The 288,358-nt window shown below is 45.3% G+C and overlaps 1 protein-coding gene across 4 annotated transcripts; it reads left to right on the top strand.

Annotated features, from left to right (window-relative positions):
* Window positions 1–113,148: 113,148 nt before the first annotated feature.
* LOC109771472 (uncharacterized) lies at window positions 113,149–118,400 on the top strand. 4 transcript variants are annotated; one of them, XM_020330171.4, is made up of 7 exons: window positions 113,210–113,583; window positions 113,662–113,777; window positions 114,802–114,848; window positions 115,379–115,439; window positions 116,160–116,403; window positions 116,614–117,879; window positions 117,960–118,400. In XM_020330171.4, the coding sequence occupies exons 5-7, from the start codon at window positions 116,197–116,199 to the stop codon at window positions 118,164–118,166; spliced, it is 1,680 nt and encodes a 559-aa protein (XP_020185760.1). In that variant the 5' UTR covers window positions 113,210–113,583; window positions 113,662–113,777; window positions 114,802–114,848; window positions 115,379–115,439; window positions 116,160–116,196; the 3' UTR covers window positions 118,167–118,400. The 4 variants fall into 4 exon arrangements, with proteins under 4 accessions (XP_073364621.1, XP_020185759.1, XP_020185760.1 ...); XM_073508520.1 differs by having other exon boundaries at window positions 113,149–113,583; window positions 114,802–115,439; XM_073508519.1 differs by lacking the exon at window positions 115,379–115,439.
* The last annotated feature ends 169,958 nt before the right edge of the window (window positions 118,401–288,358 follow it).

Here is a 288,358-nt window from a genome sequence, read left to right as displayed (position 1 = left end):
CCTACATGGTCACTTACGAGAGTGAGATCTGATAGATATGATAAGATAATATTTTTAGTATTTTTATGATAAAGATGCAAAGTAAAATAAAAGGAAACAGAAATAGCTAAGTGTTGGAAGATTAATATGATGGAAGATAGACCCGGGGGCCATAGGTTTCACTAGTGGCTTCTCTCAAGAGCATAAGTATTTACGGTGGGTGAACAAATTACTATTGAGCAATTGACAGAATTGAGCATAGTTATGAGAATATCTAGGTATGATCATGTATATAGGCATCACGTCCGAGACAAGTAGACCGACTCCTGCCTGCATCTACTACTATTACACCACACATCGACCGCTATCCAGCATGCATCTAGAGTATTAAGTTCATAAGAACAGAGTAACGCTTTAAGCAAGATGACATGATGTAGAGGGATAAATTCATGCAATATGATAAAAAAACCATCTTGTTATCCTCGATGGCAACAATACAATACGTGCCTTGCTGCCCCTACTGTCACTGGGAAAGGACACCGCAAGATTGAACCCAAAGCTAAGCACTTCTCCCATTGCAAGAAAGATCAATCTAGTAGGCCAAACCAAACTGATAATTCGAAGAGACTTGCAAAGATAACCAATCATACAAAAAAGAATTCAGAAGATTCAAATATTGTTCATAGATAAACTTGATCATAAACCCACAATTCATCGGTCTCAACAAACACACTGCAAAAGAAGATTACATCGAATAGATCTCCACAAGAGAGGGGGAGAACATTGTATTGAGATCCAAAAAGAGGAAGCCATCTAGCTAATAACTATGGCCCCGAAGGTCTGAGGTAAACTACTCACACTTCATCGGAGAGGCTATGGTGTTGATGTAGAAGCCCTCCGTGATCGATGCCCCCTCCGGCGGAGCTCCGGAACAGGGCCCCCGATGGGATCTTGTGGGTACAGAAGTTTGCGGTGGTGGAATTAGGTCTTTGGCTCCGTATCTAATCGTTTGGGGGTACGTAGGTATATATAGGAGGAAGGAGTACGTCGGTGGAGCAACATGGGCCCCGCGAGGGTGGAGGGCGCGCCTGGGGGGTAGGCGCACCCCCCTACCTCGTGGCTTCCTATTTGATTTCTTGACGTAGGGTCCAAGTCCTCTGGATCACGTTCGTTCCGAAAATCACGTTCCCGAAGGTTTCATTCCGTTTGGACTCCGTTTGATATTCTTTTTCTGCGGAACTCTGAAATAGGCAAAAAACAACAATTCTGGGCTGGGCCTCCGGTTAATAGGTTAGTCCCAAAAATAATATAAAAGTGAATAATAAAGCCCAATAATGTCCAAAACAGAAGATAATATAGCATGGAGCAATCAAAAATTATAGATACCTTGGAGACATATCAAGCATCCCCAAGCTTAATTCCTGCTCGTCCTCGAGTAGTTAAATGATAAAAACAGAATTTTTGATGTGGAATGCTCTTGGCATAATTTCAATGTAATTCTTCTTAATTGTGGTATGAATATTCAGATCCGAAAGATTCAAGATAAAAGTTCAATATTGACATAAAAATAATAATACTTCAAGCATACTAACTAAGAAATTATGTCCTCTCAAAATAACATGGCCAAAGAAAGTTCATCCCTACAAAATCATATAGTTTAGTCATGCTCCATTTTCGTCACACAAGAATGCTCTCATCATGCACAACCCCGATGACAAGCCAAGCAATTGTTTCATACTTTAGTAATCTCAAACTTTTTCAACCTTCACGCAATACATGAGTGTGAGCCATGGATATAGCACTATGGGTGGAATAGAATATGATGATGGGGGTTATGTGGAGAAGACAAAAAAGGAGAAAGTCTCACATCAATGAGGCTAATCAATGAGCTATGGAGATGCCCATCGATTGATGTTAATGCAAGGAGTGGGGATTGCCATGCAACGGATGTACTAGAGCTATAAATATATGAAAGCTCAACAAAAGAAACTAGGTGGGTGTGCATCCAACTTGCTTGCTCACGAATACCGAGGGCACTTGAGGAGGCCCATTGTTGGAATATACAAGCCAAGTTATATAATGAAAAATTCCCACTAGTATATGAAAGTGACAAAACAAGAGATCTCTACCATGAAGACCATGGTGCTACTTTGAAGCACAAGTGTGGTAAAAGGATAGTAACATTGTCCCTTCTCTCTTTTTCTCTCTTTTTTTGGGCCTTCTCTTTTTTATGGCCTTTTTTTATATTCCTCACTTGGGACAATGCTCTAGAAAATGATGATCATCACACTTCTATTTATTTACAACTCAATGATTACAACTCGATACTAGAACAAAATATGACTCTATATGAATGCCTTCGGCGGTGTACCGGGATATGCAATGAACCTAGAGTGACATGTATGATAGAATTATGAACGGTGGCTTTGCCACGAATACTACGTCAACTACATGATCATGCAAAGCAATATGACAATGATGAATGTGTCATGATAAATGGAACGGTGGAAAGTTGCATGGCAATATATCTCGGAATGGCTATGGAAATGCCATAATAGGTAGGTATGGTGGCTGTTTTGAGGAAGATATAAGGAGGTTTATGTGTGAAAGAGCGTATCATATCACGGGGTTTGGATGCACCGGCGAAGTTTGCACCAACTCTCAATGTGAGAAAGGGCAATGCACGGTACCGAAGAGGCTAGCAATGATGGAAAGGTGAGAGTGCGTATAATCCATGGACTCAACATTAGTCATAAAGAACTCACATACTTATTGCAAAAATCTACAAGTCATCAAAAACCAAGCACTACGCGCATGCTCCTAGGAGGATAGATTGATAGGAAAAGACCATCGCTCGTCCCCAACCGCCACTCATAAGGAGGACAATCAAAGAACACCTCATGTTTCAAATTTGTTACATAACGTTCACCATACGTGCATGCTACGGGACTTGCAAACTTCAACACAAGTATTTCTCAAATTCACAACTACTCAACTAGCACAACTTTAATATCACTACCTCCATATCTCAAAACAATCATCAAGCATCAAACTTCTCTTAGTATTCAACACACTCATAAGAAAGTTTTTGCTATTCTTGAATACCTAGCATATTAAGATTATTTAAGCAAATTACCATGCTATTTAAGACTCTCAAAATAATCTAAGTGAAGCATGAGAGATCAATAGTTTCTATAAAACAAATCCACCACCGTTCTCTAAAAGATATAAGTGAAGTACTAGAGCAAAACTATATAACTCAAAAGATATAAGTGAAGCACATAGAGTATTCTAATAATTTCCGAATCATGTGTGTCTCTCTCAAAAGGTCTGTACAGCAAAGATGATTGTGGTAAACTAAAAAGCAAAGACTCAAATCATACAAGATGCTCCAAGCAAAACACATATCATGTGGTGAATAAAAATATAGCTCCAAGTAAAGTTACCGATGGAAGTAGACAAAAGAGGGGATGCCTTCCGGGGCATCCCCAAGCTTTGGATTTTAGGTGTCCTTAGATTATCTTGGGGGTGCCATGGGCATCCCCAAGCTTAGGCTCTTGCCACTCCTTGTTCCATAATCCATCAAATCTTTCACCCAAAACTTGAAAACTTCACAACACAAAACTTAACAGAAAATCTCGTGAGCTCCGTTAGCGAAAGAAAACAAAAGACCACTTCAAGGAACTGTAATTAACTCATTCCTTATTTATGTTGGTGTTAAACCTACTGTATTCCAACTTCTCTATGGTTTATAAACTATTTTACTAGCCATAGATTCATCAAAATAAGCAAACAACACACGAAAAACAGAATCTGTCAAAAACAGAACAGTCTGTAGTAATCTGTAACTAACGCAAACTTCTGGAACTCCAAAAATTCAGCAAAAATAGAAATATATAGAACATTTGTTTATTGATCAGCAGCAATTGGAATCAATATTTTATCACGTTCTGGTGATTTTTAACAATTATTTTCGTGAACAGAAAGTTTCTGGAAATTTCTGCAAGATCAAATAACTATCATCCAAGAAGATCCTATAGGTTTAACTTGGCACAAACACTAATTAAAACATAAAAACACATCTAACCAGAGGCTAGAACAAATATTTATTCCTAAACAGAAGCAAAAAGCAAAAAAACTAAAAATAAAATTGCGTTGCCTCCCAACAAGCGCTATCGTTTAACGCCCCTAGCTAGGCATAGAAGCAAGGATAGATTTAGGTATTGCCATCTTTGGTAGGCAATCCATAAGTGGCTCTCATAATAGATTCATATGGTAATTTTATTTTCTTCCTAGGGAAGTGTTCCATGCCTTTATTTAATGGAAATTGGAATCTAATATTCCCTTCCTTCATATCAATAATTGCACCATCGTTCTAAGGAAAGGTCTACCAAGAATAATAGGACATGAAGGATTGCAATCTATGTCAAGAACGATAAAATCTACGGGCACATAGTTCCTATTTGCAACTATAAGAACATCATTAATTCTTCCCATAGGTTTCTTAATAGTGGAATCCTCAAGGTGCAAGTTTAAAGAGCAATCTTCAAAATCACGGAAACCTAGCAAATCGCACAAAGTCTTTGGAATCGTGGAAACACTAGCACCCAAATCACACAAAGCATAGCATTCATGATCTTTAATCTTAATTTTAATAGTAGGTTCCCACTCATCATAAATTTTTCTAGGGATAGAAACTTCCAACTCAAGTTTTTCTTCATAAGATTGCATCAAAGCATCAACGCTGTGTTTGGTAAAGGCTTTATTTTGACTATAAGCATGAGGAAAATTTAACACGGATTGCAACAAGGAAATACAACCTATCAAACAAAAATTATCATAATTAATTCCTTGAAATCCAAAATAGTGGGTTCATTAATATCTAATGTTTTGATCTCTTTAATCCCACTTTTATCAATTTTAGCATCAAGATCTAAAAACTCAGAATTTCTGGAACGCCTTCTAGGTAAAGGTGGATCATATTCAGTCCCATCATTATCAAGATTCATATTGCAAAACAAAGATTTAATAGGGGACACATCAATAACCTTTAGATCTTCATCTTTATTTTCAAATTTTTCCGGCTTAGCGGCCATCTTATTAACTAAGGTGGCCTGCTTATCCGAAATTTCAGCTATTAACTTCTCAAGACGAGCAATTTGGGATCTCAAACCATCAAATTCTTGAGACATATCATCGAGCTCTTTATTCATATAACTCATAAAGCTTTTTTGTTCCTTAAGCTCGTTTCTAAAGAAATTATTGTGCTCAAATTGTAAGACCATAAAACTCCTAACGTTACTTTTGATTTCTTCTAACCTTTTAAGGTGAAGCTCACCAAATCTGGGAAGAGGCATCATGACAAATAAGCAATCCAACACACGAGCAAACGAAAAGCAAGCGAACAAAAGACGAACGGAAAAGAGAGGGCGAATAAAATGGCAAGGGTGAAGTGGGGGAGAGGAAAATGAGAGGCAAATGGCAAATAATGTAATGCGGGAGATAAGGGTTTGTGATGGGTACTTGGTATGTTGACTTTTGCGTAGACCTCCCCGGCAACGGCGCCAGAAATCCTTCTTGCTACCTCTTGAGCACTGCGTTGGTTTTCCCTTGAAGAGGAAAGGGTGATGTAGCAAAGTAGCATAAGTATTTCCCTCAGTTTTTGAGAACCAAGGTATCAATCCAGTAGGAGGCTACGCGCGAGTCCCTCGCACCTACACAAACAAATAAATCCTCGCAACCAACACAATAAGGGGTTGTCAATCCCTACACGGTCACTTACGAGAGTGAGATCTGACAGATATGATAAGATAATATTTTTGGTATTTTTATGATAAAGATGCAAAGTAAAATAAAGGCAACAGAAATAGCGAAGTGTTGGAAGATTACTATGATGGAAGATAGACCCGGGGGCCATAGGTTTCACTAGTGGCTTCTCTCAAGAGCATAAGTATTTATGGTGGGTGAACAAATTAATGTTGAGCAATTGACAGAATTGAGCATAGTTATGAGAATATCTAGGTATGATCATGTATATAGGCATCACGTCCGAGACAAGTAGACCGACTCCTGCCTGCATCTACTACTATTACTCCACACATCGACTGCTATCCAGCATGCATCTAGAGTATTAAGTTCATAAGAACAGAGTAACGCTTCAAGCAAGATGACATGATGTAGAGGGATAAATTCATGCAATATGATAAAAAAAACCATCTTGTTATCCTCGATGGCAACAATACAATACGTGCCTTGCTGCCCCTACTGTCACTGGGAAAGGACACCGCAAGATTGAACCCAAAGCTAAACACTTCTCCCATTGCAAGAAAGATCAATCTAGTAGGCCAAACCAAACTGATAATTCAAAGAGACTTGCAAAGATAACCAATCATACATAAAAGAATTCAGAATATTCAAATATTGTTCACAGATAAAAAAATTTGAACCACTGAAACAGTAGGAGAGGCTCCTACTGCTAATTAAATAAAATAATCAGCAACTGTACATGAGTGTTATGTTACAAATCCATCGCACTTTGTGGGTGGAGGGGGGTGGGGGGTGGAGCTACACTTAGATATTTATTACAAGGTTTGCAAAAAGGAAAGTAAGAAGGGTTTATTCTTATCTCCCACCCTATAAGTAAGGAGAGCTAGATCTTCTTTCAATCTAGAGAGCCAGGAGCTTCTGGATGGGGTTATGCCTCGAAAGTGTTTATTGTTCCTTTCTTTCCAAATGCTCCAAGCAGATTGGAGGAGAATTTCCACAAATAAGGGTCTGTTCCAAGAAGTTTTAGCATATTCCACCCAGTCCAATCTGCTGCCTTGAGTGGTCCCTTGCATTCCAATTTTGGCCCAACAATGCAAGCTAAAGGGACATTCAAAGAATAGGTGCTCCACAGTTTCATCATTGCATGTAGAGCAAAGCAGGCAGCCGAAAGTGTTACCAATGTTATAATGTCTGCGTTTTAACATGTTTTTGGTGTTCAGCCTGTCCGAAAGTAGGAGCCACCCAAAAACTTTGAGTTTCATCGTGGTTTTGACTTCCATAGCCACGAAAATGCAGGGTGAGCTTGGATGTCTCTGAAGTAGAACTCATAAAATTTGTTGGCCGTGTAGAAGTTGGAACCCCAGATGTAGATCCATTCATCATGTATTAGTTGATCTTCGAGCTGAACATCTGAGGTCAAGTGCTGTAAGTCTCTGGTTTCGGCGTGTGCCTGTTCAGACAGAGGCAGGTGAAATGTTTCTTGCAAACTTGTAGCGACCAGACCTCAAACAGTCTGTGCTTCTGTGCACCAGTGTCATCCCTGGATCAGTAATGCTGACACGTACAGTACTTGGAGGATTTATAACAGAGTAGCAATCACACACTTATTACATCGAGTATCTCAAGAGAGAAATAAGTATGACAAATATGGCTTAAGGCCATCTAAAACGATAACAGCGGAAGACTTGGAAGATAAGTGAGTCCATCAACTCCAACGGCATCACTGAGTATAAGACCACGACCTAAGGCACCTTACTCGTCGTCTGAAAAGTCTGCAACATGAAACGTTGCAGCCCGAAAACGGGTCAACACATGGAATATGCTGGCAATGTAACACATAGAGAGTATTGAACAAAATAATGCTATACTACATGCATATATGGCTGGTAGAAGGCTCTATGGTTACAGTTTTGCGAAAAGCCAATTTTTCCCTACTGCAAAGGAATAAATTTTATTTAACTATCATGGTGGTTGTTAAACATTGAGAATGGTTGACAGCATTCTCAATCCCAATTAAGTATCATCATTAACCCAACAAAATTAATTAAAGTAACATGACGAGATTCACATGATAATCCAGATACTAGATACTCACGATGTCCATAACCGGGGACACGGCTAAGCATGATTAGTTTATACACTCTGCAGAGGTTTGTGCGCTTTTCCCCACAAGACTCGATCTCCTCCGTTGGGATTCTCGCACTTCAGGGTGTTTGAGAAACGGATGACCGAGACACAGTCTTTCAGAAGTGTTAACTCTCTACTCCGGGTAGACAGTACCACCTACAACCCCTACATCTGCTAGTCTACCTCTTCAAGAGCCATGTAATAAAGTTATTTCTTGGGTCCCCTTGACAAGGCCTGTAAACATTCATTAGGGTCCAGGACTGAGCTGACTGGGTGGATTGAAAGCGAGTAATGAGCCCAAAATCTTCAGAGGCCACGGTAGTAGATGTGAAAATAGCACTGTTCCAAATTGTGGCAATTCCCCCCGAAGCCCCTCTTGAGGGGATAAAACCATACTTATCAAATCGTCGTGGGCAACAGGACTTAATAAAAGCATTATCAAAAGAAGATTTTTTCGTTTCCTGCAAGCAGATAACCGCACAACCACTAGAGGTGATAGCATTAGAAAGCGCTAGCTGTTTGGCTTCAGAGTTTAGCCCGCATACATTCCAACATAGAACGTTCCAGCTAACCAAAAGAGGCATAAAAAGTATAAAGAGATAAATTAGGCAGCCTCAGAAGATGGCCCTGCATCCTTGCTAGCCAGGAGTTCCTCCTCCGCGAGTTCAGCAGCAGGGATTCTGCACATGACATGGCCAACATGCTGAATGACTGGAATTGGGGTTGGAGGAGGCAGTGCGGCATCATCAGCGACTTCAGTTATAGTAACAGCAGCTGCAGCTGATGGAATGACCCTTGGCTTCACCTTGGAGACTCTGATCTTAGTATCTGAATTCGGTGGCACTTTAAAGCCATCATACTTGTTTTTGCGGGCACTCCTATGAAGATTGACCGAAGATTCAGGCACTGGAGCTTTACCATGATGACTGATCAGAGAGGGCTCGTGTGCAGGCAGGCCAGCAGAGGCATCAGGCACAGTGGGGCCTGGAAGCTGCAACATGGAATTGGAAGGAGGAATGGCATGTTCCGAGAGCAGCAGAGGAGAAGCAATGGTCAGTGGAGAGCCACTTTGAATCCCGTCAGACTCAGCCTCATTGATCGGTTCAGGCAGATCGAAGACCGTAGCCGTGGTCATCTGTTCAATAATGGTAGTAGCAGAGTTATGCAGCGTGACAGTTTGTGTAGCTTCAGTAATAGAGAACGTCCCCTCTTCCTTAGTAACGGCAACATGAAACTCCACTCTTTCGTCTCTAAGACCAAAACCTGTGCTCCATGGGCCATAAGCAGCAATAATGGGCATGATTGCAGACCTGAGGAAGGAGTTGAGCCTGACAAAGGGGAAGCATGTATGAATCAGCATAGAATTGACAATATCACCCTGTGTAGTCATAGCAAATTGAAGACCAGCAGCAGACAGGGAGACGTGAATTTCCAGGGCAGCATTAGGAGCCGGACTAGGGACAATACTGTTGTCAGACATGGCAGAGCTTTCCCCAACTGTCATAGCATGGAAGATGTTGCTGGGAACCAAGATATAACTGTCCGAAACTGTTTCACTGGAATCTGAACTGTCATATGCAGAGAAAGAGTCGTTCCAAGCAGTACCTGGACTATCCTGAAGATTGTTGGCCGGCAAAATCCCATCCTGAACCTGAAGGCCTTCCGCTGTCAACCATGCTTGAAAGTTATACAGAGCAGGCGGTGGAGACGGTGGCCATGCACCCCAACCAGCAGGGAAGTGAACATCATGTCCTTGCGCATCATTGTGGTGCAGAGCAGCATCCGCTTGGTTTGGCGCAGCATTCTGAGCAAGCCAATTGTGCAGCTGTGCTTGGTACATCTGCTCCGTAGTGAGGCCTTGTCCGAACAGGGGGTGGGGGACCATCAGCAGGAGGTGGATCCATGTCCGCTGGCGGCACATCCGGGATATGTGCGTTCCAATCACTGCTGCGCAAGATTGTGACACAGACCGTCCAGCAATGGCGCTCTCCACCCAGCTGATGCATAACAAAGCTTTTGGGGACCCGGCGCAAACTAAGAACACGAGCTTTGATCAGAACAAACTTCCTGTCTCCTCTAGGATTATTCCAAGTTATAAGCTCACCAAACTTGTCCACAGACTTATGAATGTAATGAGACGTCTGATAATCATGCGGAAAACCAATATAAAGCAACCACACTTGAGGCCCAAAGGTAGTTTGGCGCATATTGATAGCAGCATCATGAGGAACAAAAGAAACAATGGTGCCTTGGTTATCCTCATCCTCATCTAGCTCAAAGGTCGTGCCCACTACAGCATCTCTCACAACCGAATCCACGAAACCAAAGATGCCAATCCCTAGTGGATAATCGTCAACTTCAGTGGGGAAAAAGTTGGACTCATGGAGCAAACCTTCGATGGTGTGGCGAAGCAGAGCTTTCTAATGGAAAGGGACGAAGCGGTTCACCTCTGCAATGGCCAAGAAGTCATGGCGGATCGGCGGCACCGGACTAACCACCATCTCGTCTCTGACCAGTCGATCTTCAGGCCCCAGCTCGATTGTCATGCCCTGCGGCAGGTACGGTATGACATTGACGGGGTAGTTCGCCATGGGAGAGCTCGGTGGAGGGGCGGGGGAAGGGATGGAGGGAATGACAGGTGACAGAGAGGAATGCGTATCGGCAGGGGTATTTTGCCTCCTTGGAACCCAAACGCGACGGCCCTGCCTCTGCTTGACCCAACAAGATGTTGCAACATGGCCAGGGTCACCACACGATCTGCATCGGACGACATCGGTGTCTTTCCTGCCCGATATGGGACCAGGGTGGGTGGGGGAAAGTGAGTCATTAAAATCACGCTGGTTGATTGGATGCCGCTGAACGATATTGACTGGGATAGACCGAGATAAGTTGCCAGAAATATTTTGAAAAGAATCTGTCAAAATTGATTTGTCCATTCTTTCAGGTGGCAAGAAATCCTTACTCTAGCCAGGCGGCTTAGGAACATGGATCGGACCGAGGTTCGTGGGCCGGTGATCTAGCATCTGTTTAGGGGCCATTTAAGGCGGGAGACCTGGGCTCCCCAACAATCTCCAGAGAAGTGGCCCAGCCAGCCGCACGAGGAGCACCATCTGAGGCCCGGGCAATTATAATAAGAATGGTTGGTAGAGTTGCACGTTTGGCAAGATATAATGATCGAAGGGCCAGCCTCAAGGTGGGTTCGTTCAACATTTTGAGTATCTCCAAGGATTCCCTGATTTATATCTGTGCATTTACAAGGCGCCTCAAAGCAAGTATCGCATGGTTTCCCGGACAATTATTAGAGAGATGTCCCACAATGTCACAAGTTGCACAAATATGTAATCTCTTATAGATGTAGTCTAGTGTTGGAATGGAAGAGAGGGACCAAATGGTCGCAATATGTGAAATAGAGTACCCAAACCGAAGTTGATCCAAAATTAGGTAGATCATGAAGGTTGGATTGAATCCCAATATGATTGCTTAAAAGACTGACCTTCAAATCTCAAATTAGTTGGGGTTGATCGGTCACTCACCAAGTCACAAGATATTGTGCCCAAACAAACTTTATCTGGTAATAAATGCCGATTCTCCTGAATACCCGCCGGCTCATTAAACTGATGAAGCCGACCAAGATCCCCAAAGGAAAGACCGGCCGCAGATTGGGAGCCATAATTACCATTAAGACCATTAACTGTCTGTATCAAGTTACCAAAGTGAAGATTGGTGGCCGGAATGGACGTGGTGGTCGTCGGCGGGAAGGATTCCGGCAGATCTTGACGAGGCAAAGATGGCCCGATGCCATGCGGGCCATGAAGAGAATCCGAATTCAATTGGCCATGAGGGTGTAAAAAATCCAGAGTAGACCTGATAGCAATAGGTGAACGTATAGCAATCTCATGTGCATTTTCATCACAGTGCCAAAAGTTGTCAATGTGAGCAGCGCCATGATCCGTGGTTCGAAATAACTGAAAATGGCATATGAAATCCGGCCAGATGCGATCTTTGAGGTGATATATGAAATGACCAGCTTTGTTGGAAGCCATAGAGAAACGAAAGCGCCAATCACTTAGGGTTTGAACATTGAAGCCCGAAGGTAAACGACCAATGCAACATTGGAGCGCCAAACCAACTGATTCTTCCGATAGAACGAAGGAAGCCGACGAGAAGTAGACGACCAAGAAAAACTCCTTCATCCCATGGACGGGGGAGAAATGAACTGTAGAGCCAAAACATCGACGCACCTGATCCGCAACCGCTAGGCCGGGGTTGAAGTCCCAATGTAGAAGACCCTCCATTGAAGTTGTCGGCGAAGATCTCCATTAAGGTGATGGGAGGGCAGGTGGACGGGAGAGGAGAGCCATCCGCGACTTGCCGGCCCAACTTTTGAAACATTGACCCGTTCATAGATAAACTTGATCATAAACCCACAATTCATCGGTCTCAACAAACACACCGCAAAAGAAGATTACATCAAATAGATCTCCACAAGAGAGGGGGAGAACATTGTATTGAGATCCAAAAAGAGAGAAGAAGCCATCTAGCTAATAACTATGGAACCGAAGGTCTGAGGTAAACTACTCACACTTCGTCGGAGAGGCTATGGTGTTGATGTAGAAGCCCTCCGTGATCGATGCCCCCTCCGGCGGAGCTCTGGAACAGGCCCCAAGATGGGATCTCGTGGGTACAGAAGGTTGCAGTGGTGGAATTAGGTTTTTGGCTCCGTATCTGATCGTTTGGGGGTACGTAGGTATATATAGGAGGAAGGAGTACGTCGGTGGAGCAACATGGGGCCCACGAGGGTGGAGGGTGCGCCTGGGGGGGTAGGCGCACCCCCCTACCTCGTGGCTTCCTGTTTGATTTCTTGACGTAGGGTCCAAGTCCTCTGGATCATGTTTGTTCTGAAAATCACGTTCCCGAAGGTTTCATTCCGTTTGGACTCCGTTTGATATTCTTTTTCTGCAAAACTCTGAAATAGGCAAAAAACAGCAATACTGGGTTGGGCCTTCGGTTAATAGGTTAGTCCCAAAAATAATATAAAAGTGAATAATAAAGCCCAACAATGTCCAAAACAGAAGATAATATAGCATGGAGCAATCAAAAATTATAGATACGTTGGAGACGTATCATTACCTTGCTGTTTTTATATTTTCAGATTACAAAAACCTATATCTACCATCCATATTGCACTTGTATCACCATCTCTTCGCCGAACTAGTGCACCTATACAATTTACTATTGTATTGGGTGTGTTGGGGACACAAGAGACTCTTTGTTATTTGGTTGTAGGGTTGCTTGAGAGAGACCATCTTCATCCTAAGCCTCCCACGGATTGATAAACCTTAGGTCATCCACTTGAGGGAAATTTGCTACTGTCCTACAAACCTCTGCACTTGGAGGCCCAACAACGTCTACAAGGAGAAGGTTGCGTGGCCGTGAAGGGATTGATAACCCCTTTATCGCGTTGGCTGCAAGGTTCTTATTTGTTTGTGTAGGTACAAGGGACTTGAGCGTGGCCTCCTACTGGATTGATACCTTGGTTCTCAAAAACTGAGGGAAATACTTACGCTACTTTGCTGAATCACCCTTTCCTCTTCAAGGGAAAAACCAACGCAGTGCTCAAGAGGTAGCAAGAAGGATTTCTGGCGCCGTTGCCGGGGAGTCTACGCACAAGTCAAGACATACCAAGTACCCATCACAAACTCTTATCCCTCGCATTACATTATTTGCCATTTGCCTCTTGTTTTCCTCTCCCCCACTTCACCCTTGCCGTTTTATTCGCCCTCTTTCCGTTCGCTTCTTTTTCGCTTGCCTCTTGTTGCTTGTTGCCCTTATGGCTCTGCCTAGATTTGGTGATCTTCACCTTAAAAGGATGGAAGAGATTGAAAGCAACGTCAGAAGCTTTATGAATTTACAATTTGAGCATAATAATTTCTTTAGAAACGAGCTCAAGGAACAAAAAGGCTTTATGGAGTACATGAATAAATAACTTGATGACATGTCTAAGGAATTTTATGGTTTGAAATCTCAGATTGCTCATCTTGAAAAATCAATAGCTGAAATTTCAGACAAGCAGGCCACCTTAGTTAATAAGATGGCCGCCAAACAAGAAAGTTTTTATGAGAATAAAGATGAAGATCTAAAAGTTATTGATGTCTCTCCTATTAAATCATTGTTTTGCAATATGAATCTTGATAATGATGGGACTAGAGATGTGTCAACTTTAGTTAGAAGGCGTCCCAAAAATTTGGAGTTTTTAGATCTTGATGCAAAAATTGGTAAAAGTGGGATTGAAGAGGTTAAAACTTTAGATAGCAATGAGCCCACTATTTTGGATTTCAAGGAATTTAATTATGATAATTGCTCTTTGATAGATTGTATTTCCTTGTTGCAATCCGTGCTAAATTCTCCTCATGCTTATAGTCAAAATAAAGCCTTTACTAAACATATCGTTGATGCTTTGATGCAATCTTATGAAGAAAAGCTTGAGTTGGAAGTTTCTATCCCTAGAAAACTTTATGATGAGTGGGAACCTACAATTAAAATTAAAATTAAAGATCATGAATGCTATGCTTTGTGTGATTTGGGTGCTAGTGTTTCCACGATCCCAAAAACTTTGTGTGATTTGCTAGGTTTCCGTGAATTAGATGATTGTTCTTTAAACTTGCATCTTGCGGATTCCACTATCAAGAAACCTATGGGAAGAATTAATGATGTTCTTATTGTTGCAAATAGGAATTATGTACCCGTAGATTTTATTGTTCTTGATATACATTGCAATCCTTCATGTCCTATTATTCTTGGTAGACATTTCCTTAGAACGATCGGTGCAATTATTGATATGAAGGAAGAGAATATTAGATTCCAATTTCCGTTAAGGAAAGGCATGGAACACTTCCCTAGAAAGAAAATTAAATTACCTTATGAATCTATTATGAGAGCCACTTATGGATTGCCTACCAAAGATGGCAATACCTAGATCTATCCTTGCTTTTATGCCTAGCTAGGGGCGTTAAACGATAGCGCTTGTTGGGAGGCAACCCAATTTTATTTTATTTTCTTGCTTTTTGGTTCTGTTTAGTAATAAATATTTGATCTAGCCTATGGTTAGATGTGTTTTTATGTTTTAATTAGTGTTTGTGCCAAGTTAAACCTATAGGATCTTCTTGGATGATAGTTATTTGATCTTGCTGAAAATTCCAGAACATTTCTGTTCACGAAAACAATTGTTAAAAATCACCAGAACATGATAAAATACTGATTCGAATTGCAGTAAATCAATAAACAAATTATCTAGGTCGTCCTATTTTGGTAGAATTTTTGGAGTTCCAGAAGTTTGCGTTAGTTACAGATTACTACAGACTGTTCTGTTTTTGACAGATTCTGTTTTTCGTGTGTTGTTTGCTTATTTTGATGAATATATGGATAGTAAAAGAATTTATAAAACATAGAGAAGTTTTAATGCATTAGGTTTAACACCAATATAAATAAAGAATGATTTGATTACAGTACATCGAAGTGGTGTTTTGTTTTCTTTCGCTAACGGAGCTCACGAGATTTTCTGTTGAGTTTTGTGTTGTGAAGTTTTCAAGTTTGGGTAAAGATTTGATGGATTAAGGAACAAGGATTGGGAAGAGCCTAAGCTTGGGGATGCCCAAGGCACCCCAAGGTAAAATTCAGGGACAACCAAAATCCTAAGCTTGGGGATGCCCCGGAAGGCATCCCCTCTTACGTCTTCGTCTATGGGTAACTTTACTTGGGGCTATATTTTTATTCACCACATGATATGTGTTTTGCTTGGAGTGTCTTGTATGATTTGAGTCTTTGCTTTTTAGTTTAACACAATCATCCTTGCTGTACACACCTTTTGAGAGAGACACACATGATTCGGAATTTTTTAGAATACTCTATGTGCTTCACTTATATCTTTTGAGCTATATAGTTTTTGCTCTAGTGCTTCACTTATATCTTTTAGAGCACGGTGGTGGTTTTATTTTATAGAAATTATTGATCTCTCATGCTTCACTTATATTATTTTGAGAGTCTTAAACAGCATGGTAATTTACTTTAATTGTGAAATTAATCCGAATATGATAGGCTTCCAAGATGAGCATAATAAAAACTCCCATATTGAGATCATTGAATATCATGAGAAGTTTGATACTTGAAAAGTGTTTTGAGATATAAAGGTGGTAATATCAGAGTGTGCTAGTTGAGTAATTGTGAAATTGAGAAATACTTGTGTTAAGGTTGGCAAGTCCCGTAGCATGCACGTATGGTAGAAGTTGTGTGAAAATTTTGGCATATAAGGTGTTCTTTTATTGCTTTCCTTATGAGTGGCGGTCGGGGACGAGCGATGGTCTTTTCCTACCAATCTATCCCTCTAGGGGCATGCGTAGTTGTACTTTGCTTCGAGGGCTAATAAACTTTTGCAATAAGTATATGAGTTCTTTATGACTAATGTGAGTCCATGGATTATACGCACTCTCAACCTTCCACAATTTTCTAGCCTCTACGGTACCGTGCATTGCCCTTTCTCGCCTTGAGAGTTGGTGCAAACTTCGCCGGTGCATCCAAACCCCGTGATATGATACGCTCTATCACACATAAACCTCCTTATATCTTCCTCAAAACAGCCACCATACCTACCTATCATGGCATTTCCATAGCCATTCCGAGATATATTGCCATGCAAATTTCCACCGTTCCGTTTATTATGACACGCTCCATCATTGTCATATTGCTTGCATGATCATGTAGTTGACATCATATTTGTGGCAAAGCCACCATTCATAATTTTTCATACATGTCACTCTTGATTCATTGCATATCCCGGTACACCGCTGGAGGCATTCACATAGAGTCATATTTTTGTTCTAAGTGTTGAGTTGTAATTCTTGAGTTGTAAGTAATAAAAGTGTGATCATCATCATTATTAGAGCATTGTCCCATGTGAGGAAAGGATGATGGAGACTATGATTCCCCCACAAGTCGGGATGAGATTCCGGACTAAAAAAAGAGGCCAAAGAAAAAAAAAGAAGGACCAACAAAAAAAAGAGAAAAAAAATGAAAATGAGAGAAAAGGAGAGAAGGGACAATGTTACTACCCTTTTTCCACACTTGTGCTTCAAAGTAGCACCGTGATCTTCATGATAGAGAGTCTCCTATGTTATCACTTTCATATACTAGTGGGAATTTTTCATTATAGAACTTGGCTTGTATATTCCAATGATGGGCTTCCTCAAAATGCCTTAGGTCTTCGTGAGCAAGCAAGTTGGATGCACACCCACTTAGTTTCTTTTGTTGAGCTTTCATATATTTATAGCTCTAGTGCATCCGTTGCATGGCAATCCCTACTCCTCTCATTGACATCAATTGATGGGCATCTCCATAGCCTACTGATTAGCCGCGTCAATGTGAGACTTTCTACCTTTTTGTCTTCTCACATAACCCCCATCATTATACTTTATTCCACACATAGTGCTATATCCATGGCTTGCGCTCATGTATTGCGTAAGAGTTGAAAAGGCTGAAGCGCGTTAAAAAGTATGAACCAATTGCTCGGCTTTTCATCGGGGTTATGCATGATGAGAACGTTTGTGTGATGAAATTTAAGCATGGCCTAACTATATGATTTTGTAGGGATAAGCTTTATTTGGCTATGTTATTTTGATAAGACATAATTGCTTGGTTAGCATGTTTGAAGTATTATTGTTTTTATGTCAATGCTAAACTTTTATCTTGAATCTTTCGGATCTAAATATTCATGCCACAATAAAAAGAATTACATTGAAAATTATGCTAAGAAGCATTCCACATCAAAAATTCTGTTTTTATCATTTTCCTACTCGAGGACGAGCAGGAATTAAGCTTGGGGATGGTTGGTACGTCTCCAACGTATCTATAATTTTTAATTGTTCCATGCTATTATATATTCTGTTTTGGATGTTTAATGGGCTTTATTATACACTTTTATATTATTTTTGGGACTAACCTATTAACCGGAGGCCCAGCCCAGATTGCTGTTTTTTTGACTATTTCAGTGTTTCGCAGAAAAAGAATATCAAACGGAGTCCAAACGGAATAAAACCTTCGGGAACGTGATTTTTGGAACAAATGTGATCCAGAGGACTTGGAGTGGATGTCAAGCAATCGACGAGAAAGCCACGAGGCAGGGGGCGCGCCTACCCCTCTGGGCGCGCCCTCCACCCTCGTGGGCCCCTCGTGGCTCCATCGACCTACTTCTTCCTCCTATATATACCTACGTACCCCCAAACCATCAGCAGAGGAGCCAAAACCCTATCTCCACCGCCGCAACCTTCTGTACCCGTGAGATCCCATCTTGGGGCCTTTTTCGGTGCTCCGCCGGAGGGGGCATTGATCACGGAGGGCTTCTACGTCAACACCATAGCCTCTCCGATGATGTGTGAGTAGTTTACCTCAGACCTTTGGGTCCATAGTTATTAGCTAGATGGCTTCTTCTCTCTCTTTGGATCTCAATACAAAGTACTCCTCGATTCTCTTGGAGATCTATTCGATGTAATCTTCTTTTGCGGCGTGTTTGTCGAGATCCGATGAATTGTGGGTTTATGATCAAGATTATCTATGAACAATATTTGAATCTTCTCTGAATTCTTTTATGTATGATTGGTTATCTTTGCAAGTCTCTTCGAATTATCAGTTTGGTTTGGCCTACTAGATTGATCTTTCTTGCAATGGGAGAAGAGCTTAGCTTTGGGTTCAATCTTGCAGTGCTCGATCCCAGTGACAGTAGGGGAAACGACATGTATTGTATTGTTGCCATCGAGGATAAAAAGATGGGGTTTATATCATATTGCATGAGTTTATCCCTCTACATCATGTCATCTTTCTTAAAGCGTTACTCCGTTCTTATGAACTTAATACTCTAGATGCATGCTGGATAGCGGTCGATGTGTGGAGTAATAGTAGTAGATGCAGGCAGAAGTAGGTCTACTTGTCACGGACGTGATGCCTATATACATGATCATACCTAGATATTCTCATAAATATGCTCAATTCTATCAATTGCTCGACAGTAATTTGTTCACCCACCGTAATACTTATGCTATCTTGAGAGAAGCCACTTGTGAAACCTATGGCCCCCGGGTCTATTTTCCATCATATTAATTGCTACCTCTTGAGCACTGCGTTGGTTTTCCCTTGAAGAGGAAAGGGTGATGCAGCAAAGTAGCATAAGTATTTGCTTCAGTTTTTGAGAACCAAGGTATCAATCCAGTAGGAGGCTACGCGCGAGTCCCTCGCACCTACACAAAACAAATAAATCCTCGCAACCAACGCGATAAGGGGTTGTCAATCCCTTCACGGTCACTTACAAGAGTGAGATCTGATAGATATGATAGGATAATATTTTTAGTATTTTTGTGATAAAGATGCAAAGTAAAATAAAAGCAAAGTAAAAAATCAAAGGAAATAACTAAGTGTTGGAAGATTAATATGATGAAGATAGACCCGGGGGCCATAGGTTTCACTAGTGGCTTCTCTCAAGAGCATAAGTATTTTACGGTGGGTGAACGAATTACTATTGAGCAATTGACAGAATTGAGCATAGTTATGAGAATATCTAGGTATGATCATGTATATAGGCATCACGTCCGAGACAAGTAGACCGACTCCTGCCTGCATCTACTACTATTACTCCACTCATCGACCGCTATCCAGCATGCATCTAGAGTATTAAGTTCATGGAAACAGAGTAACGCCTTAAGCAAGATGACATGATGTAGAGGGATAAATTCATGCAATATGATAAAAAAAACCCATCTTGTTATCCTCGATGGCAAAAATACAATACGTGCCTTGCTGCCCCTACTGTCACTGGGAAAGGACACCGCAAGATTGAACCCAAAGCTAAGCACTTCTCCCATTGCAAGAAAGATCAATCTAGTAGGCCAAACCAAACTGATAATTCGAAGAGACTTGCAAAGATAACCAATCATACATAAAAGAATTTAGAGAAGATTCAAATATTGTTCATAGATAAACTTGATCATAAACCCACAATTCACCGGTCTCAACGAACACACCACAAAAAGAAGATTACATCGAATAGATCTCCACGAGAGAGGGGGAGAACATTGTATTGAGATCCAAAAAGAGAGATGAAGCCATCTAGCTACTAACTATGGACCCGAAGGTCTGAGGTAAACTACTCACACTTCATCGGAGAGGCTATGGTGTTGATGTAGAAGCCCTCTGTGATGGATGCCCCCTCCGGCGGAGCTCCGGAACAGGCCCCAAGATGGGATCTCGTGGGTACAGAAGGTTGCGGCGGTGGAATTAGGTTTTTGGCTCCGTATCTGATCGTTTGGGGGTACGTAGGTATATATAGGAGGAAGAAGTACGTCGGTGGAGCAACAGGGGGCCCACGAGGGTGGAGGGCGCGCCCTGGGGGGGTTGGCACGCCCCCCTACCTCATGGCCTCCTGGAAGCTTCTCTTACGTAGGGTCCAAGTCTCCCGGATCATGTTCGTTCCAAAAATCACGCTCCCGAAGGTTTCATTCCGTTTGGACTCCGTTTGATATTCTTTTTCTGCGAAACTCTGAAATAGGCAAAAAAACAGCAATTCTGGACTGGGCCTCCGGTTAATAGGTTAGTCCCAAAAATAATATAAAAGTGGATAATAAAGCCCAATATTGTCCAAAACAGAAGATAATATAGCATGGAGCAATCAAAAATGATAGATACGTTGGAGACGTATCATTAATCTCCCGTCAACAAGCTATTTCTTTCCTCGTTTATTTTGCTTTCTTTAATTTATTATTTATCATAAAAATACCAAAAATATTATCTTATCATCTCTATAAGATCTCACTTTTGCAAGTGGTCGTGAAGGGATTGATAACCCCATTATTGCATTTGTTGCAAGGTTCTTATTTGTTTGTGTAGGTACAAGGGACTTGAGCGTGGCCTCCTACTGGATTGGTACCTTGGTTCTCAAAAACTGAGGGAAATACTTACGCTACTTTGCTGCATCACCCTTTCCTCTTCAAGGGAAAAACCAACGCAGTGCTCAAGAGGTAGCAGCAGCTTCTAGGCCAACCAGGCAAGCACCTGCGTGGTGGCATGCAGATCTTCGTGAAGACCCTGTCACAGCACTAGCGCGGCAGCGAGCCAGCCAGTGTGGCGCTGCATGCCTCGTCAGCTTGGACCCGCGTCAAAGTGAGGCGAGGCGGCGATAGACGAGACGAGCTTCCTTGCCGTCCCCGATAAAGCAAGAGGACACATCGCCAGCGCATTAAATGCGTTTTATCCCACGATGTCAGAGATAGACTTGTACACTGTAGGTACTTTCCACCTCCTGTGTGCCGTTGTGGCAGCCCCTTTGACATATAAAAGGAGGCCCGAGGCGTACTGAGAAAGAATTCGGACTTTTTGGGCTAGGCGTGCACCGCAGCTAATTCAAGATCTCAAGAACACCAAATATACACCAAAGCAGGACTAGGGTATTACGCATCGTTTGCGGCTCGAACCTGGATAAAATTCCCCCGCGTTGATCTTCTAAACCCGCTCTTTCCACAGCCCCGCGCCCTGTCAACCGTAGTAGGGATTCCCTGTGATCCCATAGGTGTCGTTTCCCCGACAACTTGTACCTTGAAATTTAGTGAGAGATCATCTTATAATGCTACCGCCGTACTAAGAAAAATAAGATGCATAAAAGATAAACATCACATGCAATCAAAATAAGTGATATGATATGGCCATCATCATCTTGTGCCTTTGATCTCCATCTCCAAAGCACCGTCATGATCACCATCGTCATCGGCTTGACACCTTGATCTCCATTGAAGCATCGTTGTCGTCTCGCCAACTGTTGCTTCTACGGCTATCGCTACCCCTTAGTGATAAAGTAAAGCAATTACATGGCGATTGCATTTCATACAATAAAGCGACAACCATATGGCTCCTGCAGTTGCCGATAACTGTTACAAAACATGATCATCTCATACAAAAATTTATATATCATCACGTATTGACCATATCACATCACAGCAAGCCTGCAAAAACAAGTTAGACATCCTCTACTTTGTTGTTGCAAGTTTTACGTGGCTGCTACGGGCTTCTAGCAAGAATCGTTCTTACCTACGCATCAAAACCACAACGATTTTTCGTCAAGTGTGTTGTTTTAACCTTCAACAAGGACCGGGCGTAGTCAAACTCGATTCAACTAAAGCTGGAGAAACAGACACCCACTAGCCACCTGTGTGCGAAGCACGGCGGTAGAACCAGTCTCATGAACGCGGTCATGTAATGTCGGTCTGGGCCGCTTCATCCAACAATATCGCCGAATCAAAGTATGACATGCTGGTAAGCAGTATGACTATTATCGCCCACAACTCTTTGTGTTCTACTCATGCATATAACATCTACGCATAGACCTGGCTCGGATGCCACTGTTGGGGAACGTAGTATTTCAAAAAAAAATCCTACGATCACGCAAGATCTATCTAGGAGAAGCATAGCAACGAGCGGGGAGAGTGTGTCCACGTACGCTCGTAGACCGAAAGCAGAAGCGTTTAGTAACGTGGTTGATGTAGTCGGACGTCTTTGCGATCCAACCGATCCAAGTACCGAACGCACGGCACCTCCGCGATCTGCACACGTTCAGCTCGGTGACGTCCCTTGAACTCTTGATCCAGTTGAGGCCGAGGGAGAGTTTCGTCAGCACGACGACATGGTGACAGAGATGATGAAGTTACCGGCGCAGGGCTACGCCTAAGCACTACGACGATATGACCGAGGTGTGTTTCTGTGGAGGGGGGCACCGCACACGGCTAAAAGATCAACTTGTGTGTTCTAGGGTGCCCCCCTCACCACGTATATAAAGGAGGGAGGGAGGAGGCCGGCCGGCCCTAGGGGGCGCTGAAGGAAATATGCCCTAGAGGCAATAATAAAGTTGTTATTTATATTTCCTTATATCATGATAAATGTTTATTATTCATGCTAGAATTGTATTAACCGGAAACTTAGTACATGTGTGAATACATAGACAAACATAGTGTCACTAGTATGCCTCTATTTGACTAGCTCGTTAATCAAAGATGGTTAAGTTTCCTAGCAATGGACAAGAGTTGTCATTTGATGAATGGGATCACATCATTAGAGAATGATGTGATTAACTTGACCCATCCGTTAACTTAGCACGATGATTGTTTAGTTTGTTGCTATTGCTTTCTTCATAACTAATACATGTTCCTATGAATATGAGATTATGCAACTCCCGAATACTGGAGGAACACTTAGTGTGCTACCAAACGTCACAACGTAACTGGGTGATTATAAAGATGCTCTACAGGTGTCTCCGATGGTGTTTGTTGAGTTGGCATAGATCGAGATTAGGATTTGTCACTCCTATTGTCGGAGAGGTATCTCTGGGCCCACTCGGTAATGCTCATCATTATAAGCCTTGCAAGCAATATGACTAATGAGTTAGTTACGGGATGATGCATTACGGAACAAGTAAAGAGACTTGCCGGTAACGAGATTGAACTAGGTATTGAGATACCGACGATCGAATCTCGGGCAAGTAACATACCGATGACAAAGGGAACAACGTATGTTGTTATGCGGTTTGACCGATGATACGTCTCCAACGTATCTATAATTTTTTATTGTTCCATGCTATTATATTATCTGTTTTGGATGTTTAATGGGCTTTAATATGCTCTTTTATATTAATTTTTGGACTAACGTATTAACCGGAGGCCCAGTGCGAGTTGATGTTTTTTTTGCCTATTTCAGTGTTCCGCAGAAAAGGAATATCAAACGGAACGAAACCTTCGCGAGCATCTTTCTTGGAACAAACGCAATCCAGGAGACTTGGAGTGGAAGTCAGAGACGCAACAAGGCCGCCACGAGGTAGGAGGGCGCGTCCAGGGGGGTAGGCGCGCCCCCCACCCTCGTGGGCCCCTCGTAGCTCCACCGACGTACTTCTTTCGCCTATATATACCCTTGTACCCTAATAATATTCAGGAGAGCCACGAAACCACTTTTCCACCGCCGCAACCTTCTGTACCCATGAGATCCCATCTGGGGCCTTTTCCGGCGATCTGCCAGAGTGGGATTCGATCACGGAGGGCTTCTACATCAACACCATAGCCTCTCCGATGATGTGTGAGTAGTTTACCATAGACCTTCGGGTCCATAGTTATTAGCTAGATGGCTTCTTCTCTCTCTTTGGTTCTCAATACAAAGTTCTCCTCGATGTTCTTGGAGATCTATTCGATGTAACACTTTTTGCGGTGTGTTTGCCGAGATCCGATGAATTGTGGGTTTATGATCAATATTATCTATGAACAATATTTGAATCTTCTCTGAATTCTTTTATGTATGTTTGGTTATCTTTGCAAGTCTCTTCGAATTATCAGTTTGGTTTGGCCTATGATGCATCTCCAACGTATGTATAATTTATGAAGTATTCATTATATTATATTATCCATCTTAGATGTTTAATGGGCTTTACTAAGCAAGTCTATCTCTGACATCGTGGGATAAAACGCATTTAATGCGCTGCCGACGTGTCCTCTTGCTTTATCGGGGACGGCAAGGAAGCTCGTCTCGTCTATCGCCGCCTCGCCTCACTTTGACGCGGGTCCAAGCTGACGAGGCATGCAGCGCCACACTGGCTGGCTCGCTGCCGCGCTAGTGCTGTGACAGGGTCTTCACGAAGATCTGCATGCCACCACGCAGGTGCTTGCCTGGTTGGCCTAGAAGCTGCTGCTACCTCTTGAGCACTGCGTTGGTTTTTCCCTTGAAGAGGAAAGGGTGATGCAGCAAAGTAGCGTAAGTATTTCCCTCAGTTTTTGAGAACCAAGGTACCAATCCAGTAGGAGGCCACGCTCAAGTCCCTTGTACCTACACAAACAAATAAGAACCTTGCAACCAATGCAATAATGGGGTTGTCAATCCCTTCACGACCACTTGCAAAAGTGAGATCTTATAGAGATGATAAGATAATATTTTTGGTATTTTTATGATAAATAATAAATTAAAGAAAGCAAAATAAACGAGGAAAGAAATAGCTTGTTGACGGGAGATTAATGATACGTCTCCAACGTATCTATCATTTTTGATTGCTCCATGCTATATTATCTTCTGTTTTGGACAATATTGGGCTTTATTATCCACTTTTATATTATTTTTGGGACTAACCTATTAACCGGAGGCCCAGTCCAGAATTGCTGTTTTTTTGCCTATTTCAGAGTTTCGCAGAAAAAGAATATCAAACGGAGTCCAAACGGAATGAAACCTTCGGGAGCGTGATTTTTGGAACGAACATGATCCGGGAGACTTGGACCCTACGTAAGAGAAGCTTCCAGGAGGCCATGAGGTAGGGGGCGTGCCAACCCCCCCAGGGCGCGCCCTCCACCCTCGTGGGCCCCCTGTTGCTCCACCGACGTACTTCTTCCTCCTATATATACCTACGTACCCCCAAACGATCAGATACGGAGCCAAAAACCTAATTCCACCGCCGCAACCTTCTGTACCCACGAGATCCCATCTTGGGGCCTGTTCCGGAGCTCCGCCGGAGGGGGCATCCATCACAGAGGGCTTCTACATCAACACCATAGCCTCTCCGATGAAGTGTGAGTAGTTTACCTCAGACCTTCGGGTCCATAGTTAGTAGCTAGATGGCTTCATCTCTCTTTTTGGATCTCAATACAATGTTCTCCCCCTCTCTCGTGGAGATCTATTCGATGTAATCTTCTTTTTGTGGTGTGTTCGTTGAGACCGGTGAATTGTGGGTTTATGATCAAGTTTATCTATGAACAATATTTGAATCTTCTCTAAATTCTTTTATGTATGATTGGTTATCTTTGCAAGTCTCTTCGAATTATCAGTTTGGTTTGGCCTACTAGATTGATCTTTCTTGCAATGGGAGAAGTGCTTAGCTTTGGGTTCAATCTTGCGGTGTCCTTTCCCAGTGACAGTAGGGGCAGCAAGGCATGTATTGTATTGTTGCCATCGAGGATAAAAAGATGGGGTTTATATCATATTGCTTGAGTTTATCCCTCTACATCATGTCATCTTGCCTAATGCGTTACTCCATTCTTATGAACTTAATACTCTAGATGCATGCTGGATAGCGGTCGATGTGTCGAGTAATAGTAGTAGATGCAGAATCGTTTCGATCTACTTGACGCAGACGCGATGCCTATATTCATGATTATGCCTAGATAGTCTCAGAACTATGCGCTTTTGTATCAATGCTCGGCAGTAATTTGTTCACCCACCGTAATATATGCTATCTTGAGAGAAGCCACTAGTGAAACCTATGGCCCCCGGGTCTATTTTACATCATATTAGTTTCCCGTCAACTTGCCAATTTCTGTCGCCGTTTATTTTGCAATCTTTACTTTCCAATCTATACAACAAAAATACAAAAAATGTTTATCTTATTATCTTTATCAGATCTCACTTTTGCAAGTGGCCGTGAAGGGATTGACAACCCCTTTATCACGTTGGTTGCAAGGTTCTTGATTGTTTGTGCAGGTACTAGGTGACTTGTGTGTAGTCTCCTACTGGATTGATACCTTGGTTCTCAAAAACTGAGGGAAGTACTTACGCTACTTTGCGACATCACCCTTTCCTCTTCAAGGGAAAACCAACGCATGCTCAAGAGGTAGCAAGAAGGATTTTTGGCGCCGTTGCCTGGGAGATCTATGCTCAAGTCAAGACATACCAAGTACCTATCACAAACTCTTATCCCTCGCATTACATTGTTTGCCATTGCCTCTTGTTTTCCTCTCCCCCACTTCACCTTTGCCGTTTTATTCGCCCTTTTTCGTTCGTCTCTTTTCGCTTGCTTCTTGTGTGCTTGTGTGTTGGATTGATTGTTTGTCACGATGGCTCGAGATAATACTAAATTATGTGAGTTTTACAATACCAACAACAATGATTTTATTAGCACTCCGATTGCTCCTGTTACCAATGCTGAATCTTGTGAAATTAATGCTGCTTTGTTGAATCTTGTCATGAAAGATCAATTTTTTGGCCTTCCTAGTGAAGATGCCGCCACCCATCTAAACAACTTTGTTGATTTGTGCGATATGCAAAAGAAGAAAGATGTGCATAATTATATTGTTAAATTGAAGCTATTTCCGTTTTTGCTTAGAGATCGTGCTAAAACTTGGTTCTCTTCTTTGCCTAAAAATAGTATTGATTCATGGAATAAGTGCAAAGATGCTTTTATCTCTAAGTATCTACAACAACTCTTATGGAAATTTTAATAAGATGCTCGCTGATTTTGAGAGTAGTGTTAAAGAATTTATGAATTCGCAAGAGAATTTCAACGCTTTGCTTGAAGAAAAATTGCCTAAGATTCACGAGTTGGCTAGGAACGTGGATAGGATTTCTCTTGATGTTGATTCTTTGAAACTTAGATCTATTCACCTAAGCATGAAATCAACGAGTCTCTCAAATCCATGAGAATTTCCATTGATGAGTGCAAAGAAAGAACCGCTAGGATGCGTGCTAAAAAAGATTGCTTTGTGAAAGCGTGTTCTTCTAGTTTTCATGATAATAATGATGAATATCTAAAAGTGATTGATGTGTCTCTTATTAAATCTTTGTTTTTACAATATGAATCTTTATAAACATGGGACTGGAGATGAGTCAACTTTAGTTAAAAGGCGTCCCAATGATTCGGAGTTTTTAGATCTTGATGCTAAAATTAATAAAAGTGGGATTGAAGAGGTCAAAACTTTATATAGCAATGAACCCACTATTTTGGATTTCAAGGAATTTAATTATGTGTAACATCCAAAATTTTCAATTTGGAATGTTATACATTAGATCATCATTGCATATCATATTTTATTGCATTTTGGCAAATCCTCGAAAATCCTAAGCAACTCAAGGACCCTCGGAGAGAGTTGGGGATTTTTCGCGGTTTTCATATTTGATTTTTATCAAATGATGAAACGAGGATTTTTGGTTTTAATTATTTTTCTCTCCGAAAAATATTTTGTATTAAAATAAATGAGAGGAAAAAATATGACTTCTCCAAAATAATTGAAATATTGGAGGAAAAATATTAAAATCAAATATTTGATTTTATTCGGATTTTATTTGCATTAGAAAAATTGCATGTTTTCAAAACTGCATTTTTGGGCCAAGAAAATGTTCATCTCGTTCTAATTATTTTAATTAGACTGTCAAAATTTGTTTTGACATTTTTGGATTTTTATTTATTTTTCTATGATTTTTTTAGGTTCGGCGAAATTATTTAAAAAAAACTCGCGAAGCGCGCCAACTGGGCCGAAACCCAGCCGACGGCCCCGCCTAGCCCCGCGCCTCGTCTCCCTCGTGGAGACCGAGACGGAGACCGCCGCCGCCCCGAGTCCCGCTCGCCGCCGCCCCTTGCCCCTTCCCCAGGGCAGCACCCCCCCTCCTTAAATACTCCCCCCGCCGCCCTCTCCTCACCCCGCCCCGACCCGAAGCCGCCCCGCCGCCGAGAGGACCTGCCGGAGCAGGAGCCGACACCGCCTCCTCAGGAAGCACCGTACGCCGCCGCCCTTGTCGCCGCTCGCCGCCCCCCGACGACGCCCGAGCCCCGCCGCCCTCTCCCGAACCCGCCGGAATACCTCGCAGAGGTATAACCGCAGCCGCCGCCGCCGTGCCCGTTTTTTTAAACTGTTCGTTTTTTTTTTCGAAACCCTAGATTTTTTTAATAGATCGGTTTATTTTTCTTTAGTTAGTTAGTGAACGTTCACCGATCCGTTCGTTTTAACGGACATGTTCGCCGGTTAGTCGCAGTTAACGAACGTCCGTTCATTTAACTGTTCGTCAGTTTTCTTTTTCGTCGGATTTTCTGCGATTATTCCAGATCGTGATTTCTGATCAGATTTTCGTTCTGGTTTATCTTTTAGCTCGTTTATCGGAATCAGGCGATTCAAGCGCCTAGAGTTTCGTCTCGAAATTCACTTTCCGTTTAACCTATTCAAACAAATTTTTGCTACTGTAAAATTTGACTTAGATCCAGATTAGTAAATGAAGCTTGTTCCTTCGCCGTTTGACTTTTGTTGCTTCATTAGATTCGATTCTTTTTGCAAACTGGAGTTCTTAAGTTGAACTTTCTGGTTAGATCTTTATTTGAGTTTTACCTATGCATTAGATGAGTGCTTATTGTTTGCTTGTCTGTTTGCGATAGAGTACCCGGAGTGCGCCGCTTGCTACTTCGAATCTCTAGGTTTCACGGATCATCAGCAAGGCAAGTAACACTTTGATCATACCTCTTTTACTACCCAATTTTATTGCATTAGACCAATCCTCAAACATTGCATGGTTAGGATCTAATTAAGCTGTGGGAATTGGGAAGTAGTTGAGGTAGTACCTATTACCTGTTTATTATCAAACCTTCGGGAGTTACTTCTACGTTTGCTTATATTGCTATGCTATGCTAGTAGACGTGGATTCGGTTTGAGTGTTACCATGACAGATGTGAGATTGTTAATTAATGGTTAACCTTAAGGTGGCAACTAAAACTCACATCTGGGTGGATTGAGGTACCTGGGTATTCCAGGATTGCCTGTTTTCTTTTGGACCGCTACCCAGGTTCAAAGGGATCATGAGATTATTCATGCTAGAAACTTCCGTGTGCAGCCGCAAGCTATTATGGGCTCTAGCATAGTTGAGTAGGTTGTGTGAGCTCTTGAAGAGGTAGACTAGCAGATGTAGGGGATGTAGATGGTACTGTCTACCCGGAGTAGAGAGTTAACGCTTCTGAAAGACTGTGTCTCGGTCATCCGTTTCTCAAACACCATGAAGTGCGAGAATCCCAACGGAGGAGATCGAGTCTTGTGGGGAAAAGTGCACAAACCTCTACAGAGTGTGTAAACTAATCATGGTTAGCCGTGTCCCCGGTTATGGACATCTTGAGTATCTAGTTCTTGGATTATCATGTGAATCTCATCATGTTACTTTAATTAATTTTGTTGGGTTTGATGATGATACTTATTTGGGATTGAGAATGCTGTCAACCATTCTCAATGTTTAACAACCACCATGATAGTTAAATAAAATTTATTCCATTGTAGTAGGGAAAAATTGGCTTTTCGCAAAACTGTAACCATAGAGCCTTTTACCAGCCATATATGCATGTAGTATAGCATTATTATGTTCATTACTCTCTATGTGTTACATTGCCAGCATATTCCATGTGCTGACCCATTTTTGGGCTGCAACGTTTCATGTTGCAGACTTTTCAGACGACGAGTAAGGTGCCTTAGGTCGTGGTCTTATACTCAGTGATGCCGTTGGAGTTTATGGACTCACTTATCTTCCAAGTCTTCCGCTGTTATCGTATTAGATGGCCTTAAGCCATATTTGTCATACTTATTTCTCTCTTGAGATACTCGTTGTAATAAGTGTGTGATTGCTACTCTGTTATAAATCCTCCATTTGTACTGTGCGTGTCAGCATTACTGATCCAGGGATGACACTGGTGCACGGTAGATCAGACTATTTGAGGTCTGATCGCTACAAAGGTGGTGTCAGAGCACACGCTGACTGTAGGACACGACCACTAAGCTTAAACCCTAGAACACTACTCTCTTCTCATTTCTGACTCCTCTCCACTTTCTACTCTTTTAGGAATGGCGGATGCAAGGAACAAGTTCATGCAACCGGATGAAGATACACCTTTTGGACGACACTTGAAGGAAGTCACTAAGTACCTGAACATCAGAATACCAAGCTTCACCGGGACTTACAAAGCCACACTACCAGAAGAGGAGCGCTGGAAGATTCAAGTTCAAGTTCCAGGAAGGACGTTTACGCCAGTCACTGAGCCTATAGAGTTTTCCTTTGATGCACCAACCTGGAGTTTAGGGAAGAGCATGGCAGCCCACATCTCTATGGGACGCATTGGAGAAGTCTACCATAGGGAGCTTAAGGATACTATTTATCATATTTGTGGACGCCGAGATGAGCAATGGGAGATGATCAGCACCAAGAAGGATGGATCAATTGCAGCTTTCATCCAGGAGCAAAACCAACACATTCGTCGCCAGGAGAACCAGATGTGCGCAGACATGTTAGATCTGAAGAAGGCATTGACCAAGATCACGGAGTTGGAGGAAGAACTCAATTCTATGCGCGATGGATATGAGGAGGAGATCGCCACGTTGTTGGAGAAGAATGACGACCTGATAAAGAAGATCGGAGTATTCATGGGAGACCCAGCACCAAGAGGAGAAGATGACGATTCTACTTGCCCGGATAACTACATCATCATCGACGGCACCGACTCGGGCCCCAGTGAAGATGACTTTGTTGATGAAGCTGTAGCAGATATCATGGAGTCTTCGACCGATCAAAATTTCTAGTAGACCACCATAATCAGTAGTAGTATTTCCCCCATGTATATAGTATAGTCTGAGCATTCTGTAACGATAGTTAGATCGATTGTATGCCTTGTTTGATTGAGTGATATTGTTTGTGTTTGTCTCATGTGCATATGGGTAGTGTTTTCCCTCTAGACCTCATTCTATTCTAAATTCTCATCTTTTCTAAACCTATCAGATGCCCTCGAGACGCGACACCAGATTTGTTTTCCCACCAGAGATCACTCAGTTGATTCAGCAGTAGAATGCCCTGATGCAAGTGTTAGTACATAACCAAGGCAACAACAACAACAACAACCCACCACCACCACCTGTTGATCACTTAGCCCGTTTCTTGAGGCTAAATCCGCCGGTGTTTTCCAGCAGCACCGAGCCGATTGTTGCAGATGATTGGCTCCGCAAAGTTGGAAGGGAGTTGACCACTGCAGGATGCACAGATGCGGAGAGAGTGCGATTTGCCGCACATCAGCTTGATGGACCCGCAGCATCATGGTGGGAGAATTACACAGCCACACACCCTATTGACACTGTCACATGGGACCAGTTTCAGCAAGCTTTCCGTACTGCCCATGTTTCAGCAGGAGCTATGGCCATGAAGAAGCGTGAGTTTCGCAACCTACGCCAAGGAGGACGCACCGTAGGCCCGTATGTGGAGGACTTTAGTAACTTAGCACGTTATGCTCCAGATGACGTTGCTACAGATGCAGCCAAGCAGGAGAAGTTTCTGGAAGGACTAAATGATGAGCTGAGCATGCAGTTGATGGTAGCAACCTTCAACAACTACCAAGAGTTGGTAGATAGAGCTCTCATGATTGAAGGGAAGCAACAACAGATTGAAAACCGTAAGAGGAAGTATGGACAAGGGAAGTACAATTCTGGAGCTCAGCAGAAGCCACGTTTTACCCCGAAATCGTGAGGACAGTTTCAGCATACCCATGGAGGAGGTAGTTCGCACAACCATAATGGCTCCAAGAATGGTAATGGGAATGGAGGAAGCAACGGCCAGAACCGTACCAACCCTTCAACCCCAGCTAAGAGAGACCTAAGCCAAGTCACTTGCTTTAAGTGCCAGAAGACTGGACATTATGCCAATGAATGTCCTAAAGCCCAGAATGGAAATGGCAATGGAAGCTCTGGGAAGAAGCTGAACCCTTTCAGCAAAGGACATGTGAACCACGTTAGCGTGGAGGAGGTTGAAGCTCAGCTAGATGCAGTAATAGGTAAGTTTTTGGTTAAGTCATTTACTGCAATCGTTCTTTTTGATACTGGTGCACCGCGTTCATACATATCAAGGGGATTTTTGGATAAGTTTAAGTTGCCCACCAAAGTTCTCAGAACACCTATGTTAGTAACCTCGCCAGGAGCAAAGTATATGGCAAGCCAAGGATGTTTTCAGATGCCATTGGCCATAGGTAGGCATGTTTTCCATCGGACCTAATAGTACTGGAATCGCAAGGATTGGATGTGATATTAGGCATGGATTGGTTATCGAAGTATGGAGGGAACATTGAGTGCGCCAGTAAGTCGATTTTGCTTACCACCCCAGAAGGAAGAAGGGTTAAGTATGTATCCCAGCATGTGCCGAAGAGGACTCAAGTAAATTCCTTATCAGGAGTTGTACAGGAAGAAGTACCAGTGGTGAAGGATTACTCGGATGTATTTCCAGAAGAGTTGCCAGGCATGCCACCAGATAGAGACATAGATTTTTTGATTGAACTTTTGCCAGGCACAGGGCCGATATCTAAGAGACCGTACAGGATGCCCGCAAAGGATTTGGAGGAAATTAAGAAGCAGATTAAGGAGTTACTGGATAAAGGCTATATTCACCAAAGTTCGTCACCTTGGGGATCACCCGTACTTCTAGTGGAGAAGAAAGATGGATCGTTGAGGATGGTTGTTGATTATCGAGGATTGAATGAAGTGACCATCAAAAATAAGTACCCACTGCCGATGATCAATGATTTGTTTGACCGATTACAAGGAGCTAAGGTATTTTCCAAGATCGATCTACGATCAGGATACCATCAGTTAAAGATTCGAGAGCAGGATATACCTAAGACGGCTTTTACCACCAGGTATGGGCTATATGAGTATACCATTATGTCATTTGGTCTGACTAACGCACCTGCCTATTTCATGAACCTGATGAACAAAGTGTTTATGGAGTTTTTGGATAAGTTTGTCGTAGTGTTCATTGATGACATTTTAGTCTACTCCAAGAATGAAGAGGAGCATAAGGAACACTTGCGTTTGGTACTTGAGAAGCTCAGAGAACATCAGTTATACGCCAAGTTCAGCAAATGTGAGTTTTGGTTGAAGGAAGTTGGATTCCTCGGACATGTTATATCCGGAGAAGGAATAGCAGTAGACCCCACCAAAGTCGACACTGTGACAAACTGGGAATCACCCGGATCAGTTGGAGAGATCCGGAGTTTTCTTGGACTTGCAGGATACTACCGGAGGTTCATTGAGAATTTCTCAAGGATTGCTAAGCCCATGACAGAACTGTTAAAGAAGGACACCAAATTCAATTGGACTGAGGAATGTGAAGCTAGTTTCCAAGAGTTGAAGAAACGTTTGGTTACATCACCAGTGCTGATTCTGCCAGATTAACGCAAGGATTATGAAGTATATTGCGACGCTTCACGTCGAGGACTTGGAGCAGTGCTAATGCAGGAGGGAAGAGTTGTTTCATATGCTTCACGACAACTTAAACCCCATGAGAAGAATTATGCCACCCATGATTTGGAGTTAGCAGCCGTAGTACATGCGTTGAAGACATGGAGACATTTTCTCATCAGAAATCACTGTGAGGTGTACACGGATCACAAGAGTTTGAAGTACATTTTCACGCAGAAGGAGTTGAATCTCAGGCAAAGGAGATGGTTGGAGCTCATTAAGGATTATGATATGAGATTGCATTATCACCCCGGGAAGGCTAACGTAGTAGCAGATGCGTTGAGCCGCAAGAGCCATGTTAACACCCTCATGACCGGAGAGTTACCGAAATTATTAGCCGAGGATCTTCACGAGCTATGTTTGGAGATAGTTCCAAGAGGCTATTTAGCAACGTTGGAGATTCAGTCTACCTTGATGGAAAATATCAGAGCAGCTCAGAAGACAGACAAGGAGATTGACGAGATAAAGGAAAGGATGAGCAAAGGAAAAGCCAAGGGATTTCGTGAGGATGAGCACGATACCTTATGGTTTGAGAACCGCGTTTATGTGCCCAATGATCCGGAGATCAGGAAGTTGATCTTGCAAGAGGCCCATGATTCGCCGTATTCGATTCACCCAGGAAATACCAAGATGTATTTGGATTTGAAGGATACTTTTTGGTGGACCGGAATGAACAAGGATATTGCGGAGTATGTAGCACTTTGTGATGTATGTCAGTGAGTGAAGGCAGAGCATCAGAAGCCAGCAGGATTGCTACAGCCATTGCCGATACCCGAATGGAAATGGGATAAAGTAGGCATGGATTTTTTCACGGGATTGCCCAGGACTCGTTCCGGCTATGACTCAATATGGGTTGTAGTCGATCGTTTGACGAAAGTAGCTCATTTCATCCCAGTGAAGACCACTTACACCAGTGCTAAGTTGGCAAAGATATACATGACCAGGATCGTATGTCTGCATGGAGTTCCGAGGACCATTGTATCAGATAGAGGAACCCAGTTTACTTCAAAGTTTTGGAATCAGTTACATGAAACTTTGGGTACCAGGCTAGAGTTCAGTACAGCCTTTCACCCACAGACAGACGGACAGACTGAGAGAGTCAATCAGATTTTGGAAGATATGCTGAGAGCTTGTGCGCTAGATTATGGATCTAGTTGCGACGACAATTTGCCGTATGCAGAGTTTTCTTACAACAACAGTTATCAAACCAGTTTGAAGATGGCCCCTTTCGAAGCTTTGTACGGAAGGAGATGCAGAACACCCTTGTTGTGGAACGAAGTTGGAGACCGCCAGTTGTTTGGACCAGACTTGATTAAGGAATCAGAACAGAAGGTGAAATTGATTCGCGATAGGCTCAAGGTAGCCCAGTCCAGGCAGAAGAGTTATGCGGATTCTAAAGACAAGGAGACAGTTTACTAATTCGGAGACAGAGTTTACCTACGAGTATCACCACTTCGAGGAGTGAAGCGCTTTGGAGTTAAAGGAAAGTTAGCGCCACGTTTTGTAGGACCATACAAAATTTTGGAGCGTATGGGAGAAGTTGCCTACAAGCTGGAATTGCCTGAAGGATTGTCAGGAGTTCATGATGTATTTCACGTTTCCCAGTTGAAGAAGTGCCACGCAGGAATGGCTGAGATACCACTGAGAGATACGGTGACATTGGAAGCGATTCAGCTGGATAGTGACTTGACCTATGAGGAGAAACCAGTTAAGATTCTTGAGTATGCTAGCCGAGTCACCCGCAACAAGGTTATCAAGTTTTGCAAAGTTCAGTGGAGTCACCATACCGAGGACGAAGCCACCTGGGAGCGAGAGGAAGATCTACGGAAGAACCACTCTCACCTATTTTCTAGCCAACCCGAATCTCGAGGGCGAGATTCATCTTAAGGGGGTAGGTTTGTAACATCCCAAATTTTCAATTTGGAATGTTATACATTAGATCATCATTGCATAGCATATTTTATTGCATTTTGGCTAATCCTCGAAAATCCTAAGCAACTCAAGGACCCTCGGAGGGAGTTGGGGATTTTTCGCGGTTTTCATATTTGATTTTTATCAAATGATGAAACGAGGATTTTTGGTTTTAATTATTTTTCTCTCCAAAAAATATTTCGTATTAAAATAAATGAAAGGAGAAAATATGACTTCTCCAAAATAATTGAAATATTGGAGGAAAAATATTAAAATCAAATATTTGATTTTATTCGGATTTTATTTGCAATTTTAATTGCATTAGAAAAATTGCACGTTTTCAAAACTGCATTTTTGGGCCAAGAAAATGTTCATCTCGTTCTAATTATCTTAATTAGACTGTGAAAAATTGTTTTGGCATTTTTGGATTTGTATTTATTTTTCTATGATTTTTTTAGATTTGATGAAATTATTTAAAAAAAACACGCGAAGCGCGCCAACTGGGCCGAAACCCAGCCGACGGCCCAGCCCAGCCCCGCGCCTCGTCTCCCTCCTGGAGACCGAGACGGAGACCGCCGCCGCCCCGAGTCCCGCTTGCCGCCGCCCCTTGCCCCTTCCCCAAGGCAGCACCCCCCCTCCTTAATTACTCCCCCCGCCGCCCCTCTCCTCACCCCGCCCCGACCCGAAGCCGCCCCGCCGCCGAGAGGACCCGCCGGAGCAGGAGCCGACGCCGCCGCCTCGGGAAGCCCCGTACGCCGCCGCCCTCGTCGCCCCTCGCCGCCCCCGACGACGCCCGAGCCCCGCCGCCCTCTCCCGAACCCGCCGGAATACCTCGCCGAGGTATAACCGCAGCCGCCGCCGCCGTGCCGGTTTAAAAAAAATCGTTCGATTTTTTTTTCGAAACCCTAGATTTTTGAAATAGATCGGTTTATTTTTTTGGTTTAGTTAGTTAGTGAACGTTCACCGATCCGTTCATTTTAACGAACGTGTTCGCCGGTTAGTCGCAGTTAACGAACGTCCGTTCATTTAACTGTTCGTCAGTTTTTTTTTCGTCGGATTTTCCGCGATTATTCCAGATCGTGATTTATGATCAGATTTTCGTTCTGGTTTATCTTTTAGCTCGTGTATCGGAATCAGGCGATTCAAGCGCCTAGAGTTTCGTCTCAAAATTCTCTTTCCGTTTAACCTATTAAAACAAATTTTTGCTACTGTAAAATTTGACTTAGATCCAGATTAGTAAACGAAACTTGTTTCCTTCACCGTTTGACTTTTGTTGCTTCGTTTGATTCGATTCTTTTTGCGAATCGGAGTTCTTAAGTTGAACTTTCTGGTTAGATCTTTATTTCAGTTTTACCTATGCATTAGATGAGTGCTTATTGTTTGCTTGTTTGTTTGCGATAGAGTACCCGGAGTGCGCCGCTTGCTACTTCGAATCTCTACGTTTCATGGATCATCAGCAAGGCAAGTAACACTTTGATCATACCTCTTTTACTACCCAGTTTTATTGCATTAGACCAATCCTCAAACATTGCATGGTTAGGATCTAATTAAGCTGTGGGAATTGGGAAGTAGTTGAGGTAGTACCTATTACCTGTTTATTATCAAACCTTCGGGAGTTACTTCTACGTTTGCTTATATTGCTATGCTATGCTAGTAGACATGGATTGGGTTTGAGTGTTACCATGACAGATGTGAGATTGTTAATTAATGGTTAACCTTAAGGTGGCAACTAAAACTCACATCTGGGTGGATTGAGGTACCTAGGTATTCCAGGATTGCCTGTTTTCTTTTGGACCGCCACCCAGGTTCAAAGGGATCATGAGATTATTCATGCTAGAAACTTCCGTGTGCAGCCGCAAGCTATTATGGGCTCTAGCATAGTTGAGTAGGTTGTGTGAGCTCTTGAAGAGGTAGACTAGCAGATGTAGGGGATGTAGGTGGTACTGTCTACCCGGAGTAGAGAGTTAACGCTTCTGAAAGACTGTGTCTCGGTCATCCGTTTCTCAAACACCATGAAGTGCGAGAATCCCAACGGAGGAGATCGAGTCTTGTGGGGAAAAGTGCACAAACCTCTGCAGAGTGTCTAAACTAATCATGGTTAGCCGTGTCCCCGGTTATGGACATCTTGAGTATCTAGTTCTTGGATTATCATGTGAATCTCATCATGTTACTTTAATTAATTTTGTTGGGTTTGATGATGATACTTAATTGGGATTGAGAATGTTTTCAACCATTCTCAATGTTTAACAACCACCATGATAGTTAAATAAAATTTATTCCATTGTAGTAGGGAAAAATTGGCTTTTCACAAAACTGTAACCATAGAGCCTTCTACCAGCCATATATGCATGTAGTATAGCATTATTATGTTCATTACTCTCTATGTGTTACATTGCCAGCATATTCCATGTGCTGACCCGTTTTCGGGCTGCAACGTTTCATGTTGCAGACTTTTCAGACGACGAGTAAGGTGCCTTAGGTCGTGGTCTTATACTCAGTGATGCCGTTGGAGTTGATGGACTCACTTATCTTCCAAGTCTTCCGCTGTTATCATATTAGATAGCCTTAAGCCATATTTGTCATACTTATTTCTCTCTTGAGATACTCGTTGTAATAAGTGTGTGATTGCTACTCTGTTATAAATCCTCCATTTGTACTGTGCGTGTTAGCATTACTGATCCAGGGATGACACTGGTGCACGATAGATCAGACTATTTGAGGTCTGATCGCTACATTATGATAATTGCTCTTTGATAGATTGTATTTCCTTGTTGCAATCCATGTTAAATTCTCCTCATGCTTATGATCAAAATAAGGCCTTTACTAAACATATCGTTGATGCTTTAATGCAATCTTATGAAGAAAAGCTTGAATTAGAAGTTTCTATCCCTAGAAAACTTTATGATGAGTGGGAACCTACTATTAAAATTAAGATTAAAGATCATGAATGTTATGCTTTATGTGATTTGGGTGCTAGTGTTTCCATGATTCCAAAAACTTTGTGTGATGTGTTGGGTTTCCGTGAATTTGATGATTGTTCTTTAAATTTGCATCTTGCGGATTCCACCATTATGAAACCTATGGGGAGGATTAATGATGTTCTTATTGTTGCAAATAGGAATTATGTACCCGTAGATTTCATTGTTCTTGATATAGATTGCAATCCTACATGTCCTATTATTCTTGGTAGACCTTTCCTTAGAACGATTGGTGCAATAATTGATATGAAAGAAGGAAATATTAGATTCAAATTTTCGTTAAGGAAAGGAATGGAACACTTTCCTAGAAATAAAATTAAATTACCTTATGAATCTATTATGAGAGCCACTTATGGATTGCACACCAAAGATGACAATACCTAGATCTATTCTTGCTTTATGCCTAGCTAGGGGCTTTAAACGATAGCGCTTGTTGGGAGGCAACCCAATTTTATTTTATTTTCTTGTGTTTTGTTACTGTTTAGTAATAAATAATTCATCTAGCCTCTGTTTATATGTGGTTTTATGTTTTAATTAGTGTTTGTGCCAAGTAGAACCTTTGGGAAGACTTGGGTGAAGTCTTTGCGATCTTGCTGTAAAAAACAGAAACTTTAGCGCTCACGAGATTAGCTTCCATGTTTTACTGGAGAGTGCGTTTAGGTTGATTCTTTTTGCATATGATTAATAGATAAATTCCTAACGTCCACCAATTTATTTCAGAATTTTTGGAGTTCCAGAAGTATTCGTTTGATACATATTACTACAGACTGTTCTGTTTTTGGCAGATTCTGTTTTTCGTGTGTTGTTTGCTTATTTTGATGAATCTATGGCTAGTATCGGGGGGTATGAACCATAGAGAAGTTGGAATACAGTAGGTTTAACACCAATATAAATAAAGAATGAGTTCATTACAGTACCTTAAAGTGGTGGTTTGTTTTCTTACACTAACGGAGCTCATGAGATTTTCTGTTTAAGTTTTGTGTTGTGAAGTTTTCAAGTTTTCGGGTAAAGATTTGATGGATTTTGGAATAAGGAGTGGCAAGAGCCTAAGCTTGGGGATTCCCAAGGCACCCCAAGGTAAAATTCAAGGACAACCAAAAGCCTAAGCTTGGGGATGCCCCGGAAGGCATCCCCTCTTTCGTCTTCGTCTATCGGTAACTTTACTTGAGGCTATATTTTTATTCACCACATGATATGTGTTTTGCTTGGAGCGTCTTGTATGATTTGAGTATTTGCTTTTTAGTTATCCACAATCATCCTTTCTTTACACACCTTTTGGGAGAGATACACATGAATCGGAATTTTTTAGAATACTCTATGTGCTTCACTTATATCTTTTGAGCTAGATAATTTTGCTCTAGTGCTTCACTTATATCTTTTTAGAGCACGGTGGTGGTTTTATTTTATAGAAATTATTGATCTCTCATGCTTCACTTATATTATTTTGAGAGTCTTTTAGAACAGCATGGAAATTTGCTTTGGCTATAAAATTAGTCCTAATATGATAGGCATCCAAGATGTATAATAAAAACTTCCATATAGAGTGCATTGAATACTATGAGAAGTTTGATACTTGATTGTTTTGAGATATGAAGATGGTGATATTAGAGTCGTGCTAGTTGAGTAATTGTGAATTTGAGAAATACTTGTGTTGAGGTTTACAAGTCCCGTGGCATGCACGTATGGTAACCGTTGTGTAACAAATTTGAAGCATGAGGTGTTTCTTTGATTGTCCTCCTTATGAGTGGCGGTCGGGGACGAGCGATGGCCTTTTTATACCAATCTATCCCCTAGGAGCATGCGCGTAGTGCTTGGTTTTGATGACTTGTAGATTTTTGCAATAAGTATGTGAGTTCTTTATGACTAATGTTGAGTCCATGGATTATACGCACTCTCACCCTTCCATCATTGCTAACCTCTTCGGTACCATGCATTGCCCTTTCTCACCTCGAGAGTTGGTGCAAACTTCACCGGTGCATCCAAACCCCATTCCGTTTATTATGGCATTTCGATAGCCTCCTTATATCTTCCTCAAAACAGCCACCATACCTACATATTATGGCATTTCCATAGCCATTCCGAGATATATTGCCATGCAACTTTCCACCGTTCCGTTTATTATGACATGCTTCATCATTGTCATATTTCCTTGCATGATCATGTAGTTGACATCGTATTTGTGTGGCAAGGCCACCATGCATAATTTTTCATACATGTCACTCTTGATTCATTGCCCATCCCGGTACATCGCCGGAGGCATTCATATAGAGTCATATTTTGTTCTAGTATCGAGTTGTAATCATTGAGTTGTAAATAAATAGAAGTGTGATGATCATCATTATTAGAGCATTGTCCTGTGTGAGGAAAAAAAGAGAAAGGCCAAATAAGAAAAAAGAGAAGGCCCAAAAAATGAGAGAAAAAGAGAGAAGGGGCAATGTTACTATCCATTTTCCACACTTGTGCTTCAAAGTAGCACCATGATCTTCATGATAGAGAGTCTCTTATTTTGTCACTTTCATATACTAGTGGGAATTTTGCATTATAGAAGTTGGCTTGTATATTCCAACAATGGGCTTCCTCAAATGCCCTAGGTCTTCGTGAGCAAGCAAGTTGGATGCACACCCACTTAGTTTCTTTTGTTGAGCTTTCATACATTTATAGCTCTAGTGCATCCGTTGCATGGCAATCCCTACTCCTTGGATTGACATCAATTGATGGGCATCTCCATAGCCCGTTGATTAGTCGCGTCAATGTGAGACTTTCTCCCTTTTTGTCTTCTCCACACAACCTCCATCATCATATTCTATTCGACCCATAGTGCTATGTCCATGGCTCGAGCTCATGTATTGCGTGAAAATTGAAATTTTTTGAGAATACTAAAGTATGAAACAATTGCTTGGCTTGTCATCGGGGTTCTGCATGATAAGAGCATTTTGTGTGACGAAGATGGAGCATGGCCAAACTATATGATTTTGTAGGGATGAGCTTTCTTTGGCTATGTTATTTTGAAAAGACATAATTGCTTGGTTAGTATGCTTGATGTATTATTATTTTTATGTCAATATTAAACTTTTGTCTTGAATCTTTTGGATCTGAACATTCATGACACGGACGTGATGCCTATATTCATGATTATGCCTAGATATTCTCATAACTATGCGCTTTTCTATCAATTGCTCGACAGTAATTTGTTCACCCACCGTAATATATGCTATCTTGAGAGAAGCCACTAGTGAAACCTATGGCCCCCGGGTCTATTTTACATCATGTTAGTTTCCCGTCAACTTGCCAATTTCTGTCGCCGTTTATTTTGCAATATTTACTTTCCAATCTATACAACAAAAATACCAAAAATATTTATCTTATTATCTTTATCAGATTTCACTTTTGCAAGTGGCCGTGAAGGGATTGACAACCCCTTTATCGCGTTGGTTGCAAGGTTCTTGATTGTTTGTGCAGGTACTAGGTGACTTGCGTGTAGTCTCCTACTGGATTGATACCTTGGTTCTCAAAAACTGATGGAAATACTTACGCTACATTGCTGCATCACCCTTTCCTCTTCAAGGGAAACCAACACATGCTCAAGAGGTAGCAACCGATAAAGATCTTCGTAGAATATGTAGGAACCAATATGAGCATCCAGGTTCCGCTATTGGTTATTGACCGGAAATGAGTCTCGGTCATGTCTACATAGTTCTCGAACCCGTAGGGTCCGCACGCTTAACGTTCGGTGACGATCGGTAGTATGAGTTTATGTGTTTTGATGTACCGAAGGTTGTTCTGAGTCCCGGATGTGATCACGGACATGACGTGGAGTCTCAAAATGATATATTGGACGACTATATTCGGACACAGGAAATGTTCCGGAGAAGTTTCGGATAAAACCGGAGTGCTGGAGGGTTACCGGAACCCCCCGGGGGAACTAATGGTCCACATGGGCCTTAGTGGAGAGAGAGAGGGGCGGCTAGGGCAGGCCGCGCGCCCCCTCCCCCTTGGGTCCGAATTGGGCTAGGGTAGGGGGCGGTGCCCCCCATTCCTTCTCCCTCTCTCCCTCGCCCCCTCTCCTTCCTTCCCCCTCTCTTCCTTGTTGGAAATCTACTAGGAATAGGATTCCTAGTAGGAATCCTACTTGGGGCGCGCCCCAGGAGGGCCGGTCGGCATCCCCTTGCTCCTTTATATACGGGGACAGGGGGCACCCTAGAACACACAAGTTGATTGTTTAGCCGTGTGCGGTGCCCCTCCACAGATTTCCACCTCGGTCATATCGTTGTAGTGCTTAGGTGAAGCCCTGGGACGGTAACTTCATCACCATCGTCATCACGCCGTCGTACTGACGAAACTCTCCCTCAACCTCAGCTGGATCTAGAGTTCGTGGGACGTCACTGAGCTGAACGTGTGCAGATCGTGGAGGTGTCGTACCTTCGGTGCTAGGATCGGTCGGATCATGAAGACGTACGACTACATCAACCGCGTTGTCATAACGCTTCCGCTTTCGATCTACGAGGGTACGTGGACAACTCCCCCCTCTCATTGCTATGCATCACCTAGATAGATCTTGCGTGATCGTAGGATTTTTTTTGAAATTACTGCGTTCCCCAACAGTGGCATCCGAGCCAGGTCTATGCGTAGATGTTATATGCACGAGTAGAACACAAAGAGTTGTGGGCGATAATAGTCATACTGCTTACCAGCATGTCATACTTTAATTAGGCGGTATTGTTGGATGAAGCGGCTCAGACCGACATTACGCGTACGCTTACGCGAGACTGGTTCTATCGACATGCTTCGCACACAGGTGGCTAGTGGGTGTCTGTTTCTCCAACTTTAGTTGAATCGAGTGTGACTACGCCCGGTCCTTGTTGAAGGTTAAAAAAACAAACTTGACGAAGAATCGTTGTGGTTTTGATGCGTAGGTAAGAACGGTTCTTGCTAAGCTCGTAGCAGCCACATAAAACTTGCAACAACAAAGTAGAATACGTCTAACTTGTTTTTGTAGGGCATGTTGTCATGTCATATGGTCAAGACGTGATTATACAAATTGTTGTATGAGATGATCATGTTTTGTAACACAGTTATCGGCAACTGGCAGGGACCATATGGTTGTCGCTTTATTGTATGAAATGCAATCGCCATGTAATTGCTTTACTTTATCACTAAGCGCTAGCGATAGTCGTGGAGGCGATAGTTGGCGAGACGGCAACGATGCTTCGATAGAGATCAAGGTGTCAAGCCGGTGACGATGGTGATCATGACGGTGCTTTGGAGATGGAGATCAAAGGCACAAGATGATGATGGCCATATCATATCACTTATATTGATTGCATGTGATGTTTATCCTTTATGCATCTTATTTTGCTTAGTACGATGGTAGCATTATAAGATGATCTCTCACTAAATTTCAAGGTATAAGTGTTCTCCCTGAGTATGCACCGTTGCTACAGTTCATCGTGCCGAGACACCACGTGATGATTGGGTGTGATAAGCTCTACGTTCACATACAACGGGTGCAAGCCAGTTTTGCACACGCAGAATACTCGGGTTAAACTTGACGAGCCTAGCATATGCAGATATGGCCTCGGAACACTGAGACTGAAAGGTCGAGCGTGAATCATATAGTAGATATGATCAACATAGTGATGTTCACCATTGAAAACTACTCCATCTCACGTGATGATCGGACATGGTTTAGTTGATATGGATCACGTGATCACTTAGATGATTAGAGTGATGTCTATCTAAGTGGGAGTTCTTAAGTAATATGATTAATTGAACTTTTATTTATCATTAACTTAGTACCTAATAGTATTTTGCATGTCTATGTTGCTGTAGATAAATGGCCCGTGCTGTTGTTCCGTTGAATTTTAATGTGTTCCTAGAGAAAGCTAAGTTGAAAGATGATGGTAGCAATTACACGGACTGGGTCCATAACTTGAGGGTTATCCTCATTGCTGCACAGAAGAATTACGTCCTGGAAGCACCGCTAGGTGCTAAACCCGCTGCAGGAGCAACGCCACATGTTATGAACGTCTGGTAGAGCAAAGCTGATGACTACTCGATAGTTCAGTGTCCCATGCTTTACGGCTTAGAACCGGGACTTCAACGACGTTTTGAACGTCATGGAGCATATGAGATGTTCCAGGAGTTGAAGTTAATATTTCAAGAAAACGCCGGGATTAAGAGATATGAACTCTCCAATAAGTTCTACAGCTGTAAAATGGAGGAGAATAGTTCTGTCGGTGAGCATATACTCAGAATGTCTGGGTACCACAATCACTTGACTCAGCTGGGAGTTAATCTTCCAGTTGATAGTGTCATTGACAGAGTTCTTCAATCACTGCCACCAAGCTACAAGAGCTTCATGATGAACTATAATATGCAAGGGATGGATAAGACGATTCCCGAGCTATTCGCAATGCTAAAGGCTGCGGAGGTAGAAATCAAGAAGGAGCATCAAGTGTTGATGGTCAACAAGACCACCAGTTTCAAGAAAAAAGGGTAAAGGGAAGAAGGGGAACTTCAAAAAGAATGGCAAGCAAGTTCCTGCTCAAGTGAAGAAGCCCAAGTCTGGACCTAAGCCTGAGATTGAGTGCTTCTACTGCAAAGGGACTGGTCACTGGAAGCGGAACTTCCCCAAGTATTTGGCGGAGAAGAAGGATGGCAAAGTGAAAGGTATATATGATATACATGTTACTGATGTGTACCTTACTAATGCTCTCAGTAGCGCCTGGGTATTTGATACTGGTTCTGTTGCTAATATTTACAACTCAAAACAGGGGCTAAGGATTAAACGAAGATTGGCTAAGGACGAGGTGACGATGTGCGTGGGAAATGGTTCCAAAGTTGACGTGATCGCCGTCGGCACGCTACCTCTACATCTACCTTCGGGATTAGTTTTAGACCTGAATAATTGTTATTTGGTGCCATCGTTAAGTATGAACATTATATCTGGATCTTGTTTGATGCGAGACGGTTATTCATTTAGATCAGAGAATAATGGTTGTTCTATTTATATGAATAATATCTTTTATGGTCATGCACCCTTGATGAGTGGTCTATTTTTACTAAATCTTGATAGTAATGATACACATGTTCATAGTATTGAAGCCAAAAGATATAAGTTTAATAATGGTAGTGCAACTTATTTGTGGCACTGCCGTTTAGGTCATATTGGTGTAAAGCGCATGAAGAAACTCCATATTGATGGGCTTTTGGAATCACTTGATTATGAATCACTTGATGCTTGTGAACCATGCCTCATGGGAAAGATGACTAAGACTCCGTTCTCCGGAACAATGGAGCGAGCAACAAACTTGTTGCAAATAATACATACTGATGTATGCGGTCCGATGAGTGTTGATGCTCGCGGTGGGTATTGTTATTTTCTAACCTTCATAGATGATTTGAGCAGATATGGGTATATCTACTTGATGACATAAGTCTGAAACATTTGAACAGTTCAAAGAATTTCAGAGTGAAGTGGAAAATCATCATAATAAGAAAATAAAGATTCTACGATCTGGTCGTGGAGGAGAATATTTTAGTTACGAGTTTGGTCTTCCTTTGAAGCAATGCGGAATAGTTTCGCAACTCACGCCACCCAGAACACCACAGCGTAATGGTGTGTCTGAACGTCGTAATCGTACTTTATTTGATATGGTGCGATCTATGATGTCTCTTACTGATTTACCGCTATCGTTTTGGGGTTATGCTTTAGAGACGACTACATTCACGTTAAATAGGGCACCATCTAAATCCGTTGAGACGACACCATATGAACTATGGTTTGGCAAGAAACCCAAGTTGTCATTTCTTAAAGTTCGGGGCTGCGATGCTTATGTGAAAAAGCTTCAACCTGATAAGCTCAAACCCAAGTCGGAGAAATGTGTCTTCATAGGATACCCAAAGGAGACTGTTGGTTACACCTTCTATCACAGATCCGAAGGCAAGATATTCGTTGCTAAGAATGGATCCTTTCTAGAGAAGGAGTTTCTCTCGAAAGAAGTGAGTGGTAGGAAAGTAGAACTTGATGAGGTAATTGTACCTACTCCCTTATTGGAAAGTAGTTCAACACAGAAATCAGTTCCGGTGAATCCTACACCAGTAAGTGAGGAAGCTAATGATGATGATCATGAAACTTCTGATCAAGTTACTACTAAACCTTGTAGGTCAACCAGAGTAAGATCCACACCAGGGTGGTACGGTAATCCTGTTTTGTAGGTCATGTTACTTGACCATGACGAACCTACGAAATATGAGGAAGCGATGATGAGCCCAGATTCCGAAAAATGGCTTGAGGCCATGAAATCTGAGATGGGATCCATGTATGAGAACAAAGTGTGGACTTTGGTTAACTTGCCCGATGATCAGCAAGCCATAGAGAATAAATGGTTCTTCAAGAAGAAGACTGACGCTCACGGTAATATTACTGTCTACAATGCTCGACTTGTTGTGAAACGTTTTCGACAAGTTCAAGGAGTTGATTACGATGAGACTTTCTCACCCGTAGCGATGCTTAAGTCCTTCCGAATCATGTTAGCAATTGCCGCATTTTATGATTATGAAATTTGGCAAATGGATGTCAAAACTGCATTCCTTAATGGATATCTTAAAGAAGAGTTGTATATGATGCAACCAGAAGGTTTTGTTGATCCAAAAGGTGCTAACAAAGTGTGGAAGCTCCAGCGATCCATTTATGGACTGGTGCAAGCCTCTCGGAGTTGGAATATACGCTTTGATAGTGTGATCAAAGCATATGGTTTTATACAGACTTTTGGAGAAGCCTGTATTTACAAGAAAGTGAGTGGGAGCTCTGTCACATTTCTGATATTATATGTGGATGACATATTGTTGATCGGCAATGATACTGAATTTCTAAATAGAATAAAAGGATACTTGAATAAGAATTTTTCAATGGAAGACCTCGGTGAAGCTGCTTATATATTAGGCATCAAGATCGATAGAGATTGATCAAGACGCTTAATTGGACTTTCACAAAGCACATACCTTGATAAAGTTTTGAAGAAGTTCAAAATGGATCAAGCAAAGAAAGGGTTCTTGCCTGTGTTACAAGGTGTGAAGTTGTGTCAGACTCAATGCCCGACCACTTCAGAAGATAGAGAGAAAATAAAGGTCATTCCCTATGCTTCAGCCATAGGTTCTATCATGTATGCAATGCTATGTACCATACCTGATGTGTGCCTTGCTATTAGTTTAGCAGGGAGGTACCAAAGTAATCCAGGAGTGGATCACTGGACAGCAGTCAAGAACATCCTGAAATACCTGAAAAGGACTAAGGATATGTTTATCATTTATGGAGGTGACAAAGAGCTCGTCGTAAATGGTTACGTCGATGCAAGCTTTGACACTGATCCGGATGACTCTAAGTCACAAACCGGATACATATTTTTATTGAATGGTGGAGCTGTCAGTTGGTCTAGTTCCAAGCAGAGCGTCGTGGCAGGATCTATGTGTGAAGCGGAGTACATAGCTGCTTCAGAAGCAGCAAATAAAGGAGTCTGGATGAAGGAGTTCATATTCGATCTAGGTGTCATACCTAGTGCATCGGGTTCAATGAAAATCTTTTGTGACAATACTGGTGCAATTGCCTTGGCAAAGGAATCCAGATTTCACAAGAGAACCAAGCACATCAAGAGACGCTTCAATTCTATCCGCGATCAAGTCAAGGAGGGAGACATAGAGATTTGCAAGATACATAAGGATCTGAATGTTGCAGACCCGTTGACTAAGCCTCTCTCACGAGCAAAACATGATCAACACCAAGACTCCATGTGTGTTAGAATCATTACAATGTAATCTAGATTAATGACTCTAGTGCAGATTGAAGGAAATATGCCCTAGAGGCAATAATAAAGTTGTTATTTATATTTCCTTATATCATGTTAAATGTTTATTATTCATGCTAGAATTGTATTAACTGGAAACTTAGTATGTGTGAATACATAGACAAACAGAATGTCACTAGTATGCCTCTACTTGACTAACTCGTTAATCAAAGATGGTTAAGTTTCCTAGCCATGGACAAGAGTTGTTATTTGATGAATGGGATCACATCATTAGAGAAGGTTGTGATTGACTTGACCCATCCGTTAGCTTAGCACGATGATCGTTTAGTTTGTTGTTATTGCTTTCTTCATAACTTATACATGTTCCTATGACTATGAGATTATGCAACTCCCGAATACTGGAGGAACACTTAGTGTGCTATCAAACTTCACAATGTAACTGGGTGATTATAAAGATGCTCTACAGGTGTCTCCGATGGTGTTTGTTGAGTTGCCATAGATCGAGATTAGGTTGTCACTCCGATTGTCGGAGAGGTGCCTCTGGGCTCACTAGGTAATGCTCATCATTATAACCCTTGCAAGCAATATGACTAATGAGTTAGTTACAGGATGATGCACTACGGAACGAGTAAAGAGACTTGCCGGTAACGAGATTGAACTAGGTATTGAGATACCGACGATCGAATCTCGGGCAAGTAACATACCGATGACAAAGGGAACAACGTATGTTGTTATGCGGTTTGACCGATAAAGATCTTCATAGAATATGTAGGAACCAATATGAGCATCCAGGTTCCGCTATTGTTTATTGACCGGAGATGAATCTCGATCATGTCTACATAGTTCTCGAACCCGTAGGGTCTGCACGCTTAATGTTCGATGACGATTGGTATTATGAGTTTATGTGTATTGATGTACTGAAGGTTGTTCGGAGTCCCGGATGTGATCACGGACATGACAAGGAGTCTCAAAATGACCGAGACATAAATATTGATATATTGGACGACTATATTCAGACACCGGAAATGTTCCGCAGAAGTTTCGGATAAAACCGGAGTGCCGGAGGGTTACCGGAACCCCCCGGGGGAACTAATGGGCCACATGGGCCTTAGTGGAGAGAGAGAGAGAGGGGCGTCTAGGGCAGGCCGCGCGCCCCCTCCCCCTTGGGTCCGAATTGGACTAGGGAAGGGGGGCGGCGCCCCCTTTTCCTTCTCCCTCTCCTTCCTTCCCCCTCTCTTCCCTTGTTGGAAACCTACTAGGAATAGGATTCCTAGTAGGAATCCTACTTGGGGCGCGCCCCAGGAGGGCCGGCTGGGCTCCCCCTTGCTCCTTTATATATGGGGGCAGGGGACACCCTAGAGCACACAAGTTGATTGTTTAGCCATGTGCGGTGCCCCCCTCCATAGATTTCCACCTTGGTCATATCGTTGTAGTGCTTAGGTGAAGCCCTGCGACGGTAACTTCATCATCACCGTCATCACGCCGTCGTGCTGACAAAACTCTCCCTCGACCTCAGCTGGATCTAGAGTTCGTGGGACGTCACCGAGATGAACGTGTGCAGATCGCGGAGGTGCCATATCTTCGGTGCTAGGATCGGTCGGATCGTGAAGATGTACGACTACATCAACCGCGTTCGGTCTACGAGGGTACGTGGACAACACTCTCCCCTCTCGTTGATATGCATCACCTAGATAGATCTTGCGTGATCGTAGGAAAATATTTGAAATTACTGCGTTCCTCAACAGGCGCACCCAAGGAGGGGAGTCCTACTAGGACTTGGCCTCCTACTAGGACTCCAAGTCCTAGTAGGATTCCACCAAGAGGGAGAGAGGGGGAAGGAAGGATAGGGAGAGGGAGTAGGAAAGGGGTGTGCCGCCCCCTTCCCTTGTCCAATTTGGACTCCAAGGGGGGAGCGGCCTGCCTGGCTGCCCTCCTCTCTCTCCAATAGGACCCATGGTGGCCCATTAGTTCCCCTGGGGGGTTCCGGTAACCTCACCGGCACTCCGGTTTTACCCGAAACTATCTGGAACACTTCCGGTGTCCGAATAACATGGTCCAATATATCAATCTTTATGACTCAACCATTTCGAGACTCCTCGTCATGTCTATGATCTCATCCGGGACTCCGAACAACCTTCGGTCATCAAATCACATAAACTCATAATACAAATCGTCATCGAACTTTAAGCGTGCGGACCCTACGGGTTCGAGAACTATGTAGACATGACCGAGACACATCTCCGGTCAATAACCAATAGCAGAACCTGGATGTTCGTATTGGCTCCTACATATTCTACGAAGATCTTTATCGGTCAAACCGCATAACAACATACGTTGTTCCCTTTGTCATCGGTATGTTACATGCCCGAGATTCGATCGTCGATATCACGATACCTAGTTCAATCTCGTTACCGGCAAGTCTCTTTATTCGTTCTGTAATGCATCATCCCGCAACTAACTCATTAGTCACATTGCTTGCAAGGCTTATAGTGATGCACATTACCGAGAGGGCCCAGAGATACCTCTTCGACAATCAGAGTGAGAAATCCTAATCTCAATCTATGCCAACTCAACAAACACCATCGGAGACACCTGTAGAGCATCTTTATAATCACCCAGTTACGTTGTGACGTTTGATAGCACACTAAGTGTTCCTACGGTATTCGGGAGTTGCATAATCTCATAGTCATAGGAACATGTATAAGTCATGAAGAAAGCAATATCAATAAACTAAACGATCATAGTGCTAAGCTAACGGAAGGGTCTTGTCCATCACATCATTCTCTAATGATGTGATCCCGTTCATCAAATGACAACACATGTCTATGGCTAGGAAACTTAACCATCTTTGATTAACGAGCTAGTCTAGTAGAGGCATACTAGGGACACTCTGTTTGTCTATGTATTCACACATGTACTAAGTTTCCGATTGATACAATTCTAGCATGAATAATAAACAATTATCATGATATAAGAAAATATAAATAACAACTTTATTATTGCCTCTAGGGCATATTTCCTTCAGGCTGCGCCTGGGGGGTGCTCCGAGTGGAGCACAACCCACCAGGGCGCGGCAGGATGCCCAAGCGCGCCCTGGTGGATTGTGCCCCCCTCGGGTGCCCCCCAGACCGCCTCTTTGCTCTATGAATACCCCAATATTCCAGAAACTCTAGGGGAGTTGACGAAAATCAATTACAGCCGCCGCAGAGTCCAGAACCACCAGATCCAATCTAGACACCATCAAGGAGGGGTTCACCACTTCCATTGGTGCCTCTACGATGATGCGTGAGTAGTTCTTTGTAGACCTTCGGGTCCGTAGTTAGTAGCTAGATGGCTTCCTCTCTCTCGCTAAATTCTCAATACAATGGTCTCTTGGAGATCCATAGGATGTAACTCATTTTGCGGTGTGTTTGTTGGGATCAGATGAACTTTGAGTTTATGGTCAGATCTATCTTTTTATATCCATGAAAGTTATTTGAGTTTCTTTGATCTCTTATATGCATGATTGCTTATAGCCTCGTATTTCTTCTCCGATATTTGGTTTTTTTGGGCCAACTTGATCTATTTATCGTGCAATGGGAAGAGGTGCTTTGTAGTAGGTTCGATCTTACGGTGCTTGATCCCAGTGACAGAAGGGGAACCGACACGTATGTATCATTGCTACTAAGGATAAAACGATGGGGTCTATTTCTACATAAATAGATCTTGTCTGCATCATGTCATCGTTCTTATTGCATTACTACGTTTCTCCATGAACTTAATACACTAGATGCATGCTGGATAGCGGTCGATGTGTGGAATAATAGTAGTAGATGCAGGCAGGAGTCGGTCTACTAATCTTGGACGTGCTGCCTATGTAATGATCATTGCCTGGATATCGTCATGATTATTTGAAGTTCTATCAATTTCCCAAGAGTAATTTGTTTACCCACCGTTCGCTATTTTTCTCGAGAGAAGCCACTAGTGAAACCTACGGCCCCCCAGGTCTCTTTCTCATATTATTTGCCTTTGCGATATATTTTCCTTTGCTTTTATTTTCAGATCTACTAAACCAAAAATACAAAAATACCTTGCTGCAATTTATTCTTATTTATTTTATTTGGCATTCGATCTATCAATCTACTACAATTATCTTACGTCCATTTGCCAATTTCTGGCGCCTTTACCCGAAAGGGATTGACAACCCCTTTAACACGTCGGGTTGCGAGGATTTGTTATCTGTGTGCAGGGGATGTTTACGTTGTGTTGCTAGGTTCTCCTACTGGTTCGATAACTTTGGTTTCATCACTGAGGGAAATACCTACCGCTGCTGTGCTGCACCATCCCTTCCTCTTTGGGGAAATACCGATGTAGCTTCGAGCCGCATCAAAAGGAATTTCTGGCGCCGTTGCCGGGGAGGATCTTCAACATATACCAGGTTCATAATCACAAATCTCATCTCCTCGCAATTTACTTTATTTGCCATTTGCCTCTCGTTTTCCTCTCCCCCACTTCACAAAAATTTGCCGTTTTATTCGCCCCTCTTTTTCGTTTGTCATTTTCTCGTCAGATCTATCTGTGTTCTTGCTTCCTAGTCATAATGGCTAGCTTGCCTACTCCTCCTTTGTCACAAGATTTTGAAGTTCTTTACTTCAAGCAAAGACAAGGAGAAAATTTGAAAGATGCTTGGTATAGGCTTATGGAATCTTATTGTATTTGCAATTTAAAGGGGGGCACTAAGATCTTGCTTCGTAATTTTTACATAGGTTTGGCTCTGCATCATAGACAACTCCTACTTTTTGCCGCTAAAGGGAATTTTATTGAGCTTGATGCCAATGCTGCCTATGAAATTTTAGAAGGAATTTTGGGTGTTCCACCTCAAAAGAAGGGGTTTTATTTTACCCCAAAGGGAGTTCAAATGCTAGACAAACTTAGTGATTTGCATAAACATATGGTTGAATTACAAAAATATAATGAACCCCTCAAACATCTCAATGGTAGTATCAATCGCATGAATACCTTGATTACTCTTTGCAACAAGCGATTGGATATTTTGGATCTAAAGATGGTTTCTTTTCCGGAAAATTTAGGGAAGCGTAAAGAGCCTCCCGGGCTTGAGAAAACCCTTACAAAAGTAGCCAAAACTACAGATGACAAAACTTAGATCCTTGCTTTATGCCTAGCTAAGGGCGTAAAACTAGCGCTTGTTGGGAGGCAACCCAATGAATAAAATTTATTTTTGCTTTTTGCTTTCTGTTCTTGAGTTTTTGCACAATTATGCTACTATTATGATTGTGTTTTTTGTGTTTTAATTATGGTTTGTACCAAGTAGAACCTATAGGATCTTCTTGGGTGATAGTTCTTTGATCTTGCTGAAAAAGCAGAAACTTTTGTGCTAACAAAAACAATTCTTATTTTTTACCAGAGCGTGATAAAATGCCAATTCTTTTTGCAGAAGATTAATATACAAATTTCTGAGGTCATCCTATTTTTTCAGAATTTTTGGAGTTTCATAAGTATTCGAACAATTCAGATTGCTACAGACTGTTCTGTTTTTGACAGATTCTGTTTTCTTTGCGTTGTGTGCTTGTTTTGATGGCTCTATGGTTTTCTTTGACGAGTTTTTGCCATAGAAAAGTTGGAATACAGTAGAGATAATTCAAGAAAAAAATATGAATAGGTTGCAACAGTACTTATAGTAGTGATTTTTCTTTCTTATACTAACGGATCTCACGAAGGTTTTGTTGAGTTTTGTGTGATTGAAGTTTTCAAGTTTTGGGTTATCTTACGATGGATGAAGGAATAAGGGGTAAGATCCAAAGTTTGGGGATGCCCCGGCATCCCAAGCTATTATCCAGAAGAGAGCAAGCAACTAAGCTTGGGGATGCCCCGAGTGGCATCCCCTCTTTCTTCTAACGACTGTCGGTATTTTACTCAAAGCAATATTTTTATTCATCACATACTATGTGTTTTGCTTGGAGCATCTTGTATGATATGAGTCTTTTCTTGTTTTATTTTGTGTTTTAAGTCTGGATTCCTTGCTGGACACACCTATTTGAGAGAGCCAAAATTATGTCATGACTTGTTAGAATTGCTCTGTATGCTTCACTTAAATTTTTATGAGCTATGGACTTGCTCTAGTGCTTCACTTGTATCTTTTTTAGCATGGTGTGCTTAGTTATTTTTGAAGAAATGCTCTCTTGCTTCACTCAGATTTATATGAGAGTTAGTGAAATTTTAAAGAAAATCTCTCTTGCTTCACTTAAATTAATTTGAGAGAAAGAAATTTTATGCTCATGATCTTCACTTATATTTGTTTGAGCTTGTCAAAAGCAACACATGAAAATTAGTTCCAAAGTGATAGATATCCAAGAAGGATGTGGCAGCAGCTCGCTCAGCGATTTACCAACAAGACCTGCGCCGTTATCATAGTCGCCGGGTTAAATCCCGGGTCTTCCAGGAAGGCGATCTGGTGCTCCGGCTCATCCAAGATCAAACAGATGCGCACAAGCTATCCCCGCCTTGGGAAGGACCCTTTGTGGTCAGCAAGAATTTGCACAACGGGTCATATTACCTCATTGACATTTGGGAGCACAAAGATTCACGTAAGTCGGAGGAAGAGACCCGTCGGCCGTGGAACATAGCTCAGCTTCGGCCTTACTACACTTGAGCCACCGGCTCTCATAATGTACATATTTCTCTAAGCCATGTATATATTATGATAAGCAATAAAGCAGGACCTCTGTCCTTTTTTCTCCTCCAAATGTGCACGTGTTGCTTTTACAAGATTACATGATAACTTGAAGGAGGGTCCGGCTTATGATCGTATTCGAATCTAGCCGTAAGCAATAAGGTCACTTGGGGGCTTCCTGTTCAAACATAGGTCGTATTCGAACCAAAGAGAACATAGCTGTCGATACCCATTTGATTGGCAAAGTGCCGAGCTCATTGGGGAGTTTTCTTTGATCATATTTGAATCATAGTTTAACCTCTTTGGGAACCGACGTGGATCGTATTCGAATCAGCGTCGTTAAACAATTCTTAAAGTCATTTGGGGGCTTCCTGTTCAAACATGGGTCGTATTCGAACCAAAGAGAACATAGCTGTCGGTACCCTCTTGATTGGCATCGCCACACCCACTGGGGGCTATATGATCGTATTCGAATCCTAGCATAACCCCTTTGGGACGGGTCTCTGGTCGTATTCGAACTGGAAGCCCCTAAGTCTTTTTGATTTATAGCGAGTTCTTCTGATTATTTCAAGTATGCACGGCCGGGTCTCACTTTGCCGGCTTAACTTTGATTTACAGTGTTATTCGAACACAATGGGCGTTATTAAGACTGGTAAACCGGAATTGAGGTACCAACCTTATTACCCGGGTTATCTAAGCCGGAAGTGTGCTTGCAGGCCGATAAGTGTATTATTACGGCTATATTAAGGACATAATTGAGGACCAGTCTTTTTTGATTCATATTCCGGGTTATATATCTAAAACTATGATTCTCAGTGCGATAAGCCGCCTAGAGACTTGTGATTTGTCCTTCTATGCAGGATAATTAAAGGCAACTATTTGAGCTTAAGGAAAATGAATGATCGATTATGACCCGGAGACATATAAGGAAGCAACTTTCATAAGAATTCAGCATTCAACACATGCACGATGGCACGGCACAGTTAAAGTGTTGATCCTATTCTATTACAAGACTCATTGAGTCCAAAAGGGTGAAGAATTGTTTCACATAAACCGTCTACGGAGTTACGACGCTTGCTGGGTTGAAGTCTCCGGCTCATCCCTCTCCTCTCCTCCGGCTGTTCCCAAGACCTAGAAAGTTGACGACTTCCAGTCAATGCCGCTCAGAGCTTCGAATTGAGCTTCCTCGTCAATTAACCCGGCCGGGTCAATCTCCGGGGCGAAGGTGTGCTTACGAGCTGGCGGGACTAAGCTGATGGCTTCATAGCGCGGAGTGGGGATCCTCTAATTCTCTACATCATAACCCGGCTGGTAGTTAGTTAGATCTGTATCATTGCCAATCAGAGTGGCCACCGGGCGTATGATCTTCACGCAGGCTGCGAAGTCCTTTTGGTTGAAGGCGGTGCCGTCTTCCTTCAAACTGGGGTAGCCCAGAGCGATGTCCACCGGGTCTAGTTCTGGAAGGAACGCCTTGGCCCGGCTTAGAGCAGCTATGGCTCCGGCTCTTGCAGAGGCCTGTCGCAGCTCTTGAATACGTTGAGGAAGAACGGCGAGCCGGCGAAGAACTTCCGCCAGGTGAGTCGGCACCTCATTGGATAGGGCCACCACAGCCAAAGCACGCTGTGACCCGGTGTAGAGCTGCTCCACCAGGGTGTACACGGCCTTCAGCTTGGTTACCACACTTTGGTTGAGGTTGGCGCTTCTGGGACCTGTTTAACAGAATAAGATAAGCCGCCGACAAGGATGAGTTATGAGATATAAAGATTATGAACTTGATGAAAGCCGGTGAAGTGGCTTACCGAAGATTGCGGCAACCATCTGGGACACTTGGCGCTTTAAGCCGGAGAGTTCGGCGGTCTTCTCTGACAGAGCCTTCTCCGCTTGTTCGGCCCGGTTCACCAGAGTAGCTTTTTCTTCGGCCCAGGCTCTCCGTTCAGCGTCAAAGTCTGTCTTCAGCTTTTCTTGCGCGGCAATACTGGACACAAATTTGGCATTTGCTTTCCGGGTCTCAGTTTCTTGCGTCTTCAGACGGGTCTTGAGATCGGAGATGTCAGCTTCAAACTTCTTTCCAGCAGCCTGCATAATTTCCGGGTTATAGCATGAACAGTTACTATGCAAATTTAAAGTCCCAAGCGTTTTCCAAGCAAAGACACTTGGCACTTGGGGGCTAATGCATATCGAACGTTCCTATCTACAAATTACCGGTTCATGGAAGTAAGCCGGAACTTAAGTCTACAACATACTCAATCATAAGTCGTCGACTTGGGGCTAGCATGGTAAAGGTAACTATGCAGTAAGTAAGAAGACAGAAGAATAATACCTCAGACTTCTGCTGAATCTGGTTCACCATGGCAATCTCTAGGTCCCGGCTCTTGTGCACCTGGCTGACATAGCCGGAGATGATCTCTCCGATGCTCAGATGGGCATAGTCGGTGAGGTCCAGATTGGCCCGGTGGCGCCCTAGCAGCTCCTCCTTAGCGGAGCACTTGGCCAGCGCAGTAGGTCTCCCCGGCTCAACAAATTCCGTCCGGGTGATTACCACATCCGGGTCATCTGCCGGCTGAGCTGAGCTGGAGGCCTCTGGGTTAGCAGAAGCTTCTGCTATTGGCTTGTCGGTTGGAGCAGTGGCTTCAGGAGCAGGGGCAGCAGGCGGTTCTTGAGCTGCTACCTCCGGTTCAGGTAAGTCCGGCTCTTCGACCGACTTGTTCTTCTTTGCCCTTTTGCTGAGTTTTGCCTGGGCACTGAAAAGACAAAAAGGTTAAGCACAAAAGTGTAGATCAAGATAAGTACAACATGAGAAGATCATCGTTACCCGGGCACGGTCTTGAAAGCCGGCAGGTTCGTCTGCATAGAGTCGCCAGAAGAGGGGGAAGTTTCCTGATAATTTGAGTCAGAAGAGTTGAGAGGTTGACGTATAACACCTGCCAAAGGATGAAAAGGGTACAACTTTGAGATCACCTCGGTCCGGCGTTTCCTCGATGCGTCAGGTAACCTGGAGGAGAGGTCAGTGTCTTTGTTGGTCCGGGTGTGCCGCCGGCTTTCATGAACCTGTCGCTTCAAAATAAATTGAGGATCTTGATAAGCTAAAGGATGTGAAAAGCTTACTTTCCGGGTTACCCTTCGGACTTTCAGCCTTGGCAAGGGCTCCAAGTCGGAGGAAAGTGACATTACCTCTTCAACCACCGGGTTACTTACGCCGGTGTCATCCTGTTGATGAATAGTATTGATAAGGTGGACAGAAATAAATAACAGATATAACTAGAGTTTACAGGTTCAGGGGTTACCTCTGACTCGGAGCTGTCGCTTAGTTGCATCAGCTCTGAAGCAGTAGGCCTACTTCCCTTCTTGCGGGGAGCGGCTCTCTTGGCGGCTTTCTTCGCCTTCCTGGCCTTCTTGGCCGCCTCATGGTCATATTTGACCTTCCAGAATTTGTCATCAGCCTGAAAAATACAATGATGATTTCTTAAAAGATTCAGATGAAAGTTATCTACAGAAGAAGATAAGATGTTCATATCAGCGGCTTACCGCTGGGGCTGGGTTGGTCTTGCAGAAGGGGGCTAACCCGGTCCTCCCGCAGTCTGCCAAGCTCTCGTTCAAGAGAGCCTTGGTCATGTCCTCAGCAACATCTTCAGGAAGATCGTTGCGGCTGTGTCTCAGGGGGTCATCCTTTCGGCCCGTGTACTCGCACATTAAGCCGGGGCGGCGGCTCAATGGGATCACCCGCCAGGAGATCCAGACTCGGACCAGGTCAATTCCATTGAGACCATTGCCCAGGAGAGCTTTGATCTTGTTGATGGTGGGGAGTAGAGGTTGGCGCTCCGCCTGAGTTAACTTGTCAGACAGAGGGTGAGTTGGCTCCAGACGTGAAGGGCGAAAGCCGGGCAGCGGGCTCTCGTCAGCCCGCGACGTGTCTTGGCAATAGAACCACGTCTGGTTCCAGTCCTTTGGGTGACTCGGCGGCTCGGCGTAAGGGAAAAGGCAGTCTCTCCGTCGCTGAATGGAGATTCCGCCAAGTTCCAAACTTGGCCCGTTGGCGCACTCGTTCTGGCGGTTCAGGTAGAAGAGCTCTCTGAAGAGTAGCAGGCTGGGCTCTTCTCCAAGATAAACCTCGCAGAACACTTGGAAATTGCATATGTTGGACACCGAGTTGGGTCCTATATCTTGTGGCCGCAGGTCAAAGAAATTCAGTACATCCCTGAAGAACTTTGAGCCGGGCGGTGCGAAGCCCCGGCTCATGTGATCCGCAAAAATCACTACCTCCCCGTCCTTTGGCTGTGGTCTCTCCTCTGACGGGTCAGGGGCACGGTAGGACATAACGTCCTTCTTAGGCAGGTAACCTGACTTGACAAAATCCGCTAAAGTCTCATTGGTGACATTGGACCTCATCCAATTGCAAGTGATGGAGGCTTTAGGAGCTTTGGGAGGCATGGTGAAAGTCGGCAGCCTATGATAAAAGGAAACGTCCGGTTTAATTATAAGCCGGAGGAAATTTACAGTTCAATGTTAAAATGGCGGCTTATGAAGGGGACTAATGACATATATCTAGGTGCATCGGGTTATTTAAGCCGCCCGAGGTATTGAGAGTAATTCGATTGTCTACGGCCTTATCACAGATGAGCCGGAAAATTCTATGGCGCATGGTCTCCTTTGAGCCGGAAGGTTCTACGGCACGTGGTTTCTTTAAACCGGAAATGTAAACCGCCATGACTCAACGAGCGCAGTTTTTTACTAAGTGTGGTGAAAACAGGTTTCACACATTGCAGTAAATAATTTGGATCAAAACGGTCGACTAAAAGGAAAATTTCTAGACCTAAAAACAGATGCAAGGGAAGTTCTTGGGCTCGAACGGAGCTTTTATGCAGTAAAAAGAGGTCTACTTGCATGTGAAATGGGTGCTAAACAGCTACCGCAGTGGTTCTATACAGGGCTAAGATCAAAAAAGGGCAGTAAAAATAAAAAACTACCAAGAGCTCGCGGGCGACGGCGAAGAACACGGAAGAACAGCAGGAGTTTAAACGTAGATCTGTTCTATGAGGAAGAAGGAACTTACAGAGGCAGGTGAGCTGCGAGGGTTCGCCGCGGTTCTCTGGACGGATCAGGGTGATGCAGCGGCCAAGGTCGACGAAGACGCGGAGCTCTGTTGCGGCGGTGGCGGCGGCGGAGCTCGAGCAGCGCGAGAGTAGCGAGAGGAAGAGGACGACTGAAGGGGAGAATGGAAAGACCCGAGGATCGGGCTATTTATAAGGCCAGTCTCATAAGTGGGCGCGAGAAACGAGGAGGCCACGGCGCGGTTATCTCGCCTGAGAGGCGCCTCGATTTTCGGGATGGCAGTAAAGGATAAGATCCGTTGCAGATCTGGTGGAGTAAAAAATGGACTTAATGGAAGATGACGTCACGGCGGATTACCCGGAGTCCAGAGGATGACGTCACGCCGGGTTATGGCCTTCACACAATTGTAAGCCGGAGTTTTTTTTCTGTCGAAAGAATTGAAGATTGACATGAGCCGGCTCAAATCAATCTGGGGCCTAATGTTGAGGATATAGACCTTAGAGTCACCCGCCAGGAGGGGCCGGGTTACTCATAATGGTCATCGCCAGAAGCCCGGCGACAAGCAAGAAGACGGTGGGCCAAAGATGGGCTTAAGACCCGGATATGGCTTAAGGCCCGTAGTTACAACCATTATTATGGTAGAACTTGTAGTGTAAGGCAAGAATAGTTGAGAGTCCGAGCCGGACACTCTTATGAGCCGGCTGGGACTCTGAGAGCTGCTGGGCGTCAGCCTCCCTATATAAAGGGACGACCCGGCAGCGGTTTAGGGACAAGAAAAGATCTCTTCGAGAGCCAGGCATAGCAGTTAAGCTCCCTGGTCATCGAAACCCTAATCAATACCACCTCAACTGGACGTATGCTTTTACCTTCACCGTAAGGGGCCGAACCAGTATAAACCCTCGTGTTCCTTGTCCCGTTAACCCCTTCAAGCTTCCTAGTGGCGATGGCTCCACGACTAAGTCCTAGCTTAAGGACATCTGCCGTGACAATTCCACGACAATTATGCAATGAAATTATATCCTACCTGTGGTGCATTATTCGGTGTTAATTATGCTTATGCTCGCTTATGAGATTATTTGTTTCTTGGTTGGTCCCTTCTCAATATTTTGCTAGCTTTCATTTTGCACTAAGTATGATCTCTACTTGTGCATCCAAAATCCTTTAAACCAGTTTTGCCAGATGAGTCCACTATATCTACCTATATGCGGTATTCTTTTGCCGTTCTAAGCAAATTTGTATGTGCCATCTCTAATTTTCAAAATAAACTTCTCTTTTGTGTGTTCGTACCGCTCGCGGAGCGGTGAGGGGTGGCTAATATTTTCCATGCTAGATGTGTTATTCTCATGATGAGTGTTTATTCACTTGTCATTGAAAGAGAGTAAGGCAAAGGTATTAGGGATGCCCAGTCCCGAAATGAAAAAATGAATTTACTTTATGTTGTCAAATAATAAATTCCTTGGAAAGTGTTGGTATGGAAGGCAACCATGGATAAAGCTAGCCATGGAAAGTGAAAGTATGGTTGAAAAAGGAATAAACTTTATTTTCTGTTTGGGAACCGCCTATGATATATCTAGCATGGAAAGTGTTGGGAACTCTAAGTCGTTTTCGTTGGTGGGAAGGATACACGTCCTGAAATGTTTCTATCTCTAAGTTTTTCGCTTTGAGCTCTGGCACCTCTACAAATCCCTACTTCCCTCTGCGAAGGGCCTTTCTTTTACTTTATGCAATTTTTATTTTTGAATTTGAGTCTCCATCTTCTCTTATAAAAGCACCAACTAGGAGGCAATATGATCATACTTGAGTATTGGGTGTAGCTAATATGCGAGTGTGTTTCATGAATGGATCAATGATTGAGCATAATGGGCTAGGGATAACTTATTTTAGCGTTGATATTTTGAAAGACATGGTTGCTTGTTGACATGCTTGAGTATTTAAGTTATCATGTCAAAACTGGACTATTGCTTTAACAATATAAAAGTCCAAATGTCCATGCTATAAAGAAAAGAATATGGTATGACATGTTAGGCAGCATTCCACATCAAAAATTCTGTTTTTATCACTTACTTACTCGAGGACGAGTAGGAGTTAAGCTTGGGGATGCTGATACGTCTCCAACGTATCTATAATTTTTGATTGTTCCATGCTGTTATATTATCAATCTAGGATGTTTTATAATCATTTTATAGTCATTTTATACCATTTTTTGGTACTAACTGAAAGTGCGTTATATCGACTAGAGGGGGGTGAATAGGCGATTTTTATGAATTCTTCACTGAGGAATTTGTGAGTGACGAAATTCCTTAGCGAAGAACTACTTGCAGCGGAGTAAGTACTCAAAAGTATGCATAGCAGAACACAAGCATAGTCATCATGATGGAATGAAGACAAGCACAGAGTACAGAAAACGTAAACACAGGATAACACAGGATGAAGACAAACAGACTGAAGAAATTGAACTGAGGAAATTGAGAAAGTCTTCAGTCAAAGTCTTCAAACACAGATATGAACAAGTGCACAACACAGTAATGAGGAAATGAAAGAGTTGAGGAAATAGAACCAGTAGGCTTGGTGAAGACAATGATTTGGTAGACCAGTTCCAACTGCTGTCTCAGTTGTACGTCTGGTTGGAGCGGCTAGGTATTTAAACCTGAGGACACACAGTCCTCACCGTATTCTCCTTGAACTAAGGTCACACAGACCTCGTCCAATCACTCGTGGTAAGTCTTCAGGTGACTTCCAAACCTTCACAAACTCGGTCACTCGGCGATGCACAATTTCCTCTTGGATGCTCTAGACCATGACGCCTAACCGTCTGGAAGAAGCACAGTCTTCAAAGGTAACAAGCGTCGGATCCACGCAGGATCAATCTCTTCAGTGATGCTCAATCACTTTGGGTTTGTAGGTGTTTGGGTTTGGGTTTTCCTCACTTGATGATTTTCGCTCAAAGTCCTCAGAGGATGGGATGCTCTCAATTGACAAGTGTCAGTTTCTCTCGGAGCAGCCAACCAGCTAGTGGTTGTAGGGGGCGGCTATTTATAGCATAGGGAGCAGCCCGACATGATAAGACATAAATGCCCTTCAATGATATGACCGTTAGGTGGGTAGATATTTTGGGACAGTTGGCGCATAGCACAGCAACGGTCGGAAATTTGAGTATCAAATTCCTCAGGGCTATCATGTTCCTCACTGTGTAGGCAATCCGCACTAGCGAATTTCTAACTCCTCAGTCAGAAAAAATTCCTCAGAGACCAGAAGAACTTTGTCTCTGTCACTGAAGAATATGACTGAACTGTATGAGATTTCCAATGGCTTCACTCGAAGGGATTGGTAGGTGTAGGATTTTGAGTTGAGCATCACATGGAAATTTTTCCTTAGTATTTCCTCGACCCCCTTTAACAGTACGGTGTTTCCTATGACTCAAGAAAGAGAAAATGAAACTATGAAAACAAAAGTCTTCACGCTTCATGTTCCTCAAATGAATACCAAGTCTTCAAGGTCGCACCAATTTCTTCACTTTCAAAGTCTTCAGAAAGTCTTCAGAAATCCAAAGTCTTCAGTCGAAGAACTTCATTTTTAGGGGTCGACTTTCTCTATAAATATCAAACTCCTCATAGACTTATAGACCTGTGTACACTCATAAACACATTAGTCCCTTAACCTATAAGTCTTCAATACACCAAAATCACTAAGGGGCACTAGATGCACTTACAATCTCCCCCTTTTTGGTGATTGATGACAATATAGGTTAAGTTTTCAACGTGGATAAACATATGAAGTGTAAATACTGATATTGAGGAATTTGATTGCAAGATATAGAAGAACTCCCCCTGAAGATGTGCATAGTGAGGAATTTGCTTTTGAAGCAATGCACACTTGAAGAGTTGAATCATGGAGATCTCCCCCTATATCTTGTAATTCATACACGCATTTGACATAATATATGAAGAATTTGAAATGCATGATGAAATAAGGTGACTGATGTAATTCAGCATGCGTGCAATAACATTAACGAGGAATAAGCATGCAGAAGAAACAGCAAAAGTATCAGGCCACCATAGAGTTTTAAGTTTACAACTCGATCCAACAAAGTCATCAGAAGAACGAGAGTTGTAACTTAGAAAAAAACGCCCATAAAAGATAGACCCACTTGAAGACTAACTCAAATTTCTCCCCCTTTGTCGTCGAATGACCAAAAGGTTCGAAAATGAGGACTAACGCCCCTGAAGAATATCAAGTTGATGAAGGAGCGCCAGCGTTGTTGGGGTCGTTTGTTGATGTAGGGCCTGCCGCAGTGTCGTCCAAATCTTCATGTTCATCAGTGTCACGTGATGAAGAATAGGAGCTGGCCACCAAGGAAGGAACCTTGACCTTCTTGTACTTCTTCGGAGGAGGTGTAGCCCAGTCAAGATCTTCCTTGAGACCCATTTTCTTCAGATCTTCTTCACCATATATGTGCGACAGAACAGCCCAGGTGCGGTTGAGGGTTTCATGAACGTAGTAATGGTTTTTCTTCACTACATTGTGGGTAGCAGTCATGTTGTGAAGAATTGAACCAAACTGACGCTTGACCCATTTATGATTGCGATCAACCTTCTGGTGAAGACTGAGGAGAAGCTCACGGTCAGTCATCACCCTGGGTGATGTGCCTTGAGGATTTTGCTTGGGTGCATTTGCGGCAGAGTCATGGGTGGCAGAGTCATCATTGGTGGAGTAGGATGCAGCCTTGCGAAATTGACCATCCAATGGACGAATGCCTTCATCAATTACAGCAGTAGCCTTGCCCTTTTCATCAGCTGAGGAAAATGTCCTTTTGAGGACTTCAATCAGGGGCAATTAGCTGCAATGGTTCAGTGTATCAGCTTTGTAGTTGAGTGAAGACCTTGTTCTGATGAATCTCATAATCCACAGAGCATAAGGCTTCAACTCAAATGGTGACATTGCGACATTGGCCAGAGTCCTCATGAAGAAATCATGGAAGTTGACGGGAACGCCATGAATGATATTGAAAAGCAGATTCTTCATGATGCCAACGACTTCTTCTTCATTCGAGTCGTGGCCCTTGATAGGACTCAATGTCTTCGTCAGAATGCGATAGACAGTCCGAGGCACATACAGCAATTCCTTCACAAGGAATTTTGTTCTTGGGGCCTGACCTGGCTTCAAAGGCTTCATCAGCACTTGCATATAGTGATCGGAAAGCTCAGGTTCATTGTAGATGCAACAAGCACCTTCAAGGGGTGGGCTGAGAGGCAAAGCATGAAGCAATTCAGAAGCTGGTGCTTTGTAGTGAGTGTTTTCAGACATCCAGTCAAGCACCCATGAATTCACGTCTTCAGAGTTGCCGGTGATGTGCAGAGTGCATAAAATTGAAGAATTAGCTCTTCATTCCAATCACATATGTCAGTGCAGAAATTTAACAGTCCAGCGTCGTAGAGAACACTGAGGACTGGCCCGAAGCATGGCAGAGATTCCATATCCACGTGAGGAATGTGCTCATGGTCGAAGACTTTGTCTTTGTTGAACTGTACTGAGGAATAGAAATTTGCCTGGCTGGCAGTCCAGAAACGCCTCTTTCTTATGCGAGCAGAGTCATAAGGGTTGTAATCAGTGAAGAATACGTGCTCGCCAAGGAAGGCATCAGCCTTGAATTTTTGCTTCCTTGAGAATGGGTCCTTTGGCTTGGGCAGAGGAGTGTCAGTCAGTTGCATGATGAACTCAGGAATCGCAATCTCGGGTTCTTCAGGCTGAGGAATTTCTGGTTCCTCTTTAGTGGCAGCCTGGTTCTTCAATTCTTCATTCTCATTTTCTTCAGCACTAGCGGCTGGAATGTCTTCATGAGCTTCATCAGATCCCATTTGAACTGTAGTTGCTGGGGACTGAGGAATTTGCTGCAGTGGAGTGAAGAGTGGAGAATTGGGGTGCTGACTTTCCCAAAAGTCATCATTCATCACTGGTGTGGTACAGCCAATGTCCACATCTTCTTCTTCAATTTCTTCAACGCCAGCCTCTTCAGCAGTAAACTGAGGCATAGGCGAGGAAATTGTGGGGGTTGAAGGGATTTTATCCACTTCAATTTCTTCATCCATCTGCTCTGACGTAGCAGCAGAAGGATTTTCTTCATCAGATCCGCTAGGGATCACATATTCTTCATCAAAAGGGATGATTTCCTTTGTTGGCATGGAGGAAACTGGAACAGCATCAATTGGATGAGCAAATGAGCTTGTCAATTTCTTCATCTTCTTCAGTGCTGAAGAATCTGAAGGAGCTGATGCTTTCCTTTTCTTCACTGCTGCATGCTCTGCAGCCTTGGTCTTCTTCACATCTGATGCAAATGGAAGGATTGGAGTTGGAGTAGGCGCAGGAGGAGCAGAGGAATGTGGTTGATTTTCTTCAGGCACAACTGATGCAGTTGCCCTGACCTCTTCATTTTCTTCAGGCGCACCACTAGTGGGTGCCCTGGCAATTTCTTCAGCGGCTGGAATGCAGTCATCAGCCCTGGAACTCACATTTTCTTCAGCAGCCTGATTGTCATCAGCGGTGCTGGTATGTTCTTCAGTTGGCTGAGCAGATGCTTCAGCCTGAAGAATTTCTTGTTGCGATGGGGCTGCAACATTGGAGGTGAACATCTTAGTCAGTTTAACAAACCTGACCTTGGCTCCTTTCCAATCAGCATAGTAAGCATTGAAATCATCGTTGAGGACTTTGATTTCAGATTGGATCTTCACAAGTTCATTAGTTGTCATAGAGACAACGTTGTTCTTCAGGAATTTTTCCTTCCTGTACTGAGCTTTCTTGAGCTGTCTGGCCTTCTCAAATTTCCATTTTTCTTCTTGGATGAAGGCAGTCAACATATGACTTTGACCAGGAGTCAGCTTGAAGTCAGGCATAGGAGTGTTTGGGTCCTTGTGCCAGAGGTCAATGTAGTCGAGGATCAACTTTGGATCCAAAAGCAGTGGCACATCTGTGCCCTTGGCTCTAGCGGCCCTGACTTGCCTATCTCTGATGATTTCAGCAAGTTCTTCATCATCAGCTTCGTCTTCTTCAGACGGTACTTGGAAGGCGACCTGCCTCTTGTGAGGACTTGGGCGAGAGCCTCGTCCAGCAGTGGTCTTTGTCTTCAGCAGAGATGGTCCTGTTGAAGAATTTGGTGCAGCTGAGGAACTAGCTGAAGCTCCTGAGGCAATGGAGATGCCTGTAGTCCTTTGGCACGTGGCAAGATGCATAGGTGCTGAGGATTTGGGCGGAGCAACTGAGGACTTTGGAGGAGCAGGATCGGCTTGAGGAATTGGCCGTGAGGGCTTAGCTGAGGAAATTGGCCGTGAGGGCATTGAAGAAGAGGCACTTGGCTTGTGCGCAGGCTTCTTTGCCATGGATTTATTCGGCCTTACAGAGGCCTCAGCAGCAGCAGCAGTAGAGTCTTCGTTGAATTTCTTCACTGCTTCCTTAGCCTGTTTGGCCAACTTGGCCTGGCGCTTGGCCCATTCTTTAGGAAAATCCTCACCGCGCTTGATGCTAGTGGGATCTGCCTCTTGGCCAGGTGCCAATGGTGGTCTTGAGCATGGAGGAGTAACACTGAATTTCTTCATGTATTTTGGAGTCACATACCTGTACTCCCTCCACTCTTTTGCCCATATCCTTTCTATCCTCTGAATGCGCACCTTGCGCTGATTTTTATCTTCCTTAGGGGGTGTGCAGTACCCAGCATAAATGTCCTCAGGGATTTCAAAGGCAGTATTGATTTCAGGCCTCTTTCCTCCTTTCTGTGGCTTCTTTCCATTAGCCATTTTCTTCAGTTGAGGAATTTGAACAATTGAACTCTCTGAAGAAGTATGCAACTTTTCTTCGAGGAACGCTGCAAATGAGTTAAGTTGATGAGAACCTAATGATTCAGCAGTGGACATGAGTACCTGTGAACAGAGTATAGTTGCGAGGAATTTGGAGAGGTCATATGCGTTCTCAGAAGGTTTTTCAAAAAGAACAAGTTTGAGGAATTTGACCAGTTGAGTCTTGAAGAATTTCACTAAGCGTTCTTTGTCTTAGGTTCCAGAGTTGTATAGATCAAAGATCCACACAATTGAGGAATCTTGAAGAAAAATGATGCTTAGGGAAACGAATCAAGAACAGATGAGATGTGAGGTGTTTTGTGTGTGAAAAATTTGAAGAATAAACACCTTTGAAGATTTTGTAGGAATCATTTGAATCAAAAGGGGCAGTAAAAGTAACTTTTAATTACCCTGAACGGAGAACACGACGAACTGTGAGGTGGAGAAGTGAGGTTCGTCTATGCAGATCTTCCACGCCCTAACTCGGCGGAGGAAGACGGCTACGGCGGCGGCAGAGTGAAGATTTCCGCGGCCGACGCGAGTACGGCGGTGACGAGGTCGAGGCAGTGAAGCTCTTCCTCACCGGCGACGATGAAGTAGCGGCGACGCTAGGGTTTGAGAAGCTTGAGCTGGAGAGAGGTGGAGCGGAGTAAAAGAAGTGAGGAAGGGGAGAGGGGGTATTTATAGCCAGGGTGAAAAACTGTTCGCTCGAAGAAATTGGACGAACGTGCCCCTGACCCTTCTCATTCGCTTGACATGTGTCACCCACGTACTGAGAAGTGGAGATCGTGTTAGATCGTGGGTGAATAGATAAGTATATCGTGGGATGCGGAACGGTTTGAGCGGCAAAGCCGAAAATTTGGATAAGATAAGTTAAAAGTTCCGCTCGCAAATTCTTCAGCTGACAAGGACACAGTGAGGATTTTGAACGAGTTTCAAATAGAACGCACAAGAAGAATTTGTGAATAGATTGGGTTGAGTATAGCATAGAGGGGGAAGGGTCCGATCACATTCACTTAGCAGAAAAACCAATTTGAAGAATTAGCCATAAGTGAATGCTGTAGAGGACATAAACTCATATATATATATATATATATATATATATATATATATATATATATATATATATATATATATATATATATATATATATATATATATATATATAGCCAATGAAGAAAAACGACGGAAACAGTGAAGATTTTGCAAAGTTGAAGAATTTGAACAACTGAGGAAAAACTCAAATTGAAGATTTTCAACTTTTGTGGTGGCGTGACCCACCGTATAAGAATGATGATTTCAGACACCACGTACAATTGTCGTAGGGTTCTGAGAATCAAATTCTTCATTAATTTCTTCACACTTAGAGTGTTATTCTTCATTGATAGAAGAAAAACGTTTCTTCATGTGTTGCACATCTAAGTCATCAATTTTGCATAAGTGTTAGGATGAGTGTCCTTTTCAAAGAACATTCGAAGATTCTAGGATATTTAGCTCACACCGCAACTTGCTAAATCTCTTCTCATCCAAGGGCTTTGTGAAGATATCGGCTAGCTGTTCTTCAGTCTTCACATGCTCAATAGAAATGTCGCCCTTCAACACATGATCGCGACGAAAATGATGACGGATCTGAATGTGCTTTGTCTTCGAGTGCTGAACTGGGTTGTGAGCAATCTTGATGGCACTCTCATTGTCACAGAAGAGAGGCACATTCTTCACGTTGACGCCGTAGTCCTTGAGAGTTTGCTTCATCCACAGCAATTGAGCATAGCAAGAGCCAGCAGGAATGTACTCAGCTTCAGCAGTAGACAGTGATACGCAGTTCTATTTCTTCGAGGACCAACAGACCAAAGATCATCCGAGGAAATGACATGTACCAGATGTTGACTTGCGGTCCACACAATCACCAGCATAGTCAGAGTCAGAATATCCAATGAGATCAAAAGCCGAGCCCTTGGGGTACCATAATCCTAGTGTTGGTGTGTGAGCTAGATATCGAAGAATATGCTTCATAGCCTTATGGTGTGATTCCTTCGGTGTAGCTTGAAATCGGGCACACATGCAAACACTAAGCATTATATCTGGCCTAGATGCACATAAATACAATAAAGAACCAATCATTGAGCGGTATACCTTTTGATCGAAGTCAATACCATTTTCATCAGTGCACAGATGGCCATTTGTGGGCATAGGAATTTTGACGCCTTTGCAATCTTGCATGCCAAATTTCCTCAGTACATCCTTGAGGTATTTCTCCTGAGATATGAATATGCCATTGCGCTGTTGACGAATTTGAAGACCTAAGAAGAATTTCAACTCTCCCATCATAGACATTTGATATTCTTCACTCATCATATAGGCAAATTCATCACTATAACGTTGGTCAGTATAGCCAAAGATGATATCATCAACATATATTTCGCACACAAACAATTCATCATCATAAGATTTAGTGAAAAGAGTAGGGTCGAGTGAACCGGGTTTGAAGCCTTTCTTCATGAGGAATTCCTTCAAAGTATCATACCACGCCCGAGGGGCCTGCTTGAGGCCATAGAGGGCCTTATTTAGTCTGAAGACTTTGTCAGGATGCTTAGGATCTTCAAAACCTGGGGGTTGAGCAACATATACTTCTTCCTCAAGCTTACCATTGAGGAATGCACTTTTCACATCCATTTGATATAAAGTGATATCATGATGGTTAGCATAAGCAAGTAATATGTGAATAGCTTCAAGACTAGCAACAGGTGCAAAAGTTTCATCGAAATCAATTCCTTCAACTTGTGTGTAGCCTTGAGCTACTATCCGTGCCTTATTCCTCACCACAAGGCCATTTTCATCTTGCTTGTTGCGGTAGATCCACTTTGTGCCAATGATATTGTGTTTGCAAGGATCTGGACGATTTACCAGTTCCCAAACGTTGTTGAGCTCGAACTGATGTAATTCTTCTTGCATGGCCTGAATCCACTCAGGCTCCAGAAATGCTTCATCTACCTTAGTGAGCTCTGTGATAGAGACAAAAGCATAGTGCCCACAAAAGTTAGATAAATGTGAAGCTTTTGAGTGTGTGAGAGGACCTGGTGCTTCAATGTCATCGATGATCTTTTCAACTTGCACTTCTTTTGCAACGCGAGGATGAGTTGGTTGTCGTCGAGGAATTTGATCAGCATTTTCTTCAGCACCATTTTCTTCAGCATTTTCTTCAGGTGCATTAGCTCGACATTTTTCATGTTCTGGAATGAATTCTTCAGCAGATTCTTCGGTAGGAATGACATCCTCAGTAGCCTTGAACTTGATAGTTTCCTCAGGTGCTGGTTCATCTATCACAGACGGTAGGTGCTCTCTTTGCGAGCCATTAGTTTCATCAAACCGCACATCTACAGTTTCAACAACCTTGCGAAGAACGTTGTTGAAGACTCTGTAGGTGTGCGAGTCCTTTCCGTAACCAAGCATAAAATCTTCATGTGCTTTCGGTGCAAATTTAGCATTGTGATGAGGATCTCTAATCCAACATTTAGCACCGAAGACTTTGAAATAACTCACATTGGGTTTCTTGTCAGTGAGGAGTTCATAGGCAGTCTTCTTGAAGAATTTGTGAAGATATACCCTGTTGATGATGTGGCACGCAGTATAAATTGCCTCAATACAGAAGTGACGAGGTGTCTTGTACTCATCAAGCATAGTGCGAGCCATCTCAACAAGAGTCTTGTTCTTGCGCTCCACGACGCCATTCTGCTGAGGAGTGTAAGGAGCAGATAACTCATGAGTAATACCAAGTTCATCAAGATAGTCATCAAGACCAGAATTCTTGAACTCAGTTCCATTGTCACTTCTAATGTGCTTGATCTTCACACTAAAGTTGGTTGAAGCCCTCGAGGAAAATCGTTTGAAGACTTCCTGCACTTCATGTTTGTAAGTAACAATGTGTACCCATGTGTAACGAGAGTAATCATCAACAATAACAAGACCATAGAGACATGTGTCATTTGTGACAGCTGAGTAATGGTTAGGACCAAAGAGGTCCATGTGAAGCAATTCGAATGGTCGAGTAGTGGTCATGATAGTCTTCGCTGGATGCTTAGCCTTGGTCATCTTTCCAGCTTCACAAGCTCCACACAAGTGATCCTTGAGGAATTTGACATTCTCAATGCCAATGACATGCTTCTTCTTCGCAAGTGTGTGCAAATTCCTCATGCCTGCATGACCAAGTCGTCGATGCCATAGCCATCCTTCTGAAGCTTTTGCAAGTAGGCACATGGCTGGTTGCGGTCCTGTAGAGAAATCAACAATATACAAGTCTCCTCTCCTAAAGCCTTCGAAGACTTTGGAATTGTCAGCTTCCATAACCACAGCACAACGATACTTGCCAAAGACAACAACCATATCAAGATCACAAAGCATTGAGACAGACATGAGGTTGTATCCTAAGGACTCGACAAGCATGACTTTGTCCATGTGTCGATCCTTTGTGATCGCAACCTTACCTAGACCCAATACCTGACTTTTGCCTTTGTCAGTGAAGATGATATGCTTCAGATGCGATGGTGATAAGGGAGCATCCATCAATAGATTCTTGTCACCAGTCATGTGATTTGTACATCCACTATCGAGGACCCACTCAGTGGCTTTGGGTTGATCATCTTGCAGATGAATTAGTGCAGCTTACGAACTTCATATACTTCATCAGTGAAGAATATGACATCACAATTCATCAGACCAATTTCATCAAGCAATGCAACAGTTAAAACAGTATGAGGACGTGAGAAATGAAAGTTCATTTCTTCATGATTAGCCTGCGACCTTTTAGGCATTATTCAGGTCTCCAGCAAATTCTTTAGACGTTTAAGTACGTCTGGAGACCTGACCCTGCATAAAAGATTAGTTCTTTTTCTTCACCACCCACATCTGAAGGGGTGGCAAAGAATTCATCACTCTGCGAGCTCCATACGAAAAAGGTGGCATAGAAGCCAATCCATTTCGTTTCACATAAGAGGAGTTAGGGTAAGCATATGAATAAGCAGAGAAATTTTTCGAGGACTTATGAACAAAATGATTAGAAGAATAATGCTCATATTCATAGCCCTTAGCTCTTCCCTGCGAAACAGAGTTGTTAGCACGATGATGTTCATACGAGGACTTTGATCCTTTTGAGGAATTTGGTCCATGTGAGGAATTTGGTCCGTATGGGGACTTGGATCCATATGAAGAATTTGGTCCATATGAAGAATTTGATCTGGGGTTCATATTCTTCACAGGTGGTGTCATGAGGACATTCACCTGAAGACTTTCAAGGCACTTTTTGGGAACCCAGGTTTTCTTCATAGGAGAACCGTTCCTGCAGTTAGTGCCAACATATCTAGCAAATACTTCACCATTCTGATTTTTGAACAGTTTATAGTTGGAGTCAAATGACTCATCAGAAGAATAAGAAGATTCACATGTAAAGCCAGATAAATTAGATGGATCAACTGGAGGTCCCTTTGTAGCAACCCATGAGGTTTTGGGGTACTGCTCAGGCTTCCAATATGTACCATCAGCATTGAGTTTCCTCTCAAAGGCAATACCCTCTTTCCTAGGGTTCCTGTTGAGGATCTGCTTTTTAAGCACATCACAAAGAGGCTGATGCCCTTTGAGGCTTTTGTACATGCCTGTCATGTATAATTCCTTCAGCCCTGCATCGTCAGTGATACTAGCAATGTCCTCAAATGAGGAATTAGTGATAGCAGAGATAGTTGAAGAATTTGTAGCATTAGAAGCATCTGAACATTCAGGTGAAGAATTAGCAGATTCACGTTCAATGCACTTCAAACATGGAGGAACAAATTCTTCCTGAGCAGCGCTGATTTTTTGAGCAAGTAATGAATCGCGCTCCTTCTGAAGATCTTCATAACTCACTCTTAGCTTCTCAAGATCTTGCTTTCTTTGAATAAATTCATAAGAAAGCTTCTCATGATCAGATAAGAGAGTGTTATGTTGATCTTGAAGGGTGTCATACTTAGTATGAAGTCTCTGAAGACTTTCAGCCAAAGCTTTTGACTGATCCATTTCTTCACCCAACATATCATCGCTCTTATTTAGCATGTATTGAACTTTTTCCAAAGCTCTTTGTTGTTTAGTGGCAAGGGAAACAAGTTTGACATAGCTGGGTCCAAATTCGTCACCAGACTCATCATCACTTGACTCGGATAGGTAGCATTTAGTTACCTCAGCACTTTTTGCCATAAGGCATGATGAAGAGGATGATGATTCTGGTTCGAATGTCATCGCTTTGAGAGATTCCTTGAAATCCTCAAACCAAGGATCATGACGGGTTCGATGACCTTCATAGAACTCAGAGAGACGGTCCCAGATAAGCTTCGCATGATTGAGATGCATGATGTTCCTGAACTGATTTGAGACAGACAGGAGCAGATGACGTCCTTCGCCGTGAGGTTGAGAAGAGTGTACTTGCGAATGTCATCAGCTTCCGCCGTCTTGCACAGATCGGTAAGACCAATCTCAGTGACGGTCGACAGTTCACTGTTCATCGCCATGAGGCGCTTCTTCATCATGGCCTTCCACTTGGGATACTCGTGACCGTCAAAGATGGGGCATGTCACTTTCTTCATACCTGCGGTCGACATAACTAAAACTCCAGGCGGTTAAACCAAAGTCACACAGATCAAGGGAGTACCTAGCTCTGATACCAATTGAAAGTGCGTTATATCGACTAGAGGGGGGTGAATAGGCGATTTTTATGAATTCTTCACTGAGGAATTTGTGAGTGAGGAAATTCCTTAGCGAAGAACTACTTGCAGCGGAATAAGTACTCAAAAGTATGCATAGCAGAACACAAGCATAGTCATCATGATGAAATGAAGACAAGCACAGAGTACAGAAAACGTAAACACAAGATAACACAGGATGAAGACAAACAGACTGAAGAAATTGAACTGAGGAAATTGAGAAAGTCTTTAGTCAAAGTGTTCAAACACAGATATGAACAAGTGCACAACACAGTAATGAGGAAATGAAAGAGTTGAGGAAATAGAACCAGTAGGCTTGGTGAAGACAATGATTTGGTAGACCAGTTCCAACTGCTGTCTCAGTTGTACGTCTGGTTGGAGCGGCTAGGTATTTAAACCCGAGGACACACAGTCCCGGACACACAGTCCTCACCGTATTCTCCTTGAACTAAGGTCACATAGACCTCGTCCAATCAAAAATACAAAAATACAAAAATACCTTGCTGCAATTTATTCTTATTTATTTTATTTGGCGTTCGATCTATAAATCTACTACAATTATCTTACGTCCGTTCGCCAATTTCTGGCGCCGTTACCCGAAAGGGATTGACCACCCCTTTAACACGTCAGGTTGCGAGGATTTGTTATCTGTGTGCAGGGGCTGTTTACGTCGTGTTGCTAGGTTCTCCTACTGGTTCGATAACCTTGGTTTCATCACTGAGGGAAATACCTATCGCTGCTGTGTTGCATCGTCCCTTCCTCTTTGGGGAAATACCGACGTAGCTTCGAGCCGCATCAGTAACATATTATGTTACTCTATTTGTCTCTCTCCTCATTAACTACTTACCACCTCACTATTTTTGCTTATGTGGCATCTATGTTACTACCTATGTTACTCCCACTATGACCAGCCTACTAAACCAGAGGCGTTTGAATGGAGGCCGAGAGGAAGTCTGGTGCCTGCCTGGTGGTGGCAAAATCTCGTGCTTTGGCCCTTTTAGCAAAGAAAATCGTGATCTAACCCCTGTTTCAATTTTTTTGAAATCCAACCCTTTTTCTACCGCCACAGGGCTCACCGGTAGGGTCAGGCAACCTAACGCCAGGGCTGCTGGCGGTAGCATAGATGGCCACAGCCGTGAACTAACGGCCAGCACACCACCCTACCACCACAGGCCTTGGCGGTAGGTTATGGGACCCTACCGCCGAGCCCCCTGGCGGTAGGGTCCTGGGGGTTTTGCGTTGGAAACTTGCTATAACCGAAAACTGCAAATCCCTGGCGGTAGGTTGTGAGATCCTACCGCCAAGGGGCTTGGCGGTAGGGTCCTGTGGTTTTGCATTTTTGCAAGTTTCAGTGATTGTTTATTTTCTAAAGTTTTATCACAACAAAGAATACAATATGATATATATTTAAGAGCCTTAAATGTGCAGAGCTCACACAATATAACATGTATCACACTCAAGTAGTTTCACATAGTTTCATAAATATCAAAATATGCAGAGCTCACATATTAATAAAGGTTGAACTAATACACATGTCACAAATAACAAACATCAAAAGGTTCCACATAGTTTCATAAATAGCAAATAGCAAACTTGTCACATAGTTTGACAACCCCAACTAACGCAAGTAGTTTCGCAAACGGTTTCACAAAGCCAACAAACGATTAAACAACTCCACATAGTGTCTCCCCAACTAACACAAGTAGGCTAACAAGCCAAGACCGCAATTATTTGCTTCTTCCCCTCTTGGAGGTACGGTCATCGTTCTTCTTAGAAGAAGTCTCACCAGGCTTCTTCTTGCGCCCTCCTCGAGGAATCGGTTTCTAGAATGGGGATGGACTCTGCCAATCCTTCTTTGGCTGATTCCTCTTCGGAAGCTGAGATGGTTGAGTTGGTGGAGATCCGTAATCTTCATCGTACTCCTCCTCCCCATTGCTCTCCTCCTCCTCTTCTTCTTCATGGGCCTCCTCCTCCTCCTCCTGAACCAACCTAGAGGATAAGGCAGTATGGCTCGATGAAGCAATGTTACCCTGTGTGACTGCAAGATCATGAGCTTCAACCGAGCCAGCGCACCCAAGCAGGCCTACCAGCTTGCGACAACGCTTCACGAACTTCTACAGTCACAATGAAAGAAGGACATAATACTGATCAGATTTATGATTGCAAATGAACAAAAACATAGGGTATTTCGAGGCAGCAGAAATGTTACCTTCACCATCTCCCTCATGCTATTCTCAGAATCTCCGTTCCCGGGGGCACGACCTAGTGCATCCGAGCCATCAAAGATGCATCTGTTCAGCTCGCCGGACTGTGAAGGCATAAGTGAGTCACAATGACATACACCATAAATTACATACAACCACCGGTTCAAGACATAAGAACACAACTTACCACTATGTTGATCAGGGGTGCAAACTCCCTAAATCCACTCATGTCTCTGATACTGGCCTGGTAGGCCTCTTCTTCGGGGGCATCCTCCTCCAGCTGCGCAATATCTTCTGTCGTCCACCGAGGCCTGAGACGAATACGGTGCTTCTGGCCATCGTTGTACCACCTCATGTGTTGGGCGTATTCATCCCAGTCAGTCATTTGCCTCTCCCTATCTTTACGCCACCTGCGCTGGTTCCACTCCATCACAAAAGATTTATGCTGCTCTCCCCAGTATGTGATCGACTGATTTTTCTTCCGGCTCATCCTTGTAACGCCCACGATGCGGCTATATCTCCCACGTGTCGAGGCATGACTTAGAGGCATAACCGCATTGTAGGTATTGTCGCAAGAAGGGTCATCTTCACACAATCCCATGTAATGAACAAGAATGGGATAACGAGAGTTGGCTTACAATCGCCACTTCACACAATACATAAATTAATTCATACATCATTCAAAATCCACACATAGACCGACTACGGTCAAATCCAAATGAAAATAAGATAACCCCAAATACTAGATCCCCGATCGTCCCAACTGGGCTCCACTACTGATCATCCGGAAAAGAAACATAGTAACGACCACGTTCCTCATCGAACTCCCACTTGAGCTCGGTTGCGTCACCTGCACTGGTATCATCGGCACCTGCAACTGTTTTGGTAGAATCTGTGAGTCACGAGGACTCAGCAATCTCACAGCCGCGAGATCAAGACTATTTAAGCTTATAGGAAAGGATGGTGTAATGAGGTGGAGCTGCAGCAAGCACTAAGCATATATGGTGGCTAACATACGCAAATGAGAGCGAGAAGAGAAGCAACGCAACGGTCGCGAAGCTAGAAATGATCAAGAAGTGATCCTGAAACTACTTACGTTCATGCATAACTCAAACTGTGTTCACTTCCCGGACTCTGCCGAAAAGAGACCATCACGGCTACACACACGGTTGATGTATTTTAATTAAGTCAAGTGTCAAGTTCTCTACAACCGGACATTAACAAATTCCCATCTGCCTCATAACCGCGGCCACGGCTTTCAAAAGATAATACCCTGCAGGGGTGTCCCAACTTAGCCCATTATAAGCTGTCACGGTCAACGAAGGATAAACCTTCTCCCGCGAAGACCCGATCAGTCTCGGAATCCCGGTTTACAAGACATTTCGACAATGGTAAAACAAGACCAGCAAGACCGCCCGACTGTGCCGACAAATCCCGATAGGAGCTGCACATATCTCGTTCTCAGGGCACACCGGATGAGACAGGCTATGAGTAAAACCAGACTTCGAGTTTCCCCGAGGTGGCCCCGCAGGCGGCTCGGTTCGGACCAACACTCGAAGGAGCACTGCCCAGGGGGGTTAAATAAAGATGACCCTCGGGCTCGCGAAAACCCAAGGGAAAAAGGCTTAGGTGGAAAATGGTAAAACCAAGGTTGGGCCTTGCTAGAGGAGTTTTATTCATGGCAAACTGTCAAGGGGGTCCCATAAATCACCCAACCGCGTAAGGAACGCAAAATCAAGGAACATAACACCGGTATGACGGAAACTAGGGCGGCAAGAGTGGAATAAAACACCAGGCATAAGGCCGAGCCTTCCACCCTTTACCAAAAATATAGATGCATTAATTAAATAAGAGATATTGTGATATTCCAAAATATCCATGTTCCAACATGGAACCAACTTCAACTTCACCTGCAACTAGCAACGCTATAAGAAGGGCTGAGCAAAAGCGGTAACTTAGCCAAACAACGGTTTGCTAGGAAAGGATGGTTAGAGGATTGACATGGCAATATGGGAGGCATGATATAGCAAGTGGTAGGTAGCGCAGCATGGCAATAGAACGAAAAACTAGCAAAGCAAAGATAGAAGTGATTTCGAGGGTATGGTCATCTTGCCTGCAAGGTTCTCAGAGTTGTCGAAAGCTTGATCCTCGTAAGCGTACTCAACAGGTTCCTCGTTCACGAACTCGTCTCCCGGATCTACCCACAGCAAGAACACAAGCAATGGAACCACAATCAATCACGGGAAATGCACAAGCAACATGATACAATACATGCATGATATGCGAGATATGATATGTGATGCGTATGCGTGCTCCGGAAGAAAAATGATGAACAAGGCAGCAACTTGGCAAACCAAGTATTCCAATGGAAATATGAGATGATTTCGGTCGAAATCGATATAAAGATCACCGGAAACGGATGCACGGTTTGCAAATGGCAAGCAAAACAAGAATGACACGATTCTGCGATTAACAGCATGATAGCACTTAGAATACAGCAAGTAACTATCATACAGCACTCCAACATAGCAACAAAGAAAATGGCAGTGATCTAAAGGAGATGCTTGACAAAAGATGAACACTGAGCTACGGCTAGTTCACAAAATAACAGGTTCAAACAAGCATGGCAAAAGTGCAAAAGATATCAGCTTCACAGACTTGGTGAAAATACTGAACATGGCAGAAACAGCATCAGGTAGCAATTTTCAGATCAAGCAATCAACATGCTAAAGGAACTTAAGATAGCAAAACAAGGCATGGCATGAATCTACTAAATGCATAGAACAAAAGTCCCTTAGTGACCATGAGCCAAAAAGGACTAGAAGATATAATGGCACCCATGTAAACATATCAAGTTTCGTTAACAGGTTTCACACTTGGCAGAAAACAGAGCATGGCATTAACAGAAATTAAGAGGGCATCTTGGTGAGCTTGATTCACTCACCACAAAGCAATGCATGACAAAACAAGCATACCTACAGAAAGATGGCATGTTTATGAAGCTAACCATGGCAAGAGCAAAGTCATAGCATATATGGATCAACTACAATAATCTTAGCAATATTGAATATCATGTTACCATTCTGCCAGAAACATTTTATAGCAAAATTAGAGCAAGATTAAGACATGCTATGACACTCCATAATTGCAAACAGGTGTATGGATGGATAGAGCACAACTATATCTACAAAACATCCTTACTAAACATAACCAAAAGGAGCATGGATCTCTCTGTAGACACATGGATGCACGGGAACAAAATGACAGCAGTAACAGACTTAGCAAAAACCTAAGTCCCTGAAAACTGAAACATCACGAAGCCTAGTTTGCATGCTTGTGCTAGTCACCACATAGATCACACAAATACATGGCATACACCTCTGTAAAGATGGCATGGCATAGATCACAATACCTGTAGAGCTCATGCCCAAAAGATGCACACATAAATTGCAACAAAAATAACAAATCACCAAGTTCTGATAGGTAACAGCAGTAAACATCATATAGCACTCTTGCACCAGAGATTTGGGCATCAAGATGGACTCAAACGAGCATGGCACAATAGAACAAAGTGAAGAGCATCTCGAGCCGAACATTTCGATATATCATGCACACAAAACGATGCAGTATGCAATGAGATACGATGCAATGAACATGAGCACATAATGCAATATCTCGGGACTTGGAGAATTTGAGGAGACGGGCCACGGGGGCCCCGCGCGGGCCGAGCGGGCCGCGGGCGGCGGCGCCGGTGGCTGCCACGTGGTAGGCGCCCGTTGGCTCGGGGCGGCGGCGGCGAAGCGTTCGTCCGGACCGGACGTGTCCGGCGGCGCGCGGAGGACGAAGGCTAGGGTTTGGACCCGTAATTTCGGAGGGTTTCGCCCACACGATCATGATCGAACGACCTAGAGCATGGAAGTGACTTAGATGGGTTATAGGGATGTTAGGAGGGGGTTTTTTCTGCAACACACAAAAGGACTTTGCGGTTACCCGGTTAACCGTTGGAGCGTCAAACGACCTCCAAATGGAACGAAACTTGACAGGTGGTCTACCGGTGGTATACCAAGGCCACTTGGCAAACCTCGGTCCATTCCGAGAATGTTTAACACCCGCTCACGAAAAGAGACAAGAGGGGTGCGCCGGTGCACGTGGGAGTGTCGGATTGCAAAACGGACAACGGGGAAAATGCTCGGATGCATGAGACGAACACGTATGCAAATGAGATGCACATGATGACATGATATGAGATGCATGACATGAACAAAATGCAAAACGAAAAAACAAAACCCGACCACGAAGGGAATATCATAACACATAGCCGAAAATGGCAAGAGTTGGAGTTACAAATATGGAAAGTTACATCCGGGGTGTTACAACACTGCACCACTACGAGAGGATCTCGTCCCAAGATCTAGGACTGAAAGAACTCCGGATATTCGGAACGGAGGTGGTCCTCGCGTTCCCAGGTGGCTTCTCGGTCGGAATGGTGCGACCACTTCATTTTCAGGAATTTCATTGACTTGTTGCGAGTCTTGTGCTCAGTTTCTTCAAGAATAGCAACGGGGTGCTCATGATAAGACAGATCTTCTTGGAGATCAATCTCTTCGAAGTTGGTGGTGCGCTCAGGAGTCTTGAAGCACTTGCGAAGGTATGACACGTGGAACACATCGTGCACGTTCGCGAAGTTGGAGGGAAGCTCGAGTTGATAGGCGAGGTCGCCTCTTTTGCCAATGATCTTGAAAGGACCCACGTATCTAGGGGCAAGCTTCCCCTTGATACCGAAGCGACGAGTGCCTTTCATTGGAGAGACGCGGAGGTAGACATGGTCTCCGATCTCGAAAGCCAAGTCACGGTGCTTGCTATCATAGTAACTCTTCTGGCGCGATTGCGCGGCTTTGAGATTTTCATGGATGACTTTACACATTTCTTCAGCCTCTGTGATTAAGTCATTGCCAAGAAGTTGGCGTTCACCAGTCTCTGACCAATTGAGAGGAGTACGGCACTTTCTGCCATATAGAATCTTGAATGGGGCCTTGCCCGAACTCGCTTGGAAGCTGTTGTTGTAGGAGAACTTGACATATGGAAGACAATCTTCCCACTTCATGCCAAAGGAAATGACACAAGCCCTGAGCATATCTTCAAGGATTTGATTGACTCACTCGACTTGGCCACTAGTTTGAGGATGGAAAGCTGTGCTGAAGCGAATGTTGGTGCCCATGGCCTTCTGGAAGGAGTCCCAGAACTTAGAAGTGAAGATGCTTCCACGATCTAAAGAAATCAATTGTGGAATGCCGTGCAAGGAGACAATCCTGCAGGTGTATAGCTCTGCCAACTGAGCTGCTGTGATAGATTCTTTGATTGGAAGGAAATGAGCCACTTTAGTAAGCTTGTCGATGACAACGAAGATAGCATCATTTCTGCGCTTGGACTTTGGAAATCCAGTCACGAAGTCCATTCCGATATGATCAAACTTCCATCTGGGATAGCAAGAGGTTGGAGGAGACCAGCTGGTCGTTGGTGTTCTACTTTCACCCTTCGACAAACATCACATTCATTCATGAATTGAGCGATTTCTCGCTTCATTCGAGTCCACCAATACGACTGCTTGAGGTCATGGTACATCTTCGTACTTCCAGGATGAATGGAAAGAAGAGAATTGTGCGCCTCGTTCATTATGACTTTCCTTAGATCACCTTTAGGAACCACAATCCGGTCCTCAAAGAATAAAGTGTCTCTGTCATCAATGCGATAGCACTTGTATTTGGAAAGACCCTTGTCAACACCACGTTTCACCTTCTTCACCATGGTATCCAGGAGTTGTGCCTCACGAATTTGATCTTCCAAAGTAGGAGAGACTATGAGGTTGACAAGAAAGCCTTGAGGAACAACTTGGAGATTCAGCTTGCGGAAAGCTTCACAAAGGTCCGGTTGGAAGGGCTTGAGAATTAAGCTGTTGCAATAAGCCTTCCTGCTCAAAGCATCTGCAATGACATTGGCCTTGCCTGGAGTATATTCAATACTCGGATTGTACTCTTGAATCATTTCGACCCATCGAGTTTGCCTGAGGTTGAGGTTGGACTGAGTGAAGATGTACTTGAGACTCTTGTGATCGGTGAATATGTCCACTTTTCTTCCCAACAAGAGATGTCTCCATGTTATTAATGCATGGACAACTGCCGCCAACTCAAGATCGTGAGTGGGGTAGTTCTTTTCGTTGGGCTTCAACTGACGAGAGGCATAGGCCACAACTTTCTTCTCTTGCATTAACACAGCACCGAGACCTTGAAGAGAAGCATCACAGAAAACTTCGAATGGCTTGGATTCGTCAGGAGGAGTCAAGACAGGAGCTGTGACGAGTTTCTCTTTGAGAGTGTTGAAAGCAACATCACACTCAGGAGTCCATACATAGTTCACATGCTTCTGGAGGAGGTTGGAAAGAGGCTTTGCAATCTTAGAGAAATTCTCAACGAATCTTCGGCAATAGCTTGCAAGACCAAGAAAACTGCGGAGCTGCTTGACATTCTGAGGAGGTTCCCAATTCACAATTGCAGACACCTTCTCGGGATTAACAACGATGCCCTTGGCAGAGATGATATGACCAAGGTAAAGGACTTCATCAAGCCAAAACTCACATTTGGAAAACTTCGCATAGAATTGATACTCTCTGAGCTTGTCGAGCACCAATCGCAAATGTTTGGCATGATCCTTCTTATTCTTGGAGAAGACCAAGATATCATCGAGATACACCAGGACGAATTCATTGGTATAGGGGTTGAAGATGAAGTTCATCATTCGAGAGAATGTTGGAGGAGCATTGACAAGGCCGAAAGACATGACAGTATATTCATAAGAACCAAAGCTTCTTCTGAATGTTGTCTTGGGAATATCTTCTTCACGAATGCGAATCTGATGATAACCCATTCGAAGGTCAAGCTTGGAGAATACTTTAGCACCTTTAAGTTGCTCGAATAGCTCATTGATGTTGGGAAGTGGATACTTGTTCTTGATTGTCTTCTTGTTCAATGGACGGTAGTCGACACAAAGTCGGTCCGTGCCATCCTTCTTCTGGACAAAAAGAACACCACAACCCCATGGAGATGAACTCGGTCTGATCAAACCCAGACGCTCTTGTTCATCGAGCTGTTTCTTCAATTCCTTCAGCTCCTTGGGTCCAATCTTGTAAGGACGCTTGCAAACGGGTTCCGTGCCAGGCTCAAGATCGATAACCAACTCAACTGGCTGGTGAGGAGGCATACCCGGAAGCTCTTCTGGAAAGACATCTTGGTACTCACAAACGACTGGAATTTGAGAAATAGCATCCAACTCGCCCTTCTCATTGAGAGAAAATAACCGAATGGTCTCATCACAAGCGGCATAGATGATCACGTCCTCAGAAGAATGTGTCAATTGAATTTCCCTGGCAGCACAATCGAGTTGAGCCTTGTGCTTAGAAAGCCAGTCCATCCCGAGAATTAGATCAATATCCGAGTCACCAAGGACAATTGGTTTAGACAGAAATTTATAGTCGCCCATCTTGATACCGACATTCGGAACCAACATGGTAGATCTCAAACGCTTAGCCGGAGAAATAACTTGCATTGCTCTAGGTAATTCCTCTGTGTCAAAATTGTGCTTCGATGCAAAAGGATATGACATGAAAGAATGCAATGCACCGGTATCAAATAAGACTTTTGCAGGAATATCATTAACTGAGAGATTACCGATAATCACATCAGTAGATTCCTCCACTTGAGCTGCATTCATCATGTTCACCTTTGCAGACTTGGGATTATGCTTGACCACTGCATTGCTGGAAGATCTCACAGGAAGAGGAGGCGGAAGGCGCCTTTGGTTGAAGCATTTGTTAGCATAGTGACCTTTCTGCTGACACTTGTTGCAAGTCACCTCTGAGAGTGGACGATGATAAGGAGAATTCGACTTTGGAGCTTGATTCTGAGACTTGTTCTGATAGCCAGGGTTGGGTGGGTGGGAAGATCCATGGCCACCTTTGTTCTTCTGCTAGAAAGGATGACGAAACGGAGGAGGAGGAGGCAACCAGAACTTCTGTTGCTTAGCAGCCACTAGTGAGGAAGAAGAAGACTGAACTGCGTCCCTGACTCTCTTCTTAGAAGCCTCACACTTGAGCTGAGCAACCTCTTGCTTCAGTGCCATATTGTAGAAAGCATCATACTTGGTCGACTCAAAAAGCACGAGAGGTAATTGCAGATCTTCTCTGAGACCACCTCTGAATTGATAGATCATGCTCTTTTCATCAGGAACATCTTGCTTAGCGAAGCGAGCGAGTTTCTGAAACTGGGTATTGTATTGATACACGGACATGCTGCCTTGCTTGAGATTGCGGAACTCCTCATGCTTGCTCTCAACAACACTTTGTGGAATGTGGTGAGCTTTGAAGTCTCGGCGGAAATCATCCCAGGTTATCACACGACCTCCTCTGGAATCTTTGTATTGTTGATACCACTCGGCATCTTGATCCTTGAGTTGAAAAGAAGCGAACTTGACAAAGTCCTCAGGCCTGACATTGCTACATTCAAAATGCTTGTTGATGTCCACGAGCCAATCATCGGCGTCTGTGGCCTCGGCACAGTAGCTGAAAGACTTCGGCTGATTTGCGAGGAACTGGTTGAGGGTAGCGAAGTGAGGCTGATTGTTGCCTTGGCCTTGATTCCCTTGGTTGCCTTGCCCTTGGGTGCACTCTTGCAAGAGTTGCAAAATCATCTAAGCATTGGCGTTGGTGGCTGCCATGATAGCTTGCCATGCCTCCGGAGGCGGAGGTGGTGGTGGAGGGTTCGCCTGACTCCCCTCATTGCGTTCTGGATTCTGACGCGTTGGCGGAGCCATCCTGAAGAGGGTGACATCCGTTAGCATCTTGATAGACAAATAGACAAGTTGAATCAACGGATAGAAATTGCAACATATAGTCTTCACAATAAACATTCGAACGAGGATGAACGAATGAATTCCATAGTAAATCATCACACTTCCATTAAGGTGAGAAGCCACTTGATAAAGGATTGATGAATAAAATAGCAAGGTGCAACTGGAACAAATAAGTGGTAAGGATTACCCAATCACAAACCAAATATCTGCGGGAAGAAATGCTAAGAGCTACTTGAATCCCACCTATAAACTCCCGAAACTTTCTGGTTATGCAATCTGGTGTTGGGGATACAGGGGACACAAAATATATCACCCAAACTAGCAATCCCTAGATCCAGCTGTATCCATCCGTCAACACATAACCAAGAAACCTTCGGAAATCGTGTACCTCAACCTTCGAAAAGCATCCGTTATACGAGTTATGGCAATACTCCCGAACTCCCGCCCCAGTACTGGGTGGCGTCGAGGTGATCTCACCAACAACTGCATAAAAGAGATTTTCGATGTCGGCGAAACTTAGGTATTCCAGAACTGCAACGATAAAATTATGACGACAACACCTCGGAGCTCAACTCCTCGGGACACTGCCACAACCCCTAAATGTCAGGAGGCACCAAGAACAATGTTCTCGTCACAAAACCATCGGAACGATTCCAAGATACCCGCGTGATCCTAAATTTTTTTTTAGTGAAATTTGAGGAGAGAAGAGTCAAAACTTCTACGTAGGAGGCCTCACTAGAGCGACGAAGAGACTGAGGAGTAAAAAGAATCCTACTCTCCGATATATATATAATCCTAAGACTCAAAACATTTTTGTTCTAGACTCAACAACGCCAGCGATTCGATCAAGCAGGGGGCTCCTAAGTCGGGGATGGCTCTGATACCAACTTGTAACGCCCACGATGCTACTATATCTCCCACGTGTCGAGGCACGACTTAGAGGCATAACCGCATTGTAGGTATTGTCGCAAGAAGGGTCATCTTCACACAATCCCATGTAATGAACAAGAATGGGATAACGAGAGTTGGCTTACAATCGCCACTTCACACAATACATAAATTAATTCATACATCATTCAAAATCCACACATAGACCGACTACGGATGAAAATAAGATAACCGCAAATGCTAGATCCCCGATCGTCCCAACTGGGCTCCACTACTGATCATCCGGAAAAGAAACATAGTAACGACCACGTTCCTCGTCGAACTCCCACTTGAGCTCGGTTGCGTCACCTGCACTGGTATCATCGGCACCTGCAACTGTTTTGGTAGAATCTATGAGTCACGAGGACTCAGCAATCTCACAGCCGCGAGATCAAGACTATTTAAGCTTATAGGAAAGGATGGTGTAATGAGGTGGAGCTGCAGCAAGCACTAAGCATATATGGTGGCTAACATACGCAAATGAGAGCGAGAAGAGAAGCAACGCAATGGTCGCGAAGCTAGAAATGATCAAGAAGTGATCCTGAAACTACTTACGTTCATGCATAACTCAAACCGTGTTCACTTCCCGGACTCCACCGAAAAGAGACCATCACGGCTACACACACGGTTGATGTATTTTAATTAAGTCAAGTGTCAAGTTCTCTACAACCGGACGTTAAAAAATTCCCATCTGCCTCATAACCGCGGGCACGGCTTTCGAAAGATAATACCCTGCAGGGATGTCCCAACTTAGCCCATTATAAGCTGTCACGGTCAACGAAGGATAAACCTTCTCCTGGGAAGACCCGATCAGTCTCGGAATCCCGGTTTACAAGACATTTCGACAATGGTAAAACAAGACCAGCAAGACCGCCCGACTGTGCCGACAAATCCCGATAGGAGCTGCACATATCTCGTTCTCAAGGCACACCGGATGAGACAGGCTACGAGTAAAACCAGACTTCGATTTTACCCGAGGTGGCCCCGCAGGCGGCTCGGTTCGGACCAACACTCGAAGGAGCACTGGCCCGGGGGGGTTAAATAAAGATGACCCTCGGGCTCGCGAAAACCCAAGGGAAAAAGGCTTAGGTGGCAAATGGTAAAACAAAGGTTGGGCCTTGCTGGAGGAGTTTTATTCAAGGCGAACTGTCAAGGGGGTCCCATAAATCATCCAACCGCGTAAGGAACGCAAAATCAAGGAACATAACACCGGTATGACGGAAACTAGGGCGGCAAGAGTGGAACAAAACACCAGGCATAAGGCCGAGCCTTCCACCCTTTACCAAAAATATAGATGCATTAATTAAATAAGAGATATTGTGATATTCCAAAATATCCATGTTCCAACATGGAACCAACTTCAACTTCACCTGCAACTAGCAACGCTATAAGAAGGGCTGAGCAAAAGCGGTAACTTAGCCAAACAACGGTTTGCTAGGAAATGATGGTTAGAGGCTTGACATGGCAATATGGGAGGCATGATATAGCAAGTGGTAGGTAGCGCAGCATGGCAATAGAACGAAAAACTAGCAAAGCAAAGATAGAAGTGATTTCGAGGGTATGGTCATCTTACCTGCAAGGTTCTCAGAGTTGTCGAAAGCTTGATCCTCGTAAGCATACTCAACAGGTTCCTCGTTCACGAACTCATCTCCCGGCTCTACCCACAGCAAGAACACAAGCAATGGAACCACAATCAATCATGGGAAATGCACAAGCAACATGATACAATACATGCATGATATGCGAGATATGATATGTGATGCGTATGCGTGCTCCGGAAGAAAAAGGATGAACAAGGCAGCAACTTGGCAAACCAAGTATGCCACTGGAAAGATGAGATGATTTCGGTCGAAATCGATATAAAGATAACCGGAAACGGATGCACGGTTTGCAAATGGCAAGCAAAACAAGAATGACACGATTCTGCGATTAACAGCATGATAGCACTTAGAATACAGCAAGTAACTATGCTACAGCACTCCAACATAGCAACAAAGCATATGGCAGTGATCTACAGGATATGCTTGACAAAAGATGAAGACTGAGCTATGGCTAGATCACACAATAACAGGTTCACACAAGCATGGCAAAAGTGCAAAAGATATCAGCTTCACAGACTGTGAAAATACTGAACATGGCAGAAACAGCATAAGGTAACAATGTTCAGAGCAAGCAATCAACATCCTACAGGAACTTAACATAGCAAAACAAGGCATGGCATGAATCTACTAGATGCATAGAACAAAAGTCCCTTACTGACCATGAGCCAAAAAGGATCAGAAGATATGATGGCACCCATGTAAATATAGCAAGTTTCGTTAACAGGTTTCACACTTGGCAGAAAACAGAGCATGGCATTAACAGAAATTAAGAAGGCATCTTGGTGAGCTTGATTCACTCACCACAAAGCAATTCATGACAAAACAAGCATATCTACAGCAAGATGGCATGTTTATGAAGCTAACCATGGCAAGAGCAAAGTCATAGCATGTATGGATAAACTACAACAATCTTAGCAAAATTGAATATCATGTTAACATTCTGCCAGAAACATTTTATAGCAAAAGTAGAGCAAGCTTAAGACATGCTATTGCACTCCATAATTCCAAACAAGGGCATGGATGGATAGAGAACAACTATATCTACAAAACATCCTTACTAAACATAACCAAAAGGAGCATGGATCTCTCTGTAGACGCATGGATACATGGGAACAAAATAACAGCAGTAACAGACTTGGCAAAAACCTAAGTCCCTGAAAACAGAAACATCACGAAGCCTAGTTTGCATGCTTGTGCTAGTCACCACATAGATCACAAAAATACATGACATACACCTCTGTAAATATGGCATGGCATATATCACAACACCTGTAGAGCTCATGCCCAAAAGATGCACACATCAATTGCAACAAAAATAACAAATCACCAAGTTCTGATAGGTAACAGCAGTAAACATCATATAGCACTCTTGCACCAGAGATTTGGGCATCAAGATGGACTCAGAGGAGCATGGCACAATGGAACAAAATGAAGAACATCTCGAGGCGAACATTTCGATATATCATGCTTGCAAAACGGAGCAATATGCGATGAGATATGATGCAATGAACATGAGCTCATAATGCAATATCTCGGGACTTGGAGAATTTGAGGGGAGGGGGAAAGTCAACCTCGCGGATGGATCTGGATCGGGCGCTCGAGGCACGCTGGAGCAGGAGCTGGCCGGAGTCGGAGGGGAAGAGGAGGGCGCCGGCCGGAGAGAGCTCGGGGGAGGCGGAGGAGACGCGGGGCGGCGGCGGTCGCGGGCACGAGCGGCGGGGAGCCGGCGGGACGGCGAGGAGGCGGCGTCGGGGTCCCGCGGGTGGAGGCGACGGCGGTCGGCGGCAGGAGGAGGCGGCGACCGGGCGGCGGGGTCGGGCGCGGGCGCGGTGGAGGAAGCCGGGCGGCGGCGGGCGAGGAGACGGGCCACGGGGGCCCCGCGCGGGCCGAGCGGGCGGCGGCGCCGGCGGCTGCCACGTGGCAGGCGCCCGTTGGCTCGGGGCGGCGGCGGCGAAGCGTCCGTCCGGACCGGACGTGTCCGGCGGCGCGCGGAGGACGAAGGCTAGGGTTTGGACCCGTAATTTCGGAGGGGGAGGTGTTTATATAGGCATAGGGAGCTAGGAGACTCCAAATGGAGTGCGATTTTCGCCCACGCGATCATGATCGAACGACCTAGAGCATGGAAGTGACTTAGATGGGTTATAGGGCTGTTAGGAGGGGGGTTTTGCTGCAACACACAAAAGGACTTTGCGGTTACCCGGTTAACCGTTGGAGCGTCAAACGACCTCCAAATGGAACGAAACTTGACAGGTGGTCTACCGGTGGTATACCAAGGCCACTTGGCAAACCTCGGTCCATTTCGAGAATGTTTAACACCCGCTCACGAAAAGAGACAAGAGGGGTGCGCCGGTGCACGTGGGAGTGTCGGATTGCAAAACGGACAACGGGGAAAATGCTCGGATGCATGAGACGAACACGTATGCAAATGAGATGCACATGATGACATGATATGAGATGCATGACATGAACAAAATGCAAAACAAAAAAACAAAAGTCGACCACAAAGGGAATATCATAACACATAGCCGAAAATGGCAAGAGTTGGAGTTACAAATATGGAAAGTTACATCCGGGGTGTTACAATCCTACAAGGCACAAACAACACAAAACATCATAAGAAGGTCAAACGCAAACCAAATCATGGTAACGGAGAACAATGCACTCACAAGTGGAGTTCGTGGCCACCGGTATCGTTTGGCATGCCCGATGGTGTATGCTGGTAGATCCCAAACTGCGTGGCCACGCGGTGTGGCGAGTGCCACTCGACGGTGTACACACATATAGCATGGGCACGATGCATCGCCAAGGACCGCTGCCCTCCCCGCACAACACGTTCAGCTCGAACCCCCACTCTCGGTCATGATACGACCACCAGTTTACCTATTACACAAACATTGGTAAGTTCCCGATGAAAGTGGCGTCAAAGAGAAAGGTGAGCTAGTTCATATACCTGTGAAATCGACAAAGTGTCCATCTCGTTGGTGAAGGTCTTGTACGAAGCCTTGGATGTGCCCGTGTAGAGGCCCACAACGTCCCACTCGTAAGCTATGGTCGGGTATCGAGTAGAGTTGCCATCTTCGCCATACGCATCCCATGGATGTCTTCTTAACTTCTCCGGACGCCCCACCGGCATTCGCTCCCACATCCAAATGGAGAGCGCCCACACAAATCCACCCATACCAAAAGTATCTTCCATCCTCTAGGTTGCCTCATCAAGCAACAAAACAACAATTGATGATCGGATATAACACGATATCATGGACCATACATTCGAAAAAAGCAATGAGATACTCTCTTAACGAGCGGTAAAGGTAGGCGAGAGAGGTGGGCCCCAACTGTGCCCTGCACCCCAGTCGGCTAGGAAGAAGAGATACGACCAGAGGGCAGAGTTCCCGGAGCAGTCTGGAAACACGACCTCTGTGAGAAGGTACCACAGGTAGGCCCTCACATACTGCTCCACCGTACCCTCATCGGCATTTACCAGGCATTTCTTCTAGTTGTTCAGGAGCCAGGGCAGCGATACACCGGATGTCCGGTTACACTTAGCGTCAGGGCAGTCGCCGATGAGGGTGGTAACCCTCTGCTGCCAGTTGGTCCTCTCCACTCGCCCGGTGAGTGCATGACCCTCGCTCGGTAGGGCCGTTATCATCCCCCAATCCTCGAGGGTCACTGTCGGTGTCAAAACGGCTGATCTCGGGTAGGGGGTCCCGAACTATGCGTCTGAGGATCGAAGGTAACAAGGGACAAAGGGACACAATGTTTACCCAGGTTTGGGCCCTCTTAATGGAGGTAAAACTCTACGTCTTGCTTGATTGTCTTTGATAAGTATAGGGGTTACAAGAGTCGATCTACCTCGAGATCGTAATGGCTAAACCCTATCTGTCTAGCCTACGTGAATTCTGATAGCCTCTACAGACTAAACCCTCCGTTTATATACACACCGGAGGGGTCTAGGATTTTACAGAGTCGGTTCACAGAGGAAGGAAATTACATATCCGGTCACCAATCTTGCCATCCACGCATAGGAGAGTCCTACCCGGACACGGGGGAAGGCCTTCTGCCTTGTATCTTCACGGCCCATCAGTCCGGCCATGTCACATTGCCCGGACACCCGAGGACCCCCTAATCCAGGACTCCCTCAGTAGCCCCTGAACCAGTCTTCAATGACGATGTGTTTGGCATGCGGATTGTCTTCGGCATTGCAAGGCGGGTTCCTCCTCCTGAGTACTCCAAAGCAATTTTTATAACAAAAGAACTATATCCGGCTCTGTATAGTTGTGTTTTTTTTTACAGAAAGACTGTAAGGGAACCCCCTATAGTATAATTGGTGCAACAAACCCAAATTGCAAGTACCATGTCTTGAACCTGGGTGGGTAGGAAGGCATCAGCCCCTTCCCACCACTAGGCTATGCCTTAGTCTGCGCTCTGTATAGTTGTTGCCACCCTTAGCCACGAAGGTTAGATATCAAACCAACGGTGTCTGTCAACTGACAACTTTTTTCGGCGAAGCGTCATGTGTGGCCTATTAACATTTTGAACCGTTTTTACACCTCCCGCTTCGCGTTTCGAGGCACGGCCTCTATCGGCATGTCTTGTCAAAATAGAGATCGTGCCCGCCCCTTATGGGATCCTCATCAATACAATTTTGGGTAATCCAATCGTGCCATTCACACGACCCCTTGGGAACAGGCGAGTTTTAAGGCTTGAGGGGGGCATTTGATATTCACTGCCTATATAAGAGGATGAAGATCCCCCCTTTTTCCCCACGACTTCTTCCTTCTACTGCCTTCCCACCTCCGAGCTCCAGCGCCCGAACTTCAATCTTTCCCACCGCCACCAGACTTTTCAGCCATGTCTGGATCCGGTTCAAAGGGCAAGTGGGAGGCCTCCTCCGTCACCGAGAAGGACGTCAAGGAGCTCCGGGAGGCGGGGTATCTATCTACGGACATCGCGCACAGGCTCCCTGCCGAGGACCAAGTCATCCCCACTCCGGAGCCCGACGAAAGGGTTGTATTCATCCCCCACTTCCTCCGCGGGCTAGGGTTTCCCCTCCACCCCTTCGTCCAGGGCCTCATGTTCTACTATGGGCTAGATTTCCATGATCTAGCCCCGAATTCTTTCCTCCACATCTCGACGTTCATCGTCGTGTGCGAGGCGCTACTCCGCATCTCCCCACACTTCGGCCTATGGCTTAAAGTCTTCAATCTGAAGCCGAAGGTGGTTGACGGGAAGCATGCGGACTGTGGCGGCGCCATGGTGAGCAAGCTCCCACTACTGCAGGATGCTGCTAACGCGACACTGCAATCAGAGACCCTTCGAGAAACTGTGTGTGATGCCATAATCGCAAACGGTGTTGTATGAAAACCATCAGAAATGTATAAAACGTTTGCGATGACGGATGCATAAAACACGGTTCAGGTTTTAGTTGTGTGTGCGATGAAGGGCATACGGTTCAGTTCAATTAACTGTTTGCGATGCGGAGGAACAAAAGAAACGGGCAGCCATGTGAAGGCATGTGCGATACACAACATACGGTTCTCTCGGATGAACTATTTGTGATTAGGCAACACAAAAGAAACGGGCAGCCAGATGAAGGTGTGTGCGATATACAGCATACGGTTCACTCGGATGAACTGTTTGCGATTAGGCAACACAAAAGAAACGGTCAGCCAGATCAAGGTGTGTGGGATATACGGCATGCGGTTCACTCGGATGAACTGTTTGCGTTGACACAAGAGTACAGAAACGGATCAACTTAACAAGACGTGTGTGTTGTGTGATGGGATTGCATGCGGTTCACTCGGCCCTTGCCGTCAGTGTGTGACCTCTATGGCAACCGTTCGCTCCCCAGGCGCCTCTTCATGTACCGTGGCAACCGTCCACCGACTCTTCGCCTTTCCCTCTTGTTTTGGAACTGCTGTCGCACGCTAGCTCTTCCTCCCTCCTCCATTTGCCTTCACCCTTCCTTCTGCCATTGTTTGATCGTCTTCTCCATGGAGGGAACAAGCCGGAAATGACCCCGTTATTCTTGCCCCGATCTGAATGATGACGCGATGGAGGAACTCATTGATCGGTGCAACGTCATCACCTCGGCTAGCATGGCAGGTTCGTTCAAGACCATTCTTGACTCAACTAATAACATCATTACAAGGAACCCAAGGGTTCAGGAGCGGTTTGATATCCCCTATCTTCTTCGTCGTGACCCTGCTGACTGGCGCGGGGACGAGGGAAGCCTCGCCTTGTGTAAGTTGATGCCGCTTGATAATGATACATATGATGTTAAGATGCGATCGCTTGAGGGCAAGGCTTGGACAGGCGCAAATGGAGATTGGGTTGTTTATATTGGGTACAACTGCGAGTGGGAACTTGTGAATGTGTACACTTGTCACCGGGTTCCACTTCGAAAAATCTCAGACGACTGCCCAGAGGTTGAGTACACCGGTATTCTACGTGAGTTCAAATACGATCATGCTGACTGTCGTCTACGAAAGATAGCAATTTGTCGAGTTCCCAACCGCTCTTGGGGTTATAGGAATGCTTATGTTGTCGCTATCTTCGACAAGCTTGTTGCCGTCCTTCATGGTTCGACTCGATGGATATTGCTCAAAAATCAGTTTCTATACACGGATGAGTACTGTGATGCAATTCAATACGAGGGTCTTGTGTTTGCTACCACCACTCGTGGCACTGTTTTTGCATGGAATCCTCATGATTTCGGTACGTTTGTCTTCCACCGTAATTATAATTGTTTCATCCACATGCATGCGGGTTAGCTAGTTTCCCTTTACTAATTAACCTTCTTGTGTTTCCAAGGTCCTGTGAACATTCCACCACCTATACTTGAAAATTTTATTCACGAGCATGAGGACGAGCAGGACCCATATACTCAGTGGCGCCTAGCAACTTATTCCGATGGATCACCTCTTCTTGTCTGTATACGGGGCACTGATGATGTTACTAAGGAAGCAGGTGTTGTCTCGTATGGTCGCACTCTCCGGACCTATTCCAACATCCGTTGCAGGGTATTCGGGATGGATACTGGTGTACTAGCGCCAACACCTTCTCCCTGGTTCAGTATTGAAAGTCTTGGAGGAAACTCGCTCTTCGTTGGACAAAACTATCCAATGATGGTGGAAGGCGATCCAGCTGCTATTGACACAATGTTACTACCATTTATGAGAAGCAACTGTATCTATACCTCGGACATTACTATGCTTCCCTACCATCCCAATATGGGTATTGAAATAGGCCGCTTCAGCCTGGATGATCAGTCCTGCGTTGGTCTCGAGATTGATAGTAGCTGGCCCTTCCCAGAGAATCACTTCTGGTTCAAAGCAAGCGTTTCCAACGCCGACGAGTGGTTGAGTTGAAGTTCATTTCATCGCTTTGTTATTTGTTGTGTGAGAAAAACTTTACTAAAATGTTTTGTTGGAAATTATCTATAATCCAACGTGTATCCTCGTTGTCGTTGTGGGTTGATGACTTGTTGTATGTAATCAATGGTACATTTGCATATGCGTCCATGAACTCACGCCTGCTAGTGGTGTCCATATGAACAGTGCTAGTGATTTTAGTTGCAAAAATTAGATAGTGCTAGTGATTTGTAGCTGCATATTTTGACAAATCGCAGTGTTACAAGGTTGACAAAAGGCAATGTTACTAGATAAACAAATGTCAATCTTTCCAGTTTGAGAAATGGCAACATACCCAAAATGACAGATATGCAAACCTTACCCAATTGTTTGTACGTCGTTGCACACGAGTCATGCAAAACAACCGTTTGCATTGAAGGGATGCAGAAATCCTGCTCGGCACATTTTTCCTTGGCTTCCTGGGGAAGCTGTCGGTTTGCATACGGGTGCTCTAACTAAAACGTTTGCGATGAGTGTTTTATATTTAAAAACCATTGACGTTTTTTTCAAAAGAAAATCGTTTGATAAGTCTGTACATTAAGAGAGAAAAACGCAAGTTCGTTCAAATCATATCTTTCATTCAGTCACACTACGAATTTATATTCATATGATCGAGAATTCGAGATACATTATTAAACCCAAAAAAACTATTTCCGGTGGCGGCGGAGGTGGCGTGTCGCGCCGTCATTGTCGTTGTCGTCCACCGGGACGCCGTTGTTGAAGCCTTCAAGGCAGCACAAAATGTTCTTCACTTGTAAATCAAACATCATGTCGTCGCGTGATCGACGGGCGGGGCGCGGGAGGATGGCAACTGGCGCCGCTAAGAGGTAGCGGTCGACGGCAGCGTCCCATTCCGCTGAGGGGGGGCGTGCACGGGCATGGGCACGGGCGCGGCGGGTGCAGCCAAATGCACGGGGACCGGCGCCGCGGTGGGTGGAGGGGCGCGCATGGGCGCAGCGGATGCAGCCAAACGCACGGGGGCCCGTGGCACGGTGGGTGGAGGGGCGCGCACGGGCATGAGAGCTGGCGCTGGCATGTACACGAGCTCGCGCGGGTCCGTGGAGACCTCGCTAACGCCCGCAGCTTCCAGCTCTGCGATAGTGCTCGGTGACCAGCCCATCAATGCTACGGGGATGGTCGCTGGTGCGGGTGCGTGGATGGGAGCTGGGACGGGAGCGGGGGCAGCAACCGCCGCGGTCGGTTCGTTCTGGGCCATGTCCATGAGGCCCCATTCCTTCTTATTTTCTATCTCCTCCGGCTCGGAGTCGACTTCACCAAACTTGAAGACTAGTGGCAGATGATCATTCTGCGCCATGGCGGTGGAGGTCTGCGGGGGGAGGGGAATGGGAGGCGAACAGTAAGGCCGCCCGTATTAAACAGCAGCTCGGGCGCCATTAATGGAGAGGAAGGTGGGCAGCCATGGAAGTCAAAGGGCTCGCTTCCCAGTGAGACTGCGCAGCGTAAAGCTCGCACGCTTCTCGGTGAGCCTGCGCATTGGAGGACAGCTTGCACGCCTCTCGGTCAGCCTGCGCACCGGACTGCGCTCGCCCGCCTCTCGTTCAGTCAAGGTCAAGCAGCTGTCCACACGGCACCTCCTACAGCCATTAAAACCAAGACACATGGCGTCACATGAATGGTTAACAGAACGCACACGTTTTGAATTATACAAACGTTTGAGATATTAAGTGGCAACTATTTTTTCAAAATGCCTTTGTTGGCTATCATTATTCGAGTGCGGCTTCTCTCAAAATGGACACGAAAAATACCACATCATGTCGGGCGCCATTCCATGATAGCATCCCAAGTTTCATGAATTTCAGACGAGTTTTGGATTTACTAGAATTTAAAAACCAGGCATCTCAATGTTTTGTCGGCAATCAACGGTGCCCTGGTGTTTGAAATTCATTCCCATTTATTGCATGGGACCTAAGCATGCACCCAAGGACACAGATTTGATTTTTCAACCAATTTATATGCACTGGAGCATGTGCATGTAGTTCAAATTTGAATTATGCACATAATTGCATTGAAAACTCAGTTAGTGCATGAAAATGTCCAAAAGAACCCCGAAAAATCACAAAAATTGACACAACACTCCTGTTGTTCTATGTTGACACGAGAAAAAATTTGGAAGCAATAAGAGGCAGTGGATATCGTTTCGTCCCCAAAGGTGGGACGTTCCCTACCGAAAACATGATGCTTGTTGTGAGAAGCTCTAGTTTGTGAGAAGCATATACCCAAACCTGCCCCAAACGGGACAAATTTTTTACCACGACATGTTGATGCCGCTCCATGAAAGCATGCCAAGTTTCATGAATTTCAGACGACTTTTGGATTTACTAGAATTTAAAAACGAGGCATCTCAATGTTTTGCCAGCAATCAACGGTGCCCTGGTGTTTGAAATTCATCCCCATTTCTTGCATGGGACCTAAGCATGCACCCAAGGACACAGATTTGATTTTTCAACCAATTTATATACACTAGAGCATGTGCATGTAGTTCAAATTTGAATTATGCACATAAATGCATTAAAAACTCAGTTAATGCATAAAAATGTCCAAACGAACCCCAAAAAATCCAAAAAATAGACACAACACTCCTGATGTTCTATGTTGACACGAGAATTTTTTTGAAAGCAATAAGAGGCAATGGATATCGTTTCGTCCCCAAAGGTGGGACGTTCCCTACCGAAACCATCATGCTTGTTGTGAGAAGCTCTGGTTTGTGAGAAGCATATACCCGAACCTGCCCCAAATGGGACAATTTTTTTAACATGGCATGTTGATGCCACTCCATGATAGCATGCCAAGTTTCATGAATTTCAAATGAGTTTTGGATTTACTAGAATTTAAAAACCAGGCATCTCAATGTTTTGTCGGCAATCAACAGTGCCCTGGTGTTTGTATTTCATTCCCATCTCTTGCATGGGACCTAGAAATTCACCCAAGGACACATATTAGATTTTTCAACCAACCTTAGTGCATTGGAGCATGTGCTTGTAATTCAAATTTGAATTATGCACATAAAATGCCTAGAAAACCTAGTTAATGCATAAAAATGTCAAACGAACCCCGAAAAATCACAAAAATTGACACAACACTCCTGTTGTTCTATGTTGACACTAGAAAATATTTGAAAGCAATAAGAGGCAATGGATATCGTTTCGTCCCCAAAGGTGGGACGTTCCCTATCGAAACCATCATGCTTGTTGTGAGAAGCACTTGTTTGTGAGAAGCTTATACCCGAACCTGCCCCAAACGGGACATATTTTTTCCATGGCATGTTGATGCCGCTCCATGATAGCATGCCAAGTTTCATGAATTTCAGACGAGTTTTGGATTGACTAGAATTTAAAAACCAGGCATCTCAATGTTTTGCCGGCAATCAATAGTGCCCTGGTGTTTGAATTTCATTCCCATCTCTTGCATGGGACCAAGAGATTCACCCAAGGACACACATGTGATTTTTCAACCAACTTTAGTGCATTGGAGAATGTGCTTGTAGTTCAAATTTGAATTATGCACATAAAATGCCTAGAAAACCCAGTTAATGTATAAAAAGGCCAAACGAACCCGAAAAATTCCAAGATTGAACACAACACTCATGTTGTTCTATGTTGACACTAGAATTTTTTTTGAAAGCAATAAGAGGCAACGGATATCGTCCCGTCCCCAAAGGTGGTACGTTCCCTATCGAAACTATCATGCTTGTTGTGAGAAGCTCTGGTTTGTGAGAAGCTTATACCCAAACCTGCCCCAGATGGGACAAAATTTTCACCACGGCATGTTGATGCCTATCCATGATAGCATGCCAAGTTTCATGAATTTCAGACGAGTTTTGGATTTACTAGAATTTAAAAATAGGTATCTCAACGTTTTTCCGGCAATCAACAGTGCCCTGGTGTTTGAAATTCATTCCCATCTTTTGCATGGGACCTACAAATTCACCCAAGGACACACGTGTGATTTTTCAACCAACTTTAGTGCATTGGAGCATGTGCTTGTAGTTCAAATTTGAATTATGCACATAAAATGCCTAGAAAACTCAGTTAATGTATAAAAAAGGCCACGAACCCCGAAAAACTCATTCCCATTTCTTCCATGGGACCTAAGCATGCACTGAAGGACACAGATTTTATTTTTCAACCAATTTGTATGCACCGGAGCATGTGCATGTAGTTTAATTTTGAATTGTGCACCTGAAATGGCTAGAAAACCAGTTTAATATATGAAATGTCCAAACGAACATTGAATAATTCCAATTCTTTTACGACACACATACAGTTGCATGTTCACTGCAGATAAAAGGTCTAGCAATTCAAACACCGTCCATTGCCGATGTGACCCCATTTTGTAATTCAAATCAAGTAGATCCCACACAGTTTACTCTCACCAACCGTGTGAGATGTAGTACAAAATATCTTGGAGCACCGTCGGTGTATAGTATGCCTATGGCTTACGCGAGAAGGTGCGTCGGCTACAGTCAACAGCCGGCGTGTCAAGCACACTAGCTCGCTACCCCAGAACTCCCGCCTCTGCATCCCTCTCTGCTTTAGTACCTTGATTCAAATTTTCAGTAGCCCCAACATTTTGCTCCCGCCTCTGCATCCCTCGCAATCTCAAAAATATCTGCTCGCCCTTGATCCAAATTTTCAGTAGCCCCACCTTGTTACTCCCGCCTAGTAAAATTTTCAGTTGCCGCAGTACTTCCTAAAACACAACCTCCGCTCACATAGACACACACAACCCTCGAAACCATTGGTAGGTCACCACCATCGCCGGCGCCTCCGTCCTCAACCTCTGCCTGTGTGCCGGGGAGCTCGAGTAGCCAATGGCCAAAAAGAGGTTTATCGCGGCCTTTTCGCCCGACGCCGGCGAGGTGGCCGCCGAGGTGTCCCCGTCGTCCTCCGCGGGCCCGATCCGCCGTCGCCGGTCCCCCGATCCGCCCGCCGCCGCGCCCTACGCCGGTTCGAGGACTTCCCCGTCCTCCCCCGGACCTGGCAGCTGACGAAGTCCTACCTCGGGGTCCGGCAGCGGCGGTGGGGGATGTGGGTCGCCGAGATTACAGATCGAGAGACCCACACCCGCCGGTGGCTCGGTAGCTTCCACGCGGCCGAGCTCGCGGCCATGGAGTACGACCGCTGGCAGGTCCGCTACCACGATGCAGCGGCTAGGCTAAATTTCCCCTTCAGCACACGTCCGGTCCACCTCGTTCTGCCGGAGCCAGGGGTGGTGAGCTTGGCTATGGCGCGGGAGGACCACGAGGCGTGGGAGCGTCTCGAGGCCAAGGCCACCGACGAGGCCTACATGCAAGAGCTCCGCCGGCAGCACCCGGAGCTCATGGAGGCGGAGCGGGCGATCTTTGCCGGCCCGGAGGGCAGCGAGGTTATCGCGCTTTCCTCCGATGACGAGGTCGAAGGCGGCAAGGACGACGGCGCGGAGGGCGGCGAGGTTATCGTGCTCTCCTCTGATGACGAGGTCGAAGGCGGCGGCGACGGCGGCGCAGAGGGCGTCGAGGTGGGCCCCCAGGACGAGGAGATCGACATCGACGAGTGGAGGAGTGCCTTCCCCAACGACCCCGACGACAGTACTGGCCTGGACCCGGCTCGCGGCACACCGTACATGACGAGGAAGGATTGGCTCGATCTCTACTTCGACCGAAAGTAGTTTAGCTTAGTTTAAATTTATGTTTTATGTTCGGTTATGCAAAACTATCTATGTTTATGTTTGAATGCATGCTACTTTCGGTTGAACCTGCTTTGAACTTGATCAAATTGAAGTTTACAACCTTAAGTTTAGGGGATCGACTAGAAAGGCCAAATATTGCTGGAGTATATATATATATATATATATATATATCCACTAAGCGTTTTAGTCCTTTAACTTTCTAAGGATCGCCTAGAGATGTCCTTATGACTTGTTTATTTCAGTTCTTCACAATGTGATGCTCTCTATGTGCAACTATTTGCTGTGCAGTTCAATTTCATCAATAACAGTTTCAACAATACCACTATGAATTACGATATTTGGTTGCTGATAAGGATATTGCAGTTAACATGCCTTTTTGTTTTTCAATTGTTGTTTAGCAACATGCATTGTACTGAATGACTAAATATGCAATCCCAGGCTATATAGCAACAAGGAAGAGTGTTACCTTAATGTTCTGATGATGTCTAGATATACATGTAATAAAATCTTATATAATGGGATGGATGGAATGTTGTACTACATCATTTTTCAATTGTTGTTTAGCTTCTAATATTAACTTGGTGCTTTTAGGTACATATATCATTGCCAAAGATCCACACTTCGACCCTTTCTGCGCATGGGGCAATGAGATATTCATGAACCAGCATCAAGTGAGGAAACTGATAAAGATTGTTAGTAAAATGGGTCAAAAGATGTCAATCGAACTATTTGTTTACACTTTATGCAAGACAACAGTGAACTGCAGGGTAGTAAGTAAGAACCCTGTAGCCTTCTTTTTACTGCCGTAATGAGTCGTGTTAGATGACAATATCTGAATCTTCTTTTCTTTTGCAGTGGATCCTGAAGCAGTTTACTCAAGATTACCTCTCAAACTACATGATTGGCGGCCGACCATCACAACGGGTTGGACTAGAGTCCTGCATGCCTTCTGCATCTAGGAGAGCACAATAGGACCATTCCGCTTCACCTTGTTCAGCAACTGGAATGTCTGTCGCCTCTTTCTTTACCATCTGTAATAGTACAAGTATAGAACCCTGGTACATCATTCTTTATTTGGTGCTTCTGTAATTCTTAAACATATGTACCTGTGAATCGAATAATGCATTGGTTGTTTGAACCTGATGGATATGAATAAAGCTATAGCCTACTTTCAAGTTTAAATTAGGTACAATTTTAAATAGCAGCAATTAAATTAGGGCGAAATTACGTTGTGCAGGTCATTACGGCACACATGGTTGGTAAAACACAAACGTTTGCGATATACACCATAATCCGAGATGGTTCACAGAGAGAAAACGTGTGCAAGCATGCACACAGTTGCCGTTCGCAAAGCGTGTGTGATGTCAGACACTATCACATACGGTGCGGGAAAACTAAATGTGTGTGATTGTCTACCTATCGTACATGGTTTATAATCATGAACTGTTTGTGATGTGCCAGGCATCGTAAATCTCCCGTGCCTGGAATCTTCCTAGAATCTGACTGGAAAGCTCCCATGCCTAGAATCTGCCTGGTTTTAGGCAGAACCACAAAACTCCGACTGCGATGGCAATGCAAGCACAAACGAGTAGCAAGGATGAAGCGTTTGGGATATTCGAGATATTGGAAACAGTTATATAGGGACAACTATATGCATCAAGGCTCCCTATCCCTTACGGTCTCTGGGTCGTGTGGGAAGGACCCCCCTATCGCCCACACTCACTTGGCGAAGGTTCCAAATGTCGTCGTGGAAAGGGGTAAAAAACCGTTTGTTTAGGACCGATGCACACCAGTGTCCCCAACGCCGTTTGGCCGAAGGGGGCCTTCGTGGAGACTGTCAAGGTGTGCCAGCAGGAGTGGTTCTACATCACCGAACCCTGCGATGCCAAGTGGGCGGCCACTCCTGAGTTCAGATCCGGACCCCCTATGCGGCTCACCTCTTGGACCGCTAAGGGTCTGGACTGGGGATCCACAGCGGAAGTATTGATGCGGCAAAAGCGCATCACAAACATGATAGGCAAGAATACCAGTCTCACTAACGTGATCAGGTGATGCTCTTCCGCCGGATTCTCCCCTGCCAGCTCCGGCTCTCTCACATGTGGGAGTTCAATCCGGAAGATCCACGGACCCTGAAGCACTTCTTCGGTACAACGCATGAAGACATCTGGAAGCTGCTATTCAAGGCCCAAAAAGCATGGCCGAAGAAGACCGAAGACATCGGTCTCGACAGCGAGAATCCGGCCACACCGGTAAGTATGAGTTTCTGAATATTTATACTCGATCAACAAGTTTTTGGAATAATAAGTTTTATGTCCCTTTGTACAGGGCTGGATAGCAAAAGCGGAGCAGATTAAGTGTCCGGCCCCGCTTCCTGAAGACCCGGCCACACCTAAGCTGACAAAGATGTTGATCACGGCGCCCTATTAGGCGCCGGAGAAGAAGGCCAAGAAGAAGAGCAAGGAGGCCAAAGGTGGCCTCCGCCACAAGGGTGCTTCGGACGCAGTGTCCAGAGAGACCGAAATCCCCTCCTCCCACGAGGGAGATGAAGACGAGGAGGAGGAGGAAGCGGAAAGCGACTCCCCTCTTAAGGGGAGGAAGAATAAGAGGGCAGCCTCCACAGACCCGGAGGAGGAGGCGCCCAAGGGGGGAAGATGGCCCCCTAGGATGGTTCGGATTCAGAGGTCAAACCCATCTCCAAGAGGCTTCCCAGGGTGAAGCCCCTCGCCGAATCGTAAGTATCAAAGGATTTATTACATATATTCGGTCCTCTATGTTCTCAATATACATATTGCATTGTGTGTATTTCAGCCCTGCTCGCGACCTCCCCAACCCTTCACTATCTGAGGGGAGTTCTCTGCCACCAGAGATGGCAGAGAGCGAGACGCCCCCGCGAGCTCTTTCGCCAACCACCGCGGATGACACCGAGGTGTTATCCCGAAGGACCTCTCCTGGCCGCGGAGGGGCGAGCGAGGCTGTCGAGAAGGCGCCCGAGGGTAATACCTCGGCTGCCGAGGACATGGGGGGTGCGACCCCCATGGCGACTGTGCTACCACATAACTGTGTTGGCCTCACGACTAAGTCCTCACACTAAGACATCTGCCGTGACAATTCCACAACAGCAACCGACGACGGGGGCCCTGATCAGTCCGGCCCCCAGCCGAACATCATTCTGGAGACCCACGTGGCTCCGGAATCGGGCGAGCAGCCCCCTTTGAAGGAGGGGGGAGCATCAGCTCCGACGACGACCTCCACCAATCCTGAGGCGCCGAATACTCTGGTGGAAGCACTACGACGTGCTTCCATCATAGAGGAGCACCGCACCCTGATGGGTGTGGTAGTAGAGAAGGTTCAGTCCTCAAAAAGCGGCCTGAACGGAGACTTCACCAGCCTACTAACAGGCTTCGAGGTATGCGACGTAATGCTTTAGACCCTTTTTTGTTTATATATATATATATAAAGGAAATATACCTGTATATAGACAGCAGCCCCTGAGACTCTGTCCGGATTTGAAAAAGCCGGACAGAGGATCACATAGTATTCAGAAGAGGTGACGTACTTTTCTATTTTACAACAGGCTTCCTGTTGGCGGCGACCGCCCAGGCTGCTGAAGTCTCCGAACTCAATCGGAAGTTCAAGCTAGCTGATGATGAAGTCGACCGCATTAACAAGCGGTTCGATGAGACGCCAGGTATGCGTGTTATTTAAAGAGTTCGGTTATATATCTGAAGTGATATGCAAATGCAAAGTTGAACTTATTTACTGCTGTGATTATGAATGCAGTTGGAGCGGCCGAGGTCGAGACCCTCAAGAGCGCCCTAGCCCAAGCCAAGGAGGATGCGATGGCGAATAAAGCAGCCGCTGACAAAGAAGCTGCGGAATTAAAGACCGAAAAGGCCGCCCGCCGCCAGCACGAAGAGAGGGTGGCCGAAGTGGAGCAAGAGCTGAAGGACGCCATCAGCAAGTGCAAGACCTTGGAGGAGAAGACTACGACCTAAGCGGCCGAACTCGCCAAGGCCGTCCAGGAGGCAAAATAGGCGCGGACCGAGTCCCGGGGTGCTCGTGAAGAGATCCGGCAGGCCGAACAGATAGCGGCTGGTAAGCCCTTTCTTTTGCAGAGTATATTTGGGGGTCAAAGATATGCCTTGCTCACTCGACTATGGAGTTCTCCAGACGCCTTTGAGGATCATCCGAGGAGTGCCACCGACGCCGCGCAGTTCTTCCGAGCCCAAGAGGGGAACTCGACAGAGAAGTTGTTCTGGTCACAGTTCCTGGCGCCGGAGCACCCGACACTGTTGAACAACCAGATGAGGCAACTGGCGGAGCTGCATAGGATGTCCGACTTGGCCATGAAGGACATCATAGTCCGTCTTTGGCCAGCCGAACCCATTCCTAGCAGCTACTTTGGCTTGGTGAGGTGACTCGTCGATGCGCTGCCCCGAGTTGAAGCTGTGAAGCGCTCGGCGTGCATAGAGGGTGCGCGGATGGCCTTTGCCCGTGTCAAGAAGCACTGGGCGAAGATGAAGGCCACCGACGTGGCAACCGTAGGCCCGCCTGAAGGCAAGGACCACCGCAAGCCGGAGAGGTACTTTGAAGATGTCCTAGCTGGTGCCTGAATAGTAGAGGGCCAATGCTCCAAGGATGTTATGTTTGAGTGAATGTATCAGGGCTGTTCGGACTTTGTTCTATGAACCAAGGCTTGTAATATATTTATGCCTTTGTCTGGAATTTTTCCTCCTGTGTGGCCATTTTAATTCTGAAAGTTTGCCAGTCGTCGGCTTCAGCCCCCATGTAGATGCTACGGGGGTGCTCGGTATAGCGCGTGATCACACTTGACCCAACGTCTTGGTCCGTAAAGGAGGTGTCTGCGCAGCGAACCAGGCAATCGGACTATGCAGCTTTATTACTTTCACTTAGCCATAGGAGTTTGACGGTGGGGCTAAGCACTAGCACCTGGTGCGTATGGGGCCGTCCGAACTAGGATGCCTTTGTCGCATGACTGGGTAAAGACCAACCCTTCGTATAACACAGAGTAAATCGCGAAAGATTTGTAGTGAGTCGCCGAATCGCCAACCAGCTCTCGTTGTATCATGACAGTCAGTTTTCGGCTTTCTCTACTAAGGTGTTTGACCGGACAAACCGGAAACACAATCGCAGTAGTTCTCCCTTTACGACCTTAGCCGAACTAGCGGAACGTAAGGTGGTAATCATAGGAGCCGGGCAACCCAACTATTGACCAGAGACATGATTCGGAGTTGGTGCATATAATGCAATATTCGGGACGCCGAAGCATACCCTAGAAGTGTTCGGACTTTTGGAAAAAATATATATGGCCGAATAGAGCCCCCGGCTTGTAGGTGGACCAAAGTATATGTGGCAATCTGAAGCAAGGAGGGAACACATGTGGTAAAATAAACCAAAACCGAACAGGGGTTGGCGATAAACTATGTCCTTTATACTCCGATTAATACGTCAAGACGTGCTATTACAGATAATGCCATAAACATCAAGGCTATTTACATGCCGAGAAGTTGTACACAAGGGGAAGCTGTATACAGGGCCTAAAAAGAAAAGGTAGTCTTGAAGATCCCATTGATGCCCTGCCGCACGTCTGTGTCGTTTCTCCTTGGTAAGAAATCCTTTTGAGAGGAGTAGTCGACGGTCGTTTATACAAAAGGGGCCTGGAAAGGAACCTTTGCACGACCGTAGGGTAACTAGGCTTTAATGAACCTGAGAGAGAAAAAGGGAAGGAAAAAAAGGTTAAGGTCCAAATAGGGTCAAGCCACACTATAGACCTTATCCACAGTGTGCCTCCGTCGTTGCCTAGGGTATTTTAAGTTCGTAATTATGCACACGCGGTACATATGCCACGGTTTTATAGGGCGACCGGCGGAGGTGAAACTGCTAATTCAACTCTGAATTCACCGAGCTGTTGTTATTCAGAGTAGGCCGGACTCGATTAGCAGTGTCCGGGATCTTGATGACCGATGAAGTCTTCGGCTTGGTGAGGCCGCTCTGCACCTCGGCTGCAAGGGCCGCGGTGTCCTCCTCAGTACGGAGGGAGCGCTCCATGTTTCTATTGACTGTGATAACGCCGCGCGGTCCGGGCATTTTGAGCTTTAAGTAAGCATAGTGCGGGACTGCATTGGAGCGGGCGAAGGCAGTTCGTCCGAGCAGCGCGTGATAACTGCTGCGAAAGGGGACAATGTCGAAGATCAAGTCTTCGCTTCGGAAGTTATCCGGCGAACCGAAGACTACTTCCAGTGTTAGTGAGCTCGTGCAGCGGGCCTCTACGCCAAGTATCACTCCTTTGAAGGTGGTGTTACTAGGCTTGATTCTTGAAGGGTCAATACCCATTTTACGGACAGTGTCTTGGTAAATCAAGTTAAAACTGTTGCCGCCGTCCACAAGGACTTGAGTGAGATGGTATCCATCAATGATTGGGTCGAGTACCAGGGCCGCTGAACCTCCGTGCCGGATACTGGTTGGATGGTCCCTGCGATCGAAGATGATCGGACAAGCCGACCATGGGTTGAATTTTGGGGCGACATGCTCTACGGTGTAGACGTCCCTTAGTGCGCGCTTGCGCTCCCTCTTGGGTATATGTGTGACATATATCATGTTCACGGTTTTCACCTCAGGGGGAAATTTCTTCTGTCCCCATGTATTCGGTGGGTGGGGCTCATCATCGTCCTCGCTTGGAGGCCCTTTCCCCTTGTGTTCGGTATTTAACTTACCGGCCTGTTTAAACACCCAACAATTTCTGTTGGAGTGGTTGGCAGGCTTATCAGAGGTGCCATGAATCTGGCAAGGCCTGTCTAGTATCTTGTCCAAATTAGATAGACCGTCTCTATTTCCTTTGAATGGCTTCTTCCGCTGACCAGATTTAGAGCCACTGAATCCGGTGTTGACCGCCGTATCTTCAGTTTCTTCATTGTTGTTTCGATGTTTGTTTTTGTTGCGTCGTGGCTCTCCATTGCCATCCCTGGCTTTAGAGGTGCCAAGGTCACTGGTACTATTGCTTCTACGAGCTAACCAGCTATCTTCGCCCGCGCAAAAGCGGGTCATAAGTGCAGTAAGTGCTGCCATACTCTTCGGTTTTTCTTGACCGAGGTGTCGGGCGAGCCATTCGTCACGGACGCTGTGTTAAAGGCCGCTAAGGCTTCGGCGTCCGGACAGTCGATGATTTGGTTCTTTTTAATTAGGAACCGAGTCCAGAGTTTGCGGGTCGACTCTCCGGGTTGCTGGACTATGTGACTAAGGTCATCAGCGTCCGGTGGCCAGACATAAGTACCTTGGAAGTTGTCTCGAAACGCATCCTCCAAGTCTTCCCAACTGCCAATAGAGTTCTCTGGGAGGCTATTCAACCAGTGTCGTGCTGGTCCCTTTAGCTTTAGGGGGAGGTATTTAATGGCGTGGAGGTCGTCACCACGAGCCATGTGAATATGGAGAAGAAAATCTTCAATCCATACAGCGGGGTCTGTCGTTCCATCATACGCTTCGATGTTTACGGGTTTAAACCCTTCTGGGAACTGGTGTTGCATTACCTCATCGGTAAAGCATAAGGGGTGTGCGGCGCCTCTGTATTGGGCGACATCACGACGGAGTTCGGACGACATCTGTGTTCGGTTCTCAGCCCGAACTTGGCGATGCTTGTCATGCCAGGCTTGATGGCCGTCGTCTCGTGTTGGAGCACGCCCCCTTGATCCGTAGATTGATCTGGTCTGGCCGGCTCTATTGTTCAGGTCCTGACGTAAATCATACGTGTAGCCCGGAGCTGCTGCCTCCTCGCCTCTGCGGCGAGGTGGGGCGGGCTGGTGTTCGGCATAATTAGCCGCTTTGTCCCGTCCACGTGGTGGTCGGTCTGGTTCATCGACATGGTTGTATCTGGACGGTATTGGCTCAAGGGCCTCGTCGTCAAATTGTGGCAGTAACCTGCGTTTTGGATAGCTCTTTGTTGGGTGCTCAAGGCCGTATTCTTCGGCGGCCAGGACTTTGCTCCATCGGTCGTTGAGCATATCCTGTTCGGCTTGAAGCTGTTGATGTTTCTTTTTCAGGCTCCTTGCCGTGGCGATAAGTTGTCGCTTGAAGCGTTCTTGCTCGAGGGGTTCCTCTAGCATGATGAAATCTTCGTTGCCAAGGCAGACATCCTCCTCGGAGACCGATAGATAGTTACTATCTTCCGAATCCTCATTCTCGATAGGTTCGTCGGGGTTAACTTGCCCCTCCTCCCATTCATCCTGCTCGAATGCAGGCTCGACGGGGTTTTTGGGGTCTTTTGTGTCATCCAGAGTGTTATTGTCTCCGGTGCCGGTATAACTGTCCTTTTCCCGACGCGATCGTGGGCGGCGCCGCTGATGTTGGCGCTTTGGTGGTGCTTCTGCGGGCTTGTCCTCAATCGGGTCTTGCCTGCCGTCGTCGTCCTTTTTGGGTGTATCTACCATATACACGTCGTATGTAGAGGTGGCCATGCAACGCCCAGTGATAGGCGAGTTTTGGCCTGGGTCGGCTGCGACATCGTCGTCCATATCGTCGATGTCTTCGGAGGCATAGTCTAGCATGTCGGTTAAGTCCTCGACAATGGCTACCAAGTGGGTGGTGGGTGGGACACAAAATTCCCCGCAGTTAGCCCCTAGTTCGGGCTGGGCGTAGTTCAGAAGCGATGCTTCGGTGATGGCTAGAGATTGCATTAAGTCTAGAGCTTCGCTTAGAAGTGAAAACTGGACAGGTGGCTGAGGACCTGCAGAGCTAGGCCTGGTGAGCGCCGCTCGGCCGTGCCTAGTGGACACAGACCTCAGGAGTTCGGAGTTAACATCCAGGGGTGAATTCGGCTTCCTGACGACAGGGAGAACCCTGTTTGAGTCCAGGTCTGCCGATAATATGGCCGCCTCTGGGTCTCCGGCAAGGAGCTCCGTAGTGGGAGAGGGTCCGGTGGGGTTCATACTCACGTCTTCGGACAAGGTGGTCCGCTCTGGATCTAAGGCCAGGGCAGGAATGATAGTTGATCCTTGAACGGAGCCTGATGGTGGATCCGACGGGTTTCCTTCTTGCAGATGAGGAACATCGGTCAAGGCCATGAACCCTTCGAAGATCAAGTCTCCTTGGATATCCGCGATATAGTTCAGGCTTCCGAACCTGATCTGATGACCAGGGGTGTAGATGTCGATCTGTTCAAGGTGACCAGCTGAATTGCCACGCAGAGCGAAGCCTCCAAACACAAAAAGTTGACCAGGGAGGAAAGTTTCCCCAGAAGGAGCATCGTTGTTGATGATCAAACGAGCCATCGAACCTTCTGCCAACAACACAGTGAAACTCTCAATGAAAGCACCAATGTTGGTGTCAAAACCGGCCGATCTCGGGTAGGGGGTCCCGAACTGTGCATCTGAGGATCGAAGGTAACAAGGGACAAAGGGGACACGATGTTTACCCAGGTTCGGGCCCTCTTAATGGAGGTAAAACCCTACGTCCTGCTTGATTGTCGATCTACCTCGAGATCGTAATGGCTAAACTCTAGCTGTCTAGCTACGTGAATTCTAATAGCCTCTACAGACTAAACCCTCCAGTTTATATAAACACCAGAGGGGTCTAGGATTGTACAAAGCCGGTTCACAGAGGAAGGAAATTACATATCCGGACACCAATCTTGCCATCCACGCATAGGAGAGTCATACCCGGACACGGGGGAAGGCCTTCTGCCTTGTATCTTCACGGCCCATCAGTCCGGCCCATATCACATAGCCCGGACACCCGAGGACCCCCTAATTTAGGACTCCCTTAGTCACCGTCATCTCCCCGCATGGGAGATGGAAACTATGCGTCTCGGGTCGCCACCGGTCAATCAAAGTCGTGAGAGCTGCATGGACGAGCGTCGGCGGCTGACGCTTGAACTGTCGGACAAAACCAAGCAGTCGGGCTCTCCTGAAGTACGACACGTAGCGCTCCTCGTACTCCATCTTCACGGCATTCGCGTGACCCCCCATGCACAGTGGCAGGAGCATTTGTCAAAAAGTGGACGCCAAACGTTAGTAACTTAGTTTACCAATCCGAAAACTTTGGTTCAATATTTCGATTGTAGTACTTACCACTCCGTTCTCTATGAAACGGGCACGATGACCCTTGTTGAACGCGTAGTCAAGCATGGAGTACCGTTTGCCAATGTTGTCCGCTAGAGGTGCCCGTGTAAATAAAGTTTCATAAACATAAGCATAAGCATAAATAAAAAATAAAACATGGTTGATTCATTCATACAACATTCATATGTTTATTCATACAACATTCATATATAACATCCACATGTATCATATAATAAAACAAATTCCTCCCCTCCAACATGCATCATATCATCATTTTTTTAACAAAAGAAGTTATAAACTAGGGTTCATCTTGAGGGTTCAACATTTTTTCTCCAACAACATCCACTACTTGCATCATATAAAATCCACATGCATCATATATAAAAACAAATCCCTCCCCTCCAACATGCATCATATCATCATTTTTTTAACAAAAGAAGTTATGAACTAGGGTTCATCTTGAGGGGTTCACCAGGTTTACTCCAACAAAATCCACTACTTGCATCATATAACATCCACATGCATCCTATATCAAAACAAATTCCTCCAATATTCATCATATCATATTTTTTTAACACAAAAAATTATGAACTAGGGTTCATCTTGAGGGTTCACCATTTTTTCTCAACTACATCCACTAGTTGCATCATAGCATATCAACATGCATCATCATATCAAAACAAATTCCTCCAACATGCATCGTATGAAAAAAATCCTTCAAAAAAAGATGAACTAGGGTTCATCTTCACACTACTATTCCAATTAGTGACTAGAGTTTATATCTAACACAATATAACATTTAGAATCAACCTAAATCAAATCCTAGGGTAAAAAAATTAAATCTAGTTCAAAAAGGAGGAGTGATTTGAATCAAATAATGCGATGAATCGGAAGCTATTTGACTAAAACTAATTGGAGGGACCGGAGGAGCTTACTTTTCTCTTTTCGGGGCCATCTCGATCCGCAAAGACGATGAAGAAACGAAGAAGATCCGAGGGGGAAGTGGAGGAGATGAGAGAGGGGGCGAGAGAAGAACTGCTGTTCTTGGGGGGGGGGAGGGGGGCTGGGTGTGTGTGGGGGGGGGAAGGGGGTGGGGCGGGCGGCCGGGCCCAATAACTGTCCACAACCTACCGCCAGGGTCCCTGGCGGTAGGATCAGACACCCTACCGCCAGGACCTGCTGCGCTAGGGTGGGACGGAGGGGGGACGACAGCCGTTTGCGCTACTGACGTGGATTAGTTTCCTACCGCCGAGCCCCCTGACGGTAGGAAAAAGGGCCAGATTTCATTTTCTTCTTCTTCGAATTGAGGTCAAATCCTCAAATTCTTTGCTAAAAGGGTCAAAACAGAAAATCCGCCCCTTATGATGGTTTCCTTGTGCGGGGCGGATATGGGACCCAAACTGCAGGGCGTGCAGTTGGACGGACGAGGCAGAGAGGATGGATCGGGGCCACACCCTGAGGGCGCAATTGCAATCAGTCGCTTGGAAAAATATCTGCCTCCGCCCTCCGCTCCCCCTCGGTCTGCGATTGATTTGGTTCTGGTCCCGTGGTTCCCCTCCCGTCTCCTGTCTCATCTTGCTCTCTCCTCCCCCAATCTTGTCTCCCACCAGATTCGAGCAAACCCTAGGATTCCCTCCTGCCCTCTCCAGATGGGTGAGCCGCCGAGCCGAGAGGGATCCTATTCCTCCTTCCCCAACTCCGACGACGACGAGCCGGAGACCTCCGGATCGGAACGAGGAGCGGGAGGAGGAGGAGAGGATGCTCATCGCCCGCTGCCTCTGCGCCAGCAGCTCGTGGGGGCCTGCCGCGCCGACGACCGTCTCAGGCCTCTCCTCACCCTCAACGTCTCATGCTCCGCCGCCGAGAACCGCTTCATATCTCACCTCTCTCAGGTGACATTTCCTACCCCTCTGTGCGTGGCAAGGGCCTTCGATTGCCTCTCTTCTGACCTCATCGGTCGGGCGGTGCAGCACTTCGAGGTCTCGGAGGTGGGCATGCTGGCAAGGTGTCTCTGCGTTCCCCTCGTCTCGCTGCGCGTCGGCAAGGTTGACCGCCACGGTCCCCTCCTCTGCCCAACAACCATCAGGTAGCCACCCACAAATTTAACTTCATCCACAGAATTGGATTGCTTTCGCACCACATCTATGCAAGCTACCAGAGGAGCACGTACATGATGACTTCTCTTTTAGATTGTGCCACAGTTGTGTGTTCCGCACATTGTCATGAAATGATTAATATTGTAGGGCATGGCTAGCTTTCTCGTTTGCTAACTGTCTAGCATCTCTGCTGCGTATCAAGCATGGAGGCAGCCAGATACTTTTTATACCTGCCAGAGGATATTGTGTCTTCTGTCAAATTGCCCCTCAGCCGGACGCTAAACTTCTGCTGACAAACTTTTTGTTCTGAATGAAGTGCACCAAATAACAAAACCAGACAGAACGGAAAATTTAGAAGGAAATGTATCATCATGTAGTTGTACTGGCGATTTTGGAATGTATCCGTGTGATGTGGTAAATATTGTGCACATTCTAAATTCATCGCAGCAATTTTTTTTCCCTTAGCACTATGTTGGTGCAACATAAGTCATCAAATTGTTGCATTTCATGTTACTCGAGTCTTGTCAGACAGGTCTGTCTGGTTAAGTGATGAACCTCCTCTTAGTTGCATGGGAATTAGTATGTCATTCAAGTGTCGTGATTCAGTAAATTTCTCAATACTACCATTTCCAATCCATAACAAACTGAACATTCCTATTTTCTGTAGTCACCCTTTTCACATCATTGTCACAGCCTAGTTAGAATTTTGTTCATGCAGCTACTCTGCTATGTTGCAGAATTCTGTAACATGTATTTCCTTCATATTATTTTTTTCTTGTGATTATCTCTGCTATTTAAGAACTTCGTCTGCTTTCATTATGAACATGATATTCCTTCTTGTTCTTGTACTTCATGATACATAATAATTGCTTTTTGTGGAGGTGTTTTCAGCTATTCCGACCTGATTAAGAAGGATGTATCATATGCTAGATTATTGATTCTAGGATTACATGTTTCATCTTATTAGTGATGGCATTGTTCATCTACCAAATAAATATATGTTTCCATTTGTAGGTTATTTGGGCATGTGTCATAATCTCTGATATATGAGGAAAGAGAAGGTAGTTCCTTTCATGCCTTACGGTATTATGTTACCTGCATTAATAATAACTAATCACACACATCACAATTGCAGTCTTAGATGAGATTGGATCTATAGGATTCTGGACCATATGATGCTTTAGATGAAATTTTCTATTGATACTTCAAAGAGTTTGATATCTCATTTGTTGATGTTTTCACATACTTCCTGTGTATGTTTTGTGGTTGCAGTTAGCTTATCACAGGCTCCTCTAGTGTTAGTTTATGCAGTAGTTTACTGTTTGTTTCACTGCAGACAGTTTGTGACATGAGCCAATACAAAATGTGTTCACACCAATGCTCATTCTAAAATCAGTTGTCCTATGCCCAATGAGCTGTTCCATCTATAAACTGTTTTATGTCTTATAGCCGTGTTTCTATCTCGCTCTCTACCCATGCTGTGTACTTAATGTACCCTGTCTAGTCTTTGTTACATACGCCTTCCTTTAATTCACCATGGATTTTTTATCAACATTTCTACCATCGGCAATCATTTCTTTCCATTTTTCAGTTCAAATTGATTGAGGTTTTCCCTTAAAATGGAGGTCACTGACTATAATTGACTATGGATGGTTCGTATTACTTTGCCCTAAATTTTCGCAATATAATCATCCACTCATTGGAATTTGTTGTAGATTTGCTCATGTGCAACTAAAATCACAACTCGACAGTGCCATGATCTGGCACAACTTGTCTAAGGAGATTTAATTCTTGATTTATCACCTGCAAAGAAAAAATCATTAGATGATTCATGATTCTTTCGTACGAATCATGAGGCAAAGCTGCAGCTTTTCTTAAAGAAACATTTATCTGATACTGTAATTTGTTATTTAAATTTAGTTCTTTTACTTATTCCTATTAAAAGGCAAATCTGCTATTTTTCTTAAAAATCATCTTCAAGTACTGTATGTTGGTGGTTATTTTATGAAAGTCTGCCAATGATATGGTGCTGAGCAACTTAGGTTCTGCACTATCCTCCAGTGTCTCTGGTGGAAACCTATTTGCGCGCTTAGGTCTCAATGCTCTATCACTTCTCACTTAACTATGTGCTCTGCCCCACGGCTATTCCTTGCATTCAAGAATGTCTATATGTAATTTTATAGTAATTTCTATTGAAGTTCCTCTGATCCGATTTCATTTAGTTGATTGAAATGTATTTTTTTCGTTTTTCTTACAGTGTTTTTTTGGTAGCAAGCCAAAAAACTGTTGTGATACTGAAAAAAACCCTTGGTTATTTATTTACTCAGAATAGAAAGTCAGAGATCTTACATGAACTCATTTCCTTTGTACAGAGGGAAGCTTAGCCTTGGCCTTCTGCCTTCATCGAGCATGCGCCTTACCTTCTCTGGTGACGATGGTTGTTCAGAGGAATTGGCTCTGTTGAACGATGGCCTAGAAGTTTCAGAAGCTGTGATTGAAGAAATATCAGCTGATAATTCTGGACGTTCTTTCCTTGTCAGGATTTCAGAATCTAAAAGATTGTACTACTGGTGTGCTGAAAAGTCGAAGGAATGTGGAATGGAGCTTCTTGCAAAGGTTTGTATTTTGTAGTGGCTGCCAAATTAAGTGTAAATGTACCATGAACCATGTGCGATCTCAACTGTGATGTGCCACATGTAACGTGGAGAGCAAACTCCATGTACTTGAGCCTATCCACATGAACTGCAATTGCAATATAAATTTAATCCTCATGCAAAATCGCATATACCATGGTATGCTGATTCTCTCTCAAATTTTTTTATACAGATGAAAAATCTACTTCAGGGCAGGCCAACCCTCTCTGATCTCACAGGCATCTCCAATTCCCGACTTGATGCTTTTGTTACTAATTTACATGCTTATCTTCTTGCGCCAAGTATTGGAGATGCTAAATTGTTGGGATCATCTACTGGCTTCCTCAGTAATTCAAGCTCACAAGGGCAACATTTACAGCCCCCATCAGTTGTTTCCAGGTCTTCAAGGTCTCGCACCTCTGCCGCTAATGCAACAAAAGCAAGCTCGATCTATCAAGCCAGTCTGAGTCCCAGATCCAGCACTTTTAAAGATGGGGTTCCAAGGACCTCTTGTGCAAAGGTTGTTGGGAGAGAGAAGCTGAAGCGGCGTGGGGACTGGTTGGGCCCATCAACTGCTCTGATTGATGCAAATCCTTTGATAGCAAAGAGTGTTAAACCTGATTCAACCAGTGAGGTGTGTGATAGGGACTGTTCAAAAAACAGTGTCACTCCCGCTTCTTCATTAGACTTGCCTCTTTCATTTCCCTTGCTGCCACCTCTTTATCCACTCCCAGAGGAGGGTTATTCAGAGAATCCATTTAAGCCTTACTATTGCTGGTGTCCGCCGTGCCCATCGTCACTGCAGTACAGTGTAACCCCTCTGCATATGCCAGTTACATCTGTAGAACCGTTTCCCCAGTCACCTTTGGGCTCGCTGGTATCAAATGAAGTATCATCTGTCTCGTCATTTTCTGCAAAGTTGGATACAACTAATTCACCTTCACTTAATCTTCCATCGATACTGCACGATCCTTCACTTCACCTCCAGCTTCCTACTTCAATTGTTCCCCTGCATGGTTCTATGGTTTCAACATATCCGTTACTTCATCTGCCGTTTCCCACTTCACCTCTTGTTCCTGTACATGGTTCGCAGGTTCCAACATTTCCGTTGCTTCACCTGCCACTTCCTACTTCACCATTTGTTTCATTGCATAGCTCACAGGTTCCAACATTTACACCATTGATGTCTGATCCTATTGTGCATGTCCCAGTCATTGATATGTGTTCCTCCGGTCAGGCTTATTTGGTGAGTTGTGGTCCTTCTATAACTTCACCTGTTCCCCTGCTCCCTAGCTTGAAGCCTCTGATTCCAGAAACCGAATCGTTGGTTGAGAGGAGTGCTAGGGAAACACTAATGAGGCTTTTAGCTTCGACACCACCATCAAGCAACCCCCAGCTGGTCAACATTCTCCCTGCAGTCCTTACTGATGTGCCTGAAAATATTTCTCGATCTCCTAATGTAAGTCCAGGGAATGTTGTAGCCCAGATTAATTTGATTGTGTCTTTTCACGTGGCTTATCTCTCCTCTCTCTTTGATAGGTGAACATGCATGTTGGTGTCCATCGCAACGACCTACTTCTTAGCTCATCTTGGGGTGCTAATGTGATTGGAAGTGGGATGGCAGCCATGGAGCTGCACTCGGAGGATGAGGTTTCCAGTGGGCATGATGCTCATGCAATGGTTGCGTTTACAGAATTTGATGATATCAACGGAGACTGTGATCAGCCCCTTTTCCGGAGGATGTAGTTTGCACATGGGGTTTTCTTGAGCTCTTTGTTCGTATGAAATGTCTGAATATTTTGAACGGCACTTGTATCTACATGGTAATAGTCTAATGTGGTTTTGGCAATACGATGATATATGCAGCCTGGTTCCCATGGCTTCCCTGCCCAGCTAAACGGCTGATGTGGTTGTTAAATGTAATTAGTTGTTTGTACTGTATTTTAATTTGGCAAACAAAGGGTATTTGCTCGTGTGCAACTCCTTGTTTTTTCTCTCCATTTAGGTCCCAAGGGAGCTTGTGTTGACATGTTGTGTCCTGCGCTACATTATGCAGACAACATGGTTTGGCGAGAGATCGGAAATACTCCCACCAGTTCTGAAAATATTTTTGGAATGGAATATTCATAAAACTTTGAATATATTATTTTTTTTCTTAAAAAGGAGGCAAAACCTATTTTCCATTAATAAAGAGAGTTCGAACAAGCTGAGAACATCAAGATGTAAACGGTGAGGAAAGACTACAAAAACATACAAGCCACGCTTGCTATCTGGACGCATGCTTTTTCATAGGGATCTGTGCATTTGAAATTCATGGACTGGCGTTTATTAGCGAATGCCAGGGAATACACGGTGAGCGTACATGCTTTGATCCCACGTAATAAATCCAGGCTCAGATGAAAGAGTATTTGAACTCGAGTCGGATTAGAAATCCAATCCATTGGAAAGTTTTCCCCCAAAACCGTAAAACCCTTTGGTGGCGCCTTTGGCGATTAGGGTTTTGACCGTGGAACTATTGGTCCGGGGATTCATTGGCGGGGCTGGGAGCTAGCGCGTTGCAGGCGGAAACGGATGGCTGCTCCCAACGCTGCCGTAGGAGCGGGGGAGGAGGCGACGCACAGGCGGGTGGCACGTCCAGGAAGAGTTGGAGGAGGCCTTGGGAAAACTCGACATATCGGAAGAAGAGGCTACCCCTTGGTGATCGACGATCGCGTCGAGGGAGGACCGGCGAAGTGGCTACTGGTAGGTAAAGTTTGTTGGGCCCGTGGGACTGGGGTACCCAGACCCGTCTGCATGCGGCCCGCCGCGTGGCGCCATCATAAGGCCCGGTAAGGCCCAGCGTCAAGACTTCACGAGTAAGACCCTCGCGAGGCGAGCATCATCAAGGATCACCAAGGCTCCCGAGGGCCTCTCGCGGGGTGGTCTCCCAAAGTCCCCTCGCGGGGCGGACATCTCTAGGCACGCCGCCTCACCTCGCGCGGCACGTGGGTGACGCGAGCCACGACGAGCGGATCCAGAAGGGTACTAGCGGGTGCAGGCGAGGACGATTTCCTCTTTTGGTGCTAAGGGGACAAGGACGACACGCGGGTTCCCGAAGCAATCCCCAAAGGTTGCCGTTCCGGTGCTAGAAGACCAAGACCACGGGCTCGCCAAGACGGCGCTCATCGTCGAGCCCACCGACGCGTCATGGCCAGAAGCTTTAGCAGACGGAGACTGCTTTTGCCAGGATAAGCTGTACTCCTGTCCCCTTTCAAAATTGGCCGTTGTGGCATCCCTTCCCGCCTAGAGCCTTCGGGGGAAGAGGACCAAGGCTAGTATAAATATAGGCTAGTCTCCACTATAGAGGGGGGTCGAATCCTGAGCCCTCCCGAGGCAGTCCATCCTTGTACTAGTTCATACTCATCCTCCCTCGCGAGGCCATCCACCACAAAGCAGGAGTAGGGTCTTACACCGCAAGGTGGCCCGAACCTGAGTAAATCATCGTGTTCGCCTTTCTTTCCCCTTGTTCGAGCTCATTGGAGCATCGTCGTGAGGCAGTGAGCAGCGAGTCGCAGCTTAGCGGAGTTCTTCGCGCACATCCCAGAGTTCGAACCATTCTTTGTGTCCCCGAAGCCCCGATTCCGACATTTGGCGTGCCAGGTATAGGGTTGTGCCGGAGTTCTTCCGCTTCGTTCTGTACCCGCTCCACCATCTCCATGGCCGACACCCGTCGCATTCACGCCGCCCTGGCGGGGCCCTCGGGCCAAGGCGTCCGCCGCCACTCCGCCTCAGTCGCAGCCGACGCCCCTTGCCCCGCCGTTCTCTCGACCGCCGCGGGCTGCCCAGCCTTCACCGCCAGCCTACCTCGGGTAAATTGGTCGAAGAGGTTCAGGCCGGCGCTGCCCCCGTGCTACGACGACGCTGCTGACCCCGAGGAGTTTCTCTGGCGCTACGCCCAGGGCATCCTGGCAGCGAGCGGCGACGACAAGGCCATGGCGAACTGGTTTCCCCTGGCCCTTGCGGGCGCCCCTTGTTCTTGGTCTTGGAGCGAGCTCCATGATTGGTTCGCCACGCGTTTCATGCTCCCGGGGCCCCATACGGTCGCGTGCATCCTCGGCGGGTCCTAGGAGCCTGCATCCGGTCGCCACTCCAAGCAGTTCTTCCGTGGGGCGAATGCTGCGCAGCCCCGGCCTGAGTGCGCCATCACTTTTGACTCCCGGGACCACCGCAAGTCCGCGGCCACCGCTGGCGCGCCCCCACGTTATGCACGCCCACCATCAGCAACGTCTATGTCACCAAGACCCTCATCAACGGCGGCGCTGGCCTCAACGTCCTCTTTGTCGAAACCTTCGAGATGCTTCAAGTGCCTTATGATCAGCTCGTGCCCACCAGGCCCTTCTCGGGTGTGGCTGTTGGCTCCACCACTCCCCTGAGGCAGGTGTGCCTTGATACGCCTCCAATGTATCTATAATTTATGAAGTATTCATGCTATTATATTATTATTCTTGGATGTTTTACAATCATTTTATAGCAACTTTATATCATTTTTTGGGACTAACCTATTGACCCAGTGCCCAGTGCCAGTTACTGTTTTTTGCTTGTTTTTTACATCGCAGGAAATATATATCAAACAGAGTCCAAACACTGCGAAACTTTTTGTGGATCTTTTATGGACCAAAAGACACCCAGTGGGCCAGAGAAGCACCTGGGGGGGGGGGGGTTCCCCGAGGGGGGCACAACCCACCAGGGCACGCCTGGGGCCCAGGCGCGCCCAGGTAGGTTGTGCCCACCTTGGTGGCCTCGCGCACCGCCTCTTTACCCTATAAATTTCCAAATATTCCGAAAACCCTCGGGGTTAACCTAGATCAGAAGTTCCGCTGCCGCAGGCCTCTGTAGCCACCGAAAACCAATCTAGACCCCATTTCGGCACTCCACCGGAGGGGGGGAATCATCACCGGTGGCCATCTTCATCATCCCGGCGGCCACCATGATGAGGAGGGAGTAGTCCACCCTCGGGGCTGAGGGTTTGTACCAGTAGCTATGTGTTTAATCTCTCTCTCTCTCTCTCTCTCTCTCTCTCTCTCTCTCTCTCTCTTTCTCTCTCGTGTTCTTGAGATGTCACGATCTTGATGTATCGCGGGCTTTGTTAATATAGTCGAGTCATATGGTGTTTTCCCCTCTCTATCTTGTTATGATGAATTGAGTTTTCCCTTTGAGATTTCATTTTATCGGATTGAATACTTTTATGGATTTAAGAGCACTTGATATATGTCTTGCAAATGAATACTCGTGGTGACAATGGGGTATCATATTGATTCACTTGATGTATGTTTTGGCACTCAACTCGTGGATTCCCGAGGTTCCATTGGGGTAATCTATGCATAGGGGTTGATGCATGTTCTTGTCTTTGTTTCTCCAGTAGAAATCTTGGGGCACTCTTTGAGGTTCTTTGTGTTGGATTGAGTATTACGAATCTGAAATTATTTGGTGTTATTTTAGTATGAACTATTGGATAAATCGATCGGAAAGAATAGCTTCGAGGTGGTACGTACCCTACAAACGATTTCTTCTTATGTTCTCCGCTAGATAGGAACTTTGGAGTGATTCTTCATCGCACGTTGAGGGATGGTTATATGATCCAATTATATTAGCATTGTTGAGAGATTGCACTAGCGAAAGTACGGATCCTAGGCCTCATTTTCAAGCATTGCAATACCGTTTTTGCTCCGTTTTTTCAATTGCTACCTTGCTGCTTTTTATTGTTCTTATTACAAAAATCAATATCTACTATCCATATTACACTTGTATCACCATCTCTTCGCCGAACTAGTGTACCTATACAAATTATCATTGTATTTGGTGTGTTGGGGACACAAGAGACTTTTTATTATTTGGTTGCAGGATTGTTTGAGAGAGACCATCTTCATCCTACACCTCCCACAGATTGATAAACCTTAGGTCATCCACTTGAGGGAAAATTGATACTGTCCTACAAAACTCTGCGCTTGGAGGCCCAACACAAGTCTACAAGAACAAGTTGCGTAGTAGACATCAAGCTCTTTTCTAGAGCCGTTGCCGGGGAGGTTAGGTAAGCGACACTCACATCCCGTCATCGAATCTCTTTTCTGGCGCCGTTGCCGGGGAGGTGAGTGCTTGAAGGTATATCTTTAGATCTTGCAATTGAATATTTTAGTTTCTTGTTTTATCACTAGTTTGGTTTATAAAAGAAAACTACATAAAAAATGGAATTGAGGTTGCATCATATTATTGATCATCTTTATAATATCTTTCTTGAAAATGATGGTTCGGAAAATTGTGCTCAGTTGTTAGAAGAAGAAGTCAATAAAATGTTTGGCACAAAATATTTGAATGATGAGCATGATTGCAATGTTGTTAGTATGAATTCTTTGAATATCCAAAATGCTAATGATGATTGCACAAGTCATGACAAAAATGTTTCTTATAAGCATGTCAATTTTTGTGGAGTGCATAAAGTTTGTGAACATGTGCCTTATAGGGAAGATAGATTTTGCAAGAAGCATAAACATGATAGAACCAATTCTTTGCTCAAAGTGATAGATGAATTTGCTACAAAATTATGTTCTCTTTGTCCTATTACTTGTGAACTTTGCAATAAGGTTGGTCATCTTAATTTTCAATGCAAACTTTTTCATGATCGAATCATGGCCAAATATTGTAATGATTTGATCACCCTTGAACTTTATAATGAGCTTTGTCTATTTTTGGGGAGTGAAGAATTGACATATAAAAATAGTTGGTTTGAAGTATTCAGTCTCAGGGACGACACTAAAACTAAACTAAAAAATATCCATATGTTTTGCATGGTAAATTGCAATGAGAATGCTTATATTGCCAACTATAGGAAGATGGGAAAACCAATAGAATATAAAGGGAATACTAATGAAAGGGTAAAGATTTCCACCTTCCCTCCTATTGTCTCTCATGATGAAATAGGTGACGAGGAGGAGCTCCCTATTCAACCGATCTCATCAATAAGAAGCTTGAAAATAATAATTAAACCCACACATGATGTGGTGAAGAAAAAGAAAGAATAGAGGTAAAAAGGCATCTCTCCCAAATAGTGTTGCTCCGATTATTGTTGTGCCTCATGAAAATGAATCAAAAATAATTGTGGAAGATGATGCACTTGATGATGATATTGCTGCTATGTCTTATGGCACAATGTCCGCGAGCACTATTGATGATGATTTTGTTATGCCCATTGCTTGTTGTGATGATTATGATTGGGAAGATAATGCTACTTCTTATAATCTTGGAAATCTTTTTGGCACCAATTTGGGAAATTATGATGATAGCAATTGTTATACCGTTGGTTCTATTCATACTATTAATGATGAGAGTAATTATGCTTATAATATGTCAAGCCACAAGCTTGGGGATGCTATGTTTGATGATAATGACATGTTTGAGAATTTTTTTTGCTGCAATTAATGTTTGTCCCAAGCTTGGGGATGCTATGCTTAATGAAGATGATCTTTTTAGTTCCCTTACTTTGAATGATCAAATTTGCTATGATGATTGCATTCCTCCCACTTATGATGATTACTGTGATGATACTTATGTTATAAAAAGTAGTCATAATTATTGTCATAATTTTGAATATCCTTACTGAACATTACTCTTTTAATATGGGACAATTTATAGTATTCGAGTTTCCTATGATACTCCCACTATTATGAATGAGAATAAAATTGCTTATATGGAGAGTAACTGTAACATCCCAAAATTCTAAATTTTGGAATGTCATATTAAATAGATAGATTGATTGATTGTGTGAAATTGAGTGAAATTCGAAACTTTTGAAAGTTAAATGAGAGGGAATAATATGACTTTCCCAAACTTTCATTTTGCTTTTACAAATTCAAATTCTTTTCACCACAAAACCCTGGAGAGAAGATGACATGACTTCTTCCATTTAAATAAATGAAAAAGGGTTGTTGAAAACATTTGAAAATATTTCAAAATTCAGAACTTTAAGCAACTCAATGATTTTCATGAGCAAAGATAAAATGACTTCTTCAAAACATATGAAATCTGAGTTGGAAGTTTAAAAGGATCAAATTCAAAGTCCTTTTGAAATTATTTTCAATTTGGAGTTATTTGGGTTTTATTCAAATTATTTTTCTCCAAAATAAAAATATATGGAAAATAGGGTATCATGATTCCCTACATCAGAAAATTGGAGATAAATAAATTTGAAATCATTTTGGTATTTTTAAAATAAATTCTATTGGGTTTTAGTGCAATAGTAGCACTATTTGATTTACTTGAATTTTTGTAGATTTTATTCGATGCTAGAAAAATGTTTATCTTTAACGAAATAATTTTCTAAATTTTTTGATATATAATATGCCTATGGAAAAATATATTTTATTTTTCTTTCTGTTTATCTTTTCTGTTTTTATCTAAAAAAAACAAAACTGGACATGCTACCCATTACTAACTGCCGCCCACATGCGCATCATAGTAGCAGCGGGCGCCCCATCATTTTCTTTTTCTCCTATTTGGGCCAGGCCCAGCCGGCCATATCCCTCCCTCACATTTTTTTTCAATAGTTTGTTTCTCTTTTCAATTGCTCCAAGAAAAAAAACCCTGCAGCGCGTAGTGTACGCGAGCCGGCTGAAGGCCTTTAGGCCCGTACGAGGCACGTCTTCTCTCTTTCCTTTTTTTTCGTCTATGTTTAGTCCCACATTGCCTAGCCTTTGACCTCTAAGCCTCTTTTCCAGCTATAAATATAGACCCATAGAGCCTCCAAAAATCATTCGATTCGGGTTAAATCAATATTTTGATTTGACTGGATTCATTAAAAAAATATTTTTCTTCTCCGGCGGGACTTTTGAAAGTTGTCTCCTCACTCTGAAGTCTTTTCTATACCTTATAAAGGTATACTTATTCGTTCTCTGTATTTATACGTTACACCTAGAATTCTTTTAGCCGTAACTATTTTTCTTCTGTAAAACAGCTTGACCCTGATTTTTCAAATAGCATAACTTTTTACTCGTTCACTCAAATTAGATGAAACCAGCACCTATAGTTTCGTCTTGTTTTCACCTATGCAGTTAACCTGTCACGTCAAATTTTTGAAATTTTGAAATTTCGAGATTTGTTCAGATTCATATTTAAACTTCTTTTGTTCATAACTTGAGTTCCGTAACTCCGTTTGAGTTGATTCTTTTTGCAAAGCGAAGCTCTTGACCTAAACTTTCCGACAAGGCCAAATTCACTTAATTTTGGTACTGTTAGAAATTGTTTTCTGTTGCAAGAGTTATTTGTTTGGTTTTGAAGTTTTCCGAATTGTTTTCTTCGTTCGTTCCGATCTTTTGAGTGATTGCTTATGTGTGGTTACTATTGCTTGCTTACGATAGATTGACCGGAGTGTGACGAGTAGAACTATCAAGAGTTTTGAGTGCGAATCATCTTCATCAACAGTACAGGCAAGTTCACACTTTGATCATATCCCTTTCATACCCAGTTTTTTTATGCAATAGTTTCAACCCTCAAACATTGCATGGTTAGGAATTTATAACATGTGGGTATTGGGAAGTAGTTGAAGAGGTAGGAACCTATTGCCCTGCATTCAAACCTTGGGAGTTACTATTACATTATGCTTATATTGCCATGCTATGCTCGTAGACGTGGATTGGGTTTGAGTGTATTCATCACAGATGTGAGTATTGTTAACTAATGGTTCAATTTAAGGTGGCAACTTTAATACACATCTGGGTGGATTGAGGCACCTGGGGTATCCAGTGATTGCCTGTATTTTTAGGAAATCCCGGGGTACCGTGTGATTCTCCTATGGACTGCCACCCAGGCTCAAAGGGATCATGAGATTATTCATGCTAGAAACTTCCGTGTGCAGCCACAAGCTATTATGGGCTCTAGCATAGTTGAGTAAGTTGCATGACCTCTTCCAGTGGTAGGCTAGCAGATGTAGGTTGGTACGGTCTACCCAGGGTTAGAGTTAATGCTTCTGAAAGATTGTGTCTCGGTCATCCGTTTCTCAAACACCATGAAGTGCGAGAAATCCAACGGAGGAGATCGAGTCTTGTGGGGAAAGTGCGCAAACCTCTGCAGAGTGTACAAACTAATCATGATTAGCCGTGTCCCTGGTTATGGACATCTTGAGTATCTAGTTCTTGGATTATCATGTTGATCTCATCACTTTACTTAATTAATTTGTTGGGTTGTTAACTTTAAATTTGGGATTGAGTTGGAGGAACCTTCTCAATGTTTTCAACAAACTTTGTAGTTAAATAAAATATATTTCTTTGTTGTAGGGAAAAATTGGCTTTATGCAAAACTGTAACCCTAGAGCTTACCATCAGCCAAATATGCATGTAGTGATAGCTGTTATTCATCATTATCCTATGGTGTGAATTTGCGAGTACATTCAATGTACTGACCCTTTATGGCTGCAACGTCTCATGTTGCAAGAATCTTACGACGAGTAAGTGATACGTTAGCGTTACGATTTCTACACTCAACTTTGCTGTTGGTGTTGATGGGAATCCACAACCTTGTTGTTACTTCCGCTATTTGGATTGAGGTAATGGTATTTATGTTATTTATACATGTGATTTACCTCTATTATAAATCCTCGAGTACTGTGTGTGTCAGCATACCGATCCAGGGATGACACTTAAGCACAGAGACTTGACCGTCTGAGGTCGGGTCGCTACAAGATGGTATCAGAGCACATGTTGACTATAGGACGTGACCCCTAGAAACTGGCAAACCCATAGGAAAGATTTTCTCTATAACTTTCTTTTCAATTTTTTTTACCTCTCCTCTCTTCTGAGCTTATTCAAATATTCCCTTTTAGGGAGACCATATCCCTTTCCCATTTTGACCACTCGAAGATTCGACTGATGAGACCACTCCAAGAAGTACAAGATATCGGACAACCACGACCACTACGGAATGAAGGAGATTTTACCGTGCATCTGAATAATGGAAACTACAACAGTTGAAGACTCCGAAGACTAGGAGAATTTGAAGGCTTTGAAGAATTCCCAGATTGGTATGACCTAGGAAAGCTACCCTTGTGGAACTTGTCAAATTATGGAAGCTGTCAATACCTAAGATCAAGGTATCGGAGAAAGACCGGAACATGGAACATTAGAACTCAAAGTTTTTGTCAAGAAAACCTTAAGGCAGGAGATATCAACTATGGAATGATAGCTCACGGAAATGACAAGAGCAGAAACACGGCTATCCATGATGTTATCGCCCGCTTATGCTATTGTCATCGTGCGGAGTTAAGTATGCATATGCATGGAAGGATTGGATGGTAGAAGGCTGATGGAGCATCTGTCAGCAAAGGATGCAGCTTTAACCTTAGCTGGTGTATCGCCAGGATCTGGAGCATTACATCAGGAAGTTAAAGATGAACCTTCAGGAAGCAGTATTCGACAAGTAAGCATTTTGTGAAGGACTCATGACCCAGAAGCTGAAAGTAGCCATGATGGAGGAGCAACACCTCGAGATACCGGAGATTCGTTAGGAACTGAAGGACAGTAGGACCATGGATCATGCCAAGGATGTTAAAACCCCGAAGAGTGGAATGGAACTCTAGAATATTAAAGGACGTCACGAGAGACTTCGCGTCAACAGAGATGATCTGGCAAAAAAAATAGAAGGACAAGCATGATCGGAAGAAGCCATCGGAGACAAGAACACGACTTGAAGAGTTTGATGACTTTGAAGATTTATTGACCATTAGAAGACCAAACCCCTGTTATATACTTACGTTAGATGCGACGTTTGTGAGCTGTCATTTGTTTGTTGTTTTTCCGACAGCCACAATAAAATTTGTCTTTTCAAAACTATTGTTTGCATTGTGTGTATCCCTCTTGACCTCTTCTACCCCACCCCAAACCCCTGGACCCAATAGAGGATGAATGGAGATGAACTCACATTTCCGGGACCGATAAGTCAATTGGAGACATACCGATGGATTCAGAACATGGAGGATCATATGGAGAATAACACTATAGCCGGAAGGGATATGACCCAGCATGCTCTTCAGTGCTTTGAAAGAGGTGCTGCTACTTGGTGGAGGATGTACCAAACCATCAATGGATGGAAAGGAGTAACCACTTGGGAAGAATTTAAGATGACTCTGCTAAAGTCTCGGTTTGTGTCCCAGAAATTGAAGCCTTATCGAAAGGATATGAAGAAAACTTGTGCATGCAAGCTTTGTGGAGAAATAAGACACAACCATAAAGAACACAAGGATGAATGCCCTAATTGTGAAGGAAGTCACCCAGCTGAAGAATGCCCAACTAGGCAGATCACTTGTTTCTTGTGTGAAGGGACTACCCACTACCCTGCTCAGTGTCACATTTACCCCATGGTACAAAGAACCATCCAGCAGAAGAAAGAAGCAATGAAAGGAGCCCTCATGTAAATTTTAGAAGAATCTGTGATGAAGGAAGAGGTGGAGGACACACCCGAAGAAGACCCAATTAAACCCTGCACCAAGTCTTGCTATTCATGTGGAGAAGAAGGACACATCTCCCAGAATTGTATGAATGGGGATCTAGTAGAATTCCCGACAGAAGAAGTAGAGTATGACCCACAGGAAATAGAAGCCCTGATTGGAACGGAAAAGTCCAGGAAGGGAAGTAGATTGGATTCCAGGAAGGATCTGAGTCATATCACCTGTTATAGGTGCAAGGAGTCAGGGCACTACTTTAGCAGTTGCCCAAAAAGAAAGCCAAGGACCCAAGCAGGCTATGTAGTCATAAGGAAACCTCGAGACCTGTCAGAAGTAATATGTTTCTATTGTAATGAAGCAGGGCACTTTGCCAGAGATTGTCCCAAAGAGAAGGAGGCTTGTGATAAATAGTTGGGACTGTGAGGAATGTAGTAGTGGTAGTAGTGAGAACATTTCCTTTTATATTGAGGTGTTGAGTTGAGGCCTGTAATGGAAATGCAGGAGATTGTAGTAATTGGAGAATCAATAAAGTTAGCATCATTGGTAAAGATTGGATTTTATGAGCAGTGACTGTATGAAGGAAGATTTTGACCATTTTCAAGGATATGAGAAATATGGTCTATGGAAGATTTGTTCATTTTAATGGTGGTAGTACCCTGTGAGGACACTTGACCCCTGGAAAAGATAATGATATTCCACGGAGTGGATTTCAGACAAAATAAGTACGGGTTTTACCTTGATATGTGGGATACCTCAAGAGTATGAAGGGATGAAGTACTATTGGATATAAACGAGGCATGATGTTGGAAGTATAGAGCAATTGCAACTCCATCTTGAGTCGGAGTAATCACGTCTTAGTTTGGTGCCAATAGAAGGAAGAAGGACAATAAAATTGGATGGATTTAAGAAAGCAAAGAAGTTGGATGTTGGGAATAATGATCAGTTGCCCCGATAATGAGTTCAATGTTTACCAGTGATGAGATGGGGGCCATGACCCACAGGCCCCAGGACCTGCCAAGAAGCAAGCACACTCTTGCTGAAGGAAAAACCCTGGAAGAAGTTATGATTTTATCGATAGACGATCTTATAGGAGTAACGCAAAACCTGAGAGTTGTGAAGGAACGTTAGATGATTGTTTAGCTTGCAGAATCAATGGATTTATTCGAACCCAGTTCGTCGACAAGAGAAATTCTGCAATGCTTGTGAGGATGACCGAGTGTTAGAATGCGAGATTCACTAAACCATGTACAAGGTAATGATTTGGGTGCGGGATGGATTGATCACCATACCGACTTACTCTTATTATTTGCCTTGCTATATGGGATGGTAAATCTGAGTGACTTGCCTATAGTAGAGAGACGACAATATTAAACCTTGCTTGAACTTTAGAATGGTATAAGTAATTTCCCTGGTGTTGAGGATATAGACCTTAGAGTCACCCGCCAGGAGGGGCCGGGTTACTCATACGGTCGTTGCCAGAAGCCCGGAGCCAAGTTTCAAGACGATGGGCCAGAGATGGGCTGAGACCCGGATATGGCTTAAGGCCCGTAGTTATAATCATTATTATAGTAGAACTTGTAGCGTAAGGCAAGTATAATTTAGAGTCCGAGCCGGATACTCTTATAAGCCGGCCAGGACTCTAAGGGCTGCTGGGCGTCAGCCTCCCTATATAAAGGGATGACCCGGTAGTGGTTTAGGGGCGACAACAATTTCATCGAGAGCCGGGCATAGCAGTTTAGCTCCCTGGTGATCGTAACCCTAATCAATACCACCTCAAACTGGACGTAGGCTTTTACCTTCACCGTAAGGGGCCGAACCAGTATAAACCCTCGTGTTCCTTGTCCCGCATTAACCCCTTCAAGCTTCCTAGCTGCGATGGCTACGCGACTAAGTCCTAGCTCGAGGACATCTGCCGTGACAATTCCACGACAGTTGGCGCCCACCGTGGGGCTAGCGCACGGTGGATTTGAGTTCTTGAAGGGCAGCTTCGAAGGGCTCAAGGGATACGCTGTGGGCCGGATGACCAAGAGTCGCCGCGGCAAGCTCTACATCGACGATGCAAGCTGGGGCCCCGACGCCGGCTCAATTGAGTACGGGTACCGGGTCCCCTTCGGCGGAATTCACGTTTTCATTGGCAAGATTGGTGAGCCGGGCCCCGAGCCGGGTCTCTGCGCTGATCTCATCGAGACGGCTCAGCTTGCGCGACCCGCCCGAGCCCGGCCTGCCTTAAGGCGCGCTTTTGTGGGATGCATCCATGGAGGGCCCTCTGATCCATCTGGGTCTGGTGATGAGGTGGCCGCCGGCTCTGACGGCGAGTCAGCCACCGATGAATCAAACTCATTGTACCAACTTCAAGATGGCAGGCTCATGGGTTTTTTCGATGACGACAGCATTCCGGACCTTTTTGAGCCACCAAGTCAGGTTGGAGTTTTTATGGCTGGTGCGCAGCCTGTTCAGAACCCCGCTGCAGGATCGGGAAACTCGGTGCCTTTTCCGGCTCAGGTGCTGATGGATCTCACGGACAAGATGACGGCCCTATTAACCACCGCGGTTGACCCGGCGAATCAAGCTCAGCATGACGCGGAGGTGGCACAGTTAAAATTGGATTTGATAAAAGCTAAAGAGGATCTTGCAGCGGAGGGGATCAGGCTGGCTGCGGAGCGGGCGGCTCTCGACGCCCGGACTCAGCTGATTCAGGCACAGTCTTTCCAACTCACGATGGATCAGAACGCGGCCAACGAGGTCATGAGAAGGAGGCATCAGAAGGCCCAGTCTCGACTCCCACCGGTTTACGATCCACGAAATCTCTTCAACACGCCGGGTGCAGGATCTAGTAACCCGCCAGGGGTCATTGCGCCCGGGTCTGGACCCCTTATTCAGCCACGAGTGATGGGGCCTCCCCAGGTGCCCCCTGCCCCGCCTCAGTATGTGCCAATACCCCCGGGTCATTATGATAACCCGCTGGAGAACATGGTGGCTGCGGCAGCACGACTGGCGGCTCTCCCCGTTGACGGCGACTCTCCGGCGGCCATCGAAACCCGCCGGGTCAGGGAACTCCTGCAGACAGCACTGGCACAGCAAGAGGCGTACTCCTACAGCCGGACAGGATCCACTCGACCCCTCGTCTAGGCCAGAGCCCGAGTTACAGCTGGCACATGGTCTCAGCAACCGGCTCAAGTAATGTCCGACGCCATGACCCGCCCCCTGGCCATGGCCCGGCTCATAATGGAGCCTTTTACGCAGCAGACCAAGCGCGGCAAGAGGTGGAGCAGGTGCCTCAATTGACGGCTTACCAGACCCCCCGGCTTATCCGATGACGTCCGTTGATGTGGGTATTTCTACCAGGACCGGGGGTGTCCCTTGTTTGGTGCCAGCTATCCGTAATGAACGTCTACCTAAGGACTTCAAGGGCCCTAGGAAGGTGCCTAACTATACAGCTGACTTACAGCCTGCAGCCTGGATTGAGAGTTATGAGATGGCTATGGAATTGCTGGAGGTCAGTGAGGCGGCCATGGCCAAATATTTCACCATGATGTTAGATGGAACTGCCCGCACGTGGTTGAAAGGACTACCACCGAACTCCATTGGGTCTTGGGCTGAGTTGAAAGCCCGGTTCATTCAGAACTTCAAAGATACCTGCAGGCAGTCTATGTCAATTGTGGATCTGACTAACTGTAAGAAGCAGGAGGGTGAATCGACGACCCATTGGGTTCGCCGGGTCAAGGAGATCATACATTTGTCAGATAAGATGGATGTCGGCTCTACAGTCTTAATGTTGGAACAGAACTGTCGCTTTGTGCCCCTTAAGATGAAACTCGGGTGGCTTAAGCGCGACTGCACCGATATGGGTACCCTAATGGCGGCTCTTGTCAAGTACGCCGATTCCGATGGTACCAAGGATCCCCCTTCAGACGATGAAAGGACAGGGAAGGGAAAGAAGAACGGCAATGGCAAGGGTCCTCAGTTTAACCCGGGGAACCAAGGAGGAGGCAAGCGTAAGGCCGATGGCAGCCTAGAGTTTGTAGCCAACGCCAACTCCCAAGGTAATAACCAGCGACGCAAGGGGAGGCCCCCTCCCCGAGGCGGCGGGTCAGGTCCAACGCTGGAGCAGCTGTTGAATGAACCTTGTCCAAGGCATGGCTCTAGAGAGAAGCCAACGACTCATCTGTGGAAGGATTGCGCGATCATGAAGGCCTTTAAGAGTTACAATGGCCCGGGCGGCGGCTCAGGCGCCGACGGCTTTCATGGCCCGGGCGGCGGCTCAAATTCCGGTCCTCAGAACGGTCAAGGGGGCTTTAATCAACAGTCTGGTCAGGGTCATCAACAGCAGCATGGGGGTTATCAGACCAACCCAAAGCAGCTTAGCGGTGGACAGTATCATGTGTTCACCACTAGTTTGTGCAAACGAGATCAGAAGCTTTACAAGAGGGCTGTTAATGCTGTTGAGCCGGCGGTTCCACGCTACTTGCGGTGGTCTGAGCAGCCTATAGTGTGGAGTAGGGAGGATCACCCTCCACGGGTGGACAACCCGGGCCACTTGGCCTTAGTGGTGGCTCCTCAGGTGGGAGGTTATAAGTTCACAAAGGTACTCATGGATGGAGGCAGCAGCATCAACATCCTCTATTATGAGACTTTTCGCCGTATGGGGCTGGTTGATAAGAACCTCAGCCAGTCAAATACTATCTTCCACGGTGTGGTACCTGGTAAGTCAGCTTATCCAGTCGGCAAGATCGAGTTAGAAGTGGCTTTTGGTGATGAGAACAACTACAGGGTGGAGAAGTTGACCTTTGAGGTGGTCAAGATAAGAAATCCATACCATGCTATATTTGGGCGGCCGGCTTACGCCAAGTTCATGGCACGACCGTGTTATGTGTACTTACAACTCAAGATGCCGGGTCACAATGGGACCATCACGGTTCACGGCAGCCGGAAAGTGGCTCTCGAGTGTGAGGAAGGTGATGCGGCTTACGCAGAGTCTGTTTGTGCAACAGAGGAGTTGAAGTTTTACAAAGACAATGTTGACCCAACAGACATGACCTGTTTAAAGAAGCCGACTACGGAGACTGAACCGGCGATGAAATTTAAGTCGGCTGATGAAACTAAGCTTGTTGACTTTGTTCCAGGAGATTCATCTCAGCAGTTTAGCATCAGTGCCAATCTGGATCCAAAATAGGAAAGCGCGCTCATCGAGTTCATCCGTGAGAATATGGACATCTTTGCATGGAAGCCTTCTGACATGCCAGGTGTACCTAGAGAACTCGCTGAGCATACTCTCAATATTGATCCAAAATTTAAGCCGGTCAGACAGTTCCTTCGACGGTTTAACGAGGAGAGGCGGAAAGCCATTGGTGAAGAAGTGGCCCGGCTCTTGGCGGCCGGGTTTATTGTTGAAGTTTTTCACCCAGAATGGTTGGCTAACCCAGTGCTCGTACTCAAGAAGAACGGCACCTGGCGGATGTGTGTGGACTACACGGACTTGAACAAGGCGTGCCCGGCTGATCCTTTTGCTCTCCCCCGTATTGATCAAATCATTGATGCTACGACAGGTTGTGCACGCTTAAGTTTCTTGGATGCCTATTCCGGGTATCATCAGATTAAGATGGCAGTTAAGGACCAGGAGAAGACGGCGTTCATCACTCCCTTTGGAGCCTTTTGCTATGTGTCTATGCCCTTTGGACTCAAGTGTGCACAGGCGACTTACCAGCGTTGTGTACAGAATTGTCTTCATAAACAGATCGGGCGCAATGTTCATGCTTACGTGGATGATATTGTGGTGAAATCCATCAAGGAGGAAACCCTGATAGATGACTTAAGGGAAACCTTCAATAATCTCCGGGTCTATAAGATGATGCTTAACCCGGCCAAGTGTGTTTTTGGTGTTCCTGCAGGCAAACTATTGGGCTTCTTGGTTTCTGACAGAGGCATTGAGGCTAACCCGGAGAAGATCAAGGCCATCACCTCCCTAGCCAAACCGGCGTGTATAAATGACGTTCAACGTTTGGCGGGTCGCATCGCTGCTTTAAGCCGGTTTATAAGCCGTTTGGGTGAGAAGGCTATGCCCTTATATCAGTTGATGAAGAAAACTGATAACTTTGTCTGGAATGATGCCGCTAATACCGCTTTTGAGGATTTGAAAAAGCAACTGGCAGAGCCCCCCGTCCTTGCTGCTCCGGTTGATAAGGAGCCCTTGCTACTGTATGTGGCGGCAAACGCACGAGCCGTCAGCGTGGCTATTGTGGTGGAGCGCAAGGAGGCGGGTAAGGAGCATCCGGTTCAGCGGCCGGTTTATTATGTCAGCGAGGTGCTCATTGAGTCCAAGCAGCGGTACCCGCATTGGCAGAAGCTCGTGTATGGTGTGTTCATGGCGAGCCGGAAGCTCAAGCATTATTTTCAGGGTCATCCCATCACTGTGGTCAGTTCTGCCCCTCTTGGTGATATTATCCAGAACAGAGAGGCTACAGGGAGAATTGCCAAGTGGGCTATAGAACTTGGACCTCATGGCCTCAAATATGTGCCACGCACTGCTGTTAAATCTCAGGCTTTGGTGGATTTCATCAATGATTGGACGGAGTCACAAGTGCCTGAGCAAAAGCCGGATAACACTTATTGGACTATTCACTTGGACGGGTCCAGACAGCTGGAGGGCTCGGGGGCTGGTGTTGTATTGGCTTCCCCTAAGGGTGACAAGTTCCATTATGTGCTGCAGTTGATGTTTCCTTGCACTAATAATGCGGCTGAATATGAGGCCTTGCTTCACGGTCTTCGGGTGGCTAAGGAGATGAGCTTAAGTCGGGTAAGGTGTTTTGGTGACTCAGACTTGGTGGCTCAACAAGTATCAGGCACCTGGGATTCTAAGGATCCTCTCATGGTGGCTTATCGCCGCGAGGTTGATGCCATTGCTGGGCATTTTCAGGGATACCAAGTGGAGCACATTGATCGCAGGAAGAACGAGGCGGCTGATGCTTTAAGCCGGCTAGGCTCTCAGCGAAAGCCGGTGCCGCCTAACACTTTCCTGGATGTCCTGTATAACCCCTCGGTTAAATTGCCTACAGAGGAGGACTTGGCTGTCCCTGACCCAGAGGCACGACTGGTGGCGGCTCTTCATGTCATACCAGACTGGACAATGCCATACCTGGCTTATATAACCCGGGGAGAGTTGCCTGAGGATGAAACTCTGGCCAGGCAAATAATCCGGCGGGCTAAGTCAATGATTGTTATCGACGGCGAGTTGCATCATCGCAGTGTTTCAGGGGCATTTCAGCGTTGTATCTCCCCTGAGGAAGGTCAAGAGATCTTGCGCGAGATCCATGAAGGGGATTGTGGCCATCATGCCGGCTCAAAATCCCTTGTGGCCAAGGCTTTCCGTCATGGTTTTTATTGGCTGACGGCTCACGCTGATGCAGAGGACTTGGTCAGTAAATGTGATGGTTGCCAAAGGTTCTCACGACGGGCTCATGTGCCGGCTCAGGAGTTGAGGATGATCCCAATCACTTAGCCCTTTGCGGTCTGGGGGCTTGATATGGTTGGGCCTTTTAAACGGTCCAAGGATAAGAAGACCCACCTCTTGGTGGCAGTTGACAAATTCACGAAGTGGGTGGAGGCTGAGCCAGTTGGCAAGTGCGATGCAGCCACGGCGGTTCAATTTATGAAAAAGGTGATTTTCCGCTTCGGCTTTCCGCATAGCATCATAACTGACAATGGCACCAATCTATCCAAAGGCGCTATGGAAGAGTTTTGTCAACGAGAGCATATCCGACTTGATGTTTCCTCAGTGGCTCATCCCCAATCCAATGGTCAAGCTGAGAGAGCTAACCAGGAGATTCTGAAGGGCATCAAGCCCCGGCTTTTGGTCCCTTTGCAACGGACGCCGGGTTGTTGGGTGAAGGAGTTGCCCTCCGTCTTATGGAGCATCAACACTACTCCTAACAGGTCTACAGGCTTCACGCCTTTCTTCATGGTTTATGGAGCAGAAGCAGTCCTCCCCAGTGACATCCGTCACGATTCACCTCGCGTGGCGGCTTATGTTGAGACGGATAATGAACAGGCGCGTCAAGATGCTCTGGATTTGTTGGACGAACAGCGTGATGTGGCAGCAGCCCGTTCAGCGATTTACCAACAAGACCTGCGCCGTTATCATAGCCGCCGGGTTAAATCCCGGGTCTTCCAGGAAGGCGACCTTGTGCTCCGGCTCATCCAGGATCAAACAGATACACACAAGTTATCCCCACCTTGGGAAGGGCCCTTTGTGGTCAGCAAGAACTTGCACAACGGGTCATATTACCTCATTGATATTCGGGAGCATAAGGATTCGCGTAAATCTGAGGAGGAGACCCGTCGGCCGTGGAACATAGCTCAGCTTCGGCCTTACTACACTTGAGCTACCGGCTCTCGTGGTGTACATATTTGTCTCAGACATGTATATATTATGATAAGCAATAAAGCAGGACCTCTGTCCTTTTTTCTCCTCCAAATATGCGTGTGTTGTTTTTTACATGCTGATTTAAAGGAGGATCCGGCTTATGATCGTATTCGAGTCTAGCCGTAATCAGTAAGGTCACTTGGGGGCTTCCTGTTCAAACATGGGTCGTATTCGAACCAAAGAGAACATAGCTGTCGATACCCACTTGATTGGCAAAGTGCCGAGCTCATTGGGAAGTTACCTTTGGTCATATTTGAATCACAGTTTAACCCCTCTGAGAACCGACGTGGATCGTATTCGAATCAGCGTCGTTAAACAATTTTAAGAGTCATTTGGGGGCTTCCTGTTCAAACATGGGTCTATTCGAACCAAAGAGAACATAGCTGTCGGTACCCTTTTGATTGGCATCGCCACACCCACTGGGGGCTATATGATCGTATCCGAATCTTAGCTTAACCCCTTGGGGCCGGGTCTTTGGTCGTATTCGAACCGGAAGCCCCTAAGTTCTTCTGCTTTTTCACAAGTTTATTCTGAGGTATGCATGGCCGGGTTTCACTTGCCGGTTTAACTTTGGTTTACAGTGTTAGTTGCACGTCATGGGTGTCATCAAGACAGGTAAACCGGAGTTAAGGTGTCAACCTTACTACCCGGGTTATTTAAACCGGAAGATGCTTACCGGCTGTTAAGTGTGTTATTATGGCTATGTTCAGAGTATAATTAAGGGCCAGTCCTTTTTTTGATTCATATTCCGGGTTATTTATCTCAAACACCTGATTCTTAGGGCGGTAAGCCGCCTCGAGACTTGTGATTTTCCTTTTCTATGCAGATACTTAAAGGCATCTTTTGAGGTTGAGAAAAACAAAGGGATGATTCTGACCCGGAGAAACATAAAGGAGACAAATTCAAAGGGCTTTCGCGTTCAAAACGTGCACGATGGCACGACAGAGATAAACTGTTGCATTTACTCTATTACAATCATTCTTCAAGTCTAAAAGATGGAACAATGTTTGATAAGCCGCCAGCTAACTTATGATGCCCGCTGAGTTGAAGTCCCCGGCTCATTTCTGTCTTCTCCTCCGGCTGATCCCAAGACCTCGAAGGTCGATGATTTCCAGTTGATGCCGCTGAGAGCTTCGAACTGGGCTTCTTCGTCAATTAACCCGGCCGGGTCAATCTCCGGGGCGAAGGTGTGCTGACGAGCCGGAGGGATCAGATTGAGGGCTTCATAGCGAGGGGTTGGAATCCTCTGATTCTCCGCATCATAACCCGGCTGGTACTTGGTTAAGTCGGTGTCGTTCCCGATGAGGGTGGCCACCGGGCGTACAGCCTTCACACATGCCGCGAAGTCCTTCTGGTCGAAGGCTGAGCCGTCTTCCTTCAGGCTTGGGTAACCCAGGGCGATGTCTGTCGGGTCTAGCTCCGGCAGGAATGCTTTGGCCCGGCTCAGCGCGGCAATTGCTCCGGCTCTCGCGGAGGCCCGTCGTAGCTCCTGGATCCGCTGCGGCAGAACAGCGAGCCGGCACAGGACTTCGGCCAGATGAGTTGGCACCTCGTTGGATAGGGCCACCACAGCTAAGGCATGCTGTGACCCGGTGTAGAGCTGTTCCACCAGGGTGTACACGGCCTTTAACTTGGTGACCACGCTCTAGTTGTGGTTGGCACTCCTGGGACCTGTTTAACAAGATCAGATAAGCCGGTGACAAGGATGAATCATGACATATACAGACTTGATGAAAGCCGGTGAGGCGACTTACCAAAGATAGCAGCCACCATTTGGGAAACCTGGCGCTTTAGGCCGGAGAGCTCAGCGGTCTTCTCAGTGAGGGCCTTCTCCGCCTGTTCCGCCCGGGTTACCAGTGCGGCCTTCTCTTCGACCCAGGCTTTCCTCTCAGCATCAAACTCGGTCTTCAACTTTTCTTGAGTGGCAATGCTGGATACAAACTTGGCATTTGCCTTCCGGGTCTCCGTCTCCTGCATCTTTAGCCGGCTCTTGAGATCCGCAAGGTCCGCCTCTAGTTTCTTGCCAATAGCCTGCATGTATTTCCGGGTTAATTAACAGTTGTTATATAAGTCCCAAGCGCTTTCCAAGCAAAGGCGCTTGGCACTTGGGGGCTAATGCATATTGAACATCTCTATCTACGTACTGCCGGCTCAGTTGAGTAAGCCGGAACCTAAGTCTACAACATATTCAAGTATACGTCATCGACTTGGGGGCTAGCATGGCAAAGGTAACTATGCAGTAAAGTAAGAAGACGGCAGAAGGGTACCTCGGATTTTTGTTGGATCTGGTTGACCATGGCAACCTCGGCGTCCCGGCTCTTGTGGACTTGGCTGATGTAGCCAGAGATGAGCTCTCCAATGCTCAAGTCGGTGTAGCCGGAGAGGTCCAGGTTCACCCGGTGGGGCTGCAGTAACTCCCCCTTCGCGGAGCACTTGGCCAACGCGGTCGGTCTCCCCGGCTCAACGAATTCCGTCCGGGTGATTACCACGTCCGGGTCGTCTGCTGGTGGGGCTGAGCCGGAGGCCTCCGGGTTAACCGATGCTTCGGTCATTGTCTTGGTAGTCGGGGCAGGGGCCTCAGGCGCCGTGTCCATTGGAATGGTGGCTTCGGGGGCGGAGGTAGCTGGCGGCTCTTGAGCCGTTGCCTCCGGGTCAGGCAAGTCTGGCACTCCGGCTGATCTGGTTTTCTTTGCTCTTTTGGTGAGCTTTGCCTGGGCACTGAAAAGATAGAAGTGTTAGGCACACAAAGAGTAAGTACAGACAGTAATGTAAGGAGATTGTTATTACCCGGGTGCAGTCTTGAAGGCCGGCAGACTTGACTGCATGGAGTCACCCGAAGAGGGGGAGGTCTCCTGATAATTGGAGTCAGAAGAGTTGAATGGCTGACGGATAACGCCCGCCAATGGATGAAAAGGGTACAGGTGAGAAAAAACCTCAGTGCGACGCTTCCTTGTTGCGTCGGGTAACCCGGCGGAGAGGTCGGTGTCCTTACGGGCCCGGGTGTGACGCCGGCTTTCGTGAACCTGCTGCTTCAAAAGAAATTGAGGGTCTTGATAAGCTAATGGATGGGAAAAGCTTACTTTCCGGGTTACTCTTCGGACTTTCAGCTGTGGCAAAGGCTCCGAGTCGGAGGAAAGTGACATTACCTCTTCAACCACCGGGTTACTGGCGCCGGTGTCATCCTGTCAATGAGCAAATTTTGATAAGGCGGACAACAACAAACAACAAATATGGCAAGAATTTAAAGGTTTAAGGATTACCTCTGACTCGGAGCTGTCACTTAATTGCAGTAGCTCCGAAGCAGTGGGTCTGCTTCCCTTTTTGCGAGGGGCGGCTTTCTTGGCGGCTTTCTTCGCCTTCCTGGCCTTCTTGGCCGCTTCATGGTCATATTTGACCCGCCAGAACTTATCGTCAGCCTGAAAGATACAATGATTGATTCTTAAAACGGTTCAGTCGAAGGTTATATGCAGACGAAGAGTTAAAGTCAGCGGCTTACCGCTGGGTTGGATTGGTCTTGCAGAAGGGGGCTAGCCCGGTTCTTCCGCAATCTGCCAGGCTCTCGTTTAGAAGAGCCTTGGTCTCTTCCTCTGCAACGTCTTCTGGAAGATCATTGCGACTGTGCCTCTGCGGGTCATCCTTTCGCCCGGTGTATTCACACATTAAGCCGGGGCGGCGGCTCAATGGGATCACCCGCCATGAGATCCAGACCCGGACCAGATCAATTCCGTTCAGACCGTTGCCTAGCAGGGCCTTGATCTTATTGATAGTTGGAAGCAGAGGTTGGCGTTCCGCTGCAGTCAGTTTGTCCGACAGCGGATGAGTCGGCTCTAGACGGGTTGGGAGAAAGCCGGGCAGCGGGTTCTCGTCAGCCGGGGACGTATCTTGGCAGTAGAACCAAGTCATATTCCAGTCCTTGGGGTGGCTTGGTGGTTTTGCGTAAGGGAACAGACAGTCCCTACGCCGCTGGATGGAGATGCCGCCTAATTCCAGACTTGGCCCGTTGGCACACTCGTTTTGGCGGTTTAAGTAGAACAGCTCTCTGAAAAGCAGTAAACTGGGCTCTTCTCCAAGGTACACTTCACAAAAGACTTGGAAGTTGCAGATGTTGGATACGGAGTTGGGTCCTATATCCTGAGGCCGTAAGTCAAAGAAGTTGAGCACGTCCCTGAAAAACTTTGAGCCGGGCGGTGCGAAGCCCCGGCTCATATGGTCTGCGAAGATCACTACCTCCCCGTCCCTTGGCTGTGGTCTCTCTTCCGACGGGTCAGGGGCACGGTAGGACATGCTTTCCTTCTTAGGCAAATATCCGGACTTAACGAAATTGGCCAGGGTCTCGTCAGTGACGTTGGACTTCATCCAGTTGCAAGTGATGGGAGCTTTGGGAGGCATGGTGAAGGTTGGTGGTCTATGATAAAGAAAAAAGTGTCCGGGTTAATTATAAGCCGGAGATCTATCGTTCAAACTAAGATGGCGGCTTATGAAGGGGACTAATGATATATATTCAGATACGGTGGGTTAGTTAAGCCGGAGGATTCTACAGAGCATGGTTCTCTTTAAACCGGAAAGTTCTACGGCGTGTGTTTTCTTTAAGCCGGACATGTAAGCCGCCAAGATTCAATGGTTGCGGTTTTTACTAAGTGTGGTAAAACAGGTTTCGCATACTACCGTAACTTTTTTGGATCAAAATGGTCGGAGCAAAGAAAATTTTCTAGACCTAAAATGCGGACGCAGGGGAGTTCTTGAGCTCGAAGGGGATCTTATGCAGTGGAAAGAAGTGCGTTTTTCAGGTGAAATGAGTAATAAACAACTACTGCAGTAAGTCTACACATATCCAAGATCAAACAAGGGTGGCAACTACAAGAACTATTGAAGCCTGCGAACCATGGAGAAGAACACGGATGAACTGTTTGAACTCTACCACAGATCTGTTCTAGCAAGGCAGAGGAGACTCACCGGAGTTGGGGAAGAGCGGAAGTCGCCGCCGTTATCTGGTCCGAGTCAGGGTGATGCAGCGGCCGGGTTGATGAAGACCAGGGGCGCGACGGCGGCGGCAGTGGCAGAGCTCTGGCAGAGGAGCGACGGCGCGAGGAGGAAGAAGAGGGCGTGAGAAGGACCCGTTGGGCCGGCCTATTTATAAGGCGAGGTCATAAGTGGGCGCGAGATTCAAGGAGACCGTGGCGTGATTATCTCCCCCCCACGACGCCTCGATTTTCGGAATGACAGTAAAGCAAAGATCCGTTGCGGATCTGGCGGGGTAAAAAACAAACTTAATGGAGAATGACGTCACGGCGGATTATCCGGAGTCCAGAGGATGACGTCACTCCGGGTTATGGCCTTCACATGAATGATAAGCCGGAGATTTTTTCTGTCAGAAGAGTTGAAGATTGACATGAGCCGGCTCAAATCAATCCGGGGCCTAATGTTGAGGATATAGACCTTAGAGTCACCCGCCAGGAGGGGCCGAGTTACTCATACGGTCGTTGCCAGAAGCCCGGAGCCAAGTTTCAAGACGATGGGCCAGAGATGGGCTGAGACCCGGATATGGCTTAAGGCCCGTAGTTATAATCATTATTATAGTAGAACTTGTAGCGTAAGGCAAGTATAGTTTAGAGTCCGAGCCGGATACTCTTATAAGCCAGCCGGGACTCTAAGGGCTGCTGGGCGTCAGCCTCCCTATATAAAGGGACGACCCGGCAGCGGTTTAGGGACGACAACAATTTCATCGAGAGCCGGGCATAGCAGTTTAGCTCCCTGGTGATCATAACCCTAATCAATACCACCTCAAACTGGACGTAGGCTTTTACCTTCACCGTAAGGGGCCGAACCAGTATAAACCCTCGTGTTCCTTATCCCGCATTAACCCCTTCAAGCTTCCTAGCTGCGATGGCTCCGCGACTAAGTCCTAGCTCGAGGACATCTGCCGTGACAATTCCACGACACCTGGTACAAGGCAGCTTTTGCCAACCATAGGTCATACGGTGAGGTTCAACCCAGACCCACTTCCTGCAAGAGAAACCATAAATGGTTGACCACCATGAGATATCGATAGTTGTTTAGTATTGGCGCCAGACCCGTCAGCTAAGAAGACCCAGTCTCGGAATAACCTTACCAAGCTAGAAGGACACAAGAATTGAGGAAAAGGTTATGCCATTACCGGAAGAGCCCAGAGAAGGAATTATATATAAGATCTGAGAAGACCAGCCCTGCCAACGATAAGGATGGAGTATATGACTTTTGGTGGAACCGCAACAATGCTTCTAAGGGTGGTAGCACCCCAGACCCTCCTGAGACAGTCGATGGATTTTGAGAAGACCCCCAAACCTAACCTATTTCTTTCTAGCCTCTCCGAATCTCGAGGACGAGATTCATTTTAAGGGTGGTAGGTTTGTAACATCCAAAAATTCTAAATTTTGGAATGTTATATTAAATAGATAGATAGATTGATTGATTGTGTGAAATTGAGTGAAATTCGAAACTTTTGAAAGTTAAATGAGAGGGAATAATATGACTTTCCCAAACTTTCATTTTGCTTTTACAAATTCAAATTCTTTTCACCACAAAACCCTGGAGAGAAGATGACATGACTTCTTCCATTTAAATAAATGAAAAAGGGGTTTTGAAAACATTTGAAGTTCATTTGAAAATATTTCAAAATTCAGAACTTTAAGCAACTCAATGATTTTCATGAGAGAAGATAAAATGACTTCTTCAAAACATATGAAATATGAGTTGGAAGTTTAGAAGGATCAAATTCAAAGTCCTTTTGAAATTATTTTCAATTTGGAGTTATTTGGGTTTTATTCAAATTATTTTTCTCCAAAATAAAAATATATGGAAAATAGGGTAACATGATTCCCTACATCAGAAAATTGGAGATAAATAAATTTGAAATCATTTTGGTATTTTTAAAATAAATTCTATTGGGTTTTAGTGCAACAGTAGCACTATTTGATTTACTTGAATTTGTGTAGATTTTATTCGACGCTAGAAAAATGTTCATCTTTAAGGAAATCATTTTCTGGAAATTTTGATATATAATATGCCTATGAAAAAATATATTTTATTTTTATTTCTGTTTATCTTTTCCGTTTTTATCTAAAAAAAAACTGGACATGCGACCCATCACTAACTGCCGCCCACGTGCGCATCATAGTAGCAGCGGGCACCCCATCATTTTCTTTTTCTCCTATTTGGGCCAGGCCCAGCCGGCCATGTCCCTCCCTCACATTTTTTTTCAATAGTTTGTTTCTCTTTTCAATTGCTCCATGAAAAAAAACTGCAGCGCGCAGTGTACGCGCGCCGGCCGAAGGCCTTTAGGCCCGTACGAGGCACGTCTTCTCTCTTTCCTCTTTTTTTCGTCTACGTTTAGTCCCACATTGCCTAGCTTTTGACCTCTAAGCCTCTTTTCCACCTATAAATATAGACCCATAGAGCCTCCAAAAATCATTCGATTCGGGTTAAATCAATATTTTGGTTTGACTAGATTCATTAAAGAAAAATATATTTTTCTTCTCCGGCGTGACTTCTGAAAGTTGTCTCCTCACTCTGAAGTCGTCTTTTCTATACCTTATAAAGGTATATTTATTCGTTCTCTGTATTTATACGTTAGATCTAGAATTCTTTTAGCCGTAGCTATTTTTCTTCTGTAAAACAGTTTGACCCTGATTTTTCAAATAACCATAACTTTTTAGTCGTTCATCCAAATTAGATGAAGACCTAAACTTTCTGATAAGCCAAATTCACTTAATTTTGGTACTATTAGAAATTGTTTTCTGTTGCAAGAGTTATTTGCTTGGTTTTGAAGTTTTCCGAATTGTTTTCTTCGTTCGTTCCGATCTTTTGAGTGATTGCTTATGTGTGGTTACTATTGCTTGCTTACGATAGATTGACCGGAGCGTGACGAGTAGAACTATAAAGAGTTTTGAGTGTGAATCGTCTTCATCAACAGTACAGGCAAGTTCACACTTTGATCATATCACTTTCATACCCAGTTTTTTATGCATTAGTTTCAACCCTCAAACATTGCATGGTTAGGAATTGACAACATGTGGGTATTAGGAAGTAGTTGAAGAGGTAGGAACCTATTGCCCTGCATTCAAACCTTGGGAGTTACTATTACATTATGCTTATATTGCCATGCTATGCTCGTAGACGTGGATTGGGTTTGAGTGTATTCATCACAGATGTGAGTATTGTTAATTAATGGTTCAACTTAAGGTGGCAACTTTAATACACATCTGGGTGGATTGAGGCACCTGGGGTATCCAGTGATTGCCTGTATTTTTTGGAAATCCCGGGATGCCGTGTGATTCTCCTATGGACTGCCACCCAGGCTCAAAGGGATCATGAGATTATTCATGCTAGAAACTTCCGTGTCCAGCCACAAGCTATTATGGGCTCTAGCATAGTTGAGTAAGTTGCATGACCTCTTCCAGTGGTAGGCTAGCAGATGTAGGGGATGTAGGTTGGTACGGTCTACCCAGGGTTAGAGTTAATGCTTCTGAAAGACTGTGTCTCGGTCATCCGTTTCTCAAACACCATGAAGTGCGAGAAATCCAACGGAGGAGATCGAGTCTTGTGGGGAAAGTGCGCAAACCTCTGCAGAGTGTACAAACTAATCATGATTAGCCGTGTCCCCGGTTATGTACATCTTGAGTATCTAGTTCTTGGATTATCATGTTGATCTCATCACTTTACTTAATTAATTTGTTGGGTTGTTAAATTTTAATTTGGGATTGAGTTGGAGGAACCTTCTCAATGTTTTCAACAAACTTTGTAGTTAAATAAAATATATTCCTTTGTTGTAGGAAAAAATTGGCTTTATACAAAACTGTAACCCTAGAGCTTACCATCAGCCAAATATGCATGTAGTGATAGCTATTATTCATCATTATTCTATGGTGTGAATTTGCCAGTGCATTCAATGTACTGACCCTTTGTGACTGCAACGTCTCATGTTGCAGGAATCTTACGACGAGTAAGTGATACGTTAGCGTTACGATTTCTACACTCAACTTTGCTGTTGGTGTTGATGGGAATCCACAACCTTGTTGTTACTTCCGCTATTTGGATTGAGATAATGATATTTACGTTATTTATACATGTGATTTACCTCTGTTATAAATCCTCGAGTACTGTGTGTGTCAGCATACCGATGCAGGGATGACACTTGAGCACAGAGACTTGACCGTCTGAGGTCGGGTCGCTACAGTAATAAATTTTCTATGCTTTTGGATCATGAAAAGAATGCTTTATGTGATGGTTTATATTAATGAATCTATTCATGATGCTACTGAAAATTATTATGAGAGAGGAACTTATGATTCAAGATGCTCTCTTTATGTTTCAATTCTTATCTTTTATGCGAGCATCATTGAAATCATCATGCCTAGCTAAAAGGCATTAAAGAAAAGCGCTTGTTGGGAGACAACCCAACAATTTTACCTACTGTTTTTATGTGCTCACATTATTAAGCTACTATAGTAATCATGTTTTATAGCTTTTGTTTCAATAAAGTGCCAAGTAAAGCCTGTGGGATAGTGTGGATGATAGTTGACTTGAATCTGTGCAAAAACAGAAACTTTTGCGTCGAGTGCAGAAATTCTTATATTTTACTGGAAAGTGAAAAAATTCTGAATTTTTTACAGGTGATAGATATACAAATTATCTACGTTGTCCTAATTTTTCAGAATTTTTGGAGTAGCATAAATATGGTTGGAGTACAGATACTACAGACTGTTCTGTTTTTGACGGATTCTGTTTTCAATGCATAGTTTGCTTGTTTTCTAGTTTCTATGGCTTATATTGCTCAATATAAATTGTGGAAATGATATGCTACAGTAGGCATTGTTTGGAAACAATTATGAATCTTGTCTTTGACAGTACCAAAGTGAAATGGTTTGCTCTTTATCATACTAACCTATCTCATGAAGTTCCGTTAAGTTTTGTGTGATTGAAGTTTTTCAAGTTTTGGGTGAGATATCGATATGAGGAGAATAAGGAGTGACAAGACCCTAAGCTTGGGGATGCCCAAGGCACCCCAAGGTAATATTCAAGGAAGACCCAAGCAACTAAGCTTGGGGATGCTCCGGAAGGTATCCCCTCTTTCGTCTTCAACATTATCGGTAACCTCACGTGGAGCTATGGTTTCATTCGTCACATGATATGAGTTTTACTTGGAGCGTCATTTTATTTTGTTAGGATTTGCTTGCTGTCATTTATAATAATGTTTTGCATCTTTATTTTCAATAAAAATGTCAAGGATAACCTTCACCTTGCTTATTTTGCAAGTCTACATGTTGTTGTTTGAAAACAGAAAGTTTATCGCTGTTGCAAAAATTCTCTAGAAAAGTCGGAATGTGATAAAATGTTGAAACTTTTTGCAGAATAAGCTCTGATAAATTTTCTACAGTGTGTTAAATCTTCAGAATTTTTTGAGTTGAATAAGTGTTGATACTCTTGCATTCTTTACAGTCTGTACTGTTTTGGCAGATTGCTGTTATGTTTGCGTTGTTTACATATGTTTGCTTGTTTTAATGATTCTATTTGAGGATAGGAGTATTAAATATGCAGAGGCATTTAGTATGCAATGTTGAATAATAATTTAGTGATTTGCTACAGTAGAGAATGATAAGGTTTTTGCATTGATTTATACTAACTTATCTCACAAGTTCTTGTTGAGTTTTGTGTGGATGAAGTTTTTTTGAGATTTAGGAGAACCGTGATATGAGAGGAATTAAGGAGACACAAAAGCTCAAGATTGGGGATGCCCAAGGCACCCCAAGATAATATTTCAAGAAGTCTCAAGCACCTAAGCTTGGGGATGCCCCGGTAGGCATCCCACCTTTCTTCTTCAACAATTATCGGTTAGTATCGATTGAGCCTAAGTTTTTGCTTATCACATGATGTGTGCTATTCTTGGATAGTCATTTTGTTTTGTTTTGCTTGCTGTTTTAATAAAATACTTAGATCTAAAACTTTCAAATAAGAGAGAGTCCTCAAATAGCTACCCATTTACATAACTACTCGCATGATCTTCACTTATATCCTTTTGGTGTAGTTTGTCATTACTCTTGTGCCTCACTTATATCCTATGAGTAAATTGTTGAATAAATTGAATATCATGAAGTTGAAATTATATGTTCATATCTTGCTTAGTGGTAACTTCACTTTGGGTTTAGAAAGTGAAATCTTTTGAAGCTTTACAATCACAATATTGGTCATACAAGCAATTCCTGGATGATTACTATAAGGAAGAGAACTTTCACATGCAAATACACTATCTTGAAAATCTTTTGTGATTGTGAGCCCCCACCAAAATATTATATGCCAAAATTGTTAACGTTGGACAAGGAAGACAACGTAATGGTTTATGCTTGTTCATATCCACATAGAAGTTATATTGTCATAGCTCCTTCAACATGTGGTGCTGGCCCCCCATCTTTGCAAGCCAAAAATTCCGCACCAAGTAGAGATACTACTTGTGCATCCAAAAACCCTTAAACCATTTCAAGAGTCCACCATACCTACCTAGGGATTGAGCAAGATCTCTCAAGTAAGTTGTCATCGGTGCAATAAGGCAATAAAAATTGCTTCTAAAAGTGTTAGATCATTTAGTGTAAGAGAAAATTGAGCGTTCTACGAACTTGTGATAGCAAAGAATAAAAGCGACAGATTGCATAATAAAGGTTGCTATCATAAGGGGCAATATAACACGACGTTGTTTTGCACTAAGGGTTGAGCATACAAACAAATAAGCGCATGGCAACCTCTGCTTCCCTCTGCGAATGGCCTATCTTTTACTTTATGTATTTACTTTCATGCAAGAGTCAAAGTTTTTCTCTCTATGCCTTTTTATTTTTCTCTTTTGGCAAGCATCATGTGGCGAGGAAAAATCTAGGCACATATGATGCCGCTTGAAGCTACGTCGGTATTTCCCCAAAGAGGAAGGGATGATGTAGCACACTAGCGGTAGGTATTTCCCTCAGTTATGAGACCAAGGTTATCGAACCAATAGGAGAACCAAGCAACACAACGTAAACAGCACCTGCACACAAATAACAACTTCTCGCAACTCAACGTGTAAAAGGGGTTGTCAATCCCTTTCGGGTAGCGGCACCTAAAGATAGGCAAACGGACGTGAGATAAAATTGTAGTAGATTGGTAGATCGAACGCGAAATAAAATAAATAAGAATAAAACACAACAAGGTATTTTTGTATTTTTGGTTTAATAAATCTGAAAATAAAAGCAAAGAAAAAGTAGATCGCAAAGGCAAATAATATGAGAAAGAGACCCGGGGGCCGTAGGTTTCACTAGTGGCTTCTCTCGAGAAAAATAACAAATGGTGGGTGAACAAATTACTGTTGGGCAATTGATAGAACTTCAAATAATCATGACGATATCCAGGCAATGATCATTATATAGGCATCACGTCCAAGATTAGTAGACCGACTCCTGCGTGCATCTACTACTATTACTCCACACATCGACCGCCATCCAGCATGCATCTAGTGTATTAAGTTCATGGAGAAACAGAGTAATGCAATAAGAACGATGACATGATGTAGACAAGATCTATCTATGTAGAGATAGACCCCATCATTTTATCCTTAGTAGCAATGATGCATACGTGTCGGTTCCCCTTCTGTCACTGGGATCAAGCACCGCAAGATCGAACCCACTACAAAGCACCTCTTCCCATTGCAAGATAAATAGATCAAGTTGGCCAAACAAAACCCCAAATATCAGAGAAGAAATACGAGGCTATAAGCAATCATGCATATAAGAGATCAAAGAAACTCAAATAACTTTCATGGATATAAAAAGATAGATCTGATCATAAACTCAAAGTTCATCCGATCCCAACAAACACACCGCAAAAAGACTTACATCATATGGATCTCCAAGAGACCATTGTATTGAGAATCAAATGAGAGAGAGGAAGCCATCTAGCTACTAACTACGGACCCAAAGGTCTACAAAAGAACTACTCACGCATCATCGGAGAGGCACCAATGGAAGTGGTGAACCCCTCCGTGATGGTGTCTAGATTGGATCTGGTGGTTCTGGACTCTGCGGCGGCTGTAATTGATTTCCGTCGACTCCCCTAGGGTTTCTGGAATATTGGGGTATTTATAGAGCAAAGAGGCGGTCCGGGGGGCACCCGAGATGGGCACAACCCATCAGGGCGCGCCTGGGCCTCCTGGCGTGCCGGTGGAAACGACACCTATGGAATCACTGGGATCCCTTCTACGTTTGGCGGGCGCGAGGTTGTGCAAAGAGCGGGTCTAGGAGCCAGCACAAAGGTCGTTTACCCAGGTTCGGGCCGCGAAGATGCGTAAAACCCTAGTCCTGCTTTGGTGTATATTTGAGTGTTCTTGAGCTCTCGAACTAGCTATGATGTGTGCGTAGTACAAAAGATCCGAATCCCTCTCCTGTACGCCTCGGACCTCCTTTTATAGGCGAAAGGGGTCGCCACAGTGCCACAAGCTTATCACTTGTAATTACGGGACAAGGCGCATTAAATGCGCTTCTTAGGTGTCCTGTAGCTTTATTGGGGACGACAACGAGGCCCGTCCCGTCCGTCGCCGCTCCGTCTCGCTCCGACACATGTCCAGGCCAATGAGGCATGCAGCGCTACATAGGCTGGCTGGCTGCTGAGATGGTGTGGTAGGGTCATCACGAATATCTGCATGCCACCACGTAGGTGTTTGCTGAGTTGGCTTGGAAGCCGCACGTCGCCACGCAGGTGCCTGCCCAGCTGGTTGGGCTGGCAGCTGTATGGGAACGGCGATGGAGTCTTGGCAGACGCGGGCCTGGCTGCGGCCCCGCGGGTGTCCCCGGCAAGGGTCTTGCCGGGGCCCCGGCAAGTGGTCGTGCCGTGGCGTCGCGGTTTTCCCTGACAAGGATCTTGCTGGGGGTCTCGTGGATTTCCTCGGCAGGGATCTTGTCGAGGATTGTTGTCTTCTGGTCCTTATCTGATCTTGTGTGTTTATGATCTTGACAAAGATCTGCATGCCACCATGGAGGTGCCTCCCGAGCCTTGGTTCCAATGTGGTTGTTGGCGTCTGGAACCCTTGGGCTCAAGGGTGGCGCGCCCTGCTGGCGTTGGGCAAGTTGCCCCGGCAAGGATCTCGCCGGGGGAGTCCACCTCGCCCTCTTGCTCTTTGTGCCTCTGGTCTTAGCGTTGCTTTGCCCGTCTCGTGCCTTCCTCTGCCCTACTTAGTGTGGCCGCGGGCGCGGCTCTGACTTCCCGTGCACAAGTAGAGGGGTACAAAAATGGGCCCCTACTTTTGTACACCGACAGGAGCTCCCGGGCCTGGGCCACACATAAGCGCAACGCGTTGTTGGGCCAGGCCCTGAACGGTGCGCGAGCAGGCGGGGCGGAGTTTTACTGCGGTAATTCCCTCGCCCGTCGCGCTTCCCCACGACCCACGTGCGTGGGGCGGTTGCTGCTCTCATACGTCACATCATAGTAAATGGTAATGAAGCGGCCCGCTCCTTCCCCATAAAAAGGAGAAACCGTAGGCGCGACACCCATTTACCCTCTGTGCCTTCTCCGATCTCGGAACCACCGTCCTTCCCTTCTTCCTTCTCAAGCTCTTTCTTTCGCTCGCTACCGCCACCACGCCTTTGCTGTCCCTCATCCCTCGTTTCCCTCAGCCGCCATGGCACCCAAAACCAGCAAAGGCAAGGGAACGACCAAGGACGCCGGGGGAAGGAGGCGCCAGAGAGCGAGTTGGCGGTGCGGCGGACGCAGCTCGCCTACTTTCCTTCGACGGTCGACGCGGTCCACCTCCGGGACTACTTCAAGCCCCTGTGGGGGTGCAAGACGAAGGGGCACCCTGCCACGCGCATCATCCCCGCTGGTTCCGTGAGGCCGGCCCGAATCGGTACCCCTTCTTCGTTGATTACTTTTCCTGCGGGCTCTGCCCCCTTTATCCGATTTCTTCAATGACGTCATGCACACCTATGGCTTCCACCTTCTGGATTTCACTCCAAATGCCATGGCGTGCATGGCCTTTTTCGCCCATCTCTGCGAGGGCTTCGCCGGAGTGCATCCCAGCACGACGCTCTTCCGCCACTACTTCTATCCTCGGATCCAAAAGGGAGGCGCCATTTTCTGGTTGTGTCACCTGGATTCCCAGGAGCCAGGAGAAGGGGACATATCTGGAGGGCGCCCAGAAGGAGAGGTGGGAGGAATGGCGGGGCCGGTGGTGCTGGATTGAGGAAGAGGACCCACAGGAATTTTGCTGGGTCCGCCAGGCGCCGCCGGTTCATAGAGATGATTGGGGCGAAGTCGACGCCAAGGATGAGAAGCTCATGATCGCCACCACCAGGATCCATCGCCTCATCGTGGCCGGGCTCACCCTTGAGATGATTGGGGCGGATTTCATCCGTCGTCGAATCGCCCCACTGCATAACAAGGGGAGGCCGGCCTAGCTTTTTAGGAACGCGGCCGGCATCATGAGGCTTCGTCATGGCTTGAACCACAACTTCACAGTGATGGGGCACGCCCACCTTTGCTAGAGGCTTTTTCAGCTTGACGTGTACCGCGACGGCAGGGCCGAGAGGTCCGGCAAGGCCGCGAAGGCCGACAAGGTCGTCAAGGGGCCCTTGTTTGGGCTGCCGGCGAGAGTGGTCCCGCTGAGCAGCAACTCTCGCCAGGCCGACATTATCGCCATGATGCCGGACTTCAACGTGCATGTCCTTGACCCAAGTTGGGCCGAGCTGGAGATGGATCAGGTGCAGGAGTTCTTCGACAAGCTGTCGGAGAAGTACGTCCATGCCGAGCCATTACTCATCCAGGACACCACCCAAGCGGAGCTGGACTTCATCGCCGCCAGGGCGGCGGAGGCGGAGCTCACCAAGGAGGCTGGCAGCGCCGGCCACATGGAGGACGAGGCCGAGGCTGCCGCGGAGGAGAAGGAGCTTGTCGGATGGGTGGAGTCTGCTGGGGAGGATAGCAGCGCCGACACTAGGGCCCCTCTCATCGAAGATGTTCGACGAGTCGACCGAGGAAGAGGCCGAGGCTGACGACCCTCCGGCCTAGGAAAAAAGGCGTGTCCTGTGGCGGGCCACCTCTGGCGAGCCGGTCTGGCCCGGCAGGACCGAGCAACAGCAAGAGATCCAGGGGGAGTCTGTGCGCCTGACGAGGGCCGCGGTAGCAAAGGTGGTGAAGGCCGCGGTGGCGAAGAGGAAAGCGACCGCCTCTTCTTCGTCTAAGCATCCTCGGACTCCACCCGCTTCCCCTCCTCCCGCGGATGTCGACACGGAGGTCATCTTCGACCTTGGGTCTCTCAGCCCGAGGAGGAAGATGAAGGCAGTGGAAGAGGAGGCGGAGGATGAGTAAGTATCTTGTCTTTTGTCATCTCCGTCCCCTCAGACCGTGGCACTTTTCTTGACTTGTCTTCATCTTTGCAGGGATGTGGAGACGCTAGCCCAGAGGGTGGCGAAGAGAGCCAGGGCCTCGACGGGCGGCCAGCCCCCGGCGGGCACCTCGAGTACGCCGCTGGTGGTGGAGAGCAGCCCGGATAGCAGCCCCTGGCGCAGCCCCCAACATGCGTTCATCACTCGCTCCCTATCAACGTGTGTCGGGGTACAATCTCTTGGCGCTGACCTTGCCGTGGTTGCAGGAGGAGGACGGCAGCAGGAGAGCCACTGAGGGCCACCCCCAACATGCCGCCCCCATCAACCACGCCGCCCCGAGGGGCGTCCCCGGCAAGGGCGCCAAGCACCGAGCCCATGCGCACAGAGGAGGAGGAGGAGAACCCGGGCGCCGGCGGCTCCATCCCGGCATCGAACGTTGGTGGGGAGGGGGCCACTTCTTCCCAGCCTGGCACGGGTGAGTTGTTTGCCTTCCGCCCCTATCCGTTCTTCTTGTTTTGAACTTCGTCTTGGCCCTGCCTCATCCTTCTTCTTGGCACCTAGGCACTCCCTCGGCAGACCAGGAGAACATCGATACAGTCATCGAGGAGGTCGCCAGGGATGCTGAGGCCGAGGCCAACAAGATCGCCGCCGAGGAGACCGCCAAGACCGTCGATGAGGACGCCGCCAAGGGGCCTGCCGGGGAGGCCGGCAAGGCCACTGCCGAGGAGGCCGGCAAGGGCGCTACCGAGGAGGGAGCAGTCGACGACTAACCTTCCTCCTCTGCCGCCTCCGGCTCGGGCAAATACCTGAAGGTGAGAGACGACTTGTTCGTCCACCTCCCAGGGGCGGCGGGCACCAGGGCGCCCACCGAGGGGGAGGTGTTTGATGACGAGGTGCTCACCGCCGCCGGGGCTTGAGGTTGTCGATGAACCGAGCGCTGGCGGCGGCGGTTCCCAGGAGGAGAAGCTCCTTCGAGGCATGAGCGCCAACTTCCAGAAGCTCCAGGCGCTCCATCGTGCCCGTCTGGACAAGGCAAAGTCCAGGATGGCGGTGGTGGACAAGGCGAAGGCGGACCTCGCAGGCCGCGTCGTCGAGGCGCAGACCTGGTTTCGCCAGGCCCACGGGGAGCTGAAGGTGGCCCAGAATCTGCTGGCCGAGCGCAAGCTGGAGCTTGTCATGAAGCAGACCGACATCAAGAAGGCCCAGGAGCTGGCGAAAGAGAAGGCCGCCAAAGACGAGGCCGCTCGGCACCAGCACCAGCCCGAGCAAAACTCCCAGGAGGAGGACCTTGCCGCTCGTGAGGAGAAGCTCGCCACAACACTCCGCGGAAAGGATGAGGAGGTGGAGAAGCTTGTTGTGCAGCAGACCCAGGAGCTGGAGCAGACGCACGAGGAGGCACTCAATGCTCAGGCCCAGGTCCAGGCCGGCAAGGTGAAAGAGCTAGAGGTGGAGCGGGACGGGCTGAAGGGTCAGGTCCTGAAGCTGACCAAGGAGAAGGACACGCTCAACGGTGCCTTGGTGGAGGCACATGCCGCAGTTCTCGGCAAGGCTGAGCGGCTCTCCAAGGCCAATGACTCCATCAAAGACCTGAAGCTGAATCTGGAGGGTCTTGAGGGGACGCTTTCGGAGGTCAGGACTCGGGAGGAGACCCTGACCAAAGCCCTGGAGGACGAGAAACTGCCGTGGAAGAACGACGCCACCAACCACGAGGATTTCGTGAAGGGCGAAAACCTCTGGCTCAGCCGCCTCACCGACGTCGCCGACAGGACCACCATGCAGCTGGCTACCATGGGGATGCCGAATGTGAGGTACGCCCCGGAGCCGAACTTGAGTCCCAACTGCAACCTGACCCTGTTCTTCGAGAGGGTTATTGGAGCCCTGGAGCAGCTTCGCTCCAACCGGGCGGCCTCTCTGGCCAATGAGGCCCGGAGGCTCTGCCGGGGTGTCATGACCAAGGTCCTCACTAAGGTGGCGTACTGGAACCCCAACCTCGACTTCGACGCCGCGCTGGAGAGCTTGCCGGAGGATGCGGACCTTGCGGTGCTCGAAGAGCGTATTGAGCCCATCATCAGACGCGTCGATGGAGTTCGGAGGGTAGAGGGCCAGCGCCGGGATTAGGCAGCCCGTTTCTCATCGCCGCTCCAGGTTCATGACCAAGACAATTTTTATCTTTAGTTAGAACCGCGGCAATAATTGATGTAATATAACTCTGCAGCACTTTAATATCATGCATGCTATCTTCCCCTTAGATCTTCCTTTGTATGTTCATACCCTACGCTTGTTGAGATAAGGCCGCCGACGCGTAAACCCATGCCATGGTACTTTAAGGACGGATCCTTAGCACCCTACCGGAAGGGCGCTTGCTGCCGGGCAAGCCACCTTGCCGCCGCCAGCGCGGTCGCTTGAACTATCGAGCGGACTCAAGGCAGGACAAGAGCGCTGCTCGCAACGGGTAGGCCACCTTGCCGCCGCCGGCGCGGCCGCATGAACTGTCGAGCGGGCTCGAGACAGAAACAAGGGCGTTGCCAATAGCGGAAGGGTCCCATCGCGTGCAGGTTTCACGTACAAAGGACGAGATCTCTTGGGGAGGACAACCTTATATGAGTGAAAATAACCAAGATTTCGCGTGACTTAGCTTTTCTGCCGCCGCATGAGCTTTCAATGCATCCGCCGATGACGCTGCTTGCTCGGTCGTCTTCCTCCTTGGAGCTATGGCGATGAAGAACTGCTAAACTAACTGCTAGACCAGATTTTCACAACTGCGCCCCCTACCTGGCGCGCCAAAGATGTCGGTGGAAACGACACCTATGGAATCACTGGGATCCCTTCTACGGTTGGCGGGCGCGGGGTTGTGCAAAGAGCGGGTCTAGGAGCCAGCACAAAGGTCGTTTACCCAGGTTCGGGCCACGAAGATGCGTAAAACCCTAGTCCTGCTTTGGTGTATATTTGAGTGTTCTTGAGCTCTCGAACTAGCTATGATGTGTGCGTAGTCCAAAAGATCCGAATCCCTCTCCTGTACGCCTCAGACCTCCTTTTATAGGTGAAAGGGGTCGCCACAGTGGCACACAGGAGGTGGAAAGGTATACAGTGCACAAGCTTATCGCATTTCATTACGGGACAAGGCGCATTAAATGCGCTTCTTAGGTGTCCCGCAGCTTTATTGGGGACGGCAACGAGGCCCGTCCCGTCAGTCGCCGCTCCGTCTCGCTCCGACACGCGTCCAGGCCAACGAGGCATGCAGCGCCACGTAGGCTGGCTGGCTACTGAGATGGCGTGGTGGTAGGGTCTTCATGAAGATCTGCATGCCACCACGTAGGTGTTTGCTGAGTTGGCCTGGAAGCCGCACGTCGCCACACAAGTGCCTGCCCAGCTGGTTGGGCTGGCAGCTGTATGTGAACGGCAGTCGAGTCTTAGCAGACGCGGGCCTGGCTGTGGCCCCGCGGGTTGTCCTCGGCAAGGGTCTTGCCGGGGCCCCGGCAAGTGGTCTTGCCGTGGCGTCGCGGTTGTCCCCGACAAGGATCTTGCCGGGGGTCTCGTGGATTTCCTCGGCAGGGATCTTGCCGAGGATCGTCGTCTTCTGGTCCTTATCTGATCTTGTGTGTTTATGATCTTGACAAAGATCTGCATGCCACCATGGAGGTGCCTCCTGAGCCTTGGTTCCAATGTGGTTGTTGGCGTCTGGAACCCTTGGGCTCAAGGGTGGCGCGCCCTGCTGGCGTTGGGCAAGTTGCCCCGACAAGGCTCTTGCCGGGGCTGCGGAGGCCGCCCCGGCAAGGATCTCGCCGGGGGAGTCCACCTCGCCCTCTTTCTCTTTGTGCCTCTGGTCTTGGCGTTGCTTTGCCCACTCATGCCTTCCTCTGCCCTACTTAGTGTGGCCGCGGGCGCGGCTCTGACTGCCTGTGCACAAGTAGAGGGGTACAAAAATGGGCCCCTACTTTTGTACACCGACATGGCGCGCCCTGGTGGGTTGTGCTCCCCTCGGAGCACCCCCCAGGCACAACATTGGCCAATTGGGTGTCTTCTGGTCCAAAAAAAATCTTCGTAAAGTTTCGTTGCATTTGGACTCCGTTTGGTATTGATTTCCTGCGATGTAAAAACATGCAGAAAACATCAACTGGCACTTGGCACTATGTCAATTGGTTAGTACCAAAAAATGATATTAAATGATTATAAAACATCCAAGATTGATAATATAACAACATGGAACAATGAAAAATTATAGATACGTTGGAGACGTATCAGCATCCCCAAGCTTAACGCCTGCTCGTCCTCGAGTAGGTAAGTGATAAAAACATAATTTTTGATGTGGAATGCTACCTAACATGTCATATCATATTCTTTTCTTTATAGCATGGATATTTGGACTTTTATATTGTTCAAAGCAATAGTCTAGTTTTGACATGACAACTTAAATACTCAAGCATATCAACAAGCAACCATGTCTTTCAAAATATGAACGCTAAAATAAGCTATCCCTAGCCCATTATGCTCAATCATTGATCCATTCATGAAACACACTCGCATATTAACTACACCCAATACTCAAGTACGATCATATTGCCTCCTAGTTGGTGCTTTTATAAGAGAAGATGGAGACTCAAATTCAAAAAAAAATGCGTGAAGTAAAAGAAAGGCCCTTCGCAGAGGGAAGTAGGGATTTGTAGAGGGGCCAGAGCTCAAAGCGAAAAACTTAGAGATAAAAACATTTTGGGAGGTGTGTCTTTCCCACCAACGAAAATGACTTAGAGTTCCCAACACTTTCCATGCTAGATATATCATAGGCGGTTCCCAAATAGAAAATAAATTTCATTCCTTTTTCCACCATACTTTCACTTTCCATGGCTAGCCGAATCCATGACTGCCTTCCATACCAACACTTTCCAAGGAATTTATTATTTGACAACATAAAGTAAATTCAATTTTCATTTTGGGACTGGGAATCCCTAATACCTTTGCCTTACTCTCGTGCAATGACAAGTGAATAAACACTCATCATGAGAATAACACATCTAGCAAGGAAAATATTAGCCACCCCTCACCGCCTCGCGAGCAGTACGAACACACAAAAGAGAAGTTTATTTTGAAAATTAGAGATGGCACATACAAATTTGCTTAGAACGGCAAAAGAATACCGCATATAGGTAGATATTGTTGGGGAATGTAGTATTTCAAAAAAATTCCTACGCACACGCAAGATCCATCTAGGTGATGCATAGCATCGACTGGAGAGAGTGTGTCCACGTACCCTCGTAGACCGAAAGCGGAAGAGTTTTAGTAACGCGGTTGATGTAGTCGAACGTCTTCGCGATCCAACCGATCCAAGTACCGAACGCACGGCTCCTCCGCGATCTGCATACGTTCAACTCGGTGACGTCCCTCGTACTCTTGATCCAGCTGAGGCCGAGGGAGAGTTTCGTCAGCACGACGGCGTGATGACGGTGATGATGAAGGTACCGACGCAGGGCTTCGCCTAAGCTCTACAACGATATGACCGAGGTGGAAATCTGTGGAGGGGGGCACCGCACACGGCTAAGACAACTGTCAACTTGTGTGTTCTAGGGTGCCCCCCTGCCCCCGTATATAAAGGAGCAAGGGGGAGGCCGGCCGGCCCTCATAGGTGCGCCAAGGGGGAGGAATCCTCCTCCTAGTAGGAGTAGGACTCCCCCCTTCCTAGTCCTACTAGGAGAAGAAGGAAGGAGGGGGGAAGAGAAGGAAGGAGGGGGCGCTGCCCCTCCCCCTAGTCCAATTCGGACTAGGCCCATGGGGGGGGGGGGAGGGCGCGGCCAGCCCTCGGCAGCCCCTCTCTCTCCCCCTAGGCCCAATAAGGCCCATTACTTCTCCGGTGGTTCCGATAACCCTTCCGGCACTCCGATATATATCCGGTGACCACGGAAACTCATCCGGTGTCCGAATATAGACATCCAATATATCAATCTTTATGTCTCGACCATTTCGAGACTCCTCGTCATGCCCGTGATCACATCTGAGACTCCGAACAACCTTCGGTACATCAAAACACATAAACTCATAATACCGATCGTCATCGAACGTTAAGCGTGCGGACCCTACAGGTTCAAGAACTATGTAGACATGACCGAGACTCATCTCTGGTCAATAACCAATAGTGGAACCTGGATGCTAATATTGGCTCCAACATATTCTACGAAGATCTTTATCGGTCAAACAGCATAACAACATACGTTGTTCCCTTTGTCATCGGTATGTTACTTGCCCGAGATTCGATCGTCGGTATCTCAATACCTAGTTCAATCTCGTTACCGGCAAGTCTCTTTACTCGTTCCGTAATGCATCATCCCGTAACTAACTCATTAGTCACATTGCTTGCAAGGCTTATAGTGATGATCATTACCGAGAGGGCCCAAAGATACCTCTCTGAAACACGGAGTGACAAATCCTAATCTCGATCTATGCCAACTCAACAAACACCATCGGAGACACCTGTAGAGCATCTTTATAATCACCCAGTTATGTTGTGACGTTTGATAGCACACTAAGTGTTCCTCCGGTATTCGGGAGTTGCATAATCTCATAGTCATAGGAACATGTATAAGTTATGAAGAAAGCAATAACAATAAACTAAACGATCATAGTGCTAAGCTAATGGATGGGTCAAGTCAATCACATCATTATCTAATGATGTGATCCCATTCATCAAATGGCAACTCTTTGTCCATGGCTAGGAAAATTAACCATCTTTGATTAACGAGCTAGTCAAGTAGAGGCATACTAGTGACACTCTATTTGTCGATGTGTTCACACATGTACTAAGTTTCTGGTTAATACAATTTTAGCATGAATAATAAACATTTATCATGATATAAGGAAATATAAATAACAACTTTATTATTGCCTCTAGGGCATATTTCCTTCAGTCTCCCACTTACACTAGAGTCAATAATCTAGATTACATTGTAATGATTCTAACACCCATAGAGTCTTGGTGCTGATTATGTTTTGCTCGTGAGAGAGGCTTAGTCAACGGGTCTGCAACATTCAGATCCGTATGTATCTTGCAAATCTCTATGTCTCCCTCCTTGACTTGGTCGCGGATGGAATTGAAGCGTCTCTTGATGTGCTTGGTTCTCTTGTGAAATCTGTATTCCTTTGCCAAGGCAATTGCACCAGTATTGTCACAAAAGATTTTCATTGGACCCGATGCACTAGGTATGACACCTAGATTGGATATGAACTCCTTCATCCGGACTCCTTCATTTGCTGCTTCCGAAGCAGCTATGTACTCCGCTTCACACGTAGATCCCGCCACGACGCTCTGCTTGGAACTACACCAACTGACAACTCCACCATTCAATAAAAATACGTATCTGGTTTGTGACTTAGAGTCATCCGGGTCAGTGTCAAAGCTTGCATCGACGTAACCGTTTACGACGAGCTCTTTGTCACCTCCATAAACAAGAAACATATCCTTAGTCCTTTTCAGGTATTGCAGGATGTTCTTGACCGCTGTCCAGTGATCCACTCCTGGATTACTTTGGTACCTCCCTGTTAAACTAATAGCAAGGCACACATCAGGTAGAACCTATGGCTGAAGCATAGGGAATGACTTTCATTTTCTCTCTATCTTCTGCAGTGGTCGGGCATTGAGTCTGACTCAACTTCACACCTTGTAACATAGGCAAGAACCCTTTCTTTGCTTGATCCATTTTGAACTTCTTCAAAACTTTATCAAGGTATGTGCTTTGTGAAAGTCCAATTAAGCGTCTTGATCTATCTCTATAGATCTTGATGCCCAATATATAAGGAGCTTCACCGAGGTTTTTCATTGAAAAATTCTTATTCAAGTATCCTTTTATGCTATTCAAAAATTCAGTATCATTTCCGATCAATAATATGTCATCCACATATAATATCAGAAATGCTACAGAGCTCCCACTCACTTTCTTGTAAATACAGGCTTCTCCAAAAGTCTGTATAAAACCATATGCTTTGATTACACTATCAAAGCGTATATTCCAACTCCGACATGCTTGCACCAGTCCATAAATGGATCGCTGGAGCTTACACACTTTGTTAGCACCTTTTGGATCGACAAAACCTTCTGGTTGTATCATATACAACTCTTCTTTAAGATATCCATTAAGGAATGCAGTTTTGACATCCATTTGCCAAATTTCATAATCATAAAATGCGGCAATTGCTAACATGATTCAGAAGTACTTAAGCATCGCTACGGGTGAGAAGGTCTCATCGTAGTCAACTCCTTGAACTTGTCAAAAACCTTTTGCAACAAGTCAAGCTTTGTAGACAGTAACATTACCGTCAGCGTCAGTCTTCTTCTTGAAGATCCATTTATTCTCTATGGCTTGCCGATCATCGGGCAAGTCAACCAAAGTCCACACTTGTTCTCATACATGGATCCCATCTCAGATTTCATGGCCTCAAGCCATTTTGCGGAACCTGGGCTCATCATCGCTTCCTCATAGTTCGTAGGTTCGTCATGGTCAAGTAACATGACCTCCAGAACAGGATTACCGTACCACTCTGATGCGGATCTTACTCTGGTTGACCTACGAGGTTCGGTAGTAACTTGATCAGAAGTTTCATGATCATCATCATTAGCTTCCTCACTTACTGGTGTAGGAATCACTGGAACTGATTTGTGTGATGAACTACTTTCCAATAAGGGAGTAGGTACAATTACCTCGTCAAGTTCTACTTTCCTCCCACTCACTTCTTTCGAGAGAAACTCCTTCTCTTAGAAAGGATCCATTCTTAGCAACGAATATCTTGCCTTCGGATCTGTGATAGAAGGTGTACCCAACAGTCTCCTTTGGGTATCCTATGAAGACACATTTGTCCGATTTGGGTTCGAGCTTATCAGGTTGAAGCTTTTTCACATAAGCATCACAGCCCCAAACTTTAAGAAACAACAACTTGGGTTTCTTGCCAAACCACAGTTCATATGGCGTCATCTCAACGGATTTAGATGGTGCCCTATTTAACATGAATGTAGTCGTCTCTAAAGCATAACCCCAAAATGATAGCGGTAAATCAGTAAGAGACATCATAGATCGCACCATATCTATAAAGTACGATTACGACATTCGGACACACCATTACGCTGTGGTGTTCCAGGTGGCATGAGTTGTGAAACTATTCCACATTATTTCAAATGAAGACCAAAGTCGTAACTCAAATATTCTCCTCCACGATAAGATCGTAGAAACTTTATTTTCTTGTTACGATGATTTTCCACTTCACTCTGAAATTCTTTGAACTTTTCAAATGTTTCAGACTTATGTTTCATGAAGTAGATATACCCATATCTACTCAAATCATCTGTGAAGGTTAGAAAATAACGATATCCGCCGCGAGCATCAACACTCATCGGACCGCATACATCAGTATGTATTATTTCCAACAAGTCTGTTGCTCGCTCCATTGTTCCGGAGAACGGAGTCTTAGTCATCGTGCCCATGAGGCATGGTTCGCAAGCATCAAGTGATTCATAATCAAGTGATTCCAAAAGCCCATCAGCATGGAGTTTTTTCATGCGCTTTACACCAATATGACCTAAAAGGCAGTGCCACAAGTAAGTTGCACTATCATTATTAAACTTATATCTTTTGGCTTCAATACTATGAATATGTGTATCACTACTATCAAGATTTAGTAAAAATAGACCACTCATCAAGGGTGCATGACCATAAAATATATTATTCATATAAATAGAACAACCATTATTCTCCGATTTAAATGAATAACCGTCTCGCATCAAACAAGATCCAGATATAATGCTCATGCTTAACGCTGGTACCAAATAACAATTATTCGGGTCTAAAACTAATCCCGAAGGTAGATGTAGAGGTAGCGTGCTGACGGCGATCACATTGACTTTGGAACCATTTCCCACGCGCATCGTCACCTCGTCCTTAGCCAATCTTTGCTTAATCCGTAGCCCCTGTTTCGAGTTGCAAATATTAGCAACAGAACCAGTATCAAATACCCAGGCGCTACTGCGAGCATTAGTAAGGTACACATCAATAACATGTATATCAAATATACCCTCACTTTGCGGTCCTTCTTCTCCGCCAAATACTTGGGGCAGTTCCGCTTCCAGTGACCAGTCCCTTTGCAGTAGAAGCACTCAGTTTCAGGCTTAGGTCCAGACTTGGGTTTCTTCACTTGAGCAGCAACTTGTTTGTCGTTCTTCTTGAAGTTCCCCTTCTTCCCTTTACCCCTTTTCTTGAAACTAGTGGTCTTGTTTTGCATCAACACTTGATGCTCCTTCTTGATTTCCACCTCCGCAGCCTTTAGCATTGCGAAGAGCTCGGGAATCCTCTTACCATCCCTTGCATATTATAGTTCATCACGAAGCTCTTGTAGCTTGGTGGCAGTGATTGAAGAACTCTGTCAATGACACTATCAACTGGAAGATTAACTCCCAGCTGAGTCAAGTGATTGTGGTACCCAGACATTCTGAGTATATGCTCACTGACAGAACTATTCTCCTCCATTTTGCAGCTGTAGAACTTATTGGAGACTTCATATCTCCCAATCCAGGCATTTTCTTGAAATATTAACTTCAACTCCTGGAACATCTCATATGCTCCATGACGTTCAAAACGTCGTTGAAGTCCCGGTTCTAAGCCGTAAAGCATGGCAGACTGAACTATCGAGTAGTCATCAGCTTTGCTCTGCCAGGTGTTCACAACATCTGGCGTTGCTCCTGCAGCGGGTTTGGCACCTAGCGGTGCTTCCAGGACGTAATTCTTCTGTGCAACAATGAGGATAATCCTCAAGTTACGGACCCAGTCCATGTAATTGCTACCATCATCTTTCAACTTAGCTTTACCTAGGAACACATTAAAATTCAATGGAACAACAACACGGGCCATTTATCTACAACAACATAGACATGCAAAATACTATCAGGTACTAAGTTCATGATAAATTAAAGTTCAATTAATCATATTACTTAAGAACTCCCACTTGGATAGACATCCCTCTAATCATCTAAGTGATCACGTGATCCATATCAACTAAACCATGTTCGATCATCACGTGAGATGGAGTAGTTTTCAATGGTGAACATCACTATGTTGATCATATCTACTATATGATTCACGCTCGACCTTTCGGTCTCGGTGTTCCGAGGCCATATCTGCATATGCTAGGCTCGTCGAGTTTAATCTGAGTATTTTGCGTGTGCAAAACTGGCTTGCACCCGTTGTATGTGAACGTAGAGCTTATCAGACCCAATCATCACGTGGTGTTTCGGCACGACGAACTGTACCAACGGTGCATACTCAGGGAGAACACTTGTACCTTGAAATTTAGTGAGAGATCATCCTATAATGCTACCGACGTACTAAGCAAAATAAGATGCATAAAGGATAAACATCACATGCAATCAATATAAGTGATATGATATGGCCATCATCATCTTGTTCCTTTGATCTCCATCTCCAAAGCACCGTCATGATCACCATCATCACCGGCTTGACACCTTGATCTCCATCGAAGCATCGTCGTCATCTCGCCAACTATTGCTTCTACGACTATCGCTACAGCTTAGTGATAAAGTAAAGCAATTACATGGCGATTGCATTTCATACAATAAAGCGACAACCATATGGCTCCTGCCAGTTGCCGATAACCGTGTTACAAAACATGATCATCTCATACAACAATTTATATAGTCATGTCTTGACCATATCACATCACAACATGCCCTGCAAAAACAAGTTAGACGTCCTCTACTTTGTTGTTGCAAGTTATACGTGGCTGCTACGGGCTTAGCAAGAACCGTTCTTACCTACGCATCAAAACCACAACGTTTTTTCTCTACTTTGGGGAACGTAGTGTTTCAAAAAATTTGCCTACGCGCACGGAAGATCCATCTAGGTGATGCATAGCAACCTGCGGGTAGAGTGTGTCCACGTACCCTCGTAGACCGAAAGCGGAAGCGTTTTAGTAACGCGGTTGATGTAGTCGAACGTCTTGGCGATCCAACCGATTCAAGTACCGACGCACGGCACCTCCGCGATCTGCACACGTTCAGCTCGGTGACGTCCCTTGTACTCTTGATCCAGCTGAAGCCGAGGGAGAGTTTTGTTAGCACGACGGCGTGGTGACGGTGATGATGAAGTTACCGACGCAGGGCTTCACCTAAGCTCTACAACGATATGACCGAGGTGGAAATCTGTGGAGGGGCACCGCACACGGCTAAGACAACTGTCAACTTGTGTGTTCTTGTGTCCCCCTGCCCCCGTATATAAAGGAGCAAGGGGGAGGCCAGCCGGCCCTTATAGGCGTGCCAAGGGGGGAGGAATCCTCCTCCTAGTAGTAGGACTCCCCCCTTTCCTAGTCCTACTAGGAGAAGAAGGAAGGAGGGGGGAAGAGAAGGAAGGAGGGGGCGCCGCCCCTCCCCCTAGTCCAATTCGGACTAGGCCCATGGGGGGGGGGCAGCCCTTGGCAGTCCCTCTCTCTCTCCCCTAGGCCCAATAAGGCCCATTACTTCTCCGGTGGTTTCGATAACCCTTCCGGCACTCCGATATATATCCGGTGACCCCCGAAACTCATCTGTTGTCCGAATATAGTCATCAAATATATCAATCTTTATGTCTCGACCATTTCGAGACTCCTCGTCATGTCCGTGATCACATCCGGGACTACGAAAAACCTTCGGCACATCAAAACACATAAACTCATAATACCGATCGTCATCGAACGTTAAGCGTGCGGACCCTACGGGTTCGAGAACTATGTAGACATGACTGAGACACATCTCCGGTCAATAACCAATAGCGGAACTTGGATGCTCATATTGGCTCCCACATATTCTACAAAGATGTTTATCGGTCAAACCACATAACAACATACGTTGATCCCTTTGTCATCGGTATGTTACTTGCCCGAGATTCGATCGTCGGTATTTCAATACCTAGTTCAATCTCGTTACCGGCAAGCCTCTTTAATCGTTCTGTAATGCATCATCCCGTAACTAACTCATTAGTCGCATTGCTTGCAAGGCTTATAGTGATGTGTATTATCGAGAGGGCCCAGAGATACCTCTACGACAATCGGAGTGACAAATCCTAATCTCGATCTATGCCAACTCAACAAACACCATCGGAGACACCTGTAGAGCATCTTTATAATCACCCAGTTACGTTGTGACGTTTGATAGCACACTAAGTGTTCCTCCGGTATTCGGGAGTTGCATAATCTCATAGTCATAGGAACATGTATAAGTTATGAAGAAAGCAATAGCAATAAACTAAACGATCATAGTGCTAAGCTAACGGATGGGTCAAGTCAATCACATCATTCTCTAATGATGTGATCCCGTTCATCAAATGACAACTCTTTGTCCATGGCTAGGAAACATAACCATCTTTGATTAACGAGCTAGTCAAGTAGAGGCATACTAGTGACACTCTGTTTGTCTATGTATTCACACACGTACTAAGTTTCCGGTTAATACAATTCTAGCATGAATAATAAACATTTATCATGATATAAGGAAATATAAATAACAACTTTATTATTGCCTCTAGGGCATATTTCCTTCAGATATAGTGGACTCATGTGGCCAAACTGGTTTAAAGGATTTTGGATGCACAAGTAGTGATCATACTTAGTGCAAAATGAAGGCTAGCAAAAGATTGAGAAGCGACCAACCAAGAAACGAATAATCTCATAAGAGAGCTTTAAGCATAATTAACACCGAATAATGCACCACTAGTGGGATATAATTTCATTGCATAATTATTGACTTTCGTGCTTGCATAGGGAATCACAAACCTTAACACCAATATTCTTACTAAAGCATAATTACTCATCAAGATGACTCACATATCACATCATCATATCTCAAAACTATTACTAAGAATCAAGTTTATTTTGTCCAATGATCTTCATGGAAGTTTTTATTATATCCTTCTTGGATATCTATCACTTTGGAACTAATTTTCATATGTTGCTTTTGACAAGCTCAAACAAATATAAGTGAAGATCATGAGCATAATTATTTCTTTCTCTAAAATTAATTTAAGTGAAGCAAGAGAGAATTTCTTGAAAATGTTACTAACTATCAAATAAATCTGAGTGAAGCAAGAGAGCATTTCTTCAAAAATACTAAAGCACACCATGCTCAAAAAGATATAAGTGAAGCACTAGAGCAATTTCATAGCTCATATAAAATTTAAGTGAAGCATAGAGAGCAATTCTAACAAGTCATGACATAATCTTGGCTCTCTCAAATAGGTGTGTCCAGCAAGGAATCAAGACTTAAAACACAAAATAAAACAAGCAAAGACTCATACCATACAAGACGCTCCAAGCAAAACACATAGTATGTGACGAATAAAAATATAGCTTCGAGTAAATACCGATGGTCGTTAGAAGAAAGAGGGGATGCCACTCGGGGCATCCACAAGCTTAGTTGCTTGCTCTCTTTTGGATAATAGCTTGGGATGCCGGGGCATCCCCAAGCTTAGGCTCTTCTTACTCCTTATTCCTTCATCCATCGTAAGATAACCCAAAACTTGAAAACTTCAATCACACAGAACTCAACAAAACCTTCGTGAGATCCGTTAGTATAAGAAAGCAAATCACTACTATAAGTAATGTAGCAAACCAATTCATATTTTGTTCTTGAATTATATCTACTGTATTCCAACTTTTCTATGGCAAAAACACATCAAGGAAAACCATAGAGCCATCAAAACAAGCACACAACGCAAAGAAAACAGAATCTGTAAAAAACAGAACAGTCTGTAGCAATCTGGATATTTCGAATACTTCTGAAACTCCAAAAAATCTGAAAAATTAGGATGACCTGAGAAATTTATATGTTAATATTCTTCAAAAAGAATTGGCATTTTATCATTCTCTGGTAAAAAAAGAATTGTTTTCATGAGCGCAAAAGTTTCTGTTTTTCAGCAAGATCAAACAACTATCACCCAAGAAGATCCTAAAGGCTTTACTTGGCACAAACACTAATTAAAACACAAAAAACACAATCATAACAGTAGCATAATTTTGCAAACAATCAATAACAGAAATCAAAAAGCAAAAATAAATTTTATTCATTGGGTTGCCTCCCAACAAGCGCTATAGTTTTACGCCCTTAGCTAGGCATAAAGCAAGGATCTAAGTTTTGTCATCTTTGTTTCGAGATCCATAAGATGCCCTCATGATTGATTCATATGGTGGCATAATTCTTGTTCTAGGGAAGTGTTCCATACCCTTCCTCAAAGGAAATTGCAACTTAATATTGCCTTCTTTCATATCAATCACGGCACCGGTAGTGCGTAAAAACGGTCTATCAAGAATAATTGGAAAAGACGGATTGCAATCAATATCAAGAACAATAAAATATATGGGCACAAAATTCCTATTTGCAAGAATAATAACATCATTAATTCTTTCCATAGGCTTTTTAATAGTAGAATCCGCCAAGTGCAAATTCAAAGAACATGATTCAATATCGGTAAGACCAAGCACATCACATAAAGATTTCGGAATTGTAGAAACACTAGCACCCAAGTCACAGAAAGCAAAACACTCATAAGTTTTAATTTTGACTTTGATAGTAGGTTCCCATTCATCATGCAATTTTCTAGGAATTGAAACTTCTAATTCCAATTTTTTTTCAAAAGCTTTCATCATAGCATCAACAATATGTTTAGTAAATGCTTTATTTTGTTCATAAGCATGGGGTGAATTTATCATGGATTGCAACAAAGAAATACAATCAATCAAAGAGCAACTATCATAATTAAAGTCTTTGTAATCCAAAAGAGTGGGCACATCACTAGTTAAAGTTTTGACCTCTTCAAACCCACTTTCATCAATTTTCTCAATAAGATTTTCACCCTCCGAATTATCGGGACACCTTCTAGCTAAAGTTGACTCTTCTCCAGTCCCTTTTTCATCAATCTTAATTTTATCAAACAAGGAATAAATAGAAGAAACACCAATCATTGTAAGATCTTCATCACTTTTACGAAAGTAATCGCTAGAAAACGCTTTTTCTAAAAATTCTCTTTTAGCTCTAAGCATAGCGGTTCTTTTCTTACTTTCATCCATAGAAACATAAAGAGCTTTAATTGATTCATCAACCTTAGGCACAAAAATTTTCATCTTGAGATTTTCCACATCATGAGAAATTCTATCAACACTTCTAGACAAATCATCAATCTTATTCAACTTTTCTTCTATGGAAGTGTTGAAAACTTTTTGCGTGTTGATAAATTCTTTAATATTGTTCTCTAGATCAGAGGTGTTCCTATTATTATTATAAGAAGGATTTCCATAGGAACTACCATAATTATTAGAGGAATTACTAGGAAAAGGCCTAGGATTAAAATTACCTCTATAAGCATTGTTGTTGAAATTATTTTGAGAGATAAAATTCACATCTACGGCATCACTATTTTGCTCAATCAAAGTAGACAAAGGCATATCATTAAAATCAATAGGAGCACTTTTACTAGCAACCAATTTCATAAGAGCATCAACTTTTTCACTCAAAGAAGAAATTTCTTCAACCGAGTTAACCTTTTTACTAGTAGGAGCACTTTCGATATGCCATTGCGAATAATTTGCCATAATATTATCAAGCAATTTGGTGGCTTCGCCCAAAGTAATTTCCATAAAAGTACCACCCACGGCGGAATCTAAAGATTATGAGAAACAAAATTCAATCCCGCATAAATTTTTTGTATGATCATCCAATGATTTAACCCATAAGTTGGGCAATTCCTCAGCATCATTTTCATCCTTTCCCAAGATTATGCAACATGCTCATGTTCAAGTTGCTTGAAATTCATGATCTGGGTTCTAAGGGAAATAATTTTTGCGGGCGGAAAATACTTAGTGATAAAAGCATCTTTGGACTTATTCCAAGAATCGATACTATTGCGAAGCAAAGAAGAGAACCAATTTTTTTGCAGAATCACGCAAAGAAAACGGAAATAATTTCATCTTCACAACATCATTGTCCACATATTTTTTCTTTTGCATATCGCATAATTCCATGAAGGTATTAAGATGGGACGCGGCATCCTCATTAGGAGTACCGAAAAATTGATCTTCATGATAAGATTCAGCAAAGCAGTATTAATATCACAAGACTCTGCACTAGTGGCAGGAGGAGCAATCGGAGTGTCGATAAAATCATTGTTGTTGGTATATGAGAAATCACACAATTTGGTGTTCTCTTGAGTCACGATGACTACGCAACAAGATTGCACTAAAAACAGATCTGGCAAGAAAACGGCAAATGGAAAAGAGGGGCGAATAAAGCGGCAATTTTTTGTGAAGTGGGGGAGAGGAAAACGAGAGGCAAATGGCAAATAATGTAAATTGCAAGGAGATAAGATTTGTGATTAGGAACCTGGTATATGTTGAAGATCCTCCGCGGCAACGGCGCCAGAAATTCCTTTTGATGCGGCTTGAAGCTACGTCGGTATTTCCCCAAAGAGGAAGGGATGATGCAGCACATCGGCGGTAGGTATTTCCCCCAGTTATGAGACCAAGGTTATCGAACCAGTAGGAGAACCAAGCAACACAACGTAAACAGCACCTGCACACAAATAACAGCTACTCGCAACCCGATGTGTAAAAGGGGTTGTCAATCCCTTTCGGGTAGCGGCACTTAAAGATAGGCAAACGGACGTGAGATAAAATTGTAGTAGATTGGTAGATCGAACGCCAAATAAAATAAATAAGAATAAAACACAACAAGGTATTTTTTTTATTTTTGGTTTAATAGATCTGAAAATAAAAGAAAAGGAGAAGTAGATCAGAAAGGCAAATAATAAGAGAAAGAGACCCGGGGGCCGTAGGTTTCACTAGTGGCTTCTCTCGAGAAAAATAGCAAACGCTGGGTGAACAAATTACTGTTGGGCAATTGATAGAACTTCAAATAATCATGACGATATCCAGGCAATGATCATTATATAGGCATCACGTCCAAGATTGGTAGACCGACTCCTGCCTGCATCTACTACTATTACTGCACACATCGACCACTATCCAGCATGCATCTAGTGTATTAAGTTCATGGAGAAACGGAGTAATGCAATAAGAACGATGACAGGATGTAGACAAGATCTATCTATGTAGAGATAGACCCCATCGTTTTATCCTTAGTAGCAACGATACATACGTGTCGGTTCCCCTTCTGTCACTGGGATCAAGCACGGTAAGATCAAACCCACTACAAAGCACGTCTTCCCATTGCAAGATAAATATATCAAGTTGGCCAAACAAAACCCAAATATCGGAGAAGAAATACGAGGCTATAAGCAGTCATGCATATAAGAGATCAAAGAAACTCAAATAACTTTCACGGATACAAAAAGATAGATCTGATCATAAACTCGAAGTTCATCTGATCCCAACAAACACATCGCAAAAAGAGTTACATCATATGGATCTCCAAGAGACCATTGTATTGAGAATCAAATGAGAGAGAGGAAGCCATCTAGCTACTAACTACGGACCCAAAGGTCTACAAAGAACTACTCATGCATCATTGGAGAGGCACCAATGGAAGTGGTGACCCCCCCGTGATGGTGTCTAGATTGGATCTGGTGGTTCTGGACTTTGCGGCTGCTGGAATTGATTTTCGTCGACTCCCCTAGGGTCTCTGGAATATTGGGGTAATTATAGAGCAAAGAGGCGGTCCGGGGGGCACCCGAGGTGGGCACAACCGACCAGGGCGCACCCTGGTGGGTTGTGCTCCCCTCGGAGCACCCCCAGGTGCAGCCATTGCCCATTGGGTGTCTTCTGGTCCAAAAAAAATCTCCGTAAAGTTTCGTTGCATTTGGACTCCGTTTGGTATTGATTTCTTGCGATGTAAAAAACGTGCAGAAAATAGCAACTGGCACTTGGCACTATGTCAATAGGTTAGTACAAAAAATGATATAAAATGACTATAAAATGATTATAAAACATCCAAGATTGATAATATAACAACATGGAACAATAAAAAATTATAGATACGTTGGAGACGTATCAACATATATCCAGTTGGATATGAGTAGCATGAGTTATTATTGTTGACATCACCCTTGAGGTGAATACGCTGGGAGGCGAAATAATAAGCCCCTATCTTTCTATGTGTCCGGTTGAAACGTTTTGCTCATGTGTATGCGGTGAGTGTTAGCAATCATAGAAGACTACATGATGGTTGAGTATGTGGAGCTCTTACTTAGACTCTGTTGAATAAGTTGAATAGCAATTGCTTGGTGACTGAGAACATATGTTGTTGAGTTTCAAGAGAATTCATTGTTTGAACCTTAACATGTGAATTGGTTGCTACTTTAACATGAGAAATTTTATGAGAAAGAATTGTTGTTATGATGCTAGGAAAAGTGATTGAAATTTTCAATTATCAAACTTGTGCACTTTGCTAGCATTCACACTTCATAAATTATTTCTTTTATCATTTACCTACTCGAGGACGAGTAGGAATTAAGCTTGGGGATGCTGAGACGTCTCCAACGTATCTATAATTTATGGAGTATTCACGTTGTTATATTATCATTATTGGATGTTTTACAATCATTTTATAGCAACTTTATATCATTTTTTGGGACTAACCTATTGACCCAGTGCCCAGTGCCAGTTGCTGTTTTTTGCTTGTTTTTTACATCGTAGGAAATCAATATCAAACGGAGTCCAAACACCGCGAAATTTTTTGTGGATTTTTTATGGACCGGAATACATCCAATGGGCTAGAGAAGCACCTGGGGGGGGGTGCCCCGAGGGGGGCACAACCCACCAGGGCGTGCCTGGGGGCCCAGGCGCGCCCAGGTGGGTTGTGCCCACCTTGGTGGCCTCCCGCGCCCCTTCTTTACCCTATAAATTCCCAAATATTCCGAAAACCCTCGGGGTTAACCTAGACCAGAAGTTTCGCCTCCGCAGGCCTTTGTAGACACCGAAAACCAATCTAGACCCCGTTCCGGCACTCCGCCGGAGGGGGGGAATCATCACCGGTGGCCATCTTCATCATCCCGGCGGCCACCATGATGAGGAGGGAGTAGTCCACCCTCAGGGCTGAGGGATTGTACCAGTAGCTATGTGTTTAATCTCTCTCTCTCTCTCTCATGTTCTTGAGATGTCATGATCTTGATGTATCGCGGGCTTTGTTAATATAGTTGGATCATATGGTGTTTTCCCCTCTCTATCTTGTTGTGATGAATTGAGTTTTCCCTTTGAGATTTCGGTTTATCGAATTGAATACTTTTATGGATTTGAGAGCACTTGATATATGTCTTGCAAATGAGTACTCATGGTGACATTGGGGTATCATATTGATTCACTTGATGTATGTTTTGGCACTCAACTCGCGGATTCCCGAGGTGACATTGGGGTAATCTATGCATAGGGGTTGATGCATGTTCTTGTCTTTCTTTCTCCGGTAGATATCTTGGGGCACTCTTTGAGGTTCTTTGTGTTGGATTGAGTGTTATGAATCTGAAATTATTTGGTGTTATTTTTGTACGAACTCTTGGATAGATCGATCGGAAAGAATAGCTTCGAGGAGGTTTCGTACCCTACAAACAATTTCTTCTTATGTTCTCCGACAGATAGGAACTTTGGAGTGATTCTTCATCGCACGTTGAGGGATGGTTATATGATCCAATTATATTAGCATTGTTGAGAGATTGCACTAGCGAAAGTAAGGACCCTAGGCATCATTTTCAAGCATTGCAATACCATTTTTGCTCCATTTTATCAATTGCTACCTTGCTGTTTTTTATTGTTCTTATTACAAAAATCAATATCTACTATCCATATTACACTTGCATCACCATCTCTTTGCCGAACTAGTGCACCTATACAAATTACCATTGTATTTGGTGTGTTGGGGACACAAGATACTTTTTATTATTTGGTTGTAGGGTTGTTTGAGAGAGACCATCTTCATCCTACACCTCCCATGGATTGATAAACCTTAGGTCATCCACTTGAGGGAAAATTGGTACTGTCCTACAAAACTCTATGCTTGGAGGCCCAACACAAGTATACAAGAACAAGTTGCATAGTAGACATCATGCCTCCCAGTCACCTTCGGCACCCGCGACAACTATCACACCGAGCTCATCGACTTCGACATGGCCCACATTGGCCTCCCGTATAACGCCATCCTAGGGTACCCCGCATTCGCCAAGTTCATTGCGGCAACCTACCCTGGTTACAACATCATCAAGATGCCTGGCAGCGGCGGTGTCATTACGGTCGCTGGAAATAAGGAGGATGTGGTTCGAGCCCTCAAGTACGCCTACGGGGCTCTGGCGGCCTCATGCCTAGGCCCCAAAGATAGAGACGAGCCTCCGAAGGTCGCCCCGACAAGAAAGAAGCAATTGTTCTCTCAGGACCACGCCAAAACAAAGAACGCGTCGGTTGATGGCAGTGGCATCAGCCCTACCTTCACCATCGACGCTGACCTACCCCCTGAGCAGGAGGGCACGCTCATCGCTTTCCTCCGGGCGAACAAGGACGTGTTTGCATGGAAGGCGTCTGATCTTACCGGTGTCCCGAGGGAAGTAATTGAGCACCATTTGGCAGTGTGCCCAAACGCTCGTCCCATCAAGCAGAAGGCATGGTGCCAAGCGCCAGAGAAGCATGCGTTCATCGTCCAAGAGGTACACAAGCTGCAGGAAGCTGGGGTCATCCTGGAGGTGCGCCGCCCCGAATGGCTCGCCAACTCGGTGATCGTCCCCAAGAAAGGTGGAAAGGAGCGCATGTGCGTCGACTTCACGAGCCTCAACAAGGCTTGCCCTCAGGACCCCTTCCCGCTTCCGCGCATTGACCAAATCATGGACTCCACCGTCGAATCCAATCTGCTGTGTTTCTTGGATGCTTTCTCCGGCTACCATTAGATCAAGATGGCGAAGGGGATGTAGAGAAGACGACCTTCATCTCCCCGTGCGGCGTGTTTTGCTACGTCTGCATGCCTTTCGGCTTGAGAAGCGTGGGCGTCACCTTCCAGCGGTTGATGCACATCACACTGGGGCCACAATTGGGAAGAAATGCGGAGGCTTACATGGACGACATTGTGGTCAAATCGCACGAAGCAAGGACGCTGGTCGAAGACTTGGAAGAAACGTTCGCCAACTTACACATGGTTAGCTTGAAGCTCAACCCCGACAAATGCATTTTCGGGGTCCCGTCTGGCGAGCTCCTCAGCTTCCTCGTCTCTCACCGAGGGATTGATGCCAACCCTTAGAAGATCAAGGCCATAGAGAAGATGTGCCCTCCCAAGACCCTCAAGGAAATGCAATGGCTAGCCGGGTGCGTCGGTTCCCTAGGACGCTTCATCTCCAAGATAGACGAGCGCGCCTTGCCCTTCTTCAAGCTCATGAAGAGAACTCGCTCCTTTGAGTGGACCTCGGAGGCAGACGCGGCCTTTGAGGACCCCAAGAGGTACCTCACGAGCCCGCCCATAATGGTGGCGCCGCGCTTTCGCAAGCCCTTGGTCCTGTATTTGGCTGCTACCCCACAGACTGCCAGTGCTGCGGTTGTGGCAGTGCGGAAAGAGCGCGTGAAGGCCAAGGAAAGAGTACCAGAGCCCTGCGAACCCATCGCCGCCCTAGGACCCCTGGGCCTCGCAGGCAGGCCGGGCCTCTCAAGCCTTCGATGCCTCAGCATAATGCCCCAGGTCCGACCACGCTCGTGATGCCCCCGAAACTTCTGGGACCCGTGTGCCCTAGAAGGAGCAGGAGCTCGCGGAGACCACGCGCCTCGTCGAGCACCCTGTGTACTTCGTCAACACGGTCTTAAGGGACGTGAGTGCGCGCTACCCAATGCAGCAGAAGCTCCTACTGGCGCTCCTGGTCGCCTCCAGGGAGCTGCGCCACTACTTCCAAGGGCACCCTATCAAGGTCGTCTCCGCGTACCCCCTGGAGAAGGTGTTGCATAGCCCTAGCGCCGCGGGCCGAGTCGTAGAGTGGAGCATCGAGCTGCAAGCATTCCAGCTGGAATTTTGCACCACCATGGCAATAAAGGGGCAGCCCTCGCCGTTTTCGTGATGAAGTGGACGGACACCAGTGAGGAGGAGCGCCACGAAGATAAGTCCCTCCTGCCTGTGGATGAGGCTCCAGTTGGTTGGGCCATGCACTTTGATGGCGCCTTCTGCAGGCAGGGCGCGGGGGCTGGGGTCGTGCTCGTCTCCCCGGCCGATGACAAGCTTCTTTACGCCGTCTAGCTATGCTTTCAACACGATGAAAAAGTCTCCAACAACATCGCGAAGTACGAGGGCCTAATCGCCGGCCTCAAGGCTGCATCTTCCTTAAGGGTCAGGCGCCTCACCATCAAGGGTGACTCTCAGCTCCTGGTCAACTTCTCCAACAAGAAATATAAGCCCAAGGATGAGAACATGGTGGCATACCTGGAGGAGGTAAGTAAGCCTGAGAAGCATTTTCTGGGTTTAGAGTTGCAGCATATTTCGCACGGCGCCAATAAGGAGGCTAAGGACATCGCCAAGTGGGCATCCCGCTGTGAGCCCCAAGGCCCGGGTGTCTTTGAAGAAAGACTCTTCGTGCCGTCGGCCGCCCCTGCTGCCGGTGCAACGTTGCTCCGCGAGGAGCTTCCGCCTGCACCGCTCACGGGCGCGCCGGACTGCGGCCCGACCTCCGGAGCCCGTCTACTGCTGGCATTGGAGCCTTAGGCAGATAGTTGGGTCGCGGAGTTCAAGGCCTACTTGCTCCACGGTACCTTGCCAGAATAAGATGCCGAGGCAGAGTGCGTGGTCAGGCAAGCCATGGCTTATTGCCTACAAGACGGTGAACTGTACCGCAGACGCCCCAATGACGTCTCACCACGGTGCATTTCAGAGGAGCAAGCACGCGAGCTGCTAGCTGATATTCATGGGGAGAGTGCGGGCACCAATCTTCGTCGCGTACTCTCGTGGGGAAGGTGTTCCGCGGTGGGTTTTATTAGCCTACGGCGCTCTGTGATGCCACCGAGCTGGTCCGATCCTGCGAAGCTTACTAGTTCCATGCCAAGCAGACCCATCAACCCGCGCAAGGTCTTCAGACAATTCCACTCTTGTGGCCCTTCGTGGTATGGGGGCTGGACATACTGGGCCCTTTCCCTCGCGTGGCGGGTGGTTACCTCTACCTCTACGTCACCATCGACAAGTTCACCGAGTGGGCGGAGGTGGAGCCTGTACGCGCCATCCGGCGGGCTTGGCCGTCAAGTTCATCAAAGGCCTCGTGAGCCATTTCTGCGTCCCAACCGTATCATCACTAATAATGGCTCCTAGTTCATGAGCGGCCTCTTCAGGTCATATTGTGCTGACCTTGGAACACAGATATGCTACGCTTCGGTGGTGCACCCACGGAGCAATGGACATGCCGAGCATGCCAACCACGGAGGTCCTCAGGGCCCTCAAGACCAGGAGCTTCAAGAAGAAGCTCGAGGCTTGCAGAAAGCGCTGGCTCGATGAGCTCCAGTTCGTGCCGTGGTCCATCCTCACCACCGCAACGAAGCCCACCGGTGAGACCCCTTTCTTCCTCGTCTACGGGGCCGAGGCGGTCCTTCTGTCTGATCTGGAACATGTCTCCCCGCGAGTGCTAGCATTCAACAAGGCACAACAAGACGATTCGTGGGGGGCTGACCTTGTGCTCCATGAGGAGGGCCGTCGTCAAGCAGCCCTCCGCGCCGTGAGGTACTAGCAGGCCTTACGGCGCTACCACAACCGCAACATCCGCCCCTGCACTCTCGAGGTTGGGGACCTCGTCCTCAGGTGGATCCTCTCTAGGGAGGGCCTCCACAAGCTCTCACCCATGTGGGAAAGCCCTTTCAGGGTCGCCCACGTCTCCACGCCAGGCGTCGCGTGTCTGGAGACAAAGGATGGGGTTCCCGTGCGGAACGGCTGAAACATCCAGCACCTCCACAAGTTCTAACCGTGACACTCTCACGTAAGAATGAGTGGGGTTGTACACGCCCCGGAGCCTCCAGGTGCGCCATCCCACGACCTAGCTCCCGTGAGCTCCCACCCATGCCCAACACTACAATTAAAAAGACACTTCCGTGATGATACGTGTTTGTCATAGTAGGTCACGTTTTCTGTCATGCATGTACATCCATGACAATTTTATGACAGAATCAAGATAGTCATACCTGTGTTGTCGTAGAAGTGTTCCATGACATTACCAAAATTATCATCACGGAAGTGTCCACTTCCATGACGATAAATCGCGCGTCATAGAAGTGCTTTCGTCAAGGGTGACCGACACGTGGCATCCACCGTAACGGGACACTGTTAAGCTATTGGGTCTGGTTTTGGATCCGATAACCCGCTAACAGCCACGACCAATGCCGATTTTCCACGTGTAAAATTCTCATTGGCTGACGGAACCACGTGTCCGCTCCGCGTTGGCACATGTGTCACTCATCCGATGGGCGAGATGCGCCTATGATACGTTGACACGTGGACCGGCCCAAAAGAGGCCCATAAAGATTAAATGGGCCGACCCAACTAAAGGCCCACAAGATTTAGCGGGCCATAATGGGCCGGCCCAGCTAAAGGCCCACAAGATTTTGCAGACCATAATGGGCCGGCCCAGCTAAAGGCCCAACATTCTCAGTTAAGGCCCATACGGCTAGTGTCAAGTCGGCCCGTCAAGGGCCTGTCCTAAACTTGTCATCATCGCGGCCCATGGTCACTTCTGGCCCGTTAACAGTACGCTAAGAATTTGGGCCGAATTATGGCCCGGTGTGTTTCCGGCCTGTTAAAGGTCCTGCTTCATTTGGGCCCATTTATAGGCCATCAAAACTTTCGGCCCATAAACGACCGTGAAGGATATGGGTCATATTCGGCCATGTCTGACATTCGGCCTGTTAGAGGCCCACTACAGATTTGGGCCACTTTCAACCTGTTGTGACCTTCGGCCTGTTAATGTCGGACGAAATCCATGGGCCATATGTGGCCCAACGCTACATCGGGCCTACTAACGGCCCATATAAAAATGACACTAATCAAGCCCGACCGAACTTCCGGCCTGTTAAAGGCCCGTGTAGTAGGTCCGCGCATTTACGGCCCGTCTGAATTTCAGCCTGTGGACGATTCGCATTGTAAATGGGCCACCATTTCGGCCTGCTAAGACAAGTGGGTTATTTGGCACAATCAGGGCCCAATCTTACTTTCGGCCTATTAAAGGCCCATATTTTTTATGGTCTTGAGATATTTATACATGTAAACGGCCTATTATTACTGAGGGCCCAAATTATGTTTAGGCCTGTTAAAGGCCCACTATGGGCACAAGCCTACCAGAAAAATATGAAAGCTTATGTTGATTTAGGCCTAGATATTTTTAGTGGGCTACATGCAAATTTCGGCCCAAAATCATTCCCAATTGGAATGGGCCCGACGAATGTTGGCATGTTGGGCTCCTACGAAGCTTTCGGCCGAATACATTACTAAGATAAACCTACACTATACAAAAATAGCGTCGTAATTACTGTAGCCTTTGGCAGCATCATAAATGCTGCATCACAACAAAATAAATTCCAACCATACAACAAAAGGCCTGTTGGCATAAAGTTTACAGTCCTTGCAGATAAAAGCACCATCAGATGTGTAGAAGCACATATCATTTGACTTGAGTGCTTATGTTTTAGGCTGTAGAATCTGATGGAGCATCATGATCTTCCCCTTTTTTCCACCATTGCTCTTCAACAACGAAGCAAATGTCTGATAGTCTAGTTTCAAAACCATTCATATCTTCACGACATTTGTCAACCACTATTTTTGGTTCCGACACAACGTCCATTAGGGATTGGACTTGTGTCTGGAGCACAGATATATCACTTTGTCTAGCCGGAAGATTTTGTTCAGTAGGCGATTTGGACGAGGTTACCTTGACAACCAACCCAGAATTACGCAGGAAGGTGCTTTTTGCACTGTTAGTGGAGAGATACTGACGCACTGCAGCAAGAGGTGACATTGTGCCTGTGGTAGCCTCGTCATCTTCAGGTGGTTGTGGGTGTTCAATCATTTGTTCCATATCTTGCTAAAAGTTTGAACTTGTAGATTAGTGTACCAGATAAGTTACTAATGAGACAAAAACAAACAAAGTAGGTTTCACGTTTATACATAACTTATTTTGGTGAACTACTGTAATACATTAGCATGTATTGTAGTGCCAACTACATAATAAAACCACTTTCGGAACATATGTGCATGTAGCATGCCTACTGTATTGTCTATTTCCTCACATTCGTTGACATCTAAGGATAAATAGACATGGTTTAAAGTAGGATGAACATAGTATGACATCATTCATATCATGGGCAAACAGATATAAAACAAATAGGCTATTGTATCATTGTGTGCGCACGTGAACATCACAACTAGATTACAGATCAAGACCAAAAGAATATCCTTCATCTCTTTTAAACCATGTAAGGTGAAATGATACGTTAAGAAAACTGTGTATAAAAGTGAACAGAGTAACTGACATTGGCTGCAAACCAAGCAGTTAAATGAACACATCACAGTACCAATTAGTTCAAAGGCAGGAGGAGTAAGGACTTACAGTAGCGACCTGAACTGGTTTGCTCATGCCCTTCATCTTGCTGGTGTAGCAATCCTTGAAGATTTGCACTGCATTCGGTTCAGGTTCTTTTTGGACTGCACGGGTTTTCCTCTGTATTTGGAACAAGTCAATATAGATACGATAATATGGCACAGAAAAAAGAAGGAAGTAGCAGCTATTTACAAGAGCCTCGCAGTGTGAAATATAGCTACGAGATCCTGTTGTCTGTTGGAATTTCACTTTAGAACAGTTGGTCTTGTTCTTCAAACAGTTAGCCTAGAAGAAGATACACTTGCAAGGCAAATACATAAATACAAGTTCAATATGTGGTCTGACCAAATACATATACCCTACCTGATACTTGGATCAGACAAGTGTTTAACAAGGGCTGTCCAATCTTCATCTGTAATATATTCCACTGGAGATGTTTCGGCGATTTCATTGTTAGCCTTGCCTTCAAAGTGAGATTTTCTAAGGTGGTACCGATACTGTCGCATAGCAGACTGAAAAACATGAGTGCATGCTTGTTTAGTTGCATCATCTTTCGGATCCAACTTGAACCTCATCTGTTGAAAAAAGAATGCGAGTCTTATTAGGAGGAAGCTACAAAGTATGGCACAGAGCAAGACAATATTACAAATTGCGATGAATAACATTACTTACGGACAAATGGTCAAGGAAGGTGTTAAACTGGGTATTGTCTTTCTCATTCCTGTACTGGATCCACGTTGGGAGGATACGTGCATGACACCTAACGGCAATGGATGCCTCTGATACTAACTTGGCTGACTCTGTAGCATCACGTGGCCTTTTCAAACCTGCTTCAAAATGGATCTCCATTCTTCCTCCTTTATATTTTGTTAATCTTTCAAGCATTATCCCTGATGTCTGTTTCCGCTTGCGCCGTGGTGCTAGTTCAACAACGAATATGGAAAGTGTTAGTGCACATCAAACTGCGAGAGTACATATAAAGGAGCATGCAACTGCAATTTGACTCGGTCAGGTACCGTCTTGGTGTTGATGCTCATGAGGTTCATCTGATCTTGCCAAGTCCTGTTGTGTCAGTAGTGCTTCGGAAGTAGTGTTAGGTGTGAATTCAGCTTGGGAACTGGCCAGTTCCGGAGCAAACAAACGAGTAACTTGTTGAGATGCTGGTACAGTTGAAGCGGATGCTGCAGCTGGTGGAGCAGGTGATACTGTGTTTGTAGATTTAGCTGGTGGACTTGGACCTTCTACTGCACTATAAGTACCAGCAGAATCTCGAGGGCAGATCCTTTTCCGTTTCACCCGACGTGTAAAACCATTCCCTACTATATTCTTTTCCTTGCTCTTTTTTGACTTTGCCATGTCAAGGCATACCCACAACACAAAAGAATAAAATCACTCTTCAGAAATCATTGATGCATGATACAGACAAGCAATACTTTGATGCAAGACAACCGTATGAGGATGGAATATGCAAGAAAAACAGGACAACGTGACATATTCACAGCTACGATGTGTAAACTAAGCAGAAGCATTTTCAAGAAAATAGTAGTAATGCAAGCTAGACACCATATGAAAGATGCAACCAATATCACTCTGCCTAGTTAAAAGTGTCTTGTCATAAGTGGCATTTCAAAAAATTAGAAGCAGTACAACATAGAAATAAATGCAAGATGCAACCACTATCAAACTGCCATGTTAAAAGTGTCCAATCGTGAGTGACTGATGCGGGATACACAACAACACTACTTTGATGTAAGAACATGGTATGATTGATAGATACAGTGTACTCTAGACACAGAAAGGCATGCCATATGCACATGTATAACGTATAAACTCAGCAGGTGCAATTTAATCAAAATAGAAGAAATACAGGCTAGACAACATATGCACATGAAACCAATTATCACACTGTCAACTTAGAGCAAGCACCCGCGATGGTGGAGTACGGGAGATGAACTCATCATGTAGACTTGGGACTTCAACTTCATTAGCAGTAGCAGTGGCAAATCTAGAGAGTCTCTGTTTGCGTCGGTCCGGAGGACCACCAACATCCCCTAACTTACTCTTTTCCTTCCTTTTTTTTGATATTGCCTTATGAAGTCAAAACCAAAAGAAGATGAATAAAATTAGCTCTGCATAACTGGTTGTTGCATGATACAAACGAACACTACTTTGATGTAAGGCAAGCGCAGGATAGGAGGATGGAATATATACAAAAAAAGACAGCATTGCATATTCAGACGTACGATAGGAGGATGGAATATGTAGGAAAAACAATAAGCAAAAGGCATTTCAACAAAATTAGAAGAAATGAAAGCTAGGCACCATATGAACATGCAACCAATATCACTCTATCAGGTAAAAAGTGTCTCGTCGTAAGTGCCATTTCAAGAAATTAGAAGCACTACAAGCTAGAAGGCAATGCAAGATGCAACCTACATCACACTCCCAAGTTAGATGTGTCTTATGGGTAAGTGATCGTTGCATGTATAAGTTGTAAGCTACGCAGATGCAATTCAACAAAATCAGAAGCAATATAAACTAGACATCCACTAGTACATTGAGCTCCTAAACAAACAGTTTTTAACCTCTTTCCGCGATGGCATTTGGAACCGTCGCCAAGTGAGTGTGGGCGATAGGGTGGTCCTTCCCACACGACCCAGAAACCGTCGGGGATATGCCCTCCTGGCACACACGTTCAGCAAAATGAGGTCGTGTGCGACCGGCGAGCGCTCAAATACGGAAATACGTACAGTAGAGCTAAAAAAATACAATTATACGGCGAAATTGTTTTCGGTCGCAAGTACAGCCCACACAGTCAGTCCCCGCTAAACGTTTCCGTTCGTATGTACATCCCACATAGTCGCTCCAAGGAAAACGTTTCCGTTCACAGGTACATCACACGCAATTTTTCCCGTTAAATCGTTTGCGTTATTGAATATATCACACACGGTCCGTGGAAGAAACTGTGTGGCAAATGCTGTCCATCACACACAGTTTTCATGTGGTAAACATTTGCGCAAGGTGGCCTAATGCAAACAGTTTTCAAGAGAAAGTCGTGTGTGATTGTTCATTGATCCAACATGGTTTATTCCTAGAAACTGTGTGCGTTGCCTGAGGTCATCGCCCACGGTATTTTTTCCACAACCGTTGGCAATAGCAAAACCCAATTAGCAGGCTAATTCGCCACTAGCAGGCTAATTATCTGATTATTCATAATCCTTTATTAATCTAATTGACATTTCATACTAAGCACACAATATATTTCATTTTCATAATTGAAATACATCATAGTACAACATCATATAGCTTGAGCACTTAGCTACCCCATTACACAACTACACTAGGACCAAGTTTCACATGCAACATCTATAACCTTTCGAAATTAGCATCATAGATGGTACATAGACAGATGTATCTCATCTGGAAAACTGCTAAAGCAGAAGGTGGATATTGAGCCTTCATTGATGTTGAAGGTCTTTGTAACTTTAGGCCAGTGCCTGTGGATGATTGACCGTCCATCCTTCGTCCTCTTCAGGAACACTTCAATATTGAACCGTGGGTGTTGTATGAATACCTTCATCGCCTCTTGACCATACATGTGGTTTGAGAGGTAATCATCAGTGAAATGCTTTGGAAAGGCCTGAAAACAAGGATGTACATAAATATCTTCTCTATATTGGAAATGGGGCAAAGGAATAAAAAAGGCAAGGTATAATAGTTAGTACCATCCTGTAGTGAACTGATGTCTTCTTCATTGTGTAGACAAAGATCTTGTTGTTTTTTGTCGCTAATTTCTTATCCTAACAATCTTTCTGAGTTTCTTGACTTGACTGATATTCATGGACAACTCATTTCCCCATATGCAAAAAGGGTCGAACAGTGGGTCAAAGCCTCTTACAGCAGGACCTACATGTGCAAGAACAAATTGTTAAAAACCTAAATATTAGAATGGCTCCTGCAATTGCACAATAATGTGCTATTAGACAACGGACCATGCACGTGCTAACCTCGATTGTAAACCTCAGTGCTTCCCATTGTTTCCCTGCAACACATATAAGGTAGTTAGTCATCAGGTTAAGTAAGGGTTCACATGCTATCAGTAAAATATGTTGATGAAAAATAATCACATTGCAGATTCATCAGATTAATTCAAGCCACACAGAAAACCCATTTATCCAAACCAAGCATGATTAAGAACTAGGAAATATAGCACTTGTATATGTTTCTCATGTATTAAGTGCAGCCAAATTCGATTTATTCCTCACATGCACAACAATACAAAATTGTACCCACGACAATTGGACATCGCATTACAGAATTGAACTAAGCAGTTAACTAAACACCACAACAAATGAACCAAACATTAACTGAGCACCACATTGCACAATATAACATACTCCTAATAGAAGATCAGACAGTTAACCAAACAGTTAACTACAGCCAATTGTAGCAATTGTATTTGTTTCTCATGTATTTACTACAGCCAAATTCAATTTATTCCTCACATGGTATACAATAACAGAATGCACCCACAATTTTGTAAAGATAAATTTGATTTATTTCTCACATGGAAGACAATACAAAATTGCAGCCTGAAGAATTGAACATCACATTTGCATAATTGAACCAAACAGTTAACTGAAGACGACAACTAATTAACAAAAAAGTTAATAAGTGAGCACCACACTGCACGACATATAGAACATATACACTAGAGCAACAGATTGCATGGTAAAATAGATAGCACAATTCACTAGAATTTGTGAAGGAAAGGCAGGAGCAGCACACGCAACGGGTAAACCAAGCATGCTTAATCGGCGTAGCTAGCAAATGGAAAGGTGCTCCTTCAAGATCTGGGGGTCAGCACGAATGGCAGCCATTGTGACCTCATCCGCGCGTGCGGCCGCGATTTGCTTCTCCGCTGCCAAATGCTCCTTGAGGCCCTGGCTATGCTGCGTGCACCATGGCTTAGGCCGGTGCTTATTTGGTGGAGGGGTCGGTGATTTGGGTAGAAGGTGTCACGCTCGCGCCGGCGGTAGGGGCATGTGGGATGTGGAAGGAGGAGGAGGATGGGGGTCAGGTGTGGATTACCTGCCTGGATAGGCGAGGCCGAGGAGCGTGAAGGAGGGTCACCGGCGAGGAGGCGGCAGCGCTGCAAGCAAGGAGCTAAGCAAGGAGCGGCATCAACATGTCGTGGTACAAATTTTGTCTGAATCGGCAATGGATATCGTTTCGTCCCCAAAGGTGGGATGTTCCCTGCCGAAACCCATCATGCTTGTTGTGAGAAGCTTCGGTTTGTGAGAAGCATATACCCAAACCTGCCCCAAATGGGACAAAATTTGTACCACGACATGTTGATGCCGCTCCTTGCTTGCAGCGCTGCCCCAAACCATCATTCTTGTTTTTCAACCAAAATTTTTGACGTTCAAACTCAACACACACGGGTTAAGCTATCTGAATCGTCTGTGATGTTCACATATCGTACACAGTTCTGAATAAGGGACCATGTCTGATGACACTTTGCGCGCCAGTTTTTTGGCTGAAGCGATTCCAAATTTTTGGCTTCCGCGGAAATATCAACCTCCCCGCCCCTCCCCCTTACCAAAAGCCACATTTCCCCTCTTTCCGCCTTCCTTTCCAAGTTGAAACCTTAGCTCCTTGCTTGCAGCGTTGCCGCCTCCTCGCCGGTGACCCTCCTTCACGCTCCTCGGCCTCGCCTATCCAGGGAGGTAATCCACACCTGACCCCCATCCTCCTCCTCCTTCCACATCCCACATGCCCCTACCGCCGGCGCGAGCGTGAGACCTTCCACCCAAATCACCGACCCCTCCACCAAATAAGCACCGGCCTAAGCAAGGAGCAACACAACAAGCATGATGGTTTTCGGTAGGGAACGTCCCACCTTTGGGGACGAAACGATATCCATTGCCTCTTATTGCTTTCAAGTTTTTTTCTCGTGTCAACATAGAATAACAGGAGTGTTGTGTGAACTTTTGTGATTTTTCGGGGTTTGTTTCGACATTTTTATGCATTAACTTAGTTTTCAATGCATTTATGTGCATAATTCAAATTTGAACTACATGCACATGCTCCAGTGCATATAAATTTGTTGAAAAATCAAATCTGTGTCCTTGGGTGCATGCTTAGGTCCCATGCAAGAAATGGGAATGAATTTCAAACACCGGGGCACCGTTGATTGCCGGCAAAACATTGAGATGCCTGGTTTTTAAATTCTAGTAAATCCAAAACTCATCTGAAATTCATGAAACTTGGCATGCTATCATGGAGCGGCATCAACATGCCGTGGTACAAATTTTGTCCCATTTGGGGCAGGTTTGGGTGTATGCTTCTCACAAACCGGAGCTTCTCACAACAAGCATGGTGGTTTTCGGTAGGGAACGTCCCACCTTTGGGGACAAAACGATATCCATTGCCTCTTATTGCTTTCAAATTTTTTTCTCGTGTCAACATAGAACAACAAGAGTGTTGTGTGAATTTTTGTGACTTTTCGGGGTTCGTTTGGACATTTTTATGCATTAACTGAGTTTTCAATGCATTTATGTGCATAATTCAAATTTGAACTACATGCACATGCTCCAGTGCATATAAATTGGTTGAAAAGTCAAATATGTGTCCTTGGGTGCATGCTTAGGTCCCATGCAAGAAATGGGAATGAATTTCAAATGCCAGGGCACCGTTGATTGTCGGCAAAACATTGCGATGCTTGGTTTTTAAATTCTAGTAAATCCAAAATTCTGTTAACCATTCACGTGACGCCACGTGTCTTGGTTTTAATGGCTGTAGGAGGTGCCGTACGGACAGCTGCTTGACCTTGACTGAACGGGAGGCGTGCAAGCGCCGTCCGGTGCGCAGGCTGACCGAGAGGCGTGCAAGCTGTCCTCGAGTGCGCAGGCTCACCGGGAAGCATGCGAGCTGTACACTGCGCAGGCTCACTGGGAAGTGAGCCCTTTGACTTCCATGGCCGCCCGCCTTGCTCGCATCCTCTCCATTAATGGTGCTCAAGCCACAGTTTAATTCGCTTTTTAAATACAAAACACTCATCGCAAACGTTTTAGTTAGAACACTCGTATGCAAACCGACAGCTTCCCCAGGAAGCCAAGAGAAAATGTGCCGAGCAGGATTTCTACAGCTCTTGATCGCAAACGATTTAGATGACCCGTGTGCAACCACGTACAAACAATTTGGTAAGATTTGCATCTGTCATATTGGGTATGTTGCCATTTGTCAAACTGGAAAGATTTACATTTGTTGATCTAGTAATGTTGCCATTTGTCAATCCTTGTAACACTGCGATTTGTCAAAATATACAACTAGAAATCATTAGCACTATGTAATTTTTGCAACTAAAATTCAGTAATTAAGCAGTCGTTCTTAATTTATACAAACAGTTCAACTCGAGAGCTGAACCGACCAAACTTCTCCCCAATTGTTGCCAACCACGTACTAAAATAGCTAGTTCAACTATATATACTAGCTAATTTTAAGTACATTGTACAGTTCGACCACACATCTATAGTCAGATGAACCGAACAAAATAGCCCCTAAATACTACTACTACTACCACGGAGGGGCTTGGTGCTACTTTCGGCAGCCTCTCCTCTGCCGAGCGCGCTCAGTAAGAGGTAGAGGAGGAGGAGGAGCCTAACGACGAGCTGGACAAATGAAATACGGTGCCTGCCGCTGCTGCACGTTCAGCTACGCTCGCCAGCTCGAACGCTCACTGTCGCTCCAAACGATCCCTCCCGAAGTGGCCGGACTGCTCGTAGATCTCCTGATTCCTGGCCTCTGCGTCGGCGTGTGCTGCGGCCATGGCTGCGGTAAGGCTCTTTGCGTGCTTGAAGAGGCGCTCCTCCTCCTCCCGTAGGAACTCAATGTAGCGCGCAAGGTCGCTGACGCACGTGCGGGCCTCCACCTCCGCCTCCCTCCTTCGGGCGGCGGTGGCGGAGCGGGTGATGATCCCGAGGATCAACGCTGGGCTGGCGGCCACGGCGGCCGACGATGGGGTAGCGGCCACGACCACCACCTCCCGCATTCGGGTCGCGGTGGCGGAGCGGGTGATGGCCACGGTGGCCAGCAGTGGGGTGGCGGCCACGACGGCCACCTCCCGCCTTCGGGCCGCGGTGACGGAGTGGGAGATGGCCCTAGCTTTCGACGGTGGTGTGGCTGCAACGGCGGCCGGCAATAGCTGCCGACGGGCAGTGGTGGTGGAGCGTGTGGTAGGTGTTCCGCGCACACCCAACATGGACGCCACGCGCACTACACTACGCCGGGGACTGCGCCGCTGCTGCGGTGTAGCCTCCCAGCTGGAGCTGTCCTCTGATGACGGCGGAGTGCCTGAGCGATGACGACGGACTGGTGCCATTGGCGATTGTGGGAGAAGCAGACGAGATAAGCTACAGGGAGGGAGGGTGAAAGTGTGTTATATCGACTAGAGGGGGGTGAATAGGCGATTTTTATGAATTCTTCACTGAGGAATTTGCTAGTGAGGAAATTCCTTAGCGAAGAACTACTTGCAGCGGAATAAGTACTCAAAAGTATGCATAGCAGAACACAAGCATAGTCATCATGATGAAATGAAGACAAGCACAGAGTATAGAAAGCGTAAACACAGGATAACACAGGATGAAGACAAACAGACTAAGGAAATTGAACTGAGGAAATTGAGAAAGTCTTCAGTCAAAGTCTTCAAACACAGATATGAACAAGCATACAACACAATAATGAGGAAATGAAGGAGTTGAGGAAATAGAACCAGTAAGCTTGGTGAAGACAATGATTTGGTAGACCATTTCCAACTGCTGTCTCAGTTGTACGTCTGGTTGGAGCGGCTAGGTATTTAAACCTGAGGACACCCAGGCCCGGACACACAGTCCTCACCGTATTCTCCTTGAACTAAGGTCACACAGACCTCATCCAATCACTCGTGGTAAGTCTTCAGGTGACTTCCAAACCTTCACAAACTCGGTCACTCGGCGATCCACAATTTCCTCTTGGATGCTCTAGACCATGACGCCTAACCGTCTGGAAGAAGCACGGTCTTCAAAGGTAACAAGCGTCGGATCCACGCAGGATCAATCACTTCAGTGATGCTCAATCACTCTGGGTTTGTAGGTGTTTGGGTTTGGGATTATCCTCACTTGATGATTTTCGCTCAAAGTCCTCGGAGGATGGGATGCTCTCAAATGACAAGTGTCAGTTTCTCTCGGAGCAGCCAACCAGCTAGTGATTGTAGGGGGTGGCTATTTATAGCCTAGGGAGCAGCCCGACATGATAAGACATAAATGCCCTTCAATGATATGACCGTTAGGTGGGTAGATATTTTTGGGACAGCTGGCGCATAGCACAACAACGGTCGGAAATTTGAGTATCAAATTCCTCAGGGCTATCATGTTCCTCACTGTGTAGGCAATCTGCACTGGCGAATTCCTAACTCCTCAGTCAGAACAAATTCCTCAGAGACCAGAAGAACTTCGTCTCTGTCACTGAAGAATATGACTGGACTATATGAGATTACCAATGGCTTCACTTGAAGGGATTGGTAGGTGTAGGATTTTGAGTTGAGCATCACATGGAAATTTTTCCTTAGTATTTCCTCGACCCCCTTTAACAGTACGGTGTTTCCTATGACTCAAGAAAGAGAAAATGAAACTACGAAAACAAAAGTCTTCACGCTTCATGTTCCTCAAATGAATACCAAGTCTTCAAGGTCACACCAATTTCTTCACTTTCAAAGTCTTCAGAAATCCAAAGTCTTCAGTTGAAGAACATCATTTTTAGGGGCCGACTTTCACTGCAAATATCAAACTCCTCATAGACTTATAGACCTGTGTACACCCATAAACACATTAGTCCCTTAACCTATAAGTCTTCAATACACCAAAATCACTAAGGGGCACTAGATGCACTTACAATCTCCCCCTTTTTGGTGATTGATGACAATATAGGTTAAGTTTTCAACGGGGATAAACATATGAAGTGTAAATACTGATATTGAGGAATTTGATTGCAAGATATAGAAGAACTCCCCCTGAAGATGTGCATAGTAAGGAATTTGCTTTTGAAGCAATGCACACTTGAAGAGTTGAATCATGGAGATCTCCCCCTATATCTTGTAATTCATACACGCATTTGACATAATATATGAAGAATTTGAAATGCATGATGAAATATGGTGACTGATGTAATTCAGCATGCGTGCAATAATATTAACGAGGAATAAGCATGCAGAAGAACACAACAAAAGTATCAGGTCACCATAGAGTTTAAGTTTCCAACTCGATCCAGCAAAGTCTTCAAAAGAACGAGAGTTGCAACTTAGAAAAAAAACGCCCATATAAGATAGACCCGCTTGAAGACTAACTCAAATTTCTCCCCCTTTGTCATCAAATGACCAAAAGGGTCGAAAATGAGGACTAACGCCCCTAAAGAATATCAAGGTGATGAAGGAGCGTCAGCGTTGTTGGGGTCGTTTGTTGATGTAGGGCCTGCCGCAGTGTCGTCCAAATCTTCATGTTCATCAGTGTCACGTGATGAAGAATAGGAACTGGCCACCAAGGAAGGAACCTTGACCTTCTTGTACTTCTTCGGAGGAGGTGCAGCCCAGTCAAGATCTTCCTTGAGACCCATTTTCTTCAGATCTTCTTCACTATAGACTTGAGACAGAACAGCCCAGGTGCGGTTGAGGGTTTCATGAAGGTAGTAGTGGTTTTTCTTCACTGCATTATGGGTAGCAGTCATGTTGTGAAGAATTGAACCAAACTGACGCTTGACCCATTTATGATTGCGATCAACCTTCTGGTGAAGATTGAGGAGAAGCTCACGGTCAGTCATCACCCTGGGTGCTGTGCCTTGAGGATTTTGCTTGGGTGCGTTGGCGGCAGAGTCATGGGTGGCAGAGTCATCATTGGTGGAGTAGGATGCAGCCTTGCGAAATTGTCCATCCAATGGACGAATGCCTTCATCAATTACAACAGTAGCCTTGCCCTTTTCATCGGCTGAGGAAAATGTCCGTTTGAGGACTTCAATTGGGGGCAAGTAGCTGCAATGGTTCAGTGTATCAGCTTTATAGTTGAGTGAAGACCTTGTCCTGATGAATCTCATAATCCAAGGTGCATAAGACTTCAACTCAAATGGTGACATGGCGACATTTGCCAGAGTCCTCATGAAGAAATCATGGAAGTTTATGGGAATGCCATGAATGATATTGAAAAGCAGATTCTTCATGATGCCAACGACTTCTTCTTCATTTTAGTCGTGGCCCTTGATTGGACTCAATGTCTTTGTCAGAATGCGATAGACAGTCCGAGGCACACAATAATTCCTTCACGAGGAATTTTGTTCTTGGGGTCTCACCTGGCTTCAAAGGCTTCATCAGCACTTGCATGTAGTGATCGGTTAGCTCAGGTTCATTGTAGACGCAACAAGCACCGTCAAGGGGCGGACTGAGAGTTAAGGCACGAAGAAATTCAGTAGCTGGTGCCTTGTAGTGAGTGTTTTCAGACATCCAGTCCAGCACCCATGAATTCACATCTTCAGAATTTCCGGTGATGTGCAGTGTTGCATAAAATTGAAGAATAAGTTCTTCATTCCAGTCACAGATGTCAGTGTAGAAGTTTAACAATCCAGCGTCATGAAGAACGCTGAGGACTGGCTCGAAGCATGGCAGAGATTCCATATCCACGTGAGGAATGTGCTCATGATCGAAGACTTTGTCTTTGTTGAACAGCACCAAGGAATAGAAATTTGCCTGGCTGGCAGTCCAGAAACGCCTCTTCCTTATGCGAGCAGAGTCATAAGGGTTGTAATCAGTGAAGAATACATGCTCGCCAAAGAAGGCATCAGTCTTGAATTTTTGCTTCCTGGAGAATGGATCCTTTGGCTTGGGCAGAGGAGTGTCAGTGAGTTGCATCACAACCTCAGGAATCGCAATCTCAGGTTCGTCAGGTTGAGGAATTTCTGGTTCCTCTTCAGTGGCAGCCTGGTTCTTGAATTCTTCATTTTCATTTTCTTCAGCACTAGCGGCTGGAATGTCTTCATGAGCTTCATCAGATCCCATTTGAACTGTAGTGACTGGGGACTGAGGAATTTGCTGCAGTGGAGTGAAGAGTGGAGAATTGGGGTGCTGACTTTCCCAAAAGTCGTCATTCATCACTGGTGTGGTACATCCAATGTCCACATCTTCTTCTTCAATTTCTTCAACGCCGGCCTCTTCAGCTGTGAACTGAGGCATAGGCGAGGAAATAACTGGGGTTGAAGGGATTTTATCCACTTCAATTTCTTCATCCATCTGCTCTGAAGTAGCAGCAGAAGTAGTTTCTTCATCAGATCCGCTGGGGATCACATATTCTTCATCGAAAGGAACAAGGTCCTTTGATGGCATGGTTGAGATCGGAACAACATCAATCGGGTTTGCAAAAGAGCTGGTCATGGTCTTCATTTTCTTCGGAGATGAAGAATCTGAAGAAGCTGATGATTTCCTTTTCTTCACAGCTGCACGCTCTGCAGCCTTGGTCTTCTTCACATCTGATGCAGATGGAAGGATTAGAGTTGGAGTAGGCGCAGGAGGAGCAGAGGAATGTGGTTGATTTTCTTCAGGCACAACTGATGCAGTTGCCCTGACCTCTTCATTTTCTTCAGGCACACCACTAGTGGGTGCCCTAGCAATTTCTTCAGTGGCTGGAATGCAGTCATCAGCCCTAGAACTCCCATTGTCGTCAGCAGCCTGATTGTCATCAGCGGTGCTGGCATGTTCTTCAGTTTGCTGAGCAGATGCTTCAGCCGGAGTGACTTTAATATGCACAGGGGCAGCGGCATTTGAAGTGAGTGTCTTCGTCAGATTGACGAACCTGACCTTGGCTCCTTTCCAATCAGCATAGTAAGCGTTGAAATCATCACTGAGGACTTTGATTTCAGACTGGAGCTTTACAAGTTCATTAGTTGTCATAGAGACAACGTTGTTCTTCAGGAACTTCTCCTTCCTGTACTGTGCTTTCTTGAGTTGCCTGGCCTTCTCATATTTCCATTTTTCTTCACTGATGAAATGGGTCAACATGTGACTTTGGCCAGGTGTCAACTTGAAATCAGGCATAAGAGTGTTTGGGTCCTTGTGCCAGAGATCAATATAGTCGAGGATCAACTTTGGATCCAAAAGCAGTGGCACTTCTGTGCCCTTGGCTCTAGCGGCCCTGACTTGCCTGTCTCTGATGATTTCAGCAAGTTCTTCATCATCAGCTTCGTCTTCTTCAGACGGCACTTGGAAGGCAACCTGCTTCTTCTGAGGACTTGGGCGAGAGCCTCGTCCAGCAGTGGTCTTAGTCTTCAGCAGAGATGGTCCTGTTGAAGAATTTGGTGCAACTGAGGAACTAGCTGAAGCTCCTGAGGCAATGGAGATGCCTGTAGTCCTTTGGCACGTGGCAAGATGCACAGGTGCTGAGGATTTTGTCGGAGCAGCTGAGGACTTTGGAGGAGCAGGAGTGGCTTGAGGAATTGGCCGTGAGGGCATTGAAGAAGAGGCACTTGGCTTGTGCGCAGGCTTCTTTGCCATGGATTTCTTCGGCCTTACAGAGGCCTCAGCAGCAGTAGCAGTGGAATCTATGTTGAATTTCTTCACTGCATCTTTAGCCTGTTTGGCCAACTTGGCCTAGCGCTTGGCCCATTCTTCAGGAAATTCCTCACCGCGCTTGATGCTAGTGGGATCTGCCTCTTGGCCAGGTGCCAATGGAGGTCTTGAGCATGGAGGAGTAACAGCGAATTTCTTCATGTATTTTGGAGTCACATACCTGTACTCCTTCCACTCTTTTGCCCATCTCCTTTCTATCCTCTGAATGCGCACCTTGCACTGATTTTTATCTTCCTCAGGGGGTGTGCAGTACCCAGCATAGATGTCCTTAGGTATTTCAAAGGCAGTATTGACCTCAGGCCTCTTTCCTCCTTTCTGTGGCTTCTTTCCATCAGCCATTTTCTTCAGTTGAGGAATTTGAACAATTGAAATCTCTGAAGAAGTATGCAACTTTTCTTCGAGGAACGCTGCAAATGAGTTAAGTTGATGAGAACCTAGTGATTCAGCAACGGACATGAGTACCTGTGAACAGAGTATAGTTGCGAGGAATTTGGAGAGGTCATATGCGTTCTCAGAAAGTTTTTCAAAAAGAACAAGTTTGAGGAATTTGACCAGTTGAGTCTTGAAGAATTTCCCTAAGCGTTCTTTGTCTTAGGTTCCAGAGTTGTATAGATCGAAGATCCACACAATTGAGGAATCTTGAAGAAAAATGATCCTTAGAGAAACGAATCAAGAACAGATGACAAGTGAGGTGTTCAGTGTGTGAAAAATTTGAGGAATAAACACCTTTGAAGATTTTGTAGAAGTCATTTGAATCAAAGAGGGCAGTAAAAGTAACTTTGATTTACCCTGAACGAAGAACACGATGAACTGGGATGTGGAGAAGTGAAGCTCGTCTGTGCAGATCTTCCACGCCCTAACTTGGCGGAGGAAGACGGCTACGGCGGCGGCGGAGTGAAGATTTCCGCGGCCGGCGTGAGTACGGCGGTGACGAGGTCGAGGCAGTGAAGCTCTTCCTCACCGGCGACGATGATGTAGCGGCGGTGCTAGGGTTTGAGAAGCTCGAGCAGGAGAGAGGTCGAGCGGAGTAAAAGAAGTGAGGAAGGGGAGAGAGGGTATTTATAGCCACGGTGAAAAACGGTTCGCCCGAAGAAATTGGACGAACGTGCCCCTGACCCCTTCACATTCGCATGACATGTGTCACCCACGTACTGAGAAGTGGAGATCGTGTTAGATCATGGGTGAATAGATAAGTATATCGTGGGAAGCGGAACGGTTTGAGCGGCAAAGCCGAAAATTTGGATAAGATAAGTTAAAAGTTCCGTTCACGAATTCTTCAGCTGACAAGGACACAGTGAAGATTTTGAACGAGTTTCAAATAGAACGCACATGAAGAATTTGTGAGATTGGGTTGAGTATAGCATAGAGGGGGAAGGGTCCGATCACATTCACTTAGCAGAAAAACCAACTTGAAGAATTAGCCATAAGTGAATGCTGTAGAGGTCATAAACTCATATATATATATATATATATATATATATATATATATATATATATATATATATATATATATATATATATATATATATATATATATATATATATATAGCCAATGAAGAAAAACGACGGAAACAGTGAAGATTTTGCAAAGTTGAAGAATATGAACAACTGAGGAATTTCAAAAACTGAGGAAAAACTCAAATTGAAGATTTTCAACTTTTGTGGTGGTGTGACCCACCGTATAAGAATGATGATTTCAGACACCGCGTACAATTGTCGTAGGGTTCTGAGAATCGAATTCTTCATTAATTTCTTCACACTTAGAGTGTTATTCTTCATTGATTGAAGAAAAACGTTTCTTCATGTGTTGCACATCTAAGTCATCAATTTTGCATAAGTGTTAGGATGAGTGTCCTTTTCAAAGAACATTCGAAGATTCTAAGATATTTAGCTCACACCGCAACCTGCTAAATCTCTTCTCATCCAAGGGCTTTGTGAAGATATCGGCTAGCTGTTCTTCAGTCTTCACATGCTCAATAGAAATGTCGCCCTTCAACACATGATCGCGAAGAAAATGATGACGAATCTGAATGTGCTTTGTCTTTGAGTGCTGAACTGGGTTGTGAGCAATCTTGATAGCACTCTCATTGTCACAGAAGAGAGGCACATTCTTCACGTTGACGTCGTAGTCCTTGAGAGTTTGCTTCATCCAAAGCAATTGAGCACAGCAAGAACCAGCAACAATGTACTTAGCTTCAGCAGTAGACAGTGATACGCAGTTCTGTTTCTTCGAGGACCAACAGACCAAAGATCGTCCGAGGAAATGACATGTACCAGATGTTGACTTGCGATCCACATGATCACCAGCATAGTCAGAGTCAGAATATCCAACGAGATCAAAAGCCGAGCCCTTGGGGTACCATAATCCTAGTGTTGGTGTGTGAGCTAGATATCGAAGAATATGTTTCACAGCCTTATGGTGTGATTCCTTCGGTGTAGCTTGAAATCGGGCACACATGCAAACACTAAGCATAATATCTGGCCTAGATGCACATAAGTACAATAAAGAACCAATCATGGAGCGGTATACCTTTTGATCGAAGTCAATACCATTTTCATCAGTGCACAGATGACCATTTGTGGGCATAGGAATTTTGACGCCTTTGCAATCTTGCATGCCGAATTTCCTCAGTACATCCTTGAGGTATTTCTCCTGAGATATGAATATGCCATCGTGCTGCTGACGAATTTGAAGACCTAAGAAGAATTTCAACTCTCCCATCATAGACATTTGATATTCTTCACTCATCATATAGGCAAATTCATCACTATAACATTGGCATTACAGCCAAAGATGATATCATCAACATATATTTGGCATACAAACAATTCATCATCATATGATTTAGTGAAAAAGTAGGGTCGAGTGAACCGGGTTTGAAGCCTTTCTTCATGAGGAATTCCTTCAAAGTATCATACCACGCCCGAGGGGCCTGCTTGAGGCCATAGAGGGCCTTATTTAGTCTGAAGACTTTGTCAGGATACTTAGGATCTTCAAAACCTGGGGGTTGAGCAACATATACTTCTTCCTCAAGCTTACCATTGAGGAATGCACTTTTCACATCCATTTGGTATAAAGTGATATCATGATGGTTAGCATAAGCAAGTAATATGCGAATAGCTTCAAGTCTAGCAACAGGTGCAAAAGTTTCATCGAAATCAATTCCTTCAACCTGTGTGTAGCCTTGAGCTACTAGTCGTGCCTTATTCCTCACCACAAGGCCATTTTCATCTTGCTTGTTGCGGTAGATCCACTTTGTGCCAATGATATTGTGTTTGCGAGGATCTGGACGATTGACCAGTTCCCAAACATTGTTGAGCTCGAACTGATGTAATTCTTCTTGCATGGCCTGAATCCACTCAGGCTCCAGAAATGCTTCATCTACCTTAGTGGGCTCTGAGATAGAGACAAAAGCATAGTGCCCACAAAAGTTAGATAAATGTGAAGCTTTTGAGCATGTGAGAGGACCTGGTGCTTCAATGTCATCGATGATCTTCTCAACTTGCACTTCTTTTGCAACGCGAGGATGAGTAGGTTGTCGTCGAGGAATTTGATCAGTATTTTCTTCAGCAATTTCTTCAGGTGCATTAGCTCGACGTTCTTCACATTCTGGAATGAATTCTTCAACAGATTCTTCGGTAGGAATGACATCCTCAGTAGCCTTGTACTTGATAGTTTCCTCAGGTGCTGGTTCATCTATCACAGAGGGTAGGTGCTCTCTTTGCGAGCCATTAGTTTCATCGAACCGCACATCTATAGTTTGAACAACCTTGTGAAGAACGGTGTTGAAGACTCTGTAGGTGTGTGAGTCCTTTCCGTAACCAAGCATAAAACCTTCATGTGCATTCGGTGCAAATTTAGCATTGTGATGAGGATCTCTAATCCAACATTTAGCACCGAAGACTTTGAAATAACTCACATTGGGTTTCTTGTCAGTGAGGAGTTCATAGGCAGTCTTCTTGAAGAATTTGTGAAGATATACCCTGTTGATGATGTGGCACGCAGTATAAATTGCCTCAATCCAGAAGTGACGAGGCGTCTTGTACTCATCAAGCATAGTGCGAGCCATCTCAACAAGAGTTCTGTTCTTGCGCTCCACGACGCCATTTTGCTGAGGTGTGTAAGGAGCAGATAACTCATGAGTAATACCAAGTTCATCAAGATAGTCATCAAGACCAGAATTCTTGAACTCAGTTCCATTGTCACTTCTGATGTGCTTGATCTTCACACCAAAGTTGGTTGAAGCCCTCGAGGAAAATCGTTTGAAGACTTCCTGCACTTCATGTTTGTAAGTAACAATGTGTACCCATGTGTAACGAGAGTAATCATCAACAGTAACAAGCCCATAGAGAGATGCGTCATTTGTGACAGTTGAGTAATGGTTAGGACCAACGAGGTCCATGTGAAGCAATTCGAATGGTCGAGTAGTGGTCATGATAGTCTTCGCTGGATGCTTAGCCTTGGTCATCTTTCCAGCTTCACAAGCTCCACACAAGTGATCCTTGAGGAATTTGGCATTCTCAATGCCAATGACTTGCTTCTTCTTTGCAAGCGTGTGCAAATTCCTCATGCCTACATGACCAAGTCGTCGATGCCATAGCCAACCTTCTGAAGCTTTTGCAATTAGGCACACGGCTGGTTGCGGTCCTATAGAGAAATCAACAATATACAAGTCTCCTCTCCTAAAGCCTTCGAATACTTTGGAATTGTCAGCTTCCATAACCACAACACAATGATACTTGCCAAAGTCAACTACCATATCAAGATCACAAAGCATTGAGACAGACATAAGATTGTATCCTAAGGACTTGACAAGCATGACTTTGTCCATGTGTCGATCCTTTGTGATCACAACCTTACCTAGACCCAATACCTGACTTTTGCCTTTGTCAGCGAAGATGATATGCTTCAGATGCGATGGTGATAAGGGAGCATCAATCAATAGATTCTTGTCACCAGTCATGTGATTTGTACATCCACTATCGAGGACCCACTCAGTGGCTTTGGGTTGATCATCCTGCAGATGAATTAGTGCAGCTTAGGAACTTCATATACTTCATCAGTGAAGAATATGACATCAATTCATCAGATCAATTTCATCAAGCAGTAGAACAGATAAAGCAGCATGAGGACGTGAGAAATGAAAGTTCATTTCTTCATGATTAGCCTGCGTCCTTTCAGGCATTGTTCAGGTCTCCAGCAAATTCTTCAGACGTTTGAGCACGTCTGGAGACCTGACCCTGCATAAAAGATTAGTTCTTTTTCTTCACCACCCACATCTAAAGGGGTGGCAAAGAGTTCATCACTCTGCGAGCTCCATACGAAAAAGGTGGCATAGAAGCCAATCCATTTCGTTTCATATAAGAGAAGTTAGGGTAAGCATATGAATAAGCAGAGAAATTCTTCGAGGACTTATGAACATAATGATTAGAAAAATAATGCTCATATTCATAGCCCTTGGCTCTTCCCTGCGAAACAGAGTTGTTAGCACGATGATGTTCATATGAGGACTTTGATCCTCTTGAGGAATATGATCCATGTGAGGAATTTGGTCCGTATGAGGACTTGGATCCATATGAAGAATTTGGTTCATATGAAGAATTTGATCTGGGGTTCCTATTCTTCACAGGTGGTGTCATGAGGACATTCACCTGAATACTTTCAAGGCACCTTTTGGGAACCCAGATTTTCTTCATAGGGGAACCGTTCCTGCAGTTAGTGCCAACATATCTAGCAAATACTTCACCATTCTGAGTTTTAAACAGTTTGTAGTTGGAGTCAAATGACTCATCAGAAGAATGAGAAGATTCACATGTAAAGCCAGATAAATTAGATGGATCAACTGGAGGTCCCTTTGCAGCAACCCATGAGGTTTTGGGGTACTGCTCAGGCTTCCAATATGTACCATCAGCATTGAGTTTCCTCTCAAAGGCAATACCCTCTTTCCTAGGGTTCCTGTTGAGGATCTGCTTTTCAAGCACATCACAAAGAGTCTGATGCCCTTTGAGGCTTTTGTACATGCCTGTCATGTACAATTCCTTCAACCCTGCATCGTCAGTGATACTAGCAATGTCCTCAGATGAGGAATTAATGATAGCAGAGACAGTTGAGGAATTTGTAGTATTAGAAGCATTTGAACATTCAGGTGAAGAATTAGCAGATTCACGTTCAATGCATTTCAAACATGGAGGAACAAATTCTTCCTGAGCAGCGCTGATTTGTTGAGCAAGTAATGAATCGCGCTCCTTCTGAAGATCTTCATAACTCACTTTTAGCTTCTCAAGATCTTGCTTTCTTTGAATAAATTCATAAGAAAGCTTCTCATGATCAGATAAGAGAGTGTTATGATTACCTTGAAGGTTGTCAAACCTAGTCTGAAGTCTCTGAAGATTTTCAGTCAAGGTTTTAGTGCGATCCATTTCTTCACCCAACATATCATCACTTTTGTCTAGCATGTTTTGAACCTTTTCAAAGGCCCTTTGTTGTTTCACGGCAATCTTAGCAAGTTTAGAATAGCTGGGCTTAAGGTTTTCATCAGATTCATTTTCACTTGATTCAGATGAGGAATATTTGAGTACCTTGGCACCCTTTGCCATGAAGCAATAGGTGGGAGCGTAGTCGTCATTGCCTTCATCAGCCTTGTTGGTGAGGTCATTTTCTTCAGTGTTGAAGATAGACTTGCTGACGAATGCAGTAGCGAGGGCTAGGCTCGCCACACCGGATTCGGAATCCTCAGATGCCTCCTCTTCCTCATTTTCTTCAGATTCAGCCTCAGAGTCCATTTCCTTGCCAATGAATGCCCGAGCCTTCTTGGAGCTGCTCTTCTTGTGAGATGAAGACTTCAAGGATTTTGATGATGAAGATTTTGAGGATTTCTTCTTTTTCTTCGCATCATCAGAACTGTAATCCTTGTATTTCTTCTTCGTTGATTCCTTTTCCCACTGAGGACAATCTTGGATGTACTGTCCTGGTTTCTTGCATTTGTGACAAAGCCTCTTCTTGTAGTCACTAGATGAGGAATCATTGCTCCTTGAGGGTCTTCCAAAGCGACCACGTCTTGAGAACTTCTGGAATTTCTTCACGAGCAGTGCAAGATCATGGCTCAGTTCTTCAGGATCACCAAGGCTGCTATCAGAGTCTTTATCTTTAGACTCAGAAACTGCCTTGGCCTTCAGTGCACGTGAGCTGCCATAGCTCGAACCATAGAGATCTCTTTTTTCAGCAAGCTGGAACTCATGAGTATTTAGCCTCTCGAGGATATCAGCGGGATCAAGTGACTTGTAATCAACACGCTCTTGTATCATCAATGCCAGAGTATCAAATGAAGAGTCAAGCGATCTCAGCAGTTTCTTCACCACCTCGTGGTCGGTGATGTCAGTGGCACCAAGTGCTTGAAGCTCATTTGAGATGTCAGTGAGGCGATCGAAGGTTTGTTGAACATTTTCATTGTCGAATCTTTTGAAGCGGTTGAAGAGATTGCGAAGAACATCAACTCGAGAGTCACGTTGTGTTGAGACTCCTTCATTTACTTTGGACAACCTATCCCAGATAAGCTTAGCAGTTTCCAAAGCACTCACTCTTCCATACTGTCCTTTGCTCAGATGTCCACATATGATATTCTTCGCTTGAGAATCGAGTTGCTTGAATCTCTTCACATCGGCACTGTTCAGTGAGGGTGAGACAGAGGGAACACCTTTTTCCACAACATACCAGAGATCGTTATCAATTGCCTCAAGATGCATTCGCATCTTATTCTTCCAGTAGGGGTAGTCCGTCCCATCAAAGGTAGGACACCCAGCAGAGAACTTGATCATACCTGCGGTCGACATAACTAAAACTCCAGGCAGTTAAACCAAAATCACACAGAACAAGGGAGTACCTTGCTCTCATACCAATTGAAAGTGCGTTATATCGACTAGAGGGGGGGTTAATAGGCGATTTTTATGAATTCTTCACTGAGGAATTTGCTAGTGAGGAAATTCCTTAGTGAAGAACTACTTGCAGCAGAATAAGTACTCAAAAGTATGCATAGCAGAACACAAGCATAGTCATCATGATGAAATGAAGACAAGCACAGAGTATAGAAAGCGTGAACACAGGATAACACAGGATGAAGACAAACAGACTAAGGAAATTGAACTGAGGAAATTGAGAAAGTCTTCAGTCAAAGTCTTCAAGCACGGATATGAACAAGCATACAACACAATAATGAGGAAATGAAGGAGTTGAGGAAATAGAACCAGTAAGCTTGGTGAAGACAATGATTTGGTAGACCAGTTCCAATTGCTGTCTCAGTTGTACGTCTGGTTGGAGCGGCTAGGTATTTAAACCTAAGGACACACAGTCCTCACCGTATTCTCCTTGAACTAAGGTCACACAGACCTCATCCAATCACTCGTGGTAAGTCTTCAGGTGACTTCCAAACCTTCACAAACTCGGTCACTCGGCGATCCACAATTTCCTCTTGGATACTCTAGACCATGATGCCTAACCGTCTGGAAGAAGCACAGTCTTCAAAGGTAACAAGCGTCGGATCCACGCAGGATCAATCTCTTCAGTGATGCTCAATCACTCTGGGTTTGTAGGTGTTTGGGTTTGGGATTTTCCTCACTTGATGATTTTCGCTCAAAGTCCTCGGAGGATGGGATGCTCTCAAATGACAAGTGTCAGTTTCTCTCGGAGCAGCCAACCAGCTAGTGGTTGTAGGGGGCGGCTATTTATAGCCTAGGGAGCAGCCCGACATGATAAGAAATAAATGCCCTTCAATGATATGATCGTTAGGTGGGTAGATATTTTTGGGACAGCTGGCGCATAGCACAACAACGGTCGGAAATTTGAGTATCAAATTCCTCAGGGCTATCATGTTCCTCACTGTGTAGGCAATCCGCACTGGCGAATTCCTAACTCCTCAGTCAGAACAAATTCCTCAGAGACCAGAAGAACTTCGTCTCTGTCACTGAAGAATATGACTGGACTATATGAGATTTCCAATGGCTTCACTTGAGGGATTGGTAGGTGTAGGATTTTGAGTTGAACATCACATGGAAATTTTTCCTTAGTATTTCCTCGACCCCCTTTAACAGTACGGTGTTTCCTATGACTCAAGAAAGAGAAAATGAAACTACGAAAACAAAAGTCTTCACGCTTCATGTTCCTCAAATGAATACCAAGTCTTCAAGGTCACACCAATTTCTTCACTTTCAAAGTCTTCAGAAATCCAAAGTCTTCAGTTGAAGAACATCATTTTTAGGGGCCGACTTTCACTGCAAATATCAAACTCCTCATAGACTTATAGACCTGTGTACACCCATAAACACATTAGTCCCTTAACCTATAAGTCTTCAATACACCAAAATCACTAAGGGGCACTAGATGCACTTACAGAGGGGAAAATGTGACGCAGGACTCGCCGGCCGTGAGGGTTTTTATAGCAGGCCGGTAAGCAATAGGATTTTGGGGGATTTCATCGAGTCGAGCGGGAAGCTTGCGCGGGAACCTGCGAGGTTGCGCGGGAACGGGCTCACCGACGATTGATTGGCGCCACTGTTTGGCAAAAAGAACGCCCAAGCGCGCTGCGCAAGCTTGCGCTGTAAGCCGTCTGCGGCAGCGGGGTGACAAGATGTGCGAGAGGAGGACGAAAGGCCACGTACACATATGGTTAATAAAAAACATTTGCGATTTAATTACCTACTATACCACCGTCCTGGTTTATAAGTATGATTTAACTAATAAAATACGAATGCATGTCGCCATAGATTATATCGTTGGAGTCGTATTTGAACATAGTTTCCAATTATATAATTTTTAAAACAGGCATTAACATTTTGTTGGTTAAATTTAAGGTTATACACCAGCAAGCGTTTGCCCGCAACACACACGGCTTATTCCATCACAAACAGCTCGGATGGATCAACTGTCTGCCACGTATTGCACACGCAACTCTAATATGATTCGTGCTTGATGTCTCCGACATCACTCGCACAGTTCATCTTATTTGCCACGTATCACTGTGACGTCCTCTGCTCACGTCCCTCGGCAAGCTCTGCTCGCCGTTAGGCGCCGCGGCGCGCTCTGTCGCATCCATTGGCGCGCTCTACTCGCGTCCGTCGGCACGCTCGGCTTGTGGACAGCTTTTCCTTGAGGCGACCGCGGAGCGCTCTGCTTGCATCCCTCCGTGCGTGCTCTGCCAGCGGTTGGCTGTGCGCACGATCACATCGGGGGCCCCATATGCATGCGGTTGCACCACGCGCATTGCCACGTGATGCAATTACGTGCGGCACGATGGAGTTACGCGCTGCAAATTAGAACTACCACTAGGGCCTGCCGATATTCCTGGCCGTCCGGCTTCCCCTTTAATTCCCGCGGCCATTATAACCTTAGTCTCTTCAACCTTTCGATCGCGCCCCACAACACAACAAGCACACCCTCGACGACACATTGAGAGGGGATGTCCGGCGGCGCTCCAATGGAGTTCGGCGAGCATAGAGTGGAGACCCACACGAGGGAGACGGATCTCTCGGTGGTGTACACCATCGACCCGACCATGGTGGACGACTACATCAACAGCGTTGAACAGTTGCTTGCTGGAGACAAGTACAAGGTGGTCGGCATCGACCTCCAGTACACCGCCGATCGTCCTGGCATAGATCAGAAGGTTGCCGTCGCCCAGCTGTGCGTGCGCCATCATGTCCTCATCTACCACTACTGCATCGCCACAGAGCCTTGCAACCATTTCAACAGGTTTGTCAACAACACTGACAACAAGTTCGCCACGGTGGATACCACCAACGATGTAAAAGCGCTCAGTGTTACGGGCTTGGCCTGCAAGAACCTTGTCGAAATCCGTGACCACTACATGGTCTGGGGCAGCACGAAGAAGGACTCCCTGGTCGAACTTGCCTCGGCCATCATCGACCCCTAGTATGAAAAGATGAAGCAGGATGCCTAGAGAACAAGTCCCGTATCCTGGCACGGGGCCTGGATGCAGCAACTAGATGAACCTCACCTCAGGTTTGCGGCCAAGAGTGTGTACACATGCTACGAGATGCACACGCGGATCGTTGACATGAGGAAGTGCCTCATCACCCAAATCGACGAGCCCGAATCAAGCCACAACCAGAGCAAGCGTCACAAGAAGTAGATGATGATCAGATGATCGTTTATGCTAGTGTAGCGACCCGACTCAGACGGTCAATTCTCTGTGTTTAAGTGTCATCCCTGGATCGGTATTGCTGACACACACAGTACTCGAGGATTTATAACAGAGTTCAATCACACACTTATTACATCGAATGTCTCATAAGAGAACTTATTAAAATAATATGGCTAAAGGCCGTCTAAATAAGATAACAGCGGAAGCTTCAAAGGTAGTGGATTCCATCCAACTCCATGTCAGAACTGAGTGCATGACAACGACCTAGCGCACCTTACTCTTCGTCTGAAAACTCTACAAGATAACACGTTGCAGCCTGTGTAGGTCAGCACATGGAATATGCTGGCAAGATAACACTATAGAGCAATGAACAAATAAAAACTATCACTACATGCATATATGGCTGGTGGAGGCTCTATGGTTATCATTTGCATAAAGCTAGTTTTTCCCTACAACAAAGGAATATATTTTATTTAACTACAAAGTTTGTTGAAAACATTGAGAAGGTTCCTCCAACTCAATCCCAATGTAATAGTTATAACCCAACAAATTAATTAAGTAAAGTGATGAGATCAAACCAATAATTCAAGTACCAGATACTCAAGATGTCCATAACCGGGGACACGGCTAACCATGATTATAGGTTTGCACACTTTTCCCCACAAGACTCGATCTCCTCTGTTGTATTTCTCGCACTGCATGGTGTTTGAGAAACGGATGACCGAGACACAGTCTTTCTGAAGAGGTCCCCTTAACCGATAGATAGGCCGGTACACCTACAACCCCCTACATCTGCTAGCCCATCATGGAAAGGATTCCCACAACTTACTCAACTATGCCAGAGGCCATAATGGCTTGTGGCTGCACACAGAAGTTTCTAGTATGAACAATCTTATGATCCCTTTGAGCCTTGGTGGCAAACCATAGGATGATCACACGGGTACTCCGGGATATCCTAGGACAACACTGGATTGCTCCAGGTGTCCGGACAACCACTGGGTGCTCCAGGGTGCCCCAACCAATCCACCCAGATGTGTATTAAAGTAGCCACCTTAAGTTAACCATTAATTAATAATAACTCTCACATCTTCATGAATATCTCAAACCAAATCCACGTCTACGAGCATCACATAGCAATATAAGCAGAACGTAGTAACACCCAGGGGTTTGAATATGAAAGGGCAATAGGTTCTACCTCTTCAATTACTTACCAAATACCCACGTGTTAACAGATCCTACTCATGCAATGTTTGAGGGTTGAAACTAATGCATAAAAACTGGGTAATAAGGGGTATGATCAAAGTGTTACTTCCCCTTCTGACGATCTGAAAACCCTAGAGATTCGTAGTAGCAAGCCTCGCACTCCGGAAACTCTCTCGTGAACAAACAATAGAATACATAAGCACTCAAGCATAAGATGCAAAGGTAAAAATCAAGAGAAAAGATCCAAAAAGAAAATTCAAGAGAAGAGCTTCGATTTGCAAAAAGAATCAATCGAATCGGAGTTACGAAACTCAAACTACGATCAAAAGAAGATCGAAATCAAATACTCTTGAATCCAAATTTTAAATTGTCAAAACCATGTTCAAGTTGATTATCTGGAAAGAGGGGAACAAGACGAAGATTTTGGCATTGGTTTCACTGGATTTGGACAAACGAGTAAAAAGTATTCGCGGATAGGTCCCTGGCCGAAAATTAAAACTAAAAAGAAAAGTCTAACGAACGAACGTTCGCTAACAGAGGCTAACGAACCAAAACCGTTCATTAAAACGATCTAACCGGGTGAACGTTCACTAATTAGCAAACCCAAAAAAATAAAACCGATCTAATCTAAACCGAAAAAACCCGAAAAAAGAACCGGTGACTCGGGCGGTTTTTGGTACCGGTCAACGGCGACGGTGAGGTCAACAGCGGGGCGGCAGAACACGACGGCGTCGGCGAGGCGAGGCGGGGCTCCGGCGGCGGCGGTGGCTGGCAGCGGCGGGCATCGTCGGCGGCGCGCGGTGGCTGATAAGAAAGGGAGGGCTCGGCTTTTAAAGCCTTGGGGGCGGTGGCTTGGGGAGGGGGAAACGGCGACGACGGCGAAGAGGAGTCCGGCTTGGACTCCGGCGGCGGCGGCGCGTGCGCGAGGTGAACTCGGTGAGGCGGCGGCGAGCTGGGCTTTGGCCCAGCTGCGGCTGGGCCGGCCCATGAGACTTTTTTAAATACATTTCGCCGCGGAAGAAAAATCCTAATAAAATATTAAAAAAATCCTAAAAACCCCGGAAACAATTTTCACCGTCCAAACCTAATATTTAGCACAAGATGAACATTTTTCTGGACTAAATGCATATTTTAAAAAATGCAAGTTTTACTCTAATTCAATTAAAATAGCAAATAAAATACAAATAAAATAAGAAATTGATTTTAAAATTTCTCCTCCAATATTTATTTTGTGTTGAAGAATTCATATTATCTTCTCTCTTTTATTTTTGTTATTGAAAATAATTGGAGGGTGTCGGGGATATACCCCGCGGTATGACCTGGCCGAAATTATGACCCAGCCGGACTTGGCGACTCACCAGAGACCCGACTGGAGCTTGGCGACTCACTAGCGATCCGCCCGGACATTAGCCCCTAGTTTAATTTGGATTTATCCATGTTAAACTGATCCTGCAAAATAAACACCAGAACAACTTTGACAGGTTGTGCTCTGGGTTAAAAATTCTTGTAAGCCGGCCCCTAATCATCTTTAAGTCCTTGTCATTTCCTTCTTGATACACGCCCATGAATTCATAACAAATCTCCTCAACAGATATGTTTCAACTTTGTCAATGCAAAAAATCCAGATACTTCCTTTGAAAAATCCGGGTCAATAGGCGAGCTTCATAATCAATTTGCTCACATTGGCTCTTGGAGAGAGCTACTTATAAGAAATAATCCATTTGAGTCAGCCTTCAAAGCTCTGACTTGACAAAAATATTGGTCTTGAAATATTCAACTGATATTCAGCCGGCTTAAAGATGTAGATCTTGCCGATTTATGATTGCCAAAATTGCCGGGTTATAAATAAATGATGTCGGGTCATGATTGTTGCAGACACCGGGTTAATCTGGTCTGCTCCAAACTGAGAATTTGAAGATTTTTTCTCCCTTATATGCATATCACCTGTAGCCCCCAAGTGCCGGGTTGTCATGCTTGCAGCAACCTGGGACTTGTAATTGCCTTATGCTCATGAAAACTTCAACCAGTGTAGCCCCCAAGGGCCGGGTCATTATGCAATAATGAGGAGGGACTTTGTAGATATAACCATGTAAACTTGAACAGCAACGTGTAGCCCCCAAGGGCCGGCTTAGTAAGATAATACTAAGCTGGGACTTTGTATATAATTTATTGATAATAACATCATATAATATAATCTTCACCATCGGGCTTGAACCCACGTCCACAAGGTTAAGAGCTTTGTACTCTACCAACTGAGTAGTGGACCGTTCAATATAATGGATTAATGCTTGTGTACCTTGAATTTTTGACAGGAGCAATTGGTAGCCCCCAAGGGCCGGCTCATTACAATGTGATGAGTCGGGTCTTCAATAAGTTGAGCAAAAAATGACTTTGCATTAGCCCCCAAGTGCCATGGTGCATGCTGGCAGTGACATGGGACTTGCCTATTTGATGTAACCTCAACTTGAATAATATAGCCCCCAAGTGCCGGGTCGTAAGCCTGCAGCGACTCGGGACTATTCCCTCCATTGTAAAATCAATCATATACCTTGATAAAATAATAGCCATTGCGCTGAAGCGACTTTAAAGACCTCCATCATAATATTGATAATCATAATAAAAATCCAGCCATGTTGGCTATTCAAGATTTGAATAATATAATCTTATCGGTTGACAAGTAGATCCGAAGTTCAAATACTCGGCGCCTCTTGGCCGATGGCGACTTAATGCGCATTCATTGTAAGCCGGAATTTCATAACCCGGCGGCTTATAGCCTTTGAGAAAATCATGAATTGATAACCCTTTTGAGACACCAATTTCAATCTTTGATGATGGGCTTGAACTTAATCATTTATGTAAGTCATAGCTCTGTAAATCCTGCACAGAGCTTAAACAACATATGCCCTGGCGACTTAACGTCAAAAGCCAGGCGGGTAACCATCCAAATGTTGTCTTATCCTGCACACAAGTAGATCACAAGAACCCTTGGCGGTTTACCGCAGGGCGGGTCATAATATCTCATATATAACCATTGATGTGTAACAAGGAGTCACAGATAAGCCTGTTATGAATCATAACTATAATAATAATATCATACCTGTGATATTGAATTTTCACTGCCGGTTTATGTGACCTGTGCAGTAAGGGTGATAACCCAATCTTTAGAAATCAAGACTTCCAAATGTTTATGATTGTCATATGATGGCGACTTATCATCCAAAGTCAAACCAGGTTAAATAGCAACCACTCATATACACTTTAGATATGATCAAAAGAGCTTCAAATAAAATCCAAAAATTGTTTGCAAAAAGAGACTTCAAAAAATTTGAGGCTTCTGATTCGAATACGATCAGAAAACCGTCCCAAAGGGGTTAAGCTAAGATTCGAATACGATCATATAGCCCCCAGTGGCTTTGGCGTTGCCGATCAAGAGGGTACCGACAGCTATGTTCTCTTTGGTTCGAATACGACATATGTTTGAACAGGAAGCCCCCAAATGACCTTGAGAGTTGTTTAACGACGCTGATTCGAATACGATCCATGTCGGTTCCCAAAAGGGGTCAAGCTATGATTCGAATACGATCAAGAAGCCCCCTAGTGAGCTCGGCAGTGTGCCGATCAAGAGGGTACCGACAGCTATGTTCTCTTTGGTTCGAATATGACCTATGTTTGAACAGGAAGCCCCCTAGTGATCATGAGAATATTTAACGACTCTGATTCGAATACGATCAGGGTCACACCTAAAGGGTTAAGCTAAATTGGAATACGATCAGCTCCCAATGGTCATTAAAGTAGGGTACCTATGTTTGGGTTGTGCTTTGTAACAGACTCTTTTTGGTCCCTTTAATTTTTCCTGAGAACTCGAACTTTTGCGAGAGATAAATTCTTTTTGAACCGGAAAACCGGATATTGAGAGTTTCAAAGCTTTGTGATAAACAAATTTACCTTGAACCGGATTTTGAACCTGATTTGAGAGCTTCAAAACTTTGTGGCAGATAAATTTCCCTTGAACCGGATTTTAAACCGGATATTTAAGTGCTTCAGCGCTTTGTGGGAGATGTCAAGTCTCTTGAGCCGGATCTAAACCGGAATCCTTCTTTTTAAGCCGAAAATTTTCTGACGGCCTTTAAACTTTTTACCAATATGGCGGTAGCCTCCGGGACCGGGTTATTTTTTCCTCCAATGACCCGGAGTTCTTGAATGCATTGAAATCAACCAATGCTGCCGAGTCATATCATTGTAGCCCCCGAGTCTCAAGACGTCTCGAGGAGTTGGCTTTGAGATTCTCCATATTGACCATAGCATAAGGTGTATATCATTGGTGTTGATAGCGCGATGTGAATCCACAGAAGGTTGAGGTGACTGCGGCGGGTTATAAATGATCCTGTATGAGCCGTGTCAGCAACTCGGCCAATGGTTCCTTCCAACTGGCTATTTGAAGTTAACCAAACCCGTAGTGGCGGCGACTTGTGCACCTACCCATTGAGCCATCCAGTGCAGACGGCGTCTGATAAGACATGATAACTTGCCTCCAATTTGTTGGAAGAAAACCGGGCTACCCAAGCAGTGACTTGCTCATACTCAATAAACAGCTCATGCAGACAGGTGCGGCCCGGTGGGTTGATGTAGGCCACGCCGCGAGAGACGGACGATAAAGACGACCGCAACATCTGAGGCGGCACAGACAGATGAACCGGCCGTGGCGTTGTAAGCCGGTGCGGACGGGCAAGTCGTCCTCCTTGTTGTAAGCCGGCGTGGTCGTACAGACGGCCACGGTGTTGTAAGCCGGTGCGGGAGTCCGTTGAGTAACGACGACCACCTGTGCCAAAAGATGTTGGCGTGCCTCCATCTCCGCGGTACAATGTCACTTTTTGTCATAAATAATTGCCCTGCATAAACAATATTGCAGACCAAGGCAAAGATAAACTTGTTCTTTAACAAAAACAATATGTGTTAATAAAACAAACTTGGATGAATATCACCTAATTCGCCCGGACAACAGATGAGTCGGCCGCGGCGCTGTAAGCCGGTGCGGACGGGCGAGTTAATGTAAACCGGGCCACAGAGGATGGTGACTTTGCGCACGTTCATTCACCGGGCAGTATGACACGGACGAAACCCCGGTGCAGAACATTGCCATCGCTCGCTCCATACCCACAATATAACACCTCATTCGCAATGAACAATTGTCCTGCATCAAAAAGTATTGCAAGCCAAAGTATTTGTTCTTTTAAAGAAAGCAATATGTAATATAAAAACATATTGGATGGATTTCACCTGATACGTGAGGCCAGTAGTTATCCACCGCGGAGTTGATGATCACCGCGGTGAAGCTGAAATTAATCATGGGTGAGCCGATCGCGGCGTTGTAAGCTAGCGTAGATGGGTGGGTCAATCGTAGGCGCGGTAAACCGCGTGGACGGGTAAGTCAGCCGAATTGTGTTGATGTAGAGTGGACCACAGGGGCGGCGGCTTGAGCGCGTCCGTCGGGCGACTTATGAGAGCGGGCGTGGCGTTGGAGCCCAGCGTGCGCGGGCGCAGACGGACGAGTCAGCCACATCGTGGTAGCTGGTGCGAGCCTTATGTCGACAACATGATGCCACTTTTGTAGTGGACTTTGTCCTGATTCGTCCGGATGGGAGATGATCCGTTCTACGCAGCAGAGGCTGCACGAGACTAGGATGGGGATGCACCGGCAACGTGGCAGCTCAAAGCCAACCATGGCAGAGGCGGTTCAACGCGAGAGGGGCATGGTTCCATAGGAATACATATATGATGTCCGTGGAAATTGTGTACGTGCAAGTACTTTTTCAATCTTCCAACCTGCTCCCCACTTCCCCTTGTTTGTCTTGAGGACAGGCTAACAGAAGAACACGCCGGGGCGCAATAGCTCAGAAGCAAAACCGAGCAGGGACGTTGGGGGCGGCAGAACCGGCTGGCGACTTGAAGCACGGTGAGGCAAATCCGGCCGGCGACTCGAGGCCTGGTGGACCTAGGTGCGGCGGCCTAGGGCGCGGGGAGGTTTCAGAGACGGCGCGGCTTATAGTGGCAAACGAGTGGTGAGCCGGAGCGGGGTGACTTGACCGCGGAGGCAAAACCGGCGAGGCGCAGGCGGGTCATGGCAGCGGTTTAGAGGCGGGGCGCTGGACGAGGACGACGCATGCATCCGAGCTCAGAGCAGGCCGGGACCAGCGAGTTGGCCAGCCGGCGTGGGAGCCGGCCGCGGGGAGGAGATTGGCGCGGCAGGGCGACTCGGCGGGTCGACCCGAGGCGACCAGGTGAGCGAAACCAGGCCGTAGTAGCACCAAAAATCCTTCTCTGGGTCGTCGTTGACTTGGCTTTTTTTTCCACTGTAACGAGGTACCTGGCTTTCCTTTTCCTGTATGTGTCCGAGCCCGTGTCAGACTAACAACAGCCATATCTTCAATCTTTGAACAACTCCAAAGCCTTTCTTCTTCTATTTAATCCTGGTGAGGAGTAGTACTAGTCTCACGTGAGGAGGTGAAGATCCATTGACTTTGGTCCATGCGCCCACTACTAATACAAGTAGTATTTTGCTAATTTAATCCCGATGAGCAGTATAGCTCTAGTCCTTCACGTGTACAGGTAACACTCCGAACTTGATCTAGACACGGACAACAGATCCATCCAATCCCGTCGGTCTCGGAGTAGTAACCTGGCAGACAAATCACCTCGTGTAGATCTCGTCTCAGACCGGCGACTCTCTCATGTCGGGGATATACCCCGCGGTATGACCCGGCCGAAATTATGACCCGGCCGGAATTGGCGACTCACCAGAGACCCGACTGGAGCTTGGCGACTCACTGGCGATCCGCCCGGACATGGCGGTTTACATGTAACCCGCCTGGACATTGTGACTCACTGGAGACCCGATGGGCGGATCAGACGGACGACAAGGCCCAAGGCCCAGCAGGCCAGCCTATACTCTGGTGGGCTGGTTTAAGAGGAAAGACATAAGGAATTTTCCCTTAAGGGGGCAGACTAGGATTACACTTGTAATAGACTAGTCCTAATCCTAATAGGACACCACATGTAACCCGCCCCTTCAACTTATATAAGGAGGGGCAGGGCACCCCAAGAGGGACAGGCAAGAAACAATCTCTAGGGCTAGACACAAAGAGCCGGCTTACCAGCGACTCTCTCATGAGCATAATGAGACCTAGCCACAAACAGTATGTAGGGCTATTACCGGATGATGTTTCCTGGGGCCCGAAGCTGTCTAAATCCTTGTCTTGTGTTGCGTCTCCCGATTCCGCTCAACCCCTCTCAAGCTACCACATAGATGCGTTGGCCTCGCGACTAAGTCCTGACACTAAGGACATCTGCCGTGACAATTCCACGACAGAGGGAAAATATTAAAATCAAATTGATCCTTTCTTCAATTTGAAATAAATTCAAATATGAAAATTTAGTGAAACCTCCAACTCTCTCCTTGGGTCCTTGAGTTGCTTAAGATTTCTAGGATCACAACCAAAGAAAAATATGATATGCATATGATGTCCTATGAATAACATCCAAATTGAAAATTGGGATGTTACAAACGTAACCCCCTTAAGATGAATCTCGCCCTCGAGATTCGGGTTGGCTAGAAAATAGGTGTGGGTGGTATTTCCGTAGGTCTTCCTCTCACTCCCAGGTGGCTTCTTCCTCGGTATGGTGGCTCCACTGAACTTTGCAAAATTTGATAACTTTGCTGCGTGTAACTCGGCTGGCAAACTCGAGAATCTTGACTGGTTTCTCCTCGTAGGTTAGGTCACTCTCCAACTGAATTGCTTCCAGGGGCACTGTATCTCTCAGAGGAATATCGGCCATCTCTGCATGGCACTCCTTCAACTGGGAAACGTGAAACATATCATGAACTCCTGACAATCCTTCGGGTAACTCCAACTTGTAGGCCACTTCTCCCATACATTCCAAAACTCGGTATGGTCCTACAAATCTTGGGGCTAACTTTCCTTTAACTCCAAATCGTTTAACTCCTCGAAGTGGTGACACACGAAGATATGCCCTGTCTCTGATTTCATAGACTACCTCCTTGCATTTCGTATTAGCATAACTCTTCTGCCTGGACTAGGCTACCTTCAGTCTATCACGAATTAACTTAAACTTCTCTTCAGACTCTCTGATTAAATCTGGTCCGAACAACTAACGGTCTCCAACTTCATCCCACATTAATGGTGTCCTGCACCTTCTTCCATACAAAGCTTCGAAAGGGGCCATCTTCAAACTAGCTTGATAACTTTTGTTGTATGAGAACTCTGCGTAAGGCAAATTATCATCCCAACTAGATCCATAATCTAGCGCACAAGCTCTCAACTTTATCTCCAGAATCTGATTGACTCTCTCGGTCTGTCCATCTATCTGCGGATGAAAGGCTGCTACCTCTTGAGCATGCGTTAGATTTCCCTTGAAGAGGAAAGGGTGATGCAGCAAAGTAGCATAAGTATTTCCCTCAGTTTTTGAGAACCAAGGTATCAATCCAGTAGGAGACTACATGCAAATCGCCTAGTACCTGCACAAACAATCAAGAACCTTGCAACCAACGCGATAAAGGGGATGTCAATCCCTTCACGGCCACTTGCAAAAGTGAGATCTAATAAAGATAATAAGATAAATATTTTTGGTATTTTTGTTGTATAGATTGGAAAAGTAAAGATTGCAAAATAAATAGTAAACTAGAATTGTAGATTGGAAACTTATATGATGTAAAGTAGACCCGGGGGCCATAGGTTTCACTAGTGGCTTCTCTCAAGATAGCATATATTATGGTGGGTGAACAAATTACTACCGAGCAATTGATAGAAAAGCACATAGTTATGAGAATATCTAGGCATGATCATGAACATAGGCATCACGTCCGTGTCAAGTAGACCGAAACGATCTGCATCTACTACTATTACTCCACACATCAACCGCTATCCACCATGCATCTAGAGTATTAAGTTCATAAGAACAGAGTAACACATTAGGCAAGATGACATGATATAGAGGGATAAACTCAAGCAATATGATATAAACCCCATCTTTTTATCCTCGATGGCAACAATACAATACATGTCGGTTCCCTTTCTGTCACTGGGATCGAGCACCGCAAGATTGAACCCAAAGCTAAGCACTTCTCCCATTGCAACAAAGATCAATCTAGTAGGCCAAACTAAACCGATAATTCGAAGAGACTTGCAAGGATATTAAATCATGCATATAAGAATTCAGAGAAGAACCAAATATTGTTCATAGATAATCTTGATCATAAACCCACAATTCATCGGATCTCGGCAAACACACCGCAAAAAGTATTACATCAAATAGATCTCCAAGAACATCGAGGAGAACTTTGTATTGAGATCTAAAGAGAGAGAAGAAGCCATCTAGCTAATAACTATGGACGCGTAAGTCTGTGGTAAACTACTCACACATCATCGGAGAGGCTATGGTGTTGATGTAGAAGCCCTCCGTGATCGAATCCCCCTCCGGCAGATCGCCGGAAAAGGCCCCAAGATGGGATCTCACGGGTACAGAAGGTTGCGGCGGTGGAAAAGTGGTTTCGTGGCTCCCCTGGATGTTTTCAGGGTATAAGAGTATATATAGGCGAAAGAAGTAGGTCGGTGGAGCTACGAGGGGCCCACAAGGGTGGGGGGCGTGCCTGCCCCCTGGGCGCGCCCTCCTGCCTCGTGCCCGCCTTGTTGCTTCCTTGACTTCCACTCCAAGTCTTCTGGAGTGCATTTGTTCCAAAAAAGATCCTCGTGAAGGTTTCGTTCCATGTGGATTCTGTTTGATATTCCTTTTCTGGGAAACACCGAAATAGGCAAAAAAAACAGCAATTTGCACTGGGCCTTCGGTTAATAGGTTAGTCCCAAAAATAATATAAAAAGGTATATTAAAGCCGATTAAACACCCAAAACAGATAATATAATAGCATGGAACAATAAAAAATTATAGATACGTTGGAGACGTATCAAAGGCTGTACTGAACTCTAACCCGGTACCCAAAGTCTGGTGCAGCTGATTCCAAAACTTTGAAGTAAACTGTGTTCCTCTATTTGATACGATGGTCCTCGGAACTCCATGCAGACATACAATCCTGGTCATATATATCTTGGCCAACTTCGCACTCGTATAAGTGGTTTTCACAGGGATGAAGTGAGCCACTTTGGTCAAGCGATCAACTACTACCCAGATGGAGTCATATCCTGATCTTGTCCTGGGTAATCCGGTGATAAAGTCCATGCCAAGTTTATCCCACTTCCATTCAGGTATCGGCATAGACTGTAATAATCCTGCTGGCTTCTGGTGTTTTGCCTTAACTCTCTGACATACGTCACATACGGCTACACACTCGGCAATATCCTTCTTCATACCCGTCCACCAGAAACATTCCTTCAAATCAAAATACATCTTAGTGTTTCATGGGTGAATCGAGTATGGCGACTCATGAGCCTCCTGAAGTATTAACTTCTTGATCTCTGAGTCATTAGTCACGTAAACACGGTCCTCAAACCATAAAGTTTCGTGCTTATCTTCACGAAAACCTTTGGCCTTTCCTTCGCTCATCTTCTCCTTTATCTCAGCAATCTCCTTATCACCTTCTGAGCTTCTCGAATCCTTCCCAATAATGTAGACTGAACCCCCATTGTTGCAACAAATCCTCTTGGAACTATCTCCAAACGAAGTCCCTTGAGATCGTCGACTAACTCCTGCGGTAATCCTCCGCTTACGAGGGTATTGACATAACTCTTGCGGCTCAAAGCGTCTGCTACGACATTGGCCTTTCCTGGATGATAATGTAGCTTCATATCATAATCCTTTATTAGCTCCAACCATCTCCTCTGCCTGAGATTCAACTCCTTCTGTGTGAAGATATACTTCAAACTCTTATGGTCCATGTATACATCACAACGGTTTCCAATAAGAAAATGTCTCTAGGTCCTGAGCGCATGCACTACGGCTGCTAACTCCAAATCATGTGCGGCATAATTCAACTCATGAGGTCGAAGCTGACGTAAGGCATATGAAACAACTCTTCCGTCTTGCATAAGTACACCTCCAAGTCCCAGGCGAGAAGCGTCGCAATAAACCTGGAAATCCTTGTGTATATCCGGAAGAATCAACACTGGGGCTGTAACCAAACATTTCTTCAACTCCTGAAAAACTGGCCTCACATTCCTCGGTCCATTTGAACTCCTCCTTCAACAACTCTGTCATGGGTTTGCAATCTTGGAAAAAATTCTCAATGAACCTCCTATAGTATCCTGCTAGTCCCAGAAAACTGCGGATCTCCCCAACTGAGGTGGGTGCCAACTACTCAGTGACAGTCTGAACCTTGGTAGGGTCTACTGCTATACCTTCTCCTGATATAACATGTCCAAGAAATCCAACTTCTTTCAACCAAAATTCACACTTGCTGAACTTGGCATATAGCTGATGTTCCCTGAGCGTCTCGAGAACAAATCACAAATGTTCCTTGTGTTCCTCTTCATTCTTCGAGTACACTAATATGTCATCTAGGAACACCATAACAAACTTATCCAAGAACTCCATGAACACCTTATTCATCATACTCATAAAATAGGCAGGGGCATTAGTCAATCCAAAAGACATGACTATGTACTCATATAGCCCGCACCTTGTGGTAAAGGCTGTCTTAGGTATATCCTGTTCTCGGATCTTCAACTGGTGGTATCCTGATCGAAGATCGATCTTGGAGAATACTTTGGCTCCCTGTAGCTGGTCAAACAAATCGTTGATCATCGGTAGTGGATACTTGTTCTTGAGCTCCACTTCATTCAATGCACGATAATCAACAACCCTTCTCAAAGATCCATCCTTCTTCTCGACTAAGAGCACTGGGGTTCTCCACGGTGATGAACTTGGTCGAATATAACCTTTCTCCAATAACTCCTTAACCTGCTTCTTAATTTCCTCCAGATCATTTGCGGGCATCCGATACGGTCTCTTCGATATTGGTCCGGTGCCTGGCAACAGGTCTATCAAAAATTCTATGTCTCGATCTGGTGGCATGCCTGGTAATTCCTCTAGAAATACATCAGGGTAATCCTTCACAACTGGTACTTCCTCCTGAACAACTCCCGAGAGGGAATTTACTTGAGTCCTCCTTGGCGCATGCCTAGATACATACTTGATCCTCTTTCCCTCAGGGGTGGTGAGTAGTATCGACTTACTAGCACAGTCAATGTTTCCTCCATACTTCGATAGCCAATCCATGCCTAGTATTATATCCAATCCTTGTGACTCCAAAATTACTAGGTCTGAGGGGAAAACATGGCTACCAATGGTTAATGGTAATTGATCACACCACCGGCTGGCCATATACTCTGCTCCTGGCGAGCTTACTAACATGGGTGACCTAAGGGCTAAGGTTGGAAACTTAAACTTGTCCACAAATCCCCTTGATATGTATGAATGCGATGCACCAGTGTCAAAAAGAACGAGAGCGGTAAATGACTTAATCAAAAAGTTACCAATCACTGCGTCAGGCTGCACTTCAACTTCCTCCACGTTGATGTGGTTCACCTGACCTCTGGCGAAAGGGTTTGGCTTCTTCCCTGAGCTTCCATTAACTACAAAAAAGACACATCCGTGACATTTTGGGCCGAACGAATTTTTTTCCTGTCATACTTATGACACTTCTATGACGGTAATTGTGACAAAACCCGGTATCATCATAGATGTGGTGGGGTCCTACTTGTATGACAAAAAATCATGACAGGAAATGGGCTTTTCGTCCTGGGCGGGCCGGAGACGCAGCTGCATGACATTCTTTGGGCAGTCCATGACGGAAAAAACCGTGGTAGAAGCGAGGGCGAGGAAAATATCGGGGTGCCGATTACGGTGGGTGGTCGGGGCCGAGCGATGCACGTTTCTCTCGTACACGCACGCGCTTGGGTGCGAGGCGTTCGGCTCTAACTAAACCCGAGCGAGGCATTGGGCTCTTATTGAACCCGAGCGATTGCACTGTAGGCTACGTGTTACTGAACCCGAGCGATCGATCGATGGCTGTTAACTGAACCCGATCGAGCGATTCCTTCGCTACTGCTGCTAACTGAGGCTGATCGATGCTGCCTCTGGATGAACAGTGAGCGTTGCTGGGGGGTTTGGATGAACAGTTCCTGGTGGGGGTGGATGAACAGGACCCCGTGGTGTTGCCTCTGGATGAACAGGACCCCGATCGATCGAGCTGGTTGGGGCTGGATGAACAGGACCCCATGGAGGGCAGGATGAACAGGACCACCCCGTGGAGGGCAGGATGAATAGTAGATGGTGGAGGGATGGATGAACAATAGCCCGTGGAGGGGTGGTTGAACAGGAGCCCGTGGAGAGGGCTGGTTGAACAGTAGCCGGTGGAGTAGCGCGCGGTGGAGGCTGGATGAACAGGAGCCCGTGGATGAACAGTTGCAGGTGGAGGCTGGAGGAGGTCGATGGTGGATCAACAATAGCCCGTGGAGGCTGGAGAGGGCCGACGGTGGAGATGAACAGTACCCCGTGGAGTCCCGTTTTGTGGTACGCCACACCCCTCCCGATGAACAGGACCCCCGTTTCGACCGTAGTGCTCCAACACAAGTCCGTTTCCTCCGTTTTGCGGTACGCCACACCCCTCCCGATCAACAGGACCCCCGTTTTGACTGTAGGAGGTCCGTTTCCTCCGTTTTGCGGTACATCAGACCCCTCCCGATGAACAGGATCCTGTTTCGAACATGGCCGGTCGAACACAAGGCCGTTTCCTCCGTTCTAGGGTACGCCAGGCCTCGTTTCCATCGGCTGTTCCGTCCAAGCCCTCCCGATGAACACGACGACGCATTCCGTTCCGACCCATCTGGTTGGCTCCCCATGAACACGACGACGCAGTTTCTCCGTTCCGACCCAGCCATGTACAGGAGCCCTGGCCGTACATATGCGCGAGTAGGCATTCGAGACCCTGCCCGTATGTACGTACGTGGCCGTATTTTCTTTCTTGCACACTGGCTGCTGTACGTACGTGTACATGCTACGTGCGCGCCTCTACATCGACTAGTATGTACGTACACGTTCGCGACCAGAATGACAACGCTACGTACGCTTCGACCAGGTGGGTCCTGACTGTCAGGCACTTCCTTGCGTGTGGAGATGTAGCTGGTGGGTCTCAGCAGTCAGGGGGGCGAATTGTTTTTTCTTCCGGACGCACTTCCTTGCATGCGAAGATGTAGCTGGTGGGTCCCAGCAGTCAGGGGGAATTTTTTTTTCGTGAAATACGGTGGCCCGTCCGGTGGGTCCCCGCTGTCAGGTGGAGGAATAATTATTTTGCGCGTAATAAGGAGGCACTTCCTTGCTGCGGCCGTGGACCCAGCTGTCAGCCTCTCCACGTACAGTCCATGTCCGATGGAAGCCGTTCCTTGACCACGTTGACCACGCCGCGCTGAGAGCACCAGGGCGGTGGACGACGGCGAAGCCTAGGAAGGGGACGACGTGGAGCCGGGGAAGACGCGGCAGTGGATGCCCACGCGTAGAGGAGTACGAGGGTTCACTGGTTCATTGCGGTGTGAAGCTGCTGTCGCCGCAGAATAACAGGGGTGTGGGTGAGTAGAGGGATGGCCTGGCCAGCGGTGGGAATAGTAGGGGGCGGTGAGGCCTCCGCGGCAGCACAGCCGGCCACGGGAGGCAGGAGCATGCGGCACGACCGGTGCTGCTTTGGGCGGCTGGAGCAACAAGACCAAAGGTTGAAGAAGCACTACGGCCGTTGGATGGACATCGTACGGTCACTTGAGCTAGAATCGTTCATATTGACAAAGTTGACAAAGCACTCCATCCCCGTCAACTTAGTAGGCCCACAAGTCAGCCTCCCACCAAGGTGGGTCCCAACTAGCAGGGGGAGTATTCATTTTTTGTGCGTAATAAGGAGGCACTTCCTTGCGTGCGAAGATATAGCTAGTGGGTCTGACCTGTCAGTGGTGGGAACGTTTTTTTCACGAAATACAAAGGTCCTTCCGGTGGGTCCCAGTTGTCAGGTGGAGGAATCATTATTTTGCGCGTAATAAGGAGGCATTTCTTTGCGTGCGGCCGTGGACCCAGCTGTCAGCCTCTCCACACACAGTCTACTTCCGATGGTGTCGTTCGTTGACCCACGTTTGACCACTCCACGCCGAGCGCATCCAAGGTGGTGGATGACGGTGAGGCCCCAGACAGCAACGAGCCGGAGATGGGAAGACGCGGGAGTAGAGTCGCAGACAGAGAGGTGTACGAGGGTTAACTGGTTCTGGTGCGGTGTGGTTCGGCAGTCGGTGGAGAAGAACAGGAGGTGTGGAGGGGTAGAGGGATGGCCTGGCCAACGGTGGAGTAGCGCTTCACGGCGAAGCGTGCTAAGCAGAGCTGCTAGCAGCAGGAGGCGGGAGTAGGTGGTCCCGGCGGCGCTAGAGGAAGAAGATAAGAGATTGAAGATGGATGCCGGTCGTTGGATGTAAATCCAACGGCTAACGATCTCAGAATCATTTGTTGACTAAGTTGGCAACGACTTGCATTGGCTTCGGCCTATTGGCCCACATTTCAGCCTCCAAAAATGTGGGACGTATTCAACCCATTTTTTCAGAATTTACAGTCTTTTTTTTGCGGGGTAGAATTTACAGTCCATTTGATCTCTTTTTTTGAATTACAGTCCATTCGCTGGGCTGGGTGAACAAATAATGTAGCGTCCATGCGGCCCATTTATGTTTTTCCTAAAAAATTACAGGCCATTTGCACTTTCTCGATATACACGATTTTGCTGTGCTGATTCTAATTAGCAATGTTATCAAAAAATAAACAGGGGCTGAGCATTTATATATATATATTTAAATAATAAGTAATTTATTATTACATTGGTCCTTAAATCTTACCAAGCTTTTGTACACAATCACCAGGATTTTCGTTGCCAAAAAATCCAGGATTTTATTGTTAAGAAATTATTTTTATAACTTAACAAGATGTGGGATATTGTTTTCTTACATATGTAAGTATGTGTTAAATATATGATGACAATAAAAATAATATATAATAACATATAAAATAATTTAAATATATATAATATAGTTACAAGGGAAACATAAGTTGGACCAGACGTTCCTATTCTTATATAGAAAAATAGAACAGGCCTCTGTGTTTTCTTCAAAAAAAACATAAATTGGGCTGTCGATGTTTCAGGAAAAATGAAACCTCGGATGGGAGGTCCATAGGCCGGTCGATACATGACGGCCCTCAAGAAAATACAAACAACCTTATGGACCTCCCATCCGACGTCGTGGGCTGCGCATGTTAAAAAAGAAAGCCTAGACGGGGCAGCCCAAAACCCTGCTGATACTTGCTGCCCCAGTGATAATAAATGATACCTGCCAGCTCCCCGACTTCGTTGTGAATTTATATCCTATAGTAACTACGTTGAAGCACCTAAAAAAATGTAACTATGTTGACAAACCCATGGGCCCCAACGTCAGTATGGCATTAGGAGGAAGTATTTTTTCGATGAGGCACTTGCTTGCGTACGGCCATAGACCTGGTGGATCCCGACTGTCCGCCTCTCCACGTACAGTCCTCTCCAGATTCCTCTCGTTTGTTCAGCATGTTCACAACGGCAGACAGCGGTGTCGCGGCGAGCGCACAAAGGCGCAGGAGGAGATCCGACCACCTGAGGAAGTGCCTTATTAGTAATGAAACAACTGAACTAGCCCAGTGGCCGAGTGACACTACCCGACAGCTGTTCCGCCCGGGTTCGATTCCACTTGTGCAGAGAAAATATCTCCAAATTTTTTTTCTCTGCCTTTATTGACATGTGGGTCCCAATTGTCATCTACGCACACCACGTCCTACACTTGCCAAAACTTCGTCCCTCGTTTTCTCTATTTTTCGCACACTCGACATTGTGTGGGCATTTTGAAAATAGCATATCTTTTTGACTGTGCATCATATGAAGATGTGCTATGCATGAATGTTGATCAACATGATGTTAACTAGTTGATAGTTCTAGTTTCGACCATGAATAAAACTTCCAGCATGATGTTAACACTGTTTGAAAAGGCCGTGTTAATATAAATGCTCTTCCTCTGAAAGTTGCAGTTTCTTATCTGAAACTAAACTTGGGTTTCTTATCTGAAACTGAAACTTGCAGTTTCTTCTCTGAGAATCACATTGTCTGCACTTTTATACTCCTATGAAACTACATTTTTTTAAGTGCTAAAAATAGATCTCTAGAATTCATAAAATACTTCATATGCTCAATACTGCAAATCTGAAATTCAAAAGACATTCATATCTGAAAGTACTCTCAAAATACAAAACACAAAACACAATTCACAACCTGCAAATACTAACAATCGTAAGCTCCTCCTGACAATTCACAACCTGCCCGACTATTGGTCGGGGGGGGGGGGGGGGGCAAATCTGTAACACCCCGGATCCGATGCGCCAGGTGTCTGCCAGTTATTCGCCATCCTTTCCTTGTCTTTTGCTTGCGTGTTGCATTTTGCCATGTCATCATCTGCATTGCATCATCATGTTTTTCAAAACTTGCATCCGGTCCTTTTCCCCGTTGTCCGTTTCGCGATCCGATACTCCCACACGCGCCCGTCGCCCCTCTCGGTCCTTGTTTCGTGAGCGGGAGAAAAACGTTCTCGGAATGGGCCGAGATTTGCCGAGGGCCTTGGTATAGCACCGACAGACCGCCCGTCAAATTTCGTTCCATTTGGAGGTCGTTTGATGCCCCAACGGTTAACCGCGTAGCCCGAAACCCGTCTCTCTTTGCAGCCCAACACCCCTCCAAATCAGCCCACTAACCCAGCAAAACCCCCTCCATGCCCTCGGTCGTTCGATCACGATCGTGTGGGCGAAAACCGCACCCCATTTGGACTCTCCTAGCTCCCTCTACCTATATATTGCTGCCTCCCCCCGAAATCCGCAGTCTAACCCTAGTCCTCTTCCTCCTCGCGCCGCCGGACATGTCCATCCCGTCGCCGGACATGTCCACCGCCGCCTCCACGTCGCCTGGCCAATCCTCGCGCGCTACCTCAGCTCCAGCCGGCGCCCCGGCCAACCAGATCCGGCCACGTGGCCTCCCGCACCGTCCCCGCCGCCGCGGCCCGCCTAGGCCCGCACGGCGCCGCCTCCGTCCCCGACCCCGCCGCCGGCCACCTCGCCGCCCGGCGCCGGCGACCACCACCGCCCGCTCGCCGCGGCGACCTCGCCTGCCGCCGCCTTGCTCCTCCGCCCCCTCGTCGTTCGCGTCCGCCGCCGCACCTCTCCACTGGCGTCGACCCCGCCTCCGCCGGTCCCCGCCTCCGCGTCCGCCGCGCCGGCGCCGCCCCTGGCCGCCCAGTCGCCGCCCGGCGCTGCCCCGACCGTCGCCGCGCCGCCCCGCCGCCAGCTCTGCCTTCCGCCCCCGCCGGCCTTCTCTCGTCGCCGCCCGTCCCCACTCCGGCCACCGTCGTCCTTCTCCGGTGGAGATCCGGCGAGATCCGTGGCCGCCTCGGGATCCGTGCCGCGGTCAAACCCCGAAGGTCGAACCCCCCCTCGTTTTCCACTGTCATTTTTTCCTCTGATATTTTTTATCCCATGTTCATCGCATCATAACTTCTTTCTCGGTGCTCCGATTTGTGCATATAATATATCGAAATGTTCGCCGTGAGATGCTCTTCATTTTGTTCTATTATGCCATGTCTGTTTGAGTTCAGCTTGATGCCTAAATCATCTTTGCAAGAGTGCTATATGATGTTAACTGCTGTCTGTTTACAGAACTTGGTGATTTGTCTTTTTCATTGCATTTTGTGTGTGCATCCTATGAGCATGAGCTCTACATGTGTTTTGAACTACATCATGCCATCTTTACAGTGGTGCTAGTATTGTATTTTTAGGAGCTCCGTGATGACTAGCACAAGCATGCAACGTAGCCTCCATTATGTTGCTGATTTCTGTGACTTGGCCATTTCTGCTAAGTCTGAGTTTGTTATGTTGTGATGCCATGTAAACCTGCTGCTACAAGTCATTCTATGCATAATCTGGAGATGTTCACTAAGGATGTTTTGTTATAAATGTTATGCTCTATCCATCCATGCCCTTGGTTGCATTTATAGCCTGCCGTAGCTTGTTGTCATCATGCTACAAACTTGCTAAATAATGCTGCTGTCAGCCTGTTAACATGAAGTTCAGTTTTGACATGTGTTTTGCTACTGATTCATGCACCCTATGACTATGCTATTGCCTTGTTTAGCTTCCTATTTATGTCATCTTACTGTTGGTTTCCTTTTCATGCCATGTATTGCTCTGTGATGAGTGGTTCAAGCTCAACAACATGCCTACTTAATGTTGTTTCTTCTATGTTCTGTTATTTTCTCTGTCTGAATCTGTCATATAACTTGCTATGTTTACATGGGTGCCATCATATCTTATTTACCTTTTTGGCTCGTGATCAGTAAGGGACTTTTGTTCTATGCAACTAGTACATTCATGCCATGCCTTTTCTTGCTATGATCTGTTTCTATAGCATGTTGTTTGGTAGCTCTAAACTTTGCAACCTGATGTTATTTCTGCCATGTCCAGTGATTTCTGCCAAGTCTGTGAATCTGTTATTATTTGCAATCTTGCCATGTCCTTTTGAGAATGTTCTAGTGATTTCTGGAGATAGCTCAGTGTTCATATTTTGTGATGCTTTACCTGTAAATCATGTCCATGCCTTTTGTTTTCATGTTGAGTTGCTGTAGCATATTGTTTTGATGCTTGCTAGATGCCTAGTTGCTGTTTTGGACAGATTGTTGCTATATCTTGTTTGGAGTGTATGTGTTGCACCGTTGCTCCGTTTTGAGCATGCTCTATATGAAACTTGCTTAGAATTGCATGTAGTTCCATATTATCTTGTTGCATCCTTGTTTTGAGGTGTTTGCTTGATGTTGTATGCATTTTGCATCAATGCCATGTTTAACTTGTTTTGCTCATATCTTTTAGGCCGTAGCTCCGAATCTAATGAACTTTATATGTAACTTGACTAGAATTTCGTGTAGATCATCTGGGTGCATCTTAACTTGCTGTTTAAAAACTTGAACATAAGTCTTATTCAGATCTGGACCAATTTCGAAATTTGCATATGAGGACTTACCGGAATTGTTATATGTTGTTTCCGGCCTCATTTAAACTTGCTTTGATGTGTTGATCTTGTATGCATCATCTCTTGCCATGTGTAGCTTCATGTAGCCTTGTCATGCATCATACTTGGTTGAGCATCATGCCTTGTTCATGTGTGGTGTGTTTACTATGTTGTGTGCTTCTTCTCGATAGTTCCCGTGTCGTTGCGATCGTGAGGATTCGTTCGTCTTCATGGCTTCATCTTCTTCATGGACTCGTTCTTCTTCCTAGCGGGATTTCAGGCAAGATGACCGTCACCTTGGATCTCATTACTATCATTGCTATGCTAGTTGCTTCGTTCTATCGCTATGCTGCGCTACCTATTACCTGTTTATCAAGCCTCCCAAATTGCCATGAACCTCTAACCTTTGACACCCTTCCTAGCAAACTGTTGTTTGGCTATGTTACCGCTTTGCTCAGCCCCTCTTATAGCGTTGCTAGTTGCAGATGAAGACGAAGATTGCTCCCTGTTGGAGTATGTTTATGTTGGGATATCACAATATCTCTTATAGTATTAATGCATCTATATACTTGGTAAAGGGTGGAAGGCTCGGCCTTATGCCTGGTGTTTTGTTCCACTCTTGCCGTCCTAGTTTCCGTCATACCGGTGTTATGTTCCTTGATTTTGCATCCCTTACGCGGTTGGGTGATTTATGGGACCCCCTTGACAGTTCGCTTTGAATAAAACTCCTCCAGCAAGGCCCAACCTTGGTCTTACTATTTGCCTACCACCTATTTCTTTTCCCTAGGGAGTCGCGCTCCCGAGGGTCATCTTTATTTAGCCCTCCCGGGCCAGTGCTTCTCTAAGTGTTGGTCCGAACCGAGCCGCCTGCGGGGCCACCTCGGGGAAACTCGAAGTCTGGTTTTACTCGTAGCCTGTCTCATCCGGTGTTTCCCTGAGAACGAGATATGTGCAGCTCCTATCGGGATTGTCGACACATCGGGCGGTCTTGCTGGTCTTGTTTTACCATTGTCGAAATGTCTTGTAAACCGGGATTCCGAGACTGATCGGGTCTTCCCGGGAGAAGGAATATCCTTCGTTGACCGTGAGAGCTTATAATGGGCTAAGTTGGGACACCCCTGCAGGGTATAAACTTTCGAGAGCCGTGCCCGCGGTTATGTGGCAGATGGGAATTTGTTAATATCCGGTTGTAGAGAACTTGACACTTGACTTAATTAAAACGCATCAACCGCGTGTGTAGCCGTGATGGTCTCTTCTCGGTGGAGTCCGGGAAGTGAACACGGTTTATGGGTTATGTTTGGCGTAAGTAGGGGTTCAGGATCACTTCTTGATCATTATTAGTTGACGACCGTTCCTTTGCTTTCTCTTCTCGCTCTTATTTGCGTAAGTTAGCCACCATACATTGCTTAGTCGCCGCTGCAACCTCACCACTTTACTCCTTCCTTACCTATTAAGCTTTGCTAGTCTTGATACCCATGGTAATGGGATTGTTGAGTCCTCGTGGCTCATAGATTACTACAACACCAGTTGCAGGTACATGTGTTGCGATGATCATGACGCGAGAGCGATGTTTCTTGTTTTGGAGTTCTTCTTCTGCTTCTTCTTTGATCAGGGGTTAGGTTCTAGGTCGGCAGCCTGGGCTAGCAGGGTGGATGTCGTTTGAGCTTCTGTTTGTGTTTCATCCGTAGTCGGATGTTGATCTTATGTATGATGTATTGATGTATTCTTGCGGCATGTGTATGCCTTGTATGTATCCCCATCTATTATGTAATGTTGATGTAATGGTATCCACCTTGCAAAAGCGTTTCAATATGCGGTTCTATCCTTGGTGGGACCTTCGAGTCTCTTTAGGATAGTATCGCATATTGGGCGTGACAAAATCCCTCCTATTCCTCGGCGGCAGACAGCCGCCCCGTGAGACGATGTGTACGGCGAGGGAGAGGATGGCGGGGAAGCGCCGTCGGGCCAACTGTTTTTCTCCTCTTGCAGTTGGGTTCAGTCGACGAAGACTCCACCGGCTCGCTTGGGCACGACACCCTCACAAACGACAGCCTGTAGATGCTCGATCCTTCAATCTCTGGTGGATGCTCCATCTGGGATCGATACTCCCACAAGCGCTCCCTAACGATCGGATTCGGTGAATCTGTTTGCTCCATGGCCCAGAGGAGCAGCTCTATGTACTCCCGCGCGATTCCCTCCAGGAGTATCGCCGCCTTTTCGCTCTGTTGCAGATATTTGGCCATGGATGTCGCCGTCGCCGCTAGTTGGTCCTTGTTGTCAAACCAAGACTGTATCTCCAACATCCTAGCTAGCTTCACAGGATCGCCGTATGCGACCCTCACGTATCGGTTGTACTCCTCCATCGATCTACTTCTCGACAGCACCTTCACTCACCGGCGGTGGTTTTTGAATGGAAGAGGAGATGAGCAACGGTGGTTTTGGTTTAGAACGGGAGAGGAGGGACGCTGGTTTTGGATTGGAACAGGAGAGGAGGGGCGGTGGTTTTGAAATGGAAGAGGAGAGGAGCGGCGCTGGATTTAGATTGGAACAGGAGAGGAGCGGCGGTGGTTTAAGAGGAGAAGAGCGGAAGAGCAGTGCTGGTCTTGGAAGTATTTTTTTGTTTTGCGTATTTTGGGTCAAAGTTTGACCACTTACTGTATTTGACAAGCAAAATGTGAATGCATGTCACCAAAAATTGTATCGTTTGGTTCGTATCTGAATGTACTTTCAAATTATATTATTTTTGCAATGTATAACATATATTTTATTTGCGAAAATCATGGTCAATTATGACCCAGAATAAAAGTGAGACTAGTTAATGTGGGGTCGCTTTCTTAATTGAAGGATAAATTGATTTTGATTTTGATCCAGTCACAGCGCGCCGGCCCTCTCGTCCAATCCCAAATCGCTGCCGCACGCTCCTCTCCCTCTTCTCCATTGCAAAACCACCTCCTCTCCTCTCCATCATCTCCATTCCAAAACCACCGTCTCGCCTCTCCCTCTTCTCCATTGCAAAACCACCTCCTCTCTCCTCGGACGAGGATCCGCTGACGTAGCCCATCCTGCCATTGAGACACTGACACATGGGTCCCACCAAGCGCGGGGCCCACCTATCAGCGACCGAAAGGCAGGGGAACCTCTCCTCTCCATCATCTCCATTCCAAAACCACCATCTCGCCTCTCCCTCTTCTCTATAGCAAAGACCACCATCTCTCCTCCCATCTTCCAAAGCTAGCACCGGACCACTCAGAAGGACATCTATGGAGGGGATGCAGCAGTGAATCAGGCAGATCACCGGCGGCGACCAGGCAAAGTTAGCCCGGTTGAAGGAGATCCTTATTTGGTTTGACAATGAGTGGGAGATTTCAAGGACAGTGAGGGCCATGTGGCAATGTATGCGAAAGAGCGAGACGACGGCGATGAGGGCGGCGATGTACTCCTCGGCGGCAGTCACGCCGCAGTCCTTCGAGTTCATCGAGTATCTCCTCTGGGCGATGGAGCAGACAGATTCTTCCGAGGCAGAAGTCAGGCGGAGGTGGTGGGCATATAGGTCGAAGGTCGAGCACCCAGAGGAAACGAATCGATCGAGTATGGTGTGCCGTTCATGAGGGTGTAGAGCCAGCCGGAGCCACAGGAGTATTCGTTCTCCCACCGCAAGAGGAGGCCGGATGGCGCGACGTCGCTTCCCCGCCATTCTCCACGGTTCCCTCGACGCTCACCTTGTTTCAACAACGTCGGTAAGGTTTAAGGTAAGCTTCACACTAACCTAATCTTCCATCTGCTCATGCTTACAATCAGTGTGACAACTAATAAAAATCATGCTTACAATCAGTCTCCGAGTACTACGCCAATCACCCTAAAATAGCTCTGGACCTTTGGGTCAAAGTTGTGACACTGTGTACAAATAAAGAACAATAGATTGGTGCTTCTTTCAGAAAAGAGTACAGCCCTAGAAAACTGCCAATATAAGCTACTAGTATTGTTTTAAGTCTAAGCTACTACTATTTGGTTAGAGGATTTGCTGCCGAGAAAGATCCGTCCACAGTGAGCGCCACACATCCCACTGATGGTGGTGGATGCCAATGCTTAATTGGAGCAGGGTTGGTGTCGGTAATTTTTACTTGGCACCTCGCACTCTGCATATATGCCGGTTCCATCCATACATTTGTGCAGTTCCACCAAAATGCAGCTGAATAACCCTACTTGCACAGATAATGAAAAGGCGTGATTAGATTATAGTGGCACTAGTTGATGAAACATACACTAATAAACAGAAGAAAATATTACATCATACTGGAAATCGACCCAAGTCTCCCCGATACACCTTCTGCCAGTGATGAACATCAGTGTACAACGGTAGTACAAGGAGGGGCCTTGAGACATTCAAATCTCCATTTTTGTGCAGATCAACTAAAATTAAGCACCCCAGTTTGCAGAAATGCTTAAACATTAACAATGGGACTAGTTGATGAAACATACATTAACAAAGAGAAGCACTTTCTTTATCTACATTGGAAATGAAATGATAGAGAGGACACTCGCTCTATTTTAACTGTATTATTACTTCATTTTATCAGTGACACTAGGGTCGAGCAGGTGGCAAACGAGGTGTACCGTGCGTCGCAAGGATGAAGGCCGGGGGTGCTTAGACTGGGATGCTGAAGCTGGCTCTTTCAGTCCCTATCTTCCCCCTGATGTTTTTGTGGTAGCATTTGGGTTGTAATCCAAACTTGGTCGAGCTGGTGTTGCGTCCCCCTACCTGCCTAGCTTATGTGGCGAACTTGTCTCCTGCTAGTACTCAGTCCATTCTAGTAGTAGTTGCATAACTGCCCGTTTACACTGAGATGTTGCCGGATAATGGTTCTCTATGGTTGGGTTTCTTTAATGAAATCGGAGGGAACCCCTCTTTCGATATATAAGAAAACCAGTGCCACTAGCGGTGCCAAAACATTGCCTCAAATTAATAGTGCCACTAGATTAAGGTGCAAAATACTAACATTACTGCTTTATCATGGCAGTGCCAAAACAATAGCACAAGAGCATGATCAACATGTAGGATCTTTGGCAAACGGTCAGACCAAAAAGGAACATACCTCATGATGGGAACCATATCTGCAGTCAACGCCATCGTAGAAGGGATGACACCAGTCACCAACATGGATGATTCAATTCATGGGACCTTTTGGTGCAGTTCACCTAAAATGAAGCAATGTCCCATGAGCTAGCAGCTTCTTCTTCTTCTTTTTTAAGAAAAGGGCTCCAGCCCCGGTTCCATTTCCATGAGAAAACGAAACCCACAGAGCTTCTTCATCAGTTGCAATAAAATTGAGCAACATCAAGGTTGGTCGTGAAGCTCCTGGAGAGTAGGCGGACCAGGACAGTTGCATCTCTAACGAAAAGAAGCAACTTATCTTAATGGGAAATTTAGCAGGACATGAAAAAAGTGCCATTGATTCATATTACTGGAGGCATTACATTGAAAACAACATTGGTTTAACGTGTCCTTACTTTTAACAGTGCGTCCACTACATTTTACCAGTGGCACTACATAAGAGCGGCTCGGGGCAACAAACATCAGAAGAGGATATTTGGGTTGGTCCCATTTTTGTTCAGTATATAGCCACCTTATACTGTGTGAGGCTAGCAAATCTAGTGCTGGACTTACTCTGTTGACTTGTCCCCCAGTCCCCACTTTCTTTCCTTTTTCAACCAATAGATCGGGTTTATATTGAGTTTGTACTGCGTTCCCTTTATTTCCCTATTAGACCTAGAGACCGGTTGGATAGCCAGCCTCTACTACTTTTCGCCCCCATTATTTCCTCTTTCGACCAAGTCCTAGATTCAGGTAACAAATCTTCCCCCACCCACCACCCCCTTTCTTCCTTGTTTGAACCAAGTACTACTAGATTCGAGTGCATGAACTAGTTTTACCTCTTAACAGTAAAAAATTAGGTGGTTTTCGAACAGCCGATCGATCCTATCTACAGGAGGGGGCCTGAGAAATAGTAAAAGATACAAATGCAGCGACGTCAGGAGCTCGGGAAGTAGAGCAAGGCCGGTTTCGAAGGAAGTTATACCTGAGGGTCGCCGGGATGTCGCTAGGTTGGTGGCGGGAGGCCGGATCTGCCCACACTACGGCAACAAGGAAGAAGGGGTGGGAGGCCCTCCCTCGCCAGCGATGCTGGGGAGAGAATGGCAAGGCACACTGATCGGGACGCGCCGACAGTGGGTAAGAGCCATCGCCAAGGACGACCGCGTGAACATTGCACCTTCTCACCTTCCCTGGTGGAGAGGATCCGGATGGATCTCTAACCAGCGGTGAGTAGAGAGAGAGAGAGAGTGTGGCCACCGCTGTCATGTTTAGATCTGGAGAGGACGAGACAGTGTGAAGAGAGCAACAATAGCAAGCAAGCGCGGAGGCTCCTGCCTATATAGTGGAGTACTAGTTTTCTTTTGTCTACCGGCTGGAGCCGGCTTGACCTCGGCAATGACTGTCGAGAAGTCTTCATGCACATGCCCCGGAGGCGCAGTTGTCGTCATTTTTTGATCTGAAGCACCGGATTATAACATATAACATGAAAAAAATGCCACATGACAAGAAATCATAACCTCACTGCCCAAAGGAGACAAGATGAATCCCGACGGACAAACTAGACGAGGATCAAAGCTCAAATTAAAGATAAACTCATAGAAAAGGGGTCCGTCGATAGATGTCCTAATTAACATAGCCGGCTTGACCTAGATGGCAGCCGAGTAGTCTTCGTGCATGTGCCCCCAATGACTAGCCCAACTCAGTTGTCGTTGTTTAACCCTCGCAGTGATCCGAAGCACATGACACCTAATTTTGCGAGATGACAAGAAACCTTTTTTTAGATTTCTCACCAGAACTCTAGCCCTATACAACACAGCCTGCACGATATGTAGACGATAGCCAATCCAGGCGTGTCTGCTGGAGTCTGGTCACATGCATGGACGAACTGATCTTCCGTGTCTTGCAGGGATCGTCCAGGTACCAATGTGGAGTATGTACTTCTATTAACTCACCCGACGTGCGGGGCCGGGGAGTGTGCCTATGGTCGGTTCTCAATTGCGGTCCCACATGTGTGTGCAAACGCAATATAACGCGCGTTCCATTCGGAGAGCGGTGTGCCAGACCGACCGACCGTCTAGGGTGCGACGCGAACACGATGGGCGTGTTGTATACTCCGTACATGTGTGCCGCCGTTTTCTTGAGGCTTTGGTCCATGGCGCAATCCATGGATACAAAATTAGTATACTATACTATTTAAAAGTCGAGGGCGGGTCTTTTCCCGTGCGGTAGGCGGGGCAGTTCCGCCTAGTCGGTTCGACAGAGACGCGAGAAGATGAGGGAGTAGGCTGCTGCAAACGTAGGGTTGTGTGATTTGACAGTGAGTTACTGCTGGACAGGTGGGGCCCGGTCATTTGACTTGCCATTATCATTTTAACTGCGGCGCTACGACCGGCTTGAGTCTCCCGATTCCTGACCACCTCCATACAGGTGCCTCTCCCGATGCTCCACCATGTAGAGGCTGGCTCTTGCTTGAGAGCCCACTCCTCCACTTTTTCCTTGCCTCTTTCCCCCACATATGCAAAAATGCCATCTAAAGCGGGCTTATAGCCCACTATTGTACTTGATCCTACAGGTGCTAAGCCTGCCACATAGGCATAAAGTATGATGTGGCAAGTTAATTAAGAAGAGAGAGACTAGTTTGGTGACCCCAGGAAGAAACGGTGCTAAGCGCGTGTACCTAGATGAAGCAAACTTAGCAAAAAAACTAAGCACCTATGCATTGGGGACTTGAGTTGCTAAGCCATTTAATGCCCATAGCACCTCATCTAAGCACCATTTCATTGGAAGAGGTCACTCCTTGGCAAATGCAATAAATACTACGAAGAAAGAGATAGAGAGAAGTAAACAAAAAAAATACTCTTATAGCCAACCTTATAGCTAACCTTGTTGGATGAGTGACTAAGTGATGACTATGTATGACATGCCAACATCAGATAGCCTAACGCACCGTGTTAAATCTCCAAGGGCACGACCGCCGAGCGAGGCGACGGTCATGGTAGGCGCGACCATGATACGGGCTGCTGGTAGCCCTTGGATCTGAGATCGAACGGTCGCATGCTAAGTTGCTGAAAATTTGCAGAATAACCCTCCAGGATGGGATATTCACCCATAGGTCTAGAATCACGCCATGCAACCGTTCGATCTCAGATCCAAGGGCTCTCAGAAGCCCGTATCATGGGAGAATGGAAAGCTTCGTATCACCTGTAATTTTCCCGACGCTTGACATAACATCGAAAGCCATTTAATTGGGCGTCGAGTAGACATGACATCTAATTGGGCCCCCATAGTACTGTGCACGAATCCATTTATCCACCAGGCAAGCCACTACCATGCCATTCGCACGCGCCCCCCACTCGACATTTTTACAATCGATAAACCGCTCCTAGTCGTCCCGTCCTTTCACATTACGACAGTTCCACTAATCCTAACCCTCCTCCCAAATCCATGGCGTCCCAAATCACCATGATCGGCGGTGAGTACAAGGTTAGAAGCATCACCGGCGATGAGTTCGACATCATCTACACCCATTCTTCCACAACGGTGAAAGAATGCCTTGCTCGCTTCAAACGCATGTTCAAAAACTCAAATGATGAGTGGGTCGCTGTGCTAGATGTTGAGTACACCACAGTCCTGGGAAGCGAGAAGAAACTAAAGGAGGCTGAGAAGAAGAAGCCTGCCGTGATCCAGGTTTGCGTGCATGACTTATGCTTGGTCTACCACATATGCCATGCCGACGTTGAGTGCGAGAAATTTAAGAACTTCCTCAAGGGCGGCCGAGTCAAATTCGTTACTGTAGACTTTAGGAACGACAAGGAAATCCTGGGTTGGACATGCCTCGTTGTAGGCGACCCCTTCGACCTCCAGAAGGAAGGGCTGGTGCCCTCCCTTGATCAGCCTTCAATGCCGACCCTGACAGGAGCCATGGTTCATCCTTCGTACGGTAAACTAGAGAAACCTCTGTACACGTTTCATCATCATGCATGGCAGTGGAATGTACTAGATATAGACCACATCTACTATGCTGCAATGGATGGCTACCTTTGTTTCAATATCTACAAGGGTTGGATGAAGAGCAAGAGGCAAGTGTGCGGTTCAAGCAAAGAAGTATCGCCCAAGAGGAAGAGGGACAAGGACGAAGTCGAGGACGTGGACGAGGACTCCGACTAAGGTGGCAGTGTCGTTGCTCATGGTGGTTCTAATGCAGTGTCTACCGGATTAGTTGCTTAGTTTAATTTCTGGTGTGCTTAGTTTTATTTGAGGGGTGTGTTGTGCTGAGCCCCCAGCAGAACTATGTTATGTTTCTTCTCGTTATATTTCATACATTTCATCTTTTAGTTGGTATAGTACTACCACTCGTTTCTTGACATTATATACATACAATATATATGGCCAACATCATATAGCCAGCAGTTTAGTTATCAAAGAATTTCAGGGTGCTTACTTTTGTCAAAGAATTCCAGGGTGCTTAGCTTTATTTGAGGGGTGTGTTGTGCTGGACACCATTAACTATCATTGTGAGAATCGGCTTATTTTTGTCATGTAACATGGTCAACGGGGTTTGACGTGAAAATAACAATGTCTAATGGCATTTCTGAGCAAACATCTAACTTAATGATGGCATTTTTTAGATATCTAAATGCATTTTTGAGCAGGCATCTCACGGATCGATGGCAGTTTTTGAGTAGTTGTAACTTCTAATGGCAAAACTAAGTAGTGATACACAACTAGTGGCATAAATAATAAGAACCCAAGAATTAAATAGGGCTAATTTCTTTATTTCTTTATACCTTTGTGTGCGAAACAATATACGTTGCCTCCCACCAGATTTTCTTTACAGAGGCAACATAGAACTATATGAGTGCCCTGTTAAATTTTGGAATTATTCCGGGTTCGTTTGGCCTTTTTTATACATTAATCGAATTTCTGGTCATTTAATGTGCATAATTCAAATTTGAACTACAAGCACATGCTCCCGTGCACCAAAGTTGACTGAAAAATCACATGTGTGTCCTCGGGTGAATTTCTAGGTCCCATACAAGAAATGGGAATGAAATTCAAACATCTGGGCATCGTGGTTCGGCCGAGAACATTGAGAAGCTTGGTTTTAAAATTCTTGTAAATCCAGAACACGCCTGAAAATCATGAAACTTGCCATGGTGTCGTGTCATGGTACTACCATGCTGTGGTAAAAAAACGCAGAATAGGAACAAGTTTTGGTATAAGTTTCTTGCAAACCGGAGCTTCTCTCAAGAAGGCTCGTGGTTCTGAGAGGGAACGTGTCACCTTTGTGTGCATAATTCAAATTTTAAATACAAGCACATGCTCCAGTGCACCAAAGCTGGTTGAAAAATCACATGTGTGTCCTCTGGTAAATTTCTAGGTCCCATGCTAGAAATGGGAATGAAATTCAAACATCTGGGCATCACGGCTCGGCTGGAAACATTGAGAAACTTGGTTTTTTAATTCCTGTAAATCCGAAACATGCATGAAAATCATGAAACTTGGCTTGGTGCCATGACATGGCACCAACATGCTGTGGTAATTTTGCTATCCGATTTGCGAAGGCGCACACATTAACAATCAACAAAGTCATTTTGGAACAAGTGTTGTCACGTTACAATCGGAAACACAAGTATTATTGAAACCGTGGGCGTTCTATTTACCATTTACGTGCCACCATGCGTCCCCTTTTTTAATAGCTAGGAGGCGCCGTGCAGGGTAGCTATTTGAGTACGGGAGGCGTGCGATCAGACCCCTGCGCGTGCTTATCGGGAGGAGAGCCCTTTGACCTCCACCTGCCGTCCACCTCTCTCCCAAGGTCTCCATTAATGGCGCCCGAGCCTCTGTTTAATGGTGTGGTAATGTCTCACTCGATTGAGATTTAAGAGAGAAAAAAGAAAACCTGAAAAGAAAATTTTGCACGGATCTTGATGTAAGATCCGACGGACCTATATAGCATCTACTGCGACTTATAGCAAGACTGATGAATATATATAAGGACGACGAGAGTGTATAATAATTGTCTTACATAATTAGGAAGATAATTAAAAAGCCACATGCGGCTACGCCCGAAATACACAAGGGCAAAAGAAGAAGGAAGAGGCATACAACGATCTGGCTCGCTGATCTCTACTTTCTTTATGCGTTGCAGGTCGCGGAGACTAGTTCTCGCGGCGGGCGATGACATCTTTCATCAGTTTCATGTCCTTAATACGCTGCTTGGCAGCATCCATGGATTCCTCCACCAGCCTGTTGTGCTCGATGCGGAGCATGGCATTCTCGTCCATAAGTTTCTTGATGATGACGCCCGTCCTCTGCAACACGGCAGCGGTCTCCTCCTCCTGCTTCGCCCTTCCAGCGATCTTCGCCCTCAATAGGTCGCGCTCGCCCCGGAGCTTCGCATTGCCCTCCCCCAGTTGCCGGATGACGCCGGTAGCCCCGTCCTGCATCCTCGCCCAGCCGGAGATCTGATCCATCTGGCTATGGACTATCGCATGCATGCGCCTGTAAGAGTCCTTGCCTGCCCGCGAGAAATTTTCCCAAGCCGTCGTGGCGTGGCGGGACCTCCCTGCTGCTTCGGCGGCACGGCGGGACATCTCTGCTGCTTCCGCAGCGTGGCCGGACCAGTCTGCTACATCCACGGCACGGCGGGACCTCCGTGCTGCTTCGGCGGCGCAGCGGGACCTCTGTGATGCTACTGCTGCGCGGTTGGACATGTCGGCTGCTTTCGCGGCGAGGCGGGACATCTCTCGTGCTTCCTCTTCCATGCTCACCTCTCCCTGGTGGAAATCTCTTGACCCAGAACTCACGCTGGCTATGGCTTGATTGTTTTTTGTGGATGAGGAGTTGAGGAGGAATGTGCAGTCATCTTAGCATAGTAGTATTTATAACCGAGTACTACTAATACGCTCCTCAGTGCGAAACCGTTTAGGTTGTGATCGGTGTGAACAGGTTTGCAATAAAATATAGCGTGGTAGTAGTAGTAGTAATTTGGAATGTGACGAGACGCGCTCAAAATTTATTGACGGTTCTAGTTTCGAAGTGCGACACTATTCCCGGATGGCGTAACGTCGGCACGTTTTCTCGGCCGTGGTGTAGCATATGCCATGGTACTAGTTATTTTTCTACTGCTGTGTACGCGCAAAAACTGGCACCGTCGGATACATATCTTACGCTTGGCGTTCGACAGGAATAGCCTCATGGCGAGCTATAGACTAGTCTTTTTCTCAAACGCATTACACCTACCTCTCGGGACTTCTTGCACGCACCATCACTGCTCCCTAGGTCGATGCCACCCACATACAGTTCTACTCTGAGAAGAGGTGCACGCACGCGTTCGTCCTCTCTCACACACGCATCTGTAGCTACGAATTGTAGTGTTCTCAACCATCCGATTGGCTCTATCATAGGTTTCATGTTGCTCCTTGGCCTTGAGATTGAGATGTTTTAAACGCGGAGGCTAAGATGGAGGCGCAAGGTTTTGGTTAATGTGCGGGCCGCACACGGCACCAACATGACACGAGCTTCGTCTGCCTGGTGCGCATGCAGTCGGGTGAGTTGTCCAAGTATAGACACAAGCAGGCCCTTGTTGGTATCCGCGCCTCGACTTTGGCTGGTGATAGTGGGGAGTAACATAGACCAGTTACTAGTCTATGTTACTAGTACCTTCATAGTGGGTAGTGTCATATAGTATATGCATAGTTTTGCTCCATGGCGCAATCCATCGATACTACTACTGTACAAATGTATACATTTTTTAAAAGGCTAGAGGGCGGGGCAGTGTAGCTTGGTCCTTTTCACGAGAGGCGAGAGCCTTTGTGATTTGACGGCTCATTACTGCTGGAAGGCAGGGCCTTGTGATTTGACTGCTCGTATAAATGTGCTGACGACCTGAGGAGGAGCAAAGAACCGTGCGGTATACTCAAGTTTTCCACTGGAGTACGACGGAGGAGCATGAAACACGGCAGCCCAGTGCCATATCCTCTACTCTCTACTCTTATTATATATTACTAGCAAGAGGCATTGTTCTATTGGCGATAAAGAATGATCTAATTTGCTAGTCATCTCATTTTTAGCATTGTTCTATTCATGCCTCGCAGAGAAGGTGACACGTGCGGCGAAACACCCGAAGCAAAATAAGAAACACAGGAGCAAAAGAAGAAGGAGGATTATCACCCCAAAAAAAGAAGGAAGACGCACACACAAGTCTGGGGCGCTGCTCTCACTACATGAAGGGTTGCTTGCCGCGGAGTCGTAACTGCTTCTTCATCGCCTCCACGACCTCCATCTCCTTGCGTGTCTCCTCTGCCATCTTCATCATTGTGTCCATGACACGGGATTTCTCGACGCGAGCCTTCATCATCTGTTCCACGGCCGCATTATTTACCTTGACAGCAGCCGGGTGCTCGATGCGGAGCTTCGCCAACTCCTCCTTCTGTTCCATGACGAGGGCCTGCAACATCTTCATTGAGGAACTACTATTCTCATGCAGCTTCTTCCAGCCGGCATTCTCCTCCTTCAGCAGGTCGAGCTCGTGGCAGAGCTTCGCCTTGTCCTCCTGAAGTTGCAGGATTTCACCGGTCGCCTTCTTCTCCGAGGCAATGATCTTCTTCAGCAGCATCACCAAGCCGACGGTCAACTCCCCTGCTCATTGAGCTCAGCGGGCATGTCATCAAGGCTCTCCTTCAGCAGCTCCACCAAGCCGTGGATGAACTCCTTCTGCTTATTGAGGTGCTTATTGAGCTGATCGGGCATGCCGTCGAGGGATAACGACTCCAGCGCCGCCAGCCCGGCATGTTCGCCTCCGCATCTAGGGCGCTCCTGGGAGCCATCGCCTGCCCGTGAGAGATCTTTCGAGTTCTCTGCATGGCGGCGAGCCCTCTTTTTTTTTCTGCAGCCTTGGTTGCCGCTCCCTTGTTACGAGTAGTTCTCGACCTAGAGCTATCCACACCGTCCATGGCAAGGACGGACGAACAAGGATGACTTATGAGGAGGAAGGTAGAGTAATTTTTGGTTAGGTAGTTCCCCTTTTTATAACCTAAGTACTAGCACTAGTACTAAAACCTGCATAGTGGGAACACGTTCAGGTTTGGTACGTACTGGTAGGTGTGAGCAGGCTTGCACTTAATTGTAGCACTAGTACTTTCGAATGTGATGGGAACAAGGTAAAGATTAATTGATGGTTTTTGGTTTCGAGGCCCGAAACGGCTCCCGATGAGTTTAGTGGAACATAAATTCAAGTAGACTACACTGCTCGGATGTGTAAATATTAGGTTACTGTCAAAAATTGGCACAAAATACGAAGGAGACCAATGGAAGTACTACTGGCAACCCATGATTTAACTACTCGCATGTGCGCAGTGGAGTAGTAATGTCTTTCTTCCGCCCTCACGTCCACTCAATTTGCATGCACTGTATTAATTGACCATCAATGAAGTGAAGGACTTTACATGCGTCAAATTATCACATGGGGTGGATCTTGGTACAAAATTGCGTCCGCCCGTGTACCCGCGTGTGCATGCGAGGGAATGAGTGCGTGCGTAGCGCGTGCACATCTTCGCTTCGTGCATGTACCGCCAGTGCGGCTCAGGGAGGACGAGTACATTCTTTTGGAACAACCAGCACGTCACTGTGATCAATCCACACAAGGATGTCGCGACAACGCCTCCACATGTGCCATGTGGCTTCATGAACTGTAAGAGAGACACTGTGTAGCGTGCCATTGTGTTTTGCACATACTCGAAGTACTAGTAAGGTACACGTGCATTGCATGCTCTGATTTTGCAACCAAATTATGAATAAATACCACACTGTAGCATGTAAGCTCTGAGTCATATATGCCTGATGTAGACCTTTGTTTAATTCTTATAGTTCATCTCATTCAAAATCAATTAGTTTTTATAAAAAACCTAGGGCCTCTGTGATTCGTAGGATTTCCAAAACGCGGGAATAGAAAGAACATGGGATTAGAGTGGAATGTCCTCTTGAATCCTACAGGATGGTATGAGTGTTTGATTGTGCATAGAAAAAATGCAGAATTCTTTCAAAGAGGTTTGAGTGGATGGAATGTTTCCTATGAAATCTAGTGCAAATGAATCATATGGAAAAATTCCTATGGTTTACAATCCTACGAATCAAACAACCAAGATAGGAAATATTCCTAAGGATTAGAATCCTCCAAAATTCCTTCGAGAATCCTTTGAATCAAAGAAGCCCTTAATCTATTTTATGATTCATGGAATTGTGCGTTGTAAAGCATAAAGTAAAAATAAATAATGGCAATTCAACTAGAAAAAAAAGTTTGGGCAGTTATGATACGGAAGATTCTAGAACAAAGGAGAACCTCTATTGTTTTCAGATTTGTGCATTATGCTTAAGTTCAACCATGGAGTCTGCTAGATTGTACATGTGGCAAAATCCGGTGGGGGCTAGAAGATGGTGCGAGGGGCCGAGTGGAGGGAGACTATGAAGGAGTGCACAACTGCGAGATCGATATTTAGAGAGAGGGGGCGAGAACGTGCGCTGTTGCGCGCAGTGGCGGAGCCATGAAAAATGTCCCATGAGCTAGGGGGCCAACCATTGCTAATCCTTTACGAGGAGGGCCAATTCATCAACTTAAACCATTTTTACTAGCAATTGTCTAATGACCACATTCATATTAGCCTCGATATATAGTGATATTAGGGGGGCATGGCCCTTGCTGTTCCCTGTCTTTGCCATTGTGCGCGCGTCTGAGAGATGAAGCGGAAGGCATGGATGATGAGAGGAGGGCGTTGGATATATAATTAATGTGGGTGTATTAGCTATATATATAATCCTATATAGAGAGGTATAGATTGATCGATGTGGACGTGGGAAAGAGGGTGAGACCTCACTAGATATATAGATTGATAGGTTTATGTGGAAAACTATTAAAGACCTAGCTATACACACACACACACACACACACACATAGAGGAACATCGATCGTTGCGCATGCACGTGAGAGATAAAGAATGCTCGATATGATGGAGGGGGATGTGTGTGTGTGCCTTCATGGGAGACCGACCTGAAGAAAAAGATTGCATGTGTGCGATGGATAATGCCGACTGGTAGTGTGTGTGCATGCATGCACGAGAGAAAGTTAGTGGTACAATTATAAAGAGAAGACCAATGTGTGGGTGTAAAAGACTAGGTGAGGTCATAATCAATGTAAAGTTGAATTCAAATATTTGAATAAGAGATCATGATCTTTGAAACCCATGCATGCATGAATATAACGGAGATCTGCGCGGTGTGGTTTGGAAACGAGCATGTTGCATGTATACACATTGAACAAGGTCAGATTGGTTTGAATTTGAGATACCGATGGCAGACATCGTTTGGCCACATTGCATCCGTGCATGGACACACTATTCTAATTAGAGATGATGGCTGGCTTTCGCATCACATATCTATATCTGTACCCCTATATATATATTATATTTATATTTTTTATATAGTGTGCGGATAACTTTAACTTTGAAAGATTGTCGTTGGATGAGGCCAATCCGATGGTGCAGAGCTGGCACATTTGAGCACTACTGGCCGTTGGATATCATCTAGATCCCACCAGATTTTGCCACATGTACAATCTAGAAGACTCTATATTTGAACTTAAGCATAATGCACAAACCTCAAAACAAAAGCACTTCTTCTTTGTTCTAGAATCTTCCGTATCAGAATTGCCCAAATGTTTTTCTACGTGATTTGTTTTTACTTTATGCCTTACAACGCACAATTCCATGAATCTTAAAATAGATTAGCTTTCTTATAAAAACTAGATGATTTTGAATGAAATGAACTATAAGAATTAAACAAACATCTACATCATGCATATATGACTCAAAGCTTACATGCTATAATGTGGTATTTATTCATAATTTGGTTGCCAAATCTCATGCGTGCAATGCACGTGTACCTTACTAGTCTAAATGGTGTCGGTGTGTGTTGTACATGTTTAACACATTGTACGTAGTATATCATACTAGTCTCAATTGTCTTTTTTTGGTACATGTTAAGCTTGTTCTCCCGAAATTTCACGTCGCGCCTTGTTATGCCGAAATTTCAAGCTAGCGTCTCTATCTATCATGCTGCGAAACTCCCGCCTCTTCAACCCGCGCCTTGTTAGCCTGAAATATTTAAGATATATCTTTGTCTCATTGTGCTCCGACAACTCCCTCCATCTCAACCCGCGCCTTGCTATTCCAAAATTACAACGCGCGCGAAAACTCCCACCTCCTGTGAAATCCCGACACGCGAAATGCCCATGATACCCCTGAACCGAAACAACCGCCTCAAATCGGTCGGGGAACTTTCGTAACTTATCCCACATTTCGTACAAGCGCGTCCCTAAGCCATGGTTCCCCACTCTCATCCCATCCGCCCACCCATTCGTACACCGAGGCCGGCAAAACCCGCGAAGCCCCACACCCTCCTCCGTCCGCCACCCAGCCGGAGCCTCTTCCCCAACGACGTTGTCCACAGCAACACCTCGACGTCCCTCATCCACCGTACCGGATGAGGATCCCTCGTCGATCTGGTCGTCCCGACGGTTTAGCCACACCGTCCTCCACCTCTAAGGAGCTCCCCCGATGTTCCCCTCGTCTTTTGCACCACCTCCATTCCCACACCGCCGTCTTCACCTGCACCACCAGAAGAGCATCATCATCACCATTTCCTCGGATGAAGCTGCGGCCTAATCGGCGCCACCAAAGAGGTTGTACACTAATCGCCGCATTTTCTTCTTGATTCGATCTCACGGTGCTGCCGGCGCTTGGTCCCGAGCCGACACGGCGCGACTCCATCCACGGCGGCGTCGCCGGCTACTTCTTGCACGGCGTCACTCCCTCGGCGGCGACGTCCACATCATTAGGAGCTGCTGCTGCTTTAGTTCTCGCTCGCGCTGCTGTTGTGCTCTTGCTCTCGGTCCCCTGCCTGGTCTGATCTCGCTCTTGCTCGCGCTACTGCTCTCGCTCTTGCTCGCACTACTGCTCTCGCTCTTGCTCTTGCTTGCGATGTTGCTCCGATTTAGCTACACTTCAGTCGACTGAATCAACTTTTGGGTCAGTCAATTTTCAGGGGGTGGGGGGCTCGCCGGAGTTAAGGAAGAACCAGCCGCAGCGGGGAGGGGGGCTCGCCGGAGAGGTACCCCACTATCTATCTTAGGGTTCAAGGTGGGGCGATGGCGTGGGGATCGCCGGAGAAAAAGCTCGGCACGGGGGGGGGGGGGCTACAGGGATGGCCGGGGCGGCGGCAGACCGACGGTGGGGAGTGTTTTCGGGGCGGGCGGGGCGGCTGTTTGGCCGGTGGTGGCTGGCGGCTCAGGGGGGTGGAGGTTGAAGATGAACTGCAGGCCCTTGATTTCTTATCCAATGGCTGCAATATCGACTGACCAGAGATGAAAAACTCAGTCGACTGACGTGTAGCCTCACCTCTAATGCGTTCAGTTTCGACAGTAAAATTCAGTTTCGACAGTTACGTTAAGTTTCGATAGTTAAATTCAGTTTCGGCAGTTAAGTTCAGAGATGAGCGGCTGATGTATACATCTAGCACTTTGTGGTTATGTATTTTACGTCATCTATTGGAGATGCTATTAGAATTCCACTCAGGTTAACATTTTCTCTCTTCTCCTGCTTCATCCTCGGCATCATACAACTCACCGGAGCTGCTCCAACGACGAAACCCTCCATCACAGCGGAGCAGTTCCTTGGGCTCCATCTCCAGACGCCTAAGATCTTCTTCCCCTCCTCCGACAGCCAAGTCAGCCGGAGCATCCTCACCGGCCAACACAATCACACTAAGATCGACATGGCTTCGCCAAAGAGGTTGTACACTTCTTGTGGTTTGACTTAATCTCACCATGCTTCTTTGCATCATGTGATCTTCCAATTCCTGTGAACCAAACACCTAGATTGGCATAAATCCCGTGTTTTTAAATTCTCTGTTTTGCACGTGCATTCCTATCCTATTCCTGTCTATTTCCTATCCCTGCATTATTAGAATCCTCAAATTCAAACAAGCCCTTACACAATTACTTCTGTTACAGATATGTGTCACAGAAAACCTTGTGTGGTTTGTCCTGCTCCTGCAGTGCTGTGTTCCACCCCAGCTCAGCTGCTCCAACGACGGAAGGGTTCACCACAGCAGGGATCCGCTCTCCAGACTGTCTTTCGCCGCCTTAGATCTTCTTCCCTGCCACCGGCAGCCACGACAACTGCATTACCATCATCAACTAAGCAGATGACCTTGAGGACTACATGGGTCCGCAAGAGAGGTCGCACTCTTCCATGTCTGCTTACATTATGCATCGCTTAATATGATGACATGCTACTTTATCGTCGTGTTCACCTATTAGACTCCGACTCAGGTCCAAACTTATGCTGAAACTTGAGTTTTTAAATGGTTGTGGGGTACATATTGGGGCAGCAATCAGTACTATCTATCTACTATCTGGTTAATCTCGGGTGTCTACTATGAGTTTCATGTTGGGTGCAAACAAACATTAAAGGAGCCATTATCTGTATTTTTAACTAAAGCTATTATCTGCCTGCTATCATTTGTTTTGGGTCTATCCACAGTTTGCTACCATCACTCTGGATTTGTGCATGCACTCCTTACATAATCTCACTATGTTTTATTCCTATGCATGTCAGTTATTGTACACAATGGAACTGAACATGTAGAGCAAAAGAGACGAGCCTTGTGTGGCAATAAAATTTCATGCAGACGTCGCTCCATGGTGGGCACAAAGGCAGCCCCCCTCCACCCATTTCGTATCGTTATCAAGAGGAAGATAACTGTTCTGAGGGGGATTCAGAAGCAGAAGACCACTCCTATTTACCCCATGAGATCTTCGCTCTAACTTGGCATGCTGATGTTGGTAATATCATGCATATGGTGCCTTGCATTGCTTACTGTATACATCAAAGATGTCATCTACTTAGTTTAGACATGCTTTGTGTCAATGCCATCTGTTTAGTTTCTTTATCGTATATGTGAATCATGCAATGCCATCTTGTTTAGCGAGGTATCATATATGTGAATTTTGCAATGCCACCCTGGTTAGCTAGTCATCTTATATGTGAATTATATCATGACATCATTTTTTTATTACGTGTTAAATTTGTCAACAATTTTAGTACATTCAATTACTCTTCCTGTGCATCAGCCATTCGGCACGGTCATGGAAAAATCTGGAGTGGAAACAAGGTCTTCAGAGCAGACAATGCTATCTGACGAAGCGCGTGTCTTGCTGGTTACAGATAGCTCCTCAGAGGAGGATTCAGAGACAGATGACCAGTCCTATTCCCCCCCCCCCCCCGAGGTGCATGCTCTAACTTGGCAGGGTTGTGATGCTCATATCGTGCATAAGGTATCTTGCACTGCTATGTCATTTGCTTAGTTTAGACATGCTTTGTGTGAATGCCACCTGTTTAGTGTCTAATTACCATATATGTGAATTATGCAATGCCATCTTGTTGCAAGACACTATATATGTGAATTATGCAATGCTATCTTGTTGCAAGGCATTATATATGTGAATTATGCAATGCCATGTTGTTTAGCCAAGCGTCATATATGTGAATTATATCATGCCGTCCTTTTTTTGGATTTCTCATTACTTTTGTCGACAATGTTTGTATATTCAACTGCTCTTCCTGTGCATCAGCCATTTGAATTGGTGATGGAGAAATCTGGAGTGAAAACAAGGTCTTCAGAGCAGACAATGCTACCTGGTGAAGCAGATAACTTGCTGGTTACAGATAGCTCTTCAGAGGAGGATTCAGAGGCAGATGACCAGTCCTATTATCCCCCTGAGGTGTATGCTCAAACTTGGCAGGGTTATATTACTCATATCATGCATATGTTGTATTACAATGCTTAGTTTTTACATCATATACACGATATTGAATGCCATCACCTTAGTTGACACATCATATATGCGATTGCCCTCTGCTCACTTCCTTAGTATATAAATCATATATTTGAATTATATCATGCCATGATGTTTACATAGACAACATGTATCTGAATTATGGCATGCCAACCCATTTTCTGAAGACATAATATAGTTATATCATCTCATCCTGTTCACATAGTCATCATATTTTGAATTATATCATTCTATCCGTGAATTATATCATGCCATCATGTTTCCATCGACGACATGTTTGTGATTTATGGCATGCCAACCACTTTAATAGACACATCGTATAGTTATATCATGTCATCCTGTTTACATAGTCATCATATTTAGAAGTATGTCATTCTATCCTGTTTAGTTAGCCATCATACATGTGAAATTGTGTCATGCTATCCTGTTTAATTAGCCATCATATATGTGAATTATGTCCTGCTATTCTGTTTGGTTAGACAACATAAATGTGAATTATTTCATGCCCTGTTTTCTTCCCTACTATCCATTGCACCTGTCTATCTTACAATGTCTGTACATTCAATTACTTTTCTTGTTTATCAACCATTTCAATTGGAGGGGGTGATGGCAGTATCTGTGGGAGTAAAAACACGGTCTTTAGAAAAGATCGTGCTACCTGTCGATGGAGATAGAACCACGGTTGTACTTGCCCAAGAACCAGCCCCACCACACATAACCCAGACTCACGCAGATTGTACCCCTACCCAGTTGGACAGAGAACCAGCTACACCCCTTCTAACCCCAACCCCAGCAGATAGTAACCCAGTTCCCATTGACACATCACCGTCTCCACCATAGAGCACCCAAACACGAGCAGTTAGTAAGGCAACTGCAGTGCCCAAAGCACGAGGACCACCACTCCGAACCCCAAGTCAACGCTTAAAGCAGAAGAAGAATTGTTCTCAGGTCAGGTTCCGTAGCTATGGTTCATACTACTTTACTCTTGCATCACTGTATTTACTCATACCAACTAATTTTAAATTTGAAGGATGCAATTGAAACTCCAATGGCGCAACAGGTATGTTTTAAACCTGTTTCTTTAACGTGTTTGCTGTTGTAACTTGCTCTATGTTGATTTCAGTTTCAATTGAATAAACAGTTATATTCTCATGCCATGCACCTTACAAGTGTTGTTATTGCTGTGTAGTTTCCCACACTTATATTCTGTCTAAGCTGCTTTGTCTTAAATAGATATGATTCGAACTGTATCTATCTTGATTTGGCAACATAAACTAGAATGATATAGACCATACAGTGACCATTATACATAGATATATGTTTGTTTCATGTTGTTATCCTGTCCACCTTACTACTGAACTGGTTTACCAAAATGAGTTTCATATACTACATTGTAAACCTGTGATGTGTTTGTTTGTTTCTCTTTTAGAATGCGGATAAAATATTGGAGAAGAGTACCCCAGTATGCAATGGTACAGGAAGTAATGCAGATAAGGTTCAAGATAGTGAGACATCCCTGTTGGTCTCCAAGAAAGCTGATAAAAACTATATTGAAGACACTGAGACAACCCCAAAGTCCTGTCTTGATGTAGTGTTCGAGTTACTGGCTACTACTGCTGGCACCAGCTCTTCGAACTCGCTGCCTGAATCAGTTCGACTTCTTGAGTCTCAACTTCAAGTTGAAAGACATCGATCATATGTTATGCGACAGGAAGCCGAAGGACTGAGGAAGTCCCTGCAGAATTCAGATGCATACTTTCTGGTGCAACAGCAAGTGCTGGAGGATTTAAGCGCCAAACAAGAGAAAGTTAATAAGCTTGCTAAGCATCTTGCCAGCATTATGGGTACCCAAGATATTGTTTCTTGAGCTCTCCTGAAGTGGTTTCAGTTCTGGACTTGTTTTGCTGCGGCGTTTATATGCTGCTTTGTTCCCTATATTTGCACTGGTGGCGAACTTTGATGCCCAGTGGATGTAATATGTGTAATAGCCGTGATAGCCTAGCGTAAGTTGCTTGCCTATTTATTTCCTTATTGTCTTGTTTATTTGTTTTCTTGTAGTCAGTGCAGTTCTTTTTCCGCGGTTTGCTAGTGGCTGCAATAGCCTATTTTTAAAAACTAGGCCACATTAACCATGGGCCACATATTTACTATAGTTAACATGGGCCTCCTACGGGCCGTAGAAACAATGGGCCTTCTACGGGGCGTAGAAACAATGGGCCTTATACAGGCCATAGACACAATGGGCCTTCTACGGGCCGTATCATCAATGGGCCTTCTATGGGCCGTATGATCGGTTGGCCAAACATGGGCCAATAACAGACCACATTATGGCCGTAATGGGCTAGAGTTGAAATCGTACGTTCATGGGCCGACCATAACGGGCCGTCGTTAATCGGCCGTATTTGATGACGCTATGAAAACGGCCCAACGTATTAACGGGCCACAAACAGGCCAACTGTAACCACAGGCTGAATTTGGCCCACAAGCAGAAAAAGACAGTAACGGGCCAAAAGTAAACGAATGCTGGAAATGAGCCCAAGAATAAATGGGACCTGAGAAGGCCGAAAGATAACATGGGCTGGAAACGGCCCAACGGTATAATGGGCCATTAATGGGTATAAAGTGGTACACTGTTCATTACGGGCCAGTTTTACCACGGGCCGTTAATGGGCCGAGGGTTACTAAGGGCCTCATATGGGCCGAAAGACGTCATGGGCCATACATGGGCCGGAAGTTAAAATGGGCTGGAATTATATTGGACGGTCCAGATAATGCTACTAGGACTAATTCGGATAGGCCGTGAACGGGCCCTGGGTTAGCGGGCTGTAAATGGGCTATATGCGAACAGGCCGTTAACAGGCTTGTCATGGGCCGGCCCGCCAGCTTTTGACCAAGTCAAACGGGCTGGCCTTTTCATAGAAATGGGCCTCTGTTGGGCCGTGCCACGTGTCGACGTATCATAGGCGCTTTGGGTCCAATGAGTGGATGACATCTGTCCCAACGGCGAGCCGACACGTGTTCCCTCCAGCCAATGATGATTTTACACGTGGAAAATCCCCATTGGTCGGGGCTGTTAACGTGTTATCGGATCCAAAACCGGACCCGATAGCTTAACGGCGTTCCGTTACGGTGGATGCCACGTGTCGGTCACCCTTGACGAAAGCACTTCTATGACGCGCGATTTATCGTCATGGAAGTGGACACTTCCGTGATGATAATTTTGGTAATGTCATGGAACACTTCTACCACAGCACAGGTATGACTATCTTGATTCTGTCATAAATTTGTCATGGATGTACATGCATGACAGAAAAGGTGACCTACTATGACAAACACGTATCATCACGGAAGTGTATTTTTTTGTAGTGATTGCCATTTCCATCCTTTGCTTCAGGACACTCGGTGGCGTAGTGTCCAGTCTTCCCGCACTTGAAACAAGTAATGTGACTTAGATCCTTCTTGGCGGGTGTAGTGGGGTTGAAACAGTTCTGACCGTTGTTTCCTCCATTCCCATTACCATTCTTGGGGCCATTTTGGTTATGTGAACTGCCACCATTGTGAGTATGGCCTCCATGGTTATGATGGATATCTCCTCCCGAGTTTGGGGTAAAACGAAGCTTCTGCTGAGCTCCAGAGTTGTACTTCCCCTGTCCATACTTCCTTTTTCAGCTCTCTATCTGCTGCTACTTGCCTTCAATCATAAGAGCCCTGTCTACCAACTCCTGGTAGTTAGCAAATGTTGCCACCATCATCTGCATACTCAGATCATCATTTATCCCTTCCATAAACTTCTCCTGCTTCGCGGCATCTGTGGCCACATCATCTAGGGCATAGCGAGCTAACTTACTAAACTCATCCACGTACTGCCCCACATTACGATTTCCCTGGCGTAAGTTGCGGAACTCATGCTTCTTCATGCTCATAGCTCCGGTTGAGACATGTGCAGCGCGGAATGCTTGCTGGAACTGATCCCAAGTGACATTGGCTATGGGGAAAGTGGTTGTGTAATTCTCCCACCATGAGGCTACGGGTCCATCCAGTTGGTGTGAGGCAAAATGCACCTTCTCAGCATCTGTATAACCTATGGTGGTCAGCTCCCTTCCAATCCTGCGGAGCCAATCATCAGCTACTATTGGCTCGGTGCTACTAGAGAACACCGGCGGATTCAACCTCAGAAAACGGGCTAAGTTGTCAACTGGAGGTGGTGGCGACGGGTTGTTGTTGTTGTTGTTGTTGCCTTGGTTCTGAACTAGCAACTACATCAAGGCATTCTGCTGTTGGATCAACTGAGTGAGCTCCGGTGGGAAGACAAATCCGGGGTCACATCTCGGAGGCATCTGATAGGTTTAGAGGGGTGAGAATAGAATAGAGTGAGGTCTAAAGAGAGATCACTACCCATATGCACATGAGACAAACACATTCATTTCACACCACTCAGTTCAAACAAGGTCTTACAATCAATCTAAACTATTGTTACAAAATACTCAGACTATTACTATATAAATGGGGGATACTAATAGTAATATGGTGGTCGACTAGAAATTTTGATCGGTGGAAGACTCCATGATATCCGCTCCAGCTTCGTCTTCATAATCATCATCACTATAGGGGTCGGAATCGGTGTCGTCGATTATGATGTAGTCTTCAGGATGGTTGTCCTCCTCAGGTGCGGGATCTCCCATGAATATTCCTAGCTTCTTCTTCAGGTCTTCATTTTTCTCCAGTAGTACTGCTATTTCCTCTTCATATCCATCGCGTGTAGACTTGAGTTCCTCTTCTAGCTCCATGTTCCTGGTCATCACTTTCTTCATGTCTATCATGCTGGCGCACATCTGGTTCTCCTGACGATGAATGTGCTGATTTAACTCCTGGATGTAGGCTGCAATGGATCTATCGTTCCTGGTGCAAACATCTCCCATTGCTCGTCTCGGCGTCCACGTATCTGGTAGATGGTGTCCTTAAGATCCTTGTGGTATACCTCACCTATGTGTCCAATGGCGATGTGGGCGGCCATGCTCTTTCCTAGACTCCAGGTTGGGGCATCAAAGGAAAACTCTATGGGCTCAGTAACTGGCGTGAATGTCCTTCCTGGAACATGAACTCGAATCATCCAGCGCTCTTCCTCAGGTAAAGTGGCAGTGTAGGTCTTGGTGAAGCTTGGTATTCCGGTGCTTAGGTACCTAGTGACTTCCTTCAAGTGTCGTCCAAAACGTGTGTCTTCATCGGGTTGAGTAAACTTGTTCCTTGTGTCCGCCATCTATAGATTGGAAAATGGAGAAGTCAGAAATGAGTAGAGAAGAGTGTCCTATGGCTTATTCTAGTGGTCGCGTCCTACAGTTAGCGTGTGCTCTGATACCATCTTGTAGTGACCCGACCTCAGACGATCAAGTCTCTGTGTTTAAGTGTCATCCTTGAATCGGTATTGTTGACACACACAGTACTCGAGTATTTATAACAGAGTTCAATCACATACTTATTACATCGAATGCCTCATAAGAGAACTTATTACAATAATATGGCTGAAGGCCATCTAAATAAGATAACAGCGGAAGCTTTGAAGGTAGTAGAGTCCATCCAACTCCACGACAAAACTGAGTGCATGACAACGACCTAACGCACCTTACTCTTCGTCTGAAAACTCTGCAACATAACACATTGCAGCCTGTGTAGGTCAGCACATGGAATATGCTGGCAAGATAACACTATAGAGCAATCAACAAATAACAGCTATCACTACATGCATATATCGCTTGTGGAGGCTCTATGGTTATCATTTGCATAAAGCTAGTTTTTTCCCTACAACAAAGGAATATATTTTATTTAAATACAAAGTTTGTTGAAAACATTGAGAAGGTTCCTCCAACTCAATCCCAAAGTAATAGTTATAACCCAACAAATTAATTAAGTAAAGTGATGAGATCAAACCAATAATTCAAGTTCCAGATACTCAAGATGTCCATAACCGGGGACACGGCTAACCATGATTAGTTTGTACACTCTGCAGAGGTTTGAGCACTTTTCCCCACAAGACTCGATCTCCTCCGTTGTATTTCTTGCACTGCATGGTGTTTGAGAAACAGATGACTGAGACACAGTCTTTCTGAAGAGGTCCCCTTAACCGATATATAGGCCGGTACACCTACAGTCCCCTACATCTGCTAGCCCGTCATGGAAAGGATTCCCACAACTTACTCAACTATGCCAGAGCCCATAATGGCTTGTGGCTACACACGGAAGTTTCTAGTATGAACAATCTTATGATCCCTTTGAGCCTGGGTGGCAAACCATAGGATGATCATACGGGTACTCCGGGATATCCTAGGACAACACTGGATTGCTCCAGGTGTCCGGACAACCACTACGTGCTCCAGGGTGCCCCAACCAATCCACCCAGATGTGTATTAAAGTAACCACCTTTAGTTAACCATTAATTAATAATAACTCTCACATCTTCATGAATCTCTCAAACCAAATCCACGTCTATGAGCATAGCATAGCAATATAAGCATAACGTAGTAACTCCCAGGGGTTTGAATATGAAAGGGCAATAGGTTCTACCTCTTCAACTACTTCCCAAATACTCACATGTTAACAGATCCTACTCATGCAATGCTTGAGGGTTGAAACTAATGCATAAAAACTGGGTAATAAGGGGTATGATCAAAGTATTACTTGCCTTGCCGACGATCTGAAAACCCTAGCGATTCGTAGTAGCAAGCCTCGCACTCCGGAAACTCTATCATGAACAAACAATAGCATGCATAAGCACTCAATCATAAGATGCAAAGGTAAAACTCAAGAGAAAATATCCAAATAGAAAGTTCAAGAGAAGAGCTTCGATTTGCAAAAAGAATTAATCAAATCGGAGTTACGAAACTCCAACTACGATCAAAAGAAGATTGAAATCAAATTTGCTTGAAGCCAAATTTTAAATTGTCAAAACCATGTTCAAGTTGATTATCTGGAAAGAGGGGAACAAGACGAAGATTTTGGCATTGGTTTCACTGGATTTGGACAAACGAGTGAAAAGTAACGAGGGTCTGAAGTTCAGGGACTAATCTGTGATAAAAGTATTCCTGGATAGGTCCCTAGCCGAAAATTAAAACTAAAAAAACGTCTAACGAACGGCGTTCGCTAATAGAGGCTAACAAACAAAAACCGTTCGTTAAAACAATCTACACGGGTGAACGATCGCTAATTAGCGAACCCTAAAAAAATAAAACCGATCTAATCTAAACCGAAAAAAGAACCGGCGAATCGGACGGTTTTTTTTGTATCGGTCAACGGCGGGGTGGCGGAATCCGGTGGCGTTGGTGAGGCGAGGCGGGGCTTCGGCGGCGGCGGCGACTGGCGGCATCGGCGGCGGCGGCGACTGGCGGCGTCGGCGGCGCGCGGTGGCTGATAAGAGAGAAGGGGCTCGGCTTTTAAAGCTTGGGGGCGGTGGCTTGGGGAGGGGGCAACGGCGGCGGCGAAGAGGAGTCCGGCTCGGACTCTGGTGGCGACGCGCACGTGCGCGAGGCGGACTCAGTGAGGCGGCAGCGAGCTGGGCTTTGGCCCGGCTGCGGCTGGGCCGGCCCACGAGATTTTTGAAAAAATTACATTTCCCCGCGGAAGAAAAATCCTAATAAAATAAAAAAATCCCAAAAATCCCAGAAACAATTTTCACCGTCCAAACCTAATATTTAGGATAAGATGAACATTTTTCTGGACTAAATGCAAATTTTCAAAAATGCAAGTTTTACTCTAATTCAAATAAAATATAAATGAAATAAGAATTTGATTTTAAATTTTCTCCTCTAATATATTTTTTCTGTTGAAGAAGTCATATTATCTTCTCTCTTTTATTTTTGTTATTTAAAATAATTGGAGGGAAAATATTAAAATCAAATTGATCCTTTCTTCAAATTTGAAATAAATTCAAATATGAAATTTTAGTGAAACCTCCAACTCTCTCCTTGGGTCCTTGAGTTTCTTAAGATTTCTAGGATCACAACCAAATAAAAATATGATATGCATATGATGTCCTATGTATAACATACAAATTGAAAATTGGGATGTTACAGCTAGTTAATCATGCATGTAATATATAGTTTACTTTATTGGTGTGTGGAAATGTCATGTGTGTAGTAGCCACCTATGTAATTATGCATGTAATAGTTTACTGTGGTGTGTGCAAATGCCATGGTTGTAGTAGCCACCTATGTAAGTGGATGTTTAATTTGGTTATGCAATGTCCTTATAAGTGTGTATATATATATGTTGTTGTTCTGTATGCAATCCCATCGCACAACACACACGTCTTATTAGCAGCAATTGTTTGTGTTATTATCGGTCTTCACACACATTTCTGATTACGGACCTGTTTGTCGCGTATCACACACATCTTGTTAAGTTGAACCGTTTCTCTTCTCATGTCTCAACGCAAACAGTCCATTCGAGTGAACCGCATGCCGTATATCGCACACACCTTGATCTGGCTGACCGTTTTTTGTGTGTTGCCTAATCACAAACAACAGTTCATCCGAGTGAACCGTCTGCTGTGTATCGCACACGCCTTCATCTGGCTGCCCATTTCTTTTGTTCCTCCTCATCGCAAACAGTTAATTGAACTGAACCGTATGCCCTTCAATGCACACGCAACTAAAACCCGAATCGTGTTTGATGCATCCGTCATCGCAAACGTTTTATACATTTCTGACGGTTTTCATACAGCACCGTTTGCGATTATTGCATCGCACACAGTTTCTTGAAGGGTCTCTGATCGTAGTGCCGCGTTAGCAGCATCCTGCAGTAGTGGTCATATGGAACACGCAACCACATATAATAGTTCCAAGTTAGAGCAAGCACCTGTGATGGTGGAGTAGGGGAGATGTGCTCATCATCTACACGTATGTTCTAGAAACAGGAACAGGTGTCATATTCACAGGCATTATGTGTAAAGTAAGCATATGCAATTCAACAAAGTTAGAAGCAATACAAGCTAGACATCATACGCAACATGCAACCACATATAATAGTGCCAAGTTAGAGCAAGGACCTGTGATGGTGGAGTAGGGGAGATGTGCTCATCATCTACATAGCTACGTTGACTGTCCAGCCTTGTGTTGTCTTGTGAATCTTGTTGGTAGGATGGCGGAGTAGAATCTGTAGAGACCCTCTATTTGAGTTGCTCCGAAGGACCACCATCATCCACTGCCGGACTAATTTCCTTCAGCTGTATTGATTTTGCATTGTGAAGTCAAACCGATAAGAAAAAGGAATAAAATTCGCTCTTCAGAACTCATTCATGCATGATACTAACGAACATTACTCGGATGAAAGGCAAACACATGATACGAGGATGGAATATGTACGAAAAACAGGACGGCATGACATATTCACACCTATGATGTGGTAACTAAGCAGAAGGCATTTCAAAAAATTAGAAGAACTGCAAGCTAGACACCATATGAAAGGTGCAAACAATATCACTCTGCCAAGTTAAAACCGTCTTGTCATAGGTGGCGTTCATCAAACTAGAAGCACTAGATGCTAGAAATCATATTCAAGACGCAAACCAATATCACACTGCCAACTTAAAGGTGTCCCATCATATGTGACTGACGCAAGATACACAAAAAGAGTAGTTTCATGTAAGAACATGGTGTGATAGAGAGATATAGTATGTACCAAAAACAGGAAAGCGTGTCATATTCACACGTATCATGTGTAAGCTAAGCAGATGCAGTTCACACTAATTAGGAGCAATACAAGCTAGACACCATATGCAACATGCAACCAGATATAACACTGCCAAGTTAGAGCAAGCACCTTGGATGGTGGAGTAGGGGGCGGAGACGTGGAACTTGTAATGCACTAGCAGTACAAGGAGAATCCGTATAGATGCTCCATTTGCATTGCTGCAGAGGACCACCATCATCGCCTTCCTTACTCTTTTCCTTCCTCTTTTTTGATTTTGCCTTGTCAAGTCAAACCCACAAGAAAAAGGAATAAATTTTTCTCTTCAGAACTCATTGATGCATGATACTGACGAGCACTACTTTCATGTAAGACAGCCGCATGATAGGAGGATGGAATATGTATGAAAAACAAGACGGCGTGACATATTGACATGTATGATGTATAAAGTGCAAACTAAGCACAAGATGTTTGAACTATTTAGAAGCAATGCAAGCTAGAAACCATATGAAAGATGAAACCAATATCACTCTGCCAAATTAAAAGGGTGGCCTAACAAATGTATTTGACCAAATTAGAAGCAATACATCGCAACAGGCTAGAAATAATATGCAATATGCAATGAATAAAGGTGTCTCATCGTAAGTGATTGATGCAGGATACAGAAGAGAGGTAGTTTCATGTAAGAACATGGTTAACACATAGATGTAGTGTGTACCAAAAATAGGAAGGCATGTCATATTCACAGGTATAATGTGTAAACTAAGCAGATGCAATTTACCCTAATTAGAAGCATTACAAGCTAGACACCGTATGCCACATGCAACCACATATCACACTGTGAAGTTAGAGCAAGCACCTGTGATGGTGGTGTAGGGGAAGTGCGGTCTTCAAGTATAGAGCTACGTTCAATATCTTCATTTAGGCTTGCTGTTTCTTGAGAATCATGTGGAGAGAATGAAACTGCGCTCTTTATAAGAGTAGCGCGTCTCATATTAACCCACGGGCGTGACTGTCTCATCATAAGCGATAGATGCAGGATACACAAGTACATTAGTTTGATGTAAGAACATGGTGTGATAGGCAGATGTAGTATGTACCAAAAACAAGAAGGCATGTCATATTCACATGTATAATGTGTAAGCTAAGGAGATGCAATTTAACAAATTAGGAGCAATACAAGCTAGGCACCATATGCAACATGCAACCAGATATCACACTGCCATGTTAGAGCAAGCACCTGGGGTTGTGGATTAGGGGAGATGAGATTTGGAACTTGCACTGCAGTAGGAGTAGCAAGAGAATCTGCAGAGATCATCTGTTTTGGTTGCTCCAGAGGATCACCATCATCCCGTGCCTTCGTCCTTTTAGATTTTGCCTTGTCAAGTAAACACACAAGAAAAAGAAATGAAATTCGCACTTCCAAATTCATTGATGCATGATATTGACGAACATAACTTTTATGTATGGCAACCACATTGTAGGAGGATGGAATATGTACGAAAAACGCTAAGCAGGAGGCATTTCAACAAATTATAAGCAATGCAATCTAGACACCATATGAAAGATCCAACCCAAATCACTCTACCAAGTTAGATGTGTCTCATTATAAGTGGCACTTCAACAAATTAGAGGCAATACATGTTTGAAATGATATGCAAGATGCAACCAATATTACACTGTCAACTTGAAGGTGTCTCGTCAGAAGTGATTGATGAGGGATACACAAGAAAAGTAGTTTGATTAAGAACATGGTTAATGGAAAGACGTAATATGTACCAAAAACAGGAACACATGTCATATTCACAGGTATAATGTGTTAACTAAGCAGATGCAATTTACCCTAATTAGAAGCATTACAAGGTAGACACCATATGCAACATGCAACCACATATCACACTGCCAAGTAAGAGCAAGCACCTGCGATGGTGGTGTGGGGGAATTGCGGTCATCAACTAGAGAGCTATGTTGACTATCTTCATTTAGCCTTGCTGTTTCTTGAGAATCATGTGGGGAGGATTACACTGCACTCTTTAAACGAGTAGCGCATCTCACAATAACCCACTGGGGTGACTGTCTCGTCATAAGTGATTGATGAGGGATACAAAAGAGCATTAGTTTGATGTACGAACATGGTTAATAGACATATGTAGTATGTATCAAAAACAGGAAGGCATGTCATTATCAAAGGTATAATGTGTAAAGTAAGCTGATGCAATTTAACCAAATTGGAAGCAATACAAGTTAGACACCATATGCAACATGCAATCACATTTGACAGCGCGAAGTTAAAGCAAGCACCTGGGATGGTTGTGTGTGGCAATTGAGATCATCAACTGCAGAGCTACGTTTACTGTCTCCATCTGCTGGCAGTGCACCCTTTAGAGCGCTAAGACGCTTAGTGCTTATCTTCAAATTACACTGGAGCGACTTCTGTTTTTTCTTTTTTGTATTCATCAACACTGCGTCAGAGTCTGAAATACCCGTGCATAAAAAGACAATAGTGTGAGTATGGGTGAAGTGTGTGCACAAGTAGTACAGTGTAAAGGTAGCAGATAGCAGGTCGGTGAGAAATAAATGACGGGAGACATATGATAGCTCTACAACATGCATGGCACACGAAATTACTAGATTCTAGGATTTTGATATATGAGCACATGGATGGCTGGGAAATGCAGATGCTCCTCCAACACACCACAAGGTGTGGTCCTATGACAATAACAGTCGACTGAAAACAAATAGGTCAGTCCACTTTTTCTGCACCGTCCGATGCACAAAGAACGGGCAGATCACCTTCATCTACCTCTAGCTAGTCAGTGTTACGATCTTCCTCGCAATGCCAGCGACCATCGACCCAGTCCCCTGCCTCCGCCCTCCCCTCGACCTCACCGCACCGCGGTGCTTGGCACCGCCCCGGCCATCCCTTCAAGCCCCGCCGACCTCCAGATCAGGCACAAGCAGCTCCTGCGCCCCACACCCCTATGATAGACACCGATGCGCTGCTTCCTCAGCGAACAGGCGGACTAGGTGCTCCGCGCGCCTAAGCGGGTGCTGCTTCTTTTAATTGTGATTCAACTGACCCTGAATTGAAATCCAGGCGGGCAACTGACTTCTAGCAAAGGTGAAATAGTAAATGGGAGGAAACCTTGTGCATTTAGTATCACGAAGAAGATGCAGTACGAAGCGCTCAACTAGTTTCTTTCGTGGGATGAATACGGTGTGAGCAGAGACGTAAGATTTGCACGAATAAGGGAAGAGGAGTACCTCTTTCTGCTGGCAGTGCTGTGTCCTCCTTCTATTTTTCCAACTATCTTCTTGTGGTTCGCTGGAAACGAGAAGTTGTGGAGGACGGTGGAGCCTTGGACGAACCCATGGCCAAGTTGTTGACTGTGGTGTGGTGGCCGTCTGTCGGCGGCGGGGAACCAGATCCGAGGCGGCGAATGACGACATAGCAGGAACAGCTCCGGTGCGGTGGACGGTTGCGACAGTGGAGCGGCAGCGGTGAGGCGCAGGACGGCGTGGTCGAAGTGGTTCTGGTACGGCACATGTCGGCGTCGGCGTCGTGGAGGCAGCTCTGCCTCGGCTTCAGCTGCTAAGTCCTTGAGGGCGTTGCGGTTGCGTTGGACGACGTCGTCGGGGAACCGGCTCCGGCGTGGTGGAGGAGGGCGGCGGTGGATTGGGTGCGATGGGGTGGAGGACAGAGGAGGCTGGGGTTTCGCGGCTAGTGGAGAGTGCATTTTGGCGCCCACGGAGTATGAATGGGGAAACGGAGGGAGGGGGAACTAAGGGTGAACAATGTTTCGGTTTGGGACGCGCTTGTTTGAAATTTGGGGAAAGTTACAAACTTTGCCCCCATCTAAAATTTCGGACATATTGCGGGTTGGGGGTAGGACAGTAACCTTAGGTGTCCCAAATGGTGGGCGGGATAGATTTCGGTCGAGCGCATGGGTGTTTAGGCGCCCATGGCGTATGAATGCTTCTCGATGCGGTTGAGACTGGCGTCTTGGTGAAGTTACAAACCTACCCCGGTTTAGACCTTTGGACATCGGGCTGATAGGCTACACGTGCCAGAGTCAGGACAATAATTTACTACCACCAAACATTCGCACAGTTTCGGGTGACCAGAGGCTTATTTGGCGCTTCGTTCAATATTTGGGAGCAGAAGCATTAACGTTTTCAGTTCTCTTGAATTGAACTTTCAGGATTTGTCAAACTTCAGAAATCTTTACTCTTGAAAATCCTAAAAATATGATTATTTTGGAATGGAGGGGGTACATTTGAATATACATTGTACACGAGTATATATTAAAAAATATGCAACTTACCTCAGTTCATGCATGGTTCCAGATATAATCTCCTTGGTTGCAAAAAAATAGTTAGGCATGCGTATGAATATATAGCATGTTCAAACGCACAACAAGATTGATGCCCCCTTTTAGATCTGATTTACAAATGCCATTGTCTAGGGTTCAAATAGATGAATGCACTTCCTATGAATTCGAATCTTTGAAACCCCCTTTATGTTGAATTCAACATGTATCCTATTTCGTAGCTAGCAATTTGGAATGTATCCATGTAAGTGACAAATGTATAAAGTGCTTCACACTAACAACATGGAGTGCACTAATTAATGTTTATATATGACTTGCAAAAGCAATGCATTGCCTGTATTTCAAACCGCTCTCACTCTATGGATCGATAATATGAAATAAACACATGCACATGTTAGAATTCAATAGAGTATGGGTGTCTGATAGACCGATTTTCGTTCATACGCAAATTGCAAAATTCATGATCTCATCCAAAAATAACAATGCCATTTATATTTTAATTTAATGCGTAGAACCGCCTTTTACACGTAGATGCACTATGCCTCGGCCCGTTCTCACACATGTGCTATATATCTCTCTATCTAACGCATAAGTGCACACACTTTATATACATCGGCATTTCTCGTTCACACATGCTCACAATCTCTCCCGGGGTGTCGGGGTGTCTCACGCACACTCTCTCTCTCTGTATCTCTCTCTCTCTCTCTCTCTCTCTCTCTCTCTCTCTCTCTTTTTCACTACTCTCAGTTGGAAAACACTATTTCTCTTACATGCATATATACACATGCACGGTCTCTACTAGACCTCTATACACACATATATGTGCCTACGTGTCTCCCGCACGCACATTATCTTTAGGCCTCTCTCACACACATTGCCCCCCCCCCCCACAGACACACCTCTCTCTTAGTAGTTGGCAGATATGATTCCATCAGATCATTCGGTAGGATATCCCTGACTGTTAGGCTGGATGGTAATATGAGGAAAAGTTTTACCCAAGTTCGGACCCTTGCAGTTGAGGAAAAATCCTACTCCTGGTACTGTATATTAGTGTAGGGGTGTGTACAAAGTACACGTGAATACCAGGCATTGTGCGTGTGTGTATACTATCAACGAACTAGCCCCAGGCTTCTATAACATACTCGGGGCCTAGGGTTACAAATCCTATATAGTCGGCTTATCACCAGTGGGGATAGAGTCCTCCACGACTCTGGTAGCTTCGTGTTGTACGACGAGTCCTCCACATGGGTCTTCGTATAATGCGTCTCAGTCCAACCTATGTGGCGTAGGATGGAACCGACCCATGAGTCCTCATGTTGACCCACCACAACTAGAAATGATGTGCCCACCCCAACTAGAAATGATGTGCCCACCCCAACTAGAAATGATGTGCCCACCACACCACACACGCAATCGACCACTAAGAAAATAAGCATATACAGTAGTACAATGTTATATTTTCTCCTAAATATTAGTCACGGGAGAGAGAAACGAAGGGCATATCTCTCCTTGTCTCCACCGGACACCCCCTCTTTCTACACCACTTTCACGTACGCACACAAACTATCTCTCGACCCTCTAAAAGTATGCATGCCCATGACACATTCACGCGTGATGGTCACTGTATTTTAAGCAAAAGCACTATACGGTCGGTGGACTTCAGAATATGCTCATTACGGTCACAGTATATATTCTCATGGTGATCATAAGGTATCTAGCTCACGATACATCTCCGTATTTTGTTGATGACACTGATAGACATTGTATTTGATGCGTGCTCCATATTTTGTTGATGACACTTACGGTCATTGTATTTGAAGCGAAAGCACGATATGGTCATTGGACTTCAGAATAAGCTCATCACGGCCAGCACATACATTTTGTGGTGCTAACCAACTTGTGGTTGGATGGTTAGGAGGACAGTGGTTTCTCGAGCCCACCAGGGTTAAAGTCCTGGTGCTCGCATTTATCCTGGGTTAATTTCAGTATTTTTCCGACGATGTGCGTTCAGTGGGAGGAGACGTTCCACTCGACGACGAGGCACCTATGGTGACTTCGTAAAATCTCAAGATCATACGCTGGCTCACTCTCTCGAAGGTGCTCATAGGGGTAGGGTCTGCGTGTGTGCGCTTATAGCGGTGAGTGCTTGCGCGTATATATGAGCGCTTGCGTCTGTACCGTGTTAAAGAAATACATGTCGTGATTATATGGTCACTGGCTCACCCGTACAACTCCATATTTTGTTGATGACGCAATCAATTGACCAGTCAAACGTTCCATGTGGCGCAACTAGTGTTGCACCATCGGGGAGCGTAACCGTGGGGCCCACCTATCAGCACATATATGAAAGAAAGAAATGGTAGTTTGAGTCTGTACTGTGTTAATAAAACACATTTAAATCATACGGTCACTGGCTCACCATGCAGCTCCGTAAATTGTTGATGACACGATCAGTTGACCAGTCAAACGGTCCACATTCAGCAGCGCACATTACCATCGGGCCCACCCGTTAGCGCGTATATGAAGGACATAAATGGTAATAAATTAGTGGTCGATGGGGATTCGAAGTCATGAGACCTCTGGTTGGCAGTCGCTAGCGATGGGGGGCGCAGTGATTGGGCGGTGGCGTGGGGATCGCCGGAGAAAAAGCTCGACGCGGGGGGGCCTAGAGGGATGGTCGGGGCGGCGGCGGACCGGCGGTGGGGAGTTGTTTCGGGGCGGGCGGGGCGGCGTTGCCGTGCGGGCCAGCCGCGGGCGGTGGCGACCGGCGGTGGCTGGCGGCTCAGGGGGTGGAGGTTGAAGATAAACTGCAGGCCCTTGATTTCATATCCAATGGCTGGAAAATCTACTGACTAAAGATGAAAAAGTTAGTCGACTAACGTGTATCCTCACCCACACGTACACATGCACGCACGCAACACTCGCACGAACACACGCACGCATGTAGGCGTGCAACACTATCACGTACACATAACGAACACACGCACGCATGCAGGCGTGCACCACTGACACGTACACATGCACTCACGAACACACGCACGTACGCACACATGCATGCAACACTGAAATGTACACATGCACGCACGCAACACTCGCACGCCTGCATGCACACCGCACACGACGCAAGACACACGCTCAACCTATACGTGCATGCACCCTTTGTTAAGGACATGGATTGTTACGGGTATTAGTCAATCTTATCTTTTTTTTTGCAAGGTTCAATCAATCTTATCTGTGATAAGCAGAACATTGATGTTTGCAGCAGTCTTTATGAATCACAACGTATCGAACGGGCTATCAACGTATATATGAAAATTTTAAAATTCTCTTACATTATATAGTAGGCTTAGATGGCGTCACACTCAATGAACAATCATCGGTTATGAAATGCCCGCTTCTGACTGCCCTGGCCCACCAAAAGTTCATCTGCCGTGCGCTACCTGCGTTGGGTCACTAACATGCAGGCCATGTACCCAAAGAGCCCACACGTCAGTGTCGTACGTCAGAGTCGAGGGCGCCACTCGATGCACGCCCGGCTGAGCACGCCTCCTTGCCGCATTCAAACGCCTCCATGAAACCCGTGTGGAAGCCGAGAAACCCACTCTGGACACACGTCCGTTCATGACCGGGCCAGCATTAAACACAACGCCGGCCGAGCTCCTGCCATCCGCTATCTATTTAATCTCCTATTTAAACGAGGCCAAACGCCGGCCAAGAATCGCACCCCTCCGCCGCTCCCCTATCTCCTCCTTCACCATTTTGTCCACTCTTACAATAGAGTTATCCTGCATCCAAGCCGGCTGGGTGGCCCGCCGAGCCCGCCGGATACGAACTATGCAGCTCGCTGATCCACCTCCCTCTCCTCGCCCAACGGAGCCAGTTGCCGCCCCAAGCCGGCACGTGGTTCAGCAACTCGCCGCTCCAGGCCAGCTCGATAAGGAGCGGCCCACGGGCGTCGTCGCTGCAGTCCACGCCGCCGCCTCGTACCGCGCCTCCCGTGTCTGCGACCGCGTCTCCCGTTACTGTGGCCGAGACTCCCATGCCGGCGGCCGTGCCATGCAAGCAGAGACAGAAGCCGGGTGCACGGAGAGCGACGAGTCGGTGGCCAGCGCCTCCACGTCCGCCGCCATCATCGAGGAGAAGTAGAACACGGGAGGCCGCCGCCGCTTGGGTCCCATGAAGGCCACCGCGGAGGCGACGCCGGCGTACACAGCAGGTGTCTTGCCGGATCCTTTTGTTGCGAGGACCTTCGTCGACCCCGCATGGGCTCCACGGAAGCGGAGAAGCCCCCTTCCACCATCATCTTGGGCATCAGCCAACCATATCAGTTGGGCAACGGGGAAGCGAGCCGTCCTTTGCAGTGAAGCATATACCTCCGGGGCTCCCGGCAGTCCGGTGATCGTGCTGCCGGACATGAGGAACACAAATGCATCGGCGGGCGACCATTTAGGCCAGGTATTATATACATGTGCTATCTAGAACTAGCACCGCTTAGTTGATTTGAATGTAATGAAATCCGTCATGTTTGTATGAAAATCCGGTATTTTATATGAATTCAGTCATTGTTTATGAGAAATATCGTCGTGTTTGCATGAATTTCGTCCGGTTGGTGGAGTTGCTGTCAGAATGTGTGCAACTACGGTTGGATGGCGTAATATGCGGGTCGCCGGTTGATACGTCTCCGTCGTATCTACTTTTCCAAACACTTTTGCCCTTGTTTTGGACTCTAAGTTGCATGATTTGAATGGAACTAACCCGGATTGTCGTTGTTTTCAGCAGAATTGCCATGGTGTTATTTTTGTGTAGAAATAAAAGTTCTCGGAATGACCTGAAACTTCACAGAGATTATTTTTGGAAATAATAAAAAATACTGGCGAAAGAATAATTGCCAGGGAGCCCACACCCTGTCCACGAGGGTGGGGGCGCGGCTGCCCCCTCGGCGCGCCCCCCTGCCTTGTGGGCCCCCTGGAGCTCCACCGACCTCAACTCCAACTCTATATATTCACGTTTGGGGAGAAAAAAATTGGAGAGAAGGATTCATCGCGTTTTACGATACGGAGCCACTGCCAAGCCCAAATCTCTCTCGGGAGGGCTGATCTGGAGTCCGTTCGGGGCTCCGAAGAGGGGAATCTGTCGCCATCGTCATCACCAACCATCCTCCATCACCAATTTCATGATGCTCACTGCCGTGCGTGAGTAATTCCATCGTAGGCTTGCTGGACGGTGATGGGTTGGATGTGATTTATCATGTAATCGAGTTAGTTTTGTTAGGGTTTGATCCCTAGTATCCACTATGTTCTGAGATTGATGTTGCTATGACTTTGCTATATTTAATGCTTGTCACTACGGCCCGAGTGCCATGATTTCAGATCTGAACCTATTATGTTTTCATGAATATATGTGAGATCTTGATCCTATCTTGCAAGTCTATAGTCACCTACTATGTGTTATGATCCGGCAACCCCGAAGTGACAATAATCGGGACCACTCCCGGTGATGACCGTAGTTTGAGGAGTTCATGTATTCACTATGTGTTAATGCTTTGGTCCGGTACTCTATTAAAAGGAGGGCTTAATATCCCTTAGTTTCCATTAGGACCCCGCTGCCACGGGAGGGTAGGACAAAAGATGTCATGCAAGTTCTTTTCCATAAGCACATATGACTATATTCAGAATACATGCCTACATTACATTGATGAATTGGAACATAGTTCCATGTCACCCTATGTTATAACTGTTGCAATAATTTGCCGCCTATTGAAGAAACACATGGTCTTGATAACCCGACACAGGTAGTAGAGGTAAATTCTCTCTATGGATATGATAAAGCTGAAGTCCCTCCTACTAAGTTTGTTAGCCAATGTTTGGATGATTTTGATAACTTTACGGTTAAGCAAGAAAACTTCAATGCTTATTTTGGTAGAGAATTAAAACGAATGCTTATATGATTGAACACGTGGGTGATTATATGTCTAGAGTTAAAGGTGAACTTAAACTCATTAGTAAACATGCTTCTATGGTTACCACTCAAGTAGAACAAGTACTTAAAGCTCAGAATGATTTGCTCAATGAATTAAATAATAAGAAGAATGATAATGCTGTTAGAGTTATGACTAGAGGGGGTAAAATGACTCAGGAACCTTTGTATCCTGAAGGCCACCCTAAGAGAATTGAGCAGGATTCTCAAAGAAATAATGTCGATGCACCTAGTCCTTCTAAGAAGAAGAAAAAAATGATAGGACTTTGCATGTTTCTAGTGAACCCGTTGTAGACACACCTGAAAATCCCAATGATATTTCTATCTATGATGCTGAAACACAATCTGGTAATGAGCATGAACCTAGTGATAATATTAATGATGATGTTCATGTTGATGCTCAACCTAGTGATAACAATGATGTAGAAATTGAACCTGCTGTTGATCTTGATAACCCACAATCAAAGAATCAACGTTATGATAAGAGAGACTTTGTTGCTAGGAAGCACGGTAAAGAAAGAGAACCATGGGTTCAGAAACCCATGCCTTTTCCTCCCAAACCATCCAAGAAAAAGGATGATGAGGATTTTGCGCGCTTTGCTGAAATGATTAGACCCATCTTTTTGCGTATGCATTTTACAGATATGGTTAAAATGAATCCTTATGCTAAGTATATGAAAGATATTGTTACAAATAAAAGAAAGATACCTGAAGCTGAAATTTTCACCATGCTTGCTAAGTATACTTTTAAGGGTGGAATACCTAAGAAACTTGGAGATCCAGGAGTACCAACTATACCATGCTCCATTAAAAGAAACTATGTTAGAACTGCTTTATGTGATCTTGGAGCCGGTGTTAGTGTTATGCCTCTCTCTTTATATCGTAGACTTGATTTGAATAAGTTGACACCTACTGAAATATCTTTGCAAATGGCTGATAAATCAATTGTTATACCTGTCGTTATTTGTGAGGATGTGCCTGTTGTGGTTGCAAACGTTACTATTTTAACAAACTTTGTTATTCTTGATATGCCCTCTTGATATGCCCGAGGACGATAGTATGTCTATTATTCTTGGAAGACCCTTTTTGAATACTGCAGGGGTTGTTATTGATTGCAATAAAGGCAATGTCACTTTTCATGTTAATGGTAATGAGCATACGGTACACTTTTCGAGGAAACAACCTCAAGTTCATAGTATAAACTCTATTGGAAAATTTTCATCGATTAATATTGGAGGTTTTGAATTTCCTCTTCCTGCTGTCAAAAAGAGATATGATATTCTTATTATTGGGGACGTGCATATCCCCGTTGAGGTAACCTAGTGCTATTCGAAAATTCTCCGGTTCCATGTTATTCGGAATGAGTTTGTTAACAAGACTTGATCAACCTTGTTAGTGGATTCCTTTTGATGAGCATGAGATGGATGAAGTTAGAAAGCACACCCTTCTGTACCCTCCTTTTACTTTCTGTTATTTAGATTAAATAAAGCAAAATTAATATTTCCTGTCTGTTTTCCTATTTATCCGCGCAATAAAAAATACCCCGAAAATAAAAGTTCTCCAATTGCCCCGAAATTGAAATATGATTTTTTTCTAGAATATTTGAGAATATCTAGCACTAAGAACACAACAGGGGGAGCAAGAACCTGGCCACGAGGGTCCAGGGCGCGCCCACCCCCCTGGGCGCGCTCTGCCTCGTGGGCCCATGGTGGCTCCCCTCCACTTATTCCAGTCACCACACACTCCTTCTTTCTCCCAAAAAAATCACCAACCAGCTCAAGCACGAGTTCTAGCTCATCTTGCTGCGATTTTCGATCTCCTTGCTCAAAGCTCCACTAGCAAAACTGCTTTGGGGGGATTGTTCTTTGGTATGTGACTCCTCCAATGGTCCAATTAGTTTTTGTTCTAGTGCTTTATTCATTGCAAATTTTTGCTGCTTAGGTGACCCTGTTCTTGAGCTTGCATGTCAAATTTATGTGGTCAAAAGTAGTTCTAATGCATGATATGGCCTCTAGGCACTTGTGGGAGTAGTTGCTATCAATTTTTTTGAGTTTGGTTCACTTTTATTTTGAGTTACTAAATTTTCAGAAATTTTTCAGAGGAAGAAATATGTTTAGGAAAATGTACCAAGGTGGTCCTTCAAGGAAGCAAGGACCCAGGCTCGCAATACGCGATGCGGATGATGAACAACCGAGGGAAGCTCAAGTGCGGGCTTGTCAACGGCCGTCAGAGGACTTTATGGTTCGAGCAGGAATCAAGGAGGAATTTGACGCATATGTGTGTAACACTGATCTTGGGAGCTTCGAGGCAGATAAGTGCCGTCAGTACCACTATCTCACTGATTCCTTTGTGAGAAGGTTTGAATTTTCATCATCACGCAATTCTCAAACTATCCTATTTGATCTTTATGAAAATTCTTATACTGTGGACTTAGAGGATTTTAATACTGCTTGCAAACTTCCACAATGGGGTAGCACTAGTGAGCCTCGCAAATATGAGTTTAGAGATTTTCTTGCTAGTATAACTATGGGGGAATCTAGAGATATAACACAAGCTACCATAGGGAGCATTCATTTTCCCGCTATACATTATTTTGCTCTCTTCATAGGTAGGTGCATAAATGGTAAGGATGAAGCATGTCACATGTGTGTCCCTGACCTCAGTGTTCTCAGGAGTGCTGTATTAGGAGATAAACATTATAATTTGGGAGCCATTGTTGCACGTAGGTTGCATAATAATAGAATTAATGGAGATTTCTTTGGTGGAATTTATGCAACCCGTTTAGCTAATTTTCTTGATATACCCATACGTGAGTATGATATTGAGTTGCCTCCTGTTTATTTAGATTATGAGGCTATGGTTCGTCATCAGTTTGTTGAGAGGAACGATCAGTTCCTCCAGTACTGACTAATCTTTGACAGACAACGCACCTATCACGTCGCTTTCCCTGCTCCTACTTTCTTTGACTTTCAGGCAAAAGGGAGAGATGTTATAACCAGGGAGGAGGCGAACGAGTACGAGAGGAGGACTAAGACAGCTCGCCTCCAAGTTGCAGCCCATCATGCGATAGCCGCTGCATCTCAGTACGACCCCAACTACAACTTTGGATAGCCGCGAGGCCAGCCGTGGCAATAGACCAACTTAGTCCAAAAGCCTAAGCTTGGGGGAGTACGTATTTCTCACCGAGATTACATTCATGTTCACACACTCATGCTAGTTGTCGGTGCTCATACTTTTTCATTGTACTATCCATGCTAGTTTATTTTCCTTTTTGTGCTTTCTACTTGTGTGTTTGATAAACCTTAAGAAAAACAAAAAAATTAGTTGTAGCTTTTAGCTAGTTTACTTTCTATGCCTGTAGTAGTAATAATTAAAAGAAAACCCAAAAAGATTTCATGTTCTTCTTTTGCTTGTTGGGAGCTTTCCCGTGTAAATAGTTTTATTTCTTTTCTTTTCTTTGGGGGTCGAGGGGAGAAGACCATATGAAAATGTTAAAGTGGCTCTCATATGCATTATTGTTGATTTAACCAAGAGCCCATATTATCTTGTCTTCTCCTATATGTCAGACGCCTGCAGATTCCAGCTTAGTCCAATGCATGTGCACTATTATTATTATTCACACCGTTCGGTCATGCAAGTGAAAGGCAATAATGACGATATATGATGGACTGATTGAGATGAGAGAAGCTGGTATGAACTCGACCTCTCTTGTTTTTGTAAATATGATTAGTTCATCGTTCCTGATTCAGCCTATTATGAATAAACATGTTTGCAATGACAATTAGAGATTATAGTTGCTTATAATGGTTTACCTTGTGTGCCAACATGCTATTAAAATGGTTGTGATGTGGTATAATAGGGTGGTATCCTCCTTTGAATGATTCAAGTGACTGGACTTGGCACATGTTCACGCATGTAGTTGAAACAAAATCAACATAGCCTCCACGATATTTATGTTCATGGTGGATTATATCCTACTCATGCTTGCACTCAGTGTTTATTAATTTTAATGCATGTTCATGACTGTTGTCGCTCTCTAGTTGGTCGCTTCCCAGTCTTTTTCTAGCCTTCACTTGTACTAAGTGGGAATACTGCTTGTGCATCCACTTCCATAAACCCCAAAGTTATTCCATATGAGTCCACTATACCTTCCTATATATACGGTATCTACCTGTCGTTCCAAGTAAATTTGTATGTGCCAAACTCTAAATCTTCAAATGAAATTCTGTTTTGCATGCTCGAATAGCTCATGTATCAACTAGGGATGTCTGTATCTTCCATGCTAGGCGGGTTATTCTCAAGAGGAGTGGACTTCGCTCCTCACTCACGAGAAAATGGCTGGTCACCGGGATGCCCAGTCCCATGCTTTATGCAAATCAAATCAAAATAATTGCAAACAAAACTCCCCCAGGACTCTTGTTAGTTGGAGGCACTCGTTGTTTCGAGCAAGCCATGGATTGATGCTTGTTGGTGGAGGGGGAGTATAAACTTTACCATTGTGTTTGGGAACCACCTATAATGTGAGTAGCATGGAAGATATCGAGATCTCTCGGTTGTTATGTTGACAATGAAAGCATGCCGCTCAAAATATTATTTATCTCTATTTCAAAACCGAGCTCTGGCACCTCTACAAATCCTTGCTTCACTCTGTGAAGGGCCTATCTATTTACTTTTATGTTGAGTCATCACCCTCTTATTAAAAAGCACCAGCTGGAGAGCACCGCTGTCATTTGCATCCATTACTATTAATTTATGTTGAGTATAACTATGACTGGATCTCTTTTACCATGAATTACAATGTTTAGTCAGTCCTGGATCTTTAAAGGTGCTCTGCATTTATGTTTTGCGTCTCAGAAAGGGCTAGCGAGATACCATCTTGTTATATCATATTATGATTGTTTTGAGAGAGTGTTGTCATCCGAGATTTATTATTATTGCTCACTAGTTGATTATGCCATTGACATGAGTAAACATGAGACCTAAGTGTTATTGTGAATATGGTTAGTCATAATCCTTGCTGAAAACTTGAATGCTGGCTTTACATATTTACAAAAACAAGAGCAAGCAGACTTTGTAAAAGTTGTTCTTTATCACTTTCAGTTTATCAACTGAATTGCTTGAGGACAAGCACAGGATTAAGCTTGAGGGAGTTGATACGTCTCCGTCGTATCTAGTTTTCCAAAAACTTTTGCCCTTGTTTTGGACTCTAACTTGCATGATTTGAATGGAACTAACCCGGATTGTCGTTGTTATCAGCAGAATTGCAATGGTGTTATTTTTGTGCAGAAATAAAAGTTCTCGGAATGACCTGAAACTTCACGGAGATTATTTTTGGAAATAATAAAAAATACTGGCGAAAGAATCAAGGCCAGGGGGCCCACACCCTGTCCATGAGGGTGGGAGGCGCGCCTGCCCCCCATGGCCTGCGCCCCCTGCCTTGTGGCCCCCCTGGAGCTCCACCGGCCTCAACTCCAACTCTATATATTCACGTTCAAGGAGAAAAAAATTGGAGAGAAGGATTCATCGCGTTTTACGATACGGAGCCACCGCCAAGCCCTAATCTCTCTCGGGAGGGCTGATCTCGAGTCCGTTTGGGGCTCCGGAGAGGGGAATCTGTCGCCATCGTCATCACCAATTTCATGATGCTCACTACCATGCGTGAGTAATTCCATCGTAGGCTTGCTGGACGGTGATGGGTTGGATGTGATTTATCATGTAATCGAGTTAGTTTTGTTAGGGTTTGATCCCTAGTATCCACTATGTTCTGAGATTGATGTTGCTATGACTTTGCTATATTTAATGCTTGTCACTACGGCCCGAGTGCCATGATTTCAGATCTGAACCTATTATGTTTTCATGAATATATGTGAGATCTTGATCCTATCTTGCAAGTCTATAGTCACCTACTATGTGTTATGATCCGGCAACCCCGAAGTGACAATAATCGGGACCACTCCCGGTGATGACCGTAGTTTGAGGAGTTCATGTATTCACTATGTGTTAATGCTTTGGTTCGGTACTCTATTAAAAGGGGGCCTTAATATCCCTTAGTTTCCATTAGGACCCCGCTGCCACGGGAGGGTAGGACAAAAGATGTCATGCAAGTTCTTTTCCATAAGCACGTATGACTATATTCGGAATACATGCCTACATTACATTGATGAATTGGAGCTAGTTCTGTGTCACCCTATGTTATAACTGTTGCATGAATAATCGCATCCGGCATAATTCTCCATCACTAATCCAATGCCTACGAGCTTTTCACATATTGTTCTTCACTTATTACTTTACCGTTGCTACTGTTACAATCACTACAAAACTATCACTGTTACTTTTGCCACTGTTACCGTTACTTCCATATTACTTTGCTACTAAATACTTTGCTGCAGATATTAAGTTATCCAGGTGTGGTTGAATTGACAACTCAACTGCTAATACTTGAGAATATTCTTTGGCTCCCCTTGTGTCGAATCAATAAATTTGGGTTGAATACTCTACCCTCGAAAACTGTTGCGACCCCCTATACTTGTGGGTTATCACCGGTCGGTCTGCGGCCATCTCGGGCGGCCTGGTGGGACAAAAAAAGCACAGCTCGTGCGAGCTTGTCTCCAACATGCACGCTGGAGGATGCATGAGCACCCGAGCCATTCCTCGTTCATCGGTGGCAAAGGCACCGGTGGACAAAAGGGTCGCCAATATTTTGGCTACCCCGGGCAAAATCCAAACAACCCCTCCCAGCAGATTCAAATCCCTCGTTCGCCATGAAATTTTGCCATGTGTTGGTTTTATGGACTAGCAAGATGCCCGTGCATTGCACGGAACATCAAGATGCATTTTTTTACAAAACACCTGTTGTGATTGACCCATGCAAAAGTAATCCCATGTGTAAAAACTAATGATATCTCGAGAATTTTATTGGAAAAATGGTATCTCGAGAATTTCATCGAAAAAAGGATATCTCGAGAAAGATGACAGATAAGGTGAGGAGTGGGGCATGGTGGTGACTGGTGGTCGGACTGGGTGGAGGCATGGAGATGGACGGCGCATTGTGTCTACGTAGTATCTCTCTCACACACACCCACGTAGGTGGGGGACGTGCACGAAGGGAAGAGGTGCACGCACGGCGCATGTACTCCCGTCTCTTTCCCAACCACACCCGCGCGGGTACACGGTGGAGCTCATTTCTGTACGAAAAGGCAGCCCACGTGATAATTTGACACGTGTAATGGTTGTGTACTTGATGGAGGATCTTCTACCATGGGTGAACAAACAAATTTCGACTTGACGCGTTATGTTAAAAAAGAGGCAAACCATGTGGGGCCTACCTTAGAGGCAATGCTCTATACACTCGGGATGCTCTGTGCGTATTACTTTTGATGTGTCCCGTCAACTCGCAGAACGAGGAGAAGCTTGCTTACTACGCCGTCTCCCCCGCCCACGGGCGCGGTGGCTCACAGGACAAGGTGAAGCTTGCTTAGTACTACGCCTTACGCCCGCTCCCTCGCCCACGCGCGCGGTGGCTCGCAGGACGAGGAGAAAATTTTACTACTCCCTTCGTTTACTCCTCGTCCCTACCTTGGTTAGAGAGATTATCATATTGTTTGGAATATATGTCTTTTAGTAGTACTCCCTCCTTTCCAGTTTATGGCTCAATTTCCTTGGAGTAGTATATAGGAGTAGTACTACTACATCAATTTCCTTGGAGTCCGTGGTGCAGCAAGCTACCCTAGGCTATGTTACTACTCCTTCCTTTCCAGTTTATGGCTCAATTTCAAAATCGGTGAGTGGTGGAATTAATTTTGTAGTTTGCACAAGTAATGTACGCTCGTTTTTCTCAAGAAGTTATGTTTACCGAGGCATTAATTAGAACGAATACATGCATGACCACTAATTTCCATGAACTTCTACATGCATTGCTGAGTTTTCTATTGACAATGCTTGCATCAGATGATTTAACGCACCTCGAAATCCAACATGTGATGGTACTACTACTACTAGTAGAATTGAGACTTATAAAACAGAAAAATGAATTTTTTTAGACGAGCCCTATAAACCGGAAAGGAGGGGGTAGTAAGTAGTATACTACCTCCATAGTGGGTACGTACTCCGTAAAATCAGATTTTCCCAAAACTAAGTCGCTCAACCTTTATTTGCTTGTTTCCCTTCCTGCCTCATTGCCTCGAACAGACTATGCCAAACTCCCCTGCCTGCCGCATGGGAAAAGACCCGCCCTCGCCTTATTTTAGTCCGGGTTTGTATCGATGGATCACGTGAAGCAGCAAAAACCAAGCCGTGTCTTGTACTCCTCCGTCGATGCTCGCTTTCATGAATTCTATACTTCCTCTCGCCGACATGTGGGACATATAGCAACCGGGTCGACGTGTCATGCACCAAATAACAGTGCAGAACAACAGGGGGACGCACCCCAGTCGTACCGCCCCAGTATTAGTAATGAGCAATGAGACGTCAAATCACAATGCCGCACCTTCCCAAACGGACGAAGCAACCATTATTTCACACTTTGCTTCGCCATCATCTCCTTCAACAAAACCACGTAGTATTGCTTCTGCCATTGTTCTGCCTCAAGAGGGACATGCGCATCGCCTAGGTCCATCATGACACGTGGGACCGCATGACAGGCCATGCTCCCCCGCCCATCGCTCGGTAAAATCACCTCATTTTTACTACTTCCTCCGTATCGGTTTACAGGGCATGCACGTCATTCTAGGTTGAGAATTTAACTGGCTATATATGTGATGGACAGTATATGTTTAGAAACTACATCCGCTTAAGAATCGAATGATATACTTTTTGTGACATAGTAATTCATATTTAGTTAGTCAAATGGATGACCGAGAACTATGTGTGCGCCCTATAAACCGAGGCGGAGAGGGTAGTACAGTACGTATCTTTTTAGATTAATATAGTCGGGATTCACCAAGGAGCAAAACCAAGTGGTAGGCTGCTCCTGTCGTGTTGGCGTAGCAACTCAAGCAGGGTTAGTCCGCACACGAAATGGTGATACACTTAACAGGACCCCTTTGGCCGACATGTGGCTCATCCACCGTCTTGTTCCACGTGCGATGCACCAAATTACAGTTCAGAGCAGCGGTTGGACTTGGAGGCACCCTGGTCGTAGCGCCGCAGTAATAGTAATTGAGCGATGAGGGGTCAAATCACAAAGCCCCACCTTTCCCGCATTAAGCTGGACGGACGAGGCAACCATCATTTCACTCTAGGGCGCAAGAGCATAAAGAAAAGAGAAAACCAATGATGCGTCTGGCAGCTTCCTAGGGCACCCTAGGGTAGGGGCCTCCACTACAAATCCATTTTTTTAAAGCGCCTCCACTACAAATCCACTTCTCCCTCGTCCTCTTGAAGAAAACCGATGATGCGTGCGGCGGTAGGGTTTGTAGGAGTACTACGGCGTGCGGGGCCACGTCGTAGTAAACGGGAGAGGGATTGAGTTCGATTCCACGCCTTAATATGTGTGGGCCGCTTGGTTTTACGAGAACGAGGCCGCATTTTGGGTTCGGGGACCAGTGGAGATATATGTACAAAAAATTGTGGATGTAGGTTCGACCGAAAGGCAATGATGCATGGGCCCTGCATTTTGATATACCCACGGCCGCGTGAAATTTGCTACTCCACTCAAAACTAGTAAGGTACACATGCATTGAACGCATGAGATTTGGAAACCAAATTATGAATAAATACACACTATAGCATGTAAAGCTTTGAGTCATATATGCATGATGTAGATGTTCGTTTAGTTCTTATAGTTAATCTCATTCAAAATCAATTAGTTTTATAAAAAGGTTAAGATTGATGGGATTGTGCATTGTAAAGCATAAACTAAAAAACAAATAATGGCAATTCATTTAAAAAAAAGTTTGGGCAATTATGATACGGAAGATTCTAGGACAAAGGAGAAGTGCTTGTGTTTTGGGAAAGCATGCACGGCCCACATCTCTTATTGGTTGATATGTCACGAAACAAGAAACAAGGAGGGAGTTAATGTACCATGCCAAAGTGTTTTGGGATTATTTGGTTTTCGGAAGATGACTTACACACCTAGACGGAGGGAGTACAAAGAGAAAAAATGAATTGCAGTTAAAAGAATGACATTTCTAAGAAAAATGTGAATGTGAACTACATATGTGTGCACGTGACCAGCACATACATTGTCAATGCAAAATTTAATGCAAGAAATAACTTATGAGTAACATGCACAAATTGATGATGTGGTGCTTGCATGCATATAGTAGAAAAAACAATGTGATTTATGACTTGCATGCATGACGTGTTCTTGTGCCATAGTTGCATGTCTAGGAAAAAAGCTACTAGTGGGTTGTACTAGCTATTTAGGAATAGAAGATGTATACATGGAAGTTGTAGGGAAAGAGATGACATGTATCTCAATTCCCATCAGTAGGGATTGGAAAAGAGATGTCATTTGGTTCACATCATAGGAACTTTTCTATTGAATCTAGAGATGACATGTATCTCAGTTCCTATGAGGAGGGATTAGAAAAGACATGTCATTTGGTTCACATCATAGGAACTTTTCTATTGAATATACACTAATGTTTATTTTCCTTTGAAATTATGGGAGTATAGGAATCCATTGATTTGAATCAAGTGGCTCTAAAGCTATAAAAATGATATCATGTTTATTTCCTTTGAAATGTGGAGTATATGAATCTATTCCTATGAACCAATTGGCTCTATAGGAAAAAATCCTATAAAAATCATATCATATAGAGTTCCTATGATATTCCTCCACACCAAAGGATGGTTGAAATTGTTGCAGGTGATACGGCGGCCTTTCTTTGAAGACTCCTCCCCCATCTTTATAGTTACCTCTCGAAGATGAATGAAATGATATATACTGGGTATTCTATATGTGCATTTTGGTACACGAAAACTCGGTAAAAGTTTGTGAAGTTCGAATTTTCAATAAAGCTATATGCATTGCATTTTGGAATGGAGGGAGGAGCATACAGCAGTTGCTAACACACACGTGGAAGATTTGTGTGTAGGAGGAGTGGCTGCTCTGTTAAATGACATGGCAAAACTGACAATGTCGGATGCCGATCTAACGGTTCTTACGGCGTTCGTCAGGAAACAGGTTGTGGCGAACGTTTATCGGATAATGATTTACGGACACATGCATTGCATTGATACGTGCCCCCTCTCTCTCACGCACACACGCACCCTCATGAGTCACGACTCCCCCGAGTCCTCTCGCATCCATCGTCTATCTGTAGGTAGATGTCACACACATATGTGCTCTTCACACCCTACCCTCAGAACTTCTAAAAAACAAAAGACCTCATGCACCTTTTATTTTAGCTCACACGTCACACACTTATACTATTACTCTTGTGGTGAATGTTCTTTGGGCATAGTATATTGTACTCTCACGAAAAGAAGCAGTGCACGCATGCACTAATTCTCTCACATGCACTCACGGGTACACGTAGGAGTGCATTTTTTTGAAGCTGGTACAACAAAATCACTCCACTATATATATAAGCAGGAGCCTCGGCGCTTGCTTTACTAGGGTTCCTCTCTTTCACTCTCTCATGCTCTCCAGATCTAAGCAAGACATAGGTGGCCACACTCTCTCTGCTCACGGCTGGTCACAAATCCAGCCGGACCACCTCTACCGGGGCAGGGGTGTAGGTGCATCGTTCACGCTGTCGTCAGCAGCGAGGGAGGAGACCAACGGCTGCCCGCACATCCCAATCGGCGGCCGTGCCGTTCTCTCCAAGACAGCGCCGGATCGGGTGGGCCTCCGACCCCTTCTTCCTCCCTGCGGTATTGTGGCCAAGATGCAGCCTCCCGACGCCGTCTTTGCCACATGCCGACGACCCTCGGGTATATATTCCTTCGAAACCTGCCATGCTCTACTGTCCCAGCTCCCCAGGTGGCTGCGTGTGGATCTTTTTCTACTTCCGTCGACTGTTCCAAAGCCACCTAGGCTTTTAGTATTATTAGAGGTAAAGGTAGTTCATACAATCGAATCTAAGAGTTGGTTCAAACAGGGAAGAAAGTGGGAAAGCTGTAGCATGAATCTAGGACTTGGTTCTAAGAGGAAACGGGGGAAAGTAGTAGATACTGGCTACCCAACCGGTCTATTGGTTGAAAAGGCAAAGAAAGCATGGTGGATGGCGAAGGGTGGGGAGAAGTGGACCTGTCTCTTGGTTGAAAAAGGAAAGAAAGTGAGGGGTGTTGGGGGACAACGCAAATGAGAATGAGCAGGTCTAGATTTCCTATGCTCACATAGGAAAATGTCGCCGAGGAGATAAAGAATGGGACAAATGCAGACATGCATCCTGAGTGTTTGCCGCTCTCGGCAACCACATCTGCCTCACCACTTTATGCCCCTGCTGGCCCTACGCCCATATCGCTACCATTAATGTAAAATCACATGAAGCATTAAGCAATGCCACCTAATGTCACAATAAGTAATGGTCTAGTGCCGTCGATAAATTGAAGCAATGCCACCACCATTTTATGAAGTGCTTCTGTCTAGCTTTATTTCCCATGAATTGTGTTGTTGCAGTTACACTTAAATCTCACACCGCTAACATTGCTTCATCCCAGTGGAACTGCAAAAATTTGATTGCACATTTACTGACCATGTGCTACTCTCATGACAATAATACTAATGCTATTGTTCTGCATGTTAATTTAGTGGCAGTGTTGATGTGATGTGATGCTACTTACTTAAGGGCACTTTCATATTGTCAGTCTAGTGCCAATTATAACATAATAGATGTTGTTGTTAATCATACGCCACTGCAAATATCTGTCACTGTTTAAATAACCGTATTTCATATTTGCGCAAACAGGGATGTTTGTCTCCATACCGTTTCTATCTGCGCAATCAAAAGTACACTCCTCAGTTTTAGTACAACTGCACAAAATGAGATGGCTATTCCTAGCTACCGTCCTCTAACCACTAGCGTTCCAGGTATTCCTACATTGGTTCTAACTAGGTAGAATGACCAACGCAATCTAAAAGAAGCTGATTCCTACGTTTTACTTCCTGATTGCAGTGCAAGGACAAGCGAAAACAACTGCATCCTAGTCTGGAATGCAGTTTCTTCCAGTTCATCCATGGACCGAGGGCTAGCTGGCATAACTGCACGGAGGTTTTTGGGACAGGTGTGTGGACAAGAGGCATTGTGGTCTGCTTATTTCAGCAAATAGCGGTGCTTAAATTTAGTGGAATGCACAAGACTTTCAACTGGTCAGTACACTACATGGTTCAGTTCAGCATTCCAGCTGAGAACACAATTATAATTGGTTATTCTGGAATGACAGAACCTAACCCTGGATGGTGGCAACAAGAAAAAACCAGAGTGAACTCTAGGAGGAAATTTAAGCCTGCCGGGAGGCCCTTTGCTCAGAGAAGCCTTGCTTGTTTTTTCTTGATTTCTAAACCTTCTCACAACTTTGTCTTTTGCTGTGAACTAGTATATGTTTGTTATGTTCTATGAATCATTGAGATGTATAAAATTGCTTAACTTATGCTTTTCAATTTTTTATGAAGCCGAGTTTAATGTGAGTGTTCCACATGAATGCGGGACTAGCGTGTGAACGTTTGGAATTTACGTTGTGGCCTCAGTTAACTGCATGAACCACTGTAAGAAGATACGTAGTTGCTTATATGTCAGACAACAGATTATTGATTGTTAGCTGGTCAATAGCCTAGTGTTGAAGCGAGCTGAGCCAATGTGCCATGTTTTGCACAACTTCTTACAAGTGGGGTAGCACCAACAGTGTTTGCAAGTACTTATGTATACGCCGGCGCACATTTCTCGAACGAGTACTCTATTTCATCAAACACACACAGCTCGGATGATAAACTGTGACAACTTATGTCTTACCATGCCATATTCATGAAAAAATAGTGAGGACGCGTCTGTTTCGGCAACAATTACGATGGTTCTCACATGATTCACGGGCACACAAAAGTAGCAGAAGTTCCCATAGACGGATTCAAACAGAGTACTAGCCCTAGAGGGCTCGATAATAAGCAAGGTTCGGATAAGTAGACACAATCCAAACTAGTATTAAACACTAGCTGGGGCAACTATTTCATGCCTCGATCTAATTTGGGTTGGACACAAGACGGACCTTGCCATGAACATCATCGAGCACGTCCAGCAGCAGCTCAATCCTGTGAACCTTCATGAAGATAACCTTGTGGCCTTGCCACTCATAAACTTGTTTGTGGAGGCATGCCACGTCATCTTCCTGCGTAAGCTTGACAAGAACAGTATGCCTCACAAATGAAGGAGTGGCTTTGAACTTCTTGTGCTTCAGTACACCCTGGACAACACGCTTGACAACAGTGAGGCTGGAATACAACTCGACATCGGTATAAGCGCAAATGGCTTCCAAGATCCAACAGCCTAAGAACTCTGTTTTCCCAGTGCGTATATTCAGGTCATCTGCCTCATAGCGAGTGACATGTACAACCACACAATCCTTGTCTGCATCAGGGCTCTAATTGAAACAGAAACAAACTCTAAATTACTTTCCAGTATAAGAAACACAAGTTATTTAAACCACTATGTATAGCATGGCACCGAAGCTAATATAATTTTGCATTATTCATCACCACATACTTAGATGAAAAACCACAATCGAGATCAGCAAAGAAGAAAATCACCTTGGGCAGCTCAGCGGGGGGGGGGGGGGGGGAGGGGTTGGACACATCCTCGAAGGGGGAAAACTGCTCCTGCAGTGCCACGAGGACTGTAACCTCAAACGGGGCGTTGACCATCTCAGTAGTGGCCGTGAGCGTATCTAGAGTCGGCTCGGTGGCTGCCTCCATCTTCTTGGAGCTCTCTGTCTCGTGGGGATTAGCCTCCTGCGTCTGCTCCAATATCCGGCAGATCTTTGCCTGGTTCTCCTTGGTCCATCATGAAACTGACGAATACTAGAAGACCACTGAAAGGAAAACACAATCGCAATGACAATGAAACAAAAAAGAGAGTGAGGATCGGTTACTGCTTTGCAAAAGTTTTTTTTTCTCTGAACGAAAATATACCAATATCATGGATCCGCTTACCTTCCCTTCTTTAGGAGAGAGAACTGTGGCAGATGCGAGTGCTGGCTTTCTTGAAGACGGTGAGGGAGAAGGGGATTCAGCGAAGAGTGAAATGATGGTTGCTTCGTCCGTCAAACTTAGACTGTGGGGAGGTGGGGTTTTGTGATACGACGGCTCGTTACTGCCGGGCTACGACCGGGGTGACTCTCCGCTTGCATACTGCCTTCTAATTTGGTGGATGGCATTTGGGCCCGCGCGCGGCATGGCCCACATGTTAGTGAAAAAAGTAAAACGGCATTCAGTAGATGGAGACGTTTCGATGACCTAGGAGGAGCCAGAAGTGGTAGTGTATCCACTATACTAGTAGTAATTGTTTTTCTGGTAGCTGTAGAGTGTCTCCACTGTACTAGTAGTAATTGTTTCTCTAGGCCCAAGACAAAACAGCCCATCCACCCTAGTAAATAATAAAATCAATTAAAAAGCCCATATATTTACTTAATGAGAGGCGCTACCCACACCCAGCACACCGCCCCCCCCCCCCAAAACCTGGGTGCTCTTCTTCCTCCTCACTCCCACCCACCTCACGTCAGCTCCTCCACTGGTACCCTCAAATTCCTCACCTCACTCCTACAGAAAACCCCAGCTCCCCTTCTTCCTCACTACTACAGAAAAACCCCAGCTCCCCTTCTTCTTCACTCGCACTACAACTAGGCTCGTCATTCGTTACTCTACTCAAATCCGTGAGCACAACGCGACGCCCTCGAGGAAAATGGAGTCGGCTGACCCCAGTGCCAAGAAGATGAGGCTCCCACCAGTGGCGATGCCTGTTGTAGATCCTGCACCCGGCAGCGCAGGGAGAAGCGGCGACCCCGCCCCCACCGGATCCCAGGAACCCGTAGAATCTCGGGTGGACCGCATCAGCGATCTCCTAGACGCCGTCCTTGGGGAGATCGTCTCGCTTCTCCCCACCAAGGATTGCTTCCGCACCGAAGTCCTCTCAATCCGGTGGCGCTCACTATGGCGCGTCATGCCCCTTAATCTCGACTGTCGTCGGCTATCTCTCTTCAATGATTTTGAAATCCCCAGAGCCATCATCTCCTCCCACCAGGGCTCAGTTCAAAGCCTCTGCATCCCGTCATGCAACCTGAGCAAGCATACCATGCCCTACACGGTGGACGTCTGGCTGAAATCCCCTGAATTCACAGAACTACAGATGCTTGAGTTCTACTATTCCCCTAGAAATCACCTACCAGATGCCGAACGCCATCTACCTGTGCCCTCAGCACCGATGTCCATCTCGCGGTTTTCCTCCTCTCTCCACACCGTCACCTTTGCACTGTGCTACCTACCAGACAATCTGGTACTAAACCTTCAACTCCCATTTCTCAAGAAACTTTCACTTGTGCGGGTTCGTATATTGGAGGCCTCATTGCACAACATCATCCACTCCAGTTGCCCTGCCCTGGAGTGCTTGGTGCTTGTTTTCATAGTTAGAATCAGTTATCTCCAAATAAAGTCGCCTAACCTTGTAAGAATTGGAATTTCTTTTGACGGAAGGTAGCTCATCATCCAAGATGCCCCTTCACTTCAAAGGTTGTTCCTTGATTCTAGTTATTCACCGTCGCAAATAACCGTCCTCTCTGCGCCTAAACTGGAGACCTTGGGTGTAATACATGATCTCTGTGCTCATTTCAAGATGGTGTTTGGCTCCACAGTTCTTCAGGTACTTTATATTATCATCTACACTTGTAACCATAAGCTGCATTTTAAATTTCTGCGCATACGTTATATACCATCTCGGAGTACACATTTTGTACTAATATTATGTTCTATGCTCAATGAAGAGTTTCTCCATGGATAGTCTATCAATGGTGATGGATTCTGCAAGATCTTATATATCCAAATGAATAGTTTTGATCTGAACAAGATTATTGGCTTGCTACAATGCTTTCCATGTCTGGAGAAGTTGTATATAAAGGTGATAATTTCACGCACATTGGAAGCCCGCATATAGTGTACTAGAATTAACCGTTCAGTTGTTGCTCTTTCCACACTCTTTTTTTACACCTTAACTGTTTTCAATCTTCATGTCTATTTAGGCAACAGGACAGGGTAAGAAAGTTATAACCAATTGGTGGATTCGTAAGCACCGGGATTTTCTCACTTCTCATGACATTCGATTGAAGACAATAACGCTAGAACGATATGTAGCCAACCATGAAAACACTAGATTTGTCACATTGTTCCTGCTGAATGCTAGGTTACTATTGTCCATCAGGCTTAAGTTTATCAGCAGCATGATTTTGACGGATGGGTATGTCGACGAGCAAAAAAAGGAGTTTCAGGTGGGCAAAAGAGCTTCTGAACGTGTCGGGATTCTATTGACAACATATTGTGGTCATAATCCAGTAAATTTTACGACCCGAGATGTTCATTCTATGGACCTGACCGATCCATTTGACTGTGACTACCGAAAACAGTGCTGGAGTTAGATGTTGTTGCCCTTTTCAACCTGGGTTTTGTCTAAACCTGATGAACAATTAACCCTCGTGCTTTTGTACATTTTGTAAGCTGGAGTTAGATGTTCTTGCCCTTTTCAACTCGGCTGTGACTATCATATTTTCTTTGAAACAAGGCAAATAGCTTGCCATTCGTTTAATTTAGAGTGAAATATTGTAACAAATCCCAACCAAGGGAAATAACATCACTCTCGCCGGCTACTTGAGCTCACTATGCATTACAGAAGCCAAGTGATTAGCCCCCACCAGCACCCACAAACTTATTTCGAGCTAGCACACCAAATGGGCTGTAAATTTTCATAGGAAAGGCTGCATGACCGTGATAGATTTGGATTCTGACATTTGGGACCAAGGTGGTGTCGACTTACTAGCTAGTCAACAAATGATTCTGCCTACCAGCCGTTGGATTAACATTCAACATCTGTCATGTATCTTCTATCTCTGGTCTTCTTCCTCCAGCCGCCCAAACTAAACCACCCCGTCGACTTCGCCTGCTCCCGCCTCCCATGGCTGGCTGCGCCTCCGCCGCCCTACCGTACCCTCCAACATTGGCCAGTCCCTCCCTCTATTCCCCCACACGTCATGTTATTCTCTGGCGACATCAGCCCCAACACGCACCCGCACCCGAACCAGTCAACCCACGTACTCCCCTCCGCCTGCGACTGGACCGGCACATCTTCCACGACTCCTGTTCGTTCCGTCCGAGGCCTCGCCGTCGTCCTCGGCCTTGGTTTGCTCGCCGTGCGCGGTGCGCCGCCCTCTTGTGTTGTCAACGCCGTCAACAACCGAGAGGAACAAGTATATGACTGTACGTGGAGAGGATGACAGTAGGGACCCACCAGCGTCATGGCAGCACGCAAGCAAGTGCCTCATTATTATAAGCCCAAAAAAATGGTTCCTCCTAATGGTTGGACATCTGGGGCTCACGCCATTGTCAACGTAGTCAATAAACGAGAGAATTACACAATGAGCGGCTGACGCCAGGGACCCAGCAGGTCGCGCAGTTGTTATTTACTTTTTTTAGGAACAAGCAGTTGTTATTTATACTAGTTTGAGCGACGGATCAGGGTAACAATGGGGCTGTGCGGGGGCTGTGGCCCGTCTAGCCAGGGTTTTATTTATGTTTACCACATCATGAGCTCAGTTGTGTTTTTTCTTGCAAAAAATGGCTAGCCCAGTTCTATTTTTTAAAGAAATACCCAAACGAGGCCTACTTGCTTTATCAGCCCTGCTGGGCTGCAAATCATTTAAGATGACGAGAGTTTCATTCGGTTTTCCCAGAAATGGGTTGTACATTTTTAAAACACATCAAACCGGGAATTAGTTTCAATTTTTTTTAATTACAAGATTTTAAATTCAATTGATTTTTATGCGTGGGCAATTATTTGGATTTTATATTTATATAAATTATTTTTCAAAATAGTTTGAATGTGACTCGATATTTTGGGATTAAAAATAGTTGACCGCATCGAAATATGCAAAATTTTGTATAATTTTTAACCGTGGCCACAATATGGGGTGTAATGCTAACAAAAAGAAGATGGGCTCCAAAAAAATCTTAAGAATTGGCAAATGGGCTGTAAATTATTAGAAATAATGGCAGATGGGCTCTATGCTGTTTTCCATAGATTTGAGGCTGACTTGTGCGCCTACTATTGGTTGACGCGTATGCTTTCCTAAAAAATCAGGAAGACGCACACGCAACGCCGAGCAGTGACTGTTGGATGTCCATCCAACGGGGTTTGGATGCACCGGCAAAGTTTGCACCAACTCTCAATGTGAGAAAGGGCAATGCACGGTACCGAAGAGGCTAGCAATGATGGAAAGGTGAGAGTGCGTATAATCCATGGACTCAACATTAGTCATAAAGAACTCACATACTTATTGCAAAAATCTACAAGTCATCAAAAACCAAGCACTACGCGCATGCTTCTAGGGGGATAGATTGGTAGGAAAAGACCATCGCTCGTCCCCGACCACCACTCATAAGGAGGACAATCAAAGAACACCTCATGTTTCAAATTTGTTACATAACGTTTACCATACGTGCATGCTACGAGACTTGCAAACTTCAACACAAGTATTTTTAAAATTCACAACTACTCAACTAGCACAACTTTAATATCACTACCTCCATATCTCAAAACAATCATCAAGCATCAAACTTCTCTTAGTATTCAACACACTCATAAGAAAGTTTTTACTAGTCTTGAATACCTAGCATATTAGGATTAAGCAAATTACCATGTTGTTTAAGACTCTCAAAATAACATAAGTGAAGCATGAGAGAACAATTGTTTCTATAAAACAAATCCACCACCGTGCTCTAAAAGATATAAGTGAAGCACTAGAGCAAAAACTATATAGCTCAAAAGATATAAGCGAAGCGCATAGAGTATTCTAATAAATTCTGAATCATGTGTGTCTCTCTCAAAAGGTGTGTACAGCAAAGATGATTGTGGT

The sequence above is a fragment of the Aegilops tauschii genome, chromosome 2, assembly GCF_002575655.3.
Source record: "Aegilops tauschii subsp. strangulata cultivar AL8/78 chromosome 2, Aet v6.0, whole genome shotgun sequence".
NCBI lineage: Eukaryota > Viridiplantae > Streptophyta > Magnoliopsida > Poales > Poaceae > Aegilops > Aegilops tauschii.
Note: the sequence above shows the minus strand (reverse complement) of the source record. Positions and strands in the feature narration are given on the sequence as shown.

Bases quoted from the DNA above. Each gene is read 5' to 3' on its own strand.
- LOC109771472 (XM_020330170.4), top strand. From the start codon at position 113,341: ATGGGTGAGCCGCCGAGCCGAGAGGGATCCTATTCCTCCTTCCCCAAC. The intron at 113,778-116,159 runs GTAGCCACCCAC...TCCTTTGTACAG, and splicing joins CTCTGCCCAACAACCATCAG to AGGGAAGCTTAGCCTTGGCC. The intron at 117,880-117,959 runs GTAAGTCCAGGG...TCTCTTTGATAG, and splicing joins ATATTTCTCGATCTCCTAAT to GTGAACATGCATGTTGGTGT.